General features: G+C 32.2%; 24 protein-coding genes and 8 long non-coding RNA genes across 39 annotated transcripts in view; 16 read left to right on the forward strand and 16 right to left on the reverse strand.

Annotated features, from left to right (window-relative positions):
• Positions 1–6582: 6582 nt before the first annotated feature.
• LOC149093368 (uncharacterized) lies at positions 6583–9162 on the reverse strand. The gene is made up of 4 exons (XR_016200152.1): positions 9043–9162; positions 8764–8942; positions 7780–8121; positions 6583–7599 (listed from the first exon to the last, which is right to left on the reverse strand). It is a non-coding gene; the product is annotated as an uncharacterized LOC149093368 (long non-coding RNA).
• Positions 9163–14657: 5495 nt separating this feature from the next.
• On the forward strand, positions 14658–22059 carry Blimp-1 (PR domain zinc finger protein 1). Its single transcript, XM_089269333.1, has 9 exons — positions 14658–14909; positions 15469–15592; positions 15879–16058; positions 16711–17089; positions 17207–17406; positions 17489–18793; positions 20282–20500; positions 20685–20867; positions 20947–22059. The coding sequence occupies exons 1-9, from the start codon at positions 14743–14745 to the stop codon at positions 22057–22059; spliced, it is 3870 nt and encodes a 1289-aa protein (XP_089125459.1). The 5' UTR covers positions 14658–14742.
• A 68-nt stretch (positions 22060–22127) lies between these two features.
• LOC107365572 (uncharacterized) lies at positions 22128–24140 on the reverse strand. 2 transcript variants are annotated; one of them, XM_015933106.3, is made up of 5 exons: positions 24017–24140; positions 23505–23646; positions 23069–23376; positions 22367–22442; positions 22128–22260 (listed from the first exon to the last, which is right to left on the reverse strand). In XM_015933106.3, exons 2-5 carry the CDS (start codon positions 23643–23645, stop codon positions 22174–22176), a joined length of 612 nt encoding a protein of 203 aa, XP_015788592.2. In that variant the 5' UTR covers position 23646; positions 24017–24140; the 3' UTR covers positions 22128–22173. The 2 variants fall into 2 exon arrangements, with proteins under 2 accessions (XP_015788592.2, XP_089125765.1); XM_089269639.1 differs by lacking the exon at positions 24017–24140 and having other exon boundaries at positions 23505–23724.
• Positions 24141–24173: 33 nt separating this feature from the next.
• LOC107365578 (histone-lysine N-methyltransferase SETD2) lies at positions 24174–29519 on the forward strand. Its single transcript, XM_015933111.3, has 2 exons — positions 24174–29122; positions 29204–29519. Exons 1-2 carry the CDS (start codon positions 24338–24340, stop codon positions 29393–29395), a joined length of 4977 nt encoding a protein of 1658 aa, XP_015788597.2. The 5' UTR covers positions 24174–24337; the 3' UTR covers positions 29396–29519.
• Positions 29520–33227: 3708 nt separating this feature from the next.
• LOC149093369 (uncharacterized) lies at positions 33228–39509 on the reverse strand. Its single transcript, XR_016199698.1, has 4 exons — positions 39079–39509; positions 38080–38273; positions 37178–37935; positions 33228–34722 (listed from the first exon to the last, which is right to left on the reverse strand). It is a non-coding gene; the product is annotated as an uncharacterized LOC149093369 (long non-coding RNA).
• On the forward strand, positions 37190–76470 carry LOC107359455 (5-hydroxytryptamine receptor-like). Its single transcript, XM_089268976.1, has 2 exons — positions 37190–37942; positions 75702–76470. Exons 1-2 carry the CDS (start codon positions 37190–37192, stop codon positions 76383–76385), a joined length of 1437 nt encoding a protein of 478 aa, XP_089125102.1. The 3' UTR covers positions 76386–76470.
• A 384-nt stretch (positions 76471–76854) lies between these two features.
• Positions 76855–78552, reverse strand: LOC107360057 (uncharacterized). The gene is made up of 2 exons (XM_015926677.3): positions 78218–78552; positions 76855–78029 (listed from the first exon to the last, which is right to left on the reverse strand). Exons 1-2 carry the CDS (start codon positions 78321–78323, stop codon positions 77545–77547), a joined length of 591 nt encoding a protein of 196 aa, XP_015782163.2. The 5' UTR covers positions 78324–78552; the 3' UTR covers positions 76855–77544.
• A 3297-nt stretch (positions 78553–81849) lies between these two features.
• On the reverse strand, positions 81850–87770 carry LOC107359843 (endoplasmic reticulum transmembrane helix translocase). The gene is made up of 13 exons (XM_015926424.3): positions 87360–87770; positions 86225–87044; positions 85831–86151; positions 85637–85765; positions 85228–85562; positions 84898–85134; positions 84718–84823; positions 84442–84641; positions 83536–83971; positions 83261–83457; positions 82931–83185; positions 82546–82689; positions 81850–82342 (listed from the first exon to the last, which is right to left on the reverse strand). Exons 1-13 carry the CDS (start codon positions 87621–87623, stop codon positions 82235–82237), a joined length of 3552 nt encoding a protein of 1183 aa, XP_015781910.1. The 5' UTR covers positions 87624–87770; the 3' UTR covers positions 81850–82234.
• A 1372-nt stretch (positions 87771–89142) lies between these two features.
• LOC107359420 (transmembrane protein 50A) lies at positions 89143–90409 on the forward strand. Its single transcript, XM_015925905.3, has 4 exons — positions 89143–89526; positions 89604–89713; positions 89822–90043; positions 90123–90409. The coding sequence occupies exons 1-4, from the start codon at positions 89428–89430 to the stop codon at positions 90166–90168; spliced, it is 477 nt and encodes a 158-aa protein (XP_015781391.1). The 5' UTR covers positions 89143–89427; the 3' UTR covers positions 90169–90409.
• Positions 90410–90877: 468 nt separating this feature from the next.
• On the forward strand, positions 90878–117413 carry LOC107359905 (uncharacterized). Of its 2 annotated transcripts, none has more exons than XM_015926497.3 (9): positions 90878–91803; positions 91932–92173; positions 114708–114746; positions 114830–114970; positions 115034–115180; positions 115675–115792; positions 116580–116764; positions 116845–117032; positions 117099–117413. In XM_015926497.3, the coding sequence occupies exons 2-9, from the start codon at positions 91942–91944 to the stop codon at positions 117183–117185; spliced, it is 1137 nt and encodes a 378-aa protein (XP_015781983.1). In that variant the 5' UTR covers positions 90878–91803; positions 91932–91941; the 3' UTR covers positions 117186–117413. The 2 variants fall into 2 exon arrangements, with proteins under 2 accessions (XP_015781983.1, XP_015781984.1); XM_015926498.3 differs by having other exon boundaries at positions 114708–114740.
• A 28-nt stretch (positions 117414–117441) lies between these two features.
• LOC107359907 (uncharacterized) lies at positions 117442–137419 on the reverse strand. The gene is made up of 4 exons (XM_015926499.3): positions 136979–137419; positions 121567–121762; positions 120782–121007; positions 117442–118250 (listed from the first exon to the last, which is right to left on the reverse strand). The coding sequence occupies exons 1-4, from the start codon at positions 137066–137068 to the stop codon at positions 117671–117673; spliced, it is 1092 nt and encodes a 363-aa protein (XP_015781985.2). The 5' UTR covers positions 137069–137419; the 3' UTR covers positions 117442–117670.
• Positions 136535–138810, reverse strand: LOC107359908 (uncharacterized). The gene is made up of 2 exons (XM_015926500.3): positions 138616–138810; positions 136535–138496 (listed from the first exon to the last, which is right to left on the reverse strand). The coding sequence occupies exons 1-2, from the start codon at positions 138694–138696 to the stop codon at positions 137552–137554; spliced, it is 1026 nt and encodes a 341-aa protein (XP_015781986.2). The 5' UTR covers positions 138697–138810; the 3' UTR covers positions 136535–137551.
• A 1071-nt stretch (positions 138811–139881) lies between these two features.
• LOC107359926 (uncharacterized) lies at positions 139882–141503 on the reverse strand. The gene is made up of 3 exons (XM_089268977.1): positions 141436–141503; positions 141202–141337; positions 139882–140771 (listed from the first exon to the last, which is right to left on the reverse strand). Exons 2-3 carry the CDS (start codon positions 141311–141313, stop codon positions 140041–140043), a joined length of 843 nt encoding a protein of 280 aa, XP_089125103.1. The 5' UTR covers positions 141314–141337; positions 141436–141503; the 3' UTR covers positions 139882–140040.
• A 2601-nt stretch (positions 141504–144104) lies between these two features.
• LOC107359925 (uncharacterized) lies at positions 144105–145687 on the forward strand. The gene has a single exon (XM_015926519.3). It carries the CDS (start codon positions 144333–144335, stop codon positions 145428–145430), a length of 1098 nt encoding a protein of 365 aa, XP_015782005.2. The 5' UTR covers positions 144105–144332; the 3' UTR covers positions 145431–145687.
• Positions 145688–146336: 649 nt separating this feature from the next.
• On the forward strand, positions 146337–171693 carry LOC107359742 (alpha-N-acetylgalactosaminidase). The gene is made up of 6 exons (XM_015926290.3): positions 146337–147077; positions 154208–154399; positions 168964–169002; positions 170108–170269; positions 170857–170981; positions 171264–171693. Exons 1-6 carry the CDS (start codon positions 146498–146500, stop codon positions 171477–171479), a joined length of 1314 nt encoding a protein of 437 aa, XP_015781776.2. The 5' UTR covers positions 146337–146497; the 3' UTR covers positions 171480–171693.
• Positions 160770–164201, reverse strand: LOC107359741 (uncharacterized). The gene is made up of 4 exons (XM_015926289.3): positions 161816–164201; positions 161568–161742; positions 161396–161505; positions 160770–161331 (listed from the first exon to the last, which is right to left on the reverse strand). The coding sequence occupies exons 1-4, from the start codon at positions 164061–164063 to the stop codon at positions 160913–160915; spliced, it is 2952 nt and encodes a 983-aa protein (XP_015781775.2). The 5' UTR covers positions 164064–164201; the 3' UTR covers positions 160770–160912.
• Positions 168338–168845, forward strand: LOC149093370 (uncharacterized). Its single transcript, XR_016199699.1, has 3 exons — positions 168338–168461; positions 168544–168618; positions 168718–168845. It is a non-coding gene; the product is annotated as an uncharacterized LOC149093370 (long non-coding RNA).
• Positions 171694–185189: 13496 nt separating the features above from the next.
• LOC107360099 (uncharacterized) lies at positions 185190–188955 on the reverse strand. Its single transcript, XR_016199483.1, has 5 exons — positions 188536–188955; positions 188302–188444; positions 187979–188126; positions 187117–187899; positions 185190–187012 (listed from the first exon to the last, which is right to left on the reverse strand). It is a non-coding gene; the product is annotated as an uncharacterized LOC107360099 (long non-coding RNA).
• An 8249-nt stretch (positions 188956–197204) lies between these two features.
• LOC107360136 (uncharacterized) lies at positions 197205–199719 on the reverse strand. The gene is made up of 5 exons (XR_001568235.3): positions 199443–199719; positions 199164–199319; positions 199003–199032; positions 197927–198376; positions 197205–197806 (listed from the first exon to the last, which is right to left on the reverse strand). It is a non-coding gene; the product is annotated as an uncharacterized LOC107360136 (long non-coding RNA).
• A 917-nt stretch (positions 199720–200636) lies between these two features.
• On the forward strand, positions 200637–202508 carry LOC107360158 (uncharacterized). Its single transcript, XR_001568249.3, has 3 exons — positions 200637–201141; positions 201222–201349; positions 201434–202508. It is a non-coding gene; the product is annotated as an uncharacterized LOC107360158 (long non-coding RNA).
• On the reverse strand, positions 201314–205495 carry LOC107360157 (uncharacterized). The gene is made up of 4 exons (XM_015926779.3): positions 205183–205495; positions 203493–204394; positions 202835–202911; positions 201314–201795 (listed from the first exon to the last, which is right to left on the reverse strand). The coding sequence occupies exons 1-4, from the start codon at positions 205226–205228 to the stop codon at positions 201405–201407; spliced, it is 1416 nt and encodes a 471-aa protein (XP_015782265.2). The 5' UTR covers positions 205229–205495; the 3' UTR covers positions 201314–201404.
• Positions 205496–210995: 5500 nt separating this feature from the next.
• On the forward strand, positions 210996–214034 carry LOC107359435 (uncharacterized). 2 transcript variants are annotated; one of them, XR_016200244.1, is made up of 3 exons: positions 210996–212561; positions 212892–213028; positions 213098–214034. It is a non-coding gene; the product is annotated as an uncharacterized LOC107359435 (long non-coding RNA). The 2 variants fall into 2 exon arrangements; XR_003081795.2 differs by lacking the exon at positions 212892–213028.
• Positions 214035–215959: 1925 nt separating this feature from the next.
• Positions 215960–217423, reverse strand: LOC107360044 (microtubule-associated protein RP/EB family member 1). The gene has a single exon (XM_015926664.3). The coding sequence runs from the start codon at positions 217063–217065 to the stop codon at positions 216154–216156; it is 912 nt and encodes a 303-aa protein (XP_015782150.1). The 5' UTR covers positions 217066–217423; the 3' UTR covers positions 215960–216153.
• A 605-nt stretch (positions 217424–218028) lies between these two features.
• Positions 218029–240534, reverse strand: LOC107359572 (uncharacterized). 4 transcript variants are annotated; one of them, XR_016199879.1, is made up of 5 exons: positions 239820–240003; positions 239373–239665; positions 232979–233080; positions 219087–232181; positions 218029–218964 (listed from the first exon to the last, which is right to left on the reverse strand). XR_016199879.1 is itself a non-coding variant. In XM_089269250.1 (4 exons), exons 2-4 carry the CDS (start codon positions 239485–239487, stop codon positions 219163–219165), a joined length of 13236 nt encoding a protein of 4411 aa, XP_089125376.1. In that variant the 5' UTR covers positions 239488–239665; positions 239820–240003; the 3' UTR covers positions 218029–219162. The 4 variants fall into 4 exon arrangements, 3 of the variants coding, with proteins under 3 accessions (XP_089125376.1, XP_089125377.1, XP_089125378.1); XM_089269250.1 differs by having other exon boundaries at positions 218029–232181; XM_089269251.1 differs by having other exon boundaries at positions 218029–232181; positions 239373–240534.
• On the forward strand, positions 235040–238148 carry LOC107359577 (uncharacterized). Its single transcript, XR_001568117.3, has 4 exons — positions 235040–235655; positions 235815–236106; positions 236256–236335; positions 236548–238148. It is a non-coding gene; the product is annotated as an uncharacterized LOC107359577 (long non-coding RNA).
• Positions 240535–240936: 402 nt separating the features above from the next.
• On the forward strand, positions 240937–241598 carry LOC149093371 (uncharacterized). The gene is made up of 2 exons (XM_089269253.1): positions 240937–240983; positions 241057–241598. Exon 2 carries the CDS (start codon positions 241162–241164, stop codon positions 241507–241509), a length of 348 nt encoding a protein of 115 aa, XP_089125379.1. The 5' UTR covers positions 240937–240983; positions 241057–241161; the 3' UTR covers positions 241510–241598.
• eIF3k (eukaryotic translation initiation factor 3 subunit k) lies at positions 241533–245188 on the reverse strand. Its single transcript, XM_015926072.3, has 6 exons — positions 245020–245188; positions 244723–244942; positions 244574–244648; positions 244436–244502; positions 242362–244365; positions 241533–242167 (listed from the first exon to the last, which is right to left on the reverse strand). The coding sequence occupies exons 1-5, from the start codon at positions 245073–245075 to the stop codon at positions 244133–244135; spliced, it is 651 nt and encodes a 216-aa protein (XP_015781558.1). The 5' UTR covers positions 245076–245188; the 3' UTR covers positions 241533–242167; positions 242362–244132.
• On the forward strand, positions 242572–244090 carry P5cr (Pyrroline 5-carboyxlate reductase). Its single transcript, XM_015926071.3, has 4 exons — positions 242572–242737; positions 242882–243354; positions 243434–243526; positions 243637–244090. The coding sequence occupies exons 1-4, from the start codon at positions 242632–242634 to the stop codon at positions 243832–243834; spliced, it is 870 nt and encodes a 289-aa protein (XP_015781557.1). The 5' UTR covers positions 242572–242631; the 3' UTR covers positions 243835–244090.
• A 340-nt stretch (positions 245189–245528) lies between the features above and the next one.
• On the forward strand, positions 245529–250972 carry hh (hedgehog signaling protein). 2 transcript variants are annotated; one of them, XM_025160332.2, is made up of 4 exons: positions 245529–247192; positions 248119–248380; positions 249948–250088; positions 250707–250972. In XM_025160332.2, exons 1-4 carry the CDS (start codon positions 246893–246895, stop codon positions 250931–250933), a joined length of 930 nt encoding a protein of 309 aa, XP_025016100.2. In that variant the 5' UTR covers positions 245529–246892; the 3' UTR covers positions 250934–250972. The 2 variants fall into 2 exon arrangements, with proteins under 2 accessions (XP_025016100.2, XP_015781554.2); XM_015926068.3 differs by having other exon boundaries at positions 249948–250972.
• Positions 250973–253157: 2185 nt separating this feature from the next.
• LOC107359694 (LYR motif-containing protein 2) lies at positions 253158–254097 on the forward strand. Its single transcript, XM_015926229.3, has 3 exons — positions 253158–253390; positions 253483–253623; positions 253795–254097. The coding sequence occupies exons 1-3, from the start codon at positions 253361–253363 to the stop codon at positions 253921–253923; spliced, it is 300 nt and encodes a 99-aa protein (XP_015781715.1). The 5' UTR covers positions 253158–253360; the 3' UTR covers positions 253924–254097.
• Positions 253925–255265, reverse strand: or (AP-3 complex subunit sigma-2 or). Its single transcript, XM_015926228.3, has 6 exons — positions 255129–255265; positions 254903–254997; positions 254655–254766; positions 254506–254577; positions 254246–254353; positions 253925–254164 (listed from the first exon to the last, which is right to left on the reverse strand). The coding sequence occupies exons 1-6, from the start codon at positions 255195–255197 to the stop codon at positions 254045–254047; spliced, it is 576 nt and encodes a 191-aa protein (XP_015781714.1). The 5' UTR covers positions 255198–255265; the 3' UTR covers positions 253925–254044.
• An 880-nt stretch (positions 255266–256145) lies between these two features.
• The window catches only part of LOC107359692 (uncharacterized), a 55485-nt gene continuing 24367 nt past the window's right edge, over positions 256146–287263 (forward strand). The window contains exons 1-5 of the mRNA XM_089269334.1: positions 256146–256842; positions 271378–271440; positions 272428–272940; positions 273796–274832; positions 279536–280349. Of these exons, the coding sequence (XP_089125460.1) occupies positions 256696–256842; positions 271378–271440; positions 272428–272940; positions 273796–274832; positions 279536–280349 (2574 nt within the window). The 5' untranslated portion in view covers positions 256146–256695. The remainder of the gene's footprint in view (positions 256843–271377; positions 271441–272427; positions 272941–273795; positions 274833–279535; positions 280350–287263) is intronic.

Here is a 287263-nt window from a genome sequence, read left to right on the forward strand (position 1 = left end):
TCTTGAAAAGAAATGCTGTTACCATTATCATTCTCATCCGTTTATTCATCCATTCATTTTCATCCTCATCTTTTCCAGTTATCTTTTTACTAGTAACAACAAATAAACTCATCAGTTTACAATCAGTTCAAGTGATCATCACAACATTTACCCGTAAAACATCATCAGCATACCCACCGAAAACAAACAAAAAAAAACACAAAAATTCATTATTATTTAAACAATAATTTTTGTTCGCAAAAAAAGTTTCATTTTCACAATTCCATTGGAATAATTGTTGAACTTTATTAACTATTGTCATCTTTAAACAGCATCGTAAGTCAACTTTAATCAAGGAATAACTATTCGTGTTCATCTCCATCTTCATAAATTCATCTTAATTTATTTACTGATCATCAAAGTGTAAAGTGTTCAAACCAAAAGTTATCTTTAAAACGGAAATTACCTTAAGTTAGAATCACAAGGTAAGTCAATGTTCAAGTTGAATCAGTATCGAGAGTAAAGCAATGTTCAGAATGTCGCTTCGAAAGCATTTTCTTTCGTTCAAAGATCGTTTGTCAAAATTGAGAGAAAAAATTGTCTGAAAAAAATGTTCGAAAATGGAAACGATAAAAAAAGGAAAAGATATTTGATGAAAAGCAGAGGGAGTTGATCAAGTGCCGTTATTCAGGAAGAAAATGAGGGGAAACAGATTTTCCAAGTTCACGGTCAATGATGAAGAGGAAGAGAAGGAGAAAGAAGAGAAAGAGAAGATGAGAAAAGAGCTCATTGAACGCAAAGTTACCTTTCTTTTCATCCATTTACCTTGATTCTCCCTCTTTACTGGCTTCCTCGTCTCTTCAACTCTCACCCGATTCAGTTGAAAGCCTCACTTATCTGAGTGAGTTACTACTCGTTTTCAGAACTTTTTTCAATCTTCTTCTTCTTATTTCTTTTCCTGGCCTTTGCCTCACTTGCGAATAATTATGATAAAGATAATGATGATGAAAACCGGAATGGAAAAGAGAGAGAGAGAAAAGAATATCAATAGAAAATTGAATGAATGAAATTCAATGTAAAGATAAATGTTGACTAAATTTGTGCTATTAATCAATTGGAAGCAAGAAAAGTTCAATAAAAAGTTATCAATGAAAAATTGAAGAGCAAAGACAACATTTTGATATTTAAATTGAAATGCCAATGGCAATGAAAAGATTAACACTAATGTTTCAACTTGAACAGCAATTAAACAGTTTATCAAACAATCAACTCTAAATACTTTTCCAAGTTGAAAAGATTTTCTCATTTTTACAATTTCCATGAAAAGATATTTTTGTATCAAATGTTTGCTTTTAATGAAAATTCTGGGAGGAATTAATCACACTCCAGTTAACAGTTTTCATCTGATCGCCAGTCAATTTCATTGAGTATTAAAACACATGAAAGTGAGATAGAATGAAATGAAGAGGAAAAACTGGAAAACTCGATTTTTCTATTCTTGTGATTCCCTGAAAATTTTCCTAGTAACAGTTCAACAAGACAACAAAAGATGTTACACTTTTCATCAACTTTTCATTTACATTTATATTGAACAATATTATTGCCTTTTTTGATCAAAATTTGACCACAAAGAAGAAGGAAAAAATGAAACTTTGGTGAAACAAGAATCATCTTTGAATCTGTTGCCATTTGCCTAGGGTTCACTTTCGCGCAGAACTATTCTGAGCATGAAAACTATTCCAACCAATCAGATTATCGAAGGCAAAAGTACAAAATAATCCCATGAAAGTTATAGAGAGAAAAATAGGATTTCCTATAACTCGACTTTCCTTGGATGGAACCTTTGAATGGACAAAAGGGAAACATGTTAAAATTATATTGACCGTTAATACAGTGACTAACCTTAAAAGTTGTTTACCTTCTGCTTGAGGAAAAACGCTTTTAATATCATTTTTTTGTTGTTCCATTGTTATTGATTATTGACAGATTTTTGCTTCAATTCAATTCAGTTTCAGTTTTGTCTTCATCACTTGTACTTTGATAAACTTATCACTTGATCATTAAAGGCCAATAATGATATTCACTTTACTTTCAAGGATTGGTCAAGGAGTGACAAGAGCATGGTAATGAAGATTCAGGTAGCAAAAGGAGAGAGAGAAAAAAAAGGTTTTCAAAACACACAAAGACTTATCTAATGCAACAATCCAAGAATGAGAAACAGTTTCAATGGTTAATGTTGCACCATTTGATGAAAAGTGAATCAAGTTTTTTGTCAAAGTGCAACATTGAAATGATATTCAAATGCAAAAATTGATAATTGTTATTCAAGTGTTTTCTGCTTTTATAACCATTTAAACCAAAATATGCTCAATGTGACAGTTGCAGCAAATTTAAATGTCTATCAATGTCTGAGATGTAAATGGTCAATTTGCAAATTTAAATGTTGAGTGATTTGTAAGGTTAATTAGATTGGTTTTTTTTCTTGCTCTTGTTGTTGTTCGGTTAATGCTTTTAAATTAATCAATTGTTTGGGCTATAAAAGGTAAACATGGGCGAGCGTTGGTCAAAAAAAGCTTAGAAGTACGGAAATGAAGGGAACCCGGAATATACCTGAAAACCTGATTTCCCTTCAATATGCCAACAAATAGTAACCTTACTTTGCCCTTCATCTTTCTCCTTACTTACCTTGTCTATCTTTATCCTCATCATCTTCCCTCTTTGATGACCTCCAATGGATTCGTACATTAAAAGTCAATCTTTAATGTGAAAGTTACTGTTGTTGCTTTTTCTGGTAACGGTGAACCAGCAAAAGACTAAAAATTGGATAAAAATATTTTTTCCTTTTCTTTTTTTCTTGCTGTTGCTGCTTCTTTATCATCGCCATCACAAACGTTTCTATTTAAATGACCTTTACTTTGATGGTTCCTTTTTTTAACCTTACATCAATAATAGTCATTTTGATGGTCTACAGATTTACACTTAACCTCCACCTTGGGGTTCCTTTTTTTACCTTTATTTTCATCAATTTTCATTATTTTCATTTTTTTATATTCGCATTGACCTTTTAACAGTTTAACATGTTATGCAAATTAATATTTAATTTGTAGTTTAATTTTTAAAATTATTTTTCTCGCTATTTTTCAACTGATTTAAGTTGACGGGATTCAAGTTTTATCAGAATCGTCGAGAGATTAGTTTGTTCAAAAGGTAAAAGGATTGGATTGAGTTTCAGATGAAGGTTGGCTAAACTTGGATTTTGTTGCATCTCAAAGGATAAACAGTTAGATTAGGAGAAAGTTGAAGCTTCCGTCAAGTCCAAGGTCACAAGATTCCCTAGCTTTGGGATATTCCTTCTGACCTGACCTCTCTCACCTTAACTTATCATTGAAGGCATTTCTGACTCTCTCTCTCTCTCGATGAGAAAAACGAAACTGCAGAAAAATGAGGAAGAAACAACAAGTAAACATAAGATGCTGATAAAAAAGAGCTTTTATGGAAGATGAATCTATTTTTCCCTTCATCTTCTTCCTTCTTCCTTGATGCATTTTTCGTCTTCATCTTCAAGGTTCATCTTTCCCCTTTTACCCGACCTTTACTCTCTCTTTCGTTTTTCCTTTCCGTGTTTCCCTGAAGGTCACAAATCGGTTTACTGCTTTGTTTTGTCTTTCTTTTTGTTTCGCTGTTTACCAGTTCAAAAAGAGACGCTTTTTTAGACGTCCAAAGTATTGTAAATCAAGACAAAAAAGCGTATTCCCGTTATGCGGAAGGGAAAAGAAGGAGAGAAGAAGATGAGAAGGAGGCAAAATTCGTGGGAAAATAATATTAAGACACCTTCATCCTCATCTTCCTCATCATCTAAAGAGCAGCCCGCTAAGACTTTCTTCAAGGGCAAGAAGTGAGAGGCTCAACATCATCCCCACAATGGATGTAAGAAGTAAAAATTCAGTTGAAAAGAAAGGGATCATCAAAGATGAAAAGAAAGGCAACAAGATGGGTGACTTATGCTATTTTCATCTTCTCTCTTCTCTCTCTTTACATACAGGAAGAGATGTATGCATTACCTTCTCGCTCCGATACTCAGTCTTTCATCTCTTTTCTTCCCTGTCTTCCTCATTGTACTTTTTCTTCCGGGATTCTTTTTACTCTTTTTTTTATTATTATTTTTGTTCAAATGCAGGGTGACCTACAATCAACCTTGGCCTTCCTGTAAGAATATGTTTCTCACTTGATTCACCTCTTCCCTCCTCAACTCTCTCATCATCTTAACCAATTTTAGCATTAAAAGATAACTGCTTCAAGGCTTTCTCTTTTTCTCTTCTTCTTCTTCTTCCTTCTCTTCCTACTCTTCCTACTCTTTTCTTACCTAAAGAAAACAAGATTTAATAGCATTTATCTATTTCAACGAGAATACATCAAAAAAGTCAAGAAATAATGATCGCCAAACAGCGTTGAGATAAGCTTTGCTGCACAAAACACTAAGTGCTATTAATGATAGAAATTTAATTTCTAAAATTATTTATATTTTTTTGTATATCAAACATCAGGGGCCAGTTGAGATTGAAAATTGATATAATTTTCAACTTGGTTCATCTCGTTATCCAGTGACTTATCAATGCTCATTTTACAGGTCACTTGAAATGGATTATCATTATTTTATCCTTTCCATTGAAGTCTAAGTGACATTAAAGGTGAAAAGATTGACATTGTAATCTGACCAGTGTTGTCGGTGGTTAGATGATTGTTGTTGATCAATAATAAAAAAAACAATTTGACCACAAAAGTGTTAATATTGTTGAACCATCAATGGTTAAGCCTTCCTTGTACATTGTTCATCTTTACACTTTCATTGTGATAATTTGTCTGATCAATGAAAAGGTTAACATTGAATTGAGTAAGCAAGTGAGATGAAAAGGTTGAGGCTTGATCTATGCTCCAGTAAGCTCATTTTGTTTAACCATTTCCGTCTTTCTTCCGGGAAGAATCACTTTTTTATTAACGGAATTTTCCTTTTGTTGCTCTTATCATTCATTTGCTGACCTTGCAGTAGAGACAGGTACACAGCTACTGTTGACCAAAGTAAGTGTTAAAGGTTAATACTATTGAAGGTCAATTTTGCACCTTTCTTTTATCCACAAAAAAAAACGGTTTCCAGTTTATCATTTTACATCATTGATGACCTTTGACAAGTATTCATTTATCGCCTTCTTACACATTTCATTTTCATCTACTCCTCCTCATCTTGACCTTTAGTTATTGCTTGTATACCTGTATTGAGAGTGAGAAAAAACTGTTGCATGCAAAGGGCAAGATTTTATGTGACTTGGCTCATTTGAAGCTGATTGCGATTAAAATCATTTTCATGATTCTCGCCATTTTTATCAAGGATATTGCTGTTAACAGTTACGAGAAAGTTGAACAAGTTTAACTTTAAAAATAAGATTAAGAAAAAGAAAAAGATTTTTGAGGGGAAAAAAATTCAGACGATCATGATGGTGATGTGAGACATTGATACAGCCCTTTGAAAAGGAAGAGAAAGAGAGAGAGAGAGAGAGAGAGAAAGAGATTAGTTGATAAAGTGAAAGAAGATAAACAAATGAAAAAAAAGTTTCAAGTGAGACTAGGTCAAGGGAAGAGATACGATGATGAGACTTTCAGAGGTAAAGGGAAAACTGGAAAATCAAGATGATTGTTAATGATTGTAGTTGAAGATGGTGAAGATGAAAAGGGATGATAGAGGGTGAAGAGAGAAAGAAAGTAGAAAAAGAGAGAAACAGGGAAAGAGGAAAGGCATTAATGATAACCCGGAAGAGATTGTCAACTTTAGCCCTTTTTTCAAACTTATTACATGTTATTTTCTTGCCTTTCTCAATGAAATTCACCTTTTTTCTAAACTACTGTTACCTTACTATTATTACTATCATTATTATTGCTGGTTTAATGCATTTCTATTCAGTGTTTACCCTGTTAATCCAAAAAAAGTAAGGGTTAAACAAAAGCATTATTGCACTTTAACTTCCTACTATTAGTTCAATCCATTTAATCAAATGGTTGACTTTTATCAAACTTTTATCAATTTGTGAATATTTAAATTGAATAAAAGTTAAGGTTGAACTTTTGTTGAATCATTTTCTTGTTTTTCGGTGTTCATCAACTTTACGATGCTGACCTTTAATGGGTGTTGTTGTTGTTAATTGCTATCAAGATGCCTTTTAATAAGTTACTAAGACTTGATCAGATTTGGGTTAAAATGGATGACCAACATTCTTGTTTTGGTTTTGTTGTTGTTGTTGTCACCAATCATGAAGCCAAAGAAGATTCTGATGAGAGACGATAATAGGGGGAAAAGCAAAGGTTAGAAGAAATAGAAAGGAAAAGAAAGAAGAAGAGAGAAAATGAAAGAGAAATAAAAAGATGTCTCGAATAGTGTTATACAGATGAACATGAATCCTGTTAGGTGATTAACTGACATGACTAACATGTCTCATTCATCTTCATGTAAAAATGACCACAACCAGTTTATCTTCTCATGAGAACTCAAATTAAATACTTTAACCAAGTCTTCAATATCTTTCATCTTGTTTCTCTTTCTTTTCTCCACTTACCCTTCTTTAGCCTTCTTTACCTTATTTTTGTTCAATCTTTCTCATAAACTAATAGAGTGGCCTTAAAAGCATCATGGACGCTCTTTCGATGGCCTCCATTAAAATGTTACAGACGATAGACAATATAACATTGAAAAACAAAACAAGAATCCAAACTCATCTTCAATTTCACTGTCACTATTACAATCCTTTTACTTGGGTTAAACGAGTTTCTAAATGTGAGACAATTGTTTCCAATAAGCAATAAATGTTACTTTTAACACCTTTGTGCTAATAGGATGAACTACAAAAAGCAATGGATTCGGTTCTGTATCAATGCGCCAAAGTAATCCTTTTACAACTCAAAGTTAGAGCGCAAAAGTCAACAAAAAATGTTAATTAGTCAAAACAAAATGGACAATATTCATCAATGAACACACATTTCCTTTTAATTCTTAGGTTAAATCAACTATTAATTTCGATAAATGCGATTCATTAACTTTGTAGTGAGATCAACACAATAAGCTTTGGACTTTTAAGCAAAGTTTAATGGATATTTTGTCTTATCGAAGTTAATAGTTTAATTTACCTAAGAATTGAATTGATCAAAATTAATGCTTTTCCTTGATGAATATTGTCCATTTGTTTGGACTAATTGTTGACTTTTGAGCGCAAAGTTTAAGCTGTAGAAGGATTGCTTTGGCGAATCGATACAGGACCGGTTTGGTCCTAAATAGAGGGAAATATTTTTCTTTGTATCATTTTTCATCTCGCCATCTTTTTCGTCTCCTTTACTTATTGAACATTTTAAAATGTTAAGTTCGCTTGGTTGACTTGATTTCTTTACGGTTTCAACTTTTTTTCTTCAAATTTTGCAAAAAAAAAGTCACCAAAAATCCAGCTTGCCATGATTTGTTCCAAGCAAAAGAAGTGATGGTGAAGAAGATGAAAATGCTTTTATCGTATGATGAGTATATTTGGATGAATGTCTTTAAATTGCATCTTATTATGGTCCATAAATACTTTGAGTCCATCAATCCTAATCGAGTCAAACAAAAAGATGATAATGATGATATTAGATAGAGAATATCAGTCTTTCTGAAACTTTCCTCTGATAGTGACAGTGATTATCTACGTTCTAGCTCTCAATCTGTTTTTATTTACACCATATATTCAACTTTTAAAGTTGATAAAATAGACGAGTTTCACGGACGGTTACCTAACAATATATTCATTGGGTAGACATCATCTTTGGACTCATTTCTGCTTTCATTTTTTTGTTTGTTGTTTATTCCTTCTTGTTGAGTGGTGAAGAGCACTTTTATTTATAACAATCCATTAGTTTTAGGTCAGAATTTTCATTGATCATCAGCGAGGTAACAAATGCATCCAAGGTAACATTAATGGTTGACAGTTTTTTTGGCGGACAAAAATCACTCTCATCTTCTGAACTTGCTTTTTTTGTACTTTAAATCGACTTCAATTTTACCATTTAATCGTTTTTCATATTTTCTCATCTTTTTTCTCTTCTCTTTTCTTCCAGAGTCCATTTTGTGAAATCCTGTTGACCAGAAAACAAAAGTAAGAAAATAAACAAATTACAATCATTATTTATACAGAAGAGGAAAATTGGAGTTGCCAGAAAACTGTAAACAGAATCTAGAAATAACCCAAAATTGATAATTGAATGGTTTGCAGGTAAGTACTATCACCTATCATCAAAATAACTGTATCATCACAATTTCACATAAAAATTGGGCTTTTAAATATTTAAAGTTTACTATTGCTTTTGATTAGATGTGATTAAATAATTAGCCTTTTATGTTTGTTCACCATTTGAACTATTCAAGTCTCTTCTTGATTTTGAACAAAAAGATGTCGAGTAAAGATTAAATTAAAATGATGAAGATGGAGATAACTTGGTGAAAGGAAGGAGATGATATGAAGAATCCTTTACAATTTGAAAGGAAAGGTAAAAGATGTTGATTGAAGGAGAAAAGGCAAGAAGTAAAAATTGATACAAATGTTGTTGAGCATTATTTGCTCAATGTTTCCACAAAAGCAGTGTTCATGTTGACAATGTCAACACACAGCGAGAAGCAAAAATAGGTAACAACAAGACGAAAACAAAGTCAAATGTATGTTTAGGATTCGTGAGTTGATTCGCATTTTAAACAGTGTCTATCTGAAGGAAACGTTTTACCCAGATTTAAGGTTACGAGCAATAAGGAGGTAAACTTGATTCTCAGTGGTTGGTATCTTTTTCTAGGTAGCTTCGTCCTTTTGTTCAGTCCATTTCATAGAATTTTCAAGCTTCCAAATTTTATTCTTCAATCAAAAGCCGTAAAGAGGAAGAGAGCATCTTGCATCTTTCAAGAGGATCTGTTATAAGGAAAAGGGTGAAGAGAGAGGAAGAAAAAAAGGAAAAACATAAGAAATACAAAGAATAACAAGTTGCAATGTAAACGTTTATTCACTTAACTTTGTAACCCTTTCGATTGAATAGATAAAATGAAAAGAGCTCATCTTCATCTTCTTACCACTCTCTGGAGCTATTCTCGACTATCTCGTCTTTGATTCATGTTATCATACACAAAGAAAAGGATTAGTTCACTTTGTATTACACTTTTCTTGTAACTTCTTTCACTATCTTTGCTCATCTCATTATTTTCATTGGTTGATTCAAAAATTTCCATAGGATTACATTCGATTCTATACTTTTTTGTTTCTCCAAGCTTACATGAAAAGAAGACAACATTCAACATGTAAAATGTTCAATCAATTTCACTTCATTTCGATGAAAAAAAAACAGTAATCTTCTTAAACTGTATCTTATTAAAAGACTTCACCCACTTAATATACTTCACTTTTTCCTCTTTTTGTCAATGGAATACTTTTTTTTCAAGAATAACTTTACCTTTCACCATGCATTAGTCTCTATAGCAAAGATACTTTTCGAGAATAGAACTATTTAGCAAGATGAAAAAGAAACTAATCGAAAAAAAAATTTAGCTTTTTTCATTATCTTCATTTCATTGATCCTTACAAGACGAGTTTGGATATGCTTTAGAGTAAAATGAAAACATAACCAATTTAACACGCATTATGTGCACTTCAACAACCACTGTTAGCCTGGCCAAGTCCATGTGATGAACAAGATATCAAGTCCCATGGCTGTGGTCATGTCTTTTCATTTTCATCAAAAAAAATCTAAGAAGAAGAAGGAAAAAAGAATATGATAATTTTAGGAATAAAATGAAAAATATAATGGTGAACACGTTTATGACAGAGAAAAGGAAAGAGAGTTAATATATTTTTACTCATTTCGTTGAAGCTCATCAATTGAATGAACAAAACAAGTGTTGATATGTTCATAAATATGAACAAGAAAATATTGATTTTGATTCAATTCAATGTTTCGCTTTCTTGGCTATTGTAAGCAAAATGCAATTCTGTCCATTCAAGAAATGGAGGAAACAGATTGCATGGATACATGAATGTAGGTTTCATGGTTTCTCTGTGTATCAGGGGGAAGAAAAGTGGAAGATGAAGAAGGAAGAAAAGAAAAGTGGAAAAGTGTAAACAGCAGCTACAGAGGAGATGAAAGATGATAAAAATCAAAGTGACAATTTTATCCTCTTTTTATTTACCACTTCTTTCTTCATCTTTCCCTGATTAACTTTGAGCTTTTCATCTTTACTTTCGCAGTTTCGCTGAATGAAAGTTGATTCTCAAATTGAATGATTGCTTTCTATCCTTTGAACCATGGATTAATTGTTATTAGCTAAACAAAGTGTACAGAAAATCAGTGAATCTCTTTTTTCAGTATCAATTTATCAAAGTTCTGAGAATGTTTTTTTTTCTACTAAATAGAATCGAGAAATTAAATGTAAAATCCCTTTAGATTGATCAACAAGAAAAGAGCGAATAATGATTCTTTGAAAGTCCCTGTGGTCTTGCTTCAACAACATTCAGTCAATTGACATGAGATGAACATGAGAATTGAATGTTACCTTTTCTCATTCTATTATTACAGTGTTTACCAAAGTACAAAATGAAAATCTAATTTAAATTTAAACTGAGAGGTGAGAGAAACGTTTGTTTGTATTATTAAATTTTGAAGGATTGTTTGCATTTTGATCACACTCTCTTAGCTGCTTTGTTGAAAATTAAATGATTACTTGAATTGATGAAAGTTAATCATGGTTGATGTGGTTTCAACTATGGGATTGGCAGAGTTTGTTCAATTGATAACAAAATGCTCTCTTTCAAAGTAGCAACATTTTCTTGTTAACAATTTGTCTAGTCTCTTGATGGACACGTATTCAGTAATCGATGAGTGTTAGGCAGGTTCTAGGTAAAAGGAGTCAGATAAATGATAACTTTTTTTTCAAACAACTTGTTGACATTGCAAGAGGAATAATTCTGAATCGACTGATCACGTTTTCAATAAAACTTCAGCAACTAGTGAATCAACTCTTGTTTTACATTCATCATTCAATGGTTCTAACTTTATGATTCAATGTCTTTTTGCTTACAATAGAGTTTTTTTTCTCTTCTCGTGTTAAACTGATAAAGTAATAATAAAACAAGGGAAAAAAAGAGATGGGATAAACAGAGTAAATTGTTTCAAGTTTAGGACTGTATTCAGATAAAGTGAGATTCAACAAATGATTAGATTCATGATACACTAATTATAACATCAGGTAACATTATTAATAATTGGAATTGAACCAAAAAAGAAAAAGGATAAGCATGAGGCAAAAAAAATCAACAACTAAATCAGTTGAATGATCGGTAATTTCCGTTTTTTTTGCTCATCATACGATTAACTTTGATGGCTCAACATTTGAATTTTGAAATGGTCAATGTTGTGAATCACATGAGAGACAATTGAAAAATAGAGTTGTATAAGAGAGGAAAATTGTATTTATAAGATTCAAGTTATTGTATCTAATCATGTAATGCTGATGAACAGTTATTCACTTTTTCTTTTTTCTCCAAGTCTTTCAGTTTTCCATCTGATATGATAATCTTTATCGTAAGGGAATATCGACCTAATGATGGGATTGCCTATTTTCAAGGGCGATAAGCTTTTCTCTGTAAAATTAGAACGGATTAACCTTTTTTGTCTTCAAGTTTATCTGCAAGTTTTCAAATTGTTAAGAAAAATGAAAAATGAAAACAAAAAGGATTCGCCTTTACTCGTGTAAAAAAAGAGGTAAAGTGAAAGATGTAACAGTGAGTTGATAGTATTCATATCTGAAGTACATGATAATCATTGTATAATATCAGTTATCGATTAATGAAGGTTATTAGTGCCACTAGGAAAATTGAGAGGGGATTTCTCACTCAGTTTCAGAGAGGGAAAAGTGACAATTATCTTGGTATTATTATGATGGCACTTACTCTTGATTGTAAATATTATTGGCTGAAAGATAATAAATTTGCTCAGGTTCAAGGTGAGTCGTATTTAGAGTTCAATTCAATTTGTTGCCATTTCACTTTTTACTCGATTTTTCCTCACCAATTTGTTCATTAAAAGTGAAATAAAATGATTTTCAAATGAACAGTCTTTTTTGTCTTCTCCTCTGTTTATCAATAGATAGTGATAGTTGATTCATCAACAACGTAGATACAATGTGACAGGATGTTGATTGCTGTCTGAAAGAGTTGGAAAAGTAAGAATTGTGATTAAATGAAGAGAAGAAAAAAGAATGACAAAGATGTAAGGAAATGAATGAATATTAGACATTTGACCAGCAATAACCAGTGTGACCTGTCAAATGTCAATGTAATATTTTGTAAACTTGTGACCTTCTAACAGTGCCCATTAGATTGTAACACATATTTCAAAAGGAAAGACAAGGTTTACTAATTAGCCTTACATGTAAAGGTTCAATAAAGCTTAGAGGTCAATGTAACATGAGGATTAAAAACTGGCCAAGAAAGATCATAACAGGAGGGTTGATACAACTGTTCATCCCCTGAATCCGCCTCTTACTCCATTAATCTGTTTCACCAGCGAATTACTTTTTTTTCCTGGTTTTTCTCAATCTTACAAGCCGGACAGAAAACGTAATTTTGTATTTTCATTTGGCCCATTCCATTTGCCCTTTGACTGAGGGATGATGAAAAGGCACAAAGGGTGCTAAAAGGAAAGGGCAAAAAGAGAAAATAATTTTGATTGATTGGTTAAATAATGTAAATTCCAGGGTCAATGGAGCGATGGAAGTGGCTTGTGATAACTTTTCCTAGTCAAACGAAAGCAAGAGCAAAATATTAGGAGGAAGTAACAATGTTGTAAAAAAAGGATGAAGAGTAGGAGGAAGATGAAATATAAAAAAAAAAGATGAAAGGATGAGGAAAAACATTGTAACTGACTAAAGTGTTGCAAGAAAATGTCTTAAGACGCTAGGTTGGGGCGGTGATTTTGTGGTTGCCTCGGGTCAAAGGTAACAAAGTTTCATCCTCAGTTCCATCTTTTACCAGTACCATTAATTTTGTGAGTTTTTTTTCATCATCATCTTACTTTAATTAAGACGTGTGCGTTTGAACAAATCCAGCCAAAAGAGTGCAAGAGTTTGAAAAAAATAACTTTTTTCGCGAAATTTGAGCTGCTAATCTCCCTTCATCGTTTGTGCTGCAAGAATGAGGCCAAAATATGGACATCTGAAGATGAAATTGATAGAGAACAAAGGGAAAAACGGAAAAGAAATGGAGGAGGAAGACATATTGAGGAGGAAAACACACACAGACGGAGAGAGAAGGAGGTAGAAAAGTTTAAGAAAACCGTTATTGAGTAATAAGTCTACACTTTTTTTTTACTTAAAAATGCAACATCTTGCTTTGAACAAAAAAGGTCTTGCTATAAGTGAGTTAGTAAGTTACAATGAGCAAAAGGCACTGGCTTGACTTTGATTGGCACGAGCAAATAGCACGTACAAAGTCGCGTGTAACATGTTTTCAACTAACAGTAAGGAGAGAGAGAGATGAGGGCGAGATGCTAATGTAGTCAATGTGTGCTGTAGTGGGTTTCAACGGGGAACAGGAAAGATGAGGCTAAGGACATTGGCCTGACCTGATCTGGGTCAATAGGGTCTTTCACCGTGATCTTTCTTTTTATCTTTTTTCTTCCTATTCTAAGTTTGAAAGAGACAAAGACATTAAAAAAAGAGGAAGAGAAGCTATTTAAGGAGAAACACTTTTAGAAGACTAAATATAAACCTTTTCCTTATGGACTGCACCAATGTGAATAACAGGGACCAAAGGACGATCTGTTGGGTCGATCGTGATGAAAAAAAGGTGAATGTTTCTCAAAGCAGAATGAATATAAAATCGTAAATTTGACCTTTTCTCTTTACCATCATTTGGCCTTATTGTTTCCTCAAGACATCTTCAGATGTACCAATAGTTATTGACCTTTAACAATGACAGGTCCTTTTTGTTGCCTTGTTGCCTTGTTTGCTCCATTTAATCATTAATTTATATCAACAAATTTTAATCGATCCCAAGCAACTTTGTTAAAATGAAACTTTTTTTAGTTTCAAACCAAAGTCATTGAAATGATAATAATTGAATGGAGATTTGTGATTATTTATTGGGTGAGGATGGGTTTACGTCTGAATATGTTCAACAATCATAACCATCACGTAATCGTCAGAATAATCTCAATGTCACTTTCCCTCTCTTCACTATGATTTAACACATAATAAAGATAGATTTACGGTTATCAATGTGATCATCCCTATTCAACAGAATTTATGATTAAACTTTGATCAATGATAATTGTCAGAAAAAAACAAATGAACATGGCAACAGAATGGAAGCGAGTCTAAGAAATTAAAAATGCTGCCAATTTACGTAGTTGTTTGATCTGAGTTTGATTCAGAATAGGCAAGAAAACTTTCTAACCTTGACTGTGCTTATCAAATTGTAAGAAGCGATGACGACGATACAAAAAAAATCATAATCATCACTCTCACTAATTAATCTGGTAAATACAAAAATCCTTACCATAGCTATTCTGGTTGATACCCAATCTCACAAATCGTCAATGGTAACGGTTTATGATTATTGACATCCAACGTAAGCCTTTGTGTACATTCCTAGACATCAACAACTAAACAGCAAATTAACATAAATGTTTATACAAATCGAAACGAGATCAAAGTAAAAATCAATGAAACAAGTAAACATGATTTTCGTCATTTTTCAGGCCTTACTTGATTCCTTGCCCTTAACTGCTTCAATTAGTGTTGATATGAAAGTCAATTTGACTAAACTTTCTTATGAACCTTGCTGCTTAAAGTTCAGCCATTCAAATGATCGACCGATACCGATATCAGAGTAAGTATCGATTAATGTTGTTTCAAATTGTATCGATACACATCGTCGATATGATAATGTTGAAACACTTTTCATTAGCAAAGAGTAAAGTAACCTAGTTGAGTAAAGTTGTCCTACCCTTTGGTCATTAGGCATTTTTTTTGAAAAACAAGAGACCGTTATGTCTTTTAACAAATAAAATGTCGGAAAATAACTGACCAATAGATGAAACCTAGAGAAAGGTGATTCTCTTCGTAGTCTCATTCTCTCTCTCTCTTCATCCCTTTTCTCCTCCTTCCTTTCATTCTCTTCTTTTACTCACCTTCTCATCTTCATCACCATCGCCATCATCATCTTTGAGACGGGGGTGAAAAGAGAGAAGAGAAAGAGTCTCGATCATCTTTTTTTTTCTTATTCTTCATCATCTTAGCTCCTTTCGTTTTTTTTTCTTCATCTTCTTCTCCTTATTTCTATTCTCTCACTAGCTTTTTCTCTGTTGCTTTTCTCTTCTTCTTCCATCATCATTCTCCCTTCATCTTCAACATCTTCTTCTTCTTCTACTTTCCTCGTTCCTTCACAGTTTTCTTAAAACCTTGACAATGAAAGGACCAAACGGTGAAGGTCTTAACCTACGATCTGATACAATTTACCAAATAAACTCAACATCTATAACAGACCTTCTCGATGATCATCAACAAGCCAAGGTATATAACCTGACCAAAATTGATAATTAAACTTTACTTACGTCTGTTAGATTAGTAATTTAAATTGATTTTGTTTCTGCTTTCACTTGGATTCCTTGATCGTCCAATGCAATTGCAAACAAAATTGATTTCTCTCGATTCCAGTGATGTTAATAATTATGTGAAATTGTGATGTTTCCGTGTTAAAAGCATATTTTGAGCAATGTTCATTTTCCAAGCAAAGTGTCTAACAGTGTTTTTTTTCTTTTCCTTCTCTTTATATTGTGCTCTTCCAACGAATGTCCAGCTTCGTAGAATGGAAGATGGAGCTTGGGATTTAAATTCAATCAGCGAAGAAGAGTTCGATACTTTAGCTGTTTACGTAGTGCCGGATCTACCATGCGATGAAGAAACAACTGAAGTAAACCGTGCTAAGACTTCCCTGCCCAGGAATTTAGTATTAAAACCATCCAAAGCCTGCAACGATGTAAGTAAAAACTTTGTTTTTTGATAATATATCTTGTGGTCAATGAATGTCCATTAGTTGAAACTGAAATTTCAGCAGCTCTGCAAAGAGTGACTTTAATGTGTCACATTTTTGGACAGTTTCACGTTTTTAAATTTATTTTGATATTATTGTTCGTCCATGTCGATATTATTGTTGAGAAAAATGTCGGTTATCAGATTTGACCAGTCTCAATTATCGCAGAAGATTCTGAAAGGGAAAAAGAGAAAATTGCAATTGATTAGATTATAAGCTATTGAGACAATGAAAGGAAATGTTTCATTAAAGAAATTAAGTTTCGATTTAGTTGATAAGATGTTTTCAAAATGAACACAAGATGGCAATGTTTAACATTAAACAGTGATTCATATTTTCAACTTACAACTTGTTGATTGATGTTATTGAGGTTAATTTACAGTTATTAAACAATTATCCAAATTGTTTATTTGTTTTTTGCCTTAGTAAATTAAAACAGTTTCTTGGACAAGAAATGTGTGTTTATTTCAAAATCAGACAAAATACGCTCTTCACAGTGTAATCTTGCTAGTTAGTAAGCTAAACTAGATTTTTTTAGCAACTCAATGCTGTTAGCAAAACGGTTAATAATTTCTTGCTTCTCTTTTCCATTCTCCAGGTTCTCAGCGTTTGGGCCACAGATTACATACCAAGAGGCACACGTTTTGGACCCTTGGTTGGCGAAGTCTACAAAAGAGATGAGGTACCAGAAGACGCCAATAGGCAATACTTTTGGCGAGTCTATCGAGATAAAAATGAATACGATTACATCGATGGATACAATGTTTCCAAAGCAAATTGGATGCGTTACGTTAATCCAGCATTTTCATCGGAAAGTCAAAACTTGGTTGCATGTCAAATCTCAAATGGAATCTATTTCTACACAATTAAACCCATCATGCCCAATCAGGAATTACTTGTCTGGTATTGCCGAGAATTCGCCCAAAGATTAAATTTACCATCCTCAGGGGAACTTTTAACGTGTCAAAAACTTAACAGTAAGCATTGTTTTTTGAGTTGCATTCATATTTCAATTTTGGATACAAAGTTGTCCATTTTTCAATCTTTAAACATTTCATATTTAATATTAAAACTGAATCTTTTTATTTGCACAGATAAACAAGAGTATTATGGCGGTAACAATGCTGTCGATGGAAGCACACGAAGTGATGAAGGATATCACAGTAATGGTTGTCCAGACGATGCCTCCACCCCGCCAGAAGATAGTAGTGACAGTGACAGTGATAATAATTATGTCTTGGATTTCTCTGTTAAAAGTAAAAGAGCTGATAAGGATCGCAATAAAATAACTAAGGTAAGCTTTCGTTATCGTCAAAACAGTTATTTCTATTAGGTTCTAATTTTTTTTCCTTTTTTTTCTTTTCTCTTCATTATAGTTGGAAATTAATAATAAGCAATTGAATGATAAAAATGAATTTCATCGTTTTAAAATTAAGATGCCGAGAGTTTATAACTGTCTTGATTCATCAATCAGAGAGCCAGTTCATGTTAACGTATCTCAACCTGGTCATAATCTTTATCCTGGTTACAAGAAAAATAATTTACAATTAGCTTGCAATTTAAATCTTCAGTTGCATTCTCCGGACTCAACCGAGAAGACAGATACTTTCTCATCTACATCTTCAGTAGCTTCATCTTCATCCAAGTCATTTTCACCAACATCATCATCACCAGCATTATTGTCATCGTTATTAACGTTATCTTCAACAACATCACTCTCATCTCCATCATTAACAACGTCTTCCACTTCACCCTCAGCCCCAAAAGACCGCCAAGTTAACAACGATTTTGTCACATCAAATGGATCTCCTGGTTTTCCGCTATATTTCAATAACAATATTGATATTAATGGTGTAAAGTTAGCCACCCTCTCCCCAACAGAATTAAATCACCTCAACAATAACAATAATAACAGTAATAATCACCACCATCACAGTTCCAACTCTTACCTTTCCCACCTTTCCCATCTTCCTCATTTACCCCACCTTCCACTCCTTCCCCACCCTCCTCACCATGAAAGTTCCTCACCCACCTCCAGTATAGCCACCAATGATGGCGCCTCTGCCGGACAATTGTCTCCAAACTCAGCCCATGGTCGAGGTTATCGGTCACTTCCATACCCATTGAAAAAGAAAGATGGTAAAATGCATTATGAATGTAACATTTGTATGAAAACATTTGGTCAATTATCTAATCTTAAAGTTCACCTCCGAACACATTCCGGTGAAAGGCCGTTCAAGTGTAATGTTTGCACCAAATCATTTACACAACTGGCCCATCTTCAAAAGCACCACCTTGTTCACACTGGGGAAAAGCCTCATCAATGTGATGTATGTAAAAAACGATTCTCATCAACAAGCAACCTTAAAACCCACCTTCGTCTTCATAATGGACAAAAACCTTATGCGTGTGATCTCTGTCCAGCCAAGTTTACTCAATTTGTCCACCTTAAACTCCACAAAAGATCACATACAAACGAGCGACCTTATACTTGCTCAGCATGTAATAAGAAATACATCTCAGCATCAGCATTAAGAAGCCATTGGAAGAATACCTCATGTCAACCCAACGAAATTGACGATCCATACATTGATATTGAAAATTCAAATTCATCCTCATCATCACCGATAAATGCTCACATCTCAGATAGTATTGCTCTTTTTGAAAGTCATTTTCACATCTAATTGGGGAAAATCATTGTCATCAAAAACATCATCAAAACCACCGTCATCATCAAAATTCTTTTATCTTGCACCTGAAACATCATCCACTCTTAACTTGATGTTTTCTTCCGCTTTATTTATCAATAAAAAACTCTATAATCTCCATGAGCCCAACTGAAATCTCATTAAACAAATTTCGGCCTTATTTGTAATTTCGGTATAACGGAGAAAATTGATTACAAATTAAAATTTAATAAGCTAACTATATAAAGATATTACTTTTTTACAATTCGGAGTCATTTTTTTTCTTGATTTTTTTATTTTGATAGTCGAATAATATTTAATAATATAATATAATTTCGCTTTTTAGCTGAATAAAGAAAAAAATGAATAATTAGATAAGTTATTGAATGAATGACTAAATTAATGAATGAATTAATTGAAATAAAATAAAATGACTTTTAACGATCATTTTACATATTTTGTTTTTACTTAAACTTTTACTTTATTTGCTAAGTTTTGTTACTAAATATTGTTTATAAATAATCCTTTTTCGTCCTAAATGGTACTGAGAACTACCGAAGGAACTGCGACAAGAGAACTTTCTTAGTTGATATGACGAAATGTAACTTGAACAAAAATAATTTCACAAGTTTAAAAGTTGGACATAGAGTTCAGCTATTTCTATTATTCGCATGGCAATCTCTTTCTTATCATGTTCATCTTGGTTAGAAATACTCTTGAAAGATTAATCAGAACAATAGTTATGAATGTAGTTAACAAATCCATCATTAATCCACAGTAGCGCCAAAAGAAGAGACCATCAAATACTTTCCATTAATCTTCTCAATCAATACTCGTTGAATATAACATTGGTCAAAGTGTTGAAATTCGGAACGAAATATTTATAACAAAACCGAAACATCGTTTATAGGAATCTTATGTTTGACAAATTTTCCGATATCATCGATTCATTCTTTCAAATAATAATCAAGATTGTATAGCTGCTCATTAAATTTTGGTTCATATTCATAGAAACTCGAAACTTTAGGAATGATGATCGGAATCAATCACCGAATTTAGCCAAACTTACTCATCTCTTCTTGTATCAACGTTTTTAGCCGCTGATTTGGCCAGATCAAGGAAAAAAGTCATGTACCATCCTGGTCTGCCATAAAATTGCCATTTAATATCCACAACACCTTCATCGAAATTTTTGACAATATCTATCGGGTTAACTTGAAGAGTAGAGAGTAAAGTAATCTAGTTATCCTACCCTTTGGTCATTAGGCACTTTTTGAGTCCGTTATTTTTTAGCAAATAAAATGTCGAAAAATAACTGACCAATAGATGAAAACTAGAGAAAGGTGATCACTTGGTTTTTCATTCTCTCTCTCTCACTCTATCATCTCTCTCTTCCTCTTTTCATCCCGTCTCGATCATCTTAACTCCTTTCGTTTTTTCTTCATCTTCATCTTCTTCTCCTTATTTCTATTCTCTCACTAGCTTTTTCTCTGTTGCTTTTCTCTTCTTCTTCCATCATCATTCTCCCTTCATCTTCAACATCTTCTTCTTCTTCTACTTTCCTCATTCCTTCACAGTTTCCCTAAAACCTTGACAATGAAAGGACCAAACGGTGAAGGTCTTAACCTACGATTCGATACAATTTACCGAATAAACTCAACATCTATAACAGACCTTCTCGATGATCATCAAAAAGCCAAGGTATATAAACTTGACAAAATTGTTAATCAAACCTTACTTAAGTTTGTTAGACTAGTAATCTAAATTGATTTTGTTTCTGTTTTCACTTGTATTCCGTAATCGTCCAATGCAAATTGCAAACAAAATTGAGCTCTCTCGATTCCAGTGATATTAATAATCAAATTATTGTTCTTATTATTATTAGTATTATGGCGGTAAGAATTCTGTTGATGGCAACACACGGATTGATGAAGGACTGATTGGTTGTCCAGACGATGCCTCCACCCCACCAGAAGATATTAGTGACAGTGACAGTGATAATAATTATGTCTTGGATTTCTCTGTTAAAAGTAAAAGAGCTGAAAAGGATTGCAATAAAATAACTAAGGTAAGCTTTTTTTATTGTCAAAAAAGTTTTTTCTATTAGGTTCTAATTTTTTTCCTTTTTTCTTTGCTCTTCATAATAGTTGGAAATTAATAATAAGCAATTGAGTGACAAAAATGAATTTCATCGTTTCAAAATTAAGATGCATAAAGTTCATAACTGTCTTGATTCATCAATCAGAGAGCCAGTTCATGTTAACGTATCTCAACCTGGTCATAATCTTTATCCTGGTTACCAGAAAAATAATTTACAATTAGCTTGCAATTTAAATCTTCAGTTACATTCGCCGGACTCAACCGAGAAAACAAATACTTTCTCATCTACTTCCAAGTCATTTTCACCAATATCAACATCACCAGCATTATCATCATTATTAACGTTATCTACAACATCACTCTCATCCACTTCATCTACCACCCCAAAAGACCGCCAAGTAAACAACGATTTTGTCACATCCAATGGATCTCCTGGTTTTCCGCTATATTTCAATAATAATATTGATATAAATGGTTTAAAGTTAGCCAGCTTTTCCCCAACAGAATTAAATCACCGCAACAACAACAATAATGATCACCACGGTCAATTGTCTCCAAACTCAGCTCATGGTCGAGGTTATCGGTCACTTCCATACCCATTGAAAAAGAAAGATGGTAAAATGCATTATGAATGTAACATTTGTATGAAAACATTTGGTCAATTATCTAATCTTAAAGTTCACCTCCGATCACATTCCGGCGAAAGGCCGTACAAGTGTAATTTTTGTACCAAATCATTTACACAACTGGCCCATCTTCAAAAGCACCACCTTGTTCACACTGGGGAAAAGCCTCATCAATGTGATGTATGTAAAAAACGATTCTCATCAACAAGCAACCTTAAAACCCACCTTCGTCTTCATAATGGACAAAAACCTTATGCGTGTGATCTCTGTCCAGCCAAGTTTACTCAATTTGTCCACCTTAAACTCCACAAAAGATCACATACAAACGAGCGACCTTATACTTGCTCAGCATGTAATAAGAAATACATCTCAGCATCAGCATTAAGAAGCCATTGGAAGAATACCTCATGTCAACCCAACGAAATTGACGATCCATACATTGATATTGAAAATTCAAATTCATCCTCATCATCATTGATAAATGCTCACACCTCAGATAATATTGCTCTTTTTGGAAGTGATTTTCATATCTAATCCGGAAAACTATTGTCGTCAAACATCAAATTTCGGCCTTATTTGTAATTTCGGTATAACGGAGAAAATTGATTACAAACTAAAATTTAATAAGCTAACATCTAAATAAAGATATTATTTTTTCACAATTTGGGAGTCATTTTTTTCTTGATTATTTGATTTTGCCAGTCGAACAATATTGCGATAATTCCCGCTTTTTAGCTGCATAAAGAAAGATAAAATGAATTAGATAAGTTATTGAATGAATGAATATGAATAAAATAAAATGACTTTTAACGATCATTTCACATGTTTTGTTTTTACTAACCAGTTTCAAATCTTGTTTATAAATAAGCCCTTTTTCGTCTATGTGGAAGCGCGTTAAACCTTCAAATGCATCCCATCTGAAAATAAAATTAAAAAAGACAAGAGAAATTCATGATTAGTTGAGAAGATTATCAATTATGAGTTGATCTTAATAATGCTTTTATAAATTGAATGGAGCTATATTACAACTCAATACCATCTATTTTCAAATAAAATTGTTGTAGTGATAAACAAATGATTATAGCAAGGTTGCATGATTTTCAATATTGTTTGCAGTTTCGCTTTTGATGATTTACTTGAAACCAGGAAAAATCTAGATTAGGCTCTTCTTTAAATGGTACTGCGAACAAGCGAAGGAACTGCGATAAGAGAATTTTCTTCGTTGATATGACAAAATGTAACTTGAGCACAAATAATTTCACAAGTTTAAGAGTTGAACATAGAGTTCAACTATTTCTATTCTTTGCATGGCAATCTCTTTCTTATCATGTTCATCCAGGTTAGAAATATTCTCAAAAGAGTAATCAGAGCAATAGTTATGAATGTAATTCACAACTCCATCATTAATGCACAGTAGCGCCAAAAGAAGAATAAATAATCAAGATTGTATAGCTGCTCATTAAATTTTGGTCCATATTCATAAAACTCGCTATTCCTTTAGGAATAATGATCGGAATCAATCACCGAATTTAGCCAAACTTACTCATCTCTTCTTGTATCAACGTTTTTAGCCGCTTTTTTCGCCAGATCAAGGAAAAAAGTCATGTACCATCCTGGTCTGCCATAAAATTGCCATTTAATATCCACAACACCTTCATTGAGATTTTTGACTACATCTATCGGGTTAACTTGAAATCCATTGTACGTCCAATTAATGTACATCATGTACTTAAAGCAATGAAAATGATAGTTCACTAATCCTTTAATATTTTTGTTTAATATTTCATCATTAAGTTCAATATCAGGTGAAAAGAATCGCGGAGAGGGTGCAAAGTGTTTGAAGTCGGAAACCTAAACAAAAACAAGTGTAATTATTATACAATAAGAATAAAATAGCTAATATGATTGGGTAAATTAAGGATGAATCAATAATTATACAATCTACATTAAAAGTGAATAAAGACAAAGAAAAAACTCACCATATTTTCCAATTTCTTGGAAACATCATCCATTGTTTGTTCAGATACTTTGACAAGTACTTGTGTTGACATTAACCTCGTTGAGCGTGGAAGCAATTTAATCAGAGGTTGACTAGAGATTCGGCGAATTAAAGATGCCATTCTGAAAATGAAATTATTAAATATGAGCAATCAGTATTTCACAAACAGATTAATAAAAAGAGTAAACACAGAACAAGTAAAACAACAACAGAAACACATGATGTTCCAGTTTCCTTGGAGATGAAAATAGGAAATTAATTTAAATGTGAAAGAAATGACAGTTCTAACTGGAGTCTAATTAGATATCTGTTTTGCATGTTAATTCTTGATAAATGACTTTTTAATTAAAATAAATAAATAATCTCAAACCAGATCACATTCTGTTCAATATATGAAACTCAATAACAATCAGTTAGGTGAAAAGACTGTGTAAGCTGAATATCAATAGTAACAATTAAGCAATTGATTAAATCTTTTGAATTTTATCTTACCTTAAACACAAAATAATAATTAGTAGATGAACTTTTTAATTTAATAACATGATCAATCCAACAGAAAGTAATGTTTTCATACAGATCGCAATACACTAAATCTCCCTTGCATGGAGCATTTGTGGTGACATCTATACTGGATGCCATTTTCTCTGATGTTTTTTGTTTAATTTTGTAACTGCAAGTGAATTAATGTAAAAAGTGAAAATCTTTAATCCAATGTTGATTAATTTAACTATATTATTTAATTGTCATTTACAATTAATCTGCTCTTGACCTTGTAAAATAGCTGTAAATCTGGTTAAAGCGTTTTTCTCTTGGATGATCCCAATCATGGCGGCATCATCGGCAGCCGAGGCAACAATAAATTGCTGCTCAGATTTGTCTCAACAGGAGGACATTGTAATCAACAAAAACGACAATAATACTGACAGCAATCCGGAGGAAAGCGATAAAGATAATTGTAATATTACCAATAATGATACAGAGACCAGCAATGATAGTTTGGTTACTAATAGTAATTCAATACCTTCAGCCAGTCAAACCCCTACTTCACCTACCAACAGTAACAACATTGATGGTGGAAGCAATGTTAATAACCCGGACGGTTCTACTCCCAAAACACCCGATTCTGATTGTTTCACACAGCCACTTCCACCATCTCACCTTCCAAATCTTCGTTCATCATCTAATCATAGTTCAACCTCGAGTACCCGAACATTAGATGCCGAGGGCCAATTAAATCTAAAACCTGAGAAAGTGAAATCACGTTGGAGGAGAAACAGCGAACTGGAATCTGGTCATGGAACGGACCACCATGGCTATGCCAACCATTCTTCCCAATCACCATCCAGCTCATCGTCAAGTTCATCAAACAATATTGCACATGAAACAACAAAGAATTCACCCTTAGCACCTTTAAATACTAATATACCTAAAGAAACAGAACCAGTTCCACACTATGACCATATTGATGAAAACATTTACCTTTTTGAAAGAAAAAAATCCAAATGTAAAAAGGAAATGCGTCGTATGGTTTGTAATTGTATTTTAACTAAAGAAGAGAGACAACGAGGCGTTCTTGGTTGTCTTGATGATTGTCTTAATCGGATGCTTATGATTGAATGTGGCAATCGATGCTTATTAGGCGATCATTGTGCCAATAAGCGCTTCCAGAAGAAACAATTTGCCAAAGTTGAACCTTTTAGAACAGTGAAAAAAGGATGGGGACTCAGAGCTATGCAAGTTATTCAACCTGGCCAGTTCATAGTTGAATATGTTGGCGAGGTTTTGGACCCCAAGGAGTTTAAAAATCGGGTCAAAAAGTATTCCAAGGAAAATAAAGAGCATCACTATTTCATGGCATTAAAAAGCGATGAAATAATTGATGCAACAATCAAAGGAAATCTCACTCGATTCATTAATCATAGCTGTGATCCTAATGGTGAAACTCAAAAGTGGACTGTAAATGGAGAGTTAAGGATAGGATTTTTTGCTACAAAGCTTATCGAAGCGGGAGAAGAAATCACTTTTGATTATCAATTTCAAAGATACGGAAAGAAAGCACAAAAGTGTTATTGTGAAGCACCCTGTTGCAGGGGATTTATTGGTTCTACTAATGATACTGATATAAATATTGACGGATCTCTTATTACACCAAAACAAAGATCTCAGGAAAAGACTGGAGAAGAAGAAAAGAGTCTAGAGGAAGAATTTGAAGATCTTGGTTTGGACGAAGAAATAGCTAAGCTGACTGCCAGTGGTGGTATCCGAAATCGACAACAAACCCTAATGCTCGCTAGACTAATGGTTCGAGCTGAAGATACGCCCAATAGAACCAAGCTATTAGAAGTTCTCAAAGGCACTCTTGAAATTGCTTATCTAAGACTATTCTTAGATTATCATGGGCTGCAATTGTTATGGAGTTGGATGGCTGATCTTGAAGATGTTTATCTCAAAGGTGAAATACTGGAAGTTTTGGCCATTCTCCCGATCCCCAATAAGACTGTTCTTAAGGATAGTAAAGTATTAGATGTAGTTGAACGATGGTCCAAGCAAGCAGCAAGTGAGGCAAGTCAACGTAAGAATGGTGTTTCATCTGTCAATGCGCAACTGCCACTCATTGTGGAGCCATCAACAATATCATCTTCATCTTTGCCTTCAACTGTTATTGTTAAGACAGAAGATAAGCGAGATGAGCAGTCAGTGAAAGTAAAAGAGCAACAGCAACAGAAGGAAGATCAGCAACCTAAGAAACTGGAGGCTTCTGACGAAGTTAAAAAAGAAGATAAAGATGCCCCAACTGAGTCAATAGAGAAACCCGTCAAAAAGGAAATAAATAGTCAATCTAAAGAGGAAATAGTGAATCAAAATGAAACTGTAGACACGAAAGTCGATAGCAATACTGAAATTGTACCAATTGTAGCAGAACCTGTGGAGGAAGTTAAAGACACGCCAGTAGTCGATGTGCAAGTTGAGATTGAGCTTGGTTGCGAAGTTGAAATCAAACAAGATATCAATGGCGTTGATACCGAGATTCCATCTAGTGAAAACCAATCTGCATCTAGTACTCCAGGAGATTCTACGCCTGGTAAACCTGAACCAGTGAGGGTGAGAGAGACGAGATCCTCTTCAACCTCATCATCAACCTCAACTACCGATGCGTCCTCAACAACATCCAACCTTCCAGTGGTAGCTGAGAGGATTATTGGTAGGCGAGTATCCTTAAAGTCAAGAAATGAATCCAAGGATGAGGGTAGTAAGGAGAACAAGGTAACTAAAGAGATAGTTAAACCAGTTCCTGATATCGTAATGTTGACTTCAAAGTTACTTTATCTTTGGAAAGATTTGAAAGAAGTTTTCAGAATACCCAGGCTTGAGAGACAGAAACGTCTTGAAGATGAAAAGGAAGCTGATCGTAAAGCAATTGAGGAACAAGAAAGAAAAGCAAAAGGTCTTCCAGTTGTTTACGATCCTAAAATTAAACGAGGTATCGACAATCGTGACAATACGATTGCTGGTATACTCGGATTGCAGGGTCTGCGTAAAAAATCAGCTAAAAGGCCGGCAGATGATAAAAAACAAGTACAAAATAATTTAAACTCTTCGTCGCCAGCTTCAAACGCAACCGGTAACACTGTCAATTCTGAAAATAATTCAGGGCCAACTCCTCCAAAAGTTAACAAAGAAGTCTATCGAATGCAGTTTGAAATGGAACTGATGAGAAAACAATATTCTCAAGCACTTGACAAATACAACGAACAGATTAAACAGTATGAACAAATGCTTCATCAACAACATATGGCCGGACAACCACCAGGTCTGCATCCTTCAGCACCGCAACCACCCAACTTCGACTCAAATCATTTGCCCTCTAGTTCACTATCGCACCATAGTCCGTTTAAATCTGGAATATTATTCAACTCTCCTAATTTGTTGAGTTTACCGCCACCTGTACCTCCTACTCTAGGAATGTTCTCAGATCCATCTAATCCATTTTCTGGTTACGGAGTTAATAGTGAATATTCAAGTAATAGTGGTTTAGCTACGCCTGTGACTCCAGTTGCCCCATTGACACCTCTAACTCCATCAAATGACTATCACCAAGCACAACCATATAATCTTGAGTCTCATCATCCTAATCACATTAACACCTCAACAACTACCTCTCAACATTTTTCTCTTTCTCATTCTTCTAAATTAGAAGATCAATTAAGATCCGAAGAGAATCAAATTGATTCCGATTCTCAGTCGATCCATGCTACATCTGTTTGTAATCAATCATCAAACTTGTCATCTTTCATAAATCCTGTATTAATAGAGTGCACTAATAGTCTTAATCATACTCTAATGTCTGACGAAGAGGCTGTAATTTCAACCGATTACGGCGTAGAGTATGTACCTGTCAAAAAATCTAAAAAATCTTCATTTACCACATCTTCATCTTCATCATCTTCAACCACAACACCATCAGGAACCACGACAACGACCACCAGCTTAAGAAAAGAGAACAATTCTCGTAATAATAACTCTAGTAGCATTAATTGTAATATTAGTAGTAGTTGTAACAATTGTAATGATAGTCTTGAGACTCTCTTTAATAGTGTCTATCCAGCACCAGGAACATATTATTTAACACCAGATAATTGTTACTTTGTCCCTCCTCCATTTGATCTTCATGGTCATCAAATAGAACCAATAGTATTCGAAAATGTTCCTAGACCATTTTCACCTTCCTTCACCAAAGAGTCAATACAAACAGCCCTTCCTCCCAATTGGTGTTGCTCAAAAGACAAACAAGGAAATGTATATTATTATAATAGAGTGACAAAAATGGTGCAATGGGATTTACCAGAAGTGAATTTAATTTTTGAGTCTGAAAAGCAAGCAACTCCAAAGAAAGTAGAAACTGATGTTGCCACCAGTAATACTTCACAAGATGAGACAATAGTACAACCAGAGCAATCAACGCTGGAAAAATCAAATCAACAGCAACAGACACCAAGTGAAGTGCAGTCATCACAGGATCCATCTTCGATAGCTGACAAAACTGAAGCTTGTACAGATAAACCTGCAGTAACTAATAACCCTGAAACTACTACTACTACTTCAGAAAATGAAGTTCAAAATAGCAATGATGGGCCAACATTAGCACCGCAATCCTCAAGAGGGACAACACCTCAAGCATCTTCTGAAGAGCAAGTAGTCAACGGAGAATCTAAAACTCCTGATAATGTGACAGCCAACGAAGATTCCACCAGTGAATGTATGGGTACGCCAAGTCATACTTTACCGGGCTCCTATGAAGCTGATCCTAGGAAAAGACGTTCTTCAACCAATAGCACTGGAACTCATCATAACAGTACCATTAATAATAGTAACAATTCAATTGTAAGAAATTTTTCATCCCTCATGGAAATCAATGATGGCGACCTGATTGCATCCAATAGAAGAGACAGGAGTGACAAAAGTGAAAGACGGATCAAGGAAAAGTTTAAAGCCGAGATGTCTGAGCACATTAAATACTGTCTTAATCCTTATAGAAAAATTGATTGTAGAGTTGGACGAATTTTGTGTAATGAAGATTTTAAATATGTTGCTCGACGAGTAAGTATATTCAACAATGTTGATACGAAAATGCCTTTATTTACCATTTTACTAATTTTTTGTCTTCTCTCTTTTTTACAGTTGACTCATTTTGTAATGCTTAAGGAGTTGCGGCACTGTCGAAACACCGAAGATTTATGTTGTAGTGAAACAGTTAAACATAAAGCAAAAGAGTATGTAAAAAAATACATGGCCAACAAGGGACCCATCTACAGGCCCGAATCAAATGAAGAGATTTGTAAGGATAAAGAAAAGTGTTCACCCAACTCATGAAAAAAAAACAAAAAAAATATCATTAAACCCATATAACAAATTAACGAAATGCAATGTTCAATGCTTGTCTAATTTTTCATTCAATTTGTATAAAGCATAAAGCAATATGAAAGACAAACTCAAACACCAAGTGACAAGTTTTTGTTTGAATGAACAAGGTTCCATTCGATTAATGAATTGCTAGCAAATATTAATTTAAACAAGGCAAACCTTAAGAAACGAGATTAACAAAGAAAGGAGAGAAAAAAGTAATATTCATTGGAAATGGCGTGATAATTCAATACAGTCATTAATAATATATCATTTAAGATTAATTTGGAGTAATCTAATCTTATCCAGCGTCCTGTTGACTCTGAAGACCCTATTTTTTATCATTGTTTATAACAACCGGTTGAAATCAAACAAGATTGTGATGATTACATTGGCTCATGAAGAAGAAGAAGAAAAAAACAACTGAAGGCAATAATTTTCTAGTTAAGAAACAGCTTTCTCCTTTTAAACCGCTGATGCGAACTGTTTATGAAACATTGAAAATAATTGAATAACTTCTTATAAATATTATTACTCGTAGTCAGAAATGAAAGTTGAATGTATGAGTAAACTCGATTTTTCATGATGAACATGAACATACTATTATTATATATATTGTGCAAGCTGAACAACAACAACAACATGGAAAAATAGACAAACAACAGTAAAGACTATATCAATCTCCAGGGGAATTGTGACGTTCATCTAAGGAATCTGATGATTGGAAAAAAGATTCCCAGTGTTTGGTGAAAGAAATGATAATATATAGATAGACAAACTATTATTATAATGACACTCATTCTGTAATAATAATTGAATCAATCAACCATTTACAAAGTTGGGATCCCAATAAAAACAAGTAGAGTCAAACTGATGGCTAGAAGTTACGAAGGAAACTAAAGATGGACCCAACAAAAAAAGACCAAAAAAGATCAAGAAAAGGCTCGAAAGGCTGAAAATGAGAGAAGGCAAAGAAAGAAGTAGAGTTGCAAGGAATAACATAAATAATATAAAAAGTCAGGTTACAAGTCAACAAATGTTTGTCAATGTGATAATCATTATTATCATAGTCTTGAAACTTTGGTCACCATTATAACCCTTATTACTCGATAAATTGTAATGGTTCAAAGATTTGGATCATTTTCATCAGTACAACTTTTACTCAATCAAAACACAATTAGCAATCAACAAGGTAAACCAATCAGTTTCAGTCAATGAAACCTAATTTTAAATTGTTGCCCCCAAAGTATCATTAGGTTAAACAACATTTTTCCTGTCCATTTTACCCAACAATTACTAATCATTGTTTATAGCTCTAAAAATTGAATCAATCAATAATTTAATTTAAAAGGGAAACAAAAATGAAAATGAAAACCAATAAAGACTTATAAATGTAATGATACAAAATTACAAAACTGTGTTCAATTGGCTTATTGAAAGGAAATTTGTTTCATTCCCAGAAAAGTAATTATTTTTTGTTCATAATATCACAATATTTAGCAATAAAAATCACGTTTTTTACCTTTACCTTTTAAATGAAATTAAAAATTGCTATTTGTTGATGATGATGGGCAAGTCAAGAGAAACAAATGATGATGAAGAAAAAGGTGAATTAAATTGAGATGAAAAATGATCATTGATAAGTAATGTTATGTCAAATGGTAAATAAAATGCAATTGAACTGGTTAAGTGCTTTATTATTATATTATTATTTAGCTCATTGCCAATGTTATTCAGCATTCCACTGAGAGTTTCCATGTTTTTCTTGTTCCTCCATGTTATTAGCGCAAGCAAAAGCATCAAACAAAAACAACAGCAAGTAAATTGTTTACGAATTGATAACACAAAAGTACTTATGCCTTTTAATAATAATCTTTGCCAATAAAATTGTTCATCTTCTTTACAATATAATGCTCAAGACTTTCATTAATACCATTAATATGATCAAATTAAATTATTTATTTTCCAGCTTTAACATCTTACCAACACAATCATCATGACTCTCTTTATATTTCATCTTCATTTTCATCTTTATTTTCATAATCAACAAATATCAATTGAACCACTTCTTTTGTCTCAATGAAAGATTCACACATTTTTACCCTTCAATTGTCTGACTCTTGACTTAACCATTGATTGATCTAGCACTAAATTAATCATAACAAACAGGCAAAAATCATAAATCATTGGAAACCAATTTTTCCCTTTTCCATTAATTCCTCCATGAATGTGACCTGTGAAAAGATTACCTGCTAATAGACAAAAATAATTACTTGCGACCCAAAAATGGTGAAATTTGGGTGAAATTTGATTCTCTCTTTGGATTATAAAATTTTCATTTTTTTGCCTTTTATTTTCAAATTATCCTTTCCTATTTCATCCGCTTTTTCATCATATTTTTATGGCTTTATTTTCATATTGTTACTCAATGATAAAAGGTACAAAGATTGACCTCCATGCTTCCACATTATTGAACCATTTGAAGAGATAAATTTTCATTCTCATGTTCATTATGATTCAAGTTTGATATCATTTTTAGCCACATGATACACAAGGGTCATCATAATAGCTTTATCAACATTATCCTTTTGTTTTTGTCTCAATTTTTCCTCTTGTCCACCCAACAAATGTAATAGGAATCTGACCATAACTTTAAACCTATTTTTTGGCTTTCCAATTCTTCTTTCAACTTTTACTCTTTTGTCATATTCCAATGTTTCCTTATTCAACGCAATTTATTCACATATCAATCTTGATAAATAAATCATCCATTTCAAGTTTCATTATTATTAGCATTTAAACGACACAGAGAATGGTTACATTTGCGTTAAAAAAAAGTGGTTAAACAAACAGTAAAATCACTGGATAACTTGAAATTGTAATGTGTTGTTATGGTATGAATAGTAAAGTAATTTTTCTCATTTTGTATCATATTAATGTATCATATTTGGACAAAAAATACAATTCAAGTTGAAAGCATTTTCTCCAAAATTAGACAAATTGGATTGTAAAAAAAGGTTCACGTCTTGTCACAGATGAATTTAGATGGCTGAAAGACTTGCCGTAAGAGTTAAAATTCATATCCAATTGCCATGATATTTTACCAAAAAATCATCAGTTCTCTGAAAGTTTTCAGGCAATCTGTTGCACAAAACAGACAAACGTGAAAATTTGATTTATTTGGTCAACCTTGATTTGAATGCAGAAAGAATCAATCATTTTAGGTTGACTTTGGTTACAAGATTGACTTGACTTCAAAGAAGATATATTTTACAATTTATTGAAGCTTTTTTAGAGATTGGGTAAAAATCTGAATATTTTGAGACATTACTTGATGTAGTTCCTTTGTGCGTTGTAACACGTTATCTGAACAGATTGAAACTGAAACTTAGGTACAGATTTGGGTTTTTGAATTTTACTTTGAAAGAAAAATGAATGAAAAGAATAGCGAAAATATCATGTTTACAGTTGAAATGGAGTTACTCGAGTTTCCATTAGATTATTATTGATTTGTAATGTAATCAAGTTTCATTTTTAACCTTCCCAGTCTGGGAAAGTTGACTTGAGTTTAAATCATCATCAGATAATCAATTGAATGATTAATGGAAAGGTTTAAGGTTGATTGAAATTGTAAAGCTGGTAAAGCTTTTCAAGTTGAATTAGTAAATAATTTACTTTAATATTTGGTTGAACAATAAAGTACTTCAATTTGTAAGTTTTGATCCCAGTATTTATTAATAAAATAAAGCAAAAGCATATTAACATTTATCATTTAATTTGGTAAATACAAGTAGAATTGAAATGAAAAATAAAAGAGTCAAAGATTATGTCGATTGTTTAATAGGCTTGTTCAACTTTTGGGTTCAACAAGAAGGAGGAAAAAGGACAAAAATAAAAGGCATTATTGGCTTGAAATTGATAATTGTTGTCGAGATATTTTTGGACAACAATTCATTTCATAGGAAACGATCAAAACATTGATCAACTTTAAATTTTCACTCAAATATTTTTGTCAATTGAATTGCGAATAAATGCTCGAAAATAATTTCTTTTCGTTAATCGAGTTTAAATGATTCTTATAGAAGTGACAAGTCTTGTCTACCTGAATATGCCATGTATTAGTATGTATATAAATTAGTGAAACGTCAGTGAACATCAATTGATTGTTGAGATGCATTAGTTTATATGTATTTATTATCTCATTTATGTACTCATTTTACTGATAATTGAACGAAACAGACAATAAAACTAAGAGTCTCTCTTCATTGCCTTTATTATGTATCACACCATCTTCATCATCGTCAAGAGTAAAAACAATAAAGCTTGAGATATTGAAGGTGAAATGAGCATATAAAAGTGCATCAGCCAAAGCAAAATGGCAAATAAAAGGGAAAGGATTAAAGTGGTTCAACATCTGAATTCAATGTGAATATCAGAATGTCTCCATGTAAAGCCTTTACTTTCCGAGTTGGAAGACAATTTGATAAAGTAAAAGTAGATTTGCTCATTTGAGCAACTTTACGATTTTTCAATCTTTTTGTAAACTTAGCAATTTAGGCACATTTTTTAACCAACTAGTCAATTATAAACCAGAAAACTTGAACAAAATTTTCAAAATATTTTCTAAAAAATCAAAGTCAACCACAATTGAATCAACAGGCACGATCAACGGTTGAGTTGAAGATGACTGAAAGATTGATTGGTGAAAGAAATTTTCACAAATATTCCAAAGTATTTTATTCTTAATATTTGATCTTTGGCCATTTCCATCTTATATTATAGCAGCGTTTTCAAGATTTGAGAAGGTTCGGAATATTTATTTCCAGTCGCTTTAGGAAAAGATCTTGAAGTAACCAAAGTAATGACAAGCGAATGAAAAGCTTCACATTGACTGTTCAATATTGTGAATATTTTCACTGATGTATTTTCCGGTGGAAACAGATTTATCAAGTTCTCAACTGATAATTGCGTTTCCAGAAAATGGCTGACAATTATAAGTGAATGTTCTTGAAAATTGGAGACACTTCAATCATGACACAATATGAAATCTCCGAGGGAAACAGCTATGACCATAAATCAGCGTAATAATTGGACTGCTTTGTAAATATGGTTTCAATTAAAGATCCATTTGATATTATGTCAACATGGATTATGATGGAAATGTTTTTCACTGTGTCCAGCTCTCACCGAGTCTTTCATGTTCCAGGTTCATTAAATTATTGAATTTTTGGTTCCCATTTGGATCATCAAAATGGACCATTGAAATGACCAGCAACAGCAACAGATAAAGAGACTTGCTACAAGAGAAGAAACAGTTTTTACGAGAAAAAAAAACCAGAAAAGGAAAAGTGATTATTTTTTTTCTTGAGAGATTTAAATTGAAACTGAAAAATAAAGTTGAGGTAAAAGGTATTACATGTAAGATGCTATTTATCTGACTGTATTTAATACACTGTGACAAACCACATGGTTAACATTGTTCATTGTGACCCCACATGGAATTCAATTTGATGGTTATAACTCTTGCAAGTTGTTTATTTGCTTTCTTACACTATTATTGTCATGATAGTCATCCTTTACATGTAATAGTTGATTGCTGTTATAAGATGTTCAAATTGAACAAGAATAATGATTCATAGAGAAGACGAGAAAGAATTGTTAAGAAGAAGAAAAAACAAGTTTAAATCACAAGAATAACTGGCAAGATGAAAGATGAAGATAAAAGTGAAGATGAGAAAAGATTAGTTTCCATTCTTGTTAAGGTAAAGGAGAAGCCATTAAAACAAAATGTTAGTGTTGATTTTACAGTTTGTTTTTTGGGTTGCAAAGAGTTGTAAAGGTTTCCAATGTAAAAATTGTTGGTTGGAAAAAGAAACGTTCAATTGTTTCCCTTTTCAACTTTTCATGTTTAATCAGGAAAAAATGAACTCGACTCGAGTCGAGATAGTTACCAATGGAACCAATGGTTAAAGATTTTTTCAAAAAAAATTCTTCTTTGGCAACATTTTTGCCGATCAAATTCAAAGTTTGTCTGGTTTTCACTGAAACCATTGTTTCAAACAGAATCAGTGGAAAGTGACATTAATTCACCTTCTTCTCAATCTTGTAAATGATTGATGAAGAGTGATTAACTTTTTGTTTAAGGAAAAATTTCAATTCCTTTAAGGCTCATGATATTTCTGGCTAACAATTCACCACAAACTTGATTTACACACTTTGTGATGGTTGACTTTTCTTGCTTTAAAAGACCTTTTCTTTGGCTTCGCCAAGGCAACATTTTCAACATTTTTTTCCCTTCGATTAAATATAAATCAAAAATTAATCGTCAACTTTTCAAGTAGATATTTCATTACATGGTAAAACTATTTCCATTGTGATTCTTGTCATGAGGAAAGCAACATGAAAAGAAGTTTATCTTCAAAATTTGTTAACTGTTACTTGAGCTTTTCTTTGTTCAAAACACTTTGTTTTGTCCTTTTTTCTTCATCTTATTGTGAAGATGATTTTTCTTGTGAAATCTGTATTTTCTGTTAAAATTTTTGATCAATTTTCAATTTAATTTTGATTAATTCATAATAAATAGAGATGAAAAGGATGGTTAAAGGCGCAGAATCTTTTGCCTGAATGGATGACTGAGTTGAGTTGAACTGGGAGTGAGAAGTTGGGAGTGAAAAAAGAGTTATCCTTTCAAAGTCAAACTTTTTTTCGCTCTTCTTCTTTTTCTTGTTTCACTTCTTTGTTGATCATCATCAACACACAAACACAGTTAACTAAATCATTCTCATGTCTTTAGCAGAAGTTTTTCAACTCTAACCAACAATTTCTCATAAAAAGTGACTCTTTTTTTTACTCTTGCAATCATGATTTGACCAGAAGGTTGAGAAAGGACGAAAGAGTGAAAGAGAGAAAACATTTTCTTTCCTTTTCATCATTCACCAACTTATCATTTTACTACCTTTAGATACTGAATTTCTTTCTCATCTTCAAGTCATCTTCTCTTCTTCTCTTTCTCTTCCACTTTCCCTTTTTCCCTCTGTAAAGTTATACTCAGCTCATGTCAAGAATCCAAGAAGTTATTTCAGTTGACATTGATCAAGCTAAAACAAACACCTAAACTTTGAAACAGAAGCAAAGAGAGAGAACAAGAAAAAAAAGACGAAAAGGAAAATCAAGACTGATTTTTCATGAAAATAACTAGAAAAGAAGAAGAAGACGAAAAAGAAAAGGAATGAAAATGAAGAGAATGTGATATTTTCCCTTGCTTTTACCCTTAAATCTCTTTATTTTTGTCCCTCTTTCCGTGATAGAAAAAAAACCTTCCAAAAAACTTGAAAAATTTTCATTTCCATTCAACTTTCATAGGATTGCAAGTCTAGAGTTTCAATATAAATAGAGAAAAAGAAAAAAAGAAAATCGTTTTTCCAGTGAATTTGCTTGCCCATCATCTTAACTCTCTTTTACAATAATTCAGAAATGAAAAGTTAATTATTGTAATTGTTACCTGGAACGAGAAGGAGAAAAAAACATTACAAGATGGAATAACAAGAGAAGAAAAGATGTAATTCATTGAAAAACTTTTCGTTTCCTCCCTGTTAACCAGAATAACAGTCTTTTCCTTCAATTATTAAAGTAAGAAGAGAGGATATTCAATCATCATTACCATCACTTTCATCTTTATCTTTACCTTTGTTACACCAGTTTATTTCAAGAGCGTAAAGTTGATGTTAGGTAAACTTGGATAAATGAATTTACCAGTGAAAAGTTATGTACACCAACGTTGATCCAACAAGTGACTTATCATCATCACCATCACCAACAACAATATCATATCCAGTGTCAACCTCATTTCACTCATCATTACTGTTTAATCCAAATGTGTCAACAGAAGTGCGCCTTCATCAATCTTCATCAGCCTCATTTATATCACCATCATCATCATTTTCATCATCACCATTTACCATTGCCATCTCCTCGGCTCTTGGAGTGCTCATCTTTTGTACCATCTTGGGAAACATTTTTGTCATCTATGCCATCCTTTTTGATCGCATCTTGCGCCGAGTGGGCAACTATCTTGTCCTCTCCCTGGCCATTGCAGACTTTATGGTTGCTTGTACAGTGATGCCCATCAGTGCTTTTTACGAGGTAACCGGTGAATGGACTTTTGGCTCGTTTCTCTGTGAAATTTGGATCTCGGCCGATGTCCTTTGTTGCACTGCCTCTATCCTTCATCTTCTTGCCATCGCCTTGGACCGTTACTGGGCAGTAACCCGAGTAAATCACATCAAGGAACGAGACCTTTCCCTGGTTGGTAAAATGATTACCGCTGTTTGGACAGTTTCCCTTCTAGTCTCGTTGGCACCAGTCTTGGGCTGGAAAGATCCACACTTTTTAAAGCGTCTAGAGGAGGAAAAGACTTGCCTCATATCACAAGACATTGCATATCAAATTTTTGCCACCGTTTCAAGTTTCTATGCTCCTTTGGTAGTCATTTTATTTCTTTACTGGAAAATCTATAAGGTAAAGATTGACATTTTTAGTTTAATGATAACATCAATAATTATATCAACATCCATCATTTTCAATTCAAACAGCAATCATAAATATAATTCAATCTGTTTTTTTTGCCTTCTCTCTGATATTCCCTTTGAACTTACCTTTTACTGCATCTCAAGTAGCTTCTTCATTTGCTACTTTCTTTCAATCATTTTTTTTTCTGTACTTCTTCACGTTTCCATCCAAAGAATACCAATTATAACAAATTAATAGTTACAGCTTTCAGCTTATTCATGGTCATAATGAAATCATTTGAAACATGGTGTCATTTCCTTGTCTAAACCTTTCCACAAGCCTGTGAAGAGAAAGAAAAAATGAGCTCAAATTTGCATCAAAAATTTTACCATTAACATTCAAAACAGGAATAAATTGTGTTATGTTGTTGATGAAATTACAATTGCAATCAGCAAAAGAAAATTGAAAGGCTATATCATTCTGTAGATGATTAATTATTGTCATTACAATTTTTTTTTCTCTCTCTCGTTCTCTCTGTCCTTCTAATATCACAAATTAATGAAAGGTAGGAATGAGAAAGAATGAATAATGTCTAATTATTAAAGGTAAATTATCATCTCTACAATAATTAGTGGGAAAAGGGAAAGTCAAGCCAAACTTTTTTTAACCTTAAACGCAAACAATGTATTCACTGGTATAAAAAAAGTCTATACAAAAGGTTATATTGAAAATTGTTTACTATCAAAGAATCAATGGATTTGGTAATAATGATGATAATGATGATAATGAGAGTAGAAAGAAATTCATCTTAAAGGTAAATTAAGCAGCAAGGGAAATTGAGATTCTCAATTGATAGACTTCAAGTTGAGATATAAGTCGTTTTGAGCTTCTTTTGATTTTACTTGTTGATGATGAAAAACAAGCAAAAAACAGTCAATTTTAGCCAAATTAATTGAACTTAGTTAAGGTAATTGCTTTGAATAATCTTCTTCCCTTGCCAATGTAGGAGTATTAGGATAACTGTTTTACTTGGGATTTAGCGTCATTATCATTCTCGTTTTCCTATTCGCTTCCATCATAAGTATCATTCTTGAAATTATTTTTTCTTCTCTTCTTTCCTACTCTTTTTTTGTTGCAAGATTTACCTTTATCTCCTTTTACCTTGCATCATTTCTCATCTTGCAATTGCTTTTGGTTGACATTAAATGCTATTTAGGGATGCAGTTTGATGTAAGGTTTATGCGAATACAATGTTGCGATTCATTGCTAATATCAATCAATTTTCAGCTTGGCTTTGCTTGGTTCCTTTCCTTGGCTAGTTCCAGTTGGCACCTTTTACTTGGTCATTTCATCTTTCGTTGAATACAGATGACTGGTTTATAATTTAATTCAATTAACAGGGTTTGTTAAATGGTGATAAACAAGCTAGAAATGGATAAATAAATAAATAAATGTGATTACTTTGAATTCAGAGGATCAAACTGATTGTTGATTGCGTGACTAAAATATACTAAATAGTAAATTATAAATATTAAAATCTTTCTCTTTTGCTGGTTGGACCTTTTTTCAACAAATAAACTGGCAATGAAACAGCATCCTCATGATATTACTGATGATATGTTTATTTATTATTTATGGCAGCTACTTTCTGCTTGCAGATTGCATGTTGATGTTAACATTAATTGGACTGGTGATGAGAGCCAAGTGTCATGTCGCCTTGAAAAAGTGTCCAACCAAAATTAGCCAACAAAATGGATTTAGGAACGCTTGTTTAGCCTGAAAAGCTATTTACCATTTAAAATCAGTAAAGTGGTGGTTAGAAGAATGGTGTCAGTCTTGGATCGCTTGATAAATAAATCAATTGAAATTAAACTTTTGTCATGTCTAAGCAAAATCATTTAGTAACATTAAACAACCTCTGAATACATCCGATCCTCATAAATCTTGATGACTAAATTGAATTTAACTAGAAGTTGACTTTATCCCGTTTATGGTAATTTCACAGTAAATTTAAATCAAACTGTTTGATCAGGTTAACAGAAAGGACAAGGTTCGGTGGATTCTAAATTATCCGGAAATGTGTTGTTGAGAAAAATATGAGGGACGAACAGGCAATTTCATGATAATGTTTTCCCATTAAACTGTGATCAACAAATGGAACTCTTATTAGCTTTTCAAGAAACCATCAACAGCATACGTTAGCTTAAACAGCATTAGTCCGTTAGCCGTAATTTGTATCAACAATTGCATCTTTATAACGAGAAAAATGTCAAAAGTCAAACTGGCCAAAATTTCGTGAGTGGAACTTGCTAAATAACTGACGCCAATTATATTTATTAGACAAATAATAGCTCACACCATCCAGTTAACCTGTTGAAACGAAAAGCACTTTTAACCTCGACATCCTTTGCTCGACTCTTGCTTTCGCTTATAGGTAAAATGTCCCTTCAACATCTCAATCTTGAGTTTGACCATCATGTATTAGACACGAAAGAAAAAAATCAAATCATTTAATACACTGAATAAACACTGAACATAAAAGACACTTAAAGACAAATTAAAAAATAACGGTTGAATAAATACATTTTCAAATTGAAAGAGGGAATCTTAAAATGTAGGCGTATAAAATGAAGCACAACAAAAGGGCGCCACATTTAACTGTATTAATGAAAATTTAATTTTAATTAAACTTGACCATCAACAAGTTGTATTGATAAAAAAGGTTACTTTCAAACATTTCTAAGCATCCGAAGTAACAAATGAAAAGAGATTAACTAATAACTGTTGATGATGACAATGCTGTTGAGGGTTTAAAGGTGATATTGTCAATAATGGTCAGACTTCCTCCTTTCCTTTGTACTATTTGACCAGTTATTTGTTGAGATTAAATGATGAAAGGTTAAGTAACAATAGCCATTGAATTGGGCGATTAAAAATCAATTCCGTATGCTGAGTCTGCAATTTCAGATAAGGTGTTAACATTAGGTTAAAACTGGTTAAATTGGTGTAAACACAACGAATCTCAATGTAATCTTACAATTTAAACAATAATGAACAATTAGTTGAACATTATTAATGGCGCGTAAAAACAACAACAATACAATATTATTAGCCTAGTAAATGGTGTCATTTAATTTGCTATATTTTTGACAAAATAAACACTGATTAACATTAATAGGAAACCTTGATTTTCGTTGTGTTTACCTTCATCATTTGCTTTAACCTTTTTATTCCTATTAACTTCATTGTAAGACATTTTACTCTACCTTTAACTAATTAATTATTAGGTGAACATCTTCAGGGTAAATACATCTGTCGTCTTTGCATGTTGATGATGGAAATGATGACAAACATTTGAACAGCTAAACAATTATCATCACACACTCAACTCTGGTTACAACCAGGAGACAAAAATAAAAAGCCAAACAATTTTGACTATTTTCCCTCAATATTACACTAAATATGAATATTGAACATTTTCATTTCAATCCTTTAAGTTTACCTCTCATGTCTGGAAGCACCAATAAGGTGATGTTAAAAAAAAGGTTATAACGAGAAAAAAAGAGCAAATATTTAGTTTTTGAGTCAATTTATGCACTGATTGCTGAAAGCCTTTAAATTGCTTTAAATTTTATTACATTTAATCAAAAGGCAACAACTTTAATGAAAAGCAAGTAAACAGGGAACAAAAAGTTGAAACCTTTATTAACAAAATGATTAACATGATAAATAATGAATGAAAGATGAAAAGACGATGAAAAGATGGTTAAAGTAAACCTTGATATTGAATGTACAGTATCGGTCAAAGAAACTGTCAGTTAGATTTTTCAATGCTACAGAATAATCTTGAAGTTTTTTATTTTGATATTTTAGAAAAAGATAAATTATTGTTTAGACTAACGAATAGTATATTTAAAAAATGAAAATATTGTAATCTTCGAGTCTTGTTGGCCGTTCAAAGCTAAGCTTCGTTCAAGCAAAAAGTTGAGTTGAAATTTTAGAATTTTTGAGATGCTAAAAATGGCACAAATTCAAAATTATTTCAGTATTCAATGATCATTTGTGCTTAATAGTCTTAAAAATTTTAAGAAAAATCATTTAAAAGTTCTGAGAACCATAAAATAAGGCCAAAATGAGCGATCAATTAGGAACGCCATCTATCGGATCAACTAAATTTTCCATGATTTTCATATTCGCAGACTGATTGCAATCAAAATCTGAACAATAATTAAATTTTTATCTTAGAATTTGAATATTCTATAGTCAGAGAGTCTTTAGAACTTTTTTTCGCAGTTAAACTCTATTTAGTTCTCTCTAAAACAAACTTCCAATATTTTTCACCAAATTTCAACAGAGGCTATGATTTAAATCAGCTCTAATTTGCTAATTTTCTTGATTAACTCACAAAAAAAACTACTATTTTATCCCTGAATGTTTGAAAATAAAATACGAGTACAATCATGGTCTTATTACAAGTAGATCAAAAAATATGCAACTTTGAATGTTGATGTAGACACTGACAGTTTCTTTGACCGGTACTGTAAAAAAGTGGCTTAAAGGTGTCTTCACTTGATGGGGTGAGAGTCACTCTCCTAGGTTGAGTGACTGGTTGACTTTGGCCATTTACTGTGGCGAATGATAACATTTGAGGAAAATGATGAACTTTGTTTTTCCTTTGCTTCTAACCTTGTGTTGCCTTGGATACTTGATTCTGATTGTGATGAGTTTGGATGATGAACAAAGTCAATAACCATGAGTTAACAAATTAACAGTAAATCAAATCAAATTGAATTTTAAAAGTAACTCTCAACATTTATTACTAAATAGACAGAACAAGATCAGAGAAACCAAGGAAATAATGATAAATAAATCACTTTTCAATTCCTTTATCTTTCATCTTCTTCTTTTTCTTTCAAATCTTCTTTTCATCCTCATCCATGTCTATTTCAAAGAAGGAGAAGATTGAAAAAGGTAAAGAGGTGTCTCTGTTTAAGTAAAAAAAGGTTGACTGGTTTTGTAAGTTTACTTCAATTTTCACCATTAAAAGAGTTGAATTTGTTGTAAAATTATTCTGATAAACTTTTACTCCTTAACATGATAATAAATAATATATTTTATCGATCAACTCTGTTTGCTAAACACTTGATTGAATCAACTGTAATGATAAAGAGTAAAATGGTTGGACAGAAAAGAGAGAGAGAAGAAGAAGAAAAAAAATAAGTGATTGACACAATTTTCTGCCTCATGAATAACCTTTGTTATCGTCTTCAATGCATTTCAACCTTTTACCTTTTCCCTGTCTGAGTCAAGATAGGAAATTCAGATGAACCATTAGCCATGTGGAAAGGAAAAATGGTAAAGTAACTGCTCTAATCTGCATACCTTGCGAACAAAGAATGAGGTCAGAAACGTTGATTCAATGTTGATCATATCAATGTCTTTAATTAAAGGGCAACAGATAATTGAGATGAATTTCAAGCGATTCACACGAAATTGAAACCCTAATTTGTTAACTTAAGTGAACAAACATAATTATTCATTGTTGACTGTTCAACACTAAACAGTTTCTGTTTACACTCAGTCCAATTGTTGGATCGTTTCACTGAAAAGATTAACAGATAACAGGTAAAATAAGCTTAAAAAATAGGAAAAGAAAGCGAAACTTGAATTGCAAATTTTTTGGAAATTTCTGGATTTCCATCTTCAGTTCAGTAAAACGAAAGTTGCAAATTTATCCCCTTTTGGAACGAAAGAATCTTTCATTTTTGCACTTTTTTCTTCAACCATTTCAACGAAAATTGATAGAACACATTTTGTTGAACAAGAAATGCTCAGAAAATTACTGTCATAATGTCTGAATAACGCGTTTAGAAGTTGAAATTGATCTATTTCCAGGGAGTTTTTAATATTAGCAAAAAGCTGCTTCCAAAGGATTTGAAGTTTGGATGAGAAGCTGGTAAAGGGCGATTGTTTGCATTTTGATTTGCAAAACAATAATACAATTTAGAAGCACTCAAGCGTATTCTCATCATGTGCTTGTTTCATTTGAATGTTGAATTCATAAAAATTCATCCTCTGGCGTTGCATGATTTGTCAACATGAAAATGACTTTGGAATTGTTCATTTTCCAAAAGATTAAAAAAATTGACTTTCTCACTTGAATGGGCTGTACAAATGCAAACATTTGTAAAAACTTTTGAAATACTTTGATAAATCCTGAAACTAAACAAAATGGATTCAGTTTCCATTTTTTCAACTTTCCATCCTCTTACCCAAAACTGACTTCAGAAAAAAATATTCTCATGAAAATTTCTATTCCATGAGTATCTTCCATCGACCAATTGACCAATTTCACCCGAATTACCATCTACTTTGGACTGAAAATAAAGGAAATAAACAATGGAACGGAAGATAAATTTACTTTGCAGAACTTGATTTCAACGAACGAAATTAATCTCATGTTCCAATGAGGAAAATTTAATCAGAATTTCGTTCTTCCAACAGTAAGACTAAGGAAGAAAGGAAAGTAAAGAAAGTATTGAAATAATCAGGGTTCTCATGAAAAGGATACGATGAGACAGTCTAAAGTTTCGGAATTTTTTCGCTGGAAAATAAATTCTAGATTCATGTTTACTTTAGTTGACAAGCCACTTTACCTGAAGGATGATGATGCTTTCATCTTAGCTGAACATCTCAAAGGAATGTAAGGGAAAACGACAACGAAAATGATGCATTGAATGAAACAATATTGAAGTACCAACGTAATAAGTGGAAGGCAGCAAAAAGAAGGCAAAGAAAAAGAAAATTTGGCAAAAAAAAGTTTATCTAAGTTCATCTCATCAGGTTTCATTTTGTCACTTCTTTACCTTTCATTTGAGTAAACAGTAGAGTCTAAATCTTGAACAAATAACAGATTCAATCTTCATGATATCATCAGCGATTCGAGTCAATTTTTTGCATCAAATTTACTTTTTCTCTTCTTTTTTAATGAAAAAAAATTGAACCAAAAAAAAGCATCAACAACAAAAATGGCTAAAAATGATGAGTTCAAGTTGATTGATTTTTTGTTTTCCTTTGACTTCAATTGTTAACAATTTGCAACAGTCAATGATAAAGGTAAACATTTAAAATTAGAAACAATTTTTGTTTATAAATTATTCAGTTGAAAATCAGAAAGTCGAGTTGAATCACACAATTCAATTGTGAGCAGAATTTTTGATTCTAAACGAAAAAATTGTTTTCTCAAACTCAATTTTCCTTTCAACCGTTTCTTTTCACTTTTCAATTCAATTGGCTATTCAATTGATCATCTTCAAGTAGACACTTGCACTGACCAAATTGACTTTGTAAAATGAGGAGAAAACACTTTTGAAAATTGGGCCAAAATTGCATTTACTATTCATTGATTTTTCATTTCATTTAATTTACCAAAACCATTATTTGAGTTGAATGTTTCAAAAGTTGAATTAAACTGTAAACTTGATTAAACCTTTCAAACGATTCATGTTTACAGCAAATAATCTGTAAATCAATCTTATTTATAAATTTCATTTCCAAATGAAACATTGCTTATTATTGGTTGAGATGAAGATTACATTGAATTTGAATGAGGAAAATGAAGAGACTGACAAAAAAAATTGTAAACAAGTTTCATCTGATAGAAGATTCAACAAAATGAAGAAAACAGAAAAAGAGTAAAATTAAGGGAAAATCCATTGAATTTTGAATCAAAGATATTCTTTATTCGTTGCCTTCCCTTGGCTGGGATTTTCTCATATTCAACTGATTCCATGAGAGTTACAAAAGCTTTTCCTGATTCACTTGGAAGAAGGAGAAAAGTAAAACTTTTTCTTCTTCTTCTTCATTCCACAGTTGCTTCAATAGACATTTGTTGTTGCATTTTGTATTCACTATCATTTTGCTTCTCTGTTTCGTCTCTTATCATCATCTTTACATCGTTCAGCACCACTTTAGACTTTGCTTTGCATTTTGTTTCCATCTTTAACTTTCAACTTTTAACCCAAACAGTTTCTCCCTATCAACAGGATATCCGAATGGTAAACTTGAGATGAAGAAAGTAGAGAAACTATCTGGTAAAATGATCTACTTCCATCAGGGAAAATCATTTCCATCATGTTCATCATTATTATAATTATTGCAATTTCTCACCATTTTGCACCCTTTTCTCGAAAAGAACAGCTGAAAAGGTTGAAATTTTTTTAATTATCATAATGTTCTTGGTTCATCAAAATGATTCAAAGTGATAGACATCTTTTCCAATGTTTTTTCCTTCAAGAGACAAAGAATCCATTTTTTCCACATTTCATAACATTATAACATTATAACTTTATTGAGAAAAAGGGAAACCAGAAATTTTCCATCAACATTTCATTATATTCTTATCTTTCCAATCCTGGTTCAATGTTCAGTTCTGTCTTTATCAATTTTCCACTTTCACTCTGTTCTGCCATTGAAAACAAACTTGCTTAATTATCCACAAATTGCATTAGAAATGGTGAAAAAAGTAAAAGTTAAATTGATTCAATTTTGAAAAGCTAAAAGTCTAATGTAAATATGATGTTGCCAATTGCAGTAAAATGTTAATTATTAAACTCTTTGAACAATGTTTAGACCGTGGAACAGGTAAGGTTGATTTGGAAAGGTTGACTTGCCTCATTAAGTGTTGACTTTGGATCAAAAGGCTGAAAACGAAGAAGAAGAAGAAAAAAAAGTCAACTTCTTCCTACACAGACATTGAAATGTACAAGAGGTATAATGAGTAAAACATGAAATGTGATGATGATAATGACGGATAGAGAAAAGAAGAAAAGTAAGAAGAAGAAAAGGAAAAGATCAATTAACCAGCTTCGAATAGAGTTTATGTATATCAGGACAATTCACTCCCTGTCAACCTTTATAAATGGTTTATTTGCTTTTCCAAGTTGATGATGGAAAAGAGGGAAAAAAGTCAAATTAAAGGTAAATTGAGAGCATTTGATGATTGGATCATGAAACGTATCTGTTGAAATGAAACTTATGGCTAAATTTTTGCTCATTTTTTTCCCATTCTTTTGCTTCTCTCATTCCCTTTCTCATGATGGACTTGCTGGGAGTTGATATGAACTGTGGATCAAATAAGCTGTTCAACAGTTGACATGATGTATTATTATATAAATGTTAACCTCTTCTCACTCTTTGTGTGCATCATTTGGTTGGGAAAACCTGTTGATTCAACCTTCCTTCTTCTTGAGTTTCCTCTTAACCAACTGATTCTTTTACCTGATAAAATGCTCTTAGTTGCATCAAAAGAAGTAAAATAACTTCTTTTTTTGTCAACCTTTTCTTCTTCTCACTCAATTGATTGTCATCTCATGTATGCATTTACAAAACTGATAGACGAGATGGACGGAAATTGTTGACTCGTAATGATATCTCAGAAGGAAAAGTGTAAAGAGTGAATAAGAATTGGAATATTGATGAATCTGAAAAACATTTTTTTCATCACATTCTGATAATTACTTCAACTAATGCATTCCAAAAAGCAATTGCACAATATTTATAAGAACTTTTAATTTAATACTTTACTTGCTTTTTGATTGTTCAATTTTTTTCACCAAAAGACTCTAATTCTTTATGAATAATGTTTTTTTATCAACACAATTAGCAATTGATTAAAGTTGCTTCACTTAGTCAGCATTAACTGGGAGTGAAAACTCCAAGTTGCAATTATTTTTCCATTTTCAACAAGTTTTTTCGTTCCATTTTCATTCTACTTTTTTTCATAACTTTTATTTTCTCCATGAATTCTTGAGTTGACTCGAAATTTGGATAAACATTGGAATAACATGAGAGATGACAGTTAAGGATTTGATTTATAAATGGACAAAATTTATTCACTGATATGGTGATAATGGTGGAAAAAGGTCAAAGCATTTGTGGTGAAAAGGAAAAGAATGAGAAGAAGGAGAAAAAAAAGTTTTAACAGCAAACAAATAAATATTTGATGATAATGCAGGGAAAAAGTTTAGATATGTAAAGACAAGCCGAGTATGAATATAAATTGATGAAGAATGTTAATCAAGTTTGTTAGAGTCAAGTTATTCTCAATGAGGAAAAGGTTCATTGGAAAAGTTGTGATGATAATGTTAATAACAATCATGTTGACTGAAGGTAACCTGATAATGATATGGTGAAAGGGACAAAATTGTGGTCAAAAAGATTCTCATTGAATCAACATTATTGCCATTCAATGTATATCTAAGTGTTATTCATTTCAATACACAGATATTTATATACTCTTGATATGCATGATAGTGCTTATTATGAGAAAAGTTGATAAACTGTTAACCTAACAAAACTAGATTTTCCTTCTTACTACAGTTGTTTTGTTGCACGCGTCTTTAAGGTAGGTTCAAAATAAAAGTCTGTGTCTTTGATACGATTTTGTTTTTTCCGAAATTTGTAAACGAATTAGGAATTGAGCAGGAATTTTCATCGAATTTTTTCAATGGAATTTGAAGTTTATTGATACAAAGTTATAACCAGCTTGATTTGACTTGTAGTTTTCGGGATATGAAGGTACAAAGATTGTCTATCCGCTGAAAGACCTTGTATTATTTGCCTCGACTTTTTTATTATTAATTGGTTATAAATGGTAGAAAAGCTTTTAACACAATCACAGGGATAAGAGTTAATAACTGCTACTAATCTAATCAAATTACTTTTTACTTTTGCTTCTTACGTTTACTTTTATCCTTCCCTGGTTTGCTGAACTCTGCTACTTTTCTGTGATTAATCAAATTTTACTACTTTATCTTACTAGATTAAACTTGGTCCATGAAAAATTCAATTAAAAGTCGAATCTCAAAGTTTGTTCTTTTTGTTTAATGGAACGACTAGCCATGATATCCTCTAATAACTGTTATCAACTGTAAGTTTAAAGAATAGTTGAGAGCTTTTTCATGGAACAAGGGAATCTCATGCAGTGATCGATAAATATCGATATTCTATTGGTCATTATTGGAATATTGTACATTCTTTAATAATAATATAACAGAATTAGCCACCAATTGCACAATTCGGCATTTGTTATATTTGCTAAAAAATTGGTGGGCTTTTGTGTGGGATTTTATTAGGAATAACTTTATTATTTTGTATTATTATTAACCATTTGAACCAGAAACATGTGCCCGTGAGTCAAAAGAGACAAGGTGATTTCTAGGACAAACAGGAACGAAAATGAAATTTATTAGACAACATGAAAGTATCAAATGAAAGTGAGAGTACACAAATGAAATTCAGGTTTACAGGGATCTTTATGAGGCCGGAAATTATTGGCCGTCGATTCCAACGGCCTTGTTCAATTCTTTATCAATATATGTAATATATTTTTGTTACTCAAGTATTGCTGCTTAATGATTTTGAATCGTGACATTTCGGACCGAAATCATGTTTTTGCTGCCGAACAAATTCGAGAAACATACTTGACGATTTCATCAATCAATTGTGAGGCTTCCTCGTCATAATTTTGTAATTTAGTTTACCATTTTAGTCTAATTTAATTAACGGATTTTGCTCTTCTATGGAGGATGAGAAAGTTAAAGCTAAAAAATACGAAGCAGAAAAAGACAAATCTGCTGACGAAAAAGCGGACTAGTGTTGCTGTGCTATGCTGTGCTTCATTTCTTTGCTTGAAAAATTTCATACCTGTTTTCTTAGTGACAAATCAAAACACTGAGGAATTCGATATCGAAGAATTTGTCAGCACAGGAAAGCACCCAGTCCGCTATGTAATTTGCCTTCTTAGTAGTATGAAAACACGCTTCAACTCTACAGAACGGAAATGGAAATACCTCCACCCTCCTTTCGCATGATTGATTTAGCGCTGGACTAACTTAACGCTCGACTGACCTAACGGCTGACCTTGACACCGTCTTTCTATATAAATGTTTTTCATGCTTCAATGATTTTTGACACCATCTTACGGTATCTATTGTTTTGAAGGCTTCAATGATTTTTACACTTGTCCGTTTGATTGTTCAAGGCTGAACCTGAATGAAAGAAAGGAAACGAATGTTTCATGAGAGAAGAATGATTATTCATGAGCTGGGTTTTCCCTTTTCATGAATTGTAAAGTGATTAATGGAATGACTTAGCTATCAGGCGAACTAATTTAATTCAAAGTTGTTCGGGAGTCTTGTATTTAAACTGAAATTTTCTTCAGAAAGTATCACTTAGTTTTCGCTCTTTACTTAAAACATTTCTTCATCGTTCTCATCTTCAATCATGCATAATGGTAAGATTGATTTCTGCAAACATTTTTAGAATCTGTTTTTAATCGATTGAATTTTTGTTTTTATCTTACAGTCAACAATCAACTGACCACACGTTCATCCCGAAGAAACATGATGATGACTCCCGGTCAATCCAATGATGAATTGGATGAAGAAAACGTCCAACGCGTTCGCGTTCGCGAGCAATGTGCAGAATGGCGATGCACAACTAAACGCTGCACAAACGAGCCTCAGGGTAATATCCATATCGCCGCAGCGTTCGACCAGGCCCGATTGAAACCGGTGGATTTAGAAAACCCTTATGATTTAAGGTCGGCAGATCGCGTGACTTGGGCTGAGATGAGTACAGTCAAACCTTTATATGAACAAGAGACTGAGGCGCGGGAGTCCATAACAAAGGCGCCAATTCGTTTCTCTTGCCTCTATTGTAATTCGACATTTAAAAAAATGAAGAATTGTAAAGAGCATGTTGTGTGTAAGTCGAGAGAAAATGGCACATCCAATGCCCCGTGCGACGGATGCGCGAGGAATCATATCTGCCCATGATGTTCCCTTTGGCGGATTTCGCCTGCGTTGATGCTGATTATGAAAAAGAAAAAGAGGATTTCTCTATTGATCAGAAATTACTTAGAGACTATGATATGTATCATATAGATCTTCAGCAGCCTTAAAATTGTATTCAGCCTCATTCAGTTTGATGAAAAATAAAAGATTTTATTACAATTTACTTAATTCATTTCTTTATTCATTATTTCGATCTGTGTCCAGCAGATTTTTATACAAATGGAATCATTGTTATGCATTTCCATTGAAAAACAATGACCGCTGTCGGTTGGACCCGCAATAAGCATAGTAAATGGATGACGTAAATATATTTTAAAAGATATTTTAATTTTTAAAATTAGTCAAGTCATACTTATATAATTTTTGATTACAATTTTTGATTATTTGGTTACAATTTTTATCAATATTGATTACATGTTGCTTCATCCAGCATTCCCAGGCATGTTATTACAAAAATCCTGTCCTCGTTGCTGTTCTCGAGGAGCTGGGCCTTTCTCAACGTGATTTCTTCATGCCGATTACTGCATCAATACTGCATTTCTCAGGATTTACATGCAAGCTACATGGTTCAAACCGGGTTTTTATACCGCTCCAAGTTGCACCAAGCTTTCCAAGGTTCAATCTGGGTATACCAAGGGCCCTTAACTTATCTTCAGCCTCCTTGGATTTACAAGCAGCAAGAAAATGGTCATCATCAAGATTACATTCATAGAAAGCAATGATTATATCATTGATACTTTGTATTTTGGCTCCTTTTCCAACTTCAAAAGGTAAACCATGATGTCTACGTGTTAAATACAGTACATGTCGCTGATCATTGGCAGATAGTTGATCCATCTTTAGCTCATGGTCAACACTAAATACACTCGCACCATGATCACTAAGGACAGCATATTCACGAGGATAAAATACATTGTTGGCGTAAAAGCCTTGTACATCAATATAGCAGCAACAGTAATCCATTTTCTTGTGAGCCTTTTGTCTCTTCTTATTTATACTCTCTTATTGTTTTCATCAGAAGAGTGAGTGATCGAAGGAGCGGGGGAAATTCAGAATGTACAACTCGCAATAATTTCAAAAATTCTCCGTTGACTCTCAGCATAAAGTCATTACGAGTACAAGGCCAGGGGGTAGAATCATTTCCCCGAAATTATTCATATATGTGTCGAAAGTTTTGACACAATTTGTTTTCAGAAATTTGATAGCTTCGGCAGGAAGTTTATTGCCGGTAATTATTACCGGTACACTAAGAATGAAATTAACACCACAGAGATATATGTCGAGTGGAGCTATATCCTTGTCTCGGATGCAAAGACGATGATTACGCTTGATAAGCATGATCAGGGAAACATTCGGAATACAAGACTCCCGAACAACTTTGAATTAAATTAGTTCACCTGACAGCTAAGTAATTCTATTAATCACTTTACAATTCATGAAAAGGGAAAAACCAGCTCATGAATAATCTTCCTTCTCTCATAAAACATTCGTTTCCCTTCTTTCATTCAGGTTCAGCCTTGAACAAACGGTCAAGTGTAAAAATCATTGAAGCCTTCAAAACAATAGATACCGTAAGATGGTGTCAAAAATCATTGAAGCATGAAAAACATTTATATAGAAAGACGGTGTCAAGGTCAGCCGTTAGGTCAGTCGAGCGTTAAGTTAGTCTAGCGCTAAATCAATCATGCGAAAGGAGGGTGGAGGTATTTCCGTTTCCGTTCTGTAGAGTTGAAGCGTGTTTTCATACTACTCTTCTTGAATCAAAAATCAATCTTTCTCATCACTTTCATCCTTGAGATAAGCTTCTTTTGATTCTATTACATAATGAATTTCCTGAGTTTCAGGTTGATTGTTGTGTATCGGTGTATTATGGGTTGTAACAAAACAATGTTCAACATTTCATGGCAATATATCTTCATAGGAAGTACTTTCACTTTCACATTCAACTATGACTTATTTGACTCCTTTTCAGTACCATTGTCTGAGTAATGTAAAATTCTACCTTTGCAATTGTCAATTCTTTCAGGCTATTTCTATCTACTCGGATTTTAAAATATAAAATTTCAAATTACAAAATTGACTTAGACAGCCTCCAACTTTAAACTTTCTGAAAAAGAAGAAACATTCGAGTTGTTAACCAGCACTTTGACCATTTTCAAAAATTCTATTGTTGACACTTGTTACAATACACGCATTTGAAATATCAATGATCCATCACATCTCCGACTCGTTCTTGATCAATTGATAGATAAAAAACTTTTCATTTATAATCTCATCACTATCATCACCAAGCGGATACTTGTTCGATACTATTTTTGTTGCACATAATATTTATAAACGATGAGGATAAAATAGCATTTAATGAGAAGGCAAAACAAAAAAGTTGAAATGTTTACTCAAAATACATAACAAAGCATTGAAACATTTTCTTCTTCTTCGTCTTTTCCTTGCTCTTCCAATCAATACTGGAAAAGGTCAATTGTTTCATTAAATGATAAAAGTTGCCATTCTCATTATTCACTGTATTATATACTCAATTGGGTTTCATATTTACTCCCAAGATGAGAGGAAACAGTAGACAAGTAATAATAAAAAAGGCAAACCAGAAAAGGCTACGAAAAGGGAACGATGATGAAAAAAGGTATAAAAATGCGAAAAAATAGAGGTAAAATAATGATGATGTATAGCAAACATTTTTCAATTGCAATCAATTTCGACCTGGATTCCCTTAATTTGGCAAATAATTGATTAACCCAAGTCTGGGTTGAAAGACGCTAAAAGGGAAACTCAAAGTTGACAGATTATGATGAATGTTTAGCTTTGATACTTTGAGATTCAACTTTAATATTAACCAATTTAGCTTCAAGTTAACAGATATTTTTCACTGGGTCTGGCAAGTGACAAAATGCTGCATAAATTGCACCTTAATTACAATATTGATTATTAAACCGTTTCGTCTCTCATTACAATTTAAACAAAGTGGACAAATAGAGTGACAAAATTTCCAGAAAAGTTATTCACTTTTGTGTTGACAAACGAAGCCAATCAAATGAGATAACTTTTGAACCTTCATTCATTTTTCAATAAATGTCAACCCATTCAACCATTCATTGCCTTGAACTAGTTTAAAAAATATTGTTATCATTTTAATTTCGATAAAAAATGGAAAAATTTTCGCTTCTCACTTCTTTTCCATTCATTACAATATTATTAATAATTCATAGTTTGCATAATGAAAAGTAATCAATGGAAGGAAAAAGTTTACAGATAACTTTTACTCCCAGCTTTTGGGTCAACTGAGAAGGGAAAAGAGTTCTGTGATTGTTCATTACCATTTGTCACATTTGGACTTTTATGGTCTTTTCACAGGTTTGTAAACATTTGCCTGTCATCGCAAAGGTTAATTCATGTCAATCATTCAAGGTATCAACATTACATGAAACAATAACCATGTATTTTATTGTTTCCCTGTAAATCCCTGGAAAAGGGTGAAAGCATGAAAAGAGTGAAATGTAAAAAAAAGGAAAGGAAGAAAAAAAAGTTTCATTTGATGAGAGACGGAAAAAAATGTAATATAAAGTCAAAGGATAAAGTATTAATATTATAACTGTTTCCATGAAAGGAATACAACTTTACAGAATTATATTATTCTTAATAAAAGATAACAGTTGAATAAAGTAAAATAACAAAAAGGAAAAGTTGTATTTACATATTTTATTTGATAATTTTCATGATTCAAGCGCGATTTTGTTTCCTTTTTTCTTCATGTTCTCTTTAATCAAATTGTTTTTTCCTTCCCAACACTTAACAGTTTTGTTGACTTGAATAGAGAAAAATGTATATTATTAATAATAGAAAGTTGCCTTCGAAACAATTAAACTTTTGTTACAACTGTGAATATTCAGAACGGAAAAAACAGTTGGATTTGGAGTAACTTTCAATTCATTTATTTCCATTGCATTGATCTTAAAAGGGACGTGAGGGTAGGTGTACGGTTAGAATCGAATAAAAAGTGTATAATTCTATTGGTCACGATGAAAATAGTTGGTAATCGTGACAAAGTTGAGAACTCAATCGTTCTTTTCTACCTACAAATTCGATCATTGCTTTTCAAAGCGCATAAAGCCTTAATGAATATAACAATAAATTTTGACTTTTCAAAAAGTCAAAAGTTTACTTCTGTGTAAGCTACACCATTTCATTGAGGTTGACTTTACCAAAACTTGACGACTTCAACCTTCGACTCACAAGCAAAATTTTATCTTATTCCAACATAATATTTGAATAGGTAATTCAGATTGAGTATTGAGAAAAAAATCAATGATGATAAGGGTTTGGAAGGTTACGCGAGTTGAAATTCATGATTCGCTGAGTTATGATAGCACTGATGTCGAGAAATCTTATCAGAACACCTGGTATTTGTGTTCCAGCAAAATTAATGTTTCAAAACATTTAGTCGCAGGACTGCCAGCAATACTTTATATATTAAAGGGGACGTTTGTTTAATTAAAGATCACGGCATTTGTTAAATTATGAAACTTTTCCAATCTTTTCGATTACTGGGCTAATGCCTTTAAACTACGATATTTTTCTGAAACTAATTAAGTCTCTGATAGCGAGCAAAGAAGATTGTACAAGACATCGGCTCTACTGATTCAATGGAACAAAAAACCATAGGTCGTATCATCACTGATAAAACTGAAATTTATTCAATGATGGTCAAACGAATTTTCGAAGCTGGTTTTGTAAAAAAAACAACACTCTTCGGAATCCATTATATGATTGCAGGATAGCAGTAAGTTTGTTGATCTACAACTATGATTTATGCATTATCAAAGATAATTTCTTAATGATTTCTTTTATTTTTATAGTTGATGTATAGAAACTATACTTGTGAAGTATAACGATGAAGTGGCTGGTGAGATAGAAACTGCAGTTTTGCTTAATGAAGGAAGAAAAGCTAATCTAAGATAAAGAACGAACACTTACATCGTTAGTACATTTATTCACGTCACCTTAAGTATTCATTCTTCTGGTATTATAATTTTTTGAAAATAAAATCTATTTAGTCAATCAAATAAAATGCTAAACATGAATATTAAATTAAATTATGTTAGTGAATAATTTCTTTTATTTTTATAGTTGATGTATCGAAACAGTATTCGTGAAGTATATCGAATAGTAGGTTTAAGAAACTGAGATGAGATCCAGGTCGTCTAGCACAGGTCCTACACTGTGTTGCAAAATATTGTGGCCAGTCAATTTTTTCGATTATTTTGCTTCAACAGGGTGCTTATTACTCAGAATTGCGCTCAAGCATATTAATTTAAAACAATTAGCATTAATCTAGCAAAATATGTGCTCAGATATCCTAAATTTACTTTTAATTTGATTCGACCAATTAATGGCTGTTGCAAAATATTGTGGCCAAAATCAAATTCATGTTATTTTTAGATATTTAATGCGATTTTTTTCGGTGTTTTTTACATTTTATTATTAAACAGCGATGAATTTAACTAAACTGCAAGTTTTCTCCCAAAAAATTAACTAATTGCTTAAAAAATTAGAAAATTGTTCTCCATAGGATTAACATTGAAAATTATGTAAATTTTGAGTCATTATAAGGATAAATGATTTTGAGAAGAATTTTCCACTGAAATTGATTGTATGTACCAGATTACATCTGAAACTTTTTGAATTTTTAAGATCGGATCAAGCTTTATGAAGTTATGAGCATTTCTCGTAATAGGTGGAACAGTATCAATGTTTTCCTATGGAAAACATTGATTTTTGACTTAAGATTTGGAAAAATGCTCATAATTTCATTATATTTCATCCGATCTTCAAAATTCAAAAAGTTTCAGATGTAATCTGGTACATACAATCAATTTCAGTGGAAAATTCTCGTCAAAATAATTTATCCTTAAAATAACGGAAAATTTACATAATTTTCAATGTATTTCCTATGGAGAACAATTTTCTAATTTTTTGAGCAATGAGTTAATTTTTTGGGATGAAACTTTCATTTTAGTTAGAGCAATCGCTGTTTTATAATAAAATATAAAAAAATCGATAGCAATTGCATCAATCAGATAAAAATTCAATGAAATTTCATTCTGGCCACAATATTTTGCATCAATGATTCATTGATTTTTTTGAAATATATGTTAATCAAAAATTACTAAATGCATATTCTGTTGAATTTATATGTTTTGATATTAATTTAAATGTTTAAATAGAATTATAAACAATTTTTTCCAGTTCAAAGCAAAAAAATTCAAAAAAATAGCTGGCCACAATATTTTGCAACAAACCGTAACTGGTTCACAACTTAGTGGCGAAACAGTAAACATTGGTTTTAGTCTATAATACCGTGATACATTTAGAGATGAAATTAAACTGGTATCTCAGGCTCAATTTTCAGTAGTTCACAACTAAACATGAGATTCAAATCAGATCTTGAAGAATATCATCAGAATAGTTTCATATTTACTACTCAAAATCAGATCCTAAGTTCCTTTATCGGGGCAAGTTACGGTCGGAGATGGGACACTGAAATCAAAGTTTTGTAATTAAAGTTGAGTTTTACTTATGTCATATAACAGTTGACAGTATGTATATTTCTACGTTGAACTAGCTGTTGATTCCACTAATTTTTAGGTTTTAAACTTATTCGGCCAGAACTTCCGCAGGTGGTCCATTTGACAACCAAACAAAGAAAATGTCGTCCATTTTATGCAGAGTGTGGAGAAGATTTTCTCCCAGCGAAAACCAACCAATTGTGGCCTTTCCCTACCTACTGGAGGTAGGGAAAGGTAGAAGCACAAAAACGGTCTCTGAGGTCGGAACGTAATTTATATAATCTACTAGTTTTAGATACTCCATATATCCTTGTAATGTAACTCTGGCATCTCTCTCTGGTGAATGTCCAGCTATAGTGTTCGTTGGATCGTCGCGTTTCAATTTAGGTTTCTCAGGAAAAAAGAATTTATCAAAATAAATTAACTCTAATGGTTGTTGGCCGGGCCATAATGATTGTGAATCTATCCAAGTAATGTCATTATCCATTAGGTGAGTTGTGAGTGGGAGTAAATTTCAATAATCATAAATCTCCATCTCCTTGTGTGATTACTCTTTTTCCTCTTAAAATCTCTAACACCGTTTTACGTACTATGTGAAAAGGTAGACCCAAATCGCTGGGCTGTGATCCCGTAACCTTGATGTTTGCATAGAATGAAATTTCTGATTTAACTTCAACATAATATATTGTTTGAATTCGTATTATGTTTCCAAACCATCAAGATATATGGATATTACCGACACCTCCACTTCCATTTCGTTCCATGTTCAATGAAAGTGTATGTAAAGATGGAGAACCAATCGGTTCTAATTTTTCCAGAATTTTTGCATCATATTTTCCGGGTATCTTATACCAAATGTTACCTGTAAATCATCTTCTTAATTTTCGTCGAAATTGTCTTGTTTCTTCTCTTCGTGCGTTAACAGGTTTGATAACAGGCTGGATTTGTAACGTGATTTGCCCTATTCCCTTAACTTACTTAGGACAGTTTTTTCTAAGGTGATCACTACTTGAACAAAATGAACAATTTTTGCATGCAATTTTGTGGTGGTCTGGTTCAAAGCATAAACTGCAGTGTAATAATGGTATTGGAGTAAGTTCAATCCATCTCAATCTGCCAGTCTTCTTTTTAATTCCACCTGCAATTTCTTTAATTTCTTTGATAAGAAAGTTATGAGCATGGTTAATCGCTCTTTGTGTGTGTGCCGTTATCGTTAATTCAGTATATTTATGCATTTTTGGTGGTGTTCCTGACATTTTGCATGGCTCTATCTTTTTCTTAAAAACTTCATACTCATTGACAAAATTCCAAGCATAGCAGGAAAGGAGCGAAAATGTTGGTATAGTAGAATGGGTTTCTTTTCATTATCTCCCTCGGAGTATTTAGTATTTCTCCATCTCGGCTGATTTCTCTCCATCCTGTTAGATAAAAGAGAAGAAAAGAAAATGATAAATCAGTCCCAATCACCGAGACTTTTTTGATGACCCATCTCTGGCCATTTCAACTTTGCCCAATCACCGGGGCATTATATATTATATTCTTTATTATATATTATTCATATATAAATGAAGCGAAGAATTGTAACCAAACAGTCATTATTCCTTGAGTCAGCGAAGACTCGGAAGTCTAATAAAGACCTTTTTTATTAAACTCTTTGGTTTTCTTCAATTCTCTTTCAACTGGTGGCCATTATGAGGGCTTAGTCCCCATTGTTCCTGCTGTACCTGATCGCTCCTGCCTGATCTTTCCTGATCTTTACCTGAATTCATTGGTTCTGTTGGTACTGACGCTAATCCAGTTCCAGCCATTTTTCTATTGATTCGTATTCCTGCTATACACTGGTCCTGACGATTCTCCAGCTCCAGTCATTTATTCTTTTGGCTTCCCAACTGGTCTGACGATTCTCCAACGCCAGTCGACTATCCTTTCGGCTCGTGGCTCTATTGATCCTGGTCCTGCTAACTTATCCAGTTCCAGTTATTGGTTCTTACGACTGTCCAGCCCCAGACTGTATCCCTGCCACTGGTCCTGATTGTCTCCATCCATTAACTCCACTTCACTCCAGCTTTTCATCTTGATTGATTGACTCGAGGGATGAACCACCAAGGCCCGGTAGGCCAATTTTAAGTCAACCCGGTTTTCCCTTCCTTTAATTTTTTGTGTCTGTCTCATTTTCTTTATGTCCTTTGTGTACCACTCAACGACGGCGATACGGTTGTTGGGTTCTTTCCTTTAGGGATTGTTAGGAATAGTTTCTGTTTATAAATTGACTCACGAGTCACTGTATCAAAAATGACTAACACAAGTCAGGATGCCAGTGTGCAATCGGCTTATGTTAGTCCATTAAATCTCGCTGACAACCCAGTTGCAATTAAACCTTTCACTGGAAGAGATGGCGAAGAAATTATAGATTGGTTAGCTGAATTTGAATCCTCTGCTGAAGCCTTATGTTGGGATGAGCGAACTAAATACTTAACTTTACCAGCATATCTCAGAGAAAGTGCTAGGGACTAGTATACCTATTTAGTCACTTATAAAAGTAAACCCCAAGACTATAAGGCACTCAAAACAGAACTGATCAAAGATCTCTGTTCCTCAGACTATCCAGCTTATTTAACAGATAGATTAATGTATTGTTTATTACTAGAAGATTCTAGAATTAGATAGCGTAAATCATTCACCCTTTTTCTTAGATATCACTGAAGATAAAAAAGATTCAATTAAAGATAAAAGATGTAATTAGAGATAATTTTCAATATATAAATGAAACTAAAATTGTAACCGAACACAGTCAATAATTCCTTGAGTCAGCCAAGACTCGAAAGACTTTAAATAAAGTTTTTTCATATTAAACCTTCGGTTCCCTTTAATTCTTCTTCACCGGGTATGAGTATTTTTGACCCAACAGCTATTGCAATGAGAAGTTCTCTTTTTAATAACTGTGGTGATCTGTTTTCCTTAGCTGTAATTTTTGGGATGAATCTAATAGGTTGAATATATTTTTTGTCGATAAATTCGGAGCAATAACCTTCTAAAGCAACTAAGTTCTTACCTTCTGGCATTTTCTGGCTTCATCTCTCAATTGAGGCCATTGTGAAATGGATTCTCTAACTGTTTTTGGTAAACTTTCGAATGCTTTTGTATTTAAAATAATATCTATTGGTAGTACAGGCTGTCTTCCATACAACAATTAGAAAGGGGAACTTTTAGTAGATTTATTCACGCTAGTGCTGTAAGCAAATCCCATCACAGGGATTAATCGTGCGCATTTTTAAGATTTTAATTCTGACAATAGTGACTCAACATTGTACAAACGGTTTGATTAGCTTTTTCAGTTGGATCATTTTTTGCTGGATGGTAAGATGTTGAGAAGGACCATTTACTTCCCATAAAATTTTTAACCTCTCCAACAATAGAAGAGATAAAGTTTCTACCTTGATTACTCAGGATTGTCTTTGGACAACCATTACGAAGGAATATTTTATATACTAAAAATTCTGCAATTGTTTCAGCCATCAAATCACCGATAGCTTCTACTTCAATCCATCTAGTAAAGTAGTCTGTACAGACAATCGATCGATATCGTCTACGTGTTGTAGGTGTTGAAGTTGATTCTTCTCTTGGAGGTCGGAAGTAAGCTTAAGGGAGGAAAATGTGCTGCAGCATTTCATTATCAATTGTGTTCTACACAATATAATAGGTTTCATTCAATTCAGCGTTATCAGTTCGCGAGGCTCCCTTGTTAGTATGAAATTTCAGAATTTGTCTCAATTCTTAATATAAACCCTGGATTTGTTATGTCATTCTTATTACACCTTCCCACGATATACTCAAACCTGCTCATAAAGCAATTGTTTTATGTGTCAATGTGATATAAAGTTGTTGGTCAAGTCCATTTTCAATATCATAGTAAGCAAATATTAATCAAAGATTGCTTTCGTTGAACAGAATATACTTGCTACCCATATTTCAACTAACGAAGCATTTGTACAAGAAATATTCCCGAGGTTACTTCTTTACTTCTTTACATTTTCCATCAATCCAATATCTTATTCCTGAGCTTCACGTTTTCCATTTCGTCCAAATTCAAAACAGAAGTCTAATTAACAATTATTAACAATTTTTGAAATGAAAACTTTAGTTTTACACTTTTTTAGACTGTTTCTAAGTTCAAAGTCAGTCAAAGCTTTATTATTATAATATAATTCTATGAAATTTTATGCGAGTTTATTCTTAAAAAAGGAGCTTCATGAACTACCTGAACTAACTGTTACTTCAGGTACTAAATACGCATATAAAATTTGTGTAACAAAACTTAATATAAGCAATAACGATTGATGAACCTTCAATTCTGTTCTAAACCAAATTATGTTTTATTGAATTCGCGTAACTAAAATTGATTAAATAATCAACGTTCTTTCATTCCAATTGCCTGCCAACAACTCGTAAAGTCTGGCAAAATTTAATTTCAAGCAAATATATTTGCTAAACAAAGTCTGAGGCCAGCAAAATTTATCTATCGTTCAGGTCTGTCTTGAATCAATAATTGTTAAATTGAAAGAAAAGTGAATGTCAATAGAGGCAAAAGAAATAAAAATATTCACCGAATCAAATGTAAAGAAGGAAAACTGCTCAAGGTAATATTGCAATCAAAAATAAAGTCTGGTTATTCCATGGTGAACTTGGTGCGATTCAGGTTGATTAAGATTTAACAATTGAAAAGTTAATTATGCAAGTTTGAGGGTGAAATCACAATAATTTGCATTAAAAACAAGTTGATCTGAAAAGGCTTTTACAGTAAAAATTAAACTTATCAACTGGCATAATCTTGCAGCTTCATCTGCCTCAAAGTGCCTTTGGTTAATTAAGAAAATTTGAGTTCAACTTTTTCGCTTCAAAAAATGCAAATACTTCTAATAAGCTTAATTATTTTAGTTTATTAACAAGTGTTAATTCAATTTGTTTCTTCTCGTCATAATCAGTCTCAATTATTTTCCAAATTACTGTACAGATGTAAATGGATTTTGGGTTGAGCAGCAGTTGAACAAAAATGTCATTCTTAGTTGAAACTTTTCTTTGCATAAAAATGAAAAAAAAAAACATTAATATGTAACTGGATGAGAAAAATGCAAATAACTGAATAAAAAGCAGAGACTAATGTATTTGTAATATAATAATGTTGATAAAGGTTACAAATTTCAAAGTAAATATCATTCTTTGTAATGAATAAAATCACAGACTAAAGACTTTCCTTTTTGATACAAAAAAAAATTTTGCTTCTTCTCTTCGCTTCTCCTTACTAATCTTACCTTTGTAAATGTGAATAAGTTTAAGAGTATTTTATACACATTATTGGATTACTCACGGTATATTAGTATTTATAGTATTCAGATTTTATTCTGATTACCTTGAATGGAGAAATGGAAAAATGGGAAATTTCTTTGCCAAAAAGAGTCCAACCAGAGTGTAAACAGGAAAAAAATAGCTAATTTTGAATGGAAAATTGTGAAGAGGGAAAAAAAAGTTTCTACTTGATGACATTTTCTCAACAAGAAAGATGAACATAATTAATAAATCATTACATTTTGCATCACTTATAACTAATCTTTATGTTCGAAGTTTCATTTTTCTTTGAAAAATCTTTATCGACACAAATGGAGAAAAAAACTTGAAGACTCTTGGAAAATAATTACCGGTTCAATTGAGGAAAATGATTTAGGAAAAAAATCAGTCAAAGTACAAAATCACGATTCTCTATCAAGAACAGAGTTTTGGAAGTGCCATTGTTTGCGGTCTGAACGCACTACGATTTCTGATCAAGTTATCTATCTGATTCCTACCAATTCAATTTATTATGAATTTCTTTTTTTTTAATACCAGCAGAATGAACTTTTCTCGATTCTTTCCCTTTCTTTTGAAATGATAATCAAGAGCGTCGAGTGTTTTGGAAATGCATATTAATCTCTTCTAGTGTTGCATGCACTTCTAAATCAGACAATAGACCAAAAATGGGTCAGTAGAACTTAACTAAGATTCAGTACTAAATGAGCAATTAAAATATTTAGAAATGATACAAACTTATTCTAAATCATTGTTAACCTACCAATTCCGGTGTAAACGGAATAAAAAACCTGCGACCTGAGCGGGCTTTAATCGGACGAACAATCAGAGAACCATTGGCTAAGCAAGCTAATTGAGTTCAATAAAAACCAACACGAAATAATGTTTGTAACAGTAAAGTAAATTTAGATCAGTACTCTTTTATTTACCGAGAAATTAACGTTTTCGGTTTTATTTGTTAATGTGCTCAACAGCCGACCCACGAGCAGCGAATGAATATGGTTCGAGGTAAACATTCTTCACGAATGTATTGGCAAAAATCATTGTCAATTATTCAAAAGTTGATTGAAACCGAATTGCAATTTTCTGCAAATTTTCAAGTTCAGTGTTAGGCATTGCTTTTTAATGAACAAATAAAAATATTAAACTTGGAGTTGTTTTTTTACCAACAAAAAGCGCACGAATCATTCCTTAATTACTTCTGGTTCACTTTTATTTGATTTATCCTGATATTGAATTAGCTGTGTTACCTTAATGATTGTAAACTCAACATCTAATTGGAACTTGCATGATTAAATTGCCAATCGAATTCTTGGTCTCATTAGCTTTGATCATTGATAACAACGAAAATTACAGTCCATCAAACCTGATAGTTTGCTAATTTTCACATCAAAGTGAAGTCATTTCATCATTTAAATTCAGATGATTATTACAGGATGAAACATCATGTGCAGAATATTTGATTACTTTCTAATGACTTATGAATACTAATTAATCCACTGAAATTCATCAACATTGATTCAATTTCAATCAAGAGTTAATTGAAACGATAATGAGGGATGATTACAAAGGCAGAGAATGGATGCTTCTTAAGCCCAGGGAAACAAGGAAACCAAGTCGCTAATGAGTCAAACGAAAGATGAGGAAGCCAAAAGCTCGAATAAGAAGTTGATTTTTTGGACAATTTTTTGTTCCCATCAATTACTGCCTCTAAATCAATACAAAGTTAATCACAAATCAATAACACTAATCATGAGACAAAATAACAAGCAAAGTCCAAGATGATGCAGAAATGATTTGGAGGTGAAAAAGCAAATAATCAATCGAGAATAAAATTGTGAAAGATTCCCCAATCCGATGATATTTTCCTCATTCAAATCTCGTTTAAACATTTCAGGGACAAAAAGAAGAAAAGGAGAAAAAAACTCAGACTGAAGATATAAAAGTGAAACTGTGATCATGGCAATGGCCAAGTGACACTCAGAAGAGTAAAAGATGAAACCAAAGCAAAGCAAATGGTTCAATTGAATAAAAGACATTTGTTTAACGTTTCATTTGCATTCAACTTTATGTGTTGCTTGGCTTTTTCCTTCAACTATCCGATTCTTGTGATGAAAAGCCTAGTAAAGCTCAATATCAATTTTTATCACAACCATTCAGTCTTATTTGGAGGGAAAGCATCCATTCAATTTTGTCTGATGTTGGTCGACTTATAGCAAAGTGCAATTGAGTGGGAATCAAATATTGAGGAAAAAGGTGAAATACAAGATTGAATACACTCGAGACTCAATCAATTGTTTGTTTACCAATGAAAATAAAAAGCAAAATTTATTATTGAAAACCATTGTCTGGTCAGTTTGCTGGTGTGTTTAACTTGAACAATCATTACCTTTTTGCTTTTCACATGAAACTTCGCAAAATGTTGATCCTTTAACCATAAAGATAATAAAGGATATTCATGATGTTTCATTATCCGATTGAGATTCAATTATTCTCCTGTGAATTTATATTGATGGATTATTGTTGTTGCTCCAAATTTTGCTTCAATATGGAGAGAAGAAGAAGAAAGTAGTGAAGAAAAAGCAAAATTTCAGCTCAACAATTATTCAGTTGAAATTGTATCCCTCAACATTATTTGCAAGTTTAATGCATGATGAATGAAATCGTCAACTTGTAATGAGTCTAATCTTTTCCCATGAAAAGTGTTTGCCAAATCAAAGGCAACAGTAAAGCTGACAAAAATGGATAAAAACAAAATGGAAATACAAAAATGCTTATTTCTAGAGAGAAAAAAAATTTCCACTCCTTCAACACCATCTCGCATCAAGTCAATCAATTGTTATTGAAAAATGGCAAATCTAAATTCATGATAAAGTGCCTCTCAGCGTCAAAATATTGTTCACTTGATTTTGTCCCAAAAGCTAATTTCATTTTAAAGTAAATCTTGTTGATTGAATAAGTAAACAAATTTCATGAGCTGAGAGCGTTTTACCCTTTCAATGTTGTCAATGAAAATGCTGTTGAAAAGTTTAATGTAAACTGATGTTCAACTTTGTCTTTCAACTGTCAAACTTTCAGTCAAAATTGAACCTTTAAATCAGTTGAATGGATTGGAAGCTTTGAATGGATAAAAGCTTGAAACTAATGGTAATGTTAATGAGAAGGTAAAAGGTGAACAGCGATTTCCTTCCTGTTCTGTTGCATGCTTCAAATGAACAAAAACAAATGTTAATCCAACAGATTAGGTTCGATATTTTGCAATGTTTGCTTTGTTTTTCGAAGGAGAAAAGTATTTTTTGAAAAGTTCAATCTTTTGTGAAATAAATTTTTATCCGAAGCAAAATCTCCGAAAATATTGTCTCTCAAATTTCTTCATCTTCCATTTCTAATCTCTATGGATCAAACTTTCTCATTGAAGCACAACTTTGTCTTTCAAATTTTCATGATTAAATGATCAAAATTACTGTCGATTCTTTTGCAATATTGTTCTTCGTCATGACAATGTGTCAATGGTAAAGTCAACTTGAATTCGTGTTTCTCTTTTCAGAATCACATTGGAAATGTTGAGCTGTAAAAAGCTTCAGTTGAATGAAAGAGTAACAAAAATGAAATTGCAAACCTTAAAGTTAACATTAATGGACAATGTCAAGTTTTTCATTCTTGTTAATATTTTTTTACTTCTCTTTACCTGTCTTTATTGTGTTTTTAAGCTTTTACCTGTTTCTCAACGTTTCCAGCTTAGAGTTGCAATTGTTTGCAACTGAAATAGAGTTGGAAATGGAGACTCGTAGAGGCAAAGTTGGCTTAGTTACCTTTGAACAGTTAAATTGAGGTTTTTTTTATATATATTGCTTCATTGGCTGGAAATACCAAGAAAATGAAGTAAGAATAAAAAAACTGATCTTTACCTTCTTTGCTCATTGTTACCTTTCTAACTGTGAGTTTTCCAACTTGAAGTTCTTCTTTTCATCCATCTTTATCGTCTTTAGCATTTCTCTTTTTTTCACCTTCATTATGAATCTATGGTTAAAGTAAATCTCTAACCAAGAAAACAGTTTTTTCATCTATTCTTGCTTCACTCTTGTTCGTCATGTACTTCGCTCTGTCAAAGATTAGCTCAACGTTTCAAACTTTGAACTTGGATTCACTTTTTTCATGTCAATCCACAGCAATGATAGCAAATAAACGTTTTACTGAAAAAAAAGATCCAATGCAATGAGTTTGATGATGAATGAGGAAAGACAAATTGTCAAGCTATTAGTTAATGCTGAAGGAATTAACTTGTAAAGCCTGAAATAAAAGGACAAAAATATTAACTCGTATATTAATCCATTATTTATGGATTTAAGGCTTTACCTTTGAAAGTCAACATTGATCAGATATTGATTCCAGCCAGTTTGTAGCAGTTTAATTGTCAACCTTTTGCTTCATTTTGACTGTTTGTAAATATTCAGTTCAAAATTCATGGTTTAATGAAACTCAAGTTGAAATATGTTTCTCTTTGAAATATTGATCTCTAGACCTTTTCATTTTATTCTCTTTGAAAGTAGTAGGGAAATGTGTTTTGATTTCTGCGACAGGCCAAGATACGTAATTTCTAGAACAATTGAGATTTTTTAGACAAAGGTGATTTCAGGTCATTTCGTGAATCATGGTTTGTAATCTTAAAACCTAACCTTAAACCATAAAAGTGAACTTGCAATATGCTTATGAAACTTTGGAGAGCTTGAAAGCCTCATTTCAGACGCTGTGGAAATACTCGAAATTGTTCGTCAATAAGATAAACAGTTACAAGAAGCGTTGAGGAAGCGCAAACTACTACAGCTGATAAACATAATTTCATAATCATATAAGTGCCCCTGTGCCAGAAATCAAAACGTCCCAGAAGCCACATTTCTCTACTACTTTCAAAGTTAACTCATGGTGTTATTAGAGTATTGAATTGTATTGTGTTAGGCTGTCTAGAGCAAGACGAACAGATTTTGCACTAGCTGAGTGTAAGATAATATCAGAGACTTTAATGTTAAGAGTTATAACATTTATTTATGTTCAAGCTGAGGCATCAAGACAAGTAAGTTAGGAATAACTTATATACCTTGTCTTGACTGAAGATACGATGCATTTTCTCTGTATATACTGTTGAGCACTCTATTGAAGATAAACCCTAGCTAGCTATCAATCCTTATTAGCATCATCATAGTTAAGCCAACTCATGCCTTCAGGCTTAACTTTACAACATTTATTATAGTTGATTGAGTAACGGTTGCATATCGTTAGTTTATGTTACAGTCACTTAGCTAGCGAGCTGATTTCGCTCAAAACTAGTCAAGTATTAGCTATTTGTCATGATATAATTTTTGTAAAGTAACATGCAATGTGTCACATTTACATCCACTGATTGATATTCATCATTCACATCGTTCCAATCCCCCCGATCATAACGTCCATTGACGATCTTTAGTTTGCTTTGAACTTTGCTTTAGTTTGTTTTTTACCTTCCCAACCATCTAACCAGCATGTTTTTACTATTTTCTCAGTCGCTTCGTATTCGATTGGTTTCCTCTTAACTACCAAGCACATACGCTATCTGCCTGCCTTTTTGGCTTTTTTTGTGCCATTTTAACTTTAGTGTTGTATTTTTTCATCTGTGAGGAAAAGAAAGAAAAAGTATTAAAATCTAAATAATAAAAAATGCATTGAATTAATTTGGTTGAAACAACGGTGAATTTTCAATTCAATCACCTTTAATCAAGAGTTTAATTGACAGGGTAGTGACCGAAAGCTAAAGTGCTGACTGCATCATCTAACATGTATCTTTTATCATCTCGAGTTTAGCTACAATATTTATTAATTGATTTTTCCAGTATAATCAGGATCTATCACGCCTCCTTGAGTAATAATACATCGCGATAAAGACACTCCACTCTAAAATAAATTTCTTCAGGTGGTTAACCTCGATTCTTGTCTTTATCATTGCTGACTTTCCAACTGGAAATATCGAATTCTCGCAGAATCAAAACCAACTGAACCTAATGTAGCTTTGAAAATCGGTGAAGCAATTGAATAACAACGACTACAGAATAAATTCATTGGGAGAAAGAAAATTGCAACGTAATTGAGTTTTTAATCTGAAGTACAAGGTTAAGCTCACAAAAAAAAATTCCAAAAATGAGTACTTAAACCCGATTGCCTCGTATACCTTTTCAATCATCAAACTAATAATAGATTACCTTGAATGTGTTTTTGAAAATCTGTATTGAGATTAAAATTAAGTTTAAAATGCATTCATCGTTCATGTCTTCTAGGAATCATAAGCTTCAGTTTTTACCAAGGTTAAAAATTATTCATTTCTGTTGAAACGAATGTGATAAAATACAGGGCATTTCAGCTATTTTGTCCGATGTTGAACCCTAATTTCTCAGCACGTAGATCATCTAGGGAGTTAACCTTTTATTTATGGAACTTTCTCAGGTACTTGTTTGCTATATTTCAAGGGCAAGGTCATTGGAGGTCATTTTTCTGAAATCGCTGCTGATCATGTTAGAAGTCAATGGAAGGTCAAAACATAATTTTTGAAGTCTTAAAGTTTCATTGACAAAGTTTTGACCTTCTGTTATGACCAGATCAAAAGTTATCGGCATATGAATTTATCAACATCATTAATGAATTCTTCTTTTTTGCTTAATTTAGGGTTTTTTTAGCTCATCAAGACTTCTTTCCACACATTCTCGCTCAGAAATTAAATTTAATATCACTCGCAGTCACCAAGAGAAATAAACACGAACATTAACATTTCCGATAGAAACAACAGCTGAAGTTTGACGCTATCATTCAATTCGCAAAACAACTTATGTTTTGTAAAGACTTTTTTCGATTTTCGAGCGAAAGAAGTCTTGCAAAGCTTAAAAAACGCTAAATAACAAAAAAAGAAAAATTCATTAATGATGTTGAGAACTTCATGTGCCGATAACTTTTGACCTGGTCATTACAGAAGAACAACTGTCAATGAAACTTTCTGACTTCAAAAATTATTTTTAGAACTCGTATCGACCTCTAACATGATTAGTAGCGATTTCCGAAAAATGACCTTCAATGACCTTGCCCTTGAAATATAGCAAACAAGTACCTGAGAAACTTCCATAAATAAAATATTATCTCCCTAGATGATCCACTAGCTGAGTAATTAGCGTTTAACATCGGACAAAATAGCTGAAATGCCCTGTATATACTCAAAAACTTTAGAAGTTTTCTTCCAGTCCAAGTGTGGAATCCGGTAATTTTTCAAATCTTGCTATACAGGATCATCCGATTGATTATGCAAACATGCATTGTAATTAGATTGTTTATATCATTTACATTGCTGAATTATCATTTGACCACAGGTGACAGCAAGTGTAAAAAAAGGATAAAATCTACATCAATTCATCACATGTAATAAGAGATGATAAACCGTCGAGCCCTTGCTTCCGCATATGCTGCCTCAAGCACGCAAATTGACAGGATTTAATTTTCCGGATTAATTGATTGCAATGATACCATGTCATCAATTTACTTTGAAGTAAAGATAGAAGTTACTTATAATCGAAGGGTTAGACTGTGTAGTAGTGTGAGATTGTGTAGTTTTACTACTACTCGTGATACATAACGCTCAAACTTATTAAGTAAGACTTGCTGCAATACATCATGATATTGTTATTGTTATTTTCAATTCCAACTATGCAACCTAATAAGCAAATTGTTAAAAACCGAATCCTTCGGGCAACTTCAATTGAACGAATTTTGCCAAGTGGTTAAACAGAAAGAGTTCCGACTCCATCATGACCCATTCAATCGCCTTTCTCGGCTTCTCAATAACCAACATCATCTAATGATGCTCATCTAGTTCCATCTCTTGAAACTGACGGTTCAACTGTGCCCAGTCAATAACCAACATAATGACTGGCAGGTAGCGAGTTGAACTTATCATGAAAATAAGCAGCACAGTCGTAAATCAAATTATTGTCCATCTCAAAATAATCAATCATGGTGCACAGATTTATCACATTTTTAAATTGGATCAACAAATGATCGATTTCCTCAAATTTTGCAAAGCGGTTAAACAGAAAGAGTTCCGACTGCATCATGACCCATTCAATCGCCTTTCTCTTGAAACTGACAGTTTAACTGTTGTCACCATTGCCCCTCGATCTACAAGTGAAAATGACCCTAAATGTTCCGGTGCTTATTGCAGATATATTCAATGGTTTCAATATTATAGTTCAACCAAATAGTTTTGCTTGCTATCTTCAAGAAATGGTGACAGATGAAAGCATTTAAAACATCAGAATTGATACATTTAGTTGTTGAAGTCACTTGTGGAATAATGACTGGCAGGTAGCGAGTTGAAAACTTATCATGAAAATGAGTTGGTAAAACAGTTTACACAATGCCAAATCCGTATACCATCAATCAAACAAATTCAACATCAACAGTATCAGCAACAAATTCAAGTAAGAAAGCTTCTTCTATTGATATTTTAGAATCTATTGTAACCTCTGTTGCAATAGAAACCGAAAATCGCCAAAATTCATCATCAGTGTTTGATACACCGCCGACAGAGGATGATGATCCATATAAATTTAGAATGGAAGAAGATACTCAAAAAGATACAGAAACTTCCATCAACTCGCTTTCCAAAAAAAGAAAGCGAGCTTTCAAACATATTCAAAAAATACAAAGAAAAAAAGCAAACAATTCGGATATTGATCGTAATGATAATGATGATGATGATGATGATGGTGATGATGGTGATGATGGTGATGATGGTGATAATGGTGGTAACAATAATGATAATAATGATAATGATAGCGATAGCAACAAAAAACGTGAGGAACGTATCAAAAAAGGCACTTCGCATCTTGAATCGATTCGAGCCGAATCGGATACTATTGATGAAAATGCAACAGATGATGAGTATGACGATCAATTCAATGATGGGTTAATCGATGATGATGCTGATAGAGAAATCACCTATCTCCTGGATAAAAATACATTCGATCCATATATTTTCAAAGATAACAGAGAACCTGGAACATCCTACAAAAAAATTAAACCCAAATATGTAAAATTCAGAAAAATTGATATCAAGCCAAGACCACCTGGTAAAAAGACAGTTAAAAAACTAAATTTGATATTCGACTCAAATTTAGAGAAATATGAATGGCAGAAAGACTCACGTATAAAATATCCATTTAGTGTGGATCCTAACAAGATCTACACACTAAATGAAGTTTCAGGAAACCCAACGACAAATTTTTGGATCAATCGTGTGACCGATATGTTCCGTAATAAAATTCATTACGCTGATTTTAAACATTATACCACCAACACTAGCGATGACTTGATCGAATTTAGATTGGCTTTAGGATATGTTCCTGTACAATATAAGCCATTTTGTTTGAAGATGTTTAAAATGAAAGAAAAATCCGCAAAAGAGACAACAAAAGCGTATGAGCCCTTTTTCTATTTGGGCGAATTGGAAATGCTTACATATTGTTATTGGGAGCTTTCCACGCAAGACGTGTTACATATGGAGTTAACACAAACACAAAATAAAAACCTCAAAATCTTACTCCAGCAAGCTGCTAAAGATTTTAAGAATATGCCAATATCCACCGAAAATAAAGATGAATTTGATGCATTTTATTTCGAATTTAAAAATTCATGCTTATTCAACAATACCGATTTTACTTACATCGATATGTTGAGCATCAAAGAAAGGTTTACGACTATTCACCGTTTCATAAATGAATCTAAACTATCTTTTGATGAAAAAAGAGACGCTATTTGGATTTGGTACAACATATTCCAGCAAGCAAATTGTCACCATTATATGGTTCCGCATACCAGGGTAAAATGTTGGACCATGATGAACCAATTTGTGACACATTTGGACTATTTTTCGCAAATCCCTTCGAATAAGTTTTCTTTGGATGGGTTAAAGGAATTATCGAAGACCTTTATTGAAGGTGTATATGGGAGCACGTTTACAGATAAAAATGCTCGATCCACAGTTGGCAGTCGAATATTGTACTTCGTAGATAGATTTGCGTACAGTTTCTGTACATTTTCATCACTTTCAGTAGGATTGCAGTACAACAAACCCAACGACACGAATGTACTGACAATAATGGCTAATCTTTCACAGCTAAACAAAAAATTTGGTTACACAGGAAAATCCAATTTAAATGTAACAATCACACGACCATTAGTTTTGTTATTTTCAAAACTAATTCGTTTCTATTTTTACCATTACATCTTGACTTATGCTGCTAACGGTATATCTCCGTTCAAAGTGCTAAACTACAAGTTAACACCTGAACTTTTAGCAGCATTTCAATTTTGCTTAATTGAAGCGTTAAAGGCTCTCGATGAAAAAATTCTGGATGAAAGTGAATTCCAAGATGCCATCAAAAGCATACCGTTTATTGGTGAAGTTGAAAATGATTTCGCTAAACCGGCCATATTCAGTGAAACGTTCAAAGATTCCCTTTTCAATTATAATTTATCGTTATTTAAAATTAAAACGAAAAAAAACCAGCCACCTTTAGATGAAACTGCAGTAAACAATTAACATGTCACACTTATATCAGTTCATAAAATTTATTGTTCATAAAACTAAATAATGTTTTGCTACAATTTTAGGTATGATCCAATTTTTTTTACCATCGCAATATTTAAACTCATATTTGGTTATGTTAGGTTCAATTTGTTTAAATCAGTAATATAATCGTACTTTATAAGCCAACTTCCATCGACATAATCTACTATCCATTCGTTTAGTATTGCTATTTTACGGAAACCGGCAGATTGTTCGTGCGGAGGAGCGCAATTTGAACCTCGATACAGATATTTTAACATTTTGTAATCCCTAGGAGCTGGTAAACTGTAAAATATACTATCCAACGGAGCACCTCCTGCAATATTTTTTTTCACCAGAAAAAGCTGTTTGAAATGTAGATATCGTTCGTAGTTGAATGGACAGAAAAAAAACAATCATATCTTGTACCAAATCCAAGGTTTGCCGTAGGTTGGTTAGGCATCATTTTATTTGTAGCGTTGGTAGTTTCCCCTTTATTCAGTACATTAGATTGACTTGTGATGACAGGGATTTGTGAAACTGTTGGCGATTGATAATTGTCAGATGATAGTTTATTAGCCACTGATAAATCAACAACAAAATACAATTTTTCACAAATTGAACATTGAGTGTTAATTATTTTATATTTACAAGAACACGGTGTTATTGGGTGAATCGACGAGTGAGCCATAATAATTTTAACTAATTTACTTCAATTATAAATATAAACTTCTAAACGTTCAACTCGGTTTATATATTGATATTCTGTATGGTAAAACCAGCTGCGATTGACTTTATTATTTCTTATTCATAGTAGATAATATTTATTACCATCATTAATTTTGATACAAACAGTTTAGTTTTTTGTTTCCAACCTACACTCAATTAATTAAAATGTCCAATATTTCTTCTTTACCCAATGAACTGTTAATGAAAATAGCCGAGTATGCTGTTTCAAATAAACTCGATTATAATGTGTTATCATTGGTTAATAAACAATTCTATTGGATTCAACAAGCTTTATTTAAAAAGTGGAAAACTAAATTAAGTTTTTGGCTTTCCGCAATATTCCCGTCAACGATTCAACTTGAATATGGACTTGTGTTATCTTTTGAACGTGAGTTTCTTTATCTGGAAAATTAATGAAACCAATATTGACAGCGAATGCCGATCCTTGGTGTCTAGTTGGAAATAGTTGTTTTCTGATGCTTAAAAATGATACGAAGAAATGGTCTATCATTGATATTTAATATTGTAATGACAATAATGACCGCCAAATAACTCGTTAGTGGTAAGCATCTCCCCTCCAGTTTTGACCAACTGAGTTTAATCATTCCAATTAAATCACCTTGTTTTGCTGTTATCAGTTTATACTTTCAAGTTCTTTGATTTTTTAACGAAAAATTCGATAATTGTTTATACTTGAATTATAAATTGATATAATTCATCATCAATTCAAATTATGTATTTTGCTATGAAGAGGAGGACTACTCCTTCAGGAGTAATTCATTACTCTGACTTGCAAATTTTTTTCACTCCACTTTTTCTTCAATAAACAATTTTTCTTTAAAATTCTGACGAATTTGAAAGGGAAAATTTCTCATCATTTTTTTTCATAATCAGTAAATACTGTGGTTACTTTCATAGTGTTTCCTGGATCAGAAACAGTCCGGTTTTTGGTGACAAATAATTTGATGTGTATTGATGAACAGAACATTTTTTCTCACAATTGAATTTCCATTTTGACCATCATTAATCAAATTTCAATAGATCAGTTTTTTCACTTTCAAAGCATGAAACTTTGAATTCCAGCTGTTGATGGAAGCTCACAAAAAATTGAAATTTATTGCAACAATATTTTACAACATGAAGTCGATTAATATCAACTGTCATCAGTAAAATTTTTTACACCTTCTCTAACCTTCTTTCAATTGAAAAGCATAAGTTGACAAGGAAAACAGTACAAGTTGACTGCAAAATATTAACAGATTGCCGTATTTGCGTGTATAATGTCACGGGGCTCTTATCAATGACATGATTATCGAGACCGTCTTAACTCAGAACATAAAATGAAAATCGAAAAAAATATTCAAAACATTGACTCTATTGACCGGTCGAAACGATCTCAACTAGCCAACAAACTAGCCATAAACAATAGTTCATGAGCTACTGAGTGGACAGCAAGACTGTTTTTATTTGAGCGACCGCACTTGTCAGCACCGTGACTAGCACGTCGATTGCGAAGTGAATTGAAAATGAAAATTTAATCAAAAAATAAACTTCTATTTCTCGGATGGACTCAAGTCTAGATGGAGCCACCCAACTGAAAATGAACTTTTCATTAAACTGTTTCTTTTTTTATCTTTTTGCAGGTCGCAAAGAAAAGGATCCGTCACAAGCCAGGTCGAAACATGACATCGAATCTTCGCCATGCAAATGCTTCTTTGGCAAAAAATGATTCAACTCGTTGTAAAGAAATGGATTCAATTAATAGTATCAACAATTCACCCAACATGGAGTGTAATCGTAATTACAATACAATAACCTCTCATGATGGTACCAATGCTGTTGCAAATGAAAATACTCCTGATTCAGCGTCAAACAGTGTTTATAATGAGAGCATACAAAGTGAAGAGATAATTAGATCTGTTGATGTTAAGCTGGATTATGGTTCAAATAAAAGTTCACTCATTTTACGATCAACTAATCCTTCTTCAGGCCATTCTAAGGCTTACTGTCAAGTGGCGAGTAATGCTGGACCGAAAGAGTCTCTGGAAGCTAAACGGGAACGTAAAGCGGCTAAAACTTTGGCCATTATTACTGGAGTTTTCGTCATTTGTTGGTTACCCTTTTTTATTCTCGCTTTAATTCGGCCCATCTGTGGTGACTCTTGTTCCCCACCGAAAATGGTTCAGAGTATATTTTCATGGCTTGGATTCACCAATTCAACTCTTAACCCAATAATTTACACAATTTTTAGCCCCGAGTTTAGAACTGCTTTCCAACGAATCCTTTTAGGTCGCCAATCCAATTCAAGAGCTTCTTGTAATGTGTGACTATTGTTGATCAAATGTCAACTTCATCTTTACGTGCTCTTTTGTAAATCATCAGTAAAAATAAATATATTATTATCACTCTGTTCCTAATTAGTCAATCTAAATGATTATGTATTTGACAATTAATTGATAAATTGAAAGAAGCAATTCTACAAGTGAAGCTTTAAAATCCAAAATACTTGAAAGTTGAGTAGCCATTGAATAGTGATATCAATGTTTGGTCGAAAATAAATTTTTAAATGACACAAACAAGGCTTCGAAATCAGTCTTTGAAATCAGGTTGAATATTATCATTTATAGTCATCAAAGCGATTGTTATTATTGTACAAGTTCACAATTTATAATATAAATGAATTTTTGAGATTTGTTTTGGAATTGAATTTCAATGTGTTGAGGATTTCAAAAATTTGATGGTTCAATCTCCATTTTTGACTGTAAAATTGGTACATTGGTCAGCTTGATTCAAATCTTAATTGTTTTGGAAATGATTTTATTTGACTGTTAGATAAGCAAACAGAGATCAATTTGAGTATTGACAATTATTGGTAATTATTTGCCTTTTGTTTTTTTGTCAACAATTGATTATAAAAATGAAAAAAAATGTTTGGACTTAAAGATGACTTGACTTCATAAATAATAAGCTTGAGCCTTCACATTCATTTTGACTCCGTGCGTGTTTATCATTGATGATTCTGTTGGATATAAGCGGTGAATCGTTCATGGCTTGAGTCATTTCTTTGCTTTGTTCGCTGGAAAACAATAATTGGTGTTGATGAAAAATTGATTTAAAGTTAACTGACAATTATAAATTTTTCAAAGTAAAAGAGTGGAATTGGTTGATGGAATCCTTGGTGGTTTGTGTGCATAATTTTGTTGTAATTCATATTAAAATACAGATAACTGAATTGTAGTGAAGAGTATAACCCATTAAGATTAAGGATTGGTTAAATTGATTTCATAACTAAGAAATTAAGTTGACTTGAATGAATGTTATGGCAAAAATTTAAAGGAAGAAATTGGGAGCAACAAGGTTGACTTAATTTCATGTCTTCTCTCCTATTAACACTAAAGTCCTAATAAATATACAGAGTACATAGACATAAATATCCATATATAATATATATATTCAGAAATTTGTATAAAATATTGAATGGATGCCTTAATATCCGACAAGCTGTTGGTGAGCCCAGTTGAATGCGTCAATCATGGTCGATTGAATTCTATGCACACCATCGGCGAAGGTTCCTTGAATCTTTTGGAAGGATACACCATCTAAATTAAGATTTTCATTTATCCATGCTCCTAAGTTGATTGACAAATCCTTGAAATTTTCTTGACCAACAGCAAGATAGCTGCCTACTCCAGAGGTGAATTTTGAGACACTGTTGACGATCATTGGGATGACAACTTCATTTGTATATTCTAATCTCAATGGAAAGTTCTTGTAAACCCATGCAGAAACTGGTTCTAAAAGCTTTGCCAGGTGTCGATAACCAGATACTATGCCCTCTTTGATTTTATCAGCATTCATGAGCTTGTACACGCTGGCAGTGTAAACTGGTAATTTGGTTGACATCTCCTTATTGATCGTTTGATAAATGCCAAGGATTCCACTATCTTTCATCCATTTACCAGTGACAGATTCTGAAAGGTATAGCATTAAGGACAGCAAAAAATGATTAAAATATAATAAAATCTTATATAACGAAATATTGAAAATCCTTCTACCAACAGTACGCAAATGGACATTATTGTCACATGTACATGTACCTTAAAATGCTGAGGTCATCTGTCATCTAGTAATCATAAAGGTCAATTGAATTGATACTTACTTTGGAAGCTTCCATGATTAACAACATCATAATATACAGCAGTACCAACGCCAATTAAAATGAAAAAAAGGGGTAATTTGAAGCTTAAATTAAGTCCAATTGTCATGTTTATAGATGGATGAGATCAAAGATTGAAGGTAATATTTGAGTAATAATAATTTAAAGTCAAAAAGATGATTCTTGAATAAGCTTAAGACACGTTGTCACAATGGTGAAAAATCAGAGATTCAAATTAATCAAGATTATAAAAGGAAAGGATAAAAACGTTCATGATCAAAACTGAAACAACAGCAATTTAGAAATTATTGGCTGAGATTAATCTGCCAAGATACCTAGAAAGGAAAATAGACAGATGACAGTGGATTGCAGAGCTAAGCGAAGATTTTTGTAGACAGAGGAAAAGAAAGGGATGAGAAGCAAAAAGTCAAAGATGATTTGGCGGGTAAAGGTAATTTGGTAACAAGTCCAAGATGAAATGCTTTCTATTAGCAAAATTTAGCCCGAACTAGTTCACCTTTATCATTTAATTTAATCTTTCAACGAAAAATTTAAAAGTCAATTGTTGTATATCTAAAGACAACAATCAAATTATTTTATTTAAGTGTTGCTTTAGTATTCGTTGAGCAATACTATCGATGTCTTAGCCAATAACATTGATATATTGAACTTACACTCATCCTGAGGTTTTGATAGTTTTTGTATTGTTTCAAATTGTTTCACCGTATTATTCATTCAACCTAATTTTGAATCAACTGACGAATAAGCCTATTGTTAAAGTTTCGGCTCTAATTGACAATTCAAATCAGGACCAGGCTTGTAATTGCTTTTAAAATTTGAAGAAGTTTTTTATCAGTTAGTGTAAACATTCTTTAACAGTAATTTTTAGACGGCTAATTACAAATATCAGGTTTAATTCATTTGATGAGCTCACAATAATTTTCAGGTGCTTACAATAACAAGAAACAATCAGTCTGATTTTGTTTCTGCCCAATTCTGATCAATTGAAGTCAATTGTCTGGCCTCATTCACTTTTAACATAACTCACAACTTGTCAAGTAAATGCTTTGGATTGATGGAACAATTGATCGCATTGACGATCATCTTGAAGCATCCAAGGGATTGAAGATACGAAATGGATACTAACAATAACAATAATTTGTAAGTTAGTCAGCTAACTTTACATTCAATGCAAAAATGACTATTTGCTCATTAAATTATATTACTAAAGTGAGTGAAATGGTAAAAGTATGCAGCTTAGCATTTTTTATTAAAATGCTAGAAATATTTTTGCAGTAAATTTACTGTTACAATTAAATTAGCGTGCAAGTTTTTCAACAATTAAGACATCTTTGGCTATTGCAATGGGTCTACTGAATCTAGAATTCCTAGATAAAATAGATAATTTAGCAAATGTAAAATGTATTTCGATGAGGCAGAGTTGTTGAATGATTTTATGAACAATACAACATAAGGCATAAGTTAAAACAGTAAGTAGTTAGTAATAATAATTCATGGGAGCCATTTGCATTGGCAACTGGTTAGCGTAGAAATGACTTGGATAATATTCATAATTTACATTCCTTTGTTGGTACAATCCCAGGTATTCTTGTGGTGCGAATTGGTACCTATAGTCAGGTTGAGGAATTCTATTTCCAACTTTCTCTAATCTTCGATTACGATGACGACCTCTACTTCTTTTGCGATGAATCGTTGATATGTGAGATACTTTTTGAGATGGTTTATTAGAGCTTTTTTGTTGATTAACTTCCTTGTTTCCTTGGTTGTTATCTTTTTTATCCTTGTTTTTATCGACATTGCTAGAAGTCGTAGAAGAATCTTTAGCTGCATCAGCTTTTGAAGAATCTTTAACTTCTTCGGTTTTCTTATCATTCTTTTCAATTTCAACAGGTTTAATTTTTGGTATTTTGAAAACTTCCTTTAAATCTTTCCATTGCTTGAGTAATTGCAAAGCTAAAATGCTAACATCTGCAGCAGTCCAATTTTTTCGTTTGGAGCTGCAATCGATTATGGCACAATCCTGGATTTTATCCTTAGATTTTGATTCATTGTCTACTTTTTTAGTAACCGAATAATTCAAAGGCTTATGGTAATTAGATGAAGTGTCTACTGATGAGCTTGTAATTCTCGATGGTTCAATGGCTGATTTCTTATCACGATGAGTGGTATTATTTTGTGTTGATGACTCCAGATTAATTTCTGATTGGCTGGAACTTTGCGACAACTTTCTCTCTTTGAGTATCATTGCCATTTTCTTGATAACATCTTGGACAAAATCCTCTGAAATCATTCCAGATCGGTCATTGGTTTGCACTTGACTTCCTATTTCGGTTATTTCATCGCAGTCTGAATCTAAGGTAATACTTTTGACGTTTTCCTCACAATTCTTACTGATCTCATTTTGGTTAATGTCTTTAGTTTGGTTAGTCTTTTGTTTGTCACAATTATCTTCCAATTCCACAATTTCAGGCAAATCCGTATTTCCAACACAAGAACGAGATGAAGTGCATGCTTTGTTGGACAAACCATTGCCTTTATCAACATACACTACTTGAATATCATCAGGTTCATTTCCCTTCTTTAATTTTGCCCATTTTTCAACCAAATCCCATACTCTAGCAGTCTTTAAGGCAGTTTTACTGGATACTGGTAATCCGGTCAAAATCTTGAGAATAGCAATTTTAAGATAAAAATCAGTCTCTTTACATCTAACCATCCAAAGGTATAAAATTTTTAGTCCATTATTGTCTAAGAATAGCTTTAAATATTCAACACGATTAGTGTTGGCAAGAATCTTTAACAGTTTAAATTTGGAGGGTGAATCATTAACTCGCATCATCAACTTAACAAGATCGATTGTTTGTTCCCTATCAGCCAATCCTCTGTCGCCAGTATGTCTTGTAATTCTCTTCACGCTTCTTAGATAGTCTCTGTTTGGAGTCAGTCTTTTCCTCGACAATTTGTTTCCTCTCGATTTGACCTGACCAGGCGGAGAATCTGAATCTTTATCCATTTTGGTATTAACACAGGCACACAAGGCTATCACATGCAATAAAACTTGACGATTACAAACATGGCGGTTAAAAACATATGTGAAACAGTCATTGGAAAGGGTTGCTCATAGGTTGACCGAGAGGACAAAAACAAAAAACTGGTTTAGGCGGTAACTTATGAATGTTTCTCATTCTGCAAAAAAGCTACAAACCATTTGTTCCCATAACGAAGAGGAATATAAAATTTCTCGAAATGCTCAAAACAATCTAGTAACATAAAATGGGAGAGTAAATAGAGTAGAAATGGCAATTGTGATAATGGGAGCAAACTCAAAGTAATAAACATAAAACGCGTAGATGATGTATAATCACCAATCTATTAATAGATAAAACAACTGATCTAGACGTATCAAAAGTCGACAATTTTAACCACTATTAACTAGGGAGAAATGAAAATTTAGAGGAAAACACTTGTTTGAAGAAGGAAGTTGGTTCACGCTACCAATCAAACAGAGGATTAAGTCTAGCTCTAGTAAGTCTAGTTCATGGACAATATGGATAGTTGAATTACAATTGTAGGTACGATTCATAACATGAAATCAATCTGGACTTTCTTTGATCTTGAAAATGAAAATTGATCAGATTTAATTTAATAAAATTTAATTTTTTTCTTTTTCATTGTTTGTTAAAAAAACAAAACTGTCAGAATATTATGTTCATCGAGATGAGGATGACTTGGATAAACATCAGATCACAGGGATTATAAGACAGATTTTGTTTGCTCTCGATAGATATTTGATCGGGAAATCGCATTCCTTTGTATAGTCACTAAATATATTTTTACATTAACCTTAGATTGCCTCAAGATAGACCAAAAGGGCATAAATTTCTTGAGACATTTTGAATCCCACAGCTGTGAGCCAAGCATCAGCAATTTTGACCACCAGTACAAATATAGTATGAATTGTATATCAATAATAAATAAAATCTTCTCTAGTTTGGAGATTTACATTTTTCTCAATCTTCCTTTTCCAAATAAAAATTCACAAATCCTATCAATTGCAAAAGCCAATGCTAGATCAGCACCTAATATCGAGAGAACGACCCATTGAAACTGGAAATGACATTTGAAAAGAAAAGATATATTAATTATACGCTAATAATCGACACGATTCAAAACAATTGCCGATTGAAACCGACAACTTTCCAAAATTGTTTTTCAATTAAAAATGGCTTAATGACAAATATAATTTTTTTGGAAAGCTGATCAATTCCAATGGGAAAGTGTTGGTCGCAACATTTTTCATTTTAACTCACCTCAAGAGGGAACTCAACGATGGCAAATTGTTGAGCCAGGTCAGGAAAATAACCTGTAACAAGAGCAATTACAGCTGTTATAGAGCCAAATATGCTGTACATAAGCGGTTTGTTTTCTTTCAAACTTTCCATAAAAGGATGGCCCTGAAATAGAATTAAGAGAAATTAAATATTTAGAAATTTTCATTTATAAAAGGCGTAACAGTTAGATATCTGTTTTTGAATCGTTAAAACTTTTGTCCTTTGCGTGAATTAAAAATCTTTTCGATATCATACAGTAAATTAATCAAAGTTTTGTTCTTTGTACTTTTGGGGGAACAGTCGGGATACGGGGTGTAATCTAATGTATTGTAGTCGAAAAGGTTGATTTTTATTCAAAAATTACCTTATAATTAACCGCAAATGTTGATACTTGCAAAGCAACAGAAATTATATACACTGTGCTGTTAAGCAATGATGGTTGGAATTCAGCATCAAGATTGGTGAATTCATCATTTCTCGGAGGTGATCTAGCTTTAGCCTCTCTAACCAAGTAGATGAGAGTACAAAAGTGAATAGCAAATTGCAACATTACAGTTGATATGGTGTAAATATTGAAAATATTAGCTAGAGGTCTCGTCTTAGAAAGCACTGTCAATGGCTGTAAATAGAAAAGATCATCATTATTATTCATCAAAATTACTTTCATCAATTTGCTTTCAGAACGAATAATTACCTTAGAGCGAGATATAAAAAGGAAGCAACCAGCCAAAAGAAAACCTTGCAACGTAGCTTGACCATCACTGAATTTGATGCCGTCTAGGTAAAGTACGCTGTGACTGTAAGCCAAAATGAGCGCATTCAAAGCCAATATTTTGAACATTTGTAGTGTTGTTACAAGAGTACATCGTCCTTGTTTGACTATATGGCAAACTGTTAAGAAAAAAGACATTAAAATGATGTAAAACCAAAATCTGAAATTAAACAAAACCATTTACTTATAATACTTACCACATTGAATCGAAGACAATTTGGAAGTGAAAGGTGCGGCAATACTAGCATCACCTAATTTTACAATCTGAGCTTTATCTTGCTCATCCATTTCTTGTAACATTTTCTGCAAATTTCGCTGCATTTCAGCATATTTTTCAGCACGAGTTAAGGGTTGTTGTCGAGGACTATTTCCAACTGCAGTTGATCTATCGTTGGGTCCTATGCGACGGTTGGCGCGGTTCCGCAAGTTTGGATCATTTGCATTCATCAAACTTGATCCTAAGGCAGCTGGATCAATCGGTTTACGAGGCTTGAAGTCATTTGGTGTCAATGGAGCGTGAGTTAATAATGCAACTCCAACATCAGCATGTTTCAAAGCACCAACATCATTAGTTCCATCACCACACATTAAGGTTGTGTATCCTAAACTTTTAAGGGAAGTTATCACAAATTCCTGCAACAAACAAAAATAAAGAAAAGATCAGAATTCAGAAAAATAGGATATATGAGAAAAATAGAAAAAAGAATTAAAAGAAAAACCAAGCTAGAGTAAAAATGATTAATAGTTGAACAATAATTAAAGCCTGAATTTGCTAACAAACAGTTTATGAAAGAAATCTGAAAAAAGTGGTGAAGGTTTTTTTCCAGTTTTTACACTAACCCCATGGTTTTGAGATCTCAAGTTAGATGCAGAACCGGCGAACCTTTCACCTTTAGCATCTTCTACTAAGTAGAGAGCATATGTGGATTGTTTGGAGTTTTTTTGAGATAATCCCGATGTTTGGGCTGATTTGGTGGAGATGACGTTTATCTCAGTCACCAAGTCTTGAACTCAAGACATTTTATTTTGGTGCTGAACCCCTTAACTCTAGGCTATAGAACAATCACGAAAATTGAATGAACAAAGTAGATTCAAAATTTTACCTTTTGTTTAGGAGTAACACGGGCCCATACAACAATACGAGGGAGAATTTTGTAAAGAAATTTAGCATGATTTTCAAGAAGATAGTTCATTCCATCGCCAGTAAGGCATAAATCGTAGTCAAGGTAAAAATCTTGTCTCAGATCTGGAATACATTCGTACTCTGATTCAGTATGGATAGCTTTCCAATGCCATGCAGCTCCTAGTTATAAAATGAACACGATAAAAGAAATTAAATTTTCAAATTTCACGTTTGAATAGAGGATATTAATTGTTACCGTTTTCGGAAGATGTCAAGATTAAAGTGTCTTCGTTCCTACAGAACAAGAGTTCTCTAGCTACGTGACAGGCAGTTAAAGGTCCATCTCCAGTAATCATCATGACCTATGTAAGATAAAATGAAAGTCAGTTGATTAAAATAAAGAGCTTTGTTAAACGATTTTGTTAAACTAACTCACATAGTGACTTGAATCTATAATTTCTTTTATCACAGCTTTTGAATCTTTTTTGAGAGGACAAGAAATCACAATGAATCCAACAAATTCTAAATTCTTTTCAATATCTTCTCGAGACAAGTCACGTAATTCTTGATGAGATAGATTTCCAATTTCACGACGACCAAGTGATAAGATACGAGCCCCTTTTTTAGACATAGAAATGTATATTTCATCGTAGTTTTCGGGGATTTTGGTGAACTAAATATATAATAAGATACAAGATAGAAATAAATTAAAATCGCAGATAATTTTAGCTTTATTGTAAAACATTGAAATGAAATTAAAACTTACCATATTACGGAGAACTTCAGGTGCTCCTTTCGTTAATGCTAAATAATTGGTCCCAGAAGATCCAGGCGGAGTGTAACCGGCTATTACAGACATTCTTTTAAGACTAGATGAAAAATGAAATCTGTGGAAAATTTTGATAGCAGGATGTTTGCCCTTTTTGGGTATAACTGCTTCTCCTTTGGTCAAGTTCCATTCGATTGCAGATAAAATGGATTTTTCAAGGGGATCCCCAACTAAACCATCATCTAATTGAACCAAAGAATGACAAGTGGCCAGCACTTGAATTGTCTCGATCGGTGCATCAATAACAGGTATAATATTGGAAGATGGTTTCTCTAATAAATAAAATCAAGCATTACATTAGCAATTAGTATACGTGTGATTAAAATTTCAATATAAATAAACATACCTTGTCCTTTAATGCCAGTGACACCTTCAACTACGAGATCATCACTTGTCAAAGTTCCAGTTTTATCAAAGCAGCAAATTTCAACTTTACCAGCAAATGGAATGCGAAAAGGTTCAGTGCAATAAATAACTTTGAATAAACAAGAAAAAGATTAGTTAGAAAAATACAATATCAAAGTAGGTAACAGGACTTACATAATTTGGAGAGAGATAAAAGTGATGTATTAACTGCAAGTGACAACTCTATTGGAAGCTCTGGTGGAACAACAGACGTTAAGATGAGAGTACATTCAAGGAAAAGTTTGTAACGATTGCGTTTAGGATCTTCAGTTCCTTTAACCCAAACATAACCCGAAGCAGCGATAGCGAAAACCAGCAAAAACAAAATAAAAGCGAATGTTTCCAAATTATTGGCCGTGATACGTTTTACACCGAATAGAATAGTACGAAGTAGTTTTCCTTGAGAAGTGTTGAAACTTGTTCTCAATACGTAAGCAGTACATCCACCATCAGAAGCTGAGAAAATAAAGAAGTAACATTTAGAAATTAGGAATCGAAATTCACTAAGAAAAAGTTTAAAGCTCTTTACCTTTTATTCCAGTCGTAGATTTAACAGGTGGAGTATTTTGAACCACTTTTGTACCTCCATAAAGAATATGAAGTCGACCATCTGCGTCTACATCAAGAGGACGGTTGAGTTCATTCACATTTTCGATTGGTTCCTTCATTTGAGGTACAGATTCACCAGTTAACATAGATTCATCGACAATACATGAACCTCGAAGCAGCAAAAGATCACAGGGTACAAGATTATCATTTTGTGATCGATTAACTGACACAATATCACCGGGAACTAATTCATCACTTGGGATCGCTCTCCACCTTCTATTACGGTAAACCTGAATTGGGTAAGGTTTGTTACCCATTTTACGGATTTCCGAAAGATTTCGAAGTTGTTGTTGGACAAGAACACATTCAAACGCGATGAGCATAAAAAGAGTGAACAAGGAGTAGTACCAAAATTCATCAAGACACCAAAGAGCAACACAGAAAACTTGGAAAACAAAGAACGGGGCTGTTGCTCTCTCTTTGAAAAGTTCCATAAATTCTGGGACAACCATTTCCAGATCATTTTTACCATAATGTTTCTCAGCAAGAGCAAGATCATTTTCTTCTTGATGACCTTTCCAATCCAGATAGAACGACAAATTCAAATTTACAGGAAATTTGAGAACTTCAAATTTTTCGAGTCTTTCGTTGAAAATGTATTTTGTCTTTTGAAATCTAAACCATAAAACTTCTTGACCATCGTCTGAAATTTTTGACCGGCATAATCGCACCAATTCTGTTGATCCGTTGTTAGGAGTGGGAACAACTTTTGCAAAAAGTCCTATGGATGGATGAGAAACCTAGAAAATAATAAGAACGATTTAGAAACTGGGAGCAAATAGATTTAAACAAGATGATTGTCTCATAAGGAATGAAATGAAAAAAACTGAAATAGGCAGAGGATAGAGTGGTTTGCTCAAATTCACATATTTGACAAATAACTTAAGATTAGTGAACATCGACTCAATGCATCGTACAACAAGCACTTAAGCAAACATACAGGGAGAGTCTAATGAATTAAATGGTTAGAACAAATATCTTTAAGCTTAGCTTTACTCTCTTGTTTCAGTTATTTCACGTTTTCGAGTCAGAAAGCTGAAAAAACGGAGACTCACCTTACTGTACGCGAGAAAACAGTTTACATCAACTGACCAGTGACAAAAAAGATAAGTAAGAATTTGAAAAATAACTGCACCAGCCACCGAGATAAACCAGATTTCTTGAGATTCCTCAGCAGAATACTTAAATAGCCAAAGATTGATTAGAGCAAAATATATACACAAAAAAGGTCCCAGGTAAGAATGAAGAAGTAGAGGAAGTGGCTTGTAACAGGTTACATCAGATACCAATTCATCAACACTGTCCCGCAGTTTGGCCATGGGTATCTATAATCAGCAAAATGCTGGAAAACACCAACAGCAAATTTAATAATTAGCAAAATTATTGATGTCACTAAATAAAATTGATTCTACCCTTTTCATGTAATTTAAATTAAATTAAGGTTTGCTCCTCTAAATGTGTTCCTCATCAGAACTCATCCAGCTGGGTAAGTCTTACCGTAAGACTTATCCAAAGAGTATAACAAGAGAGACCACTTAATGAAAAACCACTTTTTTCAATAAATTGTTGAAAAAGTCACCCCTAGATGGCGCTGAAGGAAGAAATCAAGTGTTTTCAATGTAAAATACAGCGAACAGAGCCATGCAGTGGTGATGTGCCTGAACTAAAATGTGCATTTTACATTGAAAAACACTTGATTTCTTCCTTCAGCGTCATCTAGGGGTGACTTTTTCAACTTTTTTGTGATGCCTTTTTTCCATTGAAGTTAACTCTCTTCTTACTCTTTGGACTTATCTGTCCAACTGTAACCAAGTAACCGGTTCTCAGAGGGAAACACAAAGAATCAAACCAATATTTTCTTCAATTATCTGCAATAAACTTTTTCGTTTTACACGAATTATCTTTAAACCGACATTGCGGATCATCAGTTCTCAATTGCTCATCAAATTAATAAGCAGGGTATCATGATAATATGATCCATTGAGTTTAAAAGCAACTGAGGCAACTTTTGAGAATTTCAGTGAATAATAATTTAATACATGAACTTCGACCTATCCCATGACAGGGGTTAACTTTTAATCGTCAAACTTTAATATTTATAAAGATTCATCAATTCATTTTAGCAGATTAATTGGAAATTGATTTAAATGATAAAGATGACAATTATCAATGACACTCATTAACTTGATGATTATTGTGCATTTTATGTAAGCAAGAATGTGATGGTGAGTCCTCTTTTAAGTATAAATATTTGGTAGCTGTAATCACTAATTTTTTTAGCAAATTTATAATTGTTAATCAGTAATTGTCAATTAGGAATTAAATTCAGATCAGAAATTTAAAATCAAGAGATGAGAGCGCCATCTAATGTGAACTCGATGAGGCTCAACCGCTAATTTTGATTTTACAATTTATTAGATAATTCGCGATTATCCATCATTGACCGTCATTAATCTTTCAATTTGTATGAGGAAAAAGTTCAGTGAAGAGAAGAGACTCTTGAAGTTAGTTATTTGTTAGATGTGTCTTTTTAAAATGAAGTAACATTGATAGAATGCTAATGTAAAGGCACCTAAAAGTCCTTTTGTAATTTGAAACACAGTAGCTTAATAAATCTAATGCATTGAAGGAAACCAATAAAGTTTTCATTTCTAATCATTGCTTGGTTGCAGGTTTAGGTCAGAGTTTCAGAAGTTAATGAGTGATTTATTGGTCTTCAAACGAGAAATAGCCATAACCATGGAAACTTCCCTGTGGAAAGACTTATGTTAGATGAAAAGGAGAGATGAAAAAGAGAGGAAGAAAAAAAAGAGCTTTCATAATGAGCCATTATTGTAGGAATAGACAAGAAACCTTTACAGACAAGCTGAATCAGAAATGATATTTGTTTTGTTTACTAAATAAAAAGATAAAGAAATGAATAAATGACTTAAATATTGTTGATTCTTGATTTCTTACTTTCTTTTTACGTTTATAGAGTTATAAGTATCAAAGTATTTGCATATTTTGTCAACTTTTTTCCATATCTTGCTCTGAGTTTCTTCTACAGCTTGATATCTTTGTTTACATCCAATTCAACATTTGAAGGCCTAGTTTTTCACCTTTTATTTTAGTGTGCTGATAATGGCTGGCTGCTTGGACAACTTTCAAATAAATACACCTGAATGGTTGAATCTTAGTGAAAAAAGGAATGCTGTTGCATCTATAATTGCCGGTGTTTTGGTGAGTAAAAACAATTCTGATGTTCTGCTGCCTTCGATGTTATCTTATATTTCATCTATTGTCTCTATTTCTTCTAGTTTTTCACTGGTTGGTGGATAATCATTGATGTGAATTCATTATTTGGCTCCGAAGATTTCAGCCTTGGTTACCATGTCTGTGGCATATTTGCCACCGTTTCTCTATTCATGTAAGTTAAACCATTTTTGTATTTAACTCTTTTTGCGTATTTTATATTAATGTGTATGTCTGAAATGTAATCATATATTGAATTTTTCCTTTTCTTATTTAATATCAGGATCAATGCCGTTTCCAATGGTCAGGTTAGAGGAGAATCTTATAACACAGGATTCCTCGGACAAAAAGCTGCTCGAACCTGGTTGTTCGTTGGATTTGTTCTGGGATTTAGTTCAATAATTGCAGCAACCTGGATTTTATTTGCCGCATACGTAATACCAAATAAACAAGTAATTTATCCTGGAATTGGCCTTTTCCTCCAAAACATTCTAATATTCGCTGGGTAAATATTTTTTTCGCTTTCACAGTTTATAGAACTCAAATTTATTCATACAATTTATTTTATTCTTTCCATTTATTAGATCACTTGTCTTCAAATTCGGTCGCTCTGAGGATGATATGAACTAATATTGTAGCTAAAATATAGTGCTTATCTGGACACTTGAACATAAAGAAATGAATCCTATCATGTTTCATTCACAATAGCCAAATCCGTGAATATACTGAGTACATGAAATTTTTGCTTGTATTCTTTGGATAAACTGATACACGGGTCAAGCTTTAGTGTAAAAAATCACTTGATCTCTGAGCTTCGTATTTTTTCTTGAAATGATTTTCTATTCAATAAAGAACTGATTGTATATCTCAATTTTTTCTGTGCAATTTTATTCGTTTACTTTAATTGATTGTTTATTTTAGCATATTATTATCTAAAATTCTTGTTCAAAGACTGATCAATTCTTATTTAACTCTAATAAAATAATTATTAAAATAAACTTTCATTAAATCGATAAATTGAAAAGGCCGCCAAAACTCGATGTGAACGCTACCTTTTGTTTGATATAAATGGTTTAACCGCGAAATACGAATGTTTATTTGTTGAAATAAAATATTGAAGATGCTTGGAATTGTTGTGATTGATTTGATAGGTAATAACAGAATGTTACAGGTAAAAGTTGGCAGATTAAGAAGGCGATTTGGTGAAATTATTTCTCAACATTGGGAAAGAATTGGAAAGTAAACTCAATGGGAATAATATTTAAGAAGAATGTAAAGAGTCGAATCAAAGTTTCACACTTTATCCTCACTGGTTAAAGGATTCAGGTCAGAGTTTGAGAAACTGAGTCGATGGAAATGCAATTCATGTAACGATAGAAAGGAGAAAAAGGAATAAGAATAAGAGGGAAAAGTGAGGAGAAGAGAAGATGAAGGAGCAAGAATAAAACTGATAGAATGAACCTTTGAAGAAGAGTTATATTTGAAATGTTTTGTTGACTAAAGAGAAGGCAAAGGGAATGAATAGAGTGTGAATGACTTAAATACTGTTGATTCTTGATCTCTTATTTTCTTTCTGTTTCATTTGTTCAACTCATAAAAACAATAGTGATATAATTACCAAACATTTACATATTTATTATCATCATTGGAAGTCTTTTTCAACCTTATTCTGATTGCCACGGATCTTAGCCTGGACAAAATTGTGCTTGCAAACGACATCGTGAATCATCACCACCAACAAAGCGAAAGTGAACCGATGAGTTATGTTTCTTTGTCTGTTTAACCTATGTGTTGTTTTTTAGCTGCAAAAGACAAACCGAGTTAATTTGCTCTCTTATTTCAGTGACTTCAACAACTTTTAACCATGATTTTGGGTTTTATAAACTGTTACCATGAAGAAAACCATGTTAATTTCAGATCAAGTAGAACATAAAAAATTTAAGTGCTGCTGTTGAATAATTTATAACTATTATGATTATGATTATCAAGTGAAAATAAGTCAAAAGTTGATCATCTTTTTTTCTCCTTCAACCTTTTCACTCCTTTTTTCCCTCTACTTATTCACCTTTCTTATTTACCACACATTTTTTTCGTAAGCAACATTTTCAACCATTTCTTTGGAGTTAATCACAAGTTCATCTGATAAAGTGTGAACCAGAAAAGAAAGATTAACTTGAGTTTGTAATATTTTAAAAACCAAAACCCAAAAAATAGACCAACAACAACAGCTTTTATAATTCAACTTTAATCCAACGGTTGAAAGAGGTTTGTATACTTTTTACACATTTAACTAACCAGAATTTCAATCTCTTACTGATTGATGTGATCACCACCTATTTGATTACCAAATTGTTTATTGAATTTTCTTCTTCTTCTTCTTCTTTATTTAACAGTTGATTAACCATGACGCTGTTTCACAATTTGATTTTATTGTGCATTCAAAGTGGCTCTCTACTCTCCAATGTTATTGTCACTGTTAACCTTAATGAATCTTTATCATTGCCATTGTCTTCCTCCTCTTTATTGTCATCATCACCATCATCACAACCAACAGATGATTTAGAAATTTCAAGTGACAAAGTAAACACAAAAGACAGTCAACTTGAAAATGAGCAATCACGAGTACGAAGAGATGGTAAGTCAATCATGAGTTTTCTCAGCAAACAACGTCAAGTCTCATTTGCTTAACCCACCATAATTGAACCCATTTTTTAATTAATCAATCATATGTAATCACAAAATCAAAGTTACAATGTGAACCAAATAACCCAAACTAACTAAATCCAGAAAGATTAACAAAATCAGAGGAAAAGCAGCTAAAAACTGTCATTTTGTTTTTTTTTGTCTTTTTTTCTATTCTCTTATGACATTTTTTTCTTCCTTTTTTTTGTATAAGCAATTTTAAAGACTGGTGTGTTATCGATCAAAGATGTGGTTAGACAAAAGGATATAACCAAAAGTAATGCCAAAATTTTAGGACCCAAGAAAAAATGTTGATAACTTGAAAGCTTGTCATTGTTGCCTTGAGCTGTAAAATTGAACCTTCACTTACAGCAACCCAACCACATTCACAAAACCAAACTGTCCATTGGTCGTCAAGTTAATTTACTTTTTGATTTTTCATTTGATATCAATTTATATTTTATTATTTTTATATTTTTATATACAATATAACATTTTCCACTTCCTTTTGAAATCATTGAACCATCAATTCAGTTGCTGTTAACTCTTCTCTTCCCTCACCATCCCATCCATGATGAAAATCATCATCTTCCTCAGGTTATCAGAATGAAGGTTAAAAGAAGGAATGAAAATGTTTAACTAAAAACAATGTTATAAAATGTACTCGAAACGACGCTCAAGGCGTAAAAATATTACCTCGACAGGATAAAAGGGAAAAACGGGAAAAATGTATTTCCCATTCAAGATATAAAATATATATTCCATCCATTAAGCCAATCAAATATTGAAAATGCTCAGAATTTCCTATTTCCTTTCTGATAATGATATTAACAAAGTAAAGCTAAAAAATGAAGTTGATTGAAATGACAAGACAAGTTGATCTGGAAGATTAAATGAGACAAAATTGTCCAATCTCAAGATTTATTTTGACAATTTGAAAACTCAATTTTAAAAAATGAAATCCATCATAACCAAGAATAATAACAATTGTCAGGCAAAAATTGTCATTTCTTTTCATAAATAGTCGTGATAATAACATGATAATCATATGATAATCATGATTCGATAACAATACCATTATGTTGAGTATATTCAAGAATCCTTGGAATGCCGGAGTGAACCAGAAAAGGTAACAAAAGTGATTATCTTTCATCACAATAACTATAATTATCAATGTTGAAATTGAATACAAGATTATCCTTTTTTTGTGTTTCGTTTGCTAAAAGCCATTTACCAAAGGATTCCAAGTAAATTTGAAATTCTCAACATTTCAAAGTTAATCTATTATTTGGTGTGTTAAAGGTTGTAATTAACATGAAAGAAGGGAAGGGAAAAAGCAGTTAATTCTGTCTCTGAAATTTCCAGTGAATAGAGAATAGAACAGTTTTTCCATTTCAAGTACAATTGAAGAGATTCCAGGATCACAATTCATTGAACTGGAAGTTAACTGAACAACATTATGTGTGGCAAAGTATACAGAGTTGACCAATTGAAAGGAACACAAATGAATATAATTAAACAGTTGAACCTTGAAAACATTAAAATGATTAACTCAATCCAGTTATAATGAATTAAACTTGATTACTGACATTCATATCAGATATTTAACTCTCATGTTTCAATGTCTGTTGGGAGTTTTAATCTTAACAAAACCATTCAATGTCTTCAACAATAAGCTCGATAGTCCATTAAACTCCCAATAACAATGAACCCAACTTTCAATTTACTGATTGCAAAGGAAAGGTGAAAAGATAATTACCAGAATCTGGTCAAGAATCAGAAAAATTTCAGTAACAATTGAAAATCTAGATTCGAAAGAAATATTGAAAGATTTATCAAAATCCAAAATCAAACCCAAAACGAGTTGAAAGGTTAAAAATTTTGACTTTTTAATGGCAATTTTTACCGATGAAAAAGGTCTAAAAATTCAAGAGAAAAGCAAAGAAGAAAAAGGTTTTAAGGTTTTTTAATGCAAAAATACTGATGAAGATTATCATGGAAAAAGAATCTCTACTGAAAGTTCAATTCTTTGCTATTCAACAGTAATGTGTATCTAAAAAGGTTAAAAAGAGAACTGAAATTGTAACTCAAGATTGAGAGAAAAAAATAAAGATTTGAAACAGAATTGATTCAACTCAATATTTCTGAATTCGTGAATTCCATCGTGTGTTTAGATTCATACAAAAACCAAAATCTAAACTGAATTTTCCGAAAAACAAAAGTCCATTTTCTCGGCGAAATTTTTTTTTCCATTAGAAAACCTAAAAACCTAAAACCCAAAAATTTACCAGAAATTGGATTTAAGTTGCTTTTTGATGAGACTTCTTATTTTGGTAAATGCCTTTTAATGAAACATTTGAAAGTGTGTAAATCATTTCGGAATTGTTCATTTAACGAAAATCTCAAAAGTCCATTTTCTCGGCCAAATAATTCTTTCTATTGGAAAACCCTAAAAACCTAAAAATGAACCAGAAATTGAATTGTTTGCGAGTTTTGAGCACATTTTCTGAACAGTCTTTTATTGAAATATTGAAATATTACAGATTCAACGTTTCACATGGACTTGTCAGTCTTTTTCGAAGTTCATTTCAATGTTCAAATGATGATCATGTAAAATGTGTCAATTTTTTTCTTCCATTTTGATAAGTTTCATTCTTTTCTTTTCTTTATTGCTTCCCATTCAATGTAATGTATTTAAAGTACAAACATTGAAATCAATTGGTGAAATTGTAATACATTTTCATGTATAAAATGATTAACTTAAAAAATTGAGTTTCATTTTTTCTCAGTTTCCAACTTTTCCTCACTTTTTTTCAATATACTTTTGGTGTTTCAATCGATTATTATTATCTCAATGCTTGGATATATGTTCAATTGAATAGTTTGAGGTTCAATTTTTGATTTCAACTAAAACATGTTTTGATGAAATTTTATTATTATTATTATAAAATATTATCTGACGAGTGTTAAGTGAAATGGCAAGAAGAAAATGTATGATTCAAGTGAAGACAAACAATGGGAAACAGATTTACAGAATTGCAGGGAAGAAGAAGAAGAAGAAATATAATTCAAGATGAACGTTCAAGAATATAATGGTTAAAGGAAAAGGAAAATAACAAGAATCAGATCATGAATGAAATGAAAAGAAAACAAAGATTTTTTTATTCTCTCTTTACCGTTATTTTTTTTCTTTCACCAAAAAAAAAAGGTTATTTCTTATTTCGCTTGCCAGACTGATAAAGACGATTCCTTTTCAGGGAATAATATGGTGAAAAGAAATGATGAAAATGAAGATGAGGATGAAAACGGAAAGTTATAATATAAGTAGGAAATAATAATTCTTATTCTTGTTAAGATTAGTTTTATATGGAAATGGCATCAGAATAATGGAGAGACACATGAAGAAATAATGATGATGATTAATTTACTGTTCACTTGGTAATCATGCAATTGAGTAGAAAAATGTGAAAAAACGAAAATGAAAATAGATAATTGATGAGCTAAGAAATGCCAGTGAACAGAATTCGTTATTCAACGTTCAATTCGTTTGCAGGTTAAGCATTTTATCTTTAAATTTGACTTCAATTGGTTGAAATGGGTTCACTCGATCAGTCAGTTTTCAATTTTGATTGAGTTTCTTTGACTTTTGAGTAAAATTCAGAATACATTTTGAAGGGAAATTTCCATTTTCAGATTCCATGTTCAGCTTTGAATATTTCACTTTTTTCTCGATTTTCAATTCTTTTTCAATTGCATTAATTTGATGTATTTTCCTGCAGCTGTTCACTTGTTACTGATTTAGACTCTTTAGGAATTAACTGTGTTCATCACTCAGCTTTAGGTGAAAAGTTGAACCATTTTCTTCTCTTTAAAATGCAACCTTTTCTGATTATCATCAACTTTACAATTGAAATGTCCTTAAAAAGGTTAGGTCAATATTTTCCTAACCTCGAGAACTTTTCCATTGTTCTTCGAACGAACAAAAGTCTATTTTTTGAAAGATTTCAATCACTTTGCTCAAGTGCAACTTAGATTCACATCTTTGCTCAAAAAACTTTTATGATTGAAGAAACCCGATAAAATCTCAAAAGAACTCAAGTTTTTGTTGTTCCATAACTTCAATTTAAACGTTTCGAATTCAAGATCAAATGAAAAGATTTGAAATTTCGAAATCTAAACTTCTCCTTCCCAGGGCTTAAATGCTGAACAACAGTGATGACAAACTTGTCCGTTTGAAGATCATGAATAATTACATCCTTCAAACCTACAAAATTTCAAGTCTAATGTGATCAACACATAATTAGATGGTAAAAGTTTCATCAATTTCATGATTACTTCACAAGGCTCATTGAGATGAAACAAGAAAAAACGAAAATAAATGCTTTGACATTTCTTTTCAATCTCACTGAACTATTTGTTTCCTTATCAGTCTAATGATACCTGAGTCTAAAACATGTAATAGCAATTATTTGTGTGCAACAATGTTGTGTCGAGAAAAATATTTTGACATTCAATTATATTCTTTGGGTTTTTCATCATTATCATCATGCACCAACCAAATGAAAAGGTATAATTGAGACAAGACAAAAAAGCAGAGAATGACATTCTCATGAATTCATCACATTTATTAATTGAAATTTATTTTCTCTTTCCATTTGAAGGAAGAAGAAAAAAGTTGACATTTTCATTGAATTGCTAATTTTCAAGTCATTACAGTCCATATTGAAACAATGGTTACAATTGTTTTCATGAAATTCACAGTTTTTCCATTCGCCATTTGGAAATGATAAATTTCATTTTGTTCAGTTTATTGACCAAATTGGCTCGTTCAACTGTTCAACATTTAATGATGCCAATTGCGACCTTTTATTATCAAGTCTAATGGTGAAAATAAATCAATGGAAGCCAAGTAGAAACAAATTGAACAATAATTTTAAATGAAACAAATTTTTTATTGCGCATTCAATGGCCATTAAAGATGAACAATAAGATGGAAAAGGAAAGGTTTATTACAATTTATTGGTTCTTGATTAAGGCTCAATAACATGGATTCTCAATCAACAGCAGTTACAATCATGAAGCAGTTCAGTAAATCAAGATTGATTAAACAAAAAAAGAAAACAAAGTTTTAATCAAACCAAAACACACAACCAGTCCATTAGTAATAACATTACGAGAACATTATTTTTACCGAACAAAATGCTTTTATTGATTATTTTCAACCTTATCCTTTACCCAAAGAAAACCATTGCAACCTTAACCTTTCAGCTTTTCTGGTTTTCAGAGTTAATTGATATGAAAATGGGTTCGACTTGGAAAGTCAACTCTCGAATAATTTATCCAATAATTGAGGTTCTTTTCAAGACCGTTTCACGCTATTTAACGAATCAGTTTCACGAACAGTTTGACGAAAAGGTTTCATCTCTACATCTCAAGTTATTAATGGAATCGAGTTACTTTACGAGTTTATGAGTGATCTAATTGACTCTGTCAGGAATTACTTTTTTTGGTTCAATTTATAAATCAAGATTATTGGATTATCTGCACAAAATAGTTTGAGTTTGATGAGAACTGATTTTTTGCTAAAATTCATTTATAACTGCAATCATAACTAATTATTACAATTAATACATTGTCACATGAAATTAATTAGACATTAATAGACTCACAATGGGAAGTTTGCTTAACTAATCCAAATAATTTGGAAAAATGTTTAGAAAAATATAGAGATTCGAAAATTAATGTCAAAATAAATTAGAAATAAAGTCGATCGCAAAGTTAAACACATTAAACACCAGATTCAATCGAAAGGAACAGTCTTTGGATGAAACGGTCAGTTAAGACTTGAACAGATCAACAGCCTCAACCTGTTAGACCATTGAAGAGACGAATATAGTTACGAGTAATTCAAGGTTTGACCTGCGAAAATCAATGCTTAACCGAATGAATTCTTTGTTGAATTTGATGGATTTGATTAGAAGCAAATCTGGTTCACTTTAACTTGAAAATAGAGTTGAACTCATTTTCAACCGATAAGCTTTTTAGTGGAAATAGTCGACCATCGAATTCCAATTGAAAATGTTGAAAAATAAGTGATAAAAGAACCTTTCGTTGCTATTCCATGCTTAAGCCATAAAATTTTAGTTCTTTCAGTATCTTTAAGAATATCCAAAACAATATGAGATCAAAACTATCGTGTCTGGAGTAATGTTTTCAATGAATATGCAACTTGTTATCATGAAATCATGAGAACATTAAACCTACGAAAATTACCAACTTTTGTGAAAGGTTCATCCTTTACTAATCCAAACACACCAGAAGCTGAACATTTATTGTGATGCTTAAGTGGTTCCAAAGGTTTTTGTTATCTTTGAGGTCGTTACATGGCTTTTAAAGTTCATCTTAAAGCGCATTTCTCAAAGGACTGAATCCAACTTTTCACACACAAAGTTGCTTTTGATCTCATCAGCATTAAACCTCGGCAGCCATTTGAGTTGAAATGGACGGTAAAGCGTCGAGTTTGTTGAAGATACATTTCTTGTTGAAAGAACATCTTTTTTATCTTTAATCTCAGCCTTTTCAACTGGCAACGTCCATGAAAAGATGAATTATGATAAAATAAACTCTATCATGACTAACTTTATGTTGATGTCCTCTTCAATTGAGCTGCTCTTTGTCAACCTTTCCTTTCATTTAAAAACCTCGCCATTAACTGACCTTGTTTCTGGTCAACTCCAAAGTAATTTCAGTTTAATAACATTTGATTGATTTTCAACTTGATTTCCATCAATCATTAATCACCCTTCTCATCACCCATCATCACAAAGCTCTTTGTCAACATTCATTGACTCTCTTCACTCAAGAACACTTTCAATGAGAAACCAAAAAGTCCTCTCTTTTCCCAATCAGAATCAAATTTTCCCTTCAACTTTACCAATCATAACCAAACTGTGAATAAACATCAAACACACTCATTCCATGTCTTATTCATCTTCATCATTATCAGTTTTCAAACTTTAATCCGATCTAATCATTACTCTGGTGAATCTGCTTTTTACTCGCCCAGTTTATTCCAATTGATTCAGAGGAAGAAGAAGAAGCGAAAATGAGAAGCAGAAAAGTGTTGCCAACAACAGTTTTCTGTTTTCGTTTTCATCATCAGTCAACTTTTGATGGACAAAATTATAATCACGGTCCATTGGCTAAACATCCATCAAACGCATTTCATTTCTCATTCACTTCACCGATCAACTGATTGTTTAAACATGATCCAAAGTGTAGTAAATGAATTTCCATCCATTCCATTTTCACCCTCAACTTGAGCAATCTTGAAGCCTATTCCAGACTCGAAATTTCTTGCAATATTCACTAATGATAAACTTGCCTTCCAATGAATAATAAAGCAAAGAATTTTTTTCTTCTTCTTGACTTCAATTCTTTCAGCCTTTCTTTACATTCTTAGAAAAGAAGGCAAAAAATATGATTAATATCAAGTTTAATGCAACATAAAAACAATACTTTATTCTCACTCTTTTCATCCTTATTCATCATCATCTTTTCCTCCCTGGTTACCATGGTTAACCTGTTAATCTAACGTTATCTGAATGAAATCATTTTCAAGAGTTTCTCTCATTTCCATCTCTCACTCCTAAACAACAAGTTAATATTTAAAATAAATTAGTTTTCTTCTTCTTCTGTTGACTCGGCAAATCTAGCCTCAATTTGATGCTCATTAAAATTCATTTAATCAATCTTCCATCATCATTTCAAATTAACTCTACTTTCACCCAATTTTCCAGCATTCTCATTGATCAACCATTCCAACCACTTTCACTCCCAACAGTAGCCAATTTAATTTTCAATTTCATTAAATTTTCAAACTTTTCTTTCGAATCAACAATCAACATTTTGGGTTGAAAACTCTTCTTTAAATTAAATTATAATTTCTTATTAGTTAACCATGAAAGTTATCCAACGAATGAGTGTAAAAAAGTAAAATCAAATAAACAGTTTCTTCTCTTTACTGGTTCGCCAAATAATCTTATTGTATTATCAGATCAATTGAATTAAGCCAATTATTAGCTCAAGAATCAATGAGAATCAATATTTAGTAAAACAATAAAAGATGAAAACGACCAAAGTAAAGAAGACAATATTTTCTTGTTTGCCTCTCATCTCATTATCCAAATAAATATCAATTATTGAAGTTCATCTGATTTCCAGAAAAACGAATGTTAAACAAACCATTAAACTGACCATTGAACCTTCGAGTTACTTGAGCTCATTAAGATCAACGAAAAATTAATGATCGACAAAAATTCTTTTGACGAAAATTTCGAAGAGATTCATAAATGAAAACTAATTTCAATCTTTAACCTTGCCAAACATTTCTAAATATAACTTAACATTTCAAAATTATTTACATTTCGATTGTAAATAAAGTTATGAAGAAAAATGTTGATTATGTTTTTTTCCCATTTCATGGAGAAATACGATCAACATTATCTGACAAAATGACTTATTTTTCTTCTTGCAACTTTCAGAATTTCCATTGACAGAACATTTGAAAAAGATGTTTTCTTCTTTTCTTATTCATCATCATTATCCTGATGGAATGATGAGTTTGAAGAGTCTTTCATAAACTCACAAAATTGAGTGAAAACTTTAATTCAAAGAAATATTTCAATTGCAAAGTTGTCATGAAGCGAGATTAAGAAATAAACTGAGCAAATTCTTGCTTCTCCAATGACATTTCATATCTTTACTTGGAAAATATATTTTACTCATTTTACTCAAATGAAATGTCGATATGCACATAAACAGGGAATGAAATTCCTCGACTAACCATGGAATGTAAAGGAAAATGCAACAAGATATTGAATATTAAAGAATTGCCAGAGAAGAAGAAAAAAGGCAAAAATTCCTTTATTCTCATGGAAAAATTATTCAAACCATATTTAGTTTGATTCCTTCTGACATTTACCTTCAAGATATTTCCATTTAAAATTCAAGATTCCATCCAAAATCAATAACATGTAACAAAAGTAATGAACAAGAGTGAAACTTTGGGAAACCTTTAAAGACAAGTTGACCGTCTAAGCAACATGTTACAAATCAGGAAAACGAATGGAATAAATTTCATTTCGAATTTCGAATTTTCAATCTCGTCTTCTTCATGTTCAGTCAAGAAAAGGTAACTTTAATTTAATCAAAAAATCCCTTAAGATTGAAACAAAAGTATCAATTCTAATTCAATTCAATTCTTTCAACATTTTCCATCCTTCAACTTTGATATAATTGAATTGAGAAATGATTCCAATGATGAACTCGACTTTTCTGTCAAACTTTTCTTTTCTCACTTCAATATTGTTCTAATTTCATTTTTGATGCTTTCTGAACTTTACATGAGACTGACAAATTATGAAAGAGTTGAGAAGAGAAAGTTGAGAAGAGAATGTTGAAAAATTTTGGAATTTTTCTTTTCTTCAAAAGTCACAGAAAAGCCATTAAATTCAAGGTTTCATTTTTTTCCTTCTTCTTCATGATGAGGTGAAAACTGAGTTTAGAAATGAATGGAAACCATCAATGGTCTTCACTTTTTTTTCTTCTTGTGCACCTTCTTCATGATGAATTGAATGGTTGAATCAAATGAATCAGATGGAGAAATCAGTTCATTTCCAAATTCCATTTTCATCCTTTTTCTTTTTCCCTGTTATTCTTGCAATATTTTCTTCTTTTTCCGTGTTTCACCATTTTCCCTCAACTGTATAATGTTCATCATGATGATCAGGAAGATTTTTCATCCCATTTTCAATGAATAATCATTAACTGTTATTTGCCTTTTTTCACTCTTCAAGTTCTTGTAACACAAAATGAGCATTTCTTGTTTATTTCATGAATATTTTCTTCTATCATTTCATTCTCAATGATATAATAATAGTATTATTATTGCTGGTGAAATCTCTGAAAATCTTTTTCTTCTTTTCATCTGTTTCTGTCATTATTTCACTCCATACTAATGATGGTTAAATCTTTACAAATTCAGTGTTCATCTGTAATGACGATAATCAGCTCTTGTCACAACTTCATTCATTGAATAAACCTTTGACTTTCAAAAGTTTCATTTTAATGATTAAAAACAAAATGTCAATAGCAATTGACACAATTATGAATGTTATATGAAAATTGATGAAACTTGAGCCTTTGAAAGGAAACTTTTTTTGGAGAAAAAAAGTTTCATCATGTTCCATGAACACCTTTTATTCCATGAGACGATAAAAGAGAAAAGAGAAAAAAAAATTTAAATTGGATTCCTTTAATTCTTTAGAAATTTTTCTTCTTCCCATCTTTCGGTTCACCAAGTTGAGTGAAGATTATTTTCATCGACTGAATAAAAGGTAAGTTTCTTCTTTTCTCTTCCTAACATGGAAAGAAATTGGAAAATCATGATTCACCCAAAACTCCCAGTCATCACTCCCAGCAATCACTCCCAGGGTTAGCCCTTTGAATCCAAATGTGCAATCAAATCCAATCAAAAGTAATTATCATTTTAAACATTTCGCCATCTTTTAGCTTTTCACATTTTTCATGATTAACTTTTCATGATTTACCAAATGATTGGTAATTCAATTAAACTTTGCATGTAATCCAATTTGAAACTTTGACCAATTTTATCAATTTTTTTTGCTTCTTCTTTTCTCTTGTAATTCAATTTTCTATTGCCATGATATTATTCATGATTAACTTTTTACTGTTTACCCAAAAACATTCTCTGACCTTTCCTTGCATGGAAACATGTTTTTCAACGTTTTTCCTAGTTTTCGTTATCACATTGCTATTTTATTCATCATCATCATTATCTTGTTAAGAAACATTGTCTTCTTCAAACTTACAAGTTTCCATTGTAAGGAATAGGCTTTGAACAAAATCTTGTTTGCTACATCAATTAATAGGAACCAAGTTTACTCTTGATTAATGGTTATCCTAAACTATTATCGCGTTCATTTGAGATTCAAAAGGGAGAATGAAAAGAAGAAAATTTTCAATGGAAAAGTCCATGAACAAGAGAAAGAAAGTAATAAAACTCTATTATTTGGAGAGAAGCAAAATAATATTCCCAAGTAATTCAGCCTTTTATTCCCTTCTTTTGGCCGATTATTCAGTTAATACATGCACATAAAGATATGTTTACATGCATTTATGCATAAGCATGAGTTCGGGTCAAAACAGCAATGGGATTCTGAAGGAAGATCATCACACAGTATCATGATTCCTTGTTCGGTCGCACAACTAACTCTACATGCTGACAAGAAAAGATTTTATCATATTCTTTAGCATTGAGCCATTGAGTGATTGAAACAATTTCGTCAGTAGAATATTCCATTTACCAGATTTCATGATGATTTTCACTATAAGTTCTCTTACCATTAAAATTATATTTGGTAAATGCAAGCGTCTGAAAAACAATGTTTATTGACATTCCTTGTAATAGTGAAGTCACTCCTAATTATGGATTTTTCAGTCCGAGAATTTTGGTTGGAATTGGTTTGTTGATCCAAGGATGTTTCAACTGAATTCCTATTTTGATCTTAATAATGATTAACTTTGTTCTCATCAAAATTTTCTTTTCTGACCTTTTTCTACCTTATGCTGTCTAGATTACACTATAAGCATATCAAAATGCATCTTTTATTCAACTTTTTTTTCTTCTCATTTTCATCTTTCTCATCCCACTTCATATTTCGACATTTTCCTTAACCTCATCAACTCAAGTTGCTGTTGAGTCTCTCATTAAGCTGTAGCTGTTGATATTAATATTATCTCGCTCAATATCTTTACCTTTAATAACATTCCATCTTTAGTAATAATATAATAATATCATTAATAATATCATTATTACCTTTATTTTCGTAATAAAAGCAAGTTTCATTCAATGATAAACTCAGACGAGGGGGCGTTTGGAAGGTTAAAAGGGTCGAAGAGATTTCAATGGGGATTCAACAGCGATAGATTAATCTCTGCCTCAGAGTCGCATTGATTTCAGCGCACCAAACCTTTAAGCGAAAAATTTTAATAAAAATTCAAGAATCAATTATGAAAACCTTATTTTCGTATTTGAATTGATACAAAATTGATAAATTTCTGTAACTGAAATTATTTAGTTTCTTGTAAAACATATTATTGACAAAATGAGAAATAAATGCAAAGAAATGTGTAGAATGCGATGGAATGATGTTATTACCATGTTTATTAAGCTTATTATGCTTATTTTCCTACGAAAACATTTGATTAGTTCAAGTTCAACTTAATTGCAAAAGGTTTTGATGAGAACCATTTCGATGCAAATTTTATTGCCTTGAGTCATTTCGCTTTACGCTCATTTCAAGTACAATGCAAAATCTAAATGAATTTCTGGGATAAAGGTTTTCATCTTCTGCTAAAATACGATCCTTTATTTGACTTGAAAATATAGATTTTCTCTTTCTTTCAATTTCTTTGTTCCCTTCTTATGACCAAATCATATCGACTTTGAAATTAGTCTTTGGGCAAACCAAAAGTGTTCAATTCTGATGTTGATAAATCGATATTCACAGAATCTTTTCTTGCAGAACATTCTCCTATTCTTGTACAATTTTATCAGATCGTTCATTAATCTCATTGATTACTCCATCCTTTTCACACATTCCTCAATCATTGATTTTTATCAATCCCAGAGATGCTTATAACCCAAAGATCCTAAAACTAATAATATACTGATTCATCATCAACAATTTAAAATCTTTTTACTTTGTGCACAATCGACTGAAGCGTTCAACGAATTTCACTTTAGCTTAGTTTTTTTCGTCGATTAAGTACAATACTTGTTACATTACTTCATTTCACACAAAAAGTGAATCTTTATCGATCGATGACAGAGCAATCCATGATTGAGTGTTTCACTCTGTTTCACCAGTAATAATGATAAATTAGTCCAACTTCCTATTCAATCAGCTAACTATTTCCGAATCAACAATTAAATAATTTAACAATTTTGCCATTTCACCTTCAACTTGGCGACTTTGTTTGTTCCCATAAACTGGCAAAAGAAAAGCCAAACTAAACAATAAACTAATCAAACAAAATGACCACTAATTTCAATTGAAATGATTGATTATCCATTCCACTTATTCAATTGACTAAATTGTTTGCTTGATTATACAATCTAAACAATTTTCGAGTCTTGCCTTTAAAAGTTGCCACTTGAAAAGGTTCAACATTAAACAATTAATCAAACCAACAACAGAATAAAACAAAAAATTTCTTCAAACCATTCTCAATATTTTACCCTTTTCCGAATCAAAATAATTCACTTTACCTTCAAATGACCAAACCTGACCAAAGTAACATCATTTTACAACAATATTACTCAACCCTTGAATCAATCAATGTCACCTCAGTCCAATAAAGTTAACCCAAAGATTCGAGTTTGATCATTCATTATCACTTTCTCCAATTCAACCCTCAAAACATCATTAATCAAAAAATTAATAAACATAAACAATTGAACCAAAAAATCGATCAAATTGATAAATCTTGAAACTCGAAAAACGAAAACTTTAAGGCCAAAATGACTATCGATTAAAGCAGTAACCAATTTGAAAGTCGATTTTTTTGCCAATCAAAATGTTCTTTGTTATTTAACCATTTGGTTCAAAATTATTCCCTAAGGTTAGTTGATAACTTGAATAACAATTGAATATGCTTTTATTGTTATTCATTTTTCAACTTTTACCATTTCATTTGAAATCCCTTTTTCACTCCAATTTACATTCAAAATTTTGCTTCAATTTTCAGTTAAACTGCTTTGCAGAAAAAACTGTTTTCAATGGAAAACGAAAAAAAGTTGTTTTTCAATTGAAATGTTTCTTTTTCGTCCTCAATCATGGCTTGTGCCTGACAAAATCGAATCAACCTTTTTTTGCTGCTTCTCAACATGATAATCAGTTGATCGGATGATTGATGAAATACGATATTCATTTTAATGTTGACCATAAAAAAAAGATATTCATCAGAAATTTAATCTTGTACTTGAACACCAAAAGCTCAATGAAACATTTCTGTTTGATTGCAAGATTAAATGGGAAATTTATGGCAATAAAAGAGCTCAGTTGAACTGAAAATTTTTATCATTCTAGTTATCAAATTAGTTGCCATTTATCCATTGGAATGGCCTGCAATTTTGTCTCATGAAAACGTTATTTGTCAAGGAAAAAAGAAGAGGTTCGAAGAGAAAAAAAAGAAGCGATCGAAATGTTCTTCATCAAATCAATATTATCTATTTATTATCTGCTATCAAAGTGTCCTATCCATCGTTATTATACTCTTGACTCTTGCCTCTTCCTATTTGACCAATTTTTGTCTTCTTTTCTCTTCATTTCACTCGAGAATCATTTTATCATTTTTAACCTCTTTTTTCAACAATATTATCAACACAAAAAATGACCCAAAAGAAGAAACTCCAAGTTGAAAACTCATCTTTTTACAATTCAACCAAACTCATGAACAGAAATGAGAAAAAATGAAACATGATTCAAAAAACTTGACCCATTTTTCTTGTTCAATATTTTCAAACATCGAAAGCCACAGATTTCACCAAATCCTAAAAATTAACAATAAATATAAAAATGCTAATAAAGTGTTTGCTTAAATTGAGCAAAACGATTTGAAGAAATCACAGCAAATTGCAGCGATTCTAAGCTACTTTTAGGTCTCAGTCTTAATCAGTTTGATTGGAATCAAAAGATTTCTCTGATCGACAGCTTTCGATGAAAATGTTCAATATTCTTCCTTCAATATGAACCAAGTTTTGTCATCGAACTAAAAGTTGTAGCACTTTTAGTGACCAACAAGAAAATGCACTTATTTTGAGCATTAATATTTCTGATACGTACGACAGGTCACTTCGATTTTGTCTAAAGCTAAACCCTAAATAGCTTGATTTGCCCTTTTTAATGTTGAATATTTATGCAAAGAGATTCGCTCAAATTAACCTTAACCAAACAGAAAGATTGATTAGCAAAGTAAATTTAATGATGAGATGTGAAAAGACAGGCTTAATAGCTTAGGATAAACTATTTTGACCCATTTTTGGTTGCAATTGTTTATACACTTAAAGTGATTATTGTTTAACTGGACTGATAGCGCAGCAGTGAAGTCGTTTGGACCTTAAATTATGCAAGTTTACATCTCACTCGAGCCATCGAAGTACTAACAGAAGTTTGTTACTTGACTTTACTGATGGCTCGTCGATCTGTAAGCTATTAGGTTTACTTGCTGCTAAACCAAAACGCATTTCAATACCATCGTTGCAAGTGAAGCTTTCAGGTTATTTTGCTATTTTGTGGCTTGAATGATCATAACTAGTCAGAAGGATAAAATTTGTATTAGACTGAATAGACTGGCAATATAAATTGCTGCCAGAGAATAAAATTTCCTTTGAAATTCTGATGATGGATTTTTGTTGAAACTTTATTTTGATCGGCAAAAGGCTAAATGCTTAAGATAGATTATTAAAGTTAATCTCTCTCGATTATCGGTTATGAGTTTCATTTGAGTTGAACTGTGAAAACTGTTTCATCTGTTAAATCTCAACTCAAATTGATTGTGTGTTTGAGAGGTAAAACTTCAGCTCGAGTAATACCTTTCATCACATCAACTCTGAAATCCAAACTGATTGAAAAGTATCTATTACACATGTAATAGTCTTACCAAGCATTTTGCGAGCAATCAAAAGCAAGAATCAAGCCATCAAGGGACAAGCTTGAAAAGCCAAAGAAGCGCCAATAATGTGAAAAAGTTATGGTAAATGTTGAAAAACAGAAAAAGGAGCGAAAAAAGATGCAAAAAGCTCTTAGCATTTGATTTCCTCTTTTCCCTCGAAACACCAATTTCCTTAGAATCTGTTTTCAGAGTAAAATTGCCATTTGCAAAGGAAAAAAAGTTTACAATTCAATAGATTACTCGCCATCTCATGGTGATGACGATAATAACCATCTTGAACGTCATTCTGGATAATCAACACCAAGAAGAAGAAGAAGAGAGTGAAAACATCCTTTAAATGAGAGCAATATAAATAAGATGATGTTGGGAGAAAGAAGTAAAGCAAATAGAACTTCCGTCCGAATTCTGTAGACTTATCGATTAAACAATGTTCAAAATCGATTTCAGGGAAAGAAAGGAAAGAAGAGAAAAGTTAAGATGTTTGTTTACTCGCCTTTCCATCACATCAAGCTTATCCTTCCTTGCTCATCTTCAATGAAAATGATTCCCAACAAAACCTTTTACTCTTATTACCTTAAATCAAACCAAGTTCACCTTATTCACATTTTCATCTTCATTTTCATCTTTAATTTGATCAACAATTGATCAGTTTTATCCAAATTTGATTCAAGAAAATTCTTCTTTTTTCCTCATCACACTTTCCTTGCTCATCTCAAACTTTCTCATCACTTCGATTCCTTTTCCTTTTAGTCTTGTCATTTGGACATTTCAATACTTGTGAGTGACCATTGGTCAATGTAATCAATAAACAAAAGAGACAAAAGTCATTCTCAGAAATCACTTTTAAACCAACCTTTAATACTTTCCACAAAAGTTAACAATCAGAACGAATAGTTTGCAACTTCGAAATGGTTCGAAATCATTTTAATCAATAACTGATAATATCTTGTCAAGTTTTCTCGAGAGAAGAAAAGTTTTGCTGAGTTTATCGAAACTTGTAATAACGTTTGGATAAACAATTATCAATGAGATATTTATAGTAAAAAGCAATCACCGCCATGAGTGAATCCATGAATCAAAGGGAAACCTCCTCAAGTTTCATTAATTGCTTTCCTTTTATCACAATTTACCAACTAAAGGACAATGTGAACTTGAATTACTGACAGCTTTGCAATTATAACCATGATTACTGTTTCATCTTCATCATGAACTAACTCTTGATACAGCAAAACTCAACAGCAACTTCATTTTCCCTCATCATCTTGTTTTCAAAAGAAAAACTATTTTCCTTGAAAAATGTTTCCTCAAAGTTGGTTAAATAATGTTTTAAGTAAATATTATTTCAAGTTCAATTTAATCAAAACTAATAATTTTCTTGGAAAAGAGGAAAAGAATGAAATTTGAAGCAATTTTGCGATCTTTAAACTTTTCATTTCCATTAAACAATCAATATTTTTTTCATTTCATTAAATGGACAAAAAACGTTTCGAGATTCAATCAAATGGCAACTTTGCTTGAGGCGAGTTTAAATTTTTCATTAATTTTGTTTTCTGTAACAATTTTATTCATTTGATGACAATTTTGGAAAAGTTTTGTGGTTCAAATTTAATTGCAATGTTGATTGGTGGTACAAAAGATGGAAGGAAATAAATTGTTGATTTAGATCACGCAAGTTTCGCCGTAATTACTGGATTCGACACAAATGAAGGTGAAACTTTCTTCCAATGCTCATGAGATATTTATCAATGAATGAATGAATGAGAATAGAGGAAAAAGTACAATGAAAATCAGTTGATCAAGAATGGTTAATTTGTGATCGATCGACTTCTTTCTTCCTCCTTTTCTTGCCTTTCCTCTCACACCTTTCAAGATGAAGATGAAGGTAAATATGAGATGAATAAGGATGAGTAACCCAGAAGGTAAAAGTGATGATTGTTGGTTGCTAGGTATTCTTGTCTTAATATTAGTTTCCTGATGAAAAACTGTTGGGTTAACGTACATTAATAAAATTAAACTAATAACTAAATTAAACAGGGAATAAGCAATCATAAAGTACATAAATGACAAAACCAAATGAAATCCATGTTTAGTCATTAAATAAGACAATGGATTGAACAAGTTTGTTTTTGGTTAAACCTGGCAAAACGTTCATTGTAATTATCATTATTTTCATCATTTTTCATTTTCTTGCATCAAAATCAAATGATAATTAATTCATTATTTTGCACATTCATTAATAAATGAATTTTTTCTCTGCTTTTTGTTTCGCCGTCTTGTAACAACTTTTTTGCTCAACTTTTTTCCCTGCTTCGTTGGAATGGGAAACATTTTGCTACTCGTTCTTATTGATGGCTTCAATTTTGTTTAATCACTTGTTTATTGTTTGAAATTACTTTTGTCATTATCAGTGAACAATCTATTTCATTGTTCGAACTATGAATGAACCATTTTTTATCGATTCATGTGCTAATCACTTCTATTGTCATTTACATTAATTGCTATTCAATGGCCTCAAGATTATCCATGTTCAAAGAGAATGCAATTTTTTTGAGAACCAAATTGATGAAGGTTCATTCAAAGGGTGACGAAAAGTGATTTTTTATCGCTTCGATTTTCCTTTTCAAACGCTTGGAACAATAAGTAAAGCTGCAGAAACATCAGTAGAAATGATTAGAGTACTGCAGCGAGTTTAATCAAATAATTTTAATGATATAACTTGACTTGGGTTATGGAAAATCACACAATAATGCATCAGAATATCATATTTATGGATCATATTTATGCTATTATGGCAATTGGTTTATTGAATTGGAGACTCGAGTAGTACTAGCATAAGGTTTGCATTTGATGCCTTCTTCTCAATGTTTAGATCGAGATGTCTTGTGTTTCGAACAGCAATAAACGATGAAACAGAAGCTAGAAAAGTTTATTTCGTTTTGTTCTTTATTGTTTTGCAGGTATGAATATTCACAATCTGAGACATTCTAGAGTCTAACAATGGCCTTTTGAGCTAAAAGCAGTGAAAACTGCAAAGTAGAAGTTAATGAATGAGAAAAGGTTTTCAGTGTTCGTTGATGAGGAAATGACTGACAGTTCATAAGATATTATAAAGGTCTATGGACTTTAAAGGCGATGAAGCATCATTAAGCTTCCAATCAGTGAGAACACTGAATATTTTGTTAGCTCCTAATGTCGATTTCAATCTTGTCCCAATGAAAAAATGTGCACAAAAAGGTTGTGGGTTTACCATTGATTTTAACTTCAGAAGTAGCATCAAAAGGTCTCTATGAAGTAAGCTTTTGTCGATGTTAAACTAATTCAAGAGTAATCTCGTACCATCGAAAATTAAAATACTTTTGTTACGACTGTTCAATCGACTCAAATTATCTACCAATTTTCTTATTAATGGTTTAATGCCAGCACTAATTCCAGATGAGGTTTAGCAGTTATTTGACAACATAAAATGTGCTGCATAAATTATCGTTATTTACGTTTTTCCAACTTGATTGGGATTGAGAAGTTGATTCAATTCTTACGTTGAATTAGCATAATCATCAGTCGAAAATATCAGAACCAAAGATTAATTTATTTTGAATCTGCCACTCTTGGTTCCTCGCATTTTGGGCAGATTAAAGTATTATTTGAAGCAACATGAATCACTTTGAACCATATCAACGATCAATTAGTTTCTAACGAAAATACCTTTCAAAAAATTTATTTCGTTAATGTTAAAGGTTACATTTCAGTTTACTTATTCGTATTAGTTTAATGTTTTGCATTTTAAGCTCATTTTAACCTAACCTTTGACTCTGTATTGACTGAGACAAATTGATCATGGAAAGTTCACTAATCAGGTAAACTTTTGCAAAGTTGATTCTAATAAACATTGCATTTCAACATTTAAAACACACATTTGTCATTGTTCAACATGTTTGAATAATTCCCGTTGATTGATCAACCTTTTCATATTGATTTACCTTTCCCAATGCTGGTAGCAATATTCAAAGTTTTAGCTTGCAAGCGATTCTTTTTCCTACCAACATTACCCTCTGCTTTAACCCAAATCAACCCAAAGAGGTTTTAACCTGTCAACACATCTACCTTTACATATCATACCTTTAAACCTGTCTTTTGATTTCGTCTTGTGTCAAACTCGAGCAATTTCATCTTATATCAATACATTTTCATATGTATTTGTTTGCATGTTACCAAGCTTCCATGATACCAACCTAATCCAAAATTCATCAATCATTCCCTGAATTTTTCCTTATTTCATTCCTTCTTTGTCTTCCCTTACTCTTTACCTCATCATCTTGCATCGAGCATTATTATTGCATCTTTTATGCTTCAATTGATCAACTTGAAAATTATACTACAGAGAGTTACAGTTGACGATAAAAACATTCAACTTTTATTGATGTAATAATATATTGACAGTTTTTCTTGTTTTTTCACGTTTTTTTCCTTCGTGTTTCCAACCCAAAAAGAAGGGAAGAAAACTTCGTTTTTTACTCGTATCATGCTTCAAAGTAATGCTTTCCAACTTAAACATCTTGTTTACTTGATTCATGCAAAGTGCACCAAGACTCAAGATGATTCAAGTACAGGAAAGCATCTTGAAATAACTGTTGAAGGTTTGCAATTAGCATTATTTGCAGAATAAGATTCAACTGCAAGTCAAGACAGGCAAAGGTTCAAACTGCAAATTTGGGTCATTTCTTGTTCCATAATCTTTTATCCAAGTTCACCATTTAAAATGGCAATTTCAACCCAATGTGAATGTTGTTGAAACTTTTGTTCACACAAATCACATTAAATCGCAAACGATAACAAATTTATGACAACTTTATTTCATGTCAATTCAATACTTTACCCTTCACTGAGCAACATTTTGAGTTAAAAATGAATTGATACTTCAAGGTGCGAGAATGGTTTAAATTTGTAATGAAAATGATTTACCCTTGAAACCAATGGAACCAACATTTGAATTGGAAAAAAGGTTTCAACACAAAATGGATTGGAAATCAGAATTGGCAGAAACTGCTCTTATTGGTTTACCATTAAATCAACTTAAGATGTTATTCCAATTCTCGATATAATATTTATCCAAGTTATCAATAGTTTTGATCACCTTATCATTTATTGTTCCCATTTTGGCTTCATTTTAATCCAACTTTCATCTAATGCCATAAATTGTTTTCTTTTCTCGCTCAGTTCACAGCAATGTAATTAACTTTCCCTTCAACTCACCATGAACAGGGAACAGAAAATATACTTAAACTCTTGTTGAGATTATCGTTAAAGATGATTCAGCTTTTTATCTAATAATGAAAACCCAAATTCTTATAGTTTCACAAGATAATTGCGGCATTTTTTCTCTTCTCTTTCACTCCCAGTCTTGTCCCTTTTCAAATGATAACTCAATGATAACAGGCTAACGATACAACAATAATCTAAACCACTAATTGTTCAGGATCAATGGAAGGATAAAAAGAATAAAAAGAAAAGAAAAGATTAACCATTAATTAAAGAATTAATTATTCCAACAATTGAATGCTATCACAACTTGTGATGCATTTTCCCTTCTCTTTTCATGGTAAATTCATCCATCGATTAATCAACTGATCAAAGGAAATTTACTTTTTTCCAAGTTTCTCCTTTCACCTGAAAAAGGTTTCGATAACAAAGTTTACTCCAAAATGGTTTATCTTAAAAAGTGAAACAAAATTTTCTTCTTTCAAGAATTTCATTTTCTTTTGCAAATTTCATTGAAGTTGCAAGTTTATCAAGATTCTGTTGAACCATTTTATTCATTTATCGATGAATAAAATTATCTGTTTTTGCCTCAATCATCATTTTTTGCTGTCCATTCATCTTTACCTTTTGCTGAGTAATTTCAAGTTTAGGTAAACGTTGAGGTTTATGTTTACACAAAATGTTTGCCTTTGTTTCTGTTCATTCTTAACTGATCGGTTTATCATTTTCTGTATCACATTTTCATGTTGTCATGTTAATGCTGAGTGAGGTAAACACCATCATCATCAATCCATGGCATCAATGACTCGACTTTTGGTTTCACTTTTTTTCTTTTCTCCTCATCATCTACATTTTTTCTTCTTCTTTCATTCATTTTCGTCTCTTTGCCTTCATCATCACTTTTCTTCTTCTTCTTTTTTTTGTCTTCTTCTCATCAACACTTAGTATCACTCCTTGGAATTGCATGATCTTCTGATGACTTCAACCAATTTCTCAGCAAATTACATCCTTGGATTGTTTATTCATTCCAGTCGAATTGGGTTTTGCCTTATTTATGATTCCAGTTCAAATGTTTTTTTTTCTTCTTCTTCTCTTCATTAATATTTTCCTCTCATCATTGGCAAACTGATTAATGAGTAAATTGACAGAATAACGTTCGACTTGTATTTATAATAAAAAGTTGCTCTTGAACGAAATGCAATTTTTTTCCTTTTATTCCTCTTCTTTTTCATCTGCTCTCCTCCAATCATTACTCTTTGTTGCAAGTTTGATTGAGTTTTTGCTTTGAATTACGATTCTGTCCAAGAATCAATTTCGACACAAGAATTGCAATTTGCAAGTTTTTTCTTATTCTGACAATATTAACTGAAGGGATTCATTCCCAAGCAAATTGAGACTTTTCGTCCTAAAAATTGAAATCCTTTTGTTTCAGATTTAATCATTTTTTCTCTTCTTTTTCTTCTTTTCCACAGAATTTGAAAATGTTGGCAGAGCCTTTGGTAGAGGTATGGGTAAGCTGAAGATTGAGTTCTCGGTTTTTGCACAAAAGTGTATAAGCTGATCCAGAATCTAATGCAAACCAATTTTGTTCCAGGAATGGGTTATTATCTTGGTGAACCTTGCATTAAACAATGTAATGCAATACTATTTCATATTTACTGTAATATAACAAGTCAAAAATGCGAGTGCCTTCCAGAGTATCCAGTTAACCTTGATAATAGGATTTGTATTAAAGGTAAATATTGTAACCTGCATTTTCTTTGACCTTTTTTAATGTTTTGTTTTATTCACCTCTTAGCCTTAAAATTGGGCGACAAATGTGAAGATCATTTCTCTTGTTCATATCGAGATATTCACGCTATTTGTTCGTCTGAAAATCGTTGTCGATGTGACTATGGATTCTATCCAGTAATAAGTAAATCCGGAGAAACGAGATGCACAGCAGGTTTGTGTTAGCATTTCATTAAGAGTTAGAGATTCAACAGAATCTTTACACTTAACGAACGTTATATTGTATCAACATTTATTCGTCAACTTTTTCAGATTAAACGACATTCTTTGAGCTGCAAAAGAGTAAAAGTTAATTTGTTACAAATCGATATTTTTAATATTCTTTATTCTTTCACTCAAAGCTTCCATAAGCATTGAAAATGAAGACTCTACTAATTAGTTTCAAGAATGGAGTAATTTACTCAAAGCTATGATGCACCAGAAGTTATTTAAATACAAAATGATTACACTTTAAGACTTTCGAGTTTTTGCATTTAATGAAAGAAGAGCAATTTGTGCGAAATATGCTTTACAATGCTATGAATTGTCGGAAAATGCAGTTGTTTAAACTGTCTAAGTTGATGAAGTTTAATGCAAAATGATGGTTATTCATGTCAACTGAAGTCTCCGTTTTGTAACAAACTTTCATCTTAACCTTTTCATTCTCAGGACTATCCATGTATTATAGTATTGTTGGTTATTCCAATTTTGTGCCATTCGTAGCTATAATTGTTGCCATTATATTTTGTACTGGAGTCGTCTTCATTGGAGTTCGGATGATTGGAAAGTAAGTAACACAATGGCAGCTATTGTCCAAAAATGATGGACAAATGTTGATCTTTGGATTGTTTGTCTAAGATCGCAAGAAATCTTAGTTTTCACTGCAATAAAAAAGTTTTAGATCATAACATTTGGATCTAACATGTAATGTAATATTTGAAAGTAAATTTTAATTTTATTTTAGGTTTTCCATCATTTTTAGTAGACAGTTGAAGGTTTGTAATAGAAGCAATATAAATGTGCTTTATTATCAGAGCATCCAAGATGTTCAGGGTAGAAATAAAAATGAATTTTATCGTTCAAATTACACACTTTGCTTATTAGCATTTCAATTTTTTACCTTCATCTCTCTAGTGTTCACATGATAACTGTTTTAATGTAATTTGATACAAAATGAATACATTTACTGTGATTAGAAATTTTTGAGAGAAATATTGTAAAACGAACTGAATGAACTTCTGAACCAAAAATTTCTCAATGAGTCGATTCATGTAACTCCATCTGTGGTTTGATAATTTGGAAACCGAAATGTAACTCAGATTCGACTCTTGCATCCTTCGACTGTTAACTCGTGATGCAGAGATTTTAGAGAGATCTTTGCTAATTAGTAAAGCTAACGTTAGCTGTCTATTGAACATGTAACATCTGACAAGATTGTGAGTTAAGATTTCAAGCTTCACTGGCTGAAAATTATTTTGAAACTTTATTCTCATAGAATAAGGAAGTTTATAAAGCGCGATTGCAGTAAATTTATGATCATTTTCAATATGCGTTTCTTGTTCCAAAATTGACAGATCACAAGGTGACAGTTCTTTACCAACAAGAGACAGAGCTATATCACCAGTACCTGTTAAACTTGGAGGGTTAGAGCTATTGGCATCCATGTCACGACCTTCCAGCCTGCGAAGTGCAAGCAACGAGTATTTGCCCGGCTCAAGGAGACCAAGTTATTCAATGCTGGCGCCGCCAACAAATTATAGTAAGTTGTCAAGCTTCCATAACTTCTTATATTCAACAATCATTTATTTATCCGTTTTCACCTTTTCTACACTCGTCCAGTTTCTCGACGACCCAGTTCCTCATCTGGAACATCCTTTCGAAGCTATTCATCTTTCAGAAGCCAATCATCTTTCCGAAATTACCGAGGAAACTATTGCTACAAAGAAACGCTCAAGTACAACACACCGAGAACTCCGTCACCAATCATCAATCCAAGCAATGTTCTGGTTGGTGAACCTCTATCAAAGGTAAAAACAATTCCACAAAAAATGTCTTTTCGTCAACTAATAACTTTCTTTTCTCTTAATCTTCAGGAAACTTGTGCTGTTCATTCAAACCCTGAAATAAATCGAAGTGAAAGCAGACGACATCGAGCTCAAGAAGATTGTCTTCGACGCTGAAGACGAACTTATCATTTTACTCAATTTTATGCAATAACTCTGCTTATCACATATGAATCACTGCCTAAAACTTTATAAAGCAAACCTTTAATGAAGATACAAACAATAAAGTAGCCAAAAGAAGATCATTAAATCAGAAAATGTTGAATGCAAATCAGAGTAAAATAGCGATAAACTTGAACAATAATATTTTTTGTAAAATGAACAATAAAGTTAATCGCATTTCAATGTTTCATTGTTTCATTCAAACATCAAGTTAAACTATGAAAATCAACAGCTTTATTAGTTTTCACAGGAACATACAATTTTTGATTGAAATTTTATCATACATTTAGATTCTTGAATTTGGTTTTTCTGTTTGAATCAGAAGAAAGCAATTAAAGTTATTTGAATGAAAATTGCAAGATAAATGTGAACGGAAAACGCATTTCACATGAAACAAATTACGATATAACCATGAATGAGTGATAAACATTTAACTCTTTTCATGCCTTTGGCGTCTTCAACTTTTCCTCATTCAGAGCATTATTTCTTTTGGTGAACCCACTGAATGCAGATCTGTCAATTTCATCAAAATTTCTTTTACCTACAAACCCATTGAATCCAGAATTGTCAATCTCGTCATAATTCCTTTTATAAAACCCTGTAAACCCAGAGGAGTCAATTTCATCGAAATTTCTTCTTCCTCGAAATCCATTTAAATTTGTTCTATCAATTTCGTCAAAATTTTTCTTGTCCGCATTGTGTGCCAAGCTTGCCAATCGATAGCCAAAGGGTAAGCCCAGTTGTCGAAGGTAATAATGATTATCCCGTTTGCCTCCGGTGAAACCTGTAAAGCTACTTCTGTCTATTTCATCGAAGTTTTTCTTTCCTCGGAATCCAGCCAAACCTGATCTATCGATCTCATCAAAATTTCGTTTTCCATTGAAACCGACAAAAGCAGATCGGTCGATTTCATCGAAATTTCTTTTACCAGCAAAACCAGATAATTCTGATCGATCAATTTCATCAAAGTTGCGTTTACTTGGTGAACCAGTAAACTCTTCGGGCTGCACACTTCTAGCACTGTAAAAGAAAGAAAAGAACAATTAGCATTTTTCAAAAATCGATTTGCTGATCACATTTCAATAGTTCCAGTTGACATAAAATTATTCAGATTGGTTCGAAGATTTAGATTTCGTTCGGAAAATAGTTCAACTTTTTGACACAGGATGCCAGCTCTCAACTGGGAGTGAAAAATCCAATGTCTATTGATAATGATTCCCCATCTATCGGAGAGAATTGGAAATATGGAGTCGAACTTTTTTTCAAATTTCGAATAAAATTTTATCAAATAATCATTATGAATATTGATCAGAATAATCATGACTCGCTTCATAAAGAACATAACTTCTTTAGTCATAGCTAATTTATCTGAACAAAATGGCCAACTATGTTCATCTCGAAACATGGTGAGTTATTCATTTAATATTCAGATAAAAATCAGGAAATAAGTAAATCATAGTCTCTGAATTGATTACTAGCATTTTAGTTCCTACAAATTTTACATGAAAAGTATCTTTTGCTAAGAATTTTTGGCAACAGCTAAGTGAAACTTGTGAAAAAGCGATTCTTGTTAAATTTTCATGAACTTTTTCTTTCCTTGAAATGAAATGAATACAAGGGAAAGAAAAGATAATCGAAAAGAAAGGAAATAAGAAAATGAAGTTTTGATAATAACATGATAAAGAATGATGACAATGAAATTGCATTAAACGAAAAATGACAATTGATAAAACTGTTTGATAATATTCATGAGAGACTTTAAATTTTGGTTCCATTCCTAATTGAATATTTGACGATTTGAATGAAGTAGAAACATTAAGTGACAATGGAATCTGACAAATCATCAAATTCCCGTTAAACAAGTGAAAACAGATGAAAAAATAATTCTCAAGGTAATTAATCGGAAAGAAAATGATTTCCCAAAAAAAAAGAGTAAAGTTTATCACAAAAAGAGTATAATGATAAAGGGAGTGAATTACAAAGTTTTTGTTTGTTTGTTACATTAACAGGGAAAAAATGTAATTCCATTGTAAACGAATTGAGAAATGGAAAAAATTGGAATCAGAATTTTCAAGGTCAACATGTTTACATGAAAATTTAATAAAAAACTAAACAATTGGCGAACATTTGAAACAGAAATTGATATTTTCTTCTTTCTTTCTCTTTCCTTTGTTCCTTCGATTCGTCGACTAAAATCTCAATTGTGAAACTCATCTGATTAACAAAAAGCTTCCGGAACTTTACCTATAGCTCATGGAGTGATAAAACCATCCTGAATTGGAAATGTCAAAGTATTGGGAGAAAATTAGAATTGAAATGAACAATAGATTTACATCAGCAGGGAAACTTATCAACTTTACTTTTCCTCTTCAAGATCAATGGACTTGGTGTGTTCATGGTTTCCAATCATAACTGCGATGAAACAAAGAAACTATTTCTTCGTTGTTGATTAAAAGGCGAAATTATCTGGATTTACCTTAAATGCTGTTTTCCACATTTTCTCATCTTCATCTCTGTTTGGTTCCTCAGAATTGTTTGAAAAAAAAGCAAATGAGTTTGCCTTTTAGTTGAACCTTTCAGTTGAAACGCTCAATGTAAATATGATTGGGTAAACTTGTGGACTATTTGGGCTTAGATTTGCTTCTATTAATATTTACATTATTATACATTAAAATTATTATAAAAATGTTGCGTTGGAAGCAAAAAAGTTTCAAAAGATGAAGTAAAACCAAATTATTGCTACAACATTGAGATGCTGATGGAATAATTAATGTTGCCTTAGTTTGCTTGGTAAACTTTTATTTACTTTCAACTTTGGATAAGATTAATTCTTGTTGGTAAAAATTCATAGTTGATTAGTAAATAGTTGTATTCATGTTAAGCTTGCTAATTTAGAGTTCTCATCGTATGGATTGGCGAGGACAAATATGTAAACTTGATAATTCCTTGGTCAACTCCAATCAATTTTTACAGTTGATTTTGAATAACTTTGTTAATCGCAATTCAGGATTTGATCAGTTAAAGGTTACAAATTTTATATTGATTTATGCTCGACTTTCACTTATAAGCTTAACTCATTAGATTTTTCCAGTGAAAACATTCACTTCGATATTGTGACAAGAATTTAATTTGATGAAAAAAGAGTTAACGTGAAAAATATCGTAAAAGATTGTTGCTGTTAATCGCTATCGTTCTGCTCATTTCATTTGATTTACTTTTCTACTAATAACTTTGCATAAAATGCGAACCAAATGAGATAATTCAGTGAATGTTTGGTCAATAATTTTCTCTTCATGCAAAACTCCAGTTCTGTATAATCAATGCTTTGTAAGTCATGGCGAAGTTTCATCTCTTAGTTTGAAAAGTCTAACTTGGCGAGATTAAATCGAACGAAATAGTTTGAGCATTTTCCAGATTAGACTTGAATGATGAGTAAAATGGAAAAGTTGAAAGTTCTTTGAATCTGCTTTTTCTCTATGAATATTTTTATCAACTGAAACTTTTACATTTTCGATTGATTATTTTTCGCTGAAAAATGAAAATTAGATTACCTTCGTTTTGAAGAACCGACAACCCAGCCTGACATTGAGTCGGGTCCAGCTCGTTTAGATTTGCTTTGAGTTGAACTTTCCTTCAATTGGTTCCATCTTGAAGCCAAATCTTTTTCGGCCACATTGTTTAAGCTCGAACTAACCTGTCCTTTTGATTGTTTCTCAACCAGTCTAAGAACTTCAATACCCGAAAGTCCAATCAGGTCAACATTGTCCATAGTCGAGTCTATGAAGGAGAAGAAAAAGACGAGCAAAAGTTTAAAATGATTCATCATTTTGATAAAGTTTTCCTTTTCCCAATGAAAGTCAAACAAACACTTTAGTTGTTTGATTAAACTTGACTCGATACAAAACAAACTTGAAATTCAGTGCAACTTGAATACTTTCAATGGTCATCTTGACACTCAATTAATGGTCAAGTTGAGTAGAAATAAGAGTAAATACGATGAAACAAATGATAATGATGTGCAACATTTTATTGGTCAATCTCTTTTTATTATTTTTCTGGTCATCTTGTGCCATCCTGAGAAGAGGAACAAATGGAAAGGAATAAAATCTATCGATGAAGAAACTTACCTCAAACGAACAATTTACTTATTCAATTATCATCCTTTGTTTTTGCGCTAATTTCAGATTCTTTATTGAATCTAAAGTTGACCTTTTCTCATCTGACCATTATCAATATAAAGAATATGATTGACTGAGAATGCAAACTTATTCAACAGATTTTTTCATTTCTTTTATTTTACGATTTGTAAGGTTCGGTTCAATCAGACTTTTCTTACCTTTCATGGAATGAATTATCTTATTGATCAATCCTTTGGTTGGTGGATCAAGAAGTTTGATAATCTGTTTACCTGGAATTGAATCAAGAGTACCATTTTGGACCAATTCATCAATAAATTGTTTACCAGTTCGATGGGAAGAAGGAGTTGATAAAGTTGAAGGTAAAAGTGATGAAGATGAAGTCACTTCATTTTCCTGGTTGGTTTGAAAGATGAAAGAAGATGGAAGAAGATGAAAAGCAGAAGAAAGTATTATAAAGTGAAACAATAGGATTACAGATTAGTGATTAAAGTTTTCAATTGTTAAAGTTGCTCAACACAAATCTTTTTGCTAATTCCCGTTTAAGTTGACTCGTTAAAGGTAGACTTCAATTGTTGTAGGTAAAGAAAGTCGAGTCTAATTGGCAATTAGAAAGGTTAAAAATGTTGACTTTGGTTTTCAAGGTATTCAAGAAAAGATTACCTCTGAGTCATTGAAACTCTTCATGATCATTTTAAGCTGAACTTTTGTGATAAAAAGAGTAATATATTGTATTTGAACCATTTTCGCGTTACTACATTAGCTAAAGATACTTTTGATGGTTCAAGTTTGAGTAACCAATACTAAAGCCAATCTATTTCAGCTTATTAACATATAAACAAATCTGTTTTTAAGAATAAATGATTTGATCATTTTTCCAAGTTGATTATGATGACATGTAAACATGAAATTAAATCAAATTTTGATTCTGTTGAATGGCTATGCGTGCTGTTCTGGCTTGTAATACAGCAATTCTCATTTAGACTCTGCATGCAGATTAAAATGCATCGAAGGGGAAAAAGTTATTAAAATATTTCTCGTGATCAAATTGAACTGGATCTATTGAAAGGATTCAACGCAAAAACTTTTATTTGTTTCATGATATACTTAAAATATGTGTTTTACAAGCGAAAATTCAAGCAAACAGTTTCTTTGTCATTTTATTTACAAAAATGTTAGCTTTAATAATTGTGTTTCATCATAAACTAGTTTCTAGTATTCCATCAATAGAGCTAGAACAATTGATGAATCTTGTAATCTTATAATCTTGATGCATCTTATTTAACAGTTTAATTAAAACATTTGCATCTTTTCAACTCCTCTTGACTTGATAAAATGAATCAAAACTTTAATGCTTGAAAATTACATTTAACAAATATGTCTGCGAATTTCAATTTAAATCAAAAAATTATAAATATCATGAGTCTTTTTGAACTACGGAAAGTCTTTTCACTCTTTTAATACTTTATTTTGGAGAATTCTTATAAATCCATCTTTCCATTTGATATGACAAGTTAATCACTAAACAAATTTACATTTCCTCGAAAGACTATTAAGAGCAAGAATTGAAACCTTTAAATGTTCAATTTCAAATCAACTAAAAAGGTTTATCAATTATTTGATAGCGATTCTGAAATTCAGTAAACATCACAGCAGCAACAGATTCTGTATCAAGACTTTATCCAATCACGTTATTATCTTAAACAAAATACAATTTGAAATCAATTCGTATTATTTTCACCCATTCTGTTGATTCCATTGTTATTCTGGACAGCAGGAAATGAAAGTTTCCTGAACTTTTTAGCTCTCTCTCTTTCTCTCTCTGTAGAGTTCAATTTTTCCTCAACTTTTTTTTCTTGCTTCTTGTGTCAGTTTGACATTACTTGATTGAATTGATGAAAATAATTATATTGAGTAACTTCAATTGATACACTGAAGATCCCAATCCAACCTCACCCAATTCATCAGAATAATTTGTATTCCATCAAAGTTCTGGAATTTGGCAAGAAACAAAAAATAATTGGAACAAATTCATTTTTTGTTTTCTCCATTATTTTTCTTTTCACCAAAAACAACAATAAAAGTTTAAATACAAGATAAAGTTCAGTTGAATTTCGAGTTTTTCTTTGTTACAATAATTGTTTTCACTTAATCCAACTTGGACAGAAGAAGGTTCGAACAGAAAAAAAACTGTAAACTAACAGATCTTTACAGAACTTTACAGAACATTCAATCGAAATTTTCGTAAACCACTTTTTCTTCTTTAAAGAAACTCGAGTGAATCATGTTTCAATATGAAATATTGAGTGTCTTCAAGTGAAGAAGAGTACAAAAAATCGAAATGTTTTGAATCTCTAAAGATTTGGTGCAACATAAAAGATGAAGATAAACAAATAATGACGCTAAGAACAATTTAAATATCAATTCACTCAAGAACATGACAAACAAGAGAAAGTATGAAACTTGAAAAAAAAGAAGACGAAAATACAAGAATTATCTAATAGAAAAGATTGTCATGAAAAAAGTGAGAATAACCATGCATTTTGGATTCTTCAATTTTCCATTGAAAAAGTTTTTTCCATCATTACATGAGGAAACAAGAGTAAAGTTAATCAACAAAAATATCGAGTCTCATTACTGGTAAAATTGTTGATCCTCAGATGGTTATCATTATCATTCCCAGTTTGAAACTCCCTGATGGAACAAAATAATTCAATGTTTTCTTGTTTGTTTAAAAATGCTTTACCTGTGTTGGTACAAACAGAGCAACTTATCATTTGCAAAGAAAAAAAATTCAATTGAATATCTTTTTTTCTTCTTCTCAGTTTACCTTTTTTCAGTGAAAAATAATATTTCATGTAATTTTACAACAAATGAAGAAAAGGTTTACTCAACAAAATTTCAACTCAATTTAGCGAGCTACTTTTGTTTCTTGGATAACAATGATAATTATAATTTAATCAATTCTCATGAGTTTATTGCTTTACATGGCTTTAATCAGTTGATTGTTAACAAGGCCTGATAAGATTAGTGTTTTGTTCACCAATAATGTTTTGTTTCATGTTCAATATTTGTTATAATAGCTTGTTATTAATGACGATGATAACATTGAAAATTATCATCACTCCAAGCTTTTAATTACTCTTTTTGTCTTCAATGTCGACTGATTTGGTTTACCCTTTTTTTATGGTCATGATGCACTTCCGACTGATTATTGTTGGGAGAAAAGTTTTTCATCAATTCTGAGGGGCTTAGAATTTACTTTGACATTTTTATGATAGCGATCAAGATAAAGATTCTGTTTAAATATTATGTGATAAAAAACTAAATACTTGGAGTAAATAAAGGAACAGACGGAGATGCAAGTTGATTCACATGAAAGGGAAGAAAAAATTGGATGTTTACTGTTCATTTTAGGATAAACAGGAGTGATGGTGAAAAAAATGAACACGATTTTCCAAGTTCCAAGTGTTGAGCTTTTTTTATTCATTCCAATGCCAGTCTGTGTTTCAATGGATCACAAATCTGGATTAGTTGGCTATCATTAGTTGGATTAGTTGAGATTTAAAGTAAGCATTGATCGAGTAGACTAATGAGTGGATTCAGTTGAAACTTTTCAAGTAAAATTCACAATTCTGTCTACTCTTGATCTATACTTTTCAGAATTTTCTGCAAATTTTGTGAATCTTTTTTTGTAGACGTTTGAGATGTTTACTGATTTGTTTTTTGCTTTCATTTTTTTTCTCAAGTTTTTTGTTAGTCTGGACTAAAGTGATTATGATTCAATGCATGGGATTCTTTTCATGACAAGTGAATGTGAATATGATCATGTCCATTATAGTAAACAAGTGCTGTGAATAGATAGGAACTCAATAAAATGGAAACTTTGGATTAGAAGCGGAAAGTGAATGGATATTTTTATTAAGAAATGCTTCTGCTTCTTTTGACTCGAGATATGCTTATTGTAAATCAGTTAATCCTATTATCAAACTGATTCCAGTGTTCATTCTGAATCTTTAAATTACATTCAAATTCGTTATCTTTAACTCAAAAAATACTCTTTTATTAGTTTATTATTACTGGAATCGCCGATACAGAAAGCTTTATAACTAAAATAAAACATTGTATAAAGAAATTCATTGCAAGAAAATAACAATTTTTGCTTCTTTGGAGTTTTTTAATGAAAGCAGATTGAAGCAGATGAAATCAGTATTCAAAGTGTAAGAATAATTCCATGCATCTGTTGTGAAAGTTTGATAGATTCATAAGAATTGGTAATTTCTGACTCGAGCGAGCTTTACTCTCAATTCAACGAGAATTTCAAATATATAATTTTTGTCTACCTATATATTATTACTTTTGGCATGCGATAGTTTACACCATGCATATCAACAATATTGATAAAACGAGCATGGCGTACTCGAAACATTTTTGACCTGATGTAAAGCTTCTTGAAAATTTGTGTAGGTTATATGAAAAGATTGATGACTTTTTGTAATGAATATTTTTAATATATTGAATGAATGAAAAACGCGCAGTTCTTAACGCCATCGATTGTATACTTTTAACACAAATTAACTTTTCGTGAAGCAGAGATTACAATGAATATTTACCTAAAGCTAACTTTAATTTGTTTCCAATGAACATTCACGTAAACGAGGAAATATGAATAGAGATAGCGAGTTCGAACCACTGATTAAAACAAATAATAATTATATCGTTGAAGTGTTATTGGATTTCAAGAAGTAAGTCTCTAGGTAAGAAAATTAGGTCTAGTTACACGGACAAAAGGATTGTTAATTTAACTAATTGTCTTGATTGGATAATGATTTAAAAGTCTTGCTAACTACGCGTCTTGTCCGTCTAACTAGACTGTAACCGAAAATTATTAAAATGAAACAAATTTTATAATTGTTACACTTTATTTTGAGGTTAATTTGTCAATTGTTTGCAATTTGTCCTCTTTCTATGATTTCATTGAATCAAACAAAGGAAAACCTTTAATCAAATTTGATAATTAGCTGTTTAGTAAACATTCATCAACATCAACAACTATATATTATAAATGTGTCACATGCAAAGCCTGTGCAAATCTCACTAATGGTATATTCAAATTGACTGGTCAACACAATCATGAAGCTGACATCAGCGAAATATGGAATGGTTACTTCTTATACTGCGGAAAATACTGAGGAAAATCAAGTTCCGAAAACTATCGGAAGACTAATTGCTTAACCACATCTAAAAATTGATGATATCGATGAAGTGTTTGAAACAATTATTGCTGAAGCGCCTGACACAGAATCTATGGATAAATTGCTTAAGATGCCAGATTTTTTCATCAAACATCCAACTCGAAAGACAGTTTATATATACGCTTAAAATGCCTTTCTAAAGTTGCATTGCGGCTACACATAGTCCATTTGTATTTTACCATTTATCATTAACCAAAAAGAAAGCGAGAAAACGAAAGAGTGAAGAATTCAATGTAACAGGATTAACTTAAATATATATGATTATTTAGAATCTAACTAAACAATTCAATTCGAACCATAATCATCATCTGTTGCATATCTATGGTTCATCGATAATTGGATAAACTTCATTGTACATTCAAGCGAATTTCACTTATTCCTGCGCGCCGTAATGTCGTGATACAACTAATCATAGGTATAATTTTGCAATGAGGTTTCTTGCTATCGAATTTTTTGCAAGAAATCGTATCTATTTCATTGAAGAAGCTGGAATCGCAATTCATATAAGAACCAATTATGGAAGATCACTCATAGAAACGCGTGCTAATTTAGCTGTCAAAGCAACCAAAGGAAAATTGGTGGATTACATTTCTATGGATGCAAAGATATAAAAAAATCAGATTTGATGCCTTTGTCCATTTAAGATAATAACTTAGCAATTTTTGGTCGAAATTTATTTATTTCTGCCCAACATGTGCTTGCAAAGTGTACCTTCATTTTAACACTTAAATGGTGCCTGTAAGTCTAATCTAACTGAAGCAATTCAATTCTAAAAAATTGTTGTCAAATTTTACCTGTCAAACCTAATGAGAACAAGAATGTCAAAATTATTAAAATCGTTTGAAAAAATATATTCTTCGATGTACAGCCAAAAAAACCATATAAAATTGACTTGTCGATTGTAAAGCAAAAGTTGCTAATTCATAAAAGAAGAATCTTAGATCTTAATCCTGTCTGAAGCTGGCCGTCATTTTAAGAGTAATTTTTCAATTGAAAATCTCGATTGCATTATACCTCAAGTGAGCAGGAATTCCAGTATTATCAATTCAACTGTTTTAAATGCATTCATTTGCCGTTGTTTCACAAAAATAGTGAGTTCAAAAGTTGATCTACCCGATTGAGACGATTGAATATATTTGCAAATTAGACCTCAATATTCACGCAGCAAAGCAAGTTTTCGATGCAATAATAAAATGGGTTGTATACGACACACCTAGAGAAGGGCTACTTGAGGACTTGTTGCACGCAGTTCGTTGGTGCAATTTGCAAACTACAGTTTCAGAAGAATTACTCAAATCTCATAAATTAACATCTGCTGGATTCAAACCACAATGTTTTCGTAACTGTAATTGCGGTATTGTTAGCACTAAACAAAACTACTACATCGCCATAGCCAAAAGAGAAAGATTGAGTGATGAAGATTTGCATATCAAAGTATTTGACAAGAATTTTCTGCTTCTGGTAGATAAAAAATTTCGAGCAGATAAATGAATAAAGACACATTTCGTTCACTTAGATTTTGTTTCTGATGTTTTTGTCGAATCTGGGAGGAAAATAATCCCGATAAATTGGCGTGAAGAAAGTTATCGACTGCGCGATATTGTAAAGTACCAAAGAACTTTGCAGTTTTTTTTGAAGGTCATAAAGGGTAATTATTCGATTCCTTTATTCTTTGCTCATAATATGAAAATAAACTTTGTTTCCCTTATTAATTCATTTTTTTGTATTAATAATTATGATTCTAATGATTTTTCTTATTTTAGAGAGTCGTATGCGAAGACAATGCTCGAAAAAACTTGTTCGAATGCAGGATCTCTTTTGGAAACTGACAACCAGTTCATTTCTGTTCACATCGATGAAACAAACCTCAAATTTTGGTCATCATTCATTGGCTGCATCAATTAAAAGTTAAGAAACTCGGGACATCAATATCATGCAACGGGACTGAATAGTAGCATTTATATTTTGAATTTTTCCAGTTCAGTATTGATGATAAGTGTACGTCACAAAAGATGGAAGCGAACAAACAGACACATTTCCATTTTTCTGATATAGTTTTAACTCCAAGTGCAACTAATGATGAAATCCTGATATTTATAAAGAGTAAAAGCGCTATTTATCTCTATGATGTTATAACTGAAAAATTTAAGTTTCGATTAAGTATCTATTGACCATGTTACAATCATTATTCCAAAATTTTTAAAAAATAGCCTAAAAACTTTTTAAAAAAATAAATATAATTAAATAAATTGAATTATTAAAACATTACTTCTTGTAAACTTTAAACTCGAAAGCAAAATACGTTTTTCCAAGTGCAAAAGTAAGTCAAATCAAACCGAAAAGATTGTAAAAGAATAGAAATTGCATTCAGTCGCAATCGAGCACAATTACAATTTGAATTGAGTTTCAAAGACTTAGAATTACTTGTTTAACTGCTTCTAAAATTGTTAAAAACTGATAAAGGTATTTCAAGCTTGAGAAAAACAGGCGCAAATCGTAAAGTTACTAAAATCTCAACCGAAAAATACAAAAGTCTGAAAGATCTATGCCAGGGCCCTACTTTTGGTCCACCCTTTATGATGCTTAATGCGAAGCAAGAGTAAACCTACTAAATTTGTTCTGCTTTTATTCATCAGATTTTATTTATTACCAATATAATATATTGAATATATTACCTTCCTTAAAAGTTGCAGAATCTAGTGGTTGAAGGCATCAAGTTTTAGATGAAAAGATGAATCAATGAAAAAATTGTACATCGATTTCATCGGAAGACAAGATCACATACCAACATTATTTTAATAGCTGTGCAAATAATGAAACAGTGGAAGATGATTAGTTACTATGAAGATGTGAAATTTGAGTGTACACTGTGAGTCTTTTTCAGCTAAACTGTTTAACTATCCAATCAAATCAAGAGCAAGCTTTTAGAAAGGATTCATCAACAAAAATGAAATTGAACTGATCAAATTGCAATCAAATAGAAAATAGTGCATCATCAAAAATGAGAGTATACGTGAACGCAACTTAACACTAGATAAAAAAATCGCGATTTGGTTTTTTCGACTCAGACAATAGTTGACCGACCAACGTTCGAAAAACCATGACCTTTATCTCAGTCAAACTATTAAGGATACCCTGTACTTAGAGCTTACTAATGAGCAAACCATTGTGATGATACCTGATGCAAGCTAATTAGTCTGTGCGTGACTGTAAATCGAAAGCATCCGAAGCTACAAGCTTATCCACTTCTTAATTAAGCCATAATTAGTCAACAATAGTCAATGCGATCATAATTTAGACTTTTCTCAATTCTGTTTGAAAACAAAAAAATGTTGAAATGAATTAAGTTGAAGAAAAATTTGATTAAACAAAATCTTAAATGAGCTCAAAGCTCTGCCATGAAAATAAATCTTTCCCATTTCAATATATTTTCCAGCAAATTAGGCTCATTAATTATTGTTATTATTATTGCCATTTTATTCATTTTCATCGCTCATCAACATGAACCAATTCATTTTCGTTAACAAAGTTAACCCAATTCCAAATTAGCATATATTGAACATTAAAAAAAGGTTAACGTTAATAGGTTGAGTGAAAAAAGCAAAGAGCGAAACTGTAGCCAAATAAATCAATAAATTGTTACCTTTCCTTTTTAATAACCATTATGTTAAACACTTGTTGATTATTAGATTTTTTATTGTGAATCATTTCATCGTTTATGGTTTTCGTTTGGATAAATAAGGATAAAGCAAATACCGTCATTTCATGTTGAGATAATAATGAGAATGTTTTTCAGAAGAAAAAGATTTTTTCGAATTGAAAAGAAAATTCTTGTTCTGTTCAATTAATAATTTTATTAAAGTCTAGCCAGCAATTGTTTTCACCTTTGATTGTTTACAATTTGATAAACTCTTTAATAGTCATGATAATCTAATGAAAGGTAACTTTAGGATAATGATTGTTGCTGAGAAACTTTTCTCGTTTCTTTTACTCCATTCAAATTGAATTTGATTGAAACAACAAATTAATTTACTCGATCATTTCATTTTCACTGGCTTGTTTCCTTTCAATCAAATTAAATTGGTGTTAAATTTGTTGACGATAATTGGAATAGATTTTTGTCCAAATCAAATTATCTCTACAATAAGAAGGTAAAGTAAAAAAGAAAAGCTCAAAATATAGTTTCTGTTGATCTTTTTTTCTGGTTCCTGTGAATGTCGAGCAACCAATCGAGTTAACAGTGAGGTTAGACAGGTTAATTCAGTCTCAATTCAATGCAATCAAGATTTAATCAAGTTTATTGAAAGTTGACCGCATTTAACCGACAAAAATTCACTTATTGTTAACTTTGAAAGTTAAAACAAATTGAAAAGTCAAGATGAAATGAATGTCTATTCAGCTTTTGTTTTATCAGCTTCACTGAAAAAACTTACATTTTACCATGAATCATAAGGAATAATTAATTCTATTATATTGACATTGCATTAAATTAAAATTAAAAGCAAATAAAGATTCCATGACTGTAATTGAAGCAGAAACGTATAACTTATTCTCTGAAATCTACTGAATGCCGTTTTGAAGGAAGAAATTTTAATCAATTTGGGATTTTTTCGTTATTGAAAAGACTTTTTTCCAAAAACTTGATGAACATATCATTATTGGCTTCAATTATTTGCTATTTAAATTATTTTCATCGAATTATTGACATCGATATTCCAAATTGGTGGCACCTTCAGCCACTTCTTGTTCAATTATTAGATCTTGGGTGTTTCTTTAATGACTTTAGACAGTTGGAAGAATACTGTTGGTCGTACTGTTTTCATATAAGATGGCTCGATACTCCATCGAACAAAGGAAGTCTTCGAGACTTTGTGCTAAGTTTTCAACCAATTTCATCAGAGAATATTTCTTTCTATGGAGCTTTTTGAACCTTTTGAAACTCTGGTTTTGGTTTAAAAACCTTAACTGACCTGGAAGAGGCAATCTCTGAGGTGACTGAAACGATGTCAGACAATGCTCATAATTCTTTCAATACACGGCTTGAAGCTTGTTCCAAAACTAATGGAGACCACTTGAACATTTTATACAAAACTTCAGTCATTTATTCCATTTTGATATGATATTCGCTATTTCTTTCCCTTTAAAAATAAAGGAAACTTCATATTATCACACGATAATGATCACACTACTGAAAACTCACAGAGTTCCAACTCTTGACTCGCAGGAAAAATCTTTTACTAACCTCTTACACTTCATGATCATATTTATAGGGTTTTCGATTTCTTTCTTGGTGGAAACCAGATTTCCATATACATGTAGTTAAACTTTCACTCTTTATGGTTAACACACAATTTATTAGCTTTTAATTTCATCCGTTCTTATTAAGTAAATCAAACAATTTGGTTCAAATTTTTAGTTTTTTCTAATCAATTTAAAGTTTGCACACAAAAAACGATTTGATTATCTGTGATCAGTGAATATGAATAATTTATAACTAAATTTGCAATCATTTGAGTGAAATCGTCATCTAAATGGATGGAAATCCAAGTGAAACACTTTACCATGTTAATCAATCCAAAGGCTGAAAAGTGTTTAACAAAAATGATTCGATATTTATTATTGAGAATGAAAAGCTAAAGTTCAAAAATTTGATTCATCACTCAATCAATTTAATCAAATAAAACATATTGACAGATGCTATTGTGCTCAATGATAAAGTGAATCATTAATATTAACATGTAAAAAGAAGCAAATAGATCGTCATTTGCATAATAATTTGACAAACTATAAAAGTTATCCTGAAAAGTATTCAAAACTTTTCAAGTCTTTACTTCAATTTATAATTGTAAAACTGAAAAAATACATTTTCAATGAAATTCATTTTCTGAGTAGAAAAAAAATTCCAAGTTTAATCTGAAATTGTTTCTCCTACTCAACAGACGAGATTGTTTTATAACAATTGTTGCAATTGAATTGAACAACCTTTAAATACTCGATGAATGTGTTGAGAGGATGAAGTAGAAAAGCGAAGAAGAAAAAACGATTCGCTCAATATTCATCAGAATTTTTGTCAGATAAGTGTGAATAATCTTCTCCTTCTGAAGAGCTCAATGAGGATTATTGTTCTATTCACCTATTCGTGAAACAATAAGATACTTGAGATTGAATTTTTTCTCTTCGTTCATCGCTTTCAACCTTTTCAAATCTCAATACAAAATGTTGAACAATTACTTGAAAAATGGTGAAAATGACTGTTGAAATAATTGCTATTAAATGAGTAATTTCAAGTATAATTGCCTTTCTCCATGTAAATTCAATTCTCAATCCATATTGCATGAGCTTTTCTCTGTCAACCAAAGTGTTTATTATGTTACAAATCAAATTGTTCAAGATTGCTTGACAAGTAAATTATTGAGTGACTTTTCTGGTTCATTTAACTATAATCAATTAGCAATGAGTTTTCATGAGTCTTTGGCTTTAATTTGGTGTCTCTGGTTCTCTGTGGGTTTCCTCATTATCCAAGCTCAACTCGCCAGTCTCATGTTTTATCATGGTCAGACAAGATTATTAATCAAGTTATTGTCTTGTTATTGTGAGTCGAATAATGATTAACTTTTATGTATTTTTTGTCTTCGAGTGTAAATTAGTTTGCAGTTTCATTGGGATTTCCAGCTCTTTAGCAACAATTTAAGTTTATTCATCGAGAGTCGGGTTAATTTGAATTCTCGGGTGAATTGAACAAATTACAATCAACTTTGATTGGGTGACTTTGAAAGGGCAAATCTGAATAGCAAATTAAAAGCTGATTCAATAAACGATACAAGTTGGACGAGTTCAAAGTTTTGTGCTTTAATTACAATTGTAATGGTGTCATTAACCGAGCATTTGATATTGAAACTTGATTGGCTTTGAGTCAACAATTGTTCATATTTACAGGTTTCGACATAAGACGAGATGGAAGGAGAATCTTAAAGTTGAGGAAAAGAGAAAATTTTCAAAATTAATTTCGATAAAATAAACTTGTAAAGAGAAAAATGTCGAGTTTGTGACTTTGAACATTGCGTTTCATCATGGACAACGCAGGAGATTTAAAATTGAATTGAATCTTCCAAAATTTCATTGATTTATAACTTTTTCGTGTTGAACTTTCTGATCAGTAATTGAAATCGTGATTGTTGGCTAAATGTGGTCAAAGTATTTTCTTTGCAGATTATTGGTCATTTGTTTGTCCAAATGATAGCCTCAAGTCAATGAGTTAAATCGTTTCACTTTAATCTTCTTTTATTGAATTTCTGTTGATCATTATTCTAGATAAGCTTTTGCAAAGTCTTTCCAACTGATTTTGCCTCGACGAGTTTAAATCCTTTGTTTTTCGTGGTTAAACTTTACTTTAAACTACAAAAGGTTTCAATTAGTTTTCCAGTGAACTCCCCGAGATACTAAAACCGAACATTTCAAAGAGTAAATTATGAGTTATGAAAAACTTCATGGCTTCCATATGTCAATCCATGGCGAGCAGTTCGCAAGATTATTGACTTAAAATCATTTCAAAAGCAAAGATGTGAGTTAATTAATCTAATGGGTTGGAGACTCAGGGATGGTTTTAGGGAATCTTTAAATAATCCTAAACTTTTTTGAAACCTCTTCTTGATGCTTTTAAAAAATTTCATAAACTCATTAAAGCCAAATCTTTCAACTGACAATTTTCAGTGCGAAGAGCAAAGCAGAGCATAATTGAACTGAATTTTGCTAATCAACAAAATTTCATCAAATATTGAACCAATCTTATGTTTTTTGGAATGTAAATGTTTGAAAATGTCTTTAGCAATACTTTTGATGAAAAACTGTTACAATGATTTTGGGATAATTTAAAAAGTCCCTAAAAACCATCCCTGAACCTCAACATTATCTCACTTCTTATCAACTCTGCTTCAACTCTAAAAATCAATTTTAAATAAAAGAGAAAAGATGAGACCAAAAATCTCGGAACTCGCCATGAAGCTAATAAGGTTTTCATAATTCAACTTGATCTATGGAATGAAATTTGTCACTTTCAATTGAGTTGAGAGCTCGAAGTCTTGTTTAAAGATTCAAATGGCTCTAAAATTTGGACAATAAACAGAGCAGTTGCTTTGAACTGTTAACCAAAAGGTCGCAAAATTGAAAAGCAAACCCATTTATTTGATTAAAATATCAACATTTTTCATTGCAACTTGAAGGCTCTTTCCTCAATTGCTATTGATACTAAACTCATTGAAACTAATGACAAAAAGATAAATTATTTCACCAGAAAAAGTGAACGTTAATTGACATTAATTATGCTCTTCATCTGTAAATCTTTCTCAATTGAAGCTTCTAAGGAACCAGTCAAAGTATTATCGCCTTAAGACATGGGAATATGAGAATTGAAAATTGTAATTGTATATCAAAATTTGATGAGAAAATGCGATTTCCATCAGAACAAGTTAATCACAAATCTTGATCATTTATCAATGAACATTTTCCCTTCATATTTCACACTCTAACTGATCTTTCCTTTTAACTAATGATCTACGGAAACAGTTAATTATTCAACAGATTAACAGGTAAAAGTGGCTTCTCAATGAAAAGATGTAATTTGAAAATTTGTCAAATTAATTCAAGTCAACTGAACCATGATAGTTAATTGCAATAAATAATATTAATGAAACAAGTAAACAGTGAAACTGTTTTCAAGCCTTTCTATTTCAACTTCAGGTGAAAAAGAGTCTCTTGATCTTCAATAATTTACTCTAATTTCAACCATTGTTACAATTTAATGTGAATACAAACCATAAATGAATGTAATGAAAAAAGCTAATAAATGAAGACAACTGTTACCAACGATGGTTATAAAAGGTTGTCACTATTTTATTAGTGACAGCAACAAGCTAACAGCAAACTTGACGGTAAAAAGAAAGCAAAAATTTAATTAAAATGAGGCAACAATTTAAGTGGTTAAAAGCGTAAATTATTAACCTTAATCATCATCAAAAGCTGGTGGTTAACCTTTGGTAATAAATTATTTCATATTGTCTATTAGTAAAGAGCCAAGAGGTGAAATGATTAAATTGTATCAACTTGGGTTTTCTGGGAAAAGACAATGTTGTATCGATGTTGCCTATTGGAGAAACGGTTAATGCTGTCAGATGTCAGAGTTAATTGTGGATCAACTAATCAATTTTTGCCTCTTTGTATTTAGGTTTCAGATTTAATCAATCTTAAATTTCCTCTTCAAATTGTGATAATTTCTTGAAGGTAAATCTTGTTTGAACAATTTGGTTTGCTTTGATCATTACGATGTTCATTTGTAAAGATTAATGTTTTGGTTGAACATTTATTTGCAAATGGAAATAAAAAGATGTTGAATTGTTATGATATAGAAAGGGTTTGTTTGATTTAGGTTTGCGGGTAAAAATAGATGGAAATGATTGAAATGATTTGTTGATTTTGCTTCACATCTTAATCAGATTTAAGATGAGTTGATTAAAAAAGATGGTAAAATCAATAGACGTAACAAGACAATCAAGACAGTAAAAGGTGAAATCAGAAAGAGTTTAAGATTGATATATTGTTGGGTTAAGGGGAGCCAATTTCAAGTCATTTCAATATTTCATCTGATTTTGTTTGGTAATCTAATTGAGATTTACATTAATTAAATTGAACTTGTTATATTTGTACTCTTTTGATTGGTGAAATTGCTGTTGCAATCAATTGGAATACAATTTTGTCTTTTTCTTGTGTTCACTGCAACAAAAAAAGCCTCAAATGTATAATCATACAAATAACTGTTGTGCAGCAAGCTTAAGCTTTAATTCAATTAGAAGTAGTCTTTTGATTAGTTAAATAATGAATTTACTTTTGACTTTTGACTCGAAATGAAGGATACAATGAATTGGTCATTTAAATTGTTAATGTTTCGATGTTTTTTTTGGTTCAGACATAAATTTATAAAAAAAGAAAGGTTAACAAGTTGTAATGGTTTATGGGAAAATGAAACATTGAATTATGGAATAATGGAATATTGAAAGTTAATGATTGATATTGAAAATTCAATGTAAATTAAAGAAATGGTAAAATTTTACTTAATGAGGCTTGAATTTTGGCAGGGAAAAGACTAGACTTATTTTAATGCGATTTTTAACTGCAGTATTTTGGACATTTGCAACTGTTTTCTAATTGTTTGGATGTGTTGAATAGATTCTCTATATTGTTATTTTCAAATTTAGTCTTAATTTTGTACAAAATGATTTGGGTTGAGGCTACTTTTGATATAGATTTAAATTAGAAAACACGAAAAATACAAATTACAGTTAGAAATCAAAACGATTTAACTTACAATGGTGTTAATGGCAACTGTTGAAGTCGCAGTGACTATAGTTAAATTGATTATCATTGCAATCATCAGGCAAATTGACTGGAAATTCATGTTTCTTTTTGTGATGAATATGTCGGCTTCTGATGATAAATGGCGGTCTTTACACTTTAGTCGGTGATTAATCCAGGTGATTTACTTAGGATGGAAGGTTAGACTTAATTTAACTCTGACTTTGGGTTAAATATGGACTTTGGCCAAGTTTGATTCGAGTTTGGATGTCGTTGTGAGAAGTTATAATGTTAGCGAATAAATTATGAGTTGTATTGTTGTTTGGTGGTTGGTTTGATGTCAATTAATATATAAAGCGTCTCGGTTGAAAGTATAGATGAAATGATTTCGATTATTGAGATTACCACGAGAATCAACTAGTGATGATTAATAATGTTGGATAACTTTCGATCTTAAAATGCGAGAAATAAGATGATGATGATGGTTTTAAAGGAAAGAAACAGTTCTACTGAACAGGCGTAGTTCACATTTACACCTTACTTAAAATCTAACTTGGATTCTGTTTTTTGCCTATTTGTTTTCAGGTTAAGGTAGACCCAATCTTTCCCTGATTTTTTTAGCTACTTCATCCTTTTTTTCGTCCATTTCCTTGGTTTGTCTTTCTTGTTCCTCAAGGCTCATTCTACCTCGGCGACGACCTCGGCGACCTCCACGATGATCATTTCCTTGTCCTCGATTGCCAGGCCCTCTATAAGTGTTAAATGGTCTTCCTCGATTATCTTGACCTCTATTACTGCCACTTGGTCCATCACCTCTGTTATCATAACCTCTATTACTACCAAACCCTCTACCACCACGGTTATCTTGCCATCCACCTCTACTACTAACTCCTCTTCCTCGATTGTCATAACCTCTATTACTACTGCTCATTCCACCTCTATCAAAATACCTTTGTTGTCCAGAATTATAACTATCTCTCCTATGAGGACTGTAACTTCGGTCAGATTCATCTACACTTCTGTCATGTCTACTTTCAGTGTCTTCAGGTTTAGGAGTAGACCTTGGATCTCTTTCATTAGGATAACTAACTTTGCGCTCGGTAAATGGATCAGTCTCAGATTTTGGTATTCGATTATCAGATGATAAACTACTCGATGTGGTCTCTTCTTTCACATACGGTTTATACTTTTCAAATCTTCTTGGAGTATTAAAACTGCCTCCTCTTCCTCTAAATTCATAAGTTCTAAAGGCATCAGTTACAGTCTTTTCTTTAGTTCCAAAACTTATTCCAGGCATTATTCGATTTTCAAATTTGCCATCCCCAAAACCGCTTCTATCAGGTAGTTTTTCGGCTGGTTTTACGGTAGGTTCTTCAGGTATTGAAAGGCCAGGAATAGAGCTCTGTTGATGGCGAACAAAGGAGAAACCTGGATCATATTTACTTGTGGAAGGAGCATCATAGAACGATTCTTTCTTTTTGGACGTCTCTGATTTATGAGGTGACAGTATTTCGACGATTTCATCTTCCAACTAGAATTAAACAATAAGATTGAGATAAAAGAGGATTAAGAGATCGAAAAACAAAGCAAAGATAAACATAAATAGATAAATTCAGAGAAACAGAACCGACAGAAAATCAGAATAGTTACTTCTCTCAAGTTGAAACAATTAGTAAGGGTTTCCAAAGCTTCCAAAAGAGAACCAACTTTCCTTCTAGAAATAGGATCCATAACCTGAAAGTATTGGAATGAAAGACCAACAGTCTGAAAGTATCAGATTTTAAATAAACTATTCATAACAGAAAACTGAATGACAAATTATGTAACACAGTTAATGGTCACTTAGAAAATTATACTCAAGTTGTTGAAAGTGAATAAACTAAACGCTTAGATTATTATTTACAAGCGTTTCCATAACAATATGAAAAGGGACTGTTCAATAATCTACACATCAGACTTGCATTTTTTTATCTTAACTACAATTAAGACAAGAAAATCAATAAATTATTGATTACTAGGCCATATTTTAAGAACTTTTAGCCTTCCAACAGAAAATATTGCATCCAATTTCAATTATCCACAAATATCTATCAAAATATTTAGCATTTGAAATAGAAATTTCTAAAATCGAAAATTGGTAAAGTCAATAATCAAGAATGAAAGACTTGAAGTGAATACAATTAAATTTGAATGACAACTGAATCAAATAAAAGAAGCAAACTCAATCTATTAATTTGGAAAAGTGTAAACGGAAATACATTTTTGGTTCCTTTTTGTTGAACTGTAAGTGTCAACCTTATATCTGATTCTTGATATCAAACTGATTTTTTAGATAAATAAAAATTTGAATTGATCATAATTGTTTGGAATCAGCTCAAATTGTCTTGTCTAAAGAGATTAAATTGGAATAGTATTTTAATCCGACATTCATTTCACCATTAACTAAACAATTTATTGGTTGAAATCGGCAATCATTAATTCCTGTAATCTCTCTAATTGTTTAATCATAACGAGAATCTCGTTTAAAGTGATTTTCAACATGTTAATTTGGGTTCACTTTTTTTTATTACCGATTTATCCTGACTTTATGAAAGTGAAAGTAATTGTCTAGAGAATTGGTTAATTAAAGCTTGACTCGTTTCAATTAAACTATTAAATAAATGGCTGTATGTAAACATAATAAAATCGGTAGAAAAAATTATTTAAATTGAAATGACTGAATGGATAGTGATCAAAGGTAATGATTATTAAGGATTAAAACATTTTAAAGGTTCTTGTTTAAGTTGATTATTTTAATTATTCATCATGTGAATGGGTTAATTTAGCGAAACCAATTTTACCCTTTTATATTGGGAATCAACTAAAACTTATTGAAAAGGGTTCATTTCCAATAGTTTACATTAAATTGGTAAACACTTTTAAATAAGTTAATTGATTTATTTTTACGTTACACTACCAATTTCAAACCGGTTGACATGATTGGTAATGTGATTGATAAACAGTTACAATTGAGGAACAAATGTTAATAAAAAAAAGTGAAGTGATTAGTGAAAATTTTTAGATGATTTTAGTTGATTAGTTGTTGTGTCTGAGTCTGGAATTGTCACGGAAATGTTCTGGAGCCTCATCACGATATGTTTCCCGTTCTTGTTCTCTAGAGTAAGGCTCGGGACTACCAGGACTACCAGGGCTACCAGGGTTACCCTCAGGACCATCAGAACCTTCATCAGCAGCAGAACTGGGTCCACTTGAACCTCGATATTCCCGATAAGCTCCACCAGAAGCGGGTTCATTGTAATTGGGTTCAGCAGATTCTCGTTCTTCTTCCCGATAAGCTCCTCTTTGGTGAGACTGTCCATTGGATGGACCTGATTCACGGTGTGCTTGGTGATGTCTTGGGTTTTGTTCATGTCTTGGTTCTTGTGGTCCCTCTGAATGTTCACCTTCTACTGGTCCTTCTGAAGCCTCATCCTTGTGGTATCGACCTCGATTGTCTCGACCTTTGGGCTCTGGTTTCTTCATCTGAGGTTCAGCTTCTTGTTGTACAGGGAAAGGTTCACCGTGTTGGGGAGCCTCGTAAAATTCACTGTTGCCATCATTGTTAAAGCCTTCTTCAAAGTTTGGCATAAATCCATTGTTGTTTCCACCAAATCCAGAATATCCAGAATATCCCTGAGGTTCAGTGTCAGGAGTGAAAGCACTCTTAAAGTTTCCTCCTCTTACTTGAGCTGCCATGATTGCGTTCAGCTCCATTGGACTGAGTAACGGAAAACCTGCTCCACCACCTGCATACCCTGTTGCTGCTCCTATTATCAAACAAAAACAAAGTAAACAGCAAAATTAAGGGTTAAAATATGCTCAAGATGATTATTCAAGAAATACTAATTATTCTGCAATTTACATCTTCTACAACCCAAATTTACCAACCAAGTGATAATGAACCAGTCAATTAATTGAATCATACAAACAATTCAATAGTTAATCGATCATAATTTTTCCAATCATTGATATTCCATAATTTCTAGCTCCATTAAAAATATTAAAAATTGAATTTATGATTCTCGCTAAACTGCATTCAAAATTCAATCAACCTTTGAGAATGGTTATTGTTCATTATGGGCAAATTATCCTCCTCAATTGATCAATCTAATATTTAAATCCATCGACAATCAGGTTACAATTGTTCATCACTTGAAATTTGGTAAACTTGACTGCTTCTGGTAACAATTGTATTACCTAAAGTATCCAATGGTAATCCAAATTGACCAGCCATTGGGGTGAAAATAGGTTGTCCATAAACAAAGATAGTCTGAAGACCGATAACAAATAACAGTTTGCCGTTTATCATGTTGATTAATCCAATTGGTAATTCTGTATTAAAGACACCGATAGATTAGTAAAGAGCACACAAAGAAGACAAAACAAAACAAAAATAATCTTGAGTCACTTTTTCGCTGTTTATATTTACCTTTTTTTTCTAGCAGGAAAAACACTTTTAATATTTACTGATGGATATGAATTACACTTTTCACTTTTCCCAGATCAACTAAGCTTAGTAAATCGTATGATAACTGATTTTATTGAGTCTATCCAGGATTGAAGTTTGATTGAATCAATGAGATGGGATGTTGAGACCAAACCTCATTGAGCATTGTCGCGCCTTTCGCCACCAAAAAAACACACTTGTTATTCAGTTGATTTGTCGAAAAAAGGAGGAGAAAATAGAGAAAAGAACATCAATTAAAATGAAAGAAACGTTACACACACACATTGACTAATCAAGTGTACGGTGCCAAACACAGATGAAGGCGAAACAAGAAAAACAAAAGGCAAGAAGAGGCAAAAAACGCCGGTAAAAAGAGGAAGGAGGAGAAAAATTTAAAGCTCAAGTTGTGACAATTGGCGTAAGCTGAAAGTGCTTATCAGTCAAATTTTTGTCACTCAATTTGACAACAAGCACGTCAAACGTTATCATTGATCATCATTGAAAGTTAATTTGGTTAATCTTTTTTTAATGCCATTTCTGTTTGCTTTACTTTACGTTTGCTCTTTTTGTGTGCATATCTTGGTTACACTATTTGTTTACCAAAAAAAATTGATTCTCCAGTTATGATTAGTACGATTATTGTTATTGTTGTTGATGTTGATTGATAATTTTTGTTACTCTATTTTACTCAACAAAAATAAACATGAATATAAGCAAATCATCTTTAATCTAATCAGCTTTCTTTCCAACTTTAGCTAATTGTTGAAAATTATATTACAATTATATTTGCATTATTATCATCGGTAGATGTTTATATTTACAAATTACTGATTACTTAAAGATTGAGCTTTATTTAATTACGACTAAATTGGTTGGTACCTGCTTTTGATTTGCTGAATTAATGGTTAATGATTTTGGTATATTCACTTCAAATGTGGAAGTGAAATTTTAATTGCGCTATTTTTGATTATCTGATTAAGACGATTGTAAAGATTGGGTAAACAATGAATGACAATTGATTCAACTTTGATTTGTCATTTTGAATATTTGTCAATTCAGTTGAGATTCAAGAGAATGGGCAAATTCAAAGTTGAATCAAACTCGACCATTTACTCATAATTATATCATTTTAAAACTGACCATTTGAGAGCAGACTGAAACACTTATTCAACAAACACACACTTTTCCACTTTTCACCAAAGATATTGATCATGAAAGAAAGAAAAAAGAAAAGAAAATTTGTTGATAATTCGTTGCTCTTGTCCACGAGAAAAAAAGAGTCTCAAGTGACCCTCAAGGGAAAAATATTATATGTTAACCCTGTTTAAATAGTATTGAATGGTCAATACTTTACTGGATCAGAAGATGGAGATTAAAGAGAAACTTGGTTTTCCCTCTCTTTTTTCTCGGCTCTTCATTTGTTTGATATTGAATTGGAATTGAATTGAGAGGGAAAGCATAATGTTAAGAATGGAACATGATGTTGAATTGAATGATTGATAAAAGATGAAGACAAGTTGATCATCTTCGGAACAAGAGAAAAGGTGAAAAACAAAAAATGGTTAAAAGTCAATTTCATATGAAAGTCTAACTTTTCAACCATTAAATCGATCGAGGCAAATAGTCGTTGGAATATTAAGGAAAAAACAAAAAGAGTTTCCTCAATTTGTCATGTAAATTATCAAATTATAATTTGATTTAAAGAAAAGAAGTTAAGAAAACCTAAAATTTGCGAAAAAAGTTCAACGATCAGAGAAGTTGCAAAGCAGAAAGATAGATGGCGTAATAAGGAGACAAAATTGGCGCTTACAAATGTCTGACGAGAAAGGAATGTCTAAAGTTAATCTTCGTATCGCATTTGTTTAACGTTTTAATTTAATTTATTATCAAGTTTTCTACATTTATTTGAAACTTATCAAGGACATTATCACGCATCTAGGGCGATATTAATCAGAAACCTAGTCATAAGGCTAAATTTATCTCCATAATTCATTGAATAGAAAATAAAATCGAAAGTAAAATTCCTTTTATCTTTTCCTTCTCTTTAAATCTCTATTCTTTCTTCCAACTATTTCTTCCAACTATCGCATTGGTTTAAAAAGGCGATGAAAAAATGCACTAATAATCAATATTGAAATATAATTGCTTGATGATATCCTGTTGAAGTTTAAAACAATTAAAAAAACGTTAACTTACCAGGAAAGAGACTAATAAAAAAAAGATTGGTGAATTATCAGGGGATGAAAACTGGTACATTGTTTGTTGCACAATTGAGAGACAATTAGATGAAAAAAGTAACCTTTTTTATCATCAACATTTTCCATTGGTTTAACCAAATTAATCCAAACCTTTTAATATCACTGTAAAGTAAATATAAATTGTAATTACAATTCTGTCTAGCTCAGGTTCAAGAGTCAAGATTTGGTTCAGGTTAACAAAAATAAGAAAAATTTAACCGGTAATGGTTCACTTTTTTCTCGACAGATGGTATGAGATGAAGCCGGCTTTCAAAATAACCAGAGAGAGATGATGAAGCTGCGCACGCATGAAGGGGAAGTTTTCCCTTTATCTGTGATTGGTTTGCACTATTTGAGTTTAGATCCTTTGGAGAAGTAAAAGTCTTTGACTACTCGGAGGAATTTCATTCTCTCTCTTCAGTCTCGTCTGACTTGCTTGTTTTTTGTGTCTCCTTCTCTTTATATACATTTTCTTTCTTTTTTTTGCTTGTATTTTTTTTTCGTCTCTTGATTCTCTCTTCTCCCTTCTGCGTTATACACTTTTCTCTTCTACTTCTGATTCTCTCTTCTTTCTCTAACTCTGTTTTTTCCTCAACTTATTCTACGTCTTCTTGCTTTTTTTTTATATAAAATAAACTTCTACTATGGATTACGACCCTTTTGGTTATGTGTCCCAGTATGACAATATGGATTATAAGTGTCTAGTTCATGACTGCATGTGGTCAGGTACCTGTAAAGAGGATAATTTACATGAATCTACCAATAAACTAAGTGATTTCAGTTACTTTTCAACGTCTCCAGTGTATGGGTCTATTTTCGATATATTCAATATTGACGATGAAAATAGTTTAGGTGAGATTGATGGTGACAATGAAGAATATGATGAAGAGGAAGACTCACCTCTTTCTGGACTTTCTGGAGATTCAGGAGATGAACATAAAGTTGTCAATAATAGCCATATTAAGGATCACTCTTATGGTAATAATAAAAGTAGCATGTGTATTGCCGGTAACAAGGCAACTTGTTCAACCTCAACTTCAACTTCAACTTCATCTTCCCTTATGGAAACAAATATAATTTCATCATCAGATACTAATTCTTCTTGTTCATCATCATCATTGGAATCAACAACTTTACTTCAATCTTCATCAAACCAACTAGTACCTTGTTCACAATTGTCCGAAGTAGAACTTACATCGATACCCGCCACTGCAACAGTCACCAGCTCAATTATTTCTCCTACAACTTCAGCAACACCAACAGTAGCTATTAAAACGATTGGTAAATCTAGAAATCCAAAGTCATCTTGTCAAGAACGTAGAAAAGAATTGAATGCTGCTATCTCAACAATAACCCAAGCGTCTTCAACACATGTACCAGCAAACACATCTATTCTTAAAAGTACGGGTAAACCAAGAAATCCAAAGTCGCTATATCCTGAACGTAGAAAAGAACATAATAATTCCGAAAAGAAACGACGAGATCATCTAAGGAACGCATTCAACCATCTTAGAGATCAAATACCTAAATTAAAGGATGGCGAAAAGAAAGCTGCAAGAGTAACTATTTTGAAAGAGGCGTCGTCATATGTAACTCTTTTAAAAGAGAAACATCGTTATTTGGAGCGAACCAAAACTGCTGAAACAATAAAGAAAGAGAATCTCTTGAAAAGGCTAAAGCTTCTTCAATCTGGTTCCATCGATCCTAGCCCACAACAACAACAGATCATCCAATTAATTTAAAAAAAGACAAAATCTTCAATAACATAAATTATGTAATTAATTAAACCAAACAAATGTAAAACTTATTGTAATTTTTCAAAAAACCCTCCCTTTATACTTTGTAAGTCCCCCAACAAAACTTTCCCCCCACCATATTTTGCGCGACTAATTATGGTCGGTGCTCTCAAGTGGAGCTTCTCGAAATATACAGAGGGTGGAGAAACTGTTAATGCAGTTGACTTTCCGTTGATTTCAATAAATACAACATAGATTTTTGATTTAAGAGTTTACCTTATTTTGTTGTTGATCATTTGCCGGTATCAAAAAGATGATGAAATTGAACAAGATTACGGTTTGATGTCAATGATTATCTTGTTACATTTAATTTGGTCGGATATCAATCAATCTTAAATAGGAAATTCAGATAATCTTGGAGTGTAGTCTCCGATAATTTCCTAAAACAAAGTGGAAGAGATAGAAGAAGACAAAATACCAAACGTAGTTGATAAAAAAAAGGCAGTTTAATATACTTTGTTGGAGGTGATGAAGATTACGAGAAAATCGCGGTTTAACTTGCTTTTCAACTTGTTTTGTCATCATTTATCATTCCCATTGTATTTAATGCACAATTAAATTGTCTCACTTGATTATTTTATTGTCTGTTAATCGCTAATTCTGATCATCAGTTGACCTGCAACAAAATAGGAATTGAAAAGAAATAGAAAAAGATATTTCCTTAGATAAAGTAACGAGAAATAAGAGACAGAGAGAAAGAGGAGTGGGGGTAAGAGACGTAGACAGAGAAATCAAGAGGGAGAGAGACAAGTTGATAAGGTACGATAACAAAGAAAAGGTTTTTTTAGTGAGAGGGAAAACAAGTTGTATCTAAAAGATTTTGGTTGATTAATTTTTAGTTATTTAACTAACTCATCATTAATTGAATGTTTCTCTTGTTCCAGTTTTAACAAAGTGCTTGGTGTTTATTAATCTGGACACTCAATTTCAACCTAAATCATTTTTAACCAGAAAAACTAAGTTTACAGTTTACCAAAAGGAACAAGGATAAAGACAAAAGAAGTGCTGTCGCCATGTTTTATTTCCTGGTTTTTTCTCTCAATCTTTTGGTCATTTTTACAACCCATGTTTCTGTTAATGGTCTTGACAATGGGTTAGCTCGTACACCACCAATGGGTTGGATGACCTGGGCCAAGTTTGGATGTCATGTTGACTGTGTCAAGGAACCAAATGGCTGTATTTCGGACAAGTTGATTCGCTCTATGGCTTCAGTGATGGTTACAGAGGGCTACCTTGACGCAGGTTACGAATACGTAAACATAGATGACTGTTGGTCTGAAATGGAACGGGATCCTGTTACACAAGCCTTAGTCCCTAATGCAACTCGTTTCCCTGATGGAATTGAAAACCTTTCAAGCTTTGTACACTCTTTGGGTTTACGATTTGGTATTTATGGTGATATTGGTACCAAAACGTGTGAAGGTTATCCTGGTTTTTGGATTGGAAATGGATCGGCTTCAGATTATTTCCTACTCGACACTGAAACCTTTGCCTCATGGGGAGTTGATTCAATCAAGGTTGATGGTTGCTACCAAGATATTGACCTCTTTGACCGTATTTATCCAAGATTTGGTCAGGCTCTTAATTTCACGGGTAAGCTGGCAATTTAATTTTCTCACAGATTTACATCTAAACTTTTCAACTTTTCCCCCTTTCCTTGACTGAATCATCGCATCATTATCCCAGGAAACCAATTATCATTAAACTGATCCTCTGATTGTCTTGGCTTATACCAATTGTTGTTCAGATATGATAATTTCTATGACTAACTAACTCTTTGATTGACTGACTGTTGACAGTAAAAGACCTAACTTTGTCCTCTTCTCTTTTTTTTCTGTGTCTAGATTGAGTGTGATTAAGATTGATTCGATTTATCTCAATCTTCCAATTTAGACACTATTGATTGGTGTAAAAACAAACAAAATACAGCAGAAAATATAAGATAGTTGATTTCGGTTCTCTCCTCCCAACCCCTAAAAATATAATCATCACCATGATCATCGCCATCATTATCAATTTTACCATTTAAACTTTGACACTAGTTTTTTTCCTTTATTACTTAATGTTTCTCTTTCTTTATTTCCCTTCCCCTTATTGTTAATGCTAACCAAATAACGATTAACAATTCCTCAATCATTAAGTGCTTCCTCCTTGTTTAAGCTCCTTGACCCTTAACATGAAAACAATTTTTTTTTGAAGAGAAGAAAACTTTCAACAATATCTCCACCGAATCCAGTAGATGATAAGAGAAACGTTAAAGCCCCAAATCCAAAGGTACAGCAGATTGAGTACAATCAGAGACAAAAATATTGGATAATTACAGATTTAACGGCACATAATCAACACTAGTGATAATTATGAATTAGTCGCTAGTCTAACCGTCAATATTAAACATCTATTTGATCCAATGATTAAACCTTAGATATGAGAGGACAACCATGACCGTTTTGTTTACCCACAAGACTTTGCCTCGAAGGGATTCCCTCTACTCATCTCTAATTATCGCAGATTCACATATTAGCATCAATAACGAGGCTGATTAGCGACAAATAATCGCTTCTTGTTAATGTAGAAAAGATTTTCAGACTTCCTTAGAAGGAAAATCTAGGAAAACAGATTCAGATCAACAGGTTTATCTCAAAGGGAAGAAGTTTATAAATTTTGATTTTAACCAATAGGCAGACTCATGAAACGAAATGTCTTCAGACGAAAAGATAGTTTTAAACGCGTTAACCCAACTTTTATCAGCTTTTCTGTGTAAATTTATCTTAAGCTTAACTATTTCATGTTTTAAAGTAAGATCTTTATCCATTAAGCAGAGCCATCTATTAGTTAACTTATAAATGAATTAAATTTACCAGAAAAAATAGTTTGAATGAATTTCAATCAGCTATTGACTGGAAATTGAAAGATATTTGATTAAGACGATTGTAAAGATTGACTAGACAATGAATGACAATTGATTCAACTTTGATTTGTCATTTTGTTTGAATATTTGTCAATTCAGTTGAGATTCAAGAGAATGGGGAAATTCAAAAGTTGAATCAAACTCGACCATTTACTCATAATTATATCATTTTAAAACTGACCATTTAAGAGTAGACAGAAACACTTATTCAACAAACACACACTTTTCCACTTTTCACCAAAGATATTGATCATGAAAGAAAGAAAAAAGAAAAGAAAATTTGTTGATAATTCGTTGCTCTTGTCCACAAGAAAAAAAAGAGTCTCAAGTGACCCTCAAGGGAAAAATATTATATGTTAACCCTGTTTAAATAGTATTGAATGATCAATACTTTACTGGATCAGAAGATGGAGATTAAAGAGAAACTTGGTTTTCCCTCTCTTTTTTTCTCGGCTCTTCATTTGTTTGATATTGAATTGGAATTGAATTGAGAGGGAAAGTATGATGTTAAGAATGGAACATGATGTTGAATGATTGATACAAGATGAAGACAAGTTGATCATCTTCGGAACATGAACAAGAGAAAAGGCGAAGAGAAACAAAAAATGGTTAAAAAGTTTACTTTTCCTGTGCAATTGATTTTTAACCATTAAATTGATCAAGAAAATTACATTGCAATCATTTGACAATTTAAAGATTGAATCTTCGACAAAATAAAAGTCATCAAATTATCAAATGCTTATTTCAATAAGTAAGACCATGATGAAGGGAGATAAAATGAGGTGGAAGAAAAGTGATGCCAATCAATCAACCTGGAATCATCAACTTAGCCTGACAGCATTCTTGTTGACGATATTATTGGGTAAAGGCTATTTTTGAACAGGTCATGCAAGTGACACGCTCAATTTTATCTTCATCTTCGTCATCCTCTTGATTGTACATTTTTCTTCCTACATCTTTCTGTCAAATCTCTTTCTTTCTCTTACGTTTGTCATCAACTATTAGCTTTTCACTTTTCATCCTTTTTTTTCCTCTCATTTACTTTTTTTGAAAATCTTTTCCTTTCCCGCTCTCAACTTGACTCTCAATGAAAACAAACTTACATGAAATCTTGTTTATTCATTCCCAATGATCCTCTTGTGTCTGAAACTTTTTTTTCATAACTTGAGGCGTAAAATGAATGCTTCAACTAAAATATCAATACAAGAGTAAAATTTTTATCACTTTTTCTTGTTTCTTTTCATCTTTTCAATTACCAAGCTTCGAAGTAAAAATTGTTATTTCAACTGTTTACAGCTTGTATCAATGATTCCAATTGTTGCTATCATGAAGTATTGCATGGATGAAGAGAAAGCCTGAAAATGTCCAATAAATTGACTTTTTACAGCAACACGATGAGCTAATCCAATTATGTGAATATTTATCTAGAAGGAGAGAAAGAAAAAGATTTCTCAGGAAATTACGTTGAACAAGAAGTAAAAAAAATGTGTTACTGAAGTTTCATTTTTAAATCTCAAGATTTAAATTTCGATTTGTTTCTGTTTTCTTCCAACTTATCTTGAGCCTGACTGCCTATCCTTTTAAATCCTCATTCCTCTATAAATACGCATCTTCTTTTGATGATCCTGATTCTTCCTCTTCTGAAGCTCTCATGTTCACTAATCGTCGAGGGCAAATTAATCTTACGTATTCAGCTTGTCTTGCAATGGCAAATAAGCATTTCAAATTTTCACAGTCCAAACCATGACAACTTGAAATACTTTTGCTTCTCTCTTTACAACCAAAAATTGTTTTCCAAATTGAAAAGGAAACGGATCGAGTTGATGGACTTACGATGCAACAGCTAAGCTCAAACTCGTAGACATACACAAGCCTCCCACGCTTTCATCATTCTAGCTCAATTTGTCTCCCTAACCTCATCTTTCTCTCTCTCTCTCTTATTTAACAAATAAGTCAAAAATAAAAATGGCTTTCCATTCGTAAGCTGGAAAACCTTCAATATTGTCTAAGATTGTTTTGTAAGATGAAACGATCTGAATGAACAAGTCCAAGACTTTTGTTACTTTGCAAACGCTATTCATCCTCTGAGAAGGGATTCCAGATTCTTGAGTCAACCTTTTTTTCACTCCACAAAAAAACTGAGTCAAGCATTGTCCAACTTTTTTGACAACAACGATACGGTCTACCTATTGTGATGACAAAAAAGTCCTCTATCTCATCTCTCACTCCCAATGCCATTTTCCTCTAATTTCTCATTCTTTTTCATCCTCCTTCATCTTCACCTCCACCTCCTCCTCCTCCTTACTCTAAATAATTGTCTTTAAACTTTTTCCTTGTCTTTCTCTCTGTTTTGTTGTTCTCATCTTCACTGATCCATTACATCGTCTTCATCATCTCTAGTCAAGTGAAATTTTCATATCAATATTTTTCGCGCCTCACCAAGAAGAACAGAAAAGTCAACTTTTTTCTTCTTCTTCTTCGCTTTTGGTGTTTGACCTGAAAAAAAAAGTTTACTCAAAAAGGCAAAATATGAAGGCAGAAGGAAAAACATGAATGTCAAGAAGAAACTAAGATGGACAAGATGAAGAGGACAATGGAGTGAGTAGAAGATGAAAAGGAAGAGAAGAAATGTTCTCAATGAAGAGAGAGAGGATAACAATCTTGATCATCATCTCGTCCAGTTTAACTTACTCTTATTTTCATTGTCTTTTCATCTCAATTTTTCTTCTCCATTCCTCCTCTTTCCCTCTTCACTTATACGTCTGTCTGTGTGTGTTTTTGGTCAAGCTTGACCTGTTCACCATTTTTATATTTCATTTTTACAGCTCAAAACTCAATAAAGACCTTTGACTTTGGTCTTTTTTCTCTCTCTCTATCTCTCTCTCTTTCTTTACCAATCTTCATTTGTTGACCTTTCACACAACAACAAAAACTTTTAGTCAAAATATATGTGTATTTGTGTATCTAAAGCTGTACAACTAGAGTTGAAAGTTTAACCCAAGAGTCATTTGATAAGGCCAAATGGACAGATCAAGTTGTACTGTTAAGTTAATGAATTTCAACCTCACTTAACAGTTTACTTTCCAGTCCCTTTATCATCAAGATAATCGATCTCGAAATTGGTCTCACATCAATTTTCAATCTCACCCAAAACACGCCAATATCAATCAATTAAACCGTTTGAATCTCAATATTCATTTTGACCCTTTCCTAACAATGTAAATATATCTCGAGTCCAAATTGCATTAATAACCATTTACCTTGTCAACAGTTTGTGTTAATATAAATTGTTAACCTTTTGTGATTCCCAAGTCACTTACCTTGGTTACCCTTTCAATTAGCTAATAAATAACCATTATTAAAGTAATGATTATGATCGATTTACTCGATTCCATATCGATTTCATTGTAATGTTTTATCATTTACAATTGTTCATTACTTTTTATCCTCTTTTCTCTCTCATCTTTTTTTATCTAAATCATTCAACATTTCCTTGTTTATTTTGTATCTACTTTTTGCTTCTTTCTTGCCTTCTGCGTACTCATGCCCTTAAGATGCAAGTGGTAAAAGAGGGAAAAGATGATGATGATGAATTTGATGGGGAAGACAGCATTAAACTGTGTATAAGTTTCATTAAATCTTTTCCCTCTCAACGTTACATCGTTACTTTCAGTTACTTTTTTGCTGCTCTTCTCTGTATTTACGGAAAAACAAAAATCTGTCAATGAGGAAGTTATTCACAAAGATGTTTACATATTATGAAAGAGAGTAAAAAGTGATTCCAATTCTTTTCACTCACTTTCCATGATATCAGAGGAAACTGTAAAGGGAATCTTGCCAGACTTACAACTTTATTAACGTTAAATTGAGGAAAAAGAGTCAACCCTTTATCCATTTGTTTAATTCAATGATCAACTCTCATTCCAAGATATTAATCATTGATAATGATAAATATTTTTCTGCATTTCTTCGAGTCTCACATCTGTCTAAATTTGTTTCTTCTTTTCGTTGAAATTCAACTGAAATTTGGCGTTAAATGATCTCCAAATTTTGTTGATAATCTTTTTGTTTTTCTTGTTTCTTGGTCGATGTCATTTCCTTTGTTCTCGTCCTTCTTTGCCCATCAACAGTCCAAAGACAATGGGATGTGAGATGATGAATAGGGAAATGATGAGAGGGAAAAATGTGTTTTTTCCTCATAAGTGGTCCTTTGATGTGCACTTTTCAGTGCTTACCGATTAAGGGAAAGGTTCAAGAAGATAATAAGATGAACCCAAGAGTAGGAGGATGAAAGGATTAACCATGAAGAGAGAGAGAGAGAAGGGAAAGGATTAAGTAAAGGAAGAGAGGCATAAAAAGTTGAACAGTATGTTTGAAAAGCAAACACAGATTGTTTGGTTTGTAAGTTGTGTGTGGTAAAAGTCAACCAAATGCACTCAGTCAATCAACTGAACTCTGAATTGGTGCAACTATTTTTTTACAAAAATTTCTGCCTTGATTGACTTTTACTTTATCCTTTTCCATCCCAATGAAAATCATCTTACATCCGAGTGAGAAGCTGTTATAATCTGATTTATTTATTCTCACTCCTAACCTCTCAAGACGATAATAAAAAAGACACAGAGTGAGAAGGATAACATTTCATTTGAAAAAAAAAATTTTCTCAAATATTTTTTGCTTCTACTTTGTGTGGGTAAAAATGTTGATTGTCAACTCATTTTACTGTTAAGAAAATAAGCAAGATTGAAGATGATGAGGATGAGGATGAAAAAGGAAGCTTGTAAAAAGATGGTTTTGATTATGCTTTGGGACAATAATATCAAATGTTAATAAGATTAGTTGTGTGTTTAGTTGAGGGTTAAGAGTTGATGGAAGAGTCAAAACTTGAAAACAACTAATTTGAGTTGGATGAAGATGAACAAATGCAAGACGAAAGTGAAGATGAAAGGATGACAAAAAGTGAGATCATTAAAAAGAGCAATTTTGTGTTAAGAAGATTTAATTTCTGTAAAATGTCTTTATTCGATTTTCAACCTTTTCTTAATCTTCATCTTCATCAGTCTCATTTGCAAGTCTTTTGACCCTAAAGTACGTCAAGTTAGGTAACGTTATTTAACCATTGAGAATAATTTGGCTCGTAAAAGAATCTCAATTTGCCAAAAGTTTTCATTCAATTTTCTGGGTTCAACATTAGACTAATCATGGTAATTGTAGACAAATGCAAACTCAATTACACTTTGAATTAGACTTGCAATTGGGTCAAGGTTGATAGACAATAACGAGAATAGAAACTCAACTCTTTACTCGTTTTCTTGGCACAAAATGAACTCATTTTTTCGTCTAACAGATAACATTGAACCGAGAGGCTTTATTCACAATGCTAATGAACACTGTTAATGGTTATTGTTTGCTAGACTATTTAGGAATAATTAGTGATTCGTTGAACTTTTCCTTGGATTGCACTGGAATAAAGTCAAGACAATTAGTGATGATTTAAATGGAAATCAATTGATTTGTTTAAGCATAACAATAAGCATGATTAAAATTGTCATCAAAACATTTCATAATTGTCTGAGTATTTCGTTTTTTTTTGTTTAATCATTTCATTTCTTTCATTTTTTTTGTTTCTCCACTTCTCGTTTCACGCTCAAATCATTTTAAATGTAAAATTACCATTGAAATTAAATGTTAATACAATTGAATTGCAAATTACATGGAAAAAATAATTGAAACAATACAATGAGCAACATGAAAAGAAAACAGCAAAAAACGAAATAATGATATTTAATTAACTCTATTTATTCTTGATTCTCAGGTCGTCCCATCTTGTATTCATGTTCATGGCCTGCCTATCAAGTGTACGTCCAAAGGGAACCCGATTATGCATCCATTGCCAAATCATGTAACTTATGGCGTAACTACAATGATATTGAACTCAGCTTTGAGTCGGTTCTTTCCATAATCGAGTTTTTCGCTCAAAACCAAGCCGATTTCGTTCGATACCAAAGTAAGTTTCATTTTACATTTCAATTCATCAACATCTTGCCTTTTGCCATTTCTCAAATGGAGAAACATCTCGAAACATTTTCCATAAATTTTGCATTTAAATTGCAATTCGTTCAATTCAACAATTGGATTTACTGAACACTTCAAAGTCTCGATGAAGTGACCGAAGGTTTGCCTAGTTGCAGCAACTTACATCGAATCGAAATAATCGCAACAATAGTTGTCTTAAACGTTAGTAAATTTATCTCAAGAAATTGCAAGATCTAGTTATTTTGATCCAGACATGTAACAGACCATGAATTTCCAGTCCAATTCTGATGAACCAAGTTTACAGTTGAAATCGACAGACAAATGTTGACAATGTTTGCCTTCAATTTGAGCGATAATTTAATTTTCAAGAGAAAAAAATTTGTCCATTTTGCAAACATTTTAATCAATTTAAGCCAATTTTGAAACTTTTCAAAACAAAAACTCAACCATAACTGGAAAAAAATTTAATGATTTCTCCGGCAAGAAATGGCAAAATGCAAGTTCATTTACAGTACAAAAGTAACATTGAGATGAGTTTTGAACACTGGCAAGTTGAATAACTAGTTAAAGTTGCAACAAATTGTTGCCCGTTTACCCCGTTAACCTGTTCTCATCAGGTTAACAAGTCAAGAGGATGAGAGCGCAAAAAGAGCTCAACAGGTAAACCAGTAGTTTGTTGTGTCTACCTTTCCATTCACACAAATAAACCCATTTACCCGTTTTCCCCCATTTTTTACCTTCTCACTGGAGAAAAGTCTTTACCTTTTTTATCCCTTTACGCACTATCAATTCATTGAAATGATGATTATGATAATACAATTGGCGCTACTTTTTTATTGCATTTTCACAACTGACTGATACTTTGTTGTAATATATCAATGTTTCGTTCGCCCTTGAAGCATTGATGCACTTTACTCTGCACATAAACACACATAGTTAAGCTTTTTTTTCATTTTTTTTCTCTTCCTTACTTTCCCTTAATAAAATCATATACTTTGTTTGCCTTTGTTTTTTACATTACAATTAACACTCGCACTTTCTTATCACTCTTTAAACATTGCTTTTCAATGGGATCTTGAAAAACACTCATAAACGGGTTTCACCTTCATCTTTTATTAATGCAATATAACATCACATTAGGCTATTACATGAGCCATTATTTTGTACCAATGTTTACACTTCTAGCTTTTCAACTTTTTTTGGTGCTTTTTTTGTTGCTCGCTTAGGTGCTTTAATTGTAAACCCTCAAAGTCGCCCAAACAAAGCGCAATCTTTGTAAACATTTTATATGCAAAGCAAAACCATAATTGACCTTTTACCTTTAAACCAGAACCAAGAAAAAATTCACTTCAGAGTCAATAATTCACTCAAAGTAAGGTTAAGTTAAGGCCAAAAGTTGACTTTAAAAGGTTTTCCAATGATTCAGGTCAAAGTTTTCATATTAGTATCAGTTTGTCAACAGCAACCCTCAATATTAAATTTAATAACAACACTTATATTAAAAGATAGAAAGCATAATATCAATTGATTGACATTGTAACAATTGTTCAATGAATGATCCAAGAAGAATGAAAAAAAGAAGAAGAATATGTAACTCTGACTCTCTCTTCCTCTCTTTCCACCGCTCCTTTGAGCATCTTTCATCGTCACCATTACCATCATCATCATCATCATTACTAGCCTTCTATCACTCAATTTTGTTCAATATTTAAAGGCTAGTCCAAAGCTAAAAGAAGAGGGAAAAAGATTGTTAAAAGTCAAGTTTTTTGGAGGGAATCTAAAATTTTGGGAAAGTTCAGTTCAGTTGCCTTCTCTTGCAACTATTACTATATTTATACATAACCATATTGATTGGGAATCGATTAGATTCTCTAGACTCTTCTCTTTCTCTCCTCTTCTCATCTTCCCTCTCCTTCAATTGATAAAAGAGTATAAGCGTGAAGCCAATTGATCCATTGTGCAAATGCTGTTCCCACGCTGCAAACGAACTATATATATATTAATATAAACATAGTTACTAATGTTGTACGCTATTGTGGCTTTATTCCTCCATCGATATTATTCCTACTTTTGGCCTCTTTTTTATTCATATCGCTCTTCTCTTTTTTATCGTAACGTTCGCTACTCCACAGACTTGCACATAGAAATGCATTGAAAGTGGACAGAAACTGATTACACAAAATCCCTCAAAACAGGTAAAGTTGAACCTTTTAACCTGCAACTTTACTCTCTCCTTATCATTATTTCGTCTCCTTCTCATCTTCTTTTCTCTCTTTCTTCTTCTTCTCCCACTTGTTAACTTTTATCCTCTTATCATCCATTATAAAATGATATGATAACTATGAATTTTATATCTAATAATGTGTATATTTGGCTTGTAAAAACAGTGTGCTTTTGTCTGCGCTGTTTCGTGTCCATCAAATTATCAATCCTCTTCCGTCAAGTTATCATTTACTTTGTACTTTACTGAACATGAAAACACACAAAAAAGCAAACCAAAAATGGGAGTTATGATTATCCAGGGATTTTTCCTATTCCTTTTCAACATTATCATTATTCATTGGCTTTTTTTACCTTTACTCTAGCCATGTTTACATGTCAACATTATTATATATATTTTAGCTTCTGCCAATGGCGATGAAAAGTTTACCTTTCAATAACATTTTCATCCAATACTTGTTTGTATCTTTACCCAACAATTGAATGAAAAATATTTAAAGATTACCCCGTTGTGAGGGCGGGAAAATGGGAAGTGTGAGGATGAAAAATTTACTCTCGCTGACTCTGGGATTTAATATTGTTGATTATGATTATGATCATCATTATGATTATCAATTTTCTCTCTCTCTCTCTCTCTCTCCATTCTTTCTGCCCATTTCTTCTTGCTTTTCCCGTATAATTGTTATCCTCTGAACTTTCTGCCTTTTTTCCCTCTTTGGGATGACGATCATCATTATTACCTTTTGATGATGATAGGCTTGAAGAGACCACTTGGTTTCTCTCGAGGTAATGAATTAAATCACGAATTTGATTGCCCAATGAATGGTTATGCTTTTTCTTGTGTTTGTTAAATTTAAATTAAAGGCACATTGTCATCTTCAGAAGCAGATTGAAAGGTAAAAACAAATGATTATGAGGGATGAAGAGGGAGGTTGAGGTTGGTGAGAGGGTGGAAGAGGTGGAGTAACTTTAAATGTAAAGAAATTTTCGATGCACTTATTTTCCACTTCGAGTGAAGGAAGGAAAAAACTTTTCAACTTACATTCACTTTACATTTCACTTTTGCTTTTTTCGTCTTCACTCTCCTTCCCTCTTTCGTTCATCTCTAGAGGAAAAAGTTTTTGCTGAGCCATGATATTCCAGTGAAAGGCAAAAGAATCTTTACTGGGCTGAATGAGAGAGAAAGATAAAGAATGAAGATGATGAAGAAAATGGCAAAAATAGATATTTTTACTTGAGTATCTCCACTGGTTACAAGCGTGATCTATGCATCTTTCAATCTCTTTACTCGTCATTATCATCAGTTGCTTCATCAATGCTTTCTTATCATTCATCTTATACCGGCTTGGTCAGACTTAACGGTAAACCTTCATTACGCAAGTAACCTTCTGATGGGGAAAAAAGCTCTCTTCTTGATTCTATCCTCATCATCATCTGCCTTTAACTTTCTCTTTCTTTTCACCGGCTTTCTTCTCTCTTGGCATCATTTTTCTTTCTTTTCCAACCTTTTTCTTCTTCTCGCCATGTTTTATCTGCTCTTCTTTTTCTGCATTCATTCATTTTCTCATATTCTTGCCCTTTATATTTTCTCTTGTTATCTTCTTCTTTCTGATTCTCATTCTTATTCCATTCTCTTTTTTTCTTCTTCTCCTGCTCTTTATCATCATCACCTATTGATTAAAGTAAATTCAATAAGAATTATATTCATTGCAACTTTTTTTTCTTCTTTCCTCATTTATATTACATTTTCTCTCATTTTTTTCTTCTTTCATAATTTCTCCTCATTTCATAATGATCCATTACATTTCATTGTTTCTGCCTCTTTCATTCTCAACCCTTTTATCATGATATTGTTGTTCATCACCAAACTATCATGAGGCAAACATTCAATAGCCAAGATAAACTGTATCTTGTTCATCACTCCTTGAGTTAATTTAACCTAGAAAACAAACAAATCTGTAATCAACTTGTTTTTCAAAGTTGTGCTTTACAATTGAAGGTACTTCACAAGATGAAAAATGATGAATGATTCTCAACGAAACTCGAGTAAAGGGACAAAAAAAGGACGAAACAAAATTAACCTTATTTCACGTTTTCTGTCCAGTAAAAATTTTTAATATATTCATAAGTATAAATATAAATCAATTGGTGACATTTTCAACATTTATTTGTCAAAAGGAACCAATTGAGAGGGAAACAAAATATTACATTAATGATGAATAAATCATTGCAATCATTAAATTGATTAACAATAAGGCCAACAACATACAAGTTACAAGTAAATCAAGTAAAGCGAAGTAAAAAAAGAAGTTGAAAATTCCTATGAGATTTGGTAAATGACCAAAGATGAAGTACAAGTACAACAAAAGTCAAATCTTATGAATGAATAAGTCTCAATTTCCGCAAAGTCTTTTTTTCCCAGCCCATATCTTACTCTCTCAGATTCATCATTTTCATCTTTCGTTCCCTGCAGGGAATCTGTTTTGTCTTGCCCTCATTCTGTATTATCACAGGAAGCAAAAGCCAAGCTAAAGACAAAACAAAAAAAAGGCAAAGGCGATCAAGATGTTGAGATGATTGTATTAGCAGTGTCAGTAGTGCTCAAGATGAGGTTTGTGTTGAGGTTGGAAGATGAGGTTTAAAGATGAGAATGTAAACTATCCAGAGAGAGGCAAAAATGTGTGGGAGCTTGATAGCCAAGTGAGGCTCTCTTAACTCGCACATTAATCCATTTTGAACAAGTTTGTGAATGAAATGTTCATTTAACCGCACACACTTAAGACACAGACACATGAATCGTTTAGACATTCCTGGAAAAACAGAGAATCTCTTTCTTTAAATTTATATTCAGTCTATCTTTATCATGTTCATCTTCATCCTCTCAACCTCTCTTTCTCCCATGGTTCAATGGCTTAACAACAAAGCTTCCAAGTTACATGAATCCGAGCTTAACGTGCTTCAGTTTATTTATCACTCTCACTGGTAAAAACAAAATCACTTTCACCATCATTATCTTTATCATCATTTTCACTTCATTTTTTTCTTCTCCATTTTTTTTCTCTTCAACTTTTAACTATTTCATTTCATTCACTTATCATGATCATTTTAACCTTCCTACTCCTAGTGACCTTATATTTAGGGATTGGCTGATATGATAAAATGAGGCAAAAGTTTATTATATTAACCTTTAACTTTTTTTTCTTCTTCTTCTCATGCTCTTCCTTTCTTGGTATTGATTATAATAAATAGGTTAATAAATTGTTATCTAACTTATCACTCCCTGTTGCTGTTGAATGATTAACATTGTTCAAATGAACGGAAACTGATAGGCACGGAAATGGTCCTTTAATCGATTGCACATTCGATTACCATTTGACTCTCTCTTGTTTTCATTGTAACGGCAATTTTTGTTGCTTCTCACTCTCATTTAGCTTTCCTTGCTCATTAAATGAAGATAAAAATGATAATATTGTTGATTATTTGCTTTTGATTGTTTAATAAAAAGCGTTATTGAGTAAATATAAAGAAGGCCAGTAAAGGCAAACTTTAGTAATTTAGTTAATTTAATTCATCATTTGTCACCTAATATCCATTGACTATTGAATGGTAATACAAGGAAAAACTGCTTTTGTGTGTTGTGCAGTCAAAAAGAAGACAAATTTTGCGTTATTTCACTTTTATTTTTACCCTCGCCTTTTCAGAGTAAACTTTACATCTTCCTAATCACCTTTTTTCATCTTCACTTTTCTCTCTTTTTCTCATCCATTTCCATCACCTTTCTATCCCATTATCATCTTGCCTTTGAAATAACCTTATTTGGCATGAAATAATGCCAAACAATTGTCTTCACATTGTATTTCACTGTTTAACCGTTTAAATAGCAATAATATTGAGCTTGATAATTGAACAAAATTTATTGCAATTAATGTTAACCTTAATCTTTCATAATTGTAATCAAATTACTTGTCCAATTATACGATTCAATGATAACTTTCCCATATTAATGTCCACTTAATGGACTGGGAATGTCGAGAAACTTATTGTTATTGAAAGTTTATTTGAAAAGGCAACTTATTGGAATATTTTTTTCTTCAAATTCAGTTTCATGATTATTGATGAGATTGGAAGGAATCAATTTGTTTTATTTAAATTAAGGTTCATTTCCTTCGCTCATTTTGTAAACTTACAATTGTATACATTGATGTTTCAATGATAGTCTAAACATGATTGGTTTTTTTTCGTAAAAAAATTGATTATTCTAAATTCAACCTCGCCTTCGTTGGTAATAGATTGAACCAGCAATTCCTGCTGCAAATGCTGCAACGAAAAAGAAGGATCCAAGGCCCATAGCAACACCAAAATGATCTTCACTTCGAGCTGAAGCTCTTTGGATTGCTTTAGCTTTGTTTGTGTAAACTGAACAAGTTTGACTGGTTGATTCAAGTACGTTGTAGCTTACTGCTGATCCGGAAGAAGTTGAAAGTCGACAGGTTGACTTTACCTTTGAACCTCTTTCATTGGCAAGAGACTCACAATACTCGAATGTTAGGCAACCTTCGTCTGCAGAGTTACAATCAGAGGCACATCTTTCCAGGGGAACATCAGTAATCTCTTTAATTATTTTCACTGAACCAGCTTTGAATTGGCGTCCAACATAATGGGTGTAATCACGAGATAACACGACTATAAAACAATGAATAAATAAAAGTTAACTCGGAGTTATTTTCACTTATTGTGTATTCCTTACCAGCATAATGATCACATGAAGAAGTGCTAAAGTCCCAGATTTTATCTTTAATTTCATGTTTTGTGTCTTCAATCAGATGGAATTGATGAAGGAAGCAAGCGTGTTTACTCCTGCAATTGAGCAAAAAATGAATTTGAAAACTTTTCGATTTTAAATGAAATTCGAGACTTACGTTGAAAGACCTTTTTCAGCGGGTTGAGTACAATAGTCAAATGATTTACAGGGAAAACCTGTTGCTTCGTAACATCGTCTAGCACATTCAGATTCATCGATATCAGTGATGGTATCAATAGCATCTCTGACCAAACTTTGTCCAGGAAACTTTCGGTAAAAGGCCATAAATGATTCTAAACAGAGAATAGAGAAAAATGATGAAAATTTTGTAAATTGTTATTCATTGAAATTCGTTTAATTACTTACTTTCCATGACGTCGCATCCATCAGCATGTGTTGTTTTTGCCGATAAAGCTGCGGTCAAGTTGGCTTTAGTTTCAGTGCTTAGCATGCATTCATCATGGTGATTGAAACAGTATGAAAGTGAATAACAGTCATCGTCATTGATGCACAATTTCAAGCAATCTTGATAGGCAACACCGTGAATTGTTTCACCCAAAGTCAATCGACTGTCTCCTTGAATTACAGCAAATTCATCGCCCTTTATGGGACTAATCTTGTCATTAAATTCATCTTCAATTCCTCCGATCTCTTCTGGTCCACTGACTATGAATAAGTCATCGGCTGAAAGTGCATATTTGGAAATGACAAACTCACCAGCATTGACCTTTGTCTTAATTTGACTGAGAATGTTTCTAGTTGAGGCCAGAATGTTTCTTTGGACAACCGTTTCTCCAATATCGTAACCATTTTTGAAATAAACTGTACAATCAGTATTTTCTTTTAGTGAAGCATAAGATGAACCAGTTGACGAGCTGAAAATTTGACAAGAAAAGTCGCTACAATAAGCAAAGTCGTGACAGTTTTTATCATTGGTACAAATGTCGCCACAATCTTCAAGATGATCTCTGATCAAGATTGAAGTTGGATTTTCGATTTCAAATTTTCCTGTGTCGCTGTAATAAAATTTAAATGGAGGTCGTTCAAGAAGTTTTACTGTCACGTAATAGTTGAACTCGTAAAGGTTTACAATAATCTCGGGAGTTCGTATGACAGGAACGAAGGTTGAAAGTGTTTGTTCAAAGTATTCTCGAATTGTGCTCAAATCCTTTGAGAAAGTTCCTGCATTAGGGTCTGACATTACAATTTGAAACCAGGTAAACTCACCAGGTCCATCATAGCAACCAGTTACATCGAAACGATCAGAAAGTTCAACCTTGTCTTCCTCATAATCGATAAAGATTATCTCTACTTGATATGGAATTTCTTGAGTCATACTGATGTAATTTTTATTGTGAGGTTTGAGGACAATTTTGGCTGGAGCTTGGTTTGGGTTTTTGCTTCGATCAATGGACGGGAAATAGTAAGTCACCGACACATCGGCAACACCATCTTCCGAGAAGAAGCTTGTCAAATCGTCTTCCCAAACATCCATTGTGCCTGAATCGGTCGATACTTGTCCCATATAGTTGGACCAGATTCCAGACTGAGTATTGATCACTTTCATTAAATCGAAACCAACATCCTTATGCCAAGGCCATTTAACCGCCAAATTGTCATCCTTGATCTGTGACCAATCAACAACTTCTGACTTGCATTCACCAGTTTCAGCATTAACCACATATCGTCCCATGTGCTTTGGATTTTGAATGATTCGAGTCGTGTTTGGTTCATCGGTAATTTCAAATGAATACGTGTTTTGATATTTAATCATACGATTAGATGAGAGGATAACCTTGTCTGGATCAGTGTACATAATCATGGCTTCCATGTCGAGGGAAAACTTTTCCGCTGAAAGATAGCTGGGAAATTTGGGTTGATTTGTGGCTGATCGATAACAGCCGAAACCTATTGGGTAAGAGACGAGGTCGTTTGCGCTTGTTTGAAGAGGTTCAAAGATTAGGAAGTTGTATACATGAGCATCGGTTCCTTCACCGGTAGAGTTGAGGGCAAATCGAAAAGGTAATTTACTCGAACTATCGAACCACCAATCAATTTGAAGGGAATCGCTTAAACAATGGAACCAATGATCAGTGTTTCGTCCATCGATCCTTTGTTGGCCAACCCATTGAGCCTTATCACTTACACTTTGAGCCCAAATCATGAGTTGAGTTGGTCCAAGATAGTCCAAGTTACCGAAAAGGTCAATCTCGTCTTTAGCCGATTCCGGTACAACCCAAGCATTTATCGTGTTGTACTTTTCATCGGTTGAAAGTTCACTCGCAGTGCAACCATAGTCTTCAATTACATACTTTTCATTGGTTGCAGCATAGTAATGATGAGTTTCAGTTAGATATTGGTCAAGTTTGTTGATCTCGACTGAACCAAACTTTTTCGCTCCATTGTACTTTTCAGTGACCATGATTGACTCTTCTTCGGGGGTAATTATCTCAACGGTAGCACTGAAACCATTTTGGCCCTTGACCAAAGACAATACATCGGGTACAGCTTTACCTCCAACCTTACCTTTAGTTGGACAGTCTCCATTGGAAGGGTTTATTGTGAGACATAAAAGGACTCCAATCAGTCCAATTGTCTTGATGTGATTCAACATTTTGCAAATTTTCACAAACAATCAATTTACAAATTTATAAATATTACCAAAAAAGGATGAAAATAATTTAAATAGTCATCTAATTAAATCGACTAATAAGTAAGGTTTTTGTTTTTGTTGATGATGGTTGATGGATGAAATGAAAATAATGCAAAACGGTTAAGATTTGATTTAAAATTACAATTGTTAGGCGTTTTTTTTTGTTAGGCTTTTCATGAATCGGTGCAACGATTAAAAATGAAAAGATCTAGTAGAAAGTGAATCAAAGAACATTATTGTGATAAAATTGATAAATAATTAGAGGTCGAAATCTTGATTAGCTCCTGCTCAACGGTAATTAACCTGATTGGTGATTTCATTTCAGATTCAATATTGATTAGACGAACCCCATAAACATTGAACCCCACACAAAACAAAAAATCGGTTCATAATTTTTGTTCTTATGATTTTTGACTAAACAATCAATGTTTCAATAGAAGCTGAAATTTTGTTGTTTAAAAAGTGTCTTCAATCTTTAAATTATTAATCGTAATTAAACTTGAACGTATTTTTCAGGCGTTTTTTCATCAAATGTCAAAACGAACCAAAGATCTCTTTTAGTAGCAGTTTAATTGATAACTTGATATCTTGATTTTTTAGTTATATTCATGTTTATCACGGTAGGTGGTTTTGTTTCGGTTGTTTAATTATAACGATTAGTCTTTTGATGCTAATCAAATTGTGTTAATTGTCTAAGCTTTAAAAGATAATTGCTTTTAATCGACAGTTTTTGTTTCAATTGATATAACTTTGAAGGTGTTATTAAATTGTTGAACAAAAACATAACCAAAAAGCGGTGAATAATCACATTTCAATCTGAAGCGCAAATATTTTGTTATGAATATCGATTGTAAACAAAATGTAAAAGTAACCCTTTTAATACTTATTGTTGGCAACAAATTGAATCTCTAATCAATCTTGAATGATCACTAAACTGAAACTCAATGTTGATCAAGACTAGCATTTAGTAAACAGAAAAGCTTTACTCAAGTAAAATCTTAATCTTTTGGACAAATTGAAGTTAAATGTTAAGTGTGCCAATTTTATTTGTTTATTATCAAAACTTGAAACTTGTGATAACCTTTGGCTGGCCGCATTGATTGATGAGCTTAACATTTAAACTGTTTATTGTTTGATACACTTTTTTTCATGATCCATCAATAACCTTGTCTTGTTGGTCTGTTGTTGTGGTCAAAGGTGTTTTCACGCTCTCTAATTTAGTACAATTGGTCATTTAATGTCTTTTAACGTGACAACAGTAAAAGCTCCAAATGATATTCAATTTGGTGAATGAGAGAAAAGAAGAAGAAGATGCTTTCGAAAGATTATTTGGCAGAAAATTTTGTTCCTTTTGTCTCAATGAAAAAAACCAACAAAAAGAGCAAAGACTGGCATCACTTTCACCATTCATCATTACCATCATCAATAGCATCATTATCATGTTGTCCATTGTTTTGTCCAACCAAAAGGCAGAATATGTTTCATAACAGCAAACATGCTTCAACACATGGAGCATTGAAGGTGCAAAATGATTTTTAAACATCGATTAGACGATCCATTATTTGTGTGTCAATTGTTGTTCATTAGCTAAAGATGTTGAGAAAGTACGTAAATTGATAAATGCAAATGTGTCTCCATCAAGCTGAGTTGAAATTGAATTTATCTTTGAAATTAACTTTCCATTATTAACAGACCAACTCCTGTGAACTTGTTTAACCTAAAATTGAAATAACATTTAGCCAATCATCTTAAACACTTGATATTGAACGATCATCTCTAAATGTGTTTATCCTCATTATTTATCCTCGATTTACTTTGTATTTACTGTCGCTTTAATTAGTAATTCAATTCTCTGTAAAACTGTTAATCACCATTGATTGTGAATTAATAATGGTTTGACTCTTGATTTGATTGAAGACCTTTCATTTGTGTGTTAACTCATTTTCATCTCATTCATCACCATTTTAACCAACAATCCAATGACCATCAAACTTCAGAAACTTTATTATTGTCATTGACCAGCTTACAACTTCATACAATTAACTTTGCTTTTGTTTTCTTCTTTCATTAAATTTGCCTGATTTTGAAGCCACTTTCAACTCTCTCACTCTCATCCTCATCAACCAGATTTACGTTTGAAATGAATGATGAGTTCCTGTCTTCTCAACTTGGTCAGATAGGTTGAGAAAGGAACCTCAAAAAAGAGCGAAGAAAACCTTAAACCAATTTTTACCTCATTTCTCTGTGAGCTGTCTTGAGCTTAATTGATGTAGCGGTTAATTACTGGGTTAAGATGGTGAAACCAAAAACTGCAAGACAAACTGTTACTGACCAAACAAGACTTTGGTTCACTGACCAGCAAACTCATTTTATTATCACACACCGAACGCTCTATTCATTTCCTTGAACACTTTCTTTCTCAGGCTCTTTCAACCTTTCTTTTTCTGTGATTGAAACATCATTGGAAATTATACTTTTACAAAATGTCGCCATTTGTTGGTTTATAATTAAATTGAAATATCAATCTTGAAACAACGCTTTTGACACCAACAGTAATCGCTACATCAAGTGTATTGTTATAAACTCATCATGATTCGGTATTACCATTGCAAATTGTGTGAAGGTAACAAGGTGAGAGGAAAGAAAATTGTTTGATTGTTAAATTGGTGGGTTGAAGTTACTTGGTTATGTATCCGGATGATTGCTGTTGAAATTGACTCAATCAACAGGTTAATTGGTTGTTTGTGACTGTGTAACAAATGAAACACAAATCAATCCCTATTAATTTCAATACAATTAACATGAGAAGAAGAAGAAGAAAAAAAAACTCGTCAAAATGTTGAACAAACTTGTCTCTCTGCAAATAACAGCTTAATAGCAATGTTACTTTGTTGCTTCTCGTGAAACGGCAAACAACATGTTTGTGTACTTTTGACAGGTTCATATCTAGTCCGTTTGACTGTTGATTTCATTCTGGGATGTGAGAAAAGTGAGAAAAGGAAAGGAAAATTGAATTTGCATAAAAAATGCCGGTAATCAAGTGTAATCAGAATGTGATAATGATGATGATTGGGATGATGACCGAGAGAAACAATTGAATGATTCAAATGTTGACTGAAATGGTACGTGTGATGAAAGATGTGATTGAGTGGTGAGAATGAATTGATGTTAACAAGATGAACAACAAAAAAAATACAGAGCTTTTCCATTCTACTTTGCATACTTTGAGTCAAAAAAAAAGTTCAACTTTTCTCACTAAATATTGAGCTTTTTTTGCTTCTTCCACCTTTATTCCTTTTCCGTTCATTGATGGCTACTAGTTGCGTGATAATTAAGATTCTTACCACGAAATTGAATTGCAAAATAGTGATGATGATGGTGAGAATGCGAATGAGAATGAAAAGGCAAAAGTTTATCAACAATCAGCAAACAGCAATAAATAAGCAACACCAAAAAAAGTAGCAAAAATGAACCTTTTTCCCTCATTTTTCTGTTTCTTTTTTTCCCTCTCTTTGCTCAATTTCACCTTAACGTGTTGTTTCAAGTGCTTATTAACTTTGATTCATTAGCATCACTTTTTTTATCCATTTCAATGGATATTTATGTTTTTGTTATTAAAGATGTTTAATCTTGGCCAACCTTGTTGCTATGACCAATCCAGATTTCCGTTTAAATTTTTGCTTCTCTTATCTGTACTTTTGGCCAATTTAAAAATTTAAATTGTAAACTGAAAACGCAGCCCCAACAACCTGGTAAAGGTAAAAGAAGAGAGCAGAAAGGGAAGAAAAAGGTTGAAAAGAAGAAAAAAAAAGTTTAAATATTCAATTAACCAAACAGTTTGTTTCTTTTTTCTTGTTGTCCATTTCACTCGAAAAAGTGGCTTAACTGCTTTAAAATCTACCTGTTACTCCGTTCTTTTACCCCTTACCTGGAATCTCTTTCTTCTCATCCTCATCCCAACTCTCTCTTTCTCTGTCTCTCGATGTCTACACCTTTAACACCGTAGGCAATGGAAATAATAAGGGAAAGATTTAAAAACTAATGGGTTGAGTTGGCAAGAATCTTGTTATTTTTTCAACTTAACAAACTAGATTTTCGTGTAAAGAGTAAAGGTATCGCCAGTTGAGACACCCTGTAGTGTTGAGATATTTAAACCAGGTAAAAGGAAGAAGATGAACGATTCTTGCGAAACACCTTTTCTTTTCTAGTGTTACATTTGCAGGTAAAAGTGCCGTTGCTTGAGCTTCACCAGAAGCGCCGATAATGACGACAGCATCTTGATCTAATTTTTTGTTGCACTCGCCCAACTGACCCTTAAAGGCCAGTTGCCTGAAAGGTGGAAGCTGCCGAAAGAAAAAGGTAGAGAAGCAGCAAAAAAAATCAATCAATTTTCTCATTCAATTTTTACTTCATTTTTTTCTTCTGCAACTGACCACACTAGAGTAGCAAATTAACATTACTAATGGGTAAAAAAAGGTTGAGAAAAAAAAGACTGATATTTATCTTCTAATAACAGGTAACATTGAATAAAGATCAATTTGACCTCTTGTTTTCCATTTTTTACCTTTTCAACCTCTTCCTTGTTCTTGCTTCTTGCCTTCTTCACCTTGATCAGCTTGTATCATCAGCCGTTTGCTTGGACACACTCCTTGGTCTTTCAACAGACACACTTACCTTCAAATTGAATGTAAAGTTGGAGCAGCAAAAAAAAACTAACTCAATGTTACTAATGATAATAATACTGATAATGATAATTTGTGTGTTTCGTTAAAGTCGATGCCCGAGTCACAGGCAGATGTAACTTGATTTTGTGTCTTTTTATAACCTAATATTGTAACTCCTTTTCCCTTGATCTGTTTAGGTCCAGGTGCCTGGTTCGACCCCGATATGATAATCGTTGGTAAGTAGTTTCAGTTATTTCAACTTTTTAATACATTTTTACCTTTTTCGCCTGATTCCTTAACGACTATCCGAATTACCTTCAACTTGATGTGTCTTTTTTTACCTTCTTGTTGCCTCATCCTAAGGCACACTTCAATCATTCAATGCATACCGCTGCAACAATAAATAGTCATAAATTAGAAGCAAAACTTTTCATAATTTTCTCATTACCAGTATCATGTTGAATCAATGATTACTAATAACCTTCATTAATGATTCAAATCCGTATTTATTCCAATAGCAGCAGGATTTAGCAATCAGATTTAATCTTTGATTCAACCAATGTTTCAATAACTGTTGATCAACGGTTTCGGCAAAAGGACAAAAAGAGTTAATTGATCTCATCAGGTTATTTTGCAACATTGTTATCAGTTGAATCACCTTACATTTGTCGGTTACTTTGGTGACTAAAGTTGAACCATTGCAATAAAATCTTTTACCGAATCTTGAACTCTCCTAATCATTCAATATTAATCCAGTTGCACCGAAAGCCCGAAAACTGGTTTTCACAGAGTTTATCGATATTCTGGGAAAACAAAATTTTCTTTTTTGGTGCATATGTTTCGTTTATCTATGATTCATGATTAACAAAATTACAATTGTCTTTTCAACTTTTTGTTTCTGTGTCAATCAACATTATCTAGTTTCATTGAAAAGGTAATTTCCCTTTAAATGTCTCGTTATTTCTAGTCTACAATTTACTTCCCTTATTTAGTTTACCTTTTTTGATAGTCTATTGCTATTATAATCATGATTAATATTGTTATATAAAAAAAGGATATTTTTGTTTCTTCACAATTTTATTGTTTCCCTTTAATATTTCACTCTCATTACCTCACTATTAACCTGTTTTCATTGGTATCATTAAAACATATTTTTGATACAAAGGTGTGTACAAACTGAGACACAAATACGTGACTTCCTTAATGAGATTATTCACTCTTACTTTCATCCTTTCTCCCACTCTTGGCACCTTACCTTTTCCCCTTTATTTACCTTTCCTTTCCTCCCACCAAATTTACTTTATTGACACACTTTTTTCTTCCTCTGATCCGTTAACACAGGCAATGAAGAGTTAACCCTTGGACAGGCTCGTGTCCAAATGGCCATTTGGTCCATTCTATCGGCTCCACTCCTAATGTCCAATGACTTGAGAACAATCAAACCCGAATTTAAGCAGCTTTTATTGAATCGTAAAGTAATTGCTGTTGATCAAGATCCTATGGGTAAATATGCCATTTAAACATTAATTGCGCCTTTCCTGCTTCAATTGGACAATTGGACAATTGTAACATCAAAATCAATTGTAATCATTTGGAGAAGAAAAAAAGTTTTTTTTCTCAACTTGACTCAACTTATGCAAATAATTGACTTATCAATCAGTCTCAATCAATTAACCAACAATGTTGACCCTGAATCTTGTTCCATCAGATTTGATTAATATCATTCAATTGTGCAACTTAAATGAGATGCAATGCGCACTTGAAAACTCAATTGGTGCAAGATTTAAAAGTATCTCAATTGGCTTCAACAAAAGGAAACGCTATCAACATTTGCAGCATTTAATTCAATTTCAACCTTTCCATTGATTCTTGATTAATTAAATTTAACAGCCAACATTGAACCTCTTTTAGTCAGATTAATCATTATAATAATCATCATTGACTATCATTACTTTTATTTCACAATCCAAGTTGAACCCAATATCTTTTTTTACCTCATCTTCCTGGTTCCATGAACTGAACCAATAATTATGAAACGAGAATTTCTTGGACTATTCTTTACCTAACTTTTTTTCTTTCCCTCTTCTCAGGTATTATGGGCGAACGAGTATTCAATGCAAGTGACCTACAAATTTGGGTTAAGCCCATTGAACCAGTGGTTAAGGGTAAACCAAGTTTCGCTGTTGCCTTGGTAAACACGGGTGTAGCTGATACTGTAAGTTAATTTGATGATTGCAATGAAAATGATGGAAACTAAATAAAGGTTTAAAACGTTGAGAGTTGAAAACTTTTCTCGGCAAAACTTGAACATAAAATATTAATACAACAGCTTTTCAGTGACTCAATGTTAGCAACCCTCTGCTCTTTACCTGAATTTACTCAGTCTTCACCTTTATCATCTGTTGTCCTTAATCAATATCATTGCCCATTTTAATAGTTTTCATTTTTTCCTTTTTTTCATTTTCACTTTCAATTTTATTTTCCTTTTCATTTCTAGTTTTCATTCAAACTCAGTGATATTTTGACTGGAAAAGATAGCGCCACAAGCTATTCGATTGACGACCTTTTTGGTGATGAACCCTTGAACTCACCAATTGAACTTTCATCCAATCTAACTCTTAAAGTTGGTGGCAAAGGTGACGCTCGAATGGTCAAGTTGATACCAAGAGATGGACTCTTTTTTGAAACATTGACCAACAATGACTTGAGCTAAATGACAGAAGAAATGAAAAGTTCCGAGAAGAAAAATATACTCATTTTCCAATACTGACCATTCGAATTCCTTTTACTAAACAAAAAATGCTCAACTAACCCAAGCAATTGTGCCAATTGACTATTTTTTTACCTTTCAATATTAACCGATTCCAACCCTTTGAAACCCAACCAACCCGAATAAATTGAATAACAAACCAGTTAGCAACTAGAAATGATTTGAATCCATTTTTTGCCTCTCTCTTGATAATCACTTTACTCTTTGATCAATTGACCATTAATTGACAAATCCTGAGCAAAGAAGCGCAAACTTTTCTAGACACTTTAATCGTCTCGTGAAGAGCAAAAGTGTATAAAAGGTATTTAATATTGGATTGGCACGCAATGAGAAACATTATCAACCAATCATCATCATTAAGCATCTCATTGAACCAACCAAAAATATCAACAATCTTTTCCTTTCAGATCCAAATTAAATGGAAACCAGCAAAGGTGCAATTAATTTTATTGTAATCACTCGCTATTCAAATGCACCTTTAAACCATTCAAAGCTCATCTTTACCTTGACCTGAACCATGAAAAGGTCTCACCTCAAAGCAACAATTATCGATTCAATTGTTATCTCTTCCTTCACTTGAATCTCTCAGGAAATATTGTCAACTAAACTTGTTAGTTTGAGTTTCACTTTTCGTATCTTAATCTTAATGTTAAAGTTATTTGCAAATCTAATCATTTTTCCCTTCACCGAAGTGAAAGTTTTTTAAGATTGAGATAATGATGAATCAGGAATAATTTCAATTGGAACAAAAAAGAAGTAAAAAAAGGCTCGAAGTTCGAGTAGTTTTCCATTGAAATTATCAACAATTGCCTTGAATCGGACGCTTTATTAGCACTTGTTAACCAGACAAAAGACGAATCACAGTTTAATTAACGCTGACGTCGCAACGGAATGCTAATTACTCCAAGAAAACCCGAAAGATTAATCAGCAAACGAAGCAAATTTTATCTCTCCAAGTCAGGTTTTTATTGGGAAATAATCTTGAAGTGATAAAATGATTATCATAATTTGTGTAACAATTTGTTTCAAAGTATCAGTATTTTCAGTCGTTATCTCGCCTGTTTATCGTCTTTCAATTTACAAAGTAATAAAAAAAAGGGAAAAATCGTAAAAATATTTTTGCTTAACAACTTTCAAGATTGTCAGAGTTTCAATTTATAATTAAAGGTGGAAAAGGTTCATTAACATGAAAAGTCTTTGGTCCTGAAGCTTTCAATAAACCAGAAAATGAATAAAAAATTTGACTTTAATCACAATCAATGATTAGATTGATTGTTTAACCCAATTCCAGGAAGAAAATTTCTCGTGGAAACAAAAAGTTTATCATTTTGCTCTTCTTTTCACCTTAACAACCCTTTTGATACAATGTTATTCAACAATTAAATGTGAATTAAAAGTAAGAGTAAAGCTGTTCCAATTGCAGCTCAAGTGATTACAATTGATTAGTTAACAATGTTTCTTGTTTTGCTGACTATTTGATCATCTTTAATTGTTAATTATGTTTACTTTGTTACTGTAAATTAGTCAATAGTTGATCAATTGTCTTGTCATCGGAGTTGTCTGATTATCATGTCATTTATGATAATTTCATGTTTATTCATTTGTTGTAATTTTCCTTGTAAATTAACGAGAAAATTGTTGAACAAAAAAAGGTAACAATTAACTTAATTGTGGACCATTTCAATTGAGAGTGAAAACAAATGTTTCAATTGAAGTGATTGTCAACAATTAATAGGAACATTCAGAATCCAGATTTCTTATCATTTCTCTTCTTTTCTCTTATTTTTTCAGATAACATTCGATATCATGTTATTGTTATCAATCGCTTGTTATAATTTTATCCTCTCATCATTATTAACTGTTAACTACTTTAATCTTCAATTCTGTAAGAATGTAACTCATCTTTTTTGCCCACTTAAACACAACTTTTTGCAGTTTCAAAGTTCATCATTGGCACATTGTTTCCCTGATTTCCCAGGTTTTCCTTTGTATTTTTGATTCAAGATAATTTGCTTTTCCTGGTTCTTATTGGCTCAGAGTGAGGCAATGATTGTTACCTTTTTTTCTGACTGCTAAATACTCATCATGATGAGGCTCATGGACATTGGTTGAGGTTCACTTTTGATTTGTTAGCATCTTTCTTCTTCTTCTTCTTATCTTTCACCTTGACAACTGTAAGTTTACCGATAAAATAGTAGTTTTTTTTAATCAGTTAATGGTCATTATTAATAGTCTTATCTTAAGCAGGTGATCAGGCTCAAGAACAAATCTTGTAAGTCACATGTTCTGCTTTTCACAATGAGCCTCCAAATTCAGGTTAAGTTGATTTCAGTTGAAATACTCGACTAATTAGTCCTTTTGTTTAACATTCAATGACTATTGTTGTGATTGGTGATTAAAGATTCTAAGCTATGATTAGTAATGTTTTGACTAATTTTTCAAAATTCAATTGAGACACTTAGACTAGACTTTCAGGCAACTGCAACTGTTATGGTAAAGGTTCAACTTTCAAGAAGTTTTGCCAAAATAAATTATAGATTGTTGTTAAGATTGATTGATCGAAAAAATCGATTCTCGAAAAATACAAATTTAATTGAGAACGAACTAAATCGTTTTTTGCGATTTCTCGTTTGCACCAAGCTAGAGGTCTTTTTTACTCAATATTTATCTTATTCTAGTGTTTAGTAATATTTATAAATGATAAGGTAAGGAGCAAAGGTGATCTTTGGACATTTTCGCCAAGTTTGAAATCGAAAAGTTTATCTCGATATTTATCGATTTATGGGAAAAATCGATTGAGAAAATCGATCACCTCTTACCAATTAATTTTGATCAAAAGTTGGCCTTAAATAGACAAATTGTCCAAATCTGGCTTCTTATTTCAGTGGAATAGTTTTTTTCCTTTAGAAGAAGAAGAATCGATTTAAATCAGTTTGTTTGAAATTTGGCTTTGGGATAGACCAGAAACTTTTAATGGACCTTTGTTGAGATATATTGGCGTACTTTTTAACAATTTAGATACCAAGTTTTGTCAGTTTTTGCGTTTCTTTGAAACCTTGGTGTAAAGTGAGATCACTATTTTCACTGAAATATCAACTATACTTTGACGCTCTTGTCTATTTAAGGCGATAACTTGACATTTTTTTATTAAAATTGATTTTTTGCACAACATCTTCTTGAAAAGGCGCCTTTATTTCAACGGTTAAATGGTTCCTGTAAGTCTAGTCTAACAGTCTCGATTCAATTTTGAAAAATTAGTCTTAACATTACTTTGTTTAACTTAAATGAAGATTGCTTGAGATCAATGAACATTAGACTTTCTAGATTTCTTTACCTTTAACCTGTCGATTGTTTTTGAGGCAAAATTTGATTAAATTGGAAAACATTATTGATCAAAAGTTGAATTTGATCTAATCAAGATTTCAAATAATCTGAATGTTAGACTTTATGATCAAAATCAAATTAACCTTTGATGGCAACTTTAAACTTGAACAGAAAAGTAGTAAAATTTGATTTTATTGACAAATTTTCCAACGAATTTATTTTTTCCTTAAAGAAGACCTTATGCAAATCATTTTCACCCAAAAACAACAGATAATTATCCAATTTGACTTGTTCATGATGAAGTTGTTATTCAACTTGACAGATGAAACAATGCACTCGAAATGAACTTTTCTCGTTCAATTTGTCCATTTTACTTTGACTCTAAATTTTAATCAAAAACGGTTTCCATTTTGCAAAACCATGAACCTCATGAATCAACTACAAAAACTTTAAAAGGAAAAGTTTCATGAAAGTTGATCAAATGTTTAATCTGGTTTTTGTGCACTTTCCCTTGTCCTTAACCTTAAACTGTGCCAATAGGACTCAACCCGGAATGGGTCAAAGAGCCTGTTGTTCAAGTTTCTTCAAATTAAACTTTGAATAAACTTGCAACAATGTAATCACTGGAAATCATCTGAATCAATCAATTTGAATGGAATAATGTTTCTCCACTTTTCCACCATAAATTTTGGTTAAATTCTTGCCTCACCTATTTACTCTGGAAATAGTTTTTCATGCTAATTGACCTCCAACCGTGAAAAGAATGAGAAAACATGAAAATCTATGAAAACCTCTTGATATTTAATTCTTTCTGCTGATCAATGAATTTGATAAAGAGAGCAAATAAAGCGCCATTTCAATGAGCAAGCAACAACTGGAAAAGATTTCATCAGTTGTAATGGATTCAAAAATCGCAGCCAAAAAAAGCAAGAAGTCTTGATTCAAACGATAAGTTCTGAAGAGAGAGAGTAAAGTACGTTTAAACCTACAATGAACTCACAACGATAATGATGATTATGGGTGATGATGAAAGCACCTTTTGTGTTCACTTCAATCAAATGCGTCTTCTGGTTGCATAATGAATTATACAAGAAGTTGAATCTAAAACTTGCTTTCTTTACCTGAGAAGAGCAAAAAAAACAATTTACTTTCCATTTTGTGCGTAATCATGAATATTATGGATTGAAATAAACATGAGAAGGTTAAAAATTTAATAAACAATTTCAATATTCATCTTTGCCTTGAATCATGAATATTGCTTTTTCTGCTTTTCTCTTCACTCCGAACTTTAACCATTGCCAATGATCAAGTATCATGAAATTTCCGGTCATTTGATAGTCTGATATTGATTTGGCAAATCATTTATTCAATCATATTGTTCATCTGTTGTTATTTGAAACCCAAAAGTTTCTATTTTTTCGCAGTTCAAGTCTTTACCATTCAACTGTAGTTAAAGTGAACTAAGGTAACATTAATTTTTACATTTTAATCATTTGTCTCAATTTCAATTGTTTTTTGTTTTTTTTTGTTTTGCCGAGTTTCAATATCGTTTAATAATAGCTTTTCAGTTGCAACTTTGAGAAGCAAAAAATGGCCAAAAACCCTTTTTTTCCTATGAAAAAGTTCACTTTTTGTTGCTGCTTTTTTTTGTTGAAAATTGTCCAAGTGTGAGAGAAAATTGAAAGAAAAGTTCTAAAAATATTTCTCAATGCAACTAAAGGTACAGAGAATTTCATGATAATTTAATGAAACTTTCAACAATGAAAAGTCACACACGCAAATGGCTCAACATTTTTTGACAAATGTTTAATAATTGTTTAAATATTTGTAAATATTTCAGCCTTTCACTCAGGTTCGAGCTTGAAAGATTCAGCTTTTCACTTGAATTGTCCATTTTGAGTCGATTAATCTTTTTTTCTTCTTGAAATAGTTCAAGATTATTTTTATCCAACGAACTCGTCATTGCTAGAAACTATAATTAAAGTGTAATTAAGCTCAATGAGCGTCATTGATCTCAATATTTTCTGATAAAAAAAGCGTCTCAAAAAGTTTCGAAGTTTAATTTCTGGAAAAGTTAATCTTTTAAATCGCTTTACAGAGCTGGTCAAGTTCAGATCGTAAATCATTTGGACCATTTAATATCGAATCAGAAAAATGTTGTTGACAAAATCATTTTCAAATTGAACAAAAAAGATAAATTGAAATGAAAAAAAGTTTATTTTTTCGATTTTAAATTTCATGCCGAATGCAAAGTTGATCGAACTTTTGCTTTTTAAAATTTTAAACACTCACCAAGAATCTGATTAAGTCATTAAAACTGGTTAATTAACAAAGTTTTGATTAGATTATTAGGAATTATAAATTGCATGAAGAATCAACTTTTGAATGAGTTTTTCAAGCGAAAATTGCAAACCAATTCAATGAGTAAATCAATCAAATTTCATGGTCAAAATTTCTTCAGATTAATCAATCTTAATGTTCAACAATTGTTAAAGATTAAAAATTTCATTTTCTTGATCAACTTCAAGTTTCATTTGCAAAAGAGTTTGTTAAAATAGGAAACAACTCGATTCAATATTTACAAAACTTGAAACTGGATGAAACTAAAGGACAATCATTTGATAATTTTATTTTCCATTTACAATATCAAGTTCTTAACATTTTTACCTGTTATCATGGAAATGAAAGACTTCTTTACACAGAGAAATGTTGACTTTTTTTCCTTCTTCCTTCTTCCTTATTCCGCGTCAATTGGTACATGATGATGAAAATGATGTAAAAATGGGAAAATAAAGTGTCGTTTGCCATTAAAAAATGTTAACCCTATTAAAGTATTTAAACCAACAGTTGACTAACAATTTATCAATTGAACAATAGTGATCAAACAAAAGTCCAAATGATTGATTAATGTTTACGGTAAACTTTTCCTTCTCTCATCTTACAATGTTAGACATTTGTTTCAATATCAAAATGAATAACCATTCAGTGTTCACTAATCAAATAAGAGTCTAAAGTCGATTGAAAGTTTGCATTTAGACAAAGTTGTTCAGTTTTTACTTTTGAATCTTTTTTGTTCGTTTTCTTTGGTTTTCACCTTTGTTCATTTGTTTAACCGTCGACCTTGGCCAGGTCAACCTTTTGTCAAGTTGTTGTTAATGAAGAAACTAATGAGTAAAAATTGATTGCTTTAATAAGCTTGTTTTTTATTGTTCCTGTCATTTGGTTGAAAACATTTGACCTGTTTTCAGGCCCTGGCAATTGTGTACAAGCGCACAGTCAATACTGTAATCCCAAACATGAGAAGCAATATAAAGTCTAATAAAAACAAAAATCAATATCCATAGGGTTAGGAAACTTGGTGTAGACAGAAGTAACAGACAGATAAATGGGAGGAAGAAGGGAAAGGGAAGAGGAGGGAAACCGGTACAGTTGAGGTTTTCACGGATCATCATCATCATCATCATTAGGCAAGATGCAGAGACACAGAATCACATTGACCTTAAAAATGGTGGAACAAGAAAAAAAAGAGGAAAAAATTGTTTGTTATCAGTAACTTACATTTAGACAAGTTGTGATTTGCATTATTGCCATTGCTGTTTTTTTCATGATAACACATTGATCAACTTTAATTATTTTCACAATTCAATGGCAAATGCGATTTTATCTTTCAACATTTTCTTTCCATTTCTAACATTTCCACTCTCAATGGGTCAACTTTTGCCAAGTCAAATTGCAATGTTTCAAGCTATTTAGAACTTTTTGCAACTCTTTTTACTGTTTTGCATTGTTTTCAGAAAGGAAAATGAAATTTTTGTGAAAATTTTTCTCGAAAGTTTTTCGTAAAAGTTCAATGCCGGTTAATTTGAAGGTTGCAATGAATAGGTTTTTAACCTAGAAAAGTGTTCATTTTTAGACTGAATCTGATAAGGGTTGACTAGTGAATGTTTTGTGTTGGCAAGGTAAGTAAATCAATGTTGACAGGATTGGGCAAAACAGATTCATTTATCATTAACATTGAAAATTAGATTCATTGATTAACATGGGATGTTGGGTCATTGGTTTGGTCTGATAACTGTTTAATGGGAGAACCCAAAAAAGCTATTAAATTAGAGTGACCTAAAACAAATTTAGGCAATTGCAGTTGAAGTGAAGGAAGAAGAAGAAGGGAAAAAAGTAAAAAAGGAAGAGAAGAAGAAGATGAGGAGAAGGAGGAAGATGAGCCTTTGAAAAGTTTGAAAATGTTGAGGAATAAAAGAGTGTTGATAGAGAATTGGAAGAGTTGAGTTCAGGGAAGGAACTCGACAGTAGACAGAATAATAGAAAGGAATGGAAAGGAGAAACAGAAAGAGACTAAAATAAGGTTGACCTTGGAAAGTGCATTCGCCTTGTGAGTCTAGTCAATCGATACTGTAGGTCACATAGATATTTATATATCATGATGATGATGATCATTATTCTCATGAAATTCTGTATGTTATCCTGAATTACTATGAGGTTTCCAAAGAGAATGGAAAGAGAGAGAAGAGAGAAAAGGGAGATTCTGTGAGGGAAAAGAGTTAAAGTGAGAAGCGGATTAGACAAGGACATTAGTGAGACGTCTCTTTGTGCTCTTCTTTGGCTTCACTGAGTTTCCATTTTCATGCAGTTTCATCATCTTCTCTCTTCCTATCTTCATCATGATTCCTCTGTGTTCCTCTGTGTTTTCCAATTGAAGAACCGGCAGAAATGAAGCGAGTCCAGAATCTTTTACTTCCATGCTTGCGCTTGTTTCTGAGAGGCAAATCTGGGCTTCAAGATGCTGAATCACATTTCAATCAAAATGATTCGAGAAGATAAATCTTCATGGAAACTTGCCTTTTCCTCCAACAGAACAAAACACTGCAATGAAAATTGTTCAGTTATTATGACCGATATCATGTTGTTCAGAATAATGATGATAATGCTAATATTGATGATAATAATGATGAGAAGAGAAAAGGTTGATTGCTCTTTTCGTTGATTAACCATTTTGCGGTGAAAACATTTTCTCGACATTTCTCTCAACATTCATGATTCCATTCTGAAAATTCACTTTTATCGATAATTCATTTCATCATCAATTATACCCAATGTTAAGGTAGTTATTAGTTACACAGTAAATAGTAAACAGTTTAATTGAAAGGTTAACCCGAAAAAGTTCATCAGAATATCTTTAAATCTAAAAGTTCAATGTTCAATGGAAACAAAAGATTTTCATTTTTACCTTTCGATTGATTCTCATTAAGAAATTGCAATTTGGAAATTAATCATCAATTGAAACTGATTAATCATTAAAAGCATTGAGAGATTGTCAATTAATTTTCAATGTTATTAATTGATTAAATTGTCAATGCAAATGCAATTAGAGTCGAGTTTAAATGGAAAAGGTTTTAAAGTTTAAAATTTAAAAGTCGAGTTAAAGGGAAACATTTTTTATTTACTTTTCTCTGCGCTTTTTGCTGTTCATTTACATTGAGGTTTAATCATTGATTGAGCTTTTTTTCATCACTGATCATCATACTTATCATCATCATTGATCAGTTGCATGGCTCCTCAATCAATTGTAACTTACGCAACAATAAAAACAACAAATGAATGTTATACCGCTATGAGTCTATTTTTACAGTCAACAACACAAATCGTCAAAAGATTAAAGCAGACAAAAGTTTTTCTCTCTGAGCTTTTTTTCCCTCTCTTTAGTTTCTCCATCATCATCATCTTTTTTTTTCTTCTTCTTCTTCTCCTGAAAACTGGTTCTTCATTCCCTCCTTTTCTCATGGTGAATGAATGACTACGGCGCAGGCGAATATTGGCGGGAAAATTCAAGGACAGGCCATCAACCTTTCCATGTTGGCCTTGAGATTTTTGGGGGACTTCGATTTGAACTGAACGATCGATGAAAATGAAGAGAAGAGAGAAGGTAGAGAAGAGAAGGAGAACTTTCTTGTTCGCCTTTTCTCTTCTCATTTTTAATCTTGATTCTCACTCACTTCTCTTCACTTATCATCATCATCATCATCATCATCTTTAACCTGATAGACTTTCTTTCCTTCAATACAACCAAATCTAGAAGAACCAGTCTTGATGAGTTTCCTTCAACTAATAACTTTTCTCACTCATCATTTTCATTCCCTCTTCGCCTCTCTTCATTCTCTTCTGTCTACATCTTTTTGCATTTCATTTTCTTACTGTCTACATCTTTTCAGCTCCTTCACTTTCCTTTACCAGGTAACTAGATCACAGGTTGAAGAGAAGAAGAAGCAAAAAAAAAGTAAAAATGTTGAGCAAAACAAAATAGTATTAACCTTTGCATTATTGAACCAACCAAACGAAATGATTTCATCTCTTCATCTTCTTTCTTTCATCATCATCTTTCCTTTTCACCAAACATTTCAAAGTTTGAACATTTTTCTTCGTTGAAACAAAACAACGCAACACTAATCAACAATAAAGTTATGCAGAAACACGTTCAAACGTTGAACTTGCAATTTGCCAAAATACCAAAGTCTAGAAAAGGTTTGAATGATAAAAAAAGGAATGATGAAAGCTGATGATGAAAACGTTGTTCCCTCTCTTTTCCCATGGTAACTGTTTTCCTTAATAGGACAGACACACCAAAATATGTGAGTCAATCAATGATGATTAAACAGAAAATATTGAGAGAAGGAGAAGAGAAGATTCTGTTTACTCTCTTCATATCAACAGCCACCCAAGAGTATCTTGGAATTTATTGCATCACTCTTTTAACCAGAAAAGATACTGAAGAGAGGGGAAGCAACGAGAAACCCTCTGGCGCTCATTCACTTTCCCTGGAAGACGATGAAAAGCCTCTTCTCTCTCTCCTGATAGTTGATTCTCTTTCTCTCTCCTTTTAAACCCCTTTCTGGTTCTCCCTTTAAACTCGTTGAAACGACATTCTTTGAATTTTCATTTTCAAGGTCAGGGACGTGGACGAGTTTCATCTTCCTTTCATCTTCCCTTCATCTTCATCTTACCTCCTTTTTTTCACTCAAATAACTACTCATAATTTATATTTTCCCCTTTTATCTGAGAAATTATTTCTCATGAACAAGTTACTCTCAACTTTTCTTGCAACTTCTTTCCATTATTCATTTTCAATCTTTTCTTTTCTTCTCTCTCTTCATTCACTGAAGTGAAATTTACTTTCGCCAGTTTACAGGGTTAAATGAAGTTAAATTAACTTTAAACTGTAATTCAACATAAACATGTTAAAAAGTTGCGAAAAGCAAAGGTAAATAAAAGATTCATAAGCCACCTGAAAAGGTAAATGCAAACAGTATTGCAAACAAAATAGGAACCAAAACTTGTTTTTTTTTCGGTGATTTTTTCTTCTCTCTCAGTTCTCTTTCTGGGCAACAACAGAGATTATTTGAAATTGAAATTTTTCTCGATTTCTTTTTATTCTTGAAGAATTAAATTCATTTGATAGCATTTTTCTGATTAATATTTCTTCTTTTTTCTTTGCCTTTGCGCTAATTCAGTTATTGAGATGCAATTAAATTTTTATGTTTTTGCGTTTTTTTCCTCTTTTTTTGCTGGTAATTCAAATGAATTGGACCAGTTTCAATAGTTCAGTGTTACTTTAACAAATTCTTAGATTATTTTACAAGATTTATTCACCTAAACTTGTTTGACTTGAATTGGACTCTTCATTTTCACTTTTAACCAAAGGCTAACAAAGTAAAGGTAAACAGTTTTGTTGTCCAATTTTTTATCCTCCAGAGTCTCATATTGAGTAAGTAAAGGTATTTCAGGTAAACTTGTGAAGCAATTTCAAGTAAATAGTTGAAATTATTTTGCAAAATATATTGCAAAGTCAACCTTCAAAGATGAGTTTAAGACTTTGAATGTCAAATTTTATGATTCATTTTGGGTTCACTTGTTTTTCACTTTCTTTAAGGTTACCATTTAACCTTTCAATGTTAACTGTAACTTCAAATTAAATCATTTTTGCAATCAATTTCCACTTTTTTCATGTTCAGTCGTTTGGCAAATCTCATTACTTCTAATGATTAAACTTCTGTAAATGTGACTTTAATTAATTGATGTTAATTTAGTGATTTTCAGTGTTTTTCAAAATCATTTCAATCCAATTCGATTTTTCAACCTTTTCCAAAATATTGAAAAATTTATTCAAACTGAAAAATCAGTTTTCCATTATTTCAATCGCATCAAGGCGAGTCATTTACAAGATTTTATTCAATTTTATCGCGATTTGCAATATCGATTCAACAGTGAAATGCGAAAATAAATGCATTTGTTTAAAACTTAAGCTCAACAAAAATAGTTTATCTTCAATATTGGGACGTAAGTTCGACCCTGAAAAGTTCGAAACTTTGTTTGTTTGGAAAAAAGATTCGAAAAGTTATTTTATTGAAAGCTAATGTTCAGAGGATAAAGAGTCGATTTTGCATGAATCAGTTTTACACTTTATAAAGAAATGTTGTTAAGAAAAAAGTTTGGAAATTTTTGTGAAATGATTTGAGGAAAAGTTTTGTTTGAAGTTTATTAAGTTTCAACGAAAAGGGCGCCAAAAGTTGAGTGTAAAGTTTTCAGATGAATGATGCATTGAGAGTTGGATTATTGGAAAGTGTTGAAAAATGTTGAAATTGAGTGAAAGTACAATCAAGTTTTTTGTTGTCATTGTTTTGTTTTCTCTCACTGATCAACTTGTCGACACTCTGAAGCAAAGGGTTAGCTTCTGTTTGTGTGTTTAACCGGATTCTGTTGGCGTTCATCTTATTGTGTCACGCGATTCAATCAGTTCTGGTTCAATGTGTGAAACAATCAACTACAGAGAAAAGTTGAAAGAGATAAAAGCAAAAACAAAGTGAAACTGAATGAAACCATTATGAGAGAAGAGGAAACGGCGAAAAAAGTGGTTTTCAAATGAACAGAGAAGCAAAAAAAAAACACAAAAGAAACATTTTTTTCATCATTTTCTTCAACTTGTCCAGGTAATTCTTATCAATGAATTTCACCTTGTAACATCTTTTACCTCATCCATTGACACTTATTTGTTGCCCTTGTAAACATTATCATCTTCTCATGTCGTCAATGAATCGCTATCCCGATCCTTCGTCATCACTTTCACTTCTGTAAAATGAGCACAATGGCGATGACGATGATGAAGATAAGAAAAAGTAAAAGCTCAATTTTGAATCGTCCAAGCGTTCATCAAATGTTTTACTTTTTTTACTCTTTTTTTTCTTCTTTTTCTTCTCTTCTCTTCTCTTTCATTCTGTATCATCTCATCATAATCTTGAGCATAAAAAAAGGTTTCCTTTTCTTCCGTTTCGCCACTCAAGTTGTCTTATAAAATGAAAATAATATCAAATGCATATTTAAACGGCATTCATGTTTGTCTTGACTTGTTACTTGCTACTGATTTTCAGTGTCAATTTCAACAAAAACAACAACAAAAGGTTCCACAATTGGCAAAAGTAAAATGATAGCGAAAACTCACAAAAAAGAGACTTTTTTTTCTTCTTTTTTTGCTTCTCAAGATAAACTTTCAAGCAAACGAAGCTTCAAACTTTAAACTTTTTTTCTTCTTCTTCTTCTTCTCTGTTTTGGCCTTTGTTTTGATCTTGTCGAAGAGTAGACTCTCTTTGTCTAAATGCTAGTTTAAATGAGAGGGAAAAAAATGAGGTCGCCAATGGCATTCCCATCTTCATCATCCTCATCTTGATCAACCTCATCAACGTTATTAGGTTTAAAAACTGCTTCCCTTTGGCCTCGTTACTTGTTGCTCGATAAAAGGCCAAACCAGTAAAGATAAGTTGGGTCCATGGTAAGCGGGTTTAAGTGACCTTTTTCCTTCTCTCCTTTAAAAACAAGAAACCACTTTGATCCTTGCTTTTTGCTTTTCCAGTAAACATTATTTATGGCTAGTTTAAGCCTTCCAATGTCTTTATTGGTCCAACCTTTTCAAGTCTTTCACTTGATGTTTCAATGTTCAACTTACAGTCGATTCATTCGTCTCTTTGGATTTCACTAATTTTAGATTTTGTTTCATTGTCTTTACTTGAGATTAAGTCTTGAATGGTTACATTGTTGATTGGGAAAGCAAATGTGAAAAGTCTTTCGAGATTCTGATGATACATGAATTTTTTTCAAATTGGTATTTATGGAGATTGAGAAAATGTGAAAATGTTGATTAAACAGGCGAGATAAAAATGGATAGAATTAAGATGATTGTAGAGATTGGTGGGGATAAAGATGAAGATGAGTGGAGAGTGAAACAAAAATAAGAATAATGTACGAGCGAAGTAAAAGTGAAACTTTGACTTGACGTAAAATGAAATTCAATATTTTTGTTTGAAATTGGTTTCAATGGAAATTCAATCTACCAGAAAGAGTTTTATATTTCAAGTTGAACATGATGATAATGAGAAATGATGAGTAAAGCTGATTTAGAATCAAGAACGAAATTGAATGAAGACAAAAGGTGAATACACTTTTTTGGACATTTACATGATCATTAAACAACTGTCTATTTACACGTTCACCCAACTCCTTGGATTACAATATTATAATATTATAATATTTACAATATAACTCTAGAATAATATAAAATTAATTTTAATCAACATTTTGCTTCCTTTCATCTTGATTATCATGTTTAAATTAGATAAACATTTGCATTGTTTGCATTAACAATCAATCTGTAGTTAGGTAAAGTTTGGTTGCTTTGTTCACTTTCGGGTTTGCTCGTTGATTGCCTTTGCCTTTGATTTTTGTTTTGTTAATTTTTCCAATTATTTGCAATTCTTGAAATTTGATGATTAAAATTGACGATTCACAGGAAACATTTAACTATGTTTAATTGAATTTAAAGGTTTGCTGGCTAATGGTTTAGAGATCGGATCAGTTAAAGGCTATTTTTCATTGTTGCCTTTCACTGTTGCTTTTGCTTTTTGCTGGTTCGTTTCTCAAGTTCCTGGTCTAGTTGATTGAGCTTTTTGTGGCTTTAAATTGATTGCTTGTTTGACAACAATCAATCAGATTTTGGTTGGACATTCCAACTGTAAGTTAAACCAACGTTTGGTTAAATATAAACATTTAACAGTCTATTCAGTGAGATATACTTATTTTAAGAAGTGCAAACAAAAACTGTAACATGGGAAGGTGCAAAAAGTGATTACAATCAATTTACATTTATTTGCCTTGAAAATGAAACAAATAGTTTTCATTGTATGGGCAGACTTTAAAACTGTTATTACTCTCTGTTTCATAATATTTAAACAAATTGTTTCACCAACAAGAGTGATCATCATTCCGTTTGAAGGGCAAGAGTATCCAATAAGTGAAGTAAAATGGGAAAGCTTTTATCCATCTTAACGTTATTATGATACAAGGACCTTTTGTCTACAAGGAAAAAGGATATTCAAATGGAAGTAACTGTAAAAATGAAAAAGTACAGAGACTTATCATTAGATTACTTCTCATATCATTAAACATCATCAACTGGAAACAACCTCAATGGGTCAGATAACTTTTTGTAACGTGTAACAAAAGAGTTAAATGATTCGTTAAACAGGAAGGAAAACAAAATGAAGATGCTTCTCATGATGATTTCAATTTAATTTCGGGCTTTAATCTCGGGGCATCAAGTTTGCTTTGTTAAAAATTAACAGCTTAATCTTTTTCCCGTGTAAAAAATCCAATTTACAGTTGAGTTTCGGCAAATTGTTGAAAATTTCACAGTAAATTTTATCCTCTTGATAACAGCATATTTTGGCTCCTTTGAGTTTGATTAAATTTTACCATTTCTTGCTCTTGTCGGGAATTATCGCTTTAAAAAACGGATTCGGTTCTGGCTGGAAACGGTTGAAAAATCAGACGTTAAAGGATGAGTGATGAAAGTATTTCAATAGCGGCTTAGTGCTGAGCTGATGATTGAATTTTGTCTTCTGTTTTCCTTTTCTGTGGTCAACTCTTTATCCGTGACCAAAGAGGATTTTCGTTGAGATTTTTGATTATTGCTCCTTCATTCGAGGTTAAAAAGTCCATTGTCCATTGTTAAGCCGATTGTTTAGTGTCATAAAATGAGGGCCAATAAAGTGCACATAGTAAAGTTGGAAGTCATTAACGATGAAAATTGGTTGAACCTGAAACAGTGAAGTGAAAGAAATTTTTAGACAAAATTAATAACCTTAAATAATGGTATAATCATATTTGAGTAAAAATGGCTAATTATCATCAATGCGATTACCTTGTTTTCTTGACTTCTAAAATCTGACTCTGACTTTCAATAATAATTTATCAAAAAATAATATATAAAGATAATTTATCGTTTTCGTTGTTGGCGTTAAAATAATTTTAAAAGCTGAAGTTAAAAAAAAGTTGATTGTCTAAGGTTGTTACTTTCATCTTGATAATGATGATCATTTTTTATTGTCACACACAGACATAACAACATTTACCACATCAATTTGAACATCAACGATCATTATTATCATTATTATCATTATTATTATTATTAGTTTGTCAAGCAACAGTAGCAAAATGATGAAATAACAACAGCAACAGCAAATTAATTAATAAATACGAAACGTATAAGTTCATTGAAGCTTTTCAGTGGAAAAGCAAAAAGCAAATCTTTTTTCTCTCACTTTCTTGTCTCTTCCTTGGCTTAACTTTTAGTTGTTTCAAAGGAACCAAAACATGAATCTCAAAAGCAGAATCAGATAATGAATAGCAGCATAATTGTGAATAATTAACTAGGCAAAGGAAGTTGCAAAGACAAGAGTGAATAATATTATGTTAAATGGTGAAGTTGGGCTAAAATGTTAATCCATCAAATAAACAAATAAAGATGGAGTCAAATCAAATAAATAAGGTTCAATAGCAACATGAACAGCGCCAGTAACAGAGCAAATAAAGGGTTAAAATTTGCACAACTTGAAAATCTTTCCCCACTTTAGTCGCAACTTTTTTCCACCTTTCTTCTTTTCTTATCCAGTGTCACTCTTCGGTGCACTTTTTGCCACCTTATCTTGAAATGAACAATCAGAGCAAAATTATGATGAAAAAAAGACTTGAACAACGAGGTAAAATATTGCAAAAACATTTACCTTATGCTAGTCTTTACCTTTTTTTTCCTCTTCTCTGGCTTTTCACTTCAATTTCAGCTTTTCGTTTTTTCTTCTTCTTCCTTAATATGTTTCAGTTTGGGACTTGATTTGACTTGGCTTGCCGTGGCGCGTATATTCAAAACAGCTGCTGATAGAGGTAAGTAAAGCAAAGATAATAATTGTAATAGCACATATACAGAGGAGACATTGGTTGTTGTTCAATAAGTAGCTTGCAGCTTCAGTGGCTTCAATCATCATGATGGATTGTTTTAAGGTATCTTGCACGCGTTCAACTCACTAATTACTTTCCCACCAACTATTACCTTTTTGCTTTCCATTTTTTATATCATTTGTCTTAGTCTTCTTCTCCTTCTTTCAACTGCCGCTGCTGTTGTCTCGTCTTTACCTTTTCATGGTATACCTCTTTTGCTTGAGCTTTGCATTTGTTGTCTTTTCCTTTTGCACTCTATTAAAAACAATTTGCTATTACCAGGTAATCAGGTTAACAATTGTAAATGAGAAATTGATGAATCGATTTAGCCTCAACATCTATTTACTTGGCGTTTCTTTGTGGTGGTTCCAGTAGCACTTGACTGGAGGTTATTGTGGATATCATTTTGATTGTTTCCCTTGCTTCAAGCTTTTTTCCCTTGGTTATGACTTTTTTTGTGGGTCAAACAGGGTTTCCTCGTTTAGTTTGGTTTGCAATTTGATCTTGGTTGGCAATTGATTGCATTAAAACAATTGATATAAATTTCTTTAGTCTTTTTTGTTGTTGTTGTTCTTTGATTGATTGGAGATTTTAATTTTTCGTTTCAAATCTTTGTGATGGCACGAATTGACTTTTGACCATTCTTTTGACCATCTCTAGGCTTTCAATGTAACTTTTAGGCTACAGTTTTAATTGTTCCACGTGAAACCAATCTCATGTTTTTTCATCTTTTCAATGTTAAATTTCTTTCCTTTCCATCATTAGCTGGATTCACAATTGTAATGATAATGATAATAATGATGATGATCAAGCAATTTGGCACAAATTTATCTATGGTTGTACAGCTCTACAACAATCAAATCAAAGTCAATCAACTTCTCCTCTGTTACCATATTTTGTTTTTAACCAAGCCCTTGAATTTTGCGTTCATTATTGCATTAAATAATTTTGCTCTCCATTGTTTGATTGATTGCATGTGCATCTTGTCTGACCATCAAATCACCTAACTATTGGGTCATGTCCAAACCTCCGAATCAATTATTTTCTTCAAACATCAAAATAGACATTCTGAATGCGTGGATTAACCAAATTACAAGCATTTCACGGTACATCTGATCAACTCTTTGTCATGTCCATCAAAATTGACCATATAATCAGATAAAGAGTATTGGCAACACAAATATAAACGATGAAGAAAGCGAGAAAGTAGAAAAAAAATAATGTTAATCAGTCGATTAGTTTAAGTGGCATCAAAAAAAGTCCAGTAAATATTACAGTTAACTTTCAGTTTACAGTTGAAAAGTGTTTTCACTTTACACAGAAGAGGACAAAACAAGTGACAAAACAGTTATAAACCCTAACAAAAGACAAACTTGACACAGCAAATTAAAACACAAAAGATGTCCAACAGTCCGAATAATAAGTGGGGCACCAAAACAGACAACAAAATTAATTTAGTTAATTAAAGTAAAATAACGTAAGTAAACTGCATAAATTGACAATACTTGAAGATTTAATGAAAATTGAAAAAGTCATGTTGATCTTATGATTAACCGTTTGGGGTTGAAAGAAAAGCTAAAGCTGAAAGGTCCAATGATGGGTTCAGGCGCTCATTTCAAAACAATTGAAATTTCCAATCTTTTTGTTTCAACTTTTCCCAAATGATTACGGTTTAATTGTTTGATTGATTTTGGTTCTGGTAAATTGTCTTGAATTTAGTTTTATTAATTTATAATTTAGCAAGTTGAGTTGTAAAGTTAATCAATAAGAAGTTAAAATAGTGTTGAAAAGGGCAAGTCTGGGGAGGAAAAGAGCCAGCAAAAATTGATCCATTAAAAATGTATACTAGATAAACATCAATTACGTTCATTTGGGCAATCATCAATCTAAAAAGGGAAGATGAAGATGAATAAGAGGACGAAGAAGACGATTAAGATGAAGATGAGAATGAAAATGAATGGCCAGAATAGGAGGAAAGAAAAGGAAAGTTGAGCGGGAAAAAAAGCGAAACTAATACAAGCCTGAAGGTTATTGAGGGTAATGTATTAAAATTCATAGACACAATTACGATGCAATGTAATGATCTTCAATGACGATCACTTTAACTTTAATTTCAAGCTTTTTTTATGTCTCAAGAGAGAGAAACTTTCTTCATGTTCATCAGTTTAATTAAAGCATGAGAGAGAAGAAGAATGTTTCCCCTTTACCTGAATCATCTTTGACCAGGAATCTTACCTTAAGGGTTGATCAATCTTTCCAAACATCTAATTGCCTAAATTATAATCATCATCATCATTATCGTCTTTTGCTGTTACACATTTGTTTTTTGTAGGTAAGAAAAACAAAATGCAAACCATTTTCACCTTAACCAACAATATATTTAATGCGCTGAAATTGATAGTTTAATGGTTTACAAAAAGTATCAACCTTGAATGTTTAAATTAATGGGAAATGATTAGAATCATCTTTATTGATCTTGATTCACGATAACGACATGATAGTTTAAATGGGAATGAACTTATTTTGGATAATTTATGCAATGCAAACAAGATATCATCTGTAAAGCTATGAACAGTTATTGCTATTGATATTGATAATTTGTGTGTCTCTTTCAAGTTGAATCAATCAATGAGGGAAACAGAGTTAATCAGTTTACCATCTTGATTGTTGCAGTGATTTATTGGCAAGAAAACGGGTTTAATCAAAAGGATTAGGATTTTAATTGAAGAGTCTTCTCATGAATTATGGAAAAACGAGCTTCTCCATTGTTACTGTGAAACGACCCAAAAATGGATGTGAATCTGTTAACGGGAACCAGTAAACTGGTCAGTTTCAAGGTTAACCCACATGTAAAGTCAAACCTACGTTAATCATCTTCTTACTCATACATTCATTCATCAAATGAAACAACCGTAGGACGATCATCATCATCATCATCATCATCATCATCAAGATCATCAACTACAACAACAAACACTATTTGGTTCATAGACTTGTCCAACAAGAGTCCATTAAGCATCACCATTTAGATCAATGACCCATCTAATGGTGAAATAAGATTGATAACAGTTGTTAACTTGATAATCGTAAACTAATCATGATAATTTTAAACAATTAAATTAACAAATGTAAAATAATTCAAAGAAAATGAAGAAAACGTTTTAATGGTTCAACATTTAGTTTTCATTCAAATCACATAAAGACACTTAAAGATGTGACACAAAATAAACACACATAACTTAACTGGCGGCCGACTTTTTGGCTTGTTGCTGTGTTAATCTTGTTTTAAACATTAATTAGACTTAAAGTTACAGAGAAACACCGAACTACTCAATTTCAAGGTTAAAGGTCAGGTTGTTGTTTAATGGTGAAGATGATGAAGATGGGAGTTACAAAGTGATCCGAATCAAGTTTATCTTTGCCAGGTTTGCCTGGTTTCTCCGAAAATTTAATGTTTACTTTGCCATTAACTTTAATTGTTTCTTACCTTTCTTTTGTGCTCTTTTTTGCTGTAATTTATGTGACATCCATATTGATGGTGAATCAATTAATTCTTGTAATCAACAGTTGAACAGAATCAATATTAAAAATTTGGCAACTCTGGCAAGTCAAAGACAATCAACTTCATTTACCTTAACTTGTCTGTTTAAACATTTGTCAGTTTTTTGACTCGCAACTGTTAATTAGTCACAATTAATAGATTCAGATGGATTGAAAAGAGATGAAGAAAAATGTTTCCAATGTTTTGTTCTTGTATTGAATTTGGCCAATTTATGGGTTGATTCTGGTTAAGATTGGCTTTTCATTTTTACTCTTCAAGTGGTTTAAATGCATTAGAAATGAGCAATTTATTGATTACTTGGTTATCTGATTGCTTTGTTTGAGTTAAGGAAACAATGGGTTTCATTGTGATTAAGGATCTCAATTGAATGGCACAAAGTAATAGTAGAAGGATGACAATTTTTCAACTTGATCATATTCACTATGATTTGGTTGATTGTCTTTGTATTTATTTGTGGTCAAATTGAACAGTTTAACTGTGCTAGTGAATCGACTGATAGGAAAGTCAATTTTGATGAAACATCAGAATATGATGATTTGTATTGGTATGAATTGACACCTTCAAGTTTGGATGGATCTGAATTGTTAAACCCATTGATCAATGATACAACAGGAACATTGAAAAAGTACAATATAACCGATAATCAGCCAGGAATCCCGTTTCATTTGATAATCAGGTTGGTCAATGCTCGAACCAGTAAACCTTTGGTTGGTGCTTACGTCTATGTTTGGCATGTGAATATTTTTGGTTACGATTTGGGTCAAAATAGTGTGAGACGTTCCAGGCGATTTGGTCCTTTTGATGAAAATTTTGAAGAGTTTCATGGTAAAGAGCATCATCCTCATGACAGACCTTGGAAATTTAATGATGAACCAGACCATGGAAGGATATTTGAACAACACTTGAGACAAGATTATGGAAGAAGCGCCAGACAGTTTCCACCACCAAATGAACGACCAGAATTTGAGTTGAATGAAGCTTTTAATCAATTTGATGGACCAAAAAGCCGTGAGCCATTTAGACCTCATGGAATTAATGGATCGCCTGATCGGTGGAACAATTTCAACGAATCTTATGAAAACAGCTCGATTCCGGATTCAAATAGTTCTCATAGTTTCAATGATTATGAGGTGACCACAAAGTCTCAAGACTCTGAAAATTATGCAACAGTTTCTAAGGAGATGGACGCATATTCATGGCATCCATTGGGATCCACGGAATCAGCTATTGATGAAACGATCGCAGAGACTTGGGGCTTAGAAAATTTTACTGATTCGGAAACTAATGAGACGATCCCATATACATGGGATCCATCCATCAGGGAACCAGCTAATGAGACTCATTCATATAATGATTCTTCATTTACCACGGAACCAGTTAATTATGTGCCGACCTTTAGCAACTTGACTAAAGTCAATGTCACTTCAAACCATACTGTTGAGCAAAAACCTTATGCAAATGAAACCCAGAGACACTTTCTTCAAGGCTATCAGATAACTGATTTTAAAGGTGATGTTTCTTTCGTAACAATTGTTCCAGGTTGGATTGCCAATAGATCGTTGCATGTAAATGTTCATGTTTATCTTGATAAGTCACAGGAAACTGCTACTTTTGTGGGGCAACTTTACTTTCCAAATGAGTTTGCAGATAAATTGAAATCAGTTTCAATGTATTCACAAGCGAATCGACTAAATTTAACCAAAAATTATCAGGATGAAATTTTCAAGTCAAATAATGGAAACTCAACAGTGCTTACATTGGAAACAATAGGATCTGGTTATCAGTCAATTATCACCTTAGGAATCGATCCACTGAAAACAATAAAACCCTGATAACTCATAAGAGGCCAATGAAGCCAATTCTCAATTCTCATAACTTATTCAATCATTTGTTTCAATTGTAAGATAAATTCAGCAAACAAAAAAAGATGAACAAATAAATCACCAAATTTCAAATGCGCAACTTTAAATTTCAATAAATCACCAAATTTTTGAAAACTTTATTGGATAAAGTTGAATAATCTAATTCAATTATAGTTGCACAAATTCAATTTATTGATTATTCTTCAACATTTTCGATGAATTTTCAATGAAAAAAAGAGTTCTTTCAAACCAATGGCTTGAAAAAGGTTTGGTAACTCGAAATTTGGTCAAACCTTTAATGGATTGAGAATCAAGTTGAACTTATTCAAAGTCAACTTCAAGATTTTGTTGAAGAAAAAGTTCATGTAAATCGATTGCATCTGTACTCAGCAAAGGCTTCTTGATGCTTATCAGACTTAATTCAATGGAAAGGTTTCATTTCAATCTGTCTTTATATCAAGGTCAATGTCAACATGTGCTTATTCAAATGATAATCTGTGTCATTATAGCAATAAAATTCATCCAACTTGAATGGAAAAACAAGAGAAGAGAAGAAAATTCTTTTACAAAATTTAACCAAACAGAATGGAAGAAAAATATTCTCTGGTTCATCATTTCAGGAAAATGAACTCTAACCATTCAGGTAATCATGTTACATGAGAATGATGAAAAGCCAATGAAAAGATCCATCATCCTTAGCCATTGATCTCAGCCGATCAATCTCAATGCCTTTTCAGTTTGTTTTTGTTTTTCAAAACCGTTTGGATTTACAATGATTTTTGATTAAATTTTCTGGTAACAAAATTTTTCTCTGATATCAACTGGTACCGTGTTACCGCACATTCAAGCTCTGAGCTTTTAAATGAGTACCTCGTTTATAAGCTTTTTTTACTCTCAATAACGATGCGCTATGCGCTTAAAATTCACTTAGAAAAACCGGTTTTAAAATAACTTCTTTCTCGACAATAGGCACTGATTCGATAAGATTATTCATCGTTTAATTGATTGTTAGCATGATAATTTTTTTAGACTCGTTTCCATTGCTCAAAATTTATTTTATCAGCAATGACCATTTCTGTATCAGAGCCTATCTCATAGTTTGCTCATTATCTTGGTAGCGCTTATTTAAACGGCTAGAATACCTGATTTACTTACAAGCACAAGCTTTAATTGGTGAGGAAAAATTTGTCTTATAAGTGGGGTTCGTTCATTTATAAGCTCAGAGCCTATTTGTGCGGTAACACGGTAATAAAAACTGGTCAGTAAATGTTTAACCAAAAGACTTGATTGACAGACCAGATTTTTTGGGTACAAAGATAATGACTAAAGGCAGTGAAGGCCAACAAAACGGTTTGTTAAACTACGTTTGATTAATTTGTTGTCTGGTCTTTGGGTGTCACAGGTATTACTCAGAGTGTACACAGTTTTTGGGTTGACTTGAAACAGTTGAACAACCATTGAGTCTAGTTGTTCAGCTTGATTGTTTACCTAAATGTAGACTTAACAAAACACTGTTAACCTTTTGTTTTGCCTGTAGGTGAGAATGATGAATTACCAGACAATTAATGAATATAATTGCAAGTGAAGGAAATACAACAAATGATTAACAGCAACAGGTTAAGTGTCAATGTATGTTTTAATTTGTAATCATTCAAATAATATCAGTAAACATCCATATGGATCAACATGTTGTGTGTTGCCATTTGGGAAGACAATTTAATGATTGAACCCAAAAAAAACGCACACAATAAACATTAAAATAGTCTGATATGGATGGTGAAGACGCCTACTAAAGTCTAGCTACTGATAAGATATTTAAATAAACCAAGAAAAAAGGTGAAACGTTGAAAGCCTAACCTTTTTTGTTCCTCTACTCAGCCCTTCCTATCCACTGAATAACTGATGTTGATGAGCCTTTTGTTTTTAATCAATCCTAACCGTCTTCAAATGATTACTTGGCTCGTGAAATGGTTCAAATACATTTAATCGTTTACTCATGTTGTTAGCCAGCTTTACACAATTTACAACATTTCAATGTTTAACATTTTAATGTTGAATGGGCAACTTTGCAAAGGGTAACATTTACAGTTGATACTCTTTAAGAAATGCTGATCTTTGCAAGTTGAAGGAAACTCAATTGTATATGACATTCAAAATTTTGATGATCATTAACCTTATTTTTGTCTCATCCTAATGTCTAATCTCACCCAGTCTTACATATTTGACCCCACACAAGATAATCTTGAAAAGCTGGATTCCATCCAAAAAGTCAAAGAAATTATGAGAAACTCTTTTCTTCTTCTTCTTCGCCTTCTTTGCCTTCCTTTTTGCTCTTCTTTTAACTTGCAAGTTTACAGAATTAAATATTTTCAGTTTTCCAATAGTTCAGCGTTTAATCTTATCCATTAATCAACTTGATACAGATTAATGTTGTTGATGATATTGAGAGTTTGAGGAAAAGTAACCAAATATCGAGTTATAATCAACAACAGTTTGGTGTTTACCTTTTTTGAAGCATTTTTACAAAGTTACATTTTCTGGTTTTCAATTTTTTTTTCCTGTTATTTATCTTGCTGTAATCAACTGAATAAGTTGATAGGATTTCATCTGCAACCTTGCAATTATTTTTTCACCAACAGAACACCAGACACAAAAAGTTATCGTCTGCATTGATTCAGGGAATTAGGTGTAAAGCATTGAGTTGCTTAGTAACTTGAGTATTTACGAAGCCAGACTTTTGAATTACTTTTTGCTGCTTATCCAAAGATTCCAATGACTCCATTAACCTTGTAATATTTGAAATTCACTGATTTATATTCACCATTAATAATTATCATCACTTTTTTTGGCTCCCATTGAGTCTTAACCTAATCTCAATTTGAATTATTATGAAATTACAAATTATTGATTTGTGGCATTAACATCATCATTTATGGTCAGATTGAAATATGTTAATTTGCCTTCTAAATGAGAAGGATGAATCTCTTTTTTTTCTGGTAATCATAATATTAATTATCAGTGGGTTAACCTCAATTCTGGTCTTTCCTTCTTTTTTTTCCTTCCAATTCGATTCTGTTTGTGAATAAATGATTTTTTCACTAATTACTTTTGGGATCAAGTGTCTTCTGTTGGTATTGCTGGACAAATGTTGTTACTTCAAACTGTAGAACACTTTGATTGAAAAAGTAAATTATCTTTTTTTTTATTATTCAATCTGGTTTCATTTAGCTGCGGCTGTTTGAGCTTGAGTTATTGGCCGAGTTTATCAATACTTTATTTGGGTTTCCATTTGGCTTGTTTGGCTTTGCTATTTTGGGTTGCATCAGGGTTGACTATCATGGTTGTTGTTTCATTTTAACTATGGTTTTTAATCAACTTATCATCATCATTTTGCTGACCATTTTGGTTGGGAAAATTATTCCTTGTTTCCCATGTGAAAATTCATTTCATCTCTTTCTTTTCCTCTTTTTTTGCTTACTACTATTTAGGAATTGAATTATCATCACTCAGAATCAGATGGAATCACTCATTATATTATATGTGTGTATAAACATATAAAAGGTGAAATGAAGGTGAGAAACATTGAAAACAAAAGTGAAATAATAAAGGCGTTTTGCATTGATTCAATCAACACTGAAACCGAGAGATCAACAAACAATGTCTAAAAGCGTAACTTTTTTTTCTTCTCTTCAACCTAAATTATTCAAAATTTTCTCCTACAATTGAGTTAGTGTAACAAAATTTGATGAACAATCAAATGTACATGAAGATATTTGTTTTGTTTCACTTGAAATGTTAATTAAGAAACAAGTCAAGTGTACAGAATTAAAATATCATACTTGTTGCTTTCATTATTGATATTAACAAGGAAGGAGAAAATGATGATGATGATGATGATTATGTTGGTGATGGTGATGGTGAATTAAAAATAAGAATGGAATAAGAAGATTAAGTTCATAATTGAGATAATGATGTTGACTAGACTTTTCGTTTTCTCTTTCCTTGGCCGTAATTCTGTTCCTTATCTAATCTTGTTCTTTGCTTGAAAGTGAAGTTTATCGTTGATTTAAATTTTCTGCTGACACAATGTCTATTCAGGTTGAGAATTAAGATTGTGAAAGCCTGAGAAACACCGAAAACTCTTGACAATCATTTGCGTGCATCCAGTGATTTCATACAATTAAGAATCCAATCTAGATAAAAAGAAGAATAAAGTTAAGTTGAATTAGTAATCATGTTTGAGTTTAATTTTAGTGGCTTTTTTTGTTTCTGAATATTTTGAGTCAATAACTTTTGTCTTTTTTTATATTTACCTTCTTCTTGCTTATAATTGTTGCCGTTGTATGATTATTGGTGGTAGTGTTGATGTTGATCAACATTTTGTTGACGTTGTACAATTTTAGGGGTAAATGGTTTACCAGTGAAGCAATTATAATTAAAGCAACTATTGAAGTTTGTTAGTTATCAAGAAATAGTAACAGCAGCAGTAAAAAAAAGTGCAACTCAAAGAAACAATCAAGTTAAACTTTTTTTTGGGTTAAAAAAGTAAGTAAATCATATGATATGAAAAGATAACCTTGGAAACGAACGAAGACATTTCCCGCCAGAATGATGATGATGATTATGATGATAGCCATTGATGCAATGCCTCTACGCTTTTACTCTCATCCTGTTCACATGACAACTTGTTGCCTAATTTTTTTTCCTCTTCTAATCGTTTAGTTGAACTGAGTAAGTGAGGAAAAATATGAAATCATAATTCACTAGAAGAGAAAAGAGAAGAAGATAATTTAATATAAAGACAAATAAAATGTTAACTTGGATAAGATATTTTCCCTCTCATCTTCATTATCGCCATCATCATCATCATCATCATCATCATTGCTTTCTCTCTACTTGCTTTACCTTGTTTATACTCTAACAATGTTGAAAAAGTAGGTCAACAAATGTTGATCCAATATTAGTTTCAACTTTTTTTTCTCATCTTCTCTGTGTTAAAACAAGAAAGGTAAAAAGAGGAGAAGATAAAAATGATGGAAATAATGATGATGAAGATGATGATGGTGATGGTAATAATAATGATGATGATGATGATGATAATGAAGAAAAAAGAAAGATGTTGATGAAATGGCGCGGTTATAAAAGAAAGTACATCAGCTTGGATAAAGCAGACAACAGCATTCAGGGTTATACAACTTTCAAGGTCAATATTTTGTCTATCATCATGTTCCAAGACCTAAAACAAGCTCTTCTCATTCACTCACAATTTATAATTTTTCCTTTCTTTCCTTGTCTACCTTCTCTTATCATCATCATCATCAACATCAGCTTGGTCTCAAATTTTCATTTCTTTATTCTCCTTCATCTCCTCCTTTTTGTTAAGCCATACCTTGCAATTGTTTCTTACTCAACCAGTTATCTGTCAATAATAAAATAATGAGATTTATGTAATATTACAATCAATATGTACGAAATGTTAGAGAAGAATGAGAAACATTCATTTTTTTGGAACTTTACTTGGCTCCAAATACGAGGTGAAATGTACCTTACCTTTGAGATATTGTTAGTGTTCAATAGCTCGGTGATGATGACGAGAAATGGCAATCATAGATGAAATGGAAGAAAAAAAGGAAAGCCTTTCTGTTTCTGTCTGTGTTGATATCAGCCAAAAAAACAAGGCTCAATGTATTTACTGTCTTCTTTATGCTGAAAGGGATAGAGAAAGGAGAGAAAGGGGAGAAAGAAGAGAAAGAGAAAGAACGAACAATTTAATGCGAAGAGAAAAAAAAACCAGTCAACATCGAACGTCACAAACTACCAACTAAATACCTTCGAAAGTTTATTCACCGTTACAACTTTGGCTTTCAGTGTCTTCATCTCAACTGGTTTTCGTGTGCCTTTTCAAGGCCAAACCAGGCCCACATCCTGCAAACATACATTCACTGTATGTGTATGAATATATCATGTAATTCATCTTTTTCCCACTTGAGGAAGAGAAAGAGAAAGTTTTAAAGAGACTTATTAAGAGAGAAAGAAAAGTAAGTAAAGATGAAGCACAAATAATAATAATAATAATAAATATTAAGCACTAATAATGGTGAAATTACAAACGCAATAAACTCAAATTCAATGGCAACTTTTTACAGGAGTCTAGAAATGCAAGTTTATTGGTAATCAAATGGGGTGTGCGCCAAGTGGCGACACTGTTCGCTGCATGTGCGAACTACAAGTGTGTATCATATTACATATTCATTTTTACAAGCAATGCTTGTTTACAATATTTCATTAAGAGAGGAAAGACAGAAGAGAGGAGAGAAAGAGAGGAGAAACCAATAGGGCCAGAGAGAGACTCGAACCCGGGTTTTCATGTGGGATTGTCCAACGCCCTAACCACTGGGCTATGCAAAGGCACCCGACATTACGCATGCTCGAGTACTTTAACTTTTTGCGATCGTTTCAAAATCATTCTGTATGGTTATGAATGATTTTAAATTACAATGAGTTAATGAGTTAATTTCAGATTTAAAATCAAATAGCTAATTTTCTTTATTTGATAATCTAATTTTCTTCACAAAAATATATTTTATTATGAATTTTGAGCAAATTGAGGAGATCCCCCACAATTCCCCCACTCGTCCACAAATTTCATCTTAATATCTGGCTTAAAAATCATTAAAAGTATTTTCAGAATGCGATTTAATATAAAAAAACATGAGAAAAGTTAATGAAGGGAACCAATTTAATCTTTAATTACCAAAAAATAATCAAAAAGCTTTATTGAACTAGAAATGAGACAATCTAATGTGATTCAATGTTTTTTAGCTGATTAAATGAATTCTCATTCCTGTTAAGAATATATGATATTTATCAATCGAAAATTTTGTCCTTTAAAGATCAATAATGCAAAATTTTATTTTGAAAATCAACAAAATTAAATAAAATATCTTGCAATTGATTAAAATTATCAACTTTTTAAATGTTAGCAAAAAGTTAAAGTACTTGAGCATGCTCAATATGATGGGTGCCTTTGGATTTCTTGAATCCGTTGCCTTGGTTATCAAAGATGCTAAATGCTCTTCTTTGATTGGTTAGGTGCCTTTGCATTTCTAGACTCCTGTCAACTTTTTTTGCAGCTTCATTATTGGCCATGGACAAGTAATGCCATCTAGCGAGGAAAAAAATAATTTTTGGCGGTTTTTGGTCTTTTGGTTATTTTTTGGTTTTTTTCACTTGTTTACATTTTTTCCTTATGGATTTGGTAATTAAGTTATTTGTTTGCTCTCAAGCTATCAATTGCTAATTTGATAATTTTATTTACAATTAAGTACAAGCATACATATATATTAATCATGTTATTATCGTTGTCAATTTGTGAGAAAAAGTTAAATAAATAGCAATGAATATCAAAGATTAACCATTACCGTAAAGGTAGTCATAAGGAAAATAACTGTGTTTATTTTTGCTTTAAAAGATATTTTTTTATAACAATTTAGCAAATATTCAGCTCTAACAGACTAATAAAGTGTCGGTAAGTATTATTAATTATTGTTTTACAAGATTGTTGACCTTTTCTCACAACTTTTATCGTATTTTTCTGCTTTTTAATAGGTATTAAAGTTCATCATCTGTCTGGGTTCTGTTATTTACTCGTTGATCTTTTAAGCTTGCTGCTGGTGAACCAAAAAAAAGTGAAATATGCATCTTGATGTAATATAATTTATAATTTATTTTTAAATGTGAGTACATCTTTTTTACTGTTGATTTAAATTAACTTGATCGACTATATTCTAATTACAATTTTGATTTACTTGTCGTTGAAGGTGGGACGGTTGAAGATGAGGCCAACTCCGGTAAGGTTGAGGATACAGTTGACGAAGGTGATGATTGAGATGAGAAGTTTAACCTTAATCGGGCGATCAAAGTTCTTATTTCATCAGTGATTCGGCTCATACGGACCCGTATTGCCTCAAGGTAGGAGGTCGCAATTGAAGGACCACCGGAAGAACCACCTAATGGACCGGAAACAGGTTCTGACAAGAAACTGTTCGATACTGAAGTGGCTATTGATGAGACTGAAGATGATAAACCAGAGGAAATTGTATTTACTACTCCCTGTTGTGAGGTGCCAACACCAATAATTGCCATTCGACTTTGTAACCGTTCAAGACTTATCCTTACTCGTCTTAACAATTAAGGTTATCATCAGCATAGCAGATCAAGGAAGAGAGGAAAAGAAAAGGAAATTTCAATGTTAAAGTTAATTACCAGAAGGGAAGAAGAAGAAGAAGAAGATTGTAAAAAATAGTGAGCTTTAATAGCATTGGTAATAAACAGTTGGTAAATTAGATTTGGAATAATGATTATGATCAACTATCAAATGCTACTTTAGTTTTTATTAGCCAAAAAAAGCAAGGTAAACAACTCAATCAGGTTAAAGGTGAAGCACAATTTTTGCACCTTCTTTGGAAGCAAATTGTCTCATTAATTTATTAACTTGATATCGGTTTATTTCTCTCACTTGCTATTTACTTTATTTTGCACCCTCTTTGTGATATAAAAACCCCTGGAATTGGGTTCAATTATGATTGTAAAATAATATTGTTACCAGCCTTATTATTATTACTATCAAACTATTAGACTTATAATCATTATCATCATCATCTTTGGTGGTAGCTGTGATAATGATGCTGTTTTCAACTTGTGAATTGCTAGGTATACCAATTGTAATTTGATAAGATTTCACAGAAGTAAAATGTTATTAACTATTATCATTATTGTGTGATATACTTTTACGGTTGAGATGTTTAAAGGAATGAAAAAAAAAGTTAAGAAGCCAATTTTTTTGGGTGAAAAAATATCGCCAAATAAAATTACCTTTCCCTTCATCATTAAAAAGTTACCTATCAATGTAAATTATTGTTTCAATTTAACGATGAAAAGCCAATTAAACTTGTAACAAAGTAAATACAGAAGAGACGAAAGAAATGATGAAAAGATGAAGCAAAAAAAAACAAGAAATTACGGTCAAAAGAGCAAAGAGAAGAAGAAAAAATTACTGTTTAAATGGACATTTAAATGGATAATATTGGCCTTACTTATGTTACTAATGATGATTAACAGAGAGTATCCGGTATTGAAATGTTGAGGTAAGAAACTGGTTTATGTCTTGATGGTAATGATGAGAGAAAGGAAATGACAAGGTAAAAACAAAATGAGCTTACCTGAGATAGTTGAGAAGTGAACGGAAAACGGCGGCTGTAACGTAACGGCGATTGGTGACCAACTCGGTTATAAGAGTCTAGGAAGCCCAAAGGGAAGGGAAGCGAATTATGTCATTTCTTAATTATCGTTGTAATAATGGTTAATTAATCTTGTGTCTCTTGTTAGACTGACCAGTTAACTAATTGAGTCTGAGATTTTAAACTCTACACCAAACCCAGTCTAAAGCTTTGGGAAACAAGCGAACCGTTTAGCTTTCAAAGGTTACTTTAAAAGGGATGTTTAAACCTGAGTCTAATCATAAGTCTTGGGACTGTTAAATAGGTGTCTAAATTGGTTGCCAATCAAATTAATTACCAATTAAACGTCTAATTGGCAGGTAATTTTATTTACTTGAAAAGGCATTGTAAATATTAGTCTTTTGTTTTATGTTCAACCTTTTGAAAGTGAAATTTTTCATTGCAATTTGTTAACTTGAAAAATGGACATTTCCCTCGCTAAATTTGTTTGTATAATTTTTTACCTTTTGTTTTATTAATTAACTCATTAGTTTGTATAATCAGTCTGACCAGTTAAGTGGAAATATTAATATTAATAATGATTGATTAAGCTGATAGCGAGAAGAAGGAGAAGAAACAAAATGTTTCTCATTCAACTTACCTCAACATTTTGCTCTATTCGGTTGACTTCATCAATCATTGATTGAATCTGAGTTGCAGTTCCTTGTTTATTAACATTTTTTTTATTATTGTTACCGCCATTATCATCATTAACATCATTATTATTGTTGGTATCAATTGAATCAATTGTCGATGAAGGATCAATAATATCATCATTTGCATCAAGGGTTCCAGTTGGTGAGTGCAATTTACTGGTTACCGAAGTAGCTTTGAATATTGGGCGAAACAAAAAATTTGAGGTTGAAAATTTGAAACCATATGATAGTGGAAGCGATGAGGAAAAGATGTTTAACGGTTCGTAATCGTCTTCAATTCCTTGATTAATGCCCAGTTTAATTTGCTCCTCTAAATCAATCAACAGTTGATTTGCTTGGTCAACGGAATCTTCAATTAAAGATTTGGCATCAACTGCAGGGGAAGGTGTACTTGAGTCAATCTTGGTGAATACTTTATTGGAAGTTGAAGGAATTGAAATGATTGAATAGGAAGATGAAAGTGGTGGAAATGGTTGGACTGATTTCGTGTTGGAAGAGATTATTTGAAAGTCGTCTTTGGAATCGGACGGGAAAAGGTGATCCAGTGATGAATGTTTTACGTTTACTTGAGGTTGATACAGACTTGATAAATGTTTATCATTTGATGATTTAACCAGTTTAAAGCCATCAACGTCAACTGCAAGGGATGACAATGAAGAGGTTGATCCAAGTGGAAACAAATGTTTATTCAATTTAACGTTCAATGTTGATGATGATCTTTTCCTTATTGACTTATCATCATTTTCAACCTTTACATTGCTCTCACTGTGACCGGAAATCCTATCGTAACTGACCCTTGGTTCATGTTGTCCATCCAGTCCATCATTACTTACAGGAATAGTTGACCCTTTGGTTCAATTCATTTAGTGTGTCAGTGGACAGTAAAGAGACAGTCGAGTTAAATTGTTGGTTAGAGAGGATTAGAGAGGATGTGTCATGAGGAATGATGTGCATGTCCAATGAATCATTTCAAGATTAAAATTCTCAACGGAAACTGAACAGAAAAGAAACTTCGAATTTTCCTTTTTTTTCTCTTTTTCTTCAATTTCCTATCATCTTTACCTTTTCCACTGGCATTTTCATTCTCATCATTTTTACAAATTACTAATTATTCAAAACTCGTCTCAATCAACTGTGAAACAAATTGATCAATTTGCTGGCTAACACCTTCAAGTTGCTACCTTAAAGCAACTATTGAGTCTTTTGTTTGCTAATAATGGTTAAGCAGTGATCAAGGCTTTTTCAATGTTGTTGCACTGTTTAAAGGGTTATGCGATGTTCAAATCACAGCTAATGTTGTAATATTGTTAATTGATATTGTTGGTTTAGCGATGGTTTGATGGTTGTAACCATGAAACAAATTGTTTAGCCTTGATTCCTGAAGCCATTGGACTTGTAGCTTTGTTTTAAGCTTTTGCTTACGCTTTCATTATCATTTTAAATGTATCATTACATTGTAACACTTGATCAAGTTCAAGGTTTGCTTTGTTTGCAAGTAAAAAAATAGTTACAGTAAAGAGGGAAAATAATGTTTTTTCATTTCATTTTGTTCGCGCTGCTGTTCAGTCGCCTCACACAGATGATTTGAACATGGCTAATGGACTTGATAATGGGTAAACTCGTAAATTTACTTACCTAATTTAAAGGTGATAAACAAGATTAACTGGATGATTAGATGCATTAATTTGATGATCAATTAATTCCTGGTCAATGAAGATTTGCAAACAATTGATTGGTAAAAATTGAATCGTCTATTTGTGGATTCACTTGAGATTCAAGTTGACTTTTGACTTTGGCAAAAGGTAAAGTCAAAATGGTTCAACTTGCAATTGGATTGACCAAAAGTGGGTTATAACAGGTTAAACCAGTGTTTATTACATTTTAATGAAAACTCATTTCTCTTGATTCCCTCTACAATCAAATCTCATCAAATGCTACAAGTTCAACTGCTAATCAATTACCTAGTTGTTTACATATCAAGATTAACCCCGAAAAATTGCAGGAACAAGGCAAAGATGAGTTGAGTTAAGTCAAGTTTCAATAAATAGCCATGAAATGAATGGAGAAAAGTGCAAAAAATGAAACCGGATTAAAGGGGAAACATTAATCATTAACTATTAACATCCTTGATCCATTAAAATGAAGACTGAATCAATCCTTTAAACATGATTAATTAACCAGTTTGGATTGATTAGAGTCTCACAATTGAACAATGAAAAACAATATTAATCAATTCCTCTTTTCCAATTGATAACATGCAACCTCAATTGATTATGAATAAATGAATTGCAATGTTATTAAAAAAGCATTAAAAGGACTTTTGTTTTGATTAAAAAATGAAAAATTTGGGAAAAGTTTGCTTTTACTGTTGTTTTTGAAATTATAAGTTAATTGATCAGATTGATCAGTGTTATTAGTATTGCTATTCAACTGTGAATCGCTCAATCAAGTTACTCATTCCCAGATTATTTGGTTTAAAATGGAGAAACAAAATGAAACAAAAATGGGACAAAAAAACCTGTGACTGTCTCATAATTATTAAACTTTATTTTTAGTTGATTTTCAAACAAGATGTTAAACATGCTGACAATCGACGGTAGACAACAATTGGTTCCATTAAAACAAACAATAAGTGTTGATTTTCATTTATTCATCATCAACTTAATGTGTAATTAAATAGCTTGAAAAGTGTCAACTGTTGACAGTTAAACCTGGATTTAACTATCAATAACCTCCATTGGGTTTAACTCAATACAACTGAGCTAATTGATGACTATTAAGTAGTCATTTTATAATAACAAGTGGACCAACCATGACCATGACTGATCGCAAATTTATTTATGCTGTGTACGATAAATTCAATCCACATTTAAAGACTTGCATTCTGACGACAATTCGTGAGACAAAATTTTTTGCGATGGAAAATTCTTGACGAAATTGACTTCAAAGTCGTCTGGTCTCTTTTAGTACAGTTGAGGCACCAAATTATTAATAAAACTCTTTACTTGAAAGACAGCTCTGCATATATTCCTAGTTCACCAATCACCGGATTATTCAGAAATTAGATAATTTACTAGATAATACACCATTACTATTATAGTTTCGTAAGATATGTTAGTTCTATTCTATGGAATTGCGGTTTCAAATTTTTTCCATGCTGGCTCTTTTAACTACTTTATGAAGACATGATTGGTTGGTACTTGATCAACGAAGTATTATTAACGTGGATTTCAAACAAAAAAGTATCCAAGTGTGCGCAATACCTTTTCATTATAAATCGAATATTACTTGGGTTAAAAGTTTATCGCTCGTAAGTGATCAAGCTATATAGATACACGTATAATTGAATGAAAAAGTGAAATTTTGTAAAATTGAGTGAAATTTATTCAATAGAATTTCATTGATTTTACATTCTCTAAGTTATTTTCGACTTCGGTATTGAATTGTTCCGTACATTAGACACTATTATGTACATTCAATTAATTATGCATGCATTTATTCCTTTAAGCGCACGTCGCGCAGCACATCCATAAAGTTGTAAGCTGGCCGCTAAAACCAAAGAGGACAATAAAGCCACTAATAAGACACTAGCCCACTTTTTTTAGTCAAATGGCTGATTTTATTAACACGAATGAATATTACTAGTGTTAAAAGGATATCTTATAGTAGTTGTAGAGTAAAAAATAAGTTTAAATATAATAATAAATGAGAAATAAGTTAAATTTTTGTAAATCGAATCTAATACATTCAATGAAATTTCAAAGATTTGACATTTTCTAGAAAATTCATATTCTCATTAATGACTTAAAGATTAAATTAACATATATTTTCAATCATGACAATAAAGGGCCTAATAATTCTCGTTTTGCAACACCTGGTACTGCGCCGGCTGAAACAGAACCAATGATTGCAATAAGAGCCACCAAGAAGACATAGGATACAATTTTGATCAATTGCATTGTTATCACGTGGATTTGCTTGATACGTTGTTTCGAAACAAAATTGAAAAATCACTAAATTACTTTGTATATTTGAATCTTCAACTGATATCGTTTGATGAGAAATGATCGACTTTTATACTTATCTGACTTACTCATTCTTTATTCAGTTTCATTTGTCAGTAACAACGCAAAATTTCGATGCTCAGGTTATGCGATTATTCATACTTTTACAAAAGCTGTGTTTATATCAACAATTTGACAAAGTATGTAAATTACCTTCAAACACATGATATCTTGTTTTGTTTGTATAAGATTGGATCATGGCTTCATCGTTCCGTCGAGAATTTCTCTTGGATAACTAATTGGCGGACAATTAGAGGGCCAGAATTTGATGTTTTGACATTATACAAGGTTTAGCAAAAGTTCGAATGTGAGAGGGATTGACAAAACATTGACAAAATGAATTTTGAGAGTGCACCCAAACAAACTAAAATTGGTTTATATGCAGGAGGAAATGTGTTTTGGCCTCCTACATGAACTTTCCCTTTAACCCCGTGAAGCTTAATAGATGAATTTGATGAAACGATGATTTAGATTCTTGAAATATTCAGGTTCAAATTTTTAAGACCAGTCACCAAAACAAGAAAAATGTTGGAAAATTGTCAAAAGTGATCAATGCTTGGCGTTCAACAAATATTTTATTGAAAAAAATTAACTTTAAAATCTCTAACATTTAAAAGCACAGGACTTATCGAACTTATCAATTTTACAGAAAATAATGTTCCATTTTCCACAAAATAAGTGCATTTTTTGGTTGATCAGCAAAAGTCACACCAGTATAATGAGTTTTATGAAAAAATCCATAGTTGTACAATGGAATTTTATATTTTGAACTCGATTTAAAACTGTTAAATTTGTTCAAAACTGTCAATCGGAGGATATTCATAGCTCAGTTTTTATGCCACTGTAACCCTACAATGTCTCTACTCTTATATCAAAAGTCAGATTTAAATGCCATTTGAATCTATTTTGGTCGTTTTACAGAGCATTTACTATGTTCATGAAAGAATCTAATCAGTTTTTCAGATAATACTGTTCAATATGCCTTCTATTATTCTTGAGAATTTTTTCGAGCCTAAAATTCTATGAATCAAACACTCACAAGACCATTTCTGAGTCGATTTTTGACCAAGTCGGCACAACAAAATTTTGCTCAACTTTGCAATTGGTTGTTCACTCCTTTTAAGTCGATATCGTTTTAACTCGAATTATTTGCATTATCTTTGTACTTTTGAGTTTTTTCGTTACGATTGACCACACTTAATACAAATCCAGATAAAAAAACTGATATTTTCGGACATTAAACGTTTTTTCTGACTGAATATGAATAATTTTTAGCTAAAAGAGCTAAAATCTCACCTGAAACGATTTCATTAATTAATTTAGGCATGATTCACAATTTTGATTTTTAATTTACATTAATAGGTAGCATAAACAATATATATGCCTACTTTGTTTTATCAAAAAAATTAACCCCTACATTAGGCGCTTATTCTAATTTGTTCATAAACATAGTAAATGCCCTGTAGTCAAACCCTTCTAAATGTGAACGATTGTATCCTCACTAATAATAATGAAACATTGTAAATGAAAATTATGAGTCGATGATCGAAGGTACTTGTTATTCGCAAAAATATAGAAACTCAAAATATTGAATAGCAAGAATTTACTGATCATCTGTTGTCTATTCGATGTTGTCAAAACATCAACCCTCATATTGGTCTGAAATTATATGAAATGATTCAGTTTTGTCAATGATTCTGTTTGTAACAACAGCTTGATGAATGTGAACATCAAGTTGCGACTCGAAATTCTTTTGATATCACTCCAGAGTTGAAATCTCTCGTTTATTACACAACTAATATACAGCTAAAAGTGTCGTTATTCTAGATTTGCGACAAATCCCCTTGTTAATGCCTCTTTTAGCCTAGTTTGGATTGTTCCTGAGGCCGTTTCACCCATAAACCCGGCAACCATGAATTGACAGCAAAAAAAACAAAAAAGCATTGTAAAATTTGCTTTAATAGCCAGAAAACGCCAGCAATGAAAAAGTTTAAGTTCATGGATTAGCTAATGTCTGAAGGGTTCTCAAACTTTCTAATCTACTTACTGGCTTAAAGCGGCAAAATCAGAATTCATTTGTACAACCTTAATCTTATTTAACGCAGTGTACTGTATGGATGAATTTGTTATTTAATGGTGGTCTTTTCATCAAGAGTTTGACTCTATTGAATGTTAACGATTGTATCCTTACTAATAATAATGATGAATGAAAATTATGAGTCGATGATCGAAGCATCTAATTGTTATTCCTAAAAATATAGAAACTCAAAATATTAAAAATTTAATTATCATCTATTACCATCTATTCAGTTTTGTTCAAACATCAACCCTCATATTGGACTAGGATGGCATGATACGATCCAGTTTGGTCAAGGATTCTGTTTGCAACAACAGCTTGATGAAAGTGAATGTCATGTTGCCACTCGAAAGTCTTATGGTACCGCTCCAGAGTTAAAATCTCTCTACACAAAGTATCTCTATCTGTATTAATACACAGCTAATATGCAGCTAAAAGTGTCGTTACTCTAAATTTGCGATAAATCACATTGTTAATGCTTCTCTTAACCTAGTTTGGTTTGTTCCTGAGGCCTTTTCACCCAGCTTCTTGCTTCAACTATTTTAGTCACTTTAATCACTTTTGTTTACCTTAATCCCTGTAAATGATTTACTAAACAACAAGAATCATCATCATTACGATCATCAAAAGAAATTGACTCTTTAATCTCAATAAAAAAAGGCCACCCAATGAATGAAACTGTTATTCAGGTTGTTAATGGTTTCCTTTTGTTCCCATCAAAACAGGTAACATTGGGTTCCATGGGTATATTGACTCATCAGGTAGACTTTGTTTAACCAAGAAAAAAAGTGACTTTAAAACCCAAAGTTAAACATTGAACATGAAATCATGCATTGAGACAACAGCAAGAAAAAGGTTTCCCTTTTAGATTCATCTTTTGATGAGCATATCGAATCAAAGTTTTCCCAAATTTTGCAACATTAATTAACACAAATTGTTAACAAGATATTAATCATTTCAAGTCAGTCGACAAGTTTTTCAACTGTCCATTCATGAATATAAATTGAAAAAAATGATAAAACACCGCAAAAAAAGGCAACAGCAACATGAAAAAACATGAAAATCCTTTTTAAAGCAACAAAATGGCAATCCAAATGCATTATATGTTAATCAACTGTAAACAGTTTGTCTGTTGGCGTTGATTGATATTGTTTAGACATTGTATTAAGTTGATTGCGTGATGATTATACCTGATTAAAATCAAATTAACACAAAAATCGAGAGTTGCCTTACTCACTGACAGGAGCAACAAAGTCTAAAGTTATTGATGAGAAACAAATAACTTTCATTATTAAATATTAGCGTGATGTGGTTAGGTTAACATCAATTGGGCTCATTGGTTATCATGTTGTCTTGTTTACTGATTGTAACGACTATTTAATGCGCTCTTTTCAATGTTAATTTGTGTAACAATTAACTCATGGTTCGTAAGTAAAAAAAAGGCTTTTAATATCACGATTATTCGTGTTTATCACATTACATAACGTATAATTAATTATTCAATTGGTGATTTACTTTGGTTCATTAAGTTTTTTTTGCCATTCAATGTTGGACTTTTCACTCTTTCCAACCAATTGTTATTGAATCAATTCAATTTGTTTTTCCTATCCTTTAACCAGCAATTGAAACCATTTTTACCTAAAATTAAAATAGTCTCCAAACATTAAAAGTCAATTGTAAACAATTATCATTTTTTAAGGTGTTACAACCATTCTCATTGCAATTGTAATTTCCAATTAATCGTGAAACGTTTTAAATGCTAATTTGTTTTGGGTTCAATTGTTTTGAATACAATTTGTTTGATTAGCTTTGCTAGTTTTCATGATGAATATCATTTCTGTTGTTTCCAAATTCAGTTACTAAACTGACCTGTAATTTGTTCAACTGTTGATGTTGGCTTATCGTTTGTTGATTTCAACTGATTAGATGGATTGATTGGTGAAACTTGATTAACACAAATTGTGATCGCTTTAAGTACCATTAACAGGTAATAGAGATGATTTCAATATTTCTTAATGATTACCTTGAATGATTACTTTGGTGGCCCTCAGCTTCAATCAATTGGTAATTTGATCAATTGAATAATTAAAGTGTTCTCATTAATCTGGTTTAAATGTTATTGACTAATTTGAATCATCAAGTTGAAAATTAAACATTAATCTTTTAATCAACTTTCCTGTTAATTTGTAACTTGAGATTGGTTTGAACAATTTGTTGGTTAAATTGAAGAGGATTGGGTTTGGAAACCAGATTTTTATGGTTTTGCACCAGACTTGTAACCATTGACTTTTGGGTTACCATTTGATCTTTGTTTTTCAAGCTTCTGGTTTCAAGATTAATCTTTGACTGATTAGTTCATGTTAATTGGATGCTTTGATTAAAGTCATTGGCTTTTCTGATGAAAGTGTTGTTTTTATGATGAAATAGACGATTTTGTTTTCATTTAATTGCTACAATTTAGCTTTATCTTTGTTTCGTTAAACCTCATACTGTGACAATGTTTCAATGTTTAATGTTTAAGTGTTGCTATACTTAAACATCTTTACGTGTTTATTAGCCACAATCTTGCCTTTCTTACATTTTCACATGCACTTTAAGCATGAGATTAACCGTTGATCTTTTAAATCAGATCAGATATCTTGATCGGTTTGTTTTTCATTTGCTATTAATTGAGATTAGCGGCGAGTCCAAACTTGTTTAAAATAAGAACCGAGAACTTGTCACACATCTAACGCCATCTATTTATAACCTATGGTAATTTTATCCTTTTTGGTGTTGTGTGAAGCTTTCAATGTTTTAAGTTAATTGTTATTTCTAAGGATTAACCTATTTTATCGCCATAAATTCAACTAATAATAATTTAATGATGATAGGTAAGTGAACAATCTGAATTTCTGTGATGTTTTGTTTGATATAGTTGAGAGACAACACAATTAAACCAAATGGAAGTGATTACAAGGTGTTAAACATCATTGTTTCATTAGAAGCTAAAATTTGATGTGATTAATTGAAACCTTGTAACAAATTGAATGTTAATTATCGATAATCAATATGTTTGTATAAATGGGTACATTATTAATAATCTTACTCCTTTCAATCAAACATTCAATTAGCTTTTAATACAGTTTTGATACACTTGTTGCATCACATTGAAGGGTTGAAGCTTATTTTTATTACCGAATCATGTTTGTTTCTCAGTACAGGCGCCATTTTTGACTTTTCAACAAAAAGATTATTTGATTTGTTTCCTTTTTTTTGCCGAGTAAGACTTAATTACTCAAAGACAAGATTGATGGTATTATGTGATTAAAGATACCAAGCCAGACGTCAGATTATCCAAGTAATTAAAACCAGATAATATTATCAATCTAACTCGTTCTTTATTTTTGTTTTTGTTTTACTCTTACAGCTTCTTGTTCTTATACACAGTGAACCGACACAGAGATGACAATCATATCCATTTCAAATCATGTGAACCATGGATGATGACGATGATGATTAAGATGTTAATAAGTTGCATAAACGGAAAGGGTTAACTACTTTAATTGTCTCCTCAATTTCGGATGGCTGTCTTGTCAAAACACTTACCACTGGCAAGATGTTAACCCTCAAGCAAGGACTCAATTTTGAACAAAAGGAAAGGGAAAGCAAAAGGGCAACCTAATTAGAGATATATTCAAATTATCCAAAATTGTCTACAAGATGTAATCAATTTTAAGGTGTCAACGTTAACCCAACAATCAGCAATAATTTAAATATTAATCATGGAAATCAAGTGAAGCAAAGAGCGCAAAACCGGAGCCCAAAATAATTGCAAGAAGCTGTTGCTGATTCAACAATTTGTTGATTATGGAGACTTATTAATCGTCAATGTAAACAATCGGCATCAACCATTGCCAATAGGAACCAATTAATCTAAATGGTTAGTCGCAATTAAAGTTGGCGGCAATGAAAAAAGACAGGAAACAATGAAAAGAGCCCAAAGCATAATGTTAACTCAATTAATCTCATTTGCTTTTTTAATGTGGCCAAAATCAATCGAAGCGAGTCAAAATGTTTGAAAGCCAGTTAATAACAATAACAATAAAAAAAGATCATCATCATCAAAATCATCATAATCATAATCATAATCATAATCATCTTGCAAGTCAACATTAACATGAACAACAGCAAGTTGGCGTAAACATTTCCATCTCTTCCATCTTTAATGCTAATCAAGACGCAAAAAAGAGGAATCGTTTCAACAGTAACAATCTTAATAAACATTTGCCCAATTTCCGGAATTAAAATGTTTCTTCTTTTCAGTAATTTTCTTGATTACTATTAACATTTGTATTTTTAATCTACTTTTTCTTTCTTCATCAATTTACTGTATATTAACTTGTCACTCTCATTAATTCAGATTGCTCAGTCTTTAGCTTCTCTTACCTTGCTGTCACAATTACCTAAGGTTATTGGTTAGACCTTTTAAACATTATCAACAATAATTAATAGCAATAATAGTAACGATAAGAAATAATAATGATAATGGAAATGGCGATAATATAATATTATGATAGGAGTATGGACGCATCACACGTTACTTCATGCGTTTAATCGCGTTGTAAGAGGGACACTTTTCGCTGCATGAGTATTACTTGTCACCATTTAAGATGAATCTGTGTTAAAATGATTTTTCACTCTGAAAATTGTTGCTATTTTTACGGCAAAAAAAGTCACCAGCCTTGGAAGGTAGAAAAAAATATCCAAAAAATATCACCAAATCACGGTTGAGGGATTGACACAGTCAATCCATATCCGTTCAACTTGAACTTTGCTTTCACTCTGTTTATCATCACATAGACAATCTTCATTATCATCATCTTCTTCTTCATCTTCATCTTTTTTCTTCTCTCTTTTTTCCTTCCAAGATTTTAATCTTTCAACATTGTGCTCCTTTCAACTCTGATGATCACACTAATAATCTGGTTGTGGGTTAAACATAATCATTCCTATTCTGTTCAATAGTCAACTTGTTTGGTCTAAATTATTATCATTATCATCATCATTATTATTATTATTAGGATAAATGTATCGATTCTTTGGGTTTTTGTCAGCTTTTTTTCCCTCTGATTATTATTATTATCAGCATCATTATTTACACTTTTTACGCGTCTTTTTTGTTCCTTTTTTTCATTCCTCAATGTTTCACCTTTTGGTGTTGATGTTTACCTTTGATTGAGTCATTTTTTCACTCTAACCTCATCAAATGTGTTACACCGATCATTATTGTGATTATTTTGGTTTCCTATTATTAACTTTTCTTGTAAACTGGACTTGATGATACATCTACATTGATACAAAAAAAAGGTTGAGCAAAAGAAAAGAGAAAATGAATGGAAAAGTTAAGATTCTGATTAAATCAAGATTACCTTGAATTTCATTTCTTTTTTTTTCATTTTTCCTTTCAACTTCTCCTAGTTAAGTTTGGAATGATCATCATGCTGATCATGAGATGAATTGCTTTTTTATTATTTCTCATTTGGGCAATTCTTGATTGGTCTTCAACTCTTGTATCCATGTTCATGTATATAAATATACGTGTTGATACAATGTAATCTTTCAATTTTGTTGAAATCTTGCTTTTCGCTCAAGCTTTTTTATTTTTATATCAAGGCAAATGAACTTGTAATGTTAATATTGCTATTATGTAATGGTAATTATTATATTAGATTTGGCTGATTTTTTTACCTTGGAATTGAATCTTTTAAGTCAATTGAGTGAAATTGATAAAAAATGGTTTCATCATTGAAATATTTTCAATTGATTTGACTTTTCTTCTTCTTCTTTTTCTTAACCCCTTCTCTTTCATCATCCTCTTGTTATCATCATTATATTTCATTTTTCATTCATTCTTGATTCTTTATCATTTATCAATTTTATTTATCAAGCTTAAGCAATTTGCTTCTTTCAATTTTCATGTATAATCTTTGAATAAATCACTGGTTAACCTTGCTTTCATTATTACATGGTGAGATGATGACTTGTTCAAGTGAAGCTTTATCGATTTGGAAATTGATTTAAAGCTGCTTTTGTTAATAAAATGTTATTCAAGAGCTAACAAGTATAGTAGACTTCAACAATTAACTCTTTATATTTCACTTTTTTGATCAACTCAACTTATTGATATTGTGGTATTAAGGCATACAGTGCCATCTGTTAAGGTGACTGTCAACTAAGAGTTGCAATTCTTGGAAACTGTAATAAGTTATGAATAAAAGTTGTCACAATATTGTTGAAAAGCTTAATTGGACTGTTTAATAACAAGTATTAATGGGGATAATCCTTTTTTCACGGCGGGATTGATTCAATTCACTTAGGTTTTTTAGATAAAACATGGTGGTGATTTCATTTTTTAAATCTTTTGCAATTTCTTTAAATAATAAATGTGATGATTAGATGCGATGATGATGACAGTAAATGCAATTAATACTCATCTAGAGCACCCTCAACAGCTGTTCGAGGTTCTTCAGCTCCTTCTTCGGGAACAGCGAAACCTTCCTCGGTGGCATAAAGAATGTTCAAAATCTTTTCAATGAGAGACGCTTTGTCTTCCTCTTCATTTTCTTGGGTAGATTGGCAAAGAACTTCAATATCACGTAGTTTACCATAATAAAAGTCTCTCTCCCTTTCCAAACTATCAACTGTTAACTTGAGATTACTCATTTGTCCTTCAACCTCCTCCATTCGAGGATCAATGTTTTGGTCATTATTGTGGTCATTGTGAGCACCTCTGGGTTGTGTTGGTCTAGCTGTCCGAGTGGGTGTTGGTCTTGATTGAACAGGAGCTGTTCTTGCAACTGGTTTGGTTGCTGCTGCACTGGGTTTACTCTGAAGAGGCATACGACTGGGCATTGTAAAGCTGCTATTCGATGATTGTAAATTTCCAGAGGCTTGAACTCCCGACCCTAATGGTACTCCACCTCGTGCTTCTAACGGTGCATAATCCCGACCATCGTAATTAGCATCAAAGAACTTCTTAAACCATTGTAAAAACTCAAAATTATCTTGAAAACGACCTTTCACGAGTCTATTAATGGGAATTTCCTTATCGCAACCAACTTTTTTAAAAGCAGCCTGCACGAGTTTGAAGTTTTGGATATATTCATGTTCCAGGTTGGTTCGGAATTTAATCTTCTTGACACCAATAGTTCCTGGAAACAAGAGATCCATAAACTGTCCATATGCGGCTCCAGAGCAGAGTTCCTCAATCTTTTTGTAGTTTGACTGAAGGCTGTCATTGACCCAACCCAACATCTCATGGCGACTAAGATTATCAGTAGTACACGATGTTGCATAAACATTGACACACTGATAAGAACTAGGAATTTCGGTCATTTTGATGGTATGATGAAAAGGTAAAAATGAATTATTCTGAAGGAAATGAGTAACAAATTGGTAAGTTTGGTTACAATTATCAAGAAGTGTCAAAATCAAGATATGAAACAGTCAGTTGAGGAAGAAAGGAACTAGAAGGAGACGGACAAGAATTAAAGGTTATTGTACTGTTACTACGTATACGCATAAAAGGCATAAAGAGTTGATGATGAAGATGATCTTTCAACGATCCCTTCACAATGCTGTTTTACTATGCGATGGGATTGCCATCTGTGGAATGAATAACTAAAACAATACAAATCGATGCTTAAAATTCTGTGTAAATAGACATTGGTTAAACTCACTGTAAGTATCGGTTTGGTAAAAATAACCAGTAACCGGAATAATCGTCCGACTCTTTTAACCGTTTGTTCAGTTTTTACCAGGAAAACGCCTTTTTTCCTTAATTTTTAGTGGACATTTAGTCTTATCAAAAAGTAAAGTGCCCTTTGCTCACTTGTCAGTGCTATTCTGAATAAGATTAAAATACAATCTATATAATTTTATTGGTCAATTTGCTTCTGAATAACAAACGCAAAATTAAATTCTGGTCACTATTGTAGCGTTTTTATCATTATTAAATGATCCTACTCGACAAAGTTTTATCCGATGTAGCTGAGTGATTTATTTTTTGACTTTTTCAATGTTAATCCAGTTATTTGCAAAGTGCATTGAATGTAATTTTAAATGGCTTTTCCGATGATCAAATGGTGTTAACTTTGTTAAAATTTTTTCATAGTTTCAAGAGCCTTACCCGAATGGTAAGGCTTTGCCGTTTACCAGATTATTTAGCTTACCATATCATTAGATTTTAAGTGAAATTGAATGGTTAAAGTTCATTTTTAAAGTAAACCGATTCATTATATGAATATCTTATACGATATCTTATATGTATTTATGAATAGAATGGAGACATTTTAACAGTAAATGGGAACAATTAAACTTTATTTTAACTAGAATTAAAAATTGAAATCTATTTTTGTGACAAAAACAAAGATTGAAAGTTGAAAACTGAAATGAAATGAAATTTTCAAGATGTTGACAATTGAATCAATGAAACAATTTACAATTTCCCTTCCCAATAAAGTTAGTTGGGATATTTTTGCAGTCAAGAGGTTCATTTGTGAAAATAATGATTAAACCCATCCAGTTGTCTTATTGTTTCATTAGTCAATTGAATGTTACATTATAGTGTAATTGTGTAGGGAGGATAAAATTGCAATTGATATCGAGATAACTGTTGCCATCATAATGAAAAGGAACAAAAAAGCATTTCAAATTTAGTTAATAATGTTTTCTCATCAATGAGCAGCTGTTTTCCTAATTTAAATTGAAATTGCCTCAAATTCACGCCATTTGCCTTTATTAAAGTGTTAATTTTTACTATTGGTTTCAGTGAAAATGTTTTCTCTCACAAAATTTTTCCCTGTGAGAATGAAAAAAATCTTAACAATCACAGTCAATGCAATTTCACATTTCGCTTTAAGGCAATACAAATCATTCTCCAAATCAATCTGAGATAAGTTGATTAATTTATGTTTTTTAGTTGATTTTTTTCTTGTTAAATATCACTAATATCTGCAAAATAGGATACCTCTGATCACATAATTACAATCACCTAGATTGATTTCAATGTAACCCTGATTCAACCGTATCTCAAATATTGGTTAATCATTTCACACCTAGTAATCATGAATACTAGATAGATTCATCTCCATGTAGCTAGCAGCGACAATTCAATCAACCAGGAGAGTTGAATCTTGATCCACCATCAATTGGCCAATCTGTTTCTCCAAGCCATTGAGTTAACTCCAAAAGAGGTTTTATAATGGGAATAATAATAATGATAATAATTATTGTCTGAATAATAATGAGAAGAATAAGAATAATAATAATTATAATGTCGACAATAATGATAACAATCATTGATAATTGTTTGACTGGGGAACAAAGCATCTGACGATATTTAAATGAGAAATTACTTGATTTGTCTTCCCACTTCATGAAGGGATTGATTGGGAAGGAGATTCAATCGAGTAAACAAGACACTTTAATGTCTTAAAACTCAACTCGATAAGCTGAGCAACTGCTTTCTTGATCCTGCAAGATAACTGAACATCTTGAAGCTGACGGAGCCACCTCAATGTTGAGCTCTTCCAATGTTTGCTGATTAGTTGCCATCCATAAACACAAAGCTTCCGTTTCATGGCTTGGAATAAGAGTTACCTCAGCAGCTTTATCTTCCCAACTTTTTTTACCTTCAATTAAGGCATCCAAAACCTCTTTAGATGGATTAACACTACTAAGAACATAATAACGAGCTCGGATTCGCTTAAAGTAATCAGCATTACAGTAATGGCGATCACCATGATGAGGAATGTAAGCCAAATCAAGGTAAATTGGTTTGATGTCACTTGATGAGCCAGAACGACGAGAAGAATAACTTCGAGAAGCACCAGTTCTATCGGACGAAATAGCACGAGATTTGGACGCTGATCTGGCTCCTTTAGAGTCATTTGCATCGGTTGGCTTTGGAAGCCCAAGAGGAGTTCCCCATTCCTTAAGAGTTGCTTCTTTCTCTTTCTTCTGTTCCTCAGTTAGATTCTGAGATTTGGTTACAACACGAGTGGTTGTTTCACTGGTACTTGAGGTCACTTTTTCCTCCTTTCCCTTCTTGATGCCATCCAATTCAATAGACCGCGGAAAACAGCACAATCCCGACTTTGAATCTTGAGGTGATGTTATGTCCATTGATGTTGTTGTAACCGTTGTCGTTTGAGTTAAGGATTTTGCATCTCTAGGTGATTGAGTTTCTGACGGAGTTGAGGGTGTAGTTTCCTCGGAAATGTGAAGAACCTCGGGAAACTCTACGGAACTGGTGGTTCCCCTGGCAAGGCCGACTGGTTTCTTTTCTGATAAAGGTGACTCTAAATTATCTTCCTCGTCTGGAACCTCGTACAAAACTTGACCCGCCATTTGTGCTGATCGGCGTAAATGAACGGAAGGCATTTCCCCTGCTGTTGGGAATGTTGTAGCCAATGTTCCTGCTCCTGGGGCAGTTTCAACTTTGGCAATGAAATCATTGGTTGATTGTTTAGGAGACGATAAATCTGGACTTTCTTCCCCTTTGCTGCCTGCCTCTTCACTAATTACTTCAGGTAAATTCAAGTTAGTGGTGACTTTAGTTACCGAAGTTTCAAGGTGAACAATTGAAGAGGCCAATTCAGTTGCAGCCATGGACCTTAAAGAAACTCCTTTGTCAACAATATCACGAGATAATTTATCAAAGCTTTGACCAGGCAGTGGTGATAATGTTGGCGATACGAGTTTGGCAGACGATTGATTAGATAATGTTGGTGATTTCATTTTCTCTTCGACCCCTTCATCGACTTCATACTGCTTTGTATGATGACGATCTTCCCCCTCTAATTGATCACTTGATTCAACGGTAAATGACTTAGTCGTTGAAACCACGTTAGTCCATGAATCTGGTTCAGGTTGAGAGGGCGTTTTCTTTATACCTACACATTTTGCAAAAGGTGCATATCCCGATTCAAATTGCTCTTCCTCTGTGTAGTAAGATGCTCCGGAATACACAGATGAACTCAAAATTTTCCCTGATAAAGCTTCATCAGAGGTTTTAAGTTTTGATTCCTCACTCGAAGATCTAGATTTATCCATTTCCTCTTTCAAACTCATCAAATTTTCTGAATTCCCTTTTGTCTGGTTTGTTCTACTTGATGCAGATGATGAGCCAAAAGAGGACTCAGAAAACGAAGTGAATGGCTTATAATCAATACTTGATCTTTCCTCTATCATGACAGTTGAACCTGATTCATCGCTTGACTTTATAATCATTTTTTCTTGGACAGAATCGGATACTAAGTTTCCTGAAATTTTATTGCCGTCTTTTTCAACACGACTTTCATGGGATGAATCAGTCAACTTTGAATCTTTCGTTTCCATTTGAGATTTTTGACTAGTTTCGATAGTTTTGGCTGGTTGTTCAGCTTCCGAAAATGACGAGAATTCGCAAAGTTTAAACAGCTTTGTTTCTGGTGTAGATGAGGTTAAGTCTTCATGTTTTTGAGTAGTGGAGCTGTGTGAAGCTGATGTTTCAGAAAGAGTTAGTTTATTTTTGTCACCCTCTTTGGTTACTCTTTTGTCTGATGATATTGATGCCATTGAATGACCATCTTGAGCTAATGAATCAGAATCTTCAAGATAAAAATAAGTCTCTTCGTCAATAGACATGACAGTATCAAATTTAGTGCTGTGAGTAGCGTTTTCTGATGACAATGATTCGGATTTGTTTAAAAACTTTGCATCAGAAAAATTGGACGAAGTCAGATTGGAACTTTTGGTACTTTGCAAGTCTACTTGGATGTCATCGAAGGATTCAGTTAAAGTTGAATAAAGTTGATTGTTAGCCTCAATTTTAGAAAAAGATTCTCTTTTTAATTCACTTGTTTGTTGAGCAAAAGAGTCACCGGATTGAACCAGAGTATTGCCAGACGTTGTTGACTTGTTTGTGACTTTATCACCAGTTGATTGTTTTATTGAGTCAGTTGAGTCGATTGAGTCTGGTGAAATGGATTTATCAACTAACATGCTTTTTCTAGCTGCATCGTCAATTTCAGCTACAATTGCTTTTGTTTCATCAACAACTTCTTTTTGGATATTTGTTTCGATAAATGAGGTTCTAGCATCCGAACCGAGATAAGAGCTGCCAATCATATTAGCACCGAAATTAATTTGCTCAGTTGTGATTGTAGTCTTTGATTCAGTTGAAGATGAATCTGTAGTTGTTGTTAATTTGTTTGATGTCATATCAATGGATGGTTTCCTACGATGCTCTGTAATTGATTTATTTTCAGTTTCATCGTTGGATTTAATTGCGCTTGTAGTGTAAAATTTATTATCAGATTCGCTTTGTGAATATTTTCTCATCGATTCACTCATAGTAACTTTTGTTTGCTGATCAGATTTCTCGTTTGAGGATGCGGATGAAATTGTTGAGGATAGTTGACCAGAAATAGCATGACTTTTCTGGTCACCACCACCTTTCTTATCGTCAGAAAGAATAGATTCTGATTTTGAAAGATTGAGATTTTCTGTTTCAAATGGCACTTTCTCTAATAAATTAGATTGTTGAGTATTTTTGGACTCAATATTTTCTGTAGTCTCTACAACTCCAATAGAAGAATCTTCATGTTTAGCATTTGATTGTATAATTTCATCTAATTTATCTTGATGTTTGGTTAAAGGACTGGCTGGAACGGAATCAGTGAAGACTTTATCTTCTTGTTGTGAGATTGATTCTCTTCTTTTGATTTCATCAGAATCAATTGATTTCCTAGTTGCTGAACTAAGGCTTTGTTTACGAGGATAATCAGATATACTTGATCTTTCTCTATCTGATTGGACAGGATCTTTTCTTGTAATTTGCGAAGATGACGATGTTTCTGTAGAAACTTTTGAATCACTTTCTACTGAAGTTATAGTCTTATATTGAATGTCTGTTTCAGTCGATCTACGAGAATCACCAGATATGCTTGATCTTTCTTTATCCGTTTGGACAGAATCTTTTCTTGTGATTTGCGAAGATGATGAGTCTCCAAAAGATGCTGTACCCTTTTCCAACTCATTAGTAGCTTTGTATTGGATTTCTGTTTCAGTTGATCTACGGGAGTCACCAGATACATTTGATTTATCTAAATCGAATTGGACAGAATCTTTTCTTATAGTTTGAGAAGTTTGAAAAGACACCGATGAATCTCCATGTTTTTCGCTTTCAGATTTAGCATCTTTTAATTGCTCGCTTTGTCTTCTTTCTAGTTGACTAAATAAATATTCAATTGATTCTGAAGTAAGGCTTTGTTTACGTTTATCATCGGAAATACTAGATGTGTCTTTATCCAAATGAACAGAGTCTTTTCTTGTAGATTGCGCAGGTGATGATGAATCTTCGAAAAATTTTGCATCGCTTTCCATTGAAGTAACAGTATTATAGTGGATTTCAGTCGATCTACGAGAGTCTCCAGATAAACTTGATCTTTCTTCATCCATTTGAACAGAATCTTTTCTTTCGAGTTCAATAGATGACGAAGTTTGGCAAGAAGTTTTTGAATCGATTTCCATTGAAGTAACAGTATTATAGTGGACTTCCGTTTCAGTTGATCTACGGGAATCCAAAGATTGACGTTGATCGAAATCAGATTGCACAGAATCTTTTCTTGTAATTTGCGAAGAGGGCAACGAGTCTCTATCTGATGCACCTTCTGAAATTGTATCCTTCAATTGCACGCTTCCTTTTCTATCTGGTTGATTCGATGATGATTCGCTTAGTTTTATAGCTTCTGAACTTAGACTTTGTTTACGAGAGTCACCAGATATACTTGATCTATCTTTATCTATTTGTACAGACTCTTTTCTTGTGATTTGCGAAGATGGAGATGATTCTGTAGAAATTTTTGTATCACTTTCAACTGAAGTAATGGTTTTATAATGGATGTCTGTTTCAGTCGATCCATGATGATCACCAGAAATGCTTGATCTTTCTTTATCTGATTGTATAATTTCATTTTTATCTTGATGTTTAGTTAAAGGACTGGCAGGAACGGAATCTGTAAAGACTTGGTCTTCTTGTTGTGAGATTGATTCTCTTCTTTTACTAACATTAGAATCAATTGATTTCCTAGCTTCTGAAGTAAGGCTTTGTTTACGAGAATCTCCAGAAATACTTGATCTTTCTTTATCTAATTGTACTGATTCTTTTCTTGTAATTTGTGTAGATGACGGCGTTTGGCCAGAAGTTTTCGAATCGCTTTCCATTGAAGTAACAGTATTGTATTGGATTTCCGTCACAGTTGATCTACGAGAGTCCCCAGATTTACTTTTATCGAAATCAGATTGGACAGAATCTTTTCTACCGATTTTTGATTCTTCATGTGCAAAGCTTTCTTTTCTATCAATCGGACTCAATGGCGAATCAATTGATTTCCTAGCTTCTGAAGTAAGGCTTTGTTTACGAGAATCACCAGAGATACTTGATCTTTCTTTATCCAATTGTACTGATTCTTTTCTATTTATTTGACCAAATGAAGATTCGGTTTTAACAGCTTCATCAAAGCCAATCTCTATATTTTTCGTATCTTTTTCGCTTTCCAAATTGAAGACATCTGAAACTGATTCTCTCTTTAAGCTCGTCTCGGTTGTCTCTATTATGTTACCAGAAGAAACCGTTTGAGGCGAGCTTTTTATTTCTGTATCTTGTGAAGTAAATGAATGTTGAAATTGTCTAGAATCACCATCGATATTTGAATATTCATCTGCAGTAGACTTAGAAGTTGTTTGTTGTTTGGTTTCATCCGAAGCCATTGAACTTTTTCGTGACTCAGGCTTTTTTCCATCAGAAGCTGGTTCACTTGAAGGAAATGTTTCACTAGTTTTTATAGATTCTTTTCTTAATTTAAATGAATCTTGTTTAATATCATCACCTTCAGTTGTATGCAATTTACCATTCGAATCTTTTACAGAATATTGTTCACGTGTATCACTTGAATAATTTTCCGATGAAAGTTGTTCAACGCATTCATTTTCAAGAGAAACTTTTGATTCATATTCTTTTCTTGACTCTTCAGTCATTTTTGAAGATCCATCCATTTTAGACGTGAGGGATGCCACTTCCAAATCTGAAGCTAAATCATCACTCGTCTCTTTCAAATCACTTGAAATTAGATTGTTATTCATACCGATATTTTTCGGTGATTGAATGTGTTCTTCTGCTTCATGAGATTCACTATCTTCACAGCTTTCAAATCCACTAACTTGACCAAGATATAGTTTGGTAATACCAGATGATGTCACATCTTTTGCACCACTGGTCGTTTCCAAATTAGAACCAACCAATTTTGAATCAACGACGTTTGTAGAAACAACTGTTTCTGTTGAGCTTGATTCAACAATTTCAAGTTCTTTAGTTGAGGAAACAATTGATGATTTTCTTTCTTCAAACTGTGTCCTGGCATTTGTTGATTGGGATGAAATATCTTTCGTCTCTTTACTTAGTTCACTGCTTGTCTCAAGTTTAGTTTCTTGCTCAATGTCTGGTTTGCTGACTGATGTGGTTACAATTGATCCACCAACTGAATACGAGATTGAACCATCAGAATCAGAAGTTGTGAAAATTTCTCGAATCGTCGCTGAATCTGTTGCTAAACTAGTTCTTCTTTCATCATCAGTCTTTGAAACTGATCTTCTTTTTTCGTCCAAATCTTTTAGTTGTTTAGTTTCAGAAACAGAATCTGATGATTGAAGGATATTGTCTTTTGAATCAACAATAATTTTCTCAGATAGTTCATTTGATAATTGAGTGGCTTGACCTGATACAATTTGACTCTGTTGTAGGTTATCAGATGCTTCGACTGATGCAGAAGTCGTTGAATCCCTTTTCTCGGCCAAACCATTCGACACTTCAGATGTCGATTGTTTCGCTTTGTCATCCACGGAAGAAGCAATAATTTTCGAAGACTCGTCTGCAGTTGATGAGAGATCCATTGTAAATGAAGTTTGCTGATCGCCCTTTGGTGAACTTTCCGTAGAAAATGAAGTAGCCTGTATTGAAGATTCTGCTTGTTCTCGCGATTCGGAGTCATTGGTAGTCTGTTGAACAATACTGGACTGTAATTTGTCGAAAGTTGAACTTTCTTGACTCTGAATCAAAGATCCTTTCTCTGTTTCTGATGATATGGTTTCAGTAGATTCCTTTGATTTAGACTCTTCAACCTTCGATTCTGATTTTTGAGTGATTTGGTCTGTTGCTAAAAGAGCTGATTTAGATTCTTCTTCATGGATTGATTTTTGTTCTATGGAATTAGAACCGATGGAATAATTAGCCTTTTGTATTTCAACATCAATTGATGACCTTTTTGAATCAGTTCCTTTCGACTTTTCTCCATTTTCTGAATTTTGTTGAGCTATGATGTCAACTGAGGATTTTCTCAGTATCTCTTCTTGAATTATGTCTTCTTCATTAGATTTACATGGAGCATCAGAAGACTGTAATGAAACTTTTTGAGCTTCAACACTCTCTTTGAGCGACTCTTTCCTTGACTTCGTGTCAACACCAGGCTCTTCAGATTTGCCAATCTGCTCTTCAAGCTTTATATTGTCTTCAGAAGGCTTCGTTTCAGTTTGAATAGGCTTTACGGAGTCAGATGATTTAGATTCAGTTATCTCACTTTCTGATGATTGCACCATGGACTTTTCTTGTAATTCAGGAATGCTCTTTGAATATGATTCGGCACTTTCAGGTTGAACTATTGATGATGATGATTCGGATTTTTCTGCATCGCTCTGTATTGTATTCGTAGCTGTTATCGAGGTAGTTTCAGTAATTGATGTCTTGCTTGTTGAGGTTGAATCATCTTTTGAAATTGTAAGAATTTCTTTGGAAATTTCTAATTCTTTAGCTTCAGCTTGACTAGAGGTTACTTCAATAGATTTTTGACCAGCTGTTTGTTTATTAGTATCTTGCATGGAAAAGGACTCGGAATCGACAGAGTCTGAAGTAGAATGTTGATCAATTATTGAAGTTGTGTTTGTAGCATTTGATTCAGTGGAAGATGAATCTGTAGTTGATGTGATTGTTGATAATTTATTTGATGTCATATCAATGGATGGCTTTCTACGATGCTCTGTAATTGATTTATTTTCAGCTTCATCGTTGGATTTAATATCATAATTAATTGCGCTTGTAGTGTCTTCAAATTCACTTTTATCAACTATCGTTTGCTCATCAGATTTCGTATTTGAGGATACTGATGAAATTGTTGAGGATAATTGACTAGGAATATCATGACTTTTCTGATCATCACCACCTTTCTTATCGTCAGAAAGAATAGATTCTGATTTTGAAAGATGGAGATTTTCCGTTTCAAATGGCACTTTCTCTAATAAATTAGATTGTTGAGTATTTTTGGACTCAATATTTTCTGTAGTCTCTACAACTCCAATAGAAGAATCTTCATGTTTAGCATTTGATTGTATAATTTCATCTGATTTATCTTGATGTTTAGTTAAAGGACTGGCTGGAACGGAATCAGTGAAGACTTTATCTTCTTGTTGTGAGATTGATTCTCTTCTTTTAATTTCATCGGAATCAATTGATTTCCTAGCTTCTGAAGTAAGGCTTTGTCTACGAGAATCACCAGAAATACTTGATCTATCTTTATCCAATTGTACTGATTCTTTTCTTGTAATTTGCGAAGATGACGATGTTTCTGTAGAAACTTTTGAATCTTTTTCCACTGAAGTTATAGTCTTATATTGAATGTCTGTTTCAGTCGATCTACGAGAATCACCAGATATGCTTGATCTTTCTTTATCCATTTGAATAGATTCTTTCCTTTCATCCTGTATAGATGACGATGTTTGGCCAGAAATTTTTGAATCGGTTTCCATTGTATTGTATTGGATTTCCGTTTCAGTTGATCTACAGGAATCCAAAGATTGACGTTGATCGAAATCAGATTGCACAGAATCTTTTCTTGTAATTTGCGATGATGACGATCGATCATCATTTGTGGCACCTTCTGAAATTTTGTCTTCTAATAGCACGCTTCCTTTTCTATCTGATTGATTCAATAACGATTCATTTGATTTTATAGTTTCTGAACTAAGACTTTGTTTACGAGAATCATCGGAGATACTTGATCTAACTTGATCTAATTGTACAGATTCTTTCCTTTCGTCTTGTATAGATGACGATGTTTGACCAGAAATTTTTGCATCACTTTCCATTGAAGCCATAGTATTGTATTGAATTTCTGTTTGAGTTGATCTACGGGAATCAACAGATTTGCTTTTATCGAAATCAAACTGGACAGAATCTTTTCTACCGATTTTTGATTCTTCATGTGCAAAGCTTTCTTTTCTATCAATCGGACTCAATGGCGAATCAATTGATTTCCTAGCTTCTGAAGTAAGGCTTTGTTTACGAGAATCACCAGAGATACTTGATCTTTCTTTATCCAACTGTACACATTCTTTTCTATCTATTTGACTCAATGACGATGCGGTTTTTACAGTTTCATCAAAGCCAATCTCTATATTTTTTGTGTCTTTTTCACTTTCCAAATCGAAGACGTCTGAAACTGATTCTCTCTTCAAGCTTGCCTCCTTTGTTTCTATTATTTTATCAGAGGAAACAGTTTGAGACGAGCCTTTTATTTCTGTATCTTGTGAAGTAAATGAATGTTGAAATTGTCTAGAATCACCATCAATATTTGAATATTCATCTGGAGTAGAAGTTATTTGTTGTTTAGTTTCATCCAAAGCCAATGAACTTTTTCGTGACTCAGGCTTTGTTTTATCAGAAGCTGGTTCACTTGAAGAAAATGTATCACTAGTTTTGATAGATTCTTTTCTCGATGCGAATGAATCTTGTTTAATATAATCACCTACAGTTGTATCCAATTTATCATCCAAATCTTTATTCTCAGTTTTTATTGATGACGAAATTCCGCCAGACATCTTCCTATCACTTTCTTCCGAAGTAATAACTTGCGATTGTTTCGATGTTTCAATTGAAGAAGCACTCTCAGCATTCAAATTTTGCTGTTCTTCATTTATTTTATATGCACCAACATTTTCATCACATACCTGGCTTTCTGCTTTGGATTCCGAAGTGATGGAATCTTTTCGCAATGTTTCTCCAGTTTTTATTGTTAATTGCTCTTCCTCTTGCCTTTTCTTTTCTGATTCCGAAGGTGATTCAGCGCTTGCCTTTACACTCTGCTGGGAATCTGTAACTGATTCCATTGTCTCTCTATCATCACTGCCATGTGTTAGAGATTGGCCAGCAGATTGAACCATTTTGTTTTTGTCGTCAACTGTTTGCTTAGTTGATTCAATGTCCAAGCTTGTCTCTGATTGACTTTGTGATAATAACTCAGATGAAACATCAGAATGGGATTTGGAAGAATCTATGAGTAACTTTTCCTTCTCAGTTGACAAAGTCTCTTTTGAATCAATATCCGTTTCTTTAGAAATTACTTCAGCTTCATTTACATTATCCTTGCTTTCCGGAACAATAGGTTCAATATCATTCTGTCCACTGGTTTCATTTTCACTTTTTATTGTTGATTCCTCAATTTTCTTCTCTTCCATTGACTTATCAATAGACAATCTTACGGAATCTTTTCTTAGGCTTTCACCTTCTTCAATGGATCCTTTTGGTAATTTATCCTCCAGAGAACCAGAAGAGTCTTTTTTCTTCTCACTACTAATTTGCATTTCATTCTGAGTCAACGTCTCAGAAAACCTTTCAATCGATTCTTCTTTAAATTCCAATGAATCAACTTTTGAATCTTCAATTTCCTGTTCAATTTGATATTCGTTTGATTTGGAAAGTTTTCTTTCCAATTTGTCACCTTCCTTTGAGATGCTAGCTCTTCGATAAGCATCATCACCAGCAATAATTGAGCTCCTTCTACGTTCTGAAGCCGTTGATTTATCTATTTCTTGCTTTCCATGTGAAGTAGTCTCTGATGCAAAAATATTTTCTTTGACAATTGAATCTCTTCTTTTATCTGCATCAGATAGAATGGAACTTTTTCTGGAACTTGACCCAATAGATTGACGATCTTCTTCCATACAAGCAGCCTTAATTTCTGCTTCTAATGTTCTGAATGAGCCGTTAGAGTCGGTTGACTTTCTTCTAGATCCCTCAACATGAGAAATCTCAATTGATCGAGACATCTGATTGTTGTTAATTCGTGAAGTAAGTGAGGCAACCTCCAAATCAGAAGCCGAGTCATCATTTTTATCGCCAGAAATAATAGTCATTTCACTCATATTAGATGATAGAGAAGAGACCATGGCTGACTGTAAATTTGAATCTTCTTGAATTGGTGATGATCGGCTTTTCATGTCTTCATCATCATCTTCACGCGATATCATATGATCTAACTGAGATGTTGATCGACTATCACCAGTGACTACTTCATCTTCCGAATGCTCCAAAGAGTCTTTACTAATCTCAACATTTCCATAAATTTCATAAGATTCCAATGAGTCTGGTTCAACTTCATCTCGTAAATGGTCAAGGAACGGCAGCTTTTTCGGACTTGCATCTTCTGAACCTTTACCAGAATCTCGATGATCATCTTCACTGCAAACCTCTACAGTCTCTCGCTTCTTATCACTAAAGTCAGAATCACCATTTTCCGCTGTTACAGTACAACTTTGGATCTCCTTTTTCGTTTCATTATCAGTTTCACTGGTTGTTTTATCAGAAACACGTCTACTGTTGATTCGAGCTCGCACTTGCTTGGATGTGATAGGACGAGCTTTTACTGTTTCATTTGCTTCTGAAGTAGGCTCAGAGCTTGGTTTGGAAGTAGCTTTGTTTGTTGTTGATCGAGTTGTGCTACTAGTTCTAGTCTTGGCCTTCTTTTCGGTAACATTTTTAGCTGATTTTTTCTCTTCATGTGCAGTCTTTTTAACAGATTCCCGAGTCGACACTCTAGTGACTCTTGAGGTTTCTGTTTGATGATTTGTTGCAGGAATCAACTTTCGTTTCACTGGTGATGATTGTGACTCAGAGCTATCGCCGCCTTTATCACCAACTTCAGTGGATGATTGTTTAGCATAAGGTACACGAGTTTTTCTCATGGATGGAGAAACTGATCTATAACGAGTAGATAACTTTTGAGTAGCAGTTGAAGAACTAGTCTCAGAGATTCGAACAGTTGATTTAACAGTTGATTTACTTTTCGATTGTTTGAGAGAAGATGCTGTGCAAACTCTTTTCTGAAGTAAATCCAAATCTTTGAGTGAAGCCAAGCCTTCCATTATTTGACTCTGAGGAGCGCTTCCAGGGAACAGAATACGAGTGATTCTATCATTAGGATTAGAAGGTTTCCAAATGAGGAGACAACAAATGGACATGACATCAGAAATTGGAATGGCTATATCTTGACCTGATTGTCCACCATTCTTGCAAGCTGATCGAGTCCTCACAACCGGAAGACTATCCTTATTTGAGCTCCAATGAGCCAAAAAGTCTTTCAACAATCTACTGTCTCGAGGTGGACTCAAAATGAACATTTCCAATGTTCCATGGCCAACCTTGTGGTACAAGGTTAATTGTGTTGGAGTGGGATCTCGAAGACACTGGTGAGGATTACAGCCAATCCGTTTCAGTCTAGAGGCTATTTCATTGCCAACTTCAATTATACTGATTGTTAAATCATTTGGGTTCGATTGAATGCTTGCAACTCCACCATTTTCACTGTTAACGCCTTCCTCTGAACTATTAATCGATTTATCAACAATGTTACAGAAAACATAACCAATCTTGAGATACAAAGAGGACTCTTGTTTACCACGCAACAAAGACAATATTCCCCAAAGATTAGACTCGTTTATTCGAGTTATCATGATGGAATCAAGGCGTTCAATATGACGAACAAATTTCCAAAAACAAGGGAATCGTGTGAAACCTCCATCAATCAACATGGTGAATCCAGTTACACCAAAAAGGGAACAGTCACCTTGACCACTAGGAAAAATGTACATAGTGGGTCGTTCAAATCTAATGTTACCAATCAATGGCGATGGTTCCAGTTTCTCTTCTCCTTCAAGAGTTTCCAAAGAACCTTCAATGAACTCCAATAAACTGGAGGCTCCAGGAACACCATTTGGACTGTCCGGTGGGTTAAGAGAAAGGTGCATGAAATGAGAGAAAGCCTGATTCTCCAGGTTATTGGTAACCCAATCACCAGTTGGTGAACAATGAAGATGCATCTTGAGCGAGCATCCAGGTGGGTAAAGGGATAAAACCTTGGTTACACCAGGATCACTCAGTTCATCGACAAAATCGTGAAATCGAAAGATGCCATCCTGTAATATCCATGATCCACTTCCAGTAAACGAGTAACCGGCATGAATAACATGCTTGTGGCCAGTTGGTGAGAGAAGTAAATTGCGAAGACATTGCTTTAAGGTGAATATCTGAGGATTGAATAAAACCTCAACAGCAAGTTTATCGGTTGAATGTTGAAGTAAAAGTTCTGTTGATGAGAAAATCAATGTAAATAAAGGAAAAGATAATTAAAAATTGATGAAAAGCAAGTCGTGATGGTTTTGTAAGTAGTTTTGATTTCTGCTTGAATAGGGCAAGTTCAATGATATATTTAAGTTAAATATTAAGGTTATGATTTCTTTTAATGCTTCATTGTTGCCTGACTGTTGAATAAATCATCTAAATTAAATTACAATTTGGTAGACTGCAAGGTTTCAGGCTAAATATGGTGAATATAAAACAAACGAAAATAAAATTCAAGTTGAGTTCAGGTTGGTTTCTTTACAGTTGATGGATATTGAAAGTGAAAACTGAGATGAATTGATCGCAATGTAAAGTTATCTTGATAAACTGCTATCTTTACATGACTGAACCAACTGATTAAACAATCAGATCACGATATCCAACTATCAAGGCAACTGAGTTCAGACAAATGGATCCAAAACTTATTCTCTCAACCAATTTCATGAAAAATGGTTCAGATCTTTTGAATTTCCGTGTTTTCAAACCTCAAATTTACATGCCACATGATCAAACCAATACTAATTAAATCATCATTAAATTGTCACAGTAGAAGCATGAAAAACTCTGTAACTACCATTGAACATTGTTAACCTATTCTTGGAAAGATCAAGAGATTGGCTCATTTATCGATATTACAATTTATTTCATTTTTATTCAACTTGAATCATGATTGGATTACATTTTACTTGAAGAAGATCAAAATTCATAATAAAATGTGAATATCAAAAGTGAACCAGTGAAGCAAATAAATTGTATTCTTACCTGTTTTACCAGATGACTTTTGACTGGTTTTCAAATTATCGCAGACTTGCTCTAAATGTTTCAAATCACATTGAGTCTCTTCGGTATTCCATGATAATAGGCCTGTTAATTGAAAAAATAAATAAAATGATAAATCATCAATCATTAGGCTGTAGCATTAAAAATAGCTTTGTGTAAGAAGTTTGTTTAAATTGTTCATCAAAAGGGTTGAATTGTTGAAAAATGTAAATCCATTTTGTTGGTGAAATATTAAGCAAAAATGGCAACAGAGCATAGATTTAGTTAACAATGTAACAAATGATCCTAAATTAATGGCCTCAAATCATCGAAAGGCCTAAATTGAAAAAATAAATGTCTTGTTTGTGGAGAGTCCCATTGAAAACAAAGATAGATTTCAAAATTTGACTAACAAGATTTGTAAGATTATTTTTTCAATTCAGTAAGAAGGATAGAATGGAAATAGCAGAATTAGCTAACCATGGTGTGTCACCAGACTTGAATCAATGAAAATCAAAAAGAATTAATTCTTTAACTATTCTGGTTTCTGCGTAATCAGCATAGCAATTTATGTCTAAATTTCCTTTGACTATAGCTTCTAAATTGCCTTAATTGTTTGGTTGTTGACTATACAAACAGACAAAATCAAATTATTTACAGTAAATATCATTTAAATGCAATACAGATATGTAGATAAATGATAAAATAATGGCCCTCATCTATGGAATGACAATTTTCGCAATAATAAATGGGTTAAATAGACCAGAATTCACGTATCTACCGGATAATTTATTCAAAAGATTGGTTCAATTTTCACAGAGCAAGGCAATTTTGATTTTGTCAGACAATGTTTAAAGTATTATCTTCATGAAGGTTATTTACTGATGAATTATTGAGAGAAGATGAAAGCCTATTTCAACGAAAGTCATAAATCATAAGGATATAATTCACAGTTAATAATTTGTGTGTGTATAGATATCTTCACAATTTTTTTTCACACCAAGGATGGAATCAGGCAAAAGGTTTACCTTGAGAAACTTTTCTTCCTTCACAATTTATCCCTTTTCTCTAGTGATTTTATGCTGAGTATTTTATACTCAGCAAACATTATCAAATTTTTACTCTAAATTTTTCGACTCTTTGGGTTTTTGGGTTTGTCAGCTGATGTATCACCGTGAGGTGGGAGAAGCCGGCATATTGTTTCGTGGGCCGGTAAAGAGTCCGAATTGGGTTAGATAAAGGCGTGGGATGTGCTGGTAAGAGTAGCAGCAAAAGTAGAATCAATAAAAGGTGAGACTGGTGAAAGAAATAATGAACAGCTCCATGGGACATAAATACATTATATAATACAAGTACACATTGTAAATGTAACCCATTGCCTCATAGACAGCATGTAACATCCTCACTGTATACATGGAAAGACTCATCCTTGTATCGATTCTTGCTCTTCTATTCTGACAACACATAAACACATAGACACATATTTTTTGTTCTTTTGATCTTTGCTTTCCCTTTTTTTTCCTCTCTCAATTTTTGTTCCTTGACTTTCCATTTCTTTCTTGTTGATGAATGATGGAGAGATTGCTTACTTTATTCCAATAAATGACGTTCCTCAGAAACCATGGTGCACTATCTACATGGTAAATGCATGGTCTACCTCACAGATGAAGAGAAGGAAGAGAAAAAGTTACACCAGAAACTCCCTTTTCCTGTGGCATAAATGGTTTACAGACAGACTTTTCAATAATACCAGCTTGATTAAGTTGAACCGGTAAATATATTTATATGGAGTTACACAAACATTAGACTAAGAATTACTAAGAATTGTGGAATTATAAAAACACTAAAAATACATTAATGACAGATTTGTAGGAAAAAATGAGAAAAATTAAATCATTAGTTGATTATAATGCTTGTAAATATGACATCTTGAATGATAAATGAATCATTAAAGAAGTTGCCAGTTTATTCAAAACACGCGGGCTGATTATTATAAACCAATCATGAATGAGATTAACCAAAATAAAGGGTTTGGCTTTTTTAAAAAAGTTTAATGTAACGGTTTTCTGGTGTTTTTTAGAGTTATTCATTGAATCTGATTGCTAATTTAAAAAAATTGTTCCCAATCTTCATGGAGTGAAGTTTCTTTCGTTGAAATATGCTGCCAAAAGTAACCATTTCTAACTGCTGAGTCAGTGAAGAAAGACAGACGATTAGAAGTGTGAAATCTTTGGACGATATGGATTTTAACTCTGTAAATTGGACTCATTTACTGACCTAGAATTGTATTGTAAACTATGAATTTTCACTCAGACAGGAATTATTGCTTGGACAATTTTGGTGAATACACTTTGAGTATAATAAATCTAATATCTTTTTGATCTTATTTATATCTAATGATTCCGGATAATCGACTTTTCATCTTAATGTTTGGCTGGAAACGAATTAACTTTTCTCCTCTCCAATGACCATTTTTGCTCCAAGCCAACTGTCCCAAAGTCTTGAATGATTTAAGGATAAAATGAGTTTCTTTCCCAATATTGTGCTTATTATTTCTACAGTTATAATGGTTAGTCTTGATTCCCATCGGACTACTTTAACAGTTAGACCCTTTGTTTTTGGGTTTCTGGTTAATATAGAGATTGACATCTGTTTGTTTGGCGTATTTTACTATTCTAAGGTAATCATTATTTTCTCACAAAAACAACAAAATGTCTTGAATTGTGATATTATCTTTGTCTTTGTGAACTTGTCTTCCATCAAAAACCTTTCAACTCTTTTCCTTTTATTATATCTCCTCTAACCTATTGTGAGTAACTAATAAAGTCTTTTTTTCAAGATCTTACATCAACCTACATAACAAGGAATACGAAGGTTATAAGGAATACAACTCTTCTTTAGCTTAATCTTGATGGACAGCTTGGATTGGATTACAACAATTATCCAGTTTTACCAGTGACCAGTTTCATGACGGAATTTATTTACATTGGATAAGAATCAAGTTGAACCTGATAATCAACTCGCCTTTCCATGAAATATATCCCATACAAGCTCATTTAACAGGACACATGAAGATTTTATATTGAGCAATATTGAGCTACATTACCTGTACATTACCATGTAGTAAAAAGGTTAGTCTTACAGATACATGAAAAAACATGTAAAAATCATTTCCATTCTCAAAAACAAGCTTCCATATCACATAATTATTATGGATTATATTACCTGCTAATTATTTTCAGTCGATTAATTTTGAACTTTCTGTTCTAATTGATTTCAGCCTTACAATTACAGGATGATGTAAAAATGTTTTACTGTTTGGATGTAAAACTTGAACAATTGTGTGCATATCATTAAAAGGTATATCACTATCTTTACCAACATTTTGCTTACACAAATACTCGGATAGAAACAACCTTGTAGTCAGATTAGTCTGTAAGAACCTTAAAAATTATTTCAGCTTTCTGAATGCATTACAACCCAAATTGATAACTTATTGTCATTTTCTTGACGAATCATCTTTTTATTTCATTTCTAATTCAATTTATTTTGATTTTCCCTTTTATCACTAGACACTATTGTTATCCATGGAACAAGTCCTTTTTTCATCCAATCAATGATCATGTTTTCTTTCTGGAATGAACGATTGTCCATACACATTTGTCTTGACAAGGAAACAAGGTGGAACAAGATTGATCATTTTCAGGATAGTTAAGTCGGCAAATTAAAAAGTAACCAGACCAAATTGATAGATTGGTTATGGATGATTTTATGGACCAACATTTTCAATTTAACTTGAAAACCGAAATGTTAATCGTTTTTTTTAAACGACATTGACATTTACAAGCTTTCCAATTTATTAATGCATGTTGATTCTCATCTAAATCAACCATTAATAGTTGCTTCAGCTGATTCCCTATAAGTATACCAACAATCAATCCCTTTCCCAACAAAACTTAATAGACTGAAACTATTTCCTAATAACTGTAATTAACCCTAACCTGACTGATCAAAGAGTCTGAAATGGATACAGCAAAGGTTCACAAGAAAGTTAGTTATCTCTATCGGTTGGTATAAATATTGCTTTCATTAATTGTTCAGTCAACTGTAGTAATTAATCTTTACCCTGTTAACTTTTTTTCTTGGAAAAATATTTTTCCAACTTGAAACTGAATCGATGGAAAGTTGTTATCATTATTTCACTTTTATTTTTCTCTCCCAACAAATCTAGTCAGTGTCATTAGTGTGACAATTAGATTCATTTTCACAACAATGAATGTTCTCATTGATTCTGTTTCAATTTCCGTTCACTTGACAATTTAATCGACTAGATAAACGTTGATGAATATGTCTAGTGTTAACTATTTAAATTTCAATTCCCTATCCATACCAACCCTTTCCATGAAATGAAAACATTGTCTTTAGTATAACCATAAATAATCTTACCGTCAGCTCTAAATGTTCAATGTCTATCACTAAATATTTATGAGTTGACTTAATTTGTCACTAACTACTAACCTTAACTATTTTGACAATGATAAAATGATATCAATAGTGGATAAAATTATCCTCTAAATGAAAATCAATCCTACCTTGATAGACAATATTTACCATGATTTAATTTAATATTTGCTCAGACAGAGTAAACCTTAAATTCATAAGGAATCCGCCTTTACTAATTATATAATAGCAGATGTAGATTCATTTAACTGATATATAAATTATCCCAAGCCTTTTAATTCATAATTAACCACCTTAACAGACTGTTAACATTTCCCTTGTAAAAAGTATGGCTGACTTGCTGTTGGCTGAATTACCTTTTCTGAGTGTTGAATAAAACGAAAAGAAAATTTAATCTAAAAATTTGACTCTAAATCAAGTTAATTGAAAGTTAAATTAAAACCCAACTACTAGCTTGATTAGAGTTACATTTCAATTAGATGAATCTCTCAAAACACACTCCATTATATTAATCATTCAGCAAATTGAATGACATTTCATTACACCAAATTCAAAGTAATGATTTTTTGCTTTCTCTCATTTTAACCATCAATATATCGGATCAATTTAATCTAATTAGTCGACTAATAATTGTTGAATCTCAAATACAATCCACTATCAATGCATTATCAGAGAAAAATGTTTTCACTTTCGACCCAAATAATAACTTTCCGATTATCTAATGTTTTTTTCCTCGCTTTTTTTTCAGATGATATCAGCATTTGGTTAAATTGTTTGGGAAGTTACTTTTAATGGAAACAAATGTCAATGGTGGCCACTCATTAATAATCGACTACAATTAACTGGAAACAGTTTATTGACCCATTTCTTTGAAAATAATAATTTTTGACTCGCAGCATCCAAGAAATACGCAAGTTCATCTGATGAATGACATCCTGAACTTTCAAAGTAAGATATAATTTTTCCCTAGCAAAGTCAATATAGCAACTAATGGACAACTAACAGCTTTTTTTTCATTTCTCACAATAGATACAAAATCAACAGATTCAAGACAGCTCTTTGCCCTGGCACAACCTCATTTTAATGGATCCTTTTGAGGATGGTTGGAGTAAAGGTTAATCTAGTAAACTCATCTGGAAATCACAATTCATGGGATTAATTGGTGTTTATGCGCAAAAGTGTTGCTAATATGAAATAAGACATTGAATTTTGGTTTCAACCTAATTGGGTTAAGGAAAGCCGGTGTCAACCTGGAAATCCATTTACATAATACTTTTATTTTGAAGGTTAGCTTTCCAATTTAATTAAGAAATTGTTTTGGTTAGTTGTTTTGTATATCAAACCTTACTTGTGAGGAACCAAGTCAAAAGTCAAGCAATTAATCAGTTAAACAAACAGTGTTGTCAGTAATTTGCTGGGAATTGTTGGACATTTTTCATGTCGACTCCATTCAACAATGGAAATTAAATTTCCCATTTTGTCTACTAAATTTTGTATATCATTACTAATATCAGTTAGACACACAACATCCTAATATTGAGATGTAATATCTACATCTGTCCATGGAAAGATCAATGAAATCAATAGGCAAAGTTGATTTAGATGCTTAAATTGTAGTGTTTTTTTGAGGTTTCATTTAAGTAGAGAAAGATCGCTGAATAGATGAAAATAGCAACAATAATATTAATGATGGAGTAAAATATGAACAGAAAATATTATCTTTTATTGCGAAACAAAATTAAACTGAGCCACACCTAACCCTTTCACTTTTATGGACAGCTTCAAAGATGATCAACGGTAATCAAATTGATATGGGAACATGAATGAACAATGAAAACCAATGAATTCACACTCTATTGTTCGTGTTTAAATTTACATGAAAAGCTTTTGCTAATTTAAATGATTGAAGGAATTCAATGAAACAAAAATTACTCACCTTTAGCCACTCGTTGAAGTATCTTTTCCTTATGATTTTCACAAAGTGGTTCACCTAAGATTACCAGTAAATAGCAGCCTGGAAGAGCTGTTATCTCACTGTTTGCCATTTCCATTTATTACAATCTATTAATTGTTTTACTTTTCCTTTTTTCACAGAATGGGATTAACCATTGACTAATTCATCAGATGGGTTAACTGTAACAATTTAACTGACAATGGGTGTGGTCATCAATGTGTATATATCTCGAACCGGTAAACATACAACTCAAGGCAACCGAGACTTGAACAGATCTGCGTATTAAAAGGCAAAAAGGAGAGGAAGAAGACAAGAGATGAAACATTATCATCATCATCATCATCATCAACAACAACAACAACATCACTTTATAAAAACAAACAACAACACCGCCAGTAACATCAAGTAATTAGATTGAATTCAACTTACCTGTTAGAAGAGCAGTTGCACTTGCCAGGGAATGAATGCTGGTTTATCCAAGAAGGAAGGTTGGATTGGGTAATTGAAAGCAAATGAATACTGCTAGGATTGGGCAACCAGAACGAGATGAGGAAAGCTCCGGCTTTTATTTTGTTTTGCTCGATTCAAGAGGAGGTAAAGAGACGAGATGACAAAACAGTTTAATGGTAAACTGGAAATCTTCGTTCTCTTTCTTTTTTTTCAGGTTATTCCGTCTCATTTTGAAGATAACATGCGCGACTATCACTCGACTTTTTATTTCTCCTTCAATGGATAAAACCAGGAGACTGGGATTGGCACTGGGAGTTTAACTTTGGATCGATAACATTTAAACCTGTAACCAACGTTACTCTTTGCTTCAAACTCTTGATAATTATTTTGTTATTTAATCATCATTTCATTCTTTCTCTCCTGTCAAACTTTTCGATGGCATTCACTATATATATATATAAATGTGTATATATAAATTTGCTATTTTTATGCACATGTAAATATATATAAATCAGTCTGTCAGTCCATGATAATTTCATACGGTATAAATCTATTGTTCGTGAAGCTATTTTTTGTCTGAAACTTTTTGTTAATGAATAGACTTTTTCACCTTCCAACATTTAAATCTTATAAATCTTTGTTTTGAAGGTACATAAAATAGTTTCCTCTCAAATTAGATCAACAAAAAAGATACATCACAATCCATCAAATTTTATCCAATCTTCTAAGCTTAAAGAGTAACCTTAGAAAAGGATTGATTGATTTGCTTAGATGAGTCAAATAAACAGGTCAGACTAACTATGAATAATAAATCCTTAAAATCCGCTTAACATGTTAAAAGGCAAAAAATATTGTCTGGTTTTACGAAGAGTTGATCCAACTGTGAATAGTGATTAGAATTGTTTTGTATAGAAAATGAAATCAATTAAATTGAAACTATTAAATCGGTTTACAATTTTTGATGATTAACTTTGATTAAATTCTCACAGCGTCATCTATGAATGATTGAAGGAAAACCTTTACTCCATTTTGAATTTACCTCTTGGTTTAGTCAAAGTAACCAAATTGAGTAACCAGATTAGATTGTTTTGCTTTGAAACAGAAACCGGCTGAAAAACCTGAATTTGTTTTCATGATCTCTAGGTAAGTCGATTTATTATTCATTTTTATTTTCTCGTTTGTCTTAATTAATGGTTTGTTTTTTTGTCGAATCTAGCATTCATCAGCTGGTATGGGTTTTAGTCCATCACGTTAATGGTCGTTGAATTGCATGAGGTTATGTGCACCGTTTTGATTCGTCAAGCAAGGATACCCAGTCACTATGTCGTTCAAATATGGAATTATTCGATTTATTAGATCTACTTTTAAGCCAATTGACCCTGAAACAGCTCAGAAATGGTACGATCGATTCAGATTTGCTTACATGTTTGTCGCCTTTCAAACTGTTGGCGTTGCCTATTATCTTGTTCAAAAAGAAAAACGAGAAGGCGCTGCTTATAATATCGAAGAGACGCAAGTTGAACAAGCTATACGTGTTCTAGGATTGACGAAAGTCAAAGTTATAACACTTGGTAAAGATGCTCCAGAGCCTTATTTTATTGATGCTGAAACGGTTAGGCAAAATCGCGAAGAAAAGAAGAAACAACTTTTCGATAAATATAGTGTGTAAATTATAAATATCTTGTACCTAAATTACTGTTATCTGTGAATATTTATTGAACCGAAAATCAGTAAATTAAACATTTTTTTCAAAAGAAATCAAATCTGTTATTCCAGCTATTAATCTATGACGAATAACAATATCATCAGTTGATACATATTGATCTCGAGTCAAGATCAAAAGTATTGAACTTCAGTATAACATATTACATTTTGCAATTAAAATACGCAACTATTCCTCCTCTAATCCCTCTCTCCAGTTAAGATCAGTAATGTCCAATGGAGGTGAGTACCAGAAAATTCTAGGATTGGATACGAAAGTATACAGTGCGAACGAGAAAAGGATTATTCCACCGATAAGCTGCTTGTTGTATGATGATTGTACTTCAGCATAATGCTCAGCCCATGAACCACTAGGAGCAGGGAATTCATTCAAGGTAGCAGGCCAATATTCTCTGGGAACTTTGTGAAGAGTGTGGTGTGGGTCGTTCTTTATTTTTTCTGGATCTAAAGTGTATGGATCCTTAGAGTGATGAGCCGGAATCAATTCAATGCCAGCAGGATGGTATTTAGCATACGGATTTTCATAATGAGCCATACGTTTAGAGCTCACCATTGCCCGATAAACATGGCGGGCAGATAATGACAATCGAGGAATCATGATGACACTATTGAAAGAGGAAAACAGATTTTTAGTGAATCAATGTTGGATACAAGAGGTTGAATTGTAAACTAGATTTTCAGAGCTTTATCTGGCAGAGTTAAAACTGTTTTTAAGATGAATATTACTTTATGGAAACATAAATCGTTCACGTAAATATTACCACAATGAATTAGTAATAAAAAAATAAATTAAACTTACATTTAATTGTAAATTTTCCAAACAATATCGCAATATTTTTATAGAAGGTCTTCTCAAAGGACAATCACAAAAAATTGTTATGGACCGATTTTCGCATCGATTTAATCGATTTGATGCAGAAACCGTGGTTACTCCTCTAGTTACTTTTAGCCGGCTACCAGTAACCATATTTTCTTCAGTCTGGAAATAGTTTTGAAAATTAGTTTTCTTATGTGACACTTTTATCATAAGTGATATTAAACGTGCCTCAGTAAGGAATTATTAGTACAAATGGAAAAGTCATCTCCAGATAAGTCACTTCGAAAAGTGACCAAGATGGGCTTCCTTGGCGGTGGAAATATGGCTTATGCTATCGTCATTGGCCTTATTAAACACGGTAAGTTTTGATTTCTATTAGCAATTGCTATTTCTTGTAAGTAAAAGTTCAGTAAAAACTAACATAGGTCTGACCCGATGAGTTGGTCTAGTGATAAGATCATTTGTCTTTCATATAAATAAAATGTATTCTTCTTTTTTTTAGGAAAAGTTGAACCATCCAGCATAATTGTTAGCACTCGAACTAATTCGAGTGGAGAAAAATTCGCCCAACTGGGATGTTCGACAACAACCAAAAACGCTGATTTAGTGAAAGAAGTAAAAGGCTCAGGATCTGATGGTGCCATATTCCTGTGTGTCAAACCAGCACAATTCATTGAAAGCAGATCAAATTTTCGTGCGTTACTTAGTTGTTTTGATGGACACATTGTTTCTGTCATGGCAGGAATAACTTTAGAAGCTCTCGAGGATGTTCTGGGTAAAGGTTTGAATATTGTTCGAACCATTCCAAATACCGCTGTTCAGGTCGGTGCTGGTGTATGGGCTTGTACAGTGAGAAACAATTATTCTGGTTTCGAGAAGCTTCAAAATCTTTTATCAACCATATCTTTCTTCCCTGTGGTAGAAGAGAGGTTAATTGATATAATCTCGGGGCTCAGCGGAAGTGGAATTGCATTTGTAAGGATCTCATTCTTTAGTATTTCTAGCATGAGAAAAATAACACAAAATTTGTTAATTTTTATAATCTTTAAATTAGGTTTATACGGCTATACAAGCATTAAGTGATGGTGCAGTTAAAATGGGATTAGACCGAACTCTGGCAACTCAAATTGCTGCTGCTACTGTCATAGTAAGAGATCAACTTTTATCATATTTTCAACTCAAAACTTGATGGCTTTACCAACATCTATTTTTGTTTTCTTTGTGCTTCTTTCGCTTTCTCTTTCTTTTTGTTTACAGGGAGCTGGCAAAACTGTAAAAGAGACGGAGACACATCCATATGTTTTGCGTGATAAAGTATGTTCACCCGGAGGAACGACTATTTATGGAATACACGCATTGGATAAAGCTGGCTTTAATGGCATAATAGTTGATGCAGTAGAAGCTTCTACTCTTCGATGTAAAGTAATCGCTCAAGGAAAACAAGAAAAGAAATGAATATCTAGAAGAGATTTAAATACGTAACCAATTGCCAATACACCTTGTGAGATTCGCGCATTTAATACTATTTGTTTAAACATATTTTATAATTGTCCAGTCAAATGTAAACTGAAGATGTTATTTGGGACCATACATGGAATACCTTAAAGTTGAAGTAGTCATGATATACATAATATGTATGTAACAGATTTAGTAAAATCATTTTGTATGGTATGTCGAAGTGCCAAGATATTAAAACATAATCACTGCACAACAGATTTCAAATTTATTTTAATCCAAGTTTTAATAAGAAAAATTATCGATAAGAAGCGAGGACTGGAGCAACAGCTTCGAAATCAATGGTTTCAGTGATATTTTTAGTTTTAATGTTGGTTTCTTGATTAGCGATGAAAATGACACCCGGTTTTGTTTCTTTCCAGCCGTTTTGCTTCATCCATCCGTCAAGTTGACTGTCATTGACATTCAATAGTTTTTTAATTGTTGGTTTATCAATGTTTTGATAAGTGATTTTCAGAATGTAACAAATATCTGCGGTGAAAACAAAAAAAAATGAAATGAGTGACCATTTGAAAACCTTGATATCATTATCACAACTCACATTTGCGAATGGCATCATAAAATCCAGTAACATGACTGAACATTTTGGAACTCTTATCAACTAGGATCTGAAAAAGAAGATGATTGTGAGTACATTAAACCTTATGAAACCACGAGAGATATAATGTTGACAACCTACCCAAAAATCAGTAAAAGCGCAAGTTTCCAACAAGTGATGGACTCCACAAAGATGTTTGATTAAATCAAGTTCCAGCTGATGAAGTACAAAGAACGAAATTAGTAAAATTATACAAAAAATTAAAGCAGTATAAAATAATAAAATCTTACATTAGATGGATCAATTAAACATTTGCAAAGCACAAAATCAGTATGAGGCATATTGGTTAAAGCCTTGATGAGAATGTCTTCACAAATATTGGCTTTAAATGATAGAGGATTAAATTGGTACAATTTAAGGATAGCAAGGTTAGCCTCGAGATCATAGAAATTGTCCTTAATTTGTGCTTCAACATACTCTTCCAACTGAGCAATATTGTTTGGATTATATCTGAAACAGTAAAAGCAAAAATATTAGTAAAATGAAAGGTCTAAGCATACAAGAGAAAGCATCAGTTAAGTACTAACCTGTTTATGCCTTTAAGCATATCAGAGATAATTTCCTTCATTTCGTCACTTTGCATGTTGATAAAGATTTGATTAATAAACCAAATAACACAAAATAACCCAGAACAATTAATAAATTAGACAAGTAAGTTCACAAAAATCCAGATGACGCGTGTTAGCCCGGTTTACAAAAAAATGCTTAAGGGACCATCTACTAATTACGACCAGTATCAAAAAATGAAAGTTGATCAAAATTGAAAATGAAATTACAATTGATTATCAATTAACAAACTGTTCAAAAAATTTAATAATTTCTGAATAAAAATGGAGATAACTTAAGAATCGAAAAATTCTCTCTCCAAATCTTCCATCAATACCAACCATGTCATAATTTAATATCAATGAATAAAAGGCAATCCCAATGAAAATTTGCCCAACTATTAGATCAACAATAAAAGAGCAGAAAACAATAAAATACTGAATTATTTTGAAACACTTGTAAATACATAAATTACTATAAAATAAAATTGAAAGACATGTTTATAAATAAACACAAATGTATCAAGTGAACATTTAGTTTACATTTTCAAGGTAGGCCAAATTTTGATCTGAATTGATGTCAATTATTTGGAATCCACTTTTGATTTTAAAATTTTATTGAATCTTCCAACCGCCTAAAGGTAATGTACCAGAAATGAGTGTAAAAAAAGCTTTCCTTACTTTACCTTTTTGTTAAACAATACAAATATCTTGAGATGTTGTATTAACAGCAAATTGAAATTGATTTATCAGCTAATTCCTTTTATTTGTGTTTGACTAATAATCTTGTATTTACTTAATCATTTCCTTGAGAATCATCGTAACATCATTAAGATAAATACTGTAGTTACAGTGGAAACGAGGAAAGGCAAAAAGCAAGTTCATGGTTTGGAAAGCAAGAAAAGCTGAAAGGAAGGTTAAAAAAAAGGTGATTTGTATTGATCATGTTTTACTTGATTCAATTTTTGTCCTGAAAGAAACAAAAATACTGTGAACAAAACCACCACAACAAGATATAAAAACATGCATTCTAACCTAACTAACCTTACCTTTTCGGTTCCCTTAACACTCCAAATTGGCCCACCCTAACAAGTACATGAAAACTGTTATATTGAACCATTGTAACCGCCTTAATGTATTTATGATAGTCCAATGGAAACCAGTTCTGTAGTTGATTGTAACCACCTTCAATTTAATAGTAACCAATGAACGTATTAAAGGATAGACTCTTCATGTTAAACGAATCTCATTATTTACATTTTAACCTTTTTTTGTTCATTGTTGATCAACACAACAACTTAACAGTTAATAGTAAATGAAATAACACAATTCACAATAAGATCATCAAACGTGAAACAATCAACACCAACACAGCAACACAAAAAATAACAACAAAAACAACAACAATAGTAACAACAAGCAAGCAAAAGTAATACACCAAAAGTGACAACAAAACATCAACAATTAACGATTACCGATTAATCGAAATTGAAGTTTTTCCTTTTCTGTGAAATGTTAAATTGTGATTAAGTTAAATGCTTTCCTTTTTACTCCAATCATTTGGTTAATATTTTTGGTTGATATAAAAATTGGTTGAAAAATTTGGCTTCAAATTTTAACCTCTTCAAGACACCATTTGGATTAAGTGTTTTTTACAGTGATTATTGATTATTTAATGAACATCCAACAGAGTAATGCTGCTGTTGTGGTTCCTGTTGTTACTCTTGTTGTTTACCTTACTCCAATGAACTCCATTGAGTACAATTAATGATTAACGTTAAGTTATTAGTTACAATTAAACCAGCAACAATTACAGACGCCAAGTTATTCAGTTTTAATCTGTCTCATCTTTCAAATGACTCAATTCATAATTGTGAAATGTTTCTGTGCAATATTGTTGATTAATACAATGACCGTATCGGCCTGTGGTCCAGGTCGTAGTGGAGGCCGTCGCAGGATACCTCGTAAGACAACTCCACTAGTCTTGGAGCAACACATTCCCAATGTATCGGAAAACACTTTAAGTGCCTCTGGACCCAGTGAGGGTAAAATCAATGAAACTGATTCCCGTTTCACCAAATTAGTGCCCAATTACAATCCGGATATTGTCTTCAAAGACGAGGAAGGAACCGGTATCGATAGGATTATGACCACGGTAAGTGTCTAGCAAAACACAGATTCACTTCTTTGAGTAGACACAATATTGTACCAAAAAACACTTGACAAGACTTGTTGCTAAAATGACGCTCATAAAACAATGAACCAAAATGGAAAGAAAAGTTTGTCTGACAAAAAATGCTGAAAACTACTGAATTGAATGAAAGTATAGATTGAAGACATAATACACTTTTATCTGTTCGTTTTTTTCGTCTGTTTGCCTGGTTACTTTCAGAGTTAATCATGGTGATAATCATAACAACAACAACGATAATCATTATTGTTGTTGACTTTTTATTACTCTTTAGTGTTGTTGTTTGTTGTTGCTATTTTTTTCATTACCTTTTGCTTTTTGCCTTGCTTTGCTTTTTGCTTGATTTTTTTACTGCCTTTGACTTAAGGTTAAACAGTAACTCGGAATGAAATGTTAGAAAAACATTAACAGCATTTGTTTTAATGGTGAAAGGTTGAAATGAGGAATGATGAGAGTTGAACAAGATGATGTTCAAGAGGATGATGATGTTTGGTTGAAAGAAAAAAAAAACGAAACGAGAAACTTTCATCTTTTGAAATTTGATATTCCCATTGAAAGTTAACTAGACAGGGATGAACCTGAGTATCAGATGTTTACTTGAATGACAGAGGGAAAATGATAGGTAAATGAAAAGAGAGAAGCAAAGGTGAGTATCCTTGATGGTTTCATCATCATTCTCATCATCGCATTTCAAGACCAGCATCTTATCCATTTTGATTATCTAACTCAATAAGCTACTGTAAATTAAAACTTAACCAAAATGTGTAAATGCATTGAAAGGAATGATTGAACGTTAACAAGAAGAAGAAGCAGAAGAAGAAGTAAAAACTTATTAAATTCATTGATTAATTTATTAATTGATTGATTGTCTTCTCATTTATATCGTCTAGCGATTGAAAGAAAAGCTGGACATTTTAGCAAGTTTGGTACAAAACCATTGGCCTGGAATCAAATTACGTGTAATTGAAGCTTGGGACGATGGAAGTCAATTTAATCCCGATTCCTTACACTATGAAGGACGAGCGGCTGACATAACAACAAGTGATAAAGACAACAGTAAATACGGAGTTTTGGCTCGACTTGCAGTAATAGCTGGCTTTGATTGGGTCCTTTACGAGTCTCGATATCATGTTCATGTTTCCGTTAAATCAGGTAAAGAACCCCAAAAAAATGTTTCAAAAAAAGTGAACATAAAAAAAAGCCTGAAAATTGGTCACATTTGACACTTAAAGAAAATTTGGTGAAGAAGAGAAAAAAAAAGTGAATACAAATTGCTCTAATCAAATTTGTCGACCTCTTAAGGTATTCAAATGCGGCCAATTTCCATGTATATCCTGGTCAAGAATGGGCCAACATTTGGTCAGAGTAAAAGAGATAAAAAAAACTGCTTCTAAAACCTGTGAGGTGAAAAAAAGAGAGGGAATCTTCAGGGTGGCAAATGGTTAGTAAAAGGAAAGAAGAAGAAGAGCAAAAAACTTGCACCCAATCGGCCATGTTTTTTTTTCTTTTGCACCCAAAAGTAAAAGGTAAAAAAAAGGCGCATATAATGCCAAGTCCGCCACCATTTTTTGCTAACCACCAATAAGGTGGTGCTTAGACCAGTTTGGCGGCTTTCTTATTATTATTATCATTATTATTACCTGAGGAGGAAAGCAAATAATATTAACATCACAAGGATCATTTGTGTAAAAAAAAGGTAAAGGTACAAACAAAGAATGTAAATCAGTGAAGTGGCCCTTTATTTATCTGTAAACTGATTTTACTTGTTGAGGAGAAAGAAGAAGATGATGATGAAGGAGATGAAAAGGGAGTTAAGTGATAGGAGACTGAGAGGCCACCCGTAACCTATGACCTCCCGTTGAGAGTATCTCTTTCATTTTGGCCTTTTCTCTTTGTCAACATTCTTCTCCCACCAAGGAAGGTTTTTTTTCTTCTTCTCTTCAAATAATTGTCAATAATAATAAACAAAATAATGCTCATTTTACCTTTTTTTTTGCTTGCTTGCTTACTTACCTTTCTTGGTTTACCTTTCTTCGTCTTTCGTCTTTTTACAGTCTCTCGGCGGAAGAAGAAAGAAGGAAAGAAAGAAAGCAAAGAAAGAAGAAAATGAGAAAAGAAGAAAATCAGTTTACAGATAAATAAAGGGTCACTTCACTGATTTACATTCTTTGTTTGTGCCTTTAATTTTATTTTTACAACACTGATCCTTGTGATATTGTTAATATTATTATTTGCTTTCCTCCTCAGGTAATAATGATAATTATAATGAAAGCCACCAAACTGGTCTAAGCACCACCTTATTGGTGGTTAGTAAAAAAAAATAGTGACGAACCTGCCATAGATTCGCCCTTTTTCTTACCTATTACTTTTGGGTGCAAAAAAAACATGGCCGATTAGTTCAATGTTGAACAAAAAAAGTAGAGACTGAAATCACTTAACTCAATCTGCTAATTTGCCTTTTGTTGTTTTGCCCGTAAAAATTTTGCCCTTTGACTTGCGAGATGAGCGAAAGCGATTGCAAGCGACTTTTGTTTTCACTCAAAAAGGCCTTTTAGACCTTTCAAAATGTTGAACCATTTCAACAAACCAAAAGAAACATTAAACTCGACAACACTTTAGCGACACTTTACAAGCAAACTGACTTTACCCTTTACACTGTAAACACTTGAAACAAAACATCTAACATTTTTCTTCTTTTCTTGTTCATTTTGTTGTTCAGATAAAGCGGCTTTATCCCGGTCAGAAGGTTGCTTTACAGGTGACAGTTTGGTCTACACTCGAACTGGTCCAGTTGCTCTGTCCAAAGTTAATGTTGGACAAGAGATTCTTTCCCTCGATTCCAATGGGCAATTTACTTACAGTGAGATATTACTTTTTCTTGACCGTCATCCAAATATTGAAACACTTTACGTTAATCTGATCACTGAAACCGGTAAAGTGATTACTTTAACTCAATCCCATCTTATCTTTGCCTATCATCCAATTACAAATGTAACTACCTCATCATGTTCATCACCTTTAACCTCATCAAACTCATCATCAACATTAACCTCATTTGTACAAAATTCAAGTCACTCAATACCACCGAACCCTTCACCCTCTACTTGGACATTATCCTCTTCAACTGATCCAAGTGACCAATGGACGGCTATCTTTGCTTCATCCATTCAACCCGGGATGTTCATTTCAACTTTACCAATCAGTTTGTCTAGCAATCAACCATTTAGTTTACATGAAATTCAGTTGAAAGCCGAAAAGGTTGTTAAAGTAACTCAAAGTTTAAGGAAAGGCGCTTATGCACCTTTAACCCGAACTGGCAATCTAATTGTTAATCAAATTGTTGCTTCATGTTATGCAGTTGTCAATGATCATGCTTTGGCTCATCTTTCCTTCTTACCTGTCAGACTTTATCACAATTTAATAGAATCTTTAAATTATATTAAAAATTGGTTAACAAATTCATCTTCATCTTCCCTAGCCACACAAAGGTTCATGCAGTCATCAAAGTCATCTATAACATTATCACAGCCAAAATTAGAGACCAATCAAGATGATAGATTATCATTGAATAATCAAATCAATGGTACCAAGTATCATGAAATTAATGTCAACTCTAATAACTTAAATAATGGCATTCATTGGTACCCTAAATTACTCTATACACTTGCCAAATATGTAATTAGTAATGATTATATGTATTCCTAGGATTATTAATTAAATCAATTTCAATTTTTCTATTCTAAATCATTCTTGTAAATAATTTGCATTTTTGCCTTTTTAATTATATTTTTATTTGACAACAAAAAACACTTTTCCATTCATTTTTTTTATTTCAATTTAAACGCAATTAAAATTGTTGAACTGAGCAGTTTGATTAACTTGTTTGAACAAATCATCAGAGGAAAAATTTGATGACAATTATTACTCTTTTTTATGATTGATTTCACCTTTTTTAATGAATAGCCTTAAGTCACAGATTTTTGTTAACTTCAATATTCAATCCTTTTGGTGAAGCCGTTTAGATTCAACATTTCTCATGAAGTCATTGAAATTTGAAGAATTACATTTTTTATCTCAATTTAATTTAAAATTAACACTTAATATCCGATTTTTGATTCAAGGTTTAGATAACTCGATTCATTGAATTATTTATAAATAGCGAGAATAGAAAGTTCATTGAAAAGTTTATTGAATGTTTTATGTTTTTGATAAAATTTTGTGATTCTAATCATTGATATTGTAAAAGTTCATTTGAAGTTCAGGCCAGAATCGAGTGAAATTTTGACCAATCAAAGTAAATAGCTTCGGTTTCGATACAACTAATTTCGACTTCAAAGACTTTGCTGCAATTTCCTTTTCTATCAGAAAATTTGACTCAAAAGTTGCCAAGAGCTTCGTTTTTGAGGGAAATCCTTTTCTTTAAATTACCATTTCAAATGTTTGGATAAATAAAAGTTCGTTGGTGCGATATAATGTACACTAAGTGGATGATTAAGCATTTAGAACCAGAGGTTGAAGATTTCGATCAGAATCGTTTATGGAATGAGAAAACAAGACTTCAATTTTTGACTTTATTCTATATCATTTTGCCTTTTTTACTGACATTTCTTGCTTTAAACTGATCAGGAAATGATCAACTTTATAGTTAACTATTTATAGCCTAATGTATATGTAAATAGTCGAAATCAATTGTTGTTCAATAGCGAATCGCAAATATACTTGACACTCCAATATTTTGAGTCAAATTTACTAAATCTTTGATTAGTGTTTGAAAAGTTTCAATAGACTAGCCATGATGATGGACGGTCCAGGCTGAACCATTCTGTATAACAAAAAGCTTAACAAACACTACTTGACGAAGGGCTAAATGACTTATCTCTTAGCTTCATGTTCATCATGCATCGTCTGGGAGACTGAAATAGTTGATCAAATAGTGAGTATTTCATCGATAGGACAGCTTTATATTCAACTTGAAAACTATAATTTTACATTTTCATTAATTTTGTTTCATTCTTTGGTGGCGTAATTTCCCTTTCTGATCAACTTGCCAAGCTTGGCAGAATTTTTTTCTTCTTATTCAGCAACAAGAGACTTAAATCTTTTATAACACCTTAGCGCTGAAAAGGTCCAATTACTTGTTATATTTCATTGTTTGTTTAAAAATTCTGATGGACTGGTGTGAATAACGTGGTGAATAACTAGTGATTCATTTTTGGGTATTATCCTTAGATTAATACAGCCGGTTGATGGTTTCGCCTTTAAAGCCTTTAAGCTTGTCTCCAAGTAGCTCACCTAGGATGTATCCATAATTGCTTTGCAAGCAAGTCAAGCCAACAATAAAGGGATAGAAACTGAATGGCAGTGAAAAGCCTCCATTGATGGTTAATTTTTGTCCGGCTGGGTGATCTTTTGACGGTTTGATATTGACTGGCTTGTATTGGTTGTTATGTTGATACATTAAATGTTTATAGATTTGTTGTTAAACTAGTTTATATTAATAAGATCAACTATTTGTGAAGTTTGAAAAGGAAACCAAAAGGTATTGTAAGTATAAAAGGTAAGTTGAGGTTAAGGTAATGAAAAGGATAGGATTAAGGAGGAGATTTAAATTGGACATGGATTGTTATTTCTTAAAGGTTGGGTACAAAAATGTTTCCATAGATTTGACCAGTTTGAGCGTCTTTTTTTGTCCAAAAAGGATTTGTCACAATAGTTGTTGCAAGATTTGGTGTGTCCTCTCCAATTAAAGGTCCTAGAAGATGGTTTCACTTACGGTCAATTTTCTCGCAATTTAACTAGCCAACAAGACCTGTCATTATGGTAAATTTAGATAGGCATGATTGATTGGTGATCAGCTTTAAAATAGGATCGCAATTTTTGCCATTGACAAATTACTTTACTGTGCTGCTATCTGGTATTTAGTTTAGTGAATCAGGTGATATTGAAAAATGTAAACAAAAGCTAGTTCTTTTAGATGCTAATTGTTGACTAACTAATCAACTCTTGTGATCACATTAGTGATTATTTAAGATTCCAATGGTTTGAAATATTGTTTTACCAACTTACTTGATTTGTATTTTATCAAAATCTTTTATTAATTAGTTTTCATTCCAGTTGTTATTTGTTGTTATCATGGCCAAGGAAACTCTTTCATTATCCAGAGTATGTAATGATTGAAATTTTTGCTCAAATCTTATCTTAATCATATTGTTTGGGAATGATTATTTTTTCTTGTTTACCGTTTTGTTTTAAAGTTCATTCTAAGGAGCCAAGTTATGGATTTGTATCGTGATTTCCTTAGAACCATTTCACCTATTCATGATGTAAAGAGCAAAAATGAATTGAGACAATGGATTAGACAAGATTTCCAGCTCAACAAAAATATTCAAGATGAGGTAATGTTTCTCTTATAATGGTTTAATTTTTTAAAATCAGATAGTTCGCAGTTCATAGATAATCATCAATGATAGCTTCTTCATTTAAGCAATTTTGAAATCCAGTAGGTTGAATGACTTCTAATGATTGTAAACAAAATTTACCTATCATTACTAAATTTTTCTTCTTAGGAAGCAATAAAAATGCATTTATCACGAGGAAGATTAGCTCTGAGAGAGCTTCAAATATCAATTTCGATGCCTTCGTCGAGTGGATTCAAGAGGTCTGTCAATAATAAGGATTTGCCAAATGCTGAATAAATCGTAGCAAAATAAAATGTTTTATTATGAATTAATATCAATCATCCCCAATGTGCCAAGCCACTTAATTTAATGTAATCTTTAGCCATTGTTTCAGCAATTATAAGTTAAGTAAGAAAAATTAAAACTTCAATCCGCCAATATTTGGCAGATCAGGTAATTTCATATCCTTTATCTGCTGAGGTATATTCATATTTTTAACGGCTGAAACTGCTCTTGCCGGTGCCGTAGAAAGTCCAGCCTGAAATGGGATAAATTATATTTAATAAAATAAATTATGGACCAAAGATGGATTAATTTCGGCCAAAAGATGGTGTCTAACCTCTTGTTTTTCTAATTTGTTTTGCTCCTCAATTCTCAGTAGAATCTCGTTTGCGTTGGTTTCCAGAACCATACCTCCCATTACCAATTCATTTAGAATATGATGAACCTACAAAGATTAATTAAATTTAAAATTAATGAAAAAGCAATATTTTATATTGATATAATGTAGGTTGCAATGCTTTTAGAAATCTTACTCGGTTCTGCACAATAAATCGCTTCTGTTAGAAGTAAAAAAACAAAAATGATCCAAAAACTTACCTTGTCAACATGGAAAATTAGATCAAGCTCACAAACGTTTTCAAAACATTTATCTAATGTTTCAACAAAAACCTGTAAAAGTGAACGAAATACGAGGGAAAAATGAAATAAGAAATATTGAGAGATGATTAAAAAGCAAAATTACAAACCTGAATTAAATCGAGAATGCCCAATTCACTTTCAGACGAATCAACACAAAAAACAAAATAAAGTGTAGCGTAATGACGATAAATTAATCGATAATCAGAGCCGCCGATCAAGCTGAAAATCAAGAGAAAAGAAGAATCAATCAGAGTCAATAATTAGATATTGGATATGGATATATTCAAAGATGACAGTTAAGCCAGGTAATTAGATTACAGCGTAGCTGTAGTAAAACTGGGAAACAGATCGTTACCTTCCTCCCTCCAGGAAATTGCACACCACAGAATCGTCCCGTTTGGATACTAATTGGAATGTTTCACGTATTATGTTTTGCTGTACATCTTCAGCCTACCATCAAATAAACAGAAATACAAATTAGAAATTGGAACAAATAAATGAAACAAAAACGAAGGAGAAACAACAATTTTTACAAACAATATTGACATCAAATATATGCGAATAGACTCTTTAATACTTACATAGTGATGATAGAATTTGGTTAAACGTGGTTTACCATAATTATTGAAAACAAGGATAGCTTTTATCATAATTAACGATAAATAAAACAAGATGTTTAGTAACAAGAGTTTTAAGCTAACATAAACACTGGTTACGAGTAACCGGCTACAAGAAAAAAAAAGAACCAAATCCTGGTTACTTCACCGGTTAACCATAAACAGAGTAACCGACTGAACTACTTTGAGAGCGAAATTCAAATAATGTAAAGTTAATCGATATTTTTCCTTTCTCGATAGATGGCACTATAGAAGGGAACCAGAATTGTAATATTTAGGTTCAAGTTTCGATTGTAGATTAATAGAGATTAAATATTAACTTAATAATTTATTCAGACTATATTTAAATGCTTTGTTAAGAAATAATACTCATATACAACGAATATTTCAAGTTGTGTAAAAAATTCGCCAACCAAAGTGAAGTCAAACCAGAAATCCCAACTTGGTCTCAAAGCATGAAAATTTTCTGGTTACCTAACCAATGGCGTAAAACAATTGAAGCAAATAGAGATTTATTTATTGATTTGTTTATGTTTGGTCAAAATTAATGTGAATTGAAATCAAATTCAATTTTTGTATAAAACTTTTCGATCATTTAACGTGTTGTTAGCAGGTTTAAAGACATTCGGATCAGCGTTGATCAGATCAAACATTTTTTGTTTTCGCTTTTTATTGCTTTCTATTTTCTTATGCTAACAGTTTTACTTTCTGGAAATAAATTGGTGAAAGTGTTCCTAACAACTTTGTTTGTTCATGAAACATGAAACATGTTTGGTACCGAGATAAAGATTGAAAGAAAACAAGTGATTCTTAAGCACCTCTAGCAACATTATTTGTGTTGAAATGCTTCCATGATTACTCTTTTGATATTTGTATTGTTTCATGAGATAATCTGAATCATGCTCAGACAATAAAGAGATTTTGGAAGAATGAGAAAGATGACAGAATCTAAAGCATACCAGCTGACTGAATACAATTTTCACCGATATGTTTGGCTCCTTCTCTTACCACACTTTCCTAGTCAATCCCTGGTTCATTCATTAGTTGATTCACTCTTGAACTCTGTTGTTTATTACTCTAAATCTTTATTCAGTTTAACTGGTTTTTTATGTTCAAGTAAAGTCAACTGTTTCATCTCAATATTTTCTGTGTCTTTCATCAGATGATCATCACAATTGAGCAGCAAAATGCTCTTTTCAATCTGTACAAGTTTACCTTTGTAACTGCCTGAAACCTTGTTCTTGGTGCATCAAACCCAAACTGATATCTTTTCATTCCTCAGTCCTTATCTCTCGGTGTTGCCAGATAAATCCACTTAAACTTGACCCATTATTACAAGATGAACTCAATGTTTTATCACGGCTGTTTGATTTCATTTGATTCCCTGTCAATTTACATGAAATCTGCAAAAGAAATGTTCAAATCAACATTCATTTTACATTAAACTGATTGACTTGAAAAGGTCAGACCAAACGAGGACCAAAGACAAAAATATCATTCAATTTATCAACTGATTGTTCAAAAATTATTGATGCCGAACAAGTTTATCGACGTTCTTTCCTCATTCCTTCCGACAATGTTTCTTGTCTGTAAATTTCACCAATACAAACGCCAGCAACAAGAATCAAATAGGAAAAAGATAACCGAAAAAGAGTTATCCCATTTGAACCACAAAATAGTAAGTTTACTGCATTAATAAACCCAACCAGAAGCCAAACCAACTATCAAAATCAATTTGATCAAAGTAACCAAATGATTGACAAACAACTCATCATTTGACCAGAAAATATTCAAAACCAAACCAAACAGAAAACCCAAAACCAGTAAAAAGCCAAACGTTAAAATCCAAACTCAAATTTGGTAAAATCCAGAGTCTTTTCAATTGCATGCTTAAATGTTATTGCCAGTCACTCATTATTAATGTAAAAAACTAGATATTAAAATGAACCAGAACCAACCTTTTTGGGTTATTAACAAGGCTTAACCAGTCAATTTCATGAAATGATTAATTTTGAAAAGTGAATCAATCCATCGGTTCAACATTGTGCCATTCAATAAGTTGAACATGAATAATGATAAACATGGAGATTGAAAAAAATAAGCTCATTTGAAAGGGCAAAGTTTAACAAGGAGAGAAAATAATTGGAATAATAAAAACCCTTCCATCCCAGGATAAACCATTAATCAACCTCCCAATGCTTTTCTTTTGGTGTAAACCATTTCAAACATTGTCAGCATCTTTTCCCCTTTTCCATTCCATTTACATGTTTCCCTTGAACAATTAATATCGATGGAGAGGCAATCATGAGGGAAGAATTGATGAGAAGAAGAAAAACAAGAGAAAACCAACAGAAGAAGAAAAAAAGAGGCAAAGACGAAAAATAAGAAGAGAATCGGCAGGAAGAAAAAAGTTATCATTATTATTATTGCTCAGGGAATCGAACCATTGGTTGAAGACAAAAGTTGCTACATCAACTCGATTCCTTGTTAATTGAATTGAAAATGTTCAAATCCATTTCATTCCTTTCAGTGTTGGTCCGTTTTCTGGATGAACAGCAATTTATTTCACTTGAGATGAGAAACTTTTGTATTTACTTGAATTTCATTGTCCTTTTACCAGAATAAGAAGAGCAAACAAGAATGAAAAAAGCAAGACAAATGCATAACCAATTTTGCGAACCCATTTTTTCCCTTTTCGCATTTTTCTCACCATTTTTCATCTTTTTTTTTCACCCAATAATTCAGACTCAATTTCATGTCAAACTTTTTTTTCTCTCATTGCAATAGCAATTACATTGCTATATAATTATAATATATCTTTTAATCAATACATTGACTACCATTTTCACCATCGATCCATTGCATTTCCATTAATATTAAATTGCCTTCCATCATTCTCATTGTTTATTGTTCTTTGCCTTTTGCTGTACATTCAAAGTCAATTAAAACAGTCAAATCTTATTGCAAATGAAAATAAATTTAAATTTAAAAATTGAATCAAAGTGCCATTCAACTTTGCAATAAAAAACTAAAAGTCAAACTCAATTTTAACCTCATTTGACTTTCATCGGTCAAATTGATCAGAAAAAAAGATTAGAATTTTGATCAACTTTTGAACAATTTCATCAATAAGCATCATTAGGAGTTATCAGATTAGATCAGATTATATTATCATCAGTTATCATCAGGAAATAATTCCATTCATTTGTTCATTTGCAAAAATATATTGATTTCGACTTGAAGTTCGTCAAATATTCTTAGTTACTTACCGTAAGAATTTCTGTGAATTCAGTTTTACGCACCTAATAAGCTAGGAAACAATATCTTCTTTCACCCAAATAACCTAATAGAATTGAATAAGAATAAATTTCTCTGAATCAAGTTTTTCTCCAAAAACATGGGCAACATTAAGCAACTGCAGAATTCATTTGAAGAGAAAAGTTTTGCTGGATCGTTAAAGTTATCAAGAGTCAAAAGTGTCGATTTACATTATTAAATTAACTGAATTTCAAATGAAAACCTTTACCAAGTGTTGATTGAAATGCAAAATCGTCTATTTGAAAGCAGACCAGGTTTCAGTATTGGAGTTGATCTGATTCCAACACTTTTGTTAATCACACAACCCATTGATATTTATTACAAAAGCCAACCTTGAGTAAAGTTAATAACCAAACCTAGATAACTTGGAGCATCAGATTTACCTTTAACAATAAAGTGTGTGAACCCAAGTGAATGATGCAAGATGTTTACTGATAGTCTTTAAAATTTTACCCATTTTAACCCAAATTTTGATTCTTCCAGTAAATGGATAAAGTTACTATTTTTTATCGTATAAAATACTATCTAATAGTGGTTCTATTTTTAGTAACATCGGTCGTTCTATTCCTGTTACAATCATCATCATCATCATTCCACTGTTTATCCCTTCACTCCTTCACTCCTTCAACCTTATAACCCTCCCATTCACCCAATAACCTCATAACCTTTCCCCTTAAAAAGTTAGACTTTTCCTCTTTTCCTTTTCTCTCTTGTAAATCTTTGTCTCACTCTGATGCTCTTTATCCTCAAGGCTTCCCTGAGTTTTATTATTCAATGCTCACTTCAGGGAATGATGTTTTCATAATAATTGTAACACTCAATGCGATTCCTCATTAAAGTCTATTTTTGGTTTCCATCCTTTTCTAGTTCACAGTTTCCTGATGGCGTAGTTGATGACGTTACTGACGCTCAACTAACTCGATTCCATTGCATAGACTCTGTGACATTGAAAATCTGTTCAATTCAGGTCAATCATTTCTCCAGCTTGTTATTAAATTATTATATTTTAGTTTCTGTAAAGTTAACTATTTGCCTCGAAATTGATTTCCAGGTGCATTCGCATGTTCAATATTGTTGATTAAAACTTGCAGTATTTTGAAGCACAATGAACAATATTGCACCAATTTTGTTTACTTTGGTGACGTTAGCTTGATGATCGTTACTAGGTTAGCCATGCGCCTCTGAAGAACCAGGAAACTAACCTTTTCATTGCATCTTCCCTCATCACCCTCATCACCCTCAACAGCATCATCATCATCCTCATCATCTAAACAACTTCAACCTAAAACCTTGATTTCCAGGCAAAATCCTCGTGAGACGATGAGAATTTTTATAGATGTTTCTAAAAATAGAAGTCAAATTGGTCTGATCTTTTTGTTTTCCAGGTCATCATGAAAGCAAATGAAATCTAAAGGCTTAAGGTATGATAAATTTGAATGAAAAACAATAACAATGTTCAAAAGCTTCCCTTCATCTAAAACAATATTTTAAAAGCTAAGCAAATGAAAGCAATCGTTAGGATGAATCTGGTAAAGATGTTAAACTTCAATATTTCTGCATTTTATTGATAACCATTTAGACTTGTTTTTTATAAAAGTTTTGATACATTTTACGATTTAAAGTTGTCATCGAAATTTGGCTTACAATGAAAGAATCGCGTTTGTTGAAGTATATTTGGCAGTTTGATGATGTTTAACGATTTACAAAACCTAAGTTTGCGTTCAACAGTTTACTGCGTGAATCGGAATTATTCAACGAGACATTTATGGTTACAATCATTTTTATGCAGCAATTGTTTGCATTAAGAGAACTCATAAACTTGGTACATTAAACTTATTCACGGTGGTCATAATAACGCAAACTAGTGATTCGGTCCTAATCAAGTTTCCTCAACGCCAATATAACAAGCATGAACGACTTAATTTGCAGACTTATTATCGGGGTGTTTTGCTAAAAGCTGACTTTCGAATTAGGTTTTTGTGGGTTTTTAGATGCATTTGATTTATGTTTATGATAATTTTAAATTTTAGATCATGCAAGACTCTAAAAATTTGTTATAGCATTGTATTACACATGCTTTAAGATTTGCTGAATGGTTTATACGAGCAAATAGTTACAAACATCATCAAGCACATATTTTATGATGTTTTAGGTGAGAATTCATTATTAAATGATATTTGCACACATTTTCTTTCGGAATTAGATCATATTGTATTATAAGCATGTGAAAAACTAATGTTTTGCGCGAGAATGATGACTGTAGGTGATGCCATTCTGTAAATATCGAGGCTTAAAGTTTGAATAGCAAAGGCCATAATCAAGCGAACTGTTGCTAAATTGTTAAAAATATTTAAACCATTATTTGAATCAACCATTATTATAGACGTATATTAAGTTTCAGCTCTCTAACTTATACGGTCATGGAATTCGCCAGGTTTAACGAAAAATCGAACTGACCCGTTTTACATAAAACAGTAACATTTATTCCTCAAAATCTTTACATTGCCTGGTTGGTCATTAAAAATTACATGAGTTGCGCTTAGTTTTATGAAGAAATATAATTCCATAATTGCACTAAAGGCGTTCAAAGTTTTAACTTCGATCTCGATTTTCTCGAGAACTGTCCATCTGATGAATAATTTAAAAGCACCAAAGGATTCAGTTTGCGTGTGCCAACAAACCGACCAAGTCTCAACTCTTTACTCAAATTTCCGCGTCTTTGACAGCATTCTTTGCATTGCATTAATAAGTTTAACCAGCAAAGTCACCAGTTTACCAAGATTTGGGTTGAGATGAGTTTGTTTTGTTTAATAAGTATTTGCTCGTGCATTTAAAACCCAAATATTATGACCTGAATGCTCTGATTGAAATTTATTGAATTGAATCGAATTATTAGTTAGTAAAGCATTGAATTGGTGATAAAATGATTAATGTAAGTGCTTGCATGTTCGAAATATCGAGGCTCAAAGTTTAAAGACCAACTGTCAAAATCCAGAGAACTGTCAATAGATTAGCAAAATTTTTTAATTGTGCTTGTGCCGTAACAACTTTTATTCACAGATACTAAGTTTTAGCTCTTTAACTCTTGAGGCCACAGAATGCGCCAGGTTTATCAAAAAATTGATCTGATCTGTTTTACAGAAAACAGCAAGTTTTATTCCTCAAAATCTTTTCATTCCCTGGTTGTCCATCAAAAGTTACATCAGTGACCTTAGTTTTATGTAAAAATCTGGTCACACAGTTGTACAAAAGGCAATCGAAGTTTCAACTGCGATCTCGATTTTCTCGAGAACTGTCCATCTGATGAATAATTTAAAAGTACCAAAGGACTCAGTTGTTGTGTCCCAACAAACCTACCAAGTCTCAACTTTTTAATCAAATGCCCGCGTCATTGACAGCATTCTTTGCATTTCATTTATAAGTTTAACTAGAAAATTTACCAGTTTACCAAGATTTGGGTTGAGATGAGTTTGTTTTGTTTAATAAGTATTTACTTGTGCATTTATAACTCAAATATTATGACCTGAATGCTCTAAATGAAAATTATGGAATTGAATCGAATCATTAGTTAGTAAAGCATTAAATTGGTGCAAAAATGATGAATGTAGGTGCTCGCATGTTCGAAATATTGCCGCTCAAAGTTTAAAGATTAACGGCCGCAATCAAGAGAACTATGAATAAATTGGCAAAATTTTTCAACCGTTTGATGTGCTCTAACAACATTAATTCACATATAATAAGTTTAAGCTCTTTAATTCTTCAGGTCACAGAATGCGACAGGTTTATAAAAAAATCGATCTGATCTTTTTCACAGAAAACAGCAAGTTTTATTCCTCAAAATAAGTTCATTTCCAGGTTGCCTATCAAAAGTTACATCAGTGACCTTAGTTTTAGGAAAAAAATCTGGTCACACAGTTGTCACAAAGGCGATCGAAGTTTTAACTTTGGCCTCAATTTTCTTGAAAACCATCGATCGAAAAAATTTTTTACTAGCATTAATGGACTCTGCTTTTATAAAACTACAAACCCACAAAGTCATAGCTCGAAAGTCAAAGCTATTAGCACATATCCTTCACTTGTTCTGCAGCATCAACCTGAATGTGAAGCGACAAACATAACTATTGAAAACTCTTTTAATTTCATGCTAATATCTCACCGACGTTTAGCTAGACTCTGTAAGGTTTTTAAATCTTTAATGACTGTAATTTATTTGATTTGAACATTTGATAAACTTGGAAATGAACTTGCTCTGGAGTGAGTTAATCTGAAAGGTTAGACCAACATTAAGCTCAACTCCAAGTTAATTTGTTAATGTGAATAGTTTTTAATTGCTTTTCTGTTCTCTCAATGCCTGACTAGAATTCAATTTGCATGCAATAACTTTCGAGTTATTCATGGATAAAGCTCAACAGGAAAAGATTGATTAGAATTGAATGAGAAAAATGAAAGCCTGAACAATATTTTTCTTTTCCATTTTTATGATTATCTTTTTTTCCCGATTGAATTAGTGATTCATGAATCTATTTGAAATGCTGGTTCACATCACATTATTAGAAACAAAATACAAAGCAAAGTTGAAACAAATAATATTAATAAAAAAGCTACTGGGAAATAGAATAGAAAAATCTGTGTTCGTTTCGAGTTTTGGATAAAAAGTTTTCATGTTTGAGTGAATTTTTCTCATTCATTGATTCCCTGATTGACATGTTTTTGAATAAAAGTTTGCCTTCAATGAAATACTTTAAACTTGATTCTAATCATCTTTCATTTCCTCTGAATCGATCAAAGAGGAAGACAGAAAGAAACATTAAGTTCAATATTTAATACTTTTGCAGGGTTAAATCAACTATCGACAAGTTCATGTTTCAATTCGAACAATCCTTTTAACCCAAATTCTTGGGAAATGCTGAAACCGAAATTAATACGAGTTATTATCATGTCATTATTACCATCATTACTGTCTTTATGATGAAATTGTGTCACTTGTTTTGATTTTCATTTTGTTTCATCTTCTCCTTTCATATTCAAAAGTTTGACAAAAAAATAATAATCGATGAACATCTTGAAATCTCATGAGTTTTCCAATCGATGGAACAAACTGTTTGTGGAAAAATAAGGAGTCAAGGGAAGAGGATAATGATGATGGTGCTGCAAGAATTTTTCAATTGAAAAACTTGATTCTTTTGTCATTCATGATTGACGATCTTTCCGTCCATCATTTATTCAATCTCTTCATGAATTAAATGTCTTCTTCTTCCTTCCTTTTTCAATGCAAAATAATGATAACTTTGCTATTCAACCATTTTCAATTAAAATGTTTCCCTGAATAACATTAATTGAATCATTCAAAACAATCAGTGTGAAGAAAACCTCAATTACTTTTTGTCTAGTCTCATAATAATGAACTAATATTTTTGTCTTTTATTATGAAAAAGAAGCTCAAATTGTACCAAATTACAAATTAAAAAGTGATGAAGCTTTGACTCGTACTTGAATCAGATACAAAGTAATGGAATAATTGAATACAAAGTACATTGTAGAAGAAAGGGAAAATAATTAGAGAGATTAAGATATTATGAATCGAATAAAATGATGCATGATTTATGAATTCTGGGATTAGTTACAGATACAATATTTACAAATAGTTAATCACAGCGAATCTCAGAACTACAAGAACTGCAAAGCATTGTCAAAGGAGTTTGTACAAAACTTTGACTTTTGAGCTAAAAGTCGGGACTTTGAGGATTTAAAAAGGCATAAAAACTACAGTCATTAGTGCTTGAAAACCTTTAAGAGTCTAGCTAAGCGTCGGTATGATATTAGCATGAAATTAAAGAGTTTCCAATAGTTATGTTTGTCACTTCATATCCTGGTGCATGCTGCAGCACAAGTGGTGAATATGTGCTAACAGCTTTTACTTTAGATTTATGACCTTTTGCGTTTGTAGTTTTGTAAAAGCAGAGTCCGCTAATGCTATCAAAAATTTTTTTCAATTCATTGTTTTTGATAAAATTGAGGTCAAAGTTGAAACTTCGATCGCCTTTTGTTCAACTGTGTAACCAGATTTTTTCATAGAACTAAAATCACTGATGTAACTTTTGATGGCCAACCCTGGGATGCACTTATTTTGAGGAATAAAAACATTTGTTTTCTGTTAAACAGATCAGATCAATTTTTTGATAAACCTGGCGCATTCTGTGGCCTCAAGAGTTAAAGAGCTAAAACTTAGTATCTGTGAATAAAAGTTGTTACGGCACAAGCACAATGAAAAAATTTTGCTAATTTATTGACTGTTCTCTGGCTTTTTACAATTGATCTTTAAACTTTGAGCCTCGATATTTCGAACATGCAAGCACCTACATTCATCATTTTTGCACCAATTTCATGTTTTAGTAACTAATGATTCGATTCGATTCAATAAATTTAAATTATAGCATTCAGGTCGTAATATTTGGGTTATAAATGAACGAGTAAATACTTATTTAACAAAACAAACTCATCTCAACCCAAATCTTGGTAAACTGGTAAATTTTCTGGTTAAACTTATAAATGCAAGTCAAAGAATGTTGTCAAAGACATTTGAGTAAAGAGTTGAGACTTGGTGTGTTTGTTATCACACTCAAACTGAGTTCTTTGGTGCTTTTAAACCATTCATCTAGTGAACAGTTCTCGAGAAAATCGAGATCGAAGTTAAAGTTTTGATCGCCTTTAGTGCAATTATGGAATTAGATTTTTTCATATAACTAAGCTCACTCATATAATTTTTAATGACCAACCAGGGAATGCAAAGATTTTGAAGAATAAATGTTACTGTTTTATGTAAAACGGGTAAGTTCGATTTTTCGTTAAACCCGTTTCATTCCATGACCGTATAAGTTAGAGAGCTGAAACTTAATATACGCCCATAATAATGTTTTATTCAAATATTGGATTAAACTTTTTTAACAATTTAGCAACAGTTCTCTTGATTATGGCCATTGGTCTTTAAACTTTAAGGCTCGATATTTCAAGAATGGCATCTTCTACAGTCATCATTCTTACGCCAAACAGCAGTTTTTCTCATGTTTATAATACAATATGATTGCTGTTTAAATGTACTTAACTAACGTAACAATGCAGAGAACCATTTATTAATAACAACTAAAATATAATATCTTTATGCTTATTAGTTTTAAACATGCAAGATCAGTCATAAAACTTCGCAATGTTTCGTTCAATGTTGACTGTTTGCTACAATGACTCTGATCAAACATTGTTGATGCTTTTCATGCAATTTGAGAGTATAACTACCATGAAAAAGTAAAATCCAAGCGCAGATAGAATGAACAAATCAAGATGAAAATATGATAAACTTTTCTGTAAGATTTAGCCTTTTCTTAGGTCATCAACATTGTAACATTAGACTTGAAGATTGAATGAAAAGTCCATTCCAATCAACTTTCCTGTCAAACCAATCAAAATGTTGTCAAACAGTTTCCACATTTATGAATCAAACTTCCCTTCTCCTTCCCTGCCAAAGTCAATAAAATTTCATCAATTTTGGTAAAATAACAATTTCAAAGTTTTCCCAACATTTATCAAAATGTTATTACACGAGATATTTTCCAAGTCTATTTTTAATGCATTAACTTCACACAATTCATGAAGAGTGCTTGAAATAATTTGTAAACATTTCATTGAATTGACTTTATTTTTGCTAATCTTTTCAATTGCAATCAAATATTATGGCAGATATAGGGTGTTTCCGATGAAAAATGGATCGAGTTATCTAGATCCAAAAAAGTCGATTCAGATCAATTTACATCGACATTTTTGGACTTAATTTGTTCTAAAAATGATCTAACGGCTGAAAAAAACATTCACAGGTCAAAAAAAGTTACCGGAAGTAAATCCAATTAACATTTCACCGGAAAAATCCATTGTGACGTCACAAAACGTCACAATTTATTGACATTGAATCGGATTCAATCTCAATAAATTTTTCATCGGAAACACCTATAGTTGACAAACCATGAAGAATTGAATCAAAAACGAAACATTATTTAATACAAAAGGCAACATCGATATTTATCGATCCCATCTTTTAGCTATTAAATGAAACAGATTTTGTTGTTCCATTGAATTGTTTCATTATTAGATAATCACTAGTTTCTTGACTCAACAATACTAATTACATGTTAATTATGCATTTCACAGCAACACTCATTAAACATTGAACCAGCAAATTGGGTTTGCATTAGTAAACCCAAAAAATGTGATAATTCAATGGTAAAACGACAGTCACTGTAAACAAGATTCTGTTGATTCCAAGATTCGTCTCGATCTTTTTCATGATTAAAATGCATATTAGAAGCTGGTGAAAGTCGTTTAAAAACCAATTTAACCAACTTTTATACAACCATTCAAGTTGATTGCTATTCAAAATGCTGATTAGTTTTTTACTTTTTTGGTTGCAATTTTAATCTGGATATTTACTTGGACCAAATCTTGCCACTTTCAATCCCAGTCTTTTCATAATAACATTACTTTCTGCTTTCTTTTCACTGTCTACCTTTACCACTTTATTGGTTCATTGAGATTCTGGTTTACTTCCCATGAGATACTCTGATCATGACCTAGATTCATCTAAATTGAGTTTACCTTTTCTCTTCTTTTATTTTCGGTGTAGACCTTGTCAGCCATTGCAGCATTGTTAATCAATTGTTATGAAAAATGTTGTTCAGTGTAACCTCATCGTGAAACAATAATAAAACATGTTGAAGCCCGATGAATGATTTAATTGGCAACAATTACAAAAGAAGCTTAAGAATAATCAGTTATCGATCAATTTTATTTTACATTAGTTTTGCTTGTTCATCAATTGGTTAAACTTTATAAGCCGACTTTGGTTAAATACATTTCCATTTGGAAGAACCATTTTAATTCATTGATCGATCAAGTTTGGTAACAACCAGTTCTTATTTTCAGTCTTTCTTACTTTCGTTCATTCGATATTACGAACAATTATTATTTTTGATCTAAAAATAAGTACGAATTTATTCTCGCTAAAATAGGCTCAATTCAATCTCAAAAATATACTTCAATAAGTCTGTATCACAACATAAATCCCTCTCTACTGAACCACAACTCAAACCATTTTAAAAACTATTCCCTCAATGTACAGGGAATTTGTATTTTTACGATAACTTTTGGCTATTAGGTGACACCGTAAATGCCTCTTAGTAGTTGATCAATTAATTATGAAAGCCATTTCAATTAAAACTTGTTTTATTGTAAATAAATTGTAAATCATATAAACTCAAAGTGTAACATTAAGTGTACAAATACAAATGAACGAATAACAAGAATATCCTTTCCAGACTTGATCATTTGGCATTGTTGAATCACATCAAAACTAGAATTTTGTCATTTTTCGATATTTTGTAAAAACGTTTTTTGTTCTTTTTCGTCTACGTTTTTCCTTGTCCTGATAATTCCAAGAAAATTGATATTCCTTTCATCCACTGAGCTTGCAAAATACAGAAACTTTTCCTTGACATTCCCAAAAAAACTGAGAATCTTTCATCATAATTCTTTACCTTTCACCTTTTCCCATTTTCAATCCATTTATCATTGTCAATCAATCCCTTCCTTCATCTCCTCCTTTACCTTTCATACCTCATTATCCTCCAACTAAACTCAATCATCTAAACCTTGAATAAATTTTCGCCATTGACTTTCATTCAACGTATCAATAATGGCATTACAATTGAACCGATTCCATCTCTATTCAAGTTGCAGCCAAAATCAATCCATCAACAAATGTAAAGCACTCTAGTCAATAATAAGTGACAATTGTCATCATCTTAATAATAACCAATCAGTGAAATAATTAATCCATTTCAATCAATCAATCGACACTTGAAAGTGAATAGAAATTATTCCAACCCAAAACAAGCAAAAAAAGCAAATCAATGTCTATCAATGTTTCCAGTCGAGTCAATATTGAATGACGGATAAATTCATTTTTACCTGAATTCCTCCCAATAACAAGTTCAACCATTTCTTCATCTTCTTATTAATATCATTCCAATACTCAAAATCAATGCGAAATGTGTTGGAAAACCCAAAAAAAATATTTTCACTCCAAGAAATCCTAGAGACATAACCATTCCAAACATGATAATTAATGTTTGATAGAAATTTTTTTCTAATTAAATTGATTATTGAATGAAAATGCTCTTCAAACACAAAACCAAAACATGAGTTTCATTTCAAGACTAAACTAATATGAAACCTTCAATAAACTGAAACCCACACAGTTTAACCAGACATGCTAAAGGTTAGAGGTTGCAAAATGAATTATAGTTTTATTATGATTTTGGATTAACGTTTGACAAAAGATTAAAACTCATCATGAAAGGTTCAAGTTTTTCTGGTTCTTTTGTTTATTCTTCCCTGAGAAAAAAAGGTAAAAAGAATAACAATAATCTTTTCCTTTGCACCTTTGATTTTCTTGAGCTTTACTGTCTAGTCTAATTACTTGATTGTCAACCTTTTCATTGTTATTGGTATCAACAATTGTCAGTTTGTCCAAACTAATTTGTCAAATGCACACAAAAAGCAAATTAAAGTAACAACCTTAATCATTGAACCGCAAGCATATTTTAATTAATGAAGTCACATGAAATGATGATAATGATGATTACCAAAGTGAACCGTAAAATATAAATTACATTGTAATTGGGTAAAGTTGAAGTAAAATGACAACAAAAATGTCTTTTTAAGGTTAAACCTTGAGCCATTAAATCCCATTATTCTGGTTTTGGGTGAAATTTGAATATAACTTTAAACCATTTTAGACGCATTTTTAAACAATTTGTTGTATCAACATGAAAATCACTCTGAAAACAGCTGCTCTTGGGTTGCAATCATTGATTCATTTTCTGGTTTTTCTGGTTACACCCAATTTATGGGTTAAGATTGAACAATCAGTAATATTATTGTCCATGTTGAATCAACGGTATAATTTAACTTTTTGCCTTCCCTTGAGTTTCATTTCAATATCCAAAGTAATCCGATTATTTTGCCAATTTTTTTATTGCTCCGCTTTATTGAGGTTAATTCATGGTTATGAATTTGTCATTGTATTGCTTCAATTGTTATTCATTAGCTTATTGTTGTGCACAATCAATTGGTTTGAATGTTTAAATGATTTTTGCCTTTGAGAGTTTGATCAATCTTTTGATTAGTTGATTCGATTAAATCATCAACATTAACCGTTCTGCCATTTAATAACATGTAAGATTGGCGATAATTCTTGATTATAAGTCAGGATGCTTGTTAATCTATATTGATAACGATTCAAAGATTATAAGAATGAGAAGAAGAATAAGTAAAAGGGAGAAAAAATAAAGATGTAATTGAAGAGGAATAGGGATGAGAAAAGGATGCTTCAACTGGGATGGAGATGAAGGAATGATGAGAATGAGAATGTTTAGCTTCCATTATTTGTAAAGAAACTATGCAATTCTCTGAATAAATGGATTCAGCCATCGATAGTTGAAAAGCTAAAAAGAAGAGAAACAAATCTTGGCTCAAGAAGATTAAAAGTAATAGAAGGAAGATGATCATTTTGATGAAGATGAGACTTGGTTAGACATTTGGAATAGACATTTCATGTGGTTGGCTTTTCATCATTATTTTCACTTGTTTTGAGCTTAAAATTTAATTTCAGTAAAAAGGTTTGCACACTCACTCGAGACTCTATCTTGAGAGTTATCGTCAGGGAAGACAAAAGGTTTCAAAAGATTATATTTTACTCGGAAAGTAAGGGAAAATTCATCTTGGAAGATCACACTTTAAGGGAATCTTGACTGACAGTTGCAAGCAATTGAGTTAAAATGATTAAAGAGTCAAACTGACCGTTGAATTGTAACCAAGAGCACTTACTGGAAAGGTTGGTTTTGCTCTGTGATCAAGTTAACTAATTAACTGGACTTTTGGGTGTTTTGGTAACAATTAGTTGAGTCCATCTTTTTCCATGTTATCGGGATTCTCGTGAGCAAATGATATTAACAATGGTTTTCAGTCTTAATGATCAAATTGTGGTTTATGATGTAAATTGTCAGATCAAGTTTCACTTTCATTAATATTTCTTAGTGAAAATCAGAAATTGATCAGATAATCATGATTATTGGGTGGATATCTTTTTGGTTGACATTTACAACAACCACAGTTACATTATTAAATGAGCAAAAAAACCCATAACTTAGAAAACAATTTCATTTAATTGTAATCCAGGATTAAGTGGAGTAATTTGATCAGACCAAAGTAGGTTGAATAAGGATGAATCCCAATGAAAGTGGACAAATACAATTGAGAAGCCATCGATAGGTATAACGATAATTATATTTACTTTGCTTTCAACTTGACTCTATCTAATACTTGATGCGATTGACATTTACAGAAGTACTTTAAAGTGCAAAAAATTTTGATTTCGAGTTGAGAGTTCTGTCCATCGGATAATTTTTTAATAGCACTAATGGGCTCGGTTTACCTGCCCTACCAACAAAACCCACATCTTAACTCGAAATCAAATTTTTTTGCATTTCTTTGTCCAACTTTTGTTCATTGACCAAGGCTCAATCAAAAATGGATAAAAAAGGCTTTGAGTTGACAGGTTGACTTGAAAATAACACGCAAGATGAAGCTGGTAAAGGCAATCCAGTTTAGTCCAATCCTTTTCTCAATCAATACTTTGTTCAAATTGATGAAGCTTGGTTGGCTATTGGTCATTTATGGCCAGCTACAAATTAAAAGAATAATTGGTTAATAATTTATAGATTTTTATTGAAAAATTGTTCTTCTACTCACGTTTTTTTGTCCATCTTTTTTGTTTCTTTTTTGATTACAGGATAAGTTGTTGAATAAATTGGAGGAACATGATTCAGAATTGGCTTCAACTCCTGATGAAGAGGTAAGATGAATACAGACCGATAACAATTGAAAATCTAATAAGATATAAAAAAGTAAAAAAGAGTTAACAAAATGATTGGTTACCCAGACGAGGTTCACACGATTAATTTTCAATCCAGGTTGACAATGATAAATTAATTTCTCCTTGTAAATAAAAAAGTCTTTGCGCCTTACCTTAATAATTGGAGAATCAATCATGATTTTGATTAATGAAAAGAATTTAAATTAAGCTATTGTATACGAAACATAATGGGTTAGATTAGGTTGAATAGATAAAAAATTCAATTTTCATCGACTTAAACTCTGGTAACTCTAATTTGATAAATTACCAGGATAATTTGAATATAGACTTAACCAGATTGCTTGGATTGAGTTTACATTTTAAAGAAACAACAGGCTGCGATCATTACTGAATACGATAAATTATATATGTAGATTAAACAGAAAGGTAGCTGAAACAAGATTAAACAGATTGAAGAATCACTTAATAAAAACAATTTATAAACGTTAATCACAATTTAAAACTAGAGGCGTAATGAGGAAAATCATTTGATGCAGTTTTTAGTCGCCATCTGACGAAGAAAATAATTAATTAAAAAGAAAGATGAATTGTTTATCTTTCGCTAAGAAAAAGATTCCTCTTAAAGCGTTAAGATGGCGCTGATTAAAGCTGCTTTTCATTTTCCCGCTTCAAAAGTCAAACATGCATTGAATTTTAAACGATGCTCTTAGACGATATTAGATTCCGAAGCTATATCGTCACGATATTAGTTTTTGAATTTATTGTTTTTTGATTGAAATGTTCCGAATCGAAATCGTGACAATGTGATTAATGATCTGAAGCCGAAACTGGCTTAACCACTGGTTTATGGTCCAGTAATGGAGCCATTTTTTTCGTTATCTTGTGTGTAACATAATTTGGTCTAATTTTTTTCGTCTTTTGTTATTTAAATCTAACTTTGTGCTTCTTTTTTCCCTTTTATTCTAGTGTGTCATTTGTATAAGTGCCAAAGCGACAATGCAAACTTTTCCTTGTGGTCATCGAGTTGTTTGCCGTAAATGTTTTGTTAAAACTATCCAGGTTGCTGTTAGTCAGAGACTGCTTCCTTTGAGGTGCGTCATTTGTCGAGCCAAGATATTGCGATTGAAACAAACGAGCCAAGGTGGAATCGATACTGGAACTGTTCTGAGAAATCATGTATCTGCAGTTGGAGGTCACCATCATCATCACCACCATCACAGCAGGTCATCGCTGGTAACTTCTCCTTCACCTTCATCATCTTCTTCCAGTACAACGGGTTCTATCAACTCACCTTTAGGCAACAATCCATTTTTCATTTCACCCATAACAAGTCCAGTCTCTCCAGTTACCGAAGTATTTCGAGAGCAACGGGCTGTCTGGGCACGTAACTATGATTCCTTTGGTTACGAGGTTACTGGTCAAAGTCCTATTTCAGCAGCTTCATCGCCCATTGTTAGTACACCAACAGTATCTTCCGAGGTGAGAACTGCTATTTATGAAGATTCCTGTAATAATCATTCAATCACAAAATTCAATTCATCAGGCGCCTTATATTGATATAATTGTTACATTTTAAATAATATTTCAGAGTAACTTCCAGCTATTAGGAAAATCAATAAATTACAAAAAAGCCTTTAGAATACTATAAAAGCTAATGATTTATGAAGTATGATAGTATATTACAATCAAGATAGTATTTTTTACCTTTCTTTCATATTTTACTATAGTATTATTACTATCATTGCTATAGTTTTACTACAAAAAAAACAAAACAAAACAAAAAATAACCTCAATAAGCATGAAAAATATTACAACATTTCATTCACATGGAATTATCGATTGAAATATTTATACGATTGATAATAACATGGTGAGACCTAATTTAGGAGCCACAATGCAGATAATAATATTGTATTAATAATTAACCAAATCAATAGCATATCCAAGAGATAATTGTAATCGTTTATAAGCAATCAACGTGTATACTTATTCTAGAAATGAATAAACCAGCCATGAATGAAAAATACTAGTTAGAAACTTATCACAGTACTAGCTGATTGTAGCATTTACTGCTATAAAAAAACTTAACACCCAAGTTTCCGATACAGCAAAATGTTGCGAGACTAATTGTATTTCAAATCTGAGGTTAAGAATATGCAGAAGGTTAATTGATAAGTTTATATCTGCAATGAGAATCTTTCTAAACGATATGAACTTATTTTTTTATGATTATGATTATTAACAGCTTGACTTTCATTTTAACTTCAAGTTATTTTCGTTGCCCTATCAAGTCTTGAACATTTAATTCTTATCCTTTTTCTTTCTCTTTTACAGTCCAGTTTGTTCAAAACTGACCTTAACCTTGGCTCAGGTTGTGTCCTTCATAAACATTGCATCTGCAAACATTCAATAAACGGAAATGATGATGAAACCAACAGCTCAGGAACTAGCTCTTGTTCAACTCGAAATTTATCAGCCAAAATTTGCTCACCGTCAACTTCATCATCACCATCTTCTTCAAAGAGTCCATCAATTATTTCCGGTTTTTTACAGTCTTCTTTTGCTGCTTCATCTTCAAATACCTCTGTATCATCGCCATTGCTCTCAAGCTCATATACTGACCAGCCTCATCAACCTGACTCATCAACCTTAGTAACTTCTCCTTCTCCTTCGTCTTCATCTCCTTCCTCTTCCTTCACACCCATTTGTCCAACTGCTCCTAATCCTTGGCAATTCCAAATCAATCGAAAGAGACGCCATCGATTAGCTCATCGACGGAGACGAGGACATTATGTGCCTTCGGGTCGACCGACTTCTCTACTACTGCCTATCGATGAAAAAGATGAGTGGCATGAAGAAAGTTGCACTGATGAAATGGTTGCTCATAAAAGTGCATCTTCCATGGCTGGTTTTGCACCATCTTTCTTGACATCCTACAATTATCGATCAAAAAGGAAACAATTAAAAGAAAAGTTATCCTCTTCAAGAAATGGTGATAATGGTGAAGAGGAAGATGAGAACAAAGAAACTGAGAAATTAGGTGCTACTGGTCACAAAGAAGTCAATGATGAAAATGATTATCATTACAGTGATGATGAAGTGAGTTCAGAGGAGGAGGAGGAGGATGATGAAGGGGAAGAAGAAGAGACAGAGAATAATGATGTAGGTCTGATGTACGAGGAGACATCATTAGATGAAGAAAAAAATGATTCAAGACGTGATTCAGTTAAATTTTTATTGGACACTTCTCAGACTCGATCATCAATACCCTCATCATCACCAATAAATCATTTCACCAGCTCTTCCAGACTTTCAAATGCTTTCATGAAGGCTAAAAATCTAGTTTCAAAGGGTAAATGGAGAAACCATTAGTTGATTACATTTAAATTGAACAGTGAATCGCGAGGTAAAACAAAAAGCAGCCCAGACTTAGAAGTACACTTAACTCTTAACAGTTAATTAATCAACTCTTGTAAAATCTCTATTATGTTTAACCCCTTAAATCCACTATTAATTCATCTTATCATTTGATTTCTTCCATTACAGCAAGTTAACCGAGACTGTCATCTTTTATCATTTCATTGGCAATATAATGTATCTATTGAGTTAATTGAGAGGGATAATTTTATGATAATCAGGGAGGAGACAAATAGTCAAGAATCATAATAATAATGATGAGTGCCTTTCCTTTTCGAATCACAATAACTCATCTTTCCATGTAACTTTTCCCACCAATTCAATCTCATTTTCTGACATAATCAATCTTTCAAAATGTTTCCTCAAATTTAATTGAAGCAGATTTTGTGTGAAAACAAAAACTTCAATTAATCACCTTCACTCTTCAGCTTTAATCAAAAGATAATCCTGATTTCACAGTTGATTATTTCATTATTATTTTCAGTGTGAAAAACCCAAACTTAGCAGCCTGTCAAATGAATCAGTAAACATATCATGAAACGAAAATTTCTAGTAACATAATGAGGAAGGAAAAACAAGCAAATTTCAACTCATTTCCAGTCCAATATTGATCCAGTAACTTATCGATCCAGTAACACCGTTTCACTCTGCCTTTTTAGTGTCTTTGACCTTTTCACAAAAAAAGATTTCTTCATGTTTACATCGATAATCAAATCACTCGAATGTCGATTGTTATTGAAGTTGCTCACTTGATAATTTACAGATTATTTTTAACCCGATTAATATCGACTAATCAGTCCAGTTTTACATTTGCTTCAAACTGCTGTAAATTGCTGTTAACAGGGAAAACATTATTTTTTACATGTTCCTCAATCTGAATCCAAATCATTGAAAATAGTTCTGACAAAAAGATAGCAATAATCAACCTTTTCCTTCAACAATCCACTTTCAAGTTGAATCATTTTTTACTCCAAGTTTACTCGTTATTATTGATGATTGATAAATTTAATTGTCAGTAAAATTGCTCTAAAAATGAAAACAAAAGTCAATCAATCCCAATATTCACTCTCAATCAATAGATAGTCCGATTAACTAACAATGTAATGCAAGAAATCAATTGGTTATTTAAGTTACCCTTTTTCATCAAACCAATCAACTATTACAATGATTTTAGTTGTTTTTACCCAAATTAATTAGGTTAACAGCCTTTCCCTCCAAGTCAACCTTATTCATTTTACATTAATTATTGCACATTTTATCCAAACATTCAACCTTTTTCACCATATTTCTCACTGCTTTTCAAAATCGATCTCAACTAATCAATGAATCGATCCTCATGATCAGTCAGTATAAACTACTCAACAAGAATAATCAATCTGGTGAAATGATTCCTCTTCAATGTTCTGATCACTAGACATTCAACAAAAGGCAAGACATTAATGACATTATGTTGCCCAAAATTTGCCAAAATTTAATGTCAAACATCACTAATTAATATCATTTGGTCGCTCCTCTTCCGTTCATCTAATCTGGTTGCCTGGTTCAATAATTATTTGGATTATTTCAAGGGAAAGGAAAAGCAAGATTCGAGTCAACCTTTTGATCAAGAAAATGATGTCCATTTGGATTCAGTGTCATGATTAGGACCATTGAAGCTTTATTCATTATCATCTTAAACAATCAAAAAATCAACTTTCAATTGATCTTTCATCTTATAAAGAACTTGAAAGATCACAAAATAAATGAAACTAAACATCAACTAATTCATTGAGAATAGTCAATATTTAAATAATGTTATTATGATTCTAATAGTTTGAGTTGCAATTTAAAATGTTATTGATGATTGAATGTTAATAATGTTAGTTAATCATGAGAAATCATTGAGAAACTAAATGATATTTAACAATAATCTGATTATGAATTATTTGATTGAAATAATGAATGTAAATAAAGATTCAAATAATTTGAAGTGAAAAATGAGAGAAGAGAACAGTTTAAATTAATTGTAAAATTAAATTGAATGAAACTCTTCCGATTAATTTATTGTAAATAATTAAGATGTAATTTTTTTTTCTTTCTAACTGTAATGATTAACAATTTACCATTTTAATTTATTTGATTGATAGAGAGTTTTCATTATGAAAACAAAATAATTTTAAAAATAATTTGTGCCAAAACAAGAGTTTATAAATGTTAATCTGACTATGGTTGTTGGTCAATTGTGGCCATTGTTCAACCTGCAAAACTTGTAAAATTCAACTTGTCAATAATCATAATCAGAGAATAGCATCTGGAAATATATCAACTTTTAATTGATTAATTTTATCGTTTCATTTCATTTCATTTCTTTCTAACAAGTAAGACAAAGAAACGCTCAAGTGTCTGCCGATGCTCGGATTGTGATGTAAAATAAAAAATTTTAAGGTTATATCAATGAGAAATCTCAAATGAATCAGAAATAAAATAAGCAGAATTTTGAATTGAAAAGAGATAATAAAAATTCCTGGATTCAGTCAAAGAGTATAACTCTTGTACTAACTCTATTGCTTTATGAATACAGAATTTAATTTTCCCCATTTTGATATTTATTCATAATTTTTCAATGATTTTCAAATATTGTATATTGGATTATTAGTCTATTTTATCAATTTCAAGAAAATATGAGCAACCGTTAGTCAATTAATCAAGAAATTAGTCTCCATAGGAAATTCCAGTCTCCATTTAATACTCTTTGTTCAACCACTCAATTAAATATCAAAAGTGGCGCCTTAAAAGCTATTAACAACACCTGGTGGATATAAGTTTAACTTACAATATTTAGTAGTGTATTGGTCTAGCAGATGGCACTATTACTATCATCAAACTTGGATCATTAGTTAATTAAACAAACCTAATTAGACGAGTTACAGTTTGACTCCTTGTATTTTGATTTTTCTTTAGCCTTTCTACCCTTCACTTCAGGGGGAATCATTAGAGTGGACTAACTGTCTAAACTGTAAAATTAATTGTTTCCCCCTGTAGTTCACATAGATGTCAGCACTCCAAAAAATCAAAATATACGGAGTCAAACTGTAAATGATTCAGAATTTTTGATGATTTTTCAGTAGCTTTGAATTTTTCCTTGCAATCATTAACTCAATAAACTTGAAATTAAGAAAAAAGGCAAAAATTAAAAAAAGATTGACCGTAATGGTGACTTGTATAGTTTAAGTACCAAAACATTGACCAATATCAATTAACAAGTCCATAGATGGATAAGATTGAATTGTTAGTTAGTCAAGACAATTGAAAGACTGATTAAGTATTTTCATAACTTTCAACAGAAAATGGAAAAAAATTTTTCAAATGAAAGCTCGAAAGCAAATTCAAGTTGAGAAGTGTAATTTGTGAATCAATTGTATGAACGAGTCTCACTAGATGGAGACTGAGTGATGAGAAGTGACTTGAACCAAGTCCATAAAATGAACCAAAATTTGAACCCATAAACGCTTCAATGGCCCACCCTAACAAGCACACTGGAAACTGTTATATTCAACTTTTGTCACCGCCTTAATGTATTTATGATAGTCCAATGGAAACCAGTTCTGTAGTTGATTGTAACCACCTTCAATTTAATAGTAACCAATGAACGTATTAAAGGATAGACTCTTCATGTTAAACGAATCTCATTATTTACATTTTAACCTTTTTTTGTTCATTGTTGATCAACACAGCAACTTAACAGTTAATAGTAAATGAAATAACACAAATCACAATAAGATCATCAAACGTGAAACAATCAGTACTAACAGAGCAACATAAACAACAACAACAGTCAACAGTCAACAATTAATTGTCAAATCAAATTGAAAAAATTTAACAAAATTAAAAGTGTAAAGTTCAATAGTGATTAAAGTTTTACTTTGTTCATATTTTCATGTGAAATTTTTGTTTAATTTGCTTTTAATTTTTGCAAATTTGTGATTCAAATATTGGATTGTGCTTTGAATCACAATTGAATTGGATTATTAATTTCATCAGTTTTCTCGTTTTCAGTGTTTTGTCCAGTTAGCCACTTCAAGTGTTACTTTAGTTTTCAACAATTTCTCAATGAATCTCATGTTAATTTGTTCAGTGCAAAGTATCGATAGTATTTGATTGCAAATAACCATTGATAAGCATAAACATCAGACTACAACAAAGACAATGTCGGCAACAAATCCATTGAGCATTTGGCCCTTTTTAACCGGCTATCCATTCCAAGGTAAGAATGCAATTAACCATTGAAATAGCCTTTGATTGAGAGGTAAATAAAAAAAATGACAAAAGATGAAAGCAAATCAAACAACTCTCAACATTAGAAAGGTAAAACAAAAAAAAACACAAAAATATATCTTGTTACATGTTAGGTGTGCCAAGTTACCTTTCATAAATGCATAACTTCAATGTCAAAACTCTAGGATAGTGAATGTTGAATATGTTGAAGAGGCAAAGCTGGCAAATGTTAAGTGAAACAAAAGTCAAAACTTAGCAACTCGAGTCTTTGCCTCTGGCAAGAGTCAATTTTACTGAAAATGCAACGTTTTTCACCTTTTCCCTCTCAACTGATTTAGAGATTGAATTTTTGTCATTTCTCATCATTTCTCACCTCTTTTAAATTTTTCATTATTTTACCTTTTAAAAACCTTTTCTGTCAACCTTTTCCAGGCCTTAAAGCTTTGGGTTATTCATCGGCATCTCAACCCGGTGGACACACTTTGAGGTGTCTTGAACATCCTCTTTCGCGAACCGGCTTCTTGGGTTCATGTCGATGCTCAGATCTTCCAGGTGATTGTGCTTATCATCCGATGATAATTAAAGATCGAAATCCAAGTAATAATAATAGTGCTTCAAGTAATCCTGCAAATAATAATAATAATAATTGTTCAAATTCCAACTCAAATAATTCAAATAGTAATAGTAATAATAATAATGTTAGTAACAATAGTAATAATAGTAATAGTGTTAATAAAAGTAATAATTCTAGTGGGAACAATCAACATCATCAACAGCAATCATCATCACAACACGCTCATCACCATGTTCACCATCAACAGTCTCAACAGTCTCAATCTCAACAACAGATTCACCTTAATAGTCGACTTCACGGTTCCAATTCTGGTTCAAATGTTTTGATCAACAATTTAACCAATACCATTAACTCTGGACCATTGAGTGTAATTCATCACCATCTTAACGGTAACTCTGACCTTTCCAATCACAGTAACCGAAGTACTTCATCAACTGATTCCAACATGGGTAGATGTTTGGTTGATGATGATGATCATGATCATTCGCAAGATGGCAGTTCTAAGCGACGTCGAACCCGAACCAATTTCAATTCATGGCAACTGGAGCAACTGGAGAAAGCCTTTGAAGCCTCTCATTATCCAGATGTATTCATGAGGGAATCCCTTGCATCTAAACTTGATCTAGCCGAGGCAAGAGTTCAGGTAAGATGAGCAACATAATTTTATTATACAATCAAGAGAATCGCGATCAACTCTAATTTCAACAAATGATCATTTTCGCACACCGATTGATCCATCGTTAATGACCAAAAGTAAATCCTGGTTTTTAAATTAAAAAGTTGAACCAAATGGGTCAACATAAATGTCAAGCTGTTCATATAAAACTAGGAAAATGACTCGATGACTTTTTGCATAAACTGCGCAATTTGTAGCTAACCAAACACAAGATCAGTATTTGGACTCTGGTTTCAATCAGTTTCTCTGAAAATCAATATTTTCAACATTTAAAAAGTTTCAGTAAAAATGTAAAATGACACATTTCATACTCGAACCAGTTTTGGTCAACAGATCGATCCTCATCGATATGGTCATTGCAAGATCACTCAACCTTTCGATGTATATCCATCCAAAATGACATAAAACTAAGCTAGCATAAGAATCCAACTCAAAGTCTGTAAATCTAATAAACAGCAAAAATCATGGAACTAAAAATCTGTGAAATTTTCAAGATTGAACCCGATTTTTAATAATTTTACTGATTTGTCTTGCTTTATAACCATTGAACTTGACTTTGACTAAAGTTTTAAAATATTTCAATCCAGTTTGTAAGCAACACTGATTGAAATGATTATCAGAATCAGATTTTGAAAGGGCAAGCCAATTGTTTAACCACAATGCAATGAGAATCCAATGTCCATTTGAATTAACCAGATCCACTGGCGCCTAAAGCCAACTTAGAAAATGGCTTTTTTAGTCAATCAAAGTATTATTACAATGAATACATATAATCTAAATGGCCCAATGAATCAATGTTAGACTTTAATATTGGGCTATTATTAGACTGGTCAATGAATTATGGTAATGTATACACAAGTTTGCTAGCTGTTAACTGTGAGGATTCAATTGGCAGTTTTACTGATGGAGGATGATGATGATGATTATGATGATAATGATGCTGGTGAAGGATAAAAGATGAGGAAAGGTAAGAGAAGGTAAAGAGTGAGAAAAAGGAGGAACATTCAAATTGAAAATATCTTTCTCTTCTTGTTACCTTTTTTCCCTTCACTTGTAGCATCATCTTTGTTACATGTTTACGTTAATCAAAAACCACTTTGACAGTAGATCGATGATCTTAATTAAGATCATTTAACTTGCCAAAATAATGATTGATCAATCTATCAACAGAAACATCAACAAATTCATTTCAAATGCAACGATTGATTAAAGTTGGGAGAAAACATAAGTTTCAAAGAAAAGGAAAGAAAAAGCAAAACAAAAGATATTCCAATGGTAATCATTATGTTAATAATGATGTAAAGGTAAACCCGGCAATAAGGTGATCAAAGATGAATTGAATATTAACCATGAGAAGAAACGATTTCTGATTATTTCATCTCAATCTTTTCTCTTCTTCTAATTGTTAATTAAAACTGAAAACAAATAATTTGATTGATTAATAACAAAATTTGTTGCTTTCCTTTCAACTTCTAGTTTTCCCTCTCAACCTGACAGATTCAATCATTAATCAAAGGGAAATGTAAAAAAATGTAAATAATTGGGCAAAAAAACATGCTAATGATAACATTCAATGAAATTACATGAAATTTGATTCACTCAAATGTTCGTAGATTCATTTATCGTTTTCAACCCAATAACCATTAAATTAGTCACATTTACCTGGGAAAAATAGTGAATCTAAAACAAATGAAAATCCTTTTTTTTTCAACATTAATTTTTGATTCCATCATTGACATTAATTAACAACAACAATTAAATGTTTCAATGAAACGGAAATATGGTTAAATCAATGTTAATCAAGTTTAGTTACAATGTTGTTTTAATTGTTTAAAGCAAAAAGCTTTAGACAATTATTAATGGCTAATATAAATGTTTAATCATAAATCACAGAGAAATAATTTAACCAACAATCAGTATTAAAAAAAACAGCGTTAAATGGCAGCAAAAGTAATGGCTTTTAATTTAAATTATTGCCATTTTATTTCCTCTTTTCATTGCTGACAACTTTTTCATTATTTATTCATTTTCATCATTTGCTTCAATGGGTTTACAAATTATTATTAAATTGTTTTCATATTTTTGCTTTTCAAATTAAACATTGATTTTGATTAAGAAGTTAATTGCGGTCAAATGATTGGAGAAGAATCGTTTTCCAGACAATTTAGTTTCGACTTTGACTTTTCTACTTTTGCTTTTTTTCAATTGATGCCTGAAATTGCATGATAATCATTTCCATTTTCAATTGACAGTTACTAATCAAATTGCAGTTGATTAATTGATTAACATTTAAATTGTTCATTATTGAAAAAGGAATGAAATTTTCAAGGTAAAATCTGTAATTGCTCATTCAATTTGGTGTTGACAATGTTGGTGAACATTGAAAGTGAATTGGATTATTATTGAAATGTTAACCATTAAATCATTTGTAATTGTTTTCCTATTAATGAACTTCAAAATGTCACTTCAGTTGAAACATTTAAAATTGTTTTCCATTCAAAATATTAATTCAAATTGACTTTTCCAAGTTAACATGAAAAAGTTGTTTTTTGTTTTGTCTTCATTTTTCTTCTTCTTTTGTTTGGCTGTTCAGCTTGTTTTGCCCAAAGGCAAGTTCCTTGCTCTTCTAATTTACCCTTAATTTTAATCATTGATAGTTACAATCAAGTTTTGCCTCGTTATTTTCATCCAGAGCAAATTAATTTAATTTAATTGTCTCTTGTCTGGTTCGCAAGCTAATTATGATTTAAAGCATATTAAAGGTAAAAAAAAGATTGTAGCTTCTGGGTTGAATTGGAAACAATTTTCATCGAAAAAAATGGAAAAATAAAAGTTCAACTCAACATTCATCTCAAGTGTTTTTTGTTGCAATTACTTAACATTGGCTCAAAACTAACGGTCAGCAAATTTACACACAAAACCGGATCATCGAAATCAATGAAGAATCAGTTTGACGAGTAAATCAATTGATGATGATTATCATGTTTCTTGATGAGATAATTTGCTGAAAAATTATCAAAAGAATAATTGAAGTTAATAAAATTGTAATGAAAAGTTTGACAGAAATGTGCAAGACTGTTGCTGTTGAAAGTGAAGATGAAACATGGCTCCAGGCTTGAATGATGATCATGAAAGGTTAAATTGGTTATGATTACTGCTTGTCAATAGGAAAAATGAGCCACAATTTACTTTCACTACCAGCATTGAAACCTGAAAATGAAGTTAAGGTAACAAGATGAAGAGATATGATTTGGTTGTGTTTACAAATATTCAATAAACAGTAAAGCTATTAATGCCTTTTTACTCGTACCTTTGAGTAAACAGTTTCAGTTTAGTTTATCTTTTCTGTTAACATTTTTACCCTGAAAATTCACAAATGATCAGTCATTATCATAATGTCTAAATGGGTTTGAGCATCATTTTAATCAAGCCAATCATGGTAAACAGGGAAAGAGGACAATGTAACTGAAAAGGTTGACTATACTTTAAGATAGTGTAAAGATAAACTGAATTGGTTTATTTATGTTCACTGTTTACATTACAATGTAATAACACGCAATGGTTAATGGTTTAAACCAATGGTACAATCGACAAACAATTAACATGCGTACTTTCAAATGATTATCATCATGATGATAACACATAATAAATAATTATGATTAACCAGTGAAGCCAAGGAACAGTGGAGCGAACAAAACAAAACCAACCAGCCAACCAGGGAATGTGATTAAAACCAGAAAATCAAGAGTTAACCAGTTAACCAGAAATGTTGAGATTGACATGAAATTCAATTGATTTTTGTAACAAAATTTGATTGATACAAACATTCAATTAATCAGAGAAGGTGATATTCAGGTAAAGAGATAAAATATGCAAAAAATCCAAGTTTTCTGTTCCTTGATCAGTTCAGACAATTTCATTGTTTCTATAAACTTTGAAAATCTTGAATTTTTCTCGAAATTCTATTCAGATTCTGAACAATTTCAAAGAACTTTTTTTCTGAGTTCCTTTTTGAAACATTTCCTTGGTTCGAAAAATTAATGACTTGAAAAACTGAATTTCACATTGAAATTGAACAAAATTTCTGTTGAATTTTTCATGGAAAACTTTTTTCCGAAAAAATCTAAATTTTCCTTGTATTAACTTTTTAACAAAAAGATGATTGATTTGTGATGAACGACAAATGGATTGGAAAATATTGAATGACGAATGATTCTGATGATTATTCAATAACCTTGCTTGATAATGTTCACATTGATTGGTTAAAGTCATTAATAACGACTAACCACAATTAATTTCATTAACTTAATTAGCTAATGGAAGATAATAGCTTAAGGTAAGCAAAGTTACCGATCATTTGCAATGTAAAAGCAAAAGAAAACAATGAATTTTGTCTTTATTTTGATTTTAAGGGAAAAAATGTTAAATAATTAAATTTAGTTTAATCAATTTTTCTCACAATTATTTAAAGTGATTTAAATGAGCAACATTTCATTTCATGAAAAAAGTTGAAGCTATTAAAAGCAAGTTAATTTAGTTTTTGTTTTGTTTCCAGATTTACTTTGATTACTTTCATAAATCCATTCAATTGTCTCTAGGCAATTTAATAAGCTCATTATCATCATCATACATTCATTATAATTAATGTTCATTGTCCAATTTAATCATTGATTTTAATGCAAAACCTTTTTCATCATTATTGTTGCTCTGAAAATGTTTATCCACAACTTGATTGATTCAGATGAACTTTAGACATTTATCAATATTCTCATGGAAAAATGTTAATCTGAATGAAAACAATGATTGAAAATGATTGAGTTTAACCTGAAAATAAAAGCATTGGGATTGGTCATGATTTGGACGAAAAGTTCTGATTTACATTAAAGAATCATTTTAATTGTAATAACATGATTTACTGATTGATATTTAAGGGTTGGAATGGAGATGAACCAAGTAATTTGATGGTCAAATTGAAAGAGTACAATATGATTGATAAATGAGAATTTCATGATCGAAGATTCAAGGCAAGAGATTTCAATTTTTCAACAAGTAATTGAAATGAAACCTTAAACATTTAAATGATGAAAACTTGATCATCTTCAACTTTTTTCTCAATCATTTGACCAGAACTTTTGATTCTTGAAATAATTTGTTTCAAGTTAAAGTGAAAAATAAACTTGATTATCGGTATCAGGTTAACCAATGGGTGTTAGTTGAAAGAGATTACAATTTAATGATGATGAGATGATGATTAGGTAGGGATGTGAATATTTCTTGAGGCTTTTTGCAAAAGTCGCTCTAAATGTGAAGAAAAAGGTCCAAAAGTGAAAAAAAGGAAAAGGTAAGAAAAATTAAGCAAAATAATTACCTGATGATCGTAATTATGATCAATTGGAAATACGAACTGCATCCATAGATCATTATTTTTATTTCATTTTTTTGGTTCCTTCTTATTCTTATTATCACGAAAGGCAGAGAGAGAAAGATGTTGTTTATGATGATAAAAATGATGATGAGGCAAGGGATCGTCCAATTACCCAGGTCTATACATGGTCAGTAGCTTTTCAACAGCTAGTTTATTATACTTTTTACCATCATTATTAGCATCAGAATCATGATCATCATTTTGCTTGTAAACGTTTCCTAAGAAGGTAAGAAAGGAAATCAAGTTTAAAATGATTATCAAACATTTAAGTGAAAAGCAATTAATAACAATTATCCAAATAAAATCAACGAAAAAATGGTTCCTTTTTGGTATTGTTTTAAATTTTCACTCAATCAGGAGAAACAATAAAATGGGAAAAAAGTCTTGATCAATTTATTAACTGTTAAATTGGTTCAACCTACAAATTGGTTAATTTACCAGTTTTTTGATCTTATTATTGGAAGTTTGATGATTATATTGCTAGTGATTATCTTTATTATGGTTAAGGTGAAATTTGATAGACTTGAAAATTGGTAATTTTGCCAGTTTTTGGGATTCAATTTTGATTGAACATCAAGAGGAAGGAAGAAGGATGAAAATGATGAAAATGAAGGAGCAATTTCACAGTAAATTTAAAGTGAAAACATGAAAATTGAAAACTGAAATGAACATGATTTAGTTTCATTTTATTTGATTAAATAATTTGTCTCGCTATTGAATGTTTGCAAGTAAATTCATTGGAAAATCAAATGGAAAATGTTGTAATCTGAAAATGTAATTAAATAATGAATTAATTCATTTTGATTTACCTTTTAATCAAATTAGTGGTTGAAGGCGTTCAAATTGATCTGTAAAAACAATTTAAAAAAATTGAAACATTTTAGGTTAACTTTGGGTAAACTTGAATAATTTGAATGAAAAGTCAGTTGGAGGTTGGGTTTAACATTTACAATTAATCATAATAATCAATGAAAAGATTATCATGTTTAAATGGTTAACAGTTAAGGCCAACCAACTACAGGAACTTGCCTAATCAAATTTGCCAGGTAATAAACAAAATAGCCAAGAAGTGACCCTAAGAGGTAAACAAAAGTGGAGGAAAAAAAAAGTTGGCAAGAAATGAATGAAATTTGATTAACTTGTAATTTTCAATTTTCAGGTCAGACAGTTGATTGCAAGGTAAGATGAGTTGATGATGATTGGAGATGAAGTAGGAGTAAGAGAAGGATAAAGATGAGAAGAAGAGAGAGAAATGAGAAGGATAATGTTGATGGTGCTTGTGGTGTTGGTGGTTGAGAGTCATCAGGATTGGCCTCATGGTGAAACATTGATTGAACATTCAATTCAATTGAAGCGTTTACCTCCCTGGATATTTGACACCTAATTCAATGGAATAATCACAGCGTGAAATCCATGGTTAATAACAATCAAAAGCTATTACAAGAGAGGAGTGCAA

The sequence above is a fragment of the Tetranychus urticae genome, chromosome 3, assembly GCF_039701765.1.
Source record: "Tetranychus urticae isolate SD_2017Ah chromosome 3, NJAU_TeUrti_SD_1.0, whole genome shotgun sequence".
NCBI lineage: Eukaryota > Metazoa > Arthropoda > Arachnida > Trombidiformes > Tetranychidae > Tetranychus > Tetranychus urticae.

What these genes read in the sequence shown, in the direction of transcription:
- Blimp-1 (XM_089269333.1), top strand. Translation starts at nt 14,743, where the DNA reads ATGAAACAAGTAAACATGATTTTCGTCATTTTTCAGGCCTTACTTGAT. An exon ending in CATCCAAAGCCTGCAACGAT is followed by an intron (nt 16,059 to 16,710) that starts GTAAGTAAAAAC and finishes TCCATTCTCCAG; the next exon opens with GTTCTCAGCGTTTGGGCCAC. An exon ending in TTGAAAGTCATTTTCACATC is followed by an intron (nt 18,794 to 20,281) that starts TAATTGGGGAAA and finishes TTCTCTCACTAG; the next exon opens with CTTTTTCTCTGTTGCTTTTC.
- LOC107365572 (XM_015933106.3), bottom strand. Translation starts at nt 23,645, where the DNA reads ATGGCATCTTTAATTCGCCGAATCTCTAGTCAACCTCTGATTAAATTG. An exon ending in CCAAGAAATTGGAAAATATG is followed by an intron (nt 23,377 to 23,504) that starts GTGAGTTTTTTC and finishes GTTTTTGTTTAG; the next exon opens with GTTTCCGACTTCAAACACTT. An exon ending in GTTGATACAAGAAGAGATGA is followed by an intron (nt 22,443 to 23,068) that starts GTAAGTTTGGCT and finishes TTTTATTTTCAG; the next exon opens with ATGGGATGCATTTGAAGGTT.
- LOC107365578 (XM_015933111.3), top strand. Translation starts at nt 24,338, where the DNA reads ATGATCCCAATCATGGCGGCATCATCGGCAGCCGAGGCAACAATAAAT. An exon ending in TTAAATATGTTGCTCGACGA is followed by an intron (nt 29,123 to 29,203) that starts GTAAGTATATTC and finishes TCTTTTTTACAG; the next exon opens with TTGACTCATTTTGTAATGCT.
- LOC107359455 (XM_089268976.1), top strand. Translation starts at nt 37,190, where the DNA reads ATGTACACCAACGTTGATCCAACAAGTGACTTATCATCATCACCATCA. An exon ending in TTTACTGGAAAATCTATAAG is followed by an intron (nt 37,943 to 75,701) that starts GTAAAGATTGAC and finishes ATCTTTTTGCAG; the next exon opens with GTCGCAAAGAAAAGGATCCG.
- LOC107360057 (XM_015926677.3), bottom strand. Translation starts at nt 78,323, where the DNA reads ATGACAATTGGACTTAATTTAAGCTTCAAATTACCCCTTTTTTTCATT. An exon ending in TAATCATGGAAGCTTCCAAA is followed by an intron (nt 78,030 to 78,217) that starts GTAAGTATCAAT and finishes TATACCTTTCAG; the next exon opens with AATCTGTCACTGGTAAATGG.
- LOC107359843 (XM_015926424.3), bottom strand. Translation starts at nt 87,623, where the DNA reads ATGGCCAAACTGCGGGACAGTGTTGATGAATTGGTATCTGATGTAACC. An exon ending in CACTGGCATTAAAGGACAAG is followed by an intron (nt 85,563 to 85,636) that starts GTATGTTTATTT and finishes TTTATTTATTAG; the next exon opens with AGAAACCATCTTCCAATATT. An exon ending in CTGAAGTTCTCCGTAATATG is followed by an intron (nt 85,135 to 85,227) that starts GTAAGTTTTAAT and finishes TTATATATTTAG; the next exon opens with TTCACCAAAATCCCCGAAAA.
- LOC107359420 (XM_015925905.3), top strand. Translation starts at nt 89,428, where the DNA reads ATGGCTGGCTGCTTGGACAACTTTCAAATAAATACACCTGAATGGTTG. An exon ending in GCCACCGTTTCTCTATTCAT is followed by an intron (nt 89,714 to 89,821) that starts GTAAGTTAAACC and finishes ATTTAATATCAG; the next exon opens with GATCAATGCCGTTTCCAATG. An exon ending in AACATTCTAATATTCGCTGG is followed by an intron (nt 90,044 to 90,122) that starts GTAAATATTTTT and finishes TCCATTTATTAG; the next exon opens with ATCACTTGTCTTCAAATTCG.
- LOC107359905 (XM_015926497.3), top strand. Translation starts at nt 91,942, where the DNA reads ATGACGCTGTTTCACAATTTGATTTTATTGTGCATTCAAAGTGGCTCT. An exon ending in AGAAACGAGATGCACAGCAG is followed by an intron (nt 115,181 to 115,674) that starts GTTTGTGTTAGC and finishes TTTCATTCTCAG; the next exon opens with GACTATCCATGTATTATAGT. An exon ending in TTGGTGAACCTCTATCAAAG is followed by an intron (nt 117,033 to 117,098) that starts GTAAAAACAATT and finishes CTTAATCTTCAG; the next exon opens with GAAACTTGTGCTGTTCATTC.
- LOC107359907 (XM_015926499.3), bottom strand. Translation starts at nt 137,068, where the DNA reads ATGAATTTCCAGTCAATTTGCCTGATGATTGCAATGATAATCAATTTA. An exon ending in CAGTTGCCATTAACACCATT is followed by an intron (nt 121,763 to 136,978) that starts GTAAGTTAAATC and finishes CAAACCAACCAG; the next exon opens with GAAAATGAAGTGACTTCATC. An exon ending in GTCGGTTCTTCAAAACGAAG is followed by an intron (nt 118,251 to 120,781) that starts GTAATCTAATTT and finishes TTTCTTTTACAG; the next exon opens with TGCTAGAAGTGTGCAGCCCG.
- LOC107359908 (XM_015926500.3), bottom strand. Translation starts at nt 138,696, where the DNA reads ATGGATCCTATTTCTAGAAGGAAAGTTGGTTCTCTTTTGGAAGCTTTG. An exon ending in ATTGTTTCAACTTGAGAGAA is followed by an intron (nt 138,497 to 138,615) that starts GTAACTATTCTG and finishes GTTTAATTCTAG; the next exon opens with TTGGAAGATGAAATCGTCGA.
- LOC107359926 (XM_089268977.1), bottom strand. Translation starts at nt 141,313, where the DNA reads ATGATAAACGGCAAACTGTTATTTGTTATCGGTCTTCAGACTATCTTT. An exon ending in ATTACCATTGGATACTTTAG is followed by an intron (nt 140,772 to 141,201) that starts GTAATACAATTG and finishes GTTTGATAATAG; the next exon opens with GAGCAGCAACAGGGTATGCA.
- LOC107359925 (XM_015926519.3), top strand. Translation starts at nt 144,333, where the DNA reads ATGGATTACGACCCTTTTGGTTATGTGTCCCAGTATGACAATATGGAT.
- LOC107359742 (XM_015926290.3), top strand. Translation starts at nt 146,498, where the DNA reads ATGTTTTATTTCCTGGTTTTTTCTCTCAATCTTTTGGTCATTTTTACA. An exon ending in TCAGGCTCTTAATTTCACGG is followed by an intron (nt 147,078 to 154,207) that starts GTAAGCTGGCAA and finishes CTTGATTCTCAG; the next exon opens with GTCGTCCCATCTTGTATTCA. An exon ending in TGTTGATCAAGATCCTATGG is followed by an intron (nt 170,270 to 170,856) that starts GTAAATATGCCA and finishes CCCTCTTCTCAG; the next exon opens with GTATTATGGGCGAACGAGTA.
- LOC107359741 (XM_015926289.3), bottom strand. Translation starts at nt 164,063, where the DNA reads ATGTTGAATCACATCAAGACAATTGGACTGATTGGAGTCCTTTTATGT. An exon ending in GCTGAAAAAGGTCTTTCAAC is followed by an intron (nt 161,506 to 161,567) that starts GTAAGTCTCGAA and finishes GCTCAATTGCAG; the next exon opens with GAGTAAACACGCTTGCTTCC. An exon ending in TTCATGTGATCATTATGCTG is followed by an intron (nt 161,332 to 161,395) that starts GTAAGGAATACA and finishes ATTGTTTTATAG; the next exon opens with TCGTGTTATCTCGTGATTAC.
- LOC107360157 (XM_015926779.3), bottom strand. Translation starts at nt 205,228, where the DNA reads ATGCATCTAATCATCCAGTTAATCTTGTTTATCACCTTTAAATTAG. An exon ending in GTTTATCACCTTTAAATTAG is followed by an intron (nt 204,395 to 205,182) that starts GTAAGTAAATTT and finishes ATTGAACCAAAG; the next exon opens with GGTCAACTATTCCTGTAAGT. An exon ending in GAATAGAGCAAAATGTTGAG is followed by an intron (nt 202,912 to 203,492) that starts GTAAGTTGAATG and finishes TGGGCTTCCTAG; the next exon opens with ACTCTTATAACCGAGTTGGT.
- LOC107360044 (XM_015926664.3), bottom strand. Translation starts at nt 217,065, where the DNA reads ATGACCGAAATTCCTAGTTCTTATCAGTGTGTCAATGTTTATGCAACA.
- LOC107359572 (XM_089269251.1), bottom strand. Translation starts at nt 239,487, where the DNA reads ATGGAAATGGCAAACAGTGAGATAACAGCTCTTCCAGGCTGCTATTTA. An exon ending in ACTTCAACGAGTGGCTAAAG is followed by an intron (nt 233,081 to 239,372) that starts GTGAGTAATTTT and finishes TTCAATTAACAG; the next exon opens with GCCTATTATCATGGAATACC. An exon ending in AAAGTCATCTGGTAAAACAG is followed by an intron (nt 232,182 to 232,978) that starts GTAAGAATACAA and finishes TCTCATCAACAG; the next exon opens with AACTTTTACTTCAACATTCA.
- LOC149093371 (XM_089269253.1), top strand. Translation starts at nt 241,162, where the DNA reads ATGTCGTTCAAATATGGAATTATTCGATTTATTAGATCTACTTTTAAG.
- P5cr (XM_015926071.3), top strand. Translation starts at nt 242,632, where the DNA reads ATGGAAAAGTCATCTCCAGATAAGTCACTTCGAAAAGTGACCAAGATG. An exon ending in GCGGAAGTGGAATTGCATTT is followed by an intron (nt 243,355 to 243,433) that starts GTAAGGATCTCA and finishes TCTTTAAATTAG; the next exon opens with GTTTATACGGCTATACAAGC. An exon ending in TTGCTGCTGCTACTGTCATA is followed by an intron (nt 243,527 to 243,636) that starts GTAAGAGATCAA and finishes TTTTGTTTACAG; the next exon opens with GGAGCTGGCAAAACTGTAAA.
- eIF3k (XM_015926072.3), bottom strand. Translation starts at nt 245,075, where the DNA reads ATGCAAAGTGACGAAATGAAGGAAATTATCTCTGATATGCTTAAAGGC. An exon ending in GTTTAATTGATCCATCTAAT is followed by an intron (nt 244,649 to 244,722) that starts GTAAGATTTTAT and finishes GTACTTCATCAG; the next exon opens with CTGGAACTTGATTTAATCAA. An exon ending in GCGCTTTTACTGATTTTTGG is followed by an intron (nt 244,503 to 244,573) that starts GTAGGTTGTCAA and finishes CTTCTTTTTCAG; the next exon opens with ATCCTAGTTGATAAGAGTTC.
- hh (XM_015926068.3), top strand. Translation starts at nt 246,893, where the DNA reads ATGACTCAATTCATAATTGTGAAATGTTTCTGTGCAATATTGTTGATT. An exon ending in TCGATAGGATTATGACCACG is followed by an intron (nt 247,193 to 248,118) that starts GTAAGTGTCTAG and finishes TATATCGTCTAG; the next exon opens with CGATTGAAAGAAAAGCTGGA. An exon ending in TCATGTTTCCGTTAAATCAG is followed by an intron (nt 248,381 to 249,947) that starts GTAAAGAACCCC and finishes TTTGTTGTTCAG; the next exon opens with ATAAAGCGGCTTTATCCCGG.
- LOC107359694 (XM_015926229.3), top strand. Translation starts at nt 253,361, where the DNA reads ATGGCCAAGGAAACTCTTTCATTATCCAGA. An exon ending in AAACTCTTTCATTATCCAGA is followed by an intron (nt 253,391 to 253,482) that starts GTATGTAATGAT and finishes TTTGTTTTAAAG; the next exon opens with TTCATTCTAAGGAGCCAAGT. An exon ending in ACAAAAATATTCAAGATGAG is followed by an intron (nt 253,624 to 253,794) that starts GTAATGTTTCTC and finishes TTTTCTTCTTAG; the next exon opens with GAAGCAATAAAAATGCATTT.
- or (XM_015926228.3), bottom strand. Translation starts at nt 255,197, where the DNA reads ATGATAAAAGCTATCCTTGTTTTCAATAATTATGGTAAACCACGTTTA. An exon ending in GCATTCTCGATTTAATTCAG is followed by an intron (nt 254,578 to 254,654) that starts GTTTGTAATTTT and finishes TCACTTTTACAG; the next exon opens with GTTTTTGTTGAAACATTAGA. An exon ending in TAATTTTCCATGTTGACAAG is followed by an intron (nt 254,354 to 254,505) that starts GTAAGTTTTTGG and finishes TAATCTTTGTAG; the next exon opens with GTTCATCATATTCTAAATGA.